The following is a 288358-nucleotide window of genomic DNA, read 5'->3' on the forward strand; positions in this document are numbered from 1 at the left end:
TGAGCCGCCACAGCGTCGTCCCTGGGGCATCTACAGGGTTCATCTTCAAAACTTAAACTCGAATACTCCTTGGCTACGCTCACGCCAAATTTTATCCCGATCGGATCAGCCGTTTAGAAATGCCAGATTTATTTCCAAAAAATTTTCATTCTGCCCCACTGTGGAATGGTACTCGGAGAGATAACAGCTTTTAATTCTTGTAAATTTTGCCATTTATTTGGTGTTATTGGAAGTGGTCCAGAATATAAGGTTTTGATTTCAATTTTGTTTGTATGTGGCTAATGTGAACGGGAAGGTCTGCGTAAACTGTATCAAAATTTATTTTGTACTTGACGTCGCCACATGGGAGATATAAAAGTGATCTTAACTCTGTTACTTTAGGTTGGTTCCTACTATAACCAGGCCTTATTGAATTAAAACGTAGTTTTTTATCGTTTTTATAATTTAAAAAAAATATAACTCAAGTATTCAGCATCAAACGGTTTTTTTTTCTGATGTATTACTAATTTTAATCGTTTTCTAGCATCCTTTGTGACATTAACATAATCATTTGGTAAGTAAATTATTTAGTTTTTTAACTTCCTTTCAATGTTGGCATGAGCACTATCACACTCCATTTGCGTATGGCCCTTTTCCAAATATTTTTGTTCAATTGTTTTGTTATTTTCTACAGCAAAATTTGATAGAGCATTAGATAAATAAACATTACGATTTTGATATCCGCATCCATCAGAGTAAATTGTAATGGGCAGTGAGTTTAAATGGTGTATAACACAAGAAACAAATGTCGAAGCTGATAAATCACTATTATTTTCACTCCACCAGTAGTTTGTACATTGATGAGTACCAATATTATAAATGGTAAAATTGTGCACTTGAAGGCGTTGTTTATAGTAAATAGCAGAAGCATTGATATTAGGACATAGCTTAACAGCTTGTACATCCATCGTGAAAGCGTGGCGTTTTGCTTCCAGAGCAGCAATTTTGTATAAATATTTTTCAGTCTGCGCACGATCTTCTTTTGAAATATGAATATTGTATTCATCCATAGATATTTGCTTGGATTTAAATTCAACACATATATCACATTGGTCTTTGCGAGGTATAAACAAGGCTAAATTTTCTTTTTCAAAAGACTTGGAAATGTAAATATAGACACAGTTTTGAACTGTTTCTCTTCACAATATTAACAATAATCCTTATAACATCAACTTTGGTTTTAAATGTGGCAGCTATATATCTTTTGGTGGTGTCTTTTCGACAATAATGGCTATCCATTGTTTCTAATGTAAAATACTTCATTAAATGGGCTTTTTCCACAGAAGCTTTTAGTAATCGGTTTGGTCTGTGTTGCTTCTTCTCTAAGCCAACCTTTTACCATGCCTATGTTTATTGATAATGTGGAAAGAAACATTTGACGACATACCTGTAAATGTTCTTCATTGTAAGGTAAACAGTATTTATAAGTGAATTGTTTTCTTGAGTTATTAACCATGCATAATTGTTTGTTGAACCTTGCCACATAACATTTAATAAATGCTCATTTTCCTTCCCAATTATAATTCCAAAACTTTTGAAAATAATTCTTCTGGTTTCGTCGTCAAAAGAATTGCAAAATCTAAATTGTATTTTTTCACAATATTTGGAGGTGCATGTAGGATTCATTGTCCTTGCTGGTCTTACTGGATGTTTTTGTAATTTATATTTGCAAGTAAATCCAAAATATTGCATACTAGAGTGGGTCGGTCTCTATGGACAAAAAAAAAGTTGTGTCAGTCACCCCCTAGGATTAAAGATATGTTAAAAACATTTCCAAAAATATAAAAATTATTTTTTTGCCACGCCTAGAAATACCGCCCTTTTTGTTTTTTATATATTACGTCGTCATTTTAAGTCCGATCGTCACATATGATACATCAATATTTATGGCTTGGCTGTAGCTACATTTCACCCTTAGACGATTTTTAAATTAGACGTAACAATCTATGCCCGACTTCTGATATCTCGGATCCTTCCCCAAAATCTGAAATTGTGGCTATACAATAATAAAGAGCTTTTAGTTATATGAAATATAGGCTTTTGAAATGCTCACTTTTATGCATAAATAGCTATTTTATAGATATTTAAAAATGTTCATATATTCATTATCAACCTTTCTCACAACAAATAATTAATTTGCCAGGAAAAACCGTCGAAAACATTTTTTTTTTTGAAAATGAATTATAAAAATGTTATTTTTTCAGTTACAAACCCTTCCAGATCCTACTTCCTATCAAAAAAGAGGAAAGTGTATTATAACCTACAGCACTATAGTGGTTTAACTTTGTCCATCCGACTTGTAATCAAACTACAAGTCGAAATTTTCCAGATAATGCGATGCAAATAGGCTGATATATTTAATTTTACCCAAGGACGAAGTTGTTTGAAAATGGATTAAATCGGTCCATTATTCCCCTAGCCCTCATACAACCATACTCCCCGAATACTGCTTTGGAGCTCTTAATAATGGCTTCAAGGTCGTTAATTTCCTCTTAAACACTACAATTAGGATGTAATTCTGCATATCTATCTCTTATAAGAACATAAAACATTCCACTAAATTTTTATAGGATCGGTCCATAATTGATCCTAGCTCCCATATATAGTCTCTTTCAAAAAATCAGTTTTTCATCGATAAGTTGCTCAAATAGTATATCGTCACCTAAAACGCTAGGGCCGTTTGCGTTTACAAGAGAAGCAAAAAACTATTGAAATTGAAAAGTTTGGTTAGTTAGGGCCGTTTGCGTTTCAGGTGACGATATGGAAATTAAGACAAAATTCAATATAAATGCTATATTAAACAAGTAAGAAATTATAGTGGGGAGAGGCCGACCATATAATACCCTACACCTGTTACAAAAATAAAATGTGATTTAGTTTTCATAATAAAGCATATAAGTTGAATTGTACCTTGCCTCCGATATACTTAAGTCATTTATTGTTGAATAAAATTGTGGACAATTAAGTCAAATTTTGAAGGGGGCTTTGTATAGGGGTTATGGTCAAATGAGACCCTATAACTATAAAATTCATGTTGGTCATCAAGGCTAGTATAGAACTTGGTTTTGTAGGTTTTTGTCGAGATACGAGTATATTAGACATAATTATGAACTTAAAAGCCCTATTCGGCGAGTTCAGTTGTATGGGGGCTAGGTGAAATAATGGACCGATGTTAACCATTTGTAATAGATTTCGTTTTCGATATCATAGAAGATCGTGTGCCAAATTTCATTGAATTATGTTCAAAATTGCGACCTGTAGTTTGATTACAAGGTTTACAAGCCCTATTCGGAGGTTCAGTTGTATGGGGGCTAGGTGAAATAATGGACCGATCTTAACCATTTTCAATAGGCTTCGTCCCTGTGAGAATAGAACCAAATTTCATTGAATTATCTTTAAAATTGCGACCTGTAGTTTGATTACAAGGTTACAAGGCTAAATCGACTCAGAAAATTATTCTAAGCCGATTGGTATACTTTAAGATGGGTATAGGTCCAATATTATTGTGCGTTACAAACATCAGCACAAACCCAATATACCCTCCCCACTAAAGTGGCGTAGGGTATAAAAATAAATCATATTTTAGTTATGCTCATATCTGGTATCATATGGCCGGCCATTCCCGATTATTCGTTTTTTATTAGTTTTTATTATTTAAAGAACTTCTTTAAAAATATGTAACTATTTAAAAGAATCATAAAATAAATTGATCACATTTTATAAAAATTAGTATAAACATTTTTAAAAATTGTTAAAAAAAGAAACATGCAAGTAGTTGTATGGAAAAAAACATGAAAAACATTTTTGTAAAACTTAGCATAACACTTTAATTTTTCATCGATTTTTATAAAATAAAATGTTTAATTTTTATGTACCTACGTGATTTTGTTATTAAAGGCTGAATAAAATGATATTTCTTTTGTTTAGATAGGGGTAGGATGCAATTTTTGTATTGTAAATTAATTTAAAAAAAATTGTTTTCGACCATATCCCTAGCAAATTAATTGTTTGTAGTTTGAACTACACAGGTATTTTTAAATACCTGTAAAATAGCTCTTTATGCATAAAAGTGAGCATTTTAAAAGCATATATTCTATGTAATTCAATGTACTTTATTCCAGTATAGCCACAATTTTCGATTTTGGGGAAGGATCCGAGATATCAGAAGTCGCGCAAAGAATATGACGTCGAAATAAAAAATTGTATAAGAGTGAAATATAGCTAAAGTCAAACCATAAATATTGATATATGATATGTTATGATCGGACTTAAAATGGCGGCGTAATATATAGAAAACAAAAAGGGCGGTATTTCTAGGCGTGGCAAAAAAATATTTTTTATATTTTCGGAAATGTTATTAACATATCTTTAATCGTAGGGGGTGACTGACTCAACTTTTTTTTTCGACCCACTCTATTGCATACCCTTTATTCGCTTTACTGAGTTTTCTTTGCGTTTCTTAGAAACAGAATCATGTTTCCTTTCTTCGCCATCAGAAACTAAGTTAATATGTAATTTTTAATTTATTATGTGCTTGGAGATAAAGATTGCTTTATTCATAGTGTACCCGTTATATGTCATTCATCTGCATCTTCATTTGATGATATATTTATGTTTTTTTAAAGATAGAGAAATATCAAAAATGTGAATAATATAGCCAAATATGTATATATATCTATATATGTATATAAAAATTAATGTGTGTTTGTATGTATGTATGTTTGTTTGTACTTTATAGACAGCTAAACGGCTGAACCGATTTCCTTGAAATTTTCAGAGTATCTTCAGCTATGTCCGGAAGGAACTATAGGCTATCTTTTGTTATGGAATTTCAAGTGGGCGAGGTGTCACGCCCACCTACAATAATTATTAAAAGTCGCATATCTCAGAAATTGCAACAGCTAGAGTCCTCAAATTTTGTATGAACAACTTTGACATTCATATGACAGTGGGCGTGGCTCCTCCCATATAAAGAAAATCTTAAATTAGTAGATCTGCGAAAATATAACAGCTAGAGTCCTCAAATTTTTTCGGAGCCACTGTAGTATCGACTTGAATATTTAGGACGGACTACCAATAGGGGCGTGGTATCTCCCATAGGAATTAAATACCAAAATTCGTTTATCTGGAAAACTATTGGAGCTATAATCCATATGAATATTTACGAGAAAAATGGGAGGTATTTCAAAAGCAGGGCTTGGCACTATCGAAAACCATAAAGTAATAAGACAAAGAAAGTTTGATATTTAAAGTATTTTATTAATTAATGATATTTATGTAGATATATTATTTCTTACAAGGAGGATTTTATTTCATTGATGCGCCAGGAGGAACCGGAAAAACCTTTCTCATCTCATTAATTTTAGCTAAAGTTCGATCACAAAAGAATATTGTCTTAGCCATTGCGTCATCAGGTATTGCAGCAACACTTTTAGACGGGGACAGATCTGTGCATTATGAACTCAAATTACCGTTGAAAACACAATTTTCTGAAGATTATGCATGTAATGTTAAGAAAAATTCTTCAATTCACACGTTAAAATTAACAACAAACATGCGTGTACAGTTGCAAAATGATGATTCATCTTCAGGTTTTGCAAAATAAATTGCTGCATTTAGGAAATGGAAAAATGCCAATTGAGCCAACCACAAATTGTGTAAAGTTTCCCTCTAACTTTTGCAGGATCACACAATTAAAGGAATAGTTAATAAATTGTGTTTTTCCAAATCTTCAACGTAATTTCAAAAATAGGCAGTGCACAGTGGGAATTTTTTGTCGTTTTCTGATCATAAATCTGTAACTTTTTATCTGTTAGCGATAAATGAGTAAAATTTGACACCAATAATTTTGACAATATTTCTGATCATATATATTAATATGAGCTTCAAAAATTCAATGGTTGCTTGGTAATATATGTTTGAAATTGAATATTTTTATTGCAACAGTTTGAACACAACTTTTGTGGTAATATTTCTTTTCGAATGTAATGAATTAATGAACAATTGATATTATTAACTACTTATATGGGAATAAGTTTTATCTAAATATAATTTATACATATAAATTAATTGTGAATAAATAAAAACCTACCAATACTCAGCAAAAACTTATATTGAAAAGTAATGAGTTAAAAGCTAATAAATCCGCTTTTCACTACTTATTCAATATCATTTTAACTCATTATTTTAACACGGTCATGACATTGGAGGCGAGTACTTACCACGCTCTCTTACAAGTCACTACTTATATAAGTACTTATAAATAAAGAGATAAAAAGTTGATTTGTTTTAAAAACACTAAAACACAGAATATGGGTCGGGCTTCTTGTTTTTAGTTCGCTGTCTTACAACACCAATGCTTAGTTATTTTATTGTGTCCAATATTGGTTTTCACAGAAAAGCTTTCTGCGTGTTGAAAAACTCAAAATAAAGTACTTAATTATATGACTATATGTAAGTCATTATTAGTATACTTAAAAGTAATGCAGGCTGTAAGTAGTAGTCATTAATAAGTAAGTCGTTATGAAAGTACAAGAATTACCGAGTTTTTGCTGGGTATGTATACTTTTTTAAATTTATTTCTCATTGAGATAATTGATATGTTCAGGTTCTTTAAAAAGCTTCAGTAGGTATATCGTGATGTATGTCTTTTTTTTTGATTTCAAAAAAGTTTTCCTGAGAGGGTAGGGTCAATTATCTACCGATCCTCTTAAAATTTTGTAGACAAATTTTGGCTCGTACAAATCTTGTTTAAGTCGAATTTTATAGCTGTACTCGTATTTTGAAGCCAGTAATGAGATGTAAAGTAATTTTTTTGTAGGAGACCTTATATGTGTGGTAGGGCCAGTTATGTCGTGATTTTCAGAAATGGACTTTGTATGGGTCAATTATAGACCGATCTTTATAAAATTTTGTAGAGAAATTTTAATTTGTACAAATCTTGTTTAAGTCGAATTTCGTCGCTGTACTCCTATTTTTAAGCTAATAATGAGCGTTAAAGTCATTTTATAAAGGGGACTTTATATGGGGGGTAGGATTAATTATGGCGTGATCCTCGTAAAATTTGGTAGAGAGATTTTGCTTCATATAAAACTTGTTTATGTGGAATTTCAAAGCTATACTGGTATTTCTAAACCAGTTATGACTGTTAAAACTGTTTTCCGGGGAGGCACTTGTAAGGGGGCTATGAGAAAACGTGGACCGATATTGCACATTTGAATACTAAACAAACATTCTCCAGAATTGGCTTTATTAAATGGGACTAAAATACCATAGATAGCAATATATAAAACGATATAAAAAATGTGAATTCTAAAGGATTTTTATTTCCCCTGACTGCAGCCGCAGACCGCCGCAAATAAAATTCATTAAATTTAATACACAATACATTAAGCTTTCATTTTATATTAATTTTAACGCGGAGGCAAGGGGAGCTTAAAACGTATACTCCACCAAAAACTTAATACTAAATAAATAAAACATTAAATAGAAAATATGCAAATATTAAGAGCAGTTTATAATCTTTTTAAAGATTATGACTTAATAAATATCTAAACAAAATACTCTATCTAATGTTAATTAAAATATTTTCCGATAAATGCTATATCATCGAAAATAATGACCTTAAATATGGCTATTTTAAAGTACAAAAATATTGTATTTGAAATCCTTCACATTTGATCAATATTTTAGGATAGTTATGCCAGTTGGATTTCTCCAATATTTTTATACTATATTACACAATATCTTAGCATTACTATGAATAAAAAATTATGTCAAAATTTAACATTTTATAAAAAGTATTTATGATCAGCTTCTATTCTACCATTTCCTACTGTGCAGTGGTTATGTGAGTGTGCTTTACTGGCACCCAAAACATTGACGTTAATTGTATCATAATATTATTTTGAATAGAATCGATGGTAATTTAAAAACATATAAATCCATCGATACTGTTACAAATAATTATGATGTCGTCAATTATCCTGTATAATTTTTGAATACACTTGATTTACCAGGCTTTCCACCCCACGAATTGAAGTTGAAAATTGGCGTTCCAATTATTTTATTGTGAAATATTGATCCACCACGTCTTTGTAATGGTACTTGATTAACAGTTAAGAAATGAAAGAACAACTTAATCGAAACAACGATTATAACTGGCCAATATAAAGGAACGGATGTCTTACTACCTCGGATCCCAATGACAACATCGGAAATGCCATTCGACTTTAAACGGTTGCAATTTCCTATACGTTTGGCATTCGCGATGACAATAAACAAATCTCAGGGTCAATCCCTGCAAGTATGTGCAATAAATCTCGAAAATCCATGCTTCTCACATGGTCAGCTTTATGTTGCATGCTCTCGAGTTGGGAAACCTTCAGATTTGTATATCTACGCGCCTGAGGGGAAAACGAAAAATATTGTATATCCCAAGGCTTTAGAATAGGAAATAATTATTAAGAAAAATTTTAATTGTAAATATTAAGTCAATTTTGTAAATTTATGCTAATGAATAGGAATAAGAAATAATATTTGTACATAAATATTATTAATTAATAAAATACTTTAAATATCAAACTTTCTTTGTCTTATTACTTTATGTATATCAATATATTTTAAAAAATTTTATTTTATATCGACAGGAGTAGCAAAGCACGTCGGGTTTTAGCTAGTATGTATATAAAACCAAATTATGTCGATTTTTGTAGAGATATTAGAATATTTAACATAATTATGGGCTCGAAATACAGGTGTTTATAATGAAATTAACGGCATAATTATGAGCTCAAATATCAATTTAGGGGGTCCGGTTATATGGGAACTAGGTGAAATATTTGACCAAAATCAATAGGGTTTGTCCTTGGGCCAAAATCATCCAATTATGTTCAAAATTGCGATCTGTATTTTGATTACTAGGTTTACATGGACAGACAGACGGACGGACTTAAAGGTGGGTATTGGACCATTAATTCTATACATTACAAACATCAGCACAAATCCAATATATCCTCCCCACTAAAGTGGTGTAGGGTATAATAAATTCAACATTTGAAAGTCTTACTTGTATTTTTAAGTATTAGTTGGATTATATAGGAAAAATGTATTACATTATCTTTAATTTATACATTTGTTGTATTAATAAAAGTATTTCTTTAAAATTTTTTGGAATAAAAATTGTTAGAAGTTGATTTGAATTTTTTGTGTTCAAATGTATTTTGTTTCAATAATTCTAATCGTTAAAAAATTTTATAAATAAAATTATTCAAACTTTTATTAAATTTTTTTGTATTCAAATGAAATAAGTTATAGCCTGCTTCACAATATCAAAATTACTATATCGTTCGCGTTCTAAACGTTGATTTGAGTTTCTTTAACTACATTTTTATGCGAACGATGATTCGAACAACAAGTCGAAAGAAAACGTAAGAATTTTCATATAAAATTTGGTTTCTCTAATTCGATCGAGTTGTCAACTCTATTAACGTAAATGTCGAAATTTGGAATTTTGTTTTCGACTTGGCAAACAAAAATAAATACAAATATAAAAAATATTTTTGCCAAAAAAAAAAAAAAGAAAACAATAATGGATAGCAAATGGTAAGTAAAAAACAGGATACATATGGGCATTTCCACCGAAAAGTCAACTTTTGTCACATCACGTCACGCACAATTAACTGCTTATATCTAGGGAAACAATATACATATTTTTAATTTGTTTATATTTTTATGTAGAGTTCTAATAGCTCTATGCATAGGATAAAGGTGCGACCAATAAAAAAGAATGGTCCTAAGATATTGTCAATTAATGTGCGTGACGTGATGTGACATAAAATATACTTTTCGGTGGAAATGCCCATATGTATTTATACAATTTAACTAATAACAGTTTCAGTTTTAAAAAAATCAACCATGCAGCAACTGAAAATGCTCGTTGTCTATATGGAAGAAAATCCAGAATTTGTGAGGGGACTGGCAGGATTGTTTCATTTCCTACCGTTTGTTGGTAGCTGCCTGTTGCCAGAAAACGCAAAAATTTCGCAAGTTTAATATCCTCACGAATATATGTGCTTCTATGTGAAGGAGTGCTATAAGACTTGAACTTTTGCAGCAACATGAGAAAGATATCCTTTGACACGCGGAAATTTGCAACAAACCTTTTAAACAAAATAATTTTGTATTTTTTTTTTAATTTAAAGAATTATGTACTAACTTGTTTGTGGGCATTTCTAGAACATTGGACATATCACGTTGCTGTCTTCGGGGCAGAAAATCTTTTGTTCCCCCTCGGCATTATTTAAGAAATACACTGCTACCGTTAAATCCATTATGAACTATTTTATACATACATTTTCACTTCACAATATAACTTGACAATTTTCATTTGTCAATTGTAATATTACAATTACATAGAACTGTATTTTTATACCCACCATCAAAAAAGATGGGGGTATATTGATTTTGTCATTCCGTTTGTAACACATCGAAATATTGGTCATAGACCCATAAAAGTATATATATTCCGGGTCCTTATAAAATTCTAAGACGATCTAGCCATGTCCGTCCGCCTGTCTGTTGAAATCACGATAGAGACCACACGAGAGGATCTAGACAGCTGAAATTTTGCATAAATATTCTCTATTACTAAGGTTTATTTGGTATTGAAAATGGGCAATATCTGTCTACTTTTTCGGATAGCCCTTATATAAGTGGACCTCCAAAAAACAGCTTTAACGGGCATAACTGCTTTAGAAGTACGAGTATAGCGATGAAATTCGACATAAATAAGTTTCATATGAGCCAAAATCTTTCTACCAAGTGTTTTGAGGATCGGTCCATAATTGACCCTACCCCCCATATAAGGTCCCCTTTAGAAAATTACTTTAACACTCATTACTGGACCAAAAATCCGAGTATAGTGATGAAATTCGGTACAAGCAAGTTTCTTACGAACAAAAATCTCTCTACAATTTTTTTAGTATCGGCCCATAAATGACCCTATCCCCAATATAAGGTCCGCTTCAGAAAATGACTTTAACATCCATTACTGGCCCAAAAATGCGAGTATAGTTATGAAATTCGGATAAGTAAGTTTCTTACGAACTAAAACCTTTTAACCAATTTTTTTAGGATCGGCCCATAAGTGACCCTACCCCCCCCCATATAAGGTCCCCTTCTGAAAATGACTTTAACACTCATTACTGGCCAAAAATGCAAGTAAAGCGATGAAATTCAGTATAAGTAAGTTTCCTACGAACCAAAATCGCTCTACCAATTTTTTTAAGATCGGACCATAAATGACCCTACCCCCATATAAGGTCCCCTTCCGAAAATGACTTCAACGCACATTACTGGCTAAAAAATACGAATATATGAATAAAATTTTACACAATTAAGTTCCTCGCGAGCTAAAATCTCTTTACCAACTTTTATGTGGACAAGTCCAAAATTGACCCTACTCCTCCTATTGCGTCCACCTCAGGAAATGACTTTAACGCTCCACAGTGGGGCAGAATGGAAATTTTTTGGAAATAAATCTGGCATTTCTAAACGGCTGATCCGATCGGGATAAAATTTGGCGTGAGCGTAGCCAAGGAGTATTCGAGTTTAAGTTTTGAAGATGAACCCTGCAGATGCCCCAGGGACGGCGCTGTGGCGGCTCAAAGTAGGGTACCTACGACATGTAAAATTTTTAAACTCGTGCCATTTTCTTGTTGTTCATCCAAATACAAAGATTTTTATAAAGCGCTCGACGAGATCTTGAAAAAACATGCTTGGACATACTACTTATCTCATATAATATCCGAGTTATAGGCATTTAAAAATTTTGTGATACAAAATTTACCATACCTTGGTCCACCTTTTTTTGAATACCGGGCGTAATTTTGGACCAAATGGATTTTTTTTCGTTAGTTAGACAACAAAATTTCCAATAATATACAAAAAATTTCAGATCAATATCATTTACAGATCCAAAAATATAGGTTTTTTAATTTAAAAATTCAAAAAATTTTAGATTTTTTCCGTTTTTTTTGCCAAAAATGTGTCTTAACTCTTTTATTAATAAAATAAAATTTTCTTTAAGAACATATAACAATTTTATAGTTTTCTAAAAGGTATCTTCACACAGAACGCTTTGGCGTAAAAAACTTGTCCTATTTTTTGAAAATATTGCCACTGCGTCCTTCCGAATATGACCTATTTTTTATCAAAACTTCAACTTTGGGCGACATGTTCTAAAATCCCAAAGCTGGGATCAGAAAACTGAAAGCAGTTTTGGAAACCTCAATATGTTTTCTATTTACTCCAAAAGTATTTTCCCAGCCCTGAAAGAAATGTGGACCCTATGGGCAAAAAAGTAAAAAATCCCATTTTTGGGATTTTCATTCCTATTTTTAGGAATTGCGGGATGCCCTTTGACCTTTTCAATTTTTTTTTTTGCATTTTCTTATTTGAAATGACAAATTTAACAAGCGTTGAAAATTTCATTGAGTTTTGTTCATAAATAAAGATTTTGTCATATATTACATATTTGTTTAACTTCTAAAACTATGATTTATATCAAAATTTTAATAGGGTCGCAGATAGCTACAACAATTTAGTCCATATTTATCCCTTAATATCATTTTTTAGTTAGATATGGAAATTCTCGACTCTTTACAAAAAATTTCAAGCCAATATCTCAATTACATTCAAAAATATGTTCATTTAAACCTGTGTCCTTTAATTTCATCTTTTTCATATTTTAGTATTAAGTATGACAGAACATACATTTGGTGTTGAATAAAATATTTGGACAATTTTTAAAAATTATTTAGTTAATTATTTTATTAAAGACTATAACATTGTATATACAATAAAAAAATTATAATTTTATTATGAGCCACGCACAACAACACCTAAATCACCCCACACAAACCACCTTTCCCGCCCACCGAAATATAAAACACAATTTAATACAATATCATAGTTTTAGAAATTAAACGAATATGTAATATATGACAAAATCTTTATTTATGAACAAAACTCAATGAAATTTTCAACGCTTGTTAAATTTGTCATTTCAAATAAGAAAATGCAAAAAATAATTGAAAAGGTCAAAGGGCATCCCGCAATTCCTAAAAATAGGAATGAAAATCCCAAAAATGGGATTTTTTACTTTTTTGCCCATAGGGTCCACATTTCTTTCAGGGCTGGGAAAATACTTTTGGAGTAAATAGAAAACATATTGAGGTTTCCAAAACTGCTTTCAGTTTTCTGATCCCAGCTTTGGGATTTTAGAACATGTCGCCCAAAGTTGAAGTTTTGATAAAAAATAGGTCATATTCGGAAGGACGCAGTGGCAATATTTTCAAAAAATAGGACAAGTTTTTTACGCCAAAGCGTTCTGTGTGAAGATACCTTTTAGAAAACTATAAAATTGTTATATGTTCTTAAAGAAAATTTTATTTTATTAATAAAAGAGTTAAGACACATTTTTAGCAAAAAACGGCGAAAATCTAAAATTTTTTTAATTTTTAAATTAAAAAACGTATATTTTTGGATCTGTAAATGATATTGATCTGAAATTTTTTGTATATTACTGAAGTCCATTTGGTCTAAAATTACGCCCGGTATTCAAAAAAAGGCGGACCAATTTTGTATCACTAAATTTTTAAATGCCTATAACTCGGATATTATAAGAGATAAGTAGTATGTCCAAGCATGTTTTTTCAAGATCTCGACGAGCGCTTTCACAAAATATAAAAATCTTTGTTTTTGGGTGAAAAACAAAAAATGGCACGAGTTTAAAAATTTTACATGTCGTAGGTACCCTACTTTGAGCCGCCACAGCGCCGTCCCTGGGATATCTGCAGGGTTCATCTTCAAAACTTAAACTCGAATACTCCTTGGCTACGCTCACGCCAAATTTTAGCCCGATCGGATCAGCCGTTTAGAAATGCCAGATTTCTTTCCAAAAAATTTCCATTCTGCCCCACTGTGCCAGAGACCTGCGCCGAGCGGCTCATAGCCGGCTAAGCCGAGCCGCCGAGCATTTTTAAAAGTCGCCGCCGCCGATTTTTTTCTCAGCTAATATTGGCTGACTTTTAGCCGCCGTTTGGTTTCAATTTTTTAACCATTAAAAAGTTTTTATTTTCAAGTTTTTTCTTAGTTTATTTATTTCTATTTAGTAAACATATTTTTAAAATATATAATTAGGAATACTAAATATATATGGGTTTGTTTTTACCTTTGTTCATATTTCTTATAGTTTTTTAATATGGCAACACTTGTAAGTATTAATCATAAGTTTGGCAACATGAAATAAATTGTGTCGTTGATTTAAAAAAATTGTTAAAAATGGCAGAAAACAGAAAAATTACATCTTTTTTTAAAAAAACTAGCGATGGAAATAACGAGATTGAAACTGAATCTGATTCCAGCCCCGAAGTAGAAATAGACATAAGTGAAGTGGAATCGGATATTGTTAAGTACCAAAACATACTTAATACAAAAGAAGACATAAAAAATAGAACCAACATTTTGCTTTCAAAAAAAACTGCAGGAGGATCCCCCGTTTGGGGATACTTCGGGCAAATGGTAGTAAACAAGAAAGTTGTTTTAAATAAATATTATTTGTGCAAATTGTGCTTTGAAGAAACTCCAGTATGTCTTAAAGGGTAAGTTTCAGAATTAACTGTAGCCGTTTCTGTTGAATTTTGAAATACAAACTCTTAACAAAAAATATTTGGTGCTAAAAAATTTTAGCTTTGGAGTTTCCACCTCTACATCCAACCTCAGCAGTCATTTGAGAAACGCACACGATGTGAATATCACATCCAGGTTGTCTGAATTGTCGACTAAAAAGACAACATCCATTATATCTGGAAAAAGAAGTCTTATTGACAATCCAAATTCATCCAAACATAAATTTGCAAATGCACGATTGTTGGTTCAAATGTGTTGCAAAGATTTGCGACCATTTAACATGGTGGAACAGCCTGGTTTCATAAATTATATGAAATCAATAAAACCAACTATTGAAATGCCGACCGCCACAACGTTAAGTAGAACCGCACTGGAAGACGTTTACAAAACTTATGAAAATACCATTAAAGAATTTTTAAAAAACAATAGCCCTAAACACCTGTCTCTTGTGCTGGATATGTGGACCGATTCATATAAACGACGCAGCTATATCAATATTAAAATAATTTTTTGCCACAATTTTAAACCGATATATATATCCCTAAAAACAGAAATTTTTCCACACCCACATAATAAAATAACAATAGCAGAAAACATAAATAAAACATTAAAGGACTTCCAGTTGGAGGATAAAGATATAGTTGTGGTGAGTGATGGTGCTAGTAATATTTTCGCTGCAATGAAATGTAGCGGAATTAAAAGGCTGGGCTGTTCCGTTCACAATTTTAAACCGATATATATATCCCTAAAAACAGAAATTTTTCCACACCCACATAATAAAATAACAATAGCAGAAAACATAAATAAAACATTAAAGGACTTCCAGTTGGAGGATAAAGATATAGTTGTGGTGAGTGATGGTGCTAGTAATATTGTCGCTGCAATGAAATGTAGCGGAATTAAAAGGCTGGGCTGTTCCGTTCACAGTTTGCATCGTCTGATTGTGTACGATATATTGCAAAATCCAAACCTAAGTGTATTCCGTGAAACTGTAAAAAAATTAAAACTCATTTATAAATGTTTAAATTATAACACGGAAAACATATCAAAGATTCAAAAAGTTTTTGAGGATTAGGATATTTTTAAAACCCTTGGTGAAGCCACCGAATTATATACTGCTGTTGAAAATGATGAGCAGTACCAATATTTAATAGAGGAAATTGAGTGCAATTTGTCAAAAAAATCGTTGGGAACTTTAAAAAACTCTAATGATATCCGGTGGAACACATTGTGTTATATGTTCCGGAGTTTTACTCAAAATGAAAAAGTCGTCAACATAGCACTAGTTGAAATAGGCAAACCTGACTTGGCACTCAACCACATGGAAAAATTATTGGTGGTAGAATTTTTAAAATTTTTGGAAGTGTTTGAAAAAGCAACAACACACCTACAAGAACGGAAGTACCCTACAATATCTTCTAACGTTATATTTTTTGAAAATATAACCGATGTTCTTGAAGAAAATTTTAAAACAGCAAATTTTGAAGAATCTTTAAACTTGTACAATTTTGCTATTGAAAATTTTCCGAAAAGATTCAAAATTTGCAGAATACATCTTGTTGCTGCTTTGTTAGACCCCGTTCAAAAGAACTGGGATAGATTAGAGAAGTGGCTGCAAAAAATTTCAGCGAAGGAGGATTCAAATTTGTTCGAGGAACTAAAAGACAATAACGGGGGAATTTCCCGCAGTCAATTAATTTTTAACGAAATTACGAAAATGAATGAAAACTGTGCCAACACGGAAATGCCAACAACATTTCGCATGGCAAAAAGACGGGTAATAATAAATAAATACTTAATTTTAAATATATTTAAACATTATGCTTTTTTAGAAAGAAGATAAAAGTGCATCATATTGGAGTATATCGTCGTTCGTTAAAGCTACTTCCAGTTCTACACAAGATCCTATTCAAAAGGAAATTGCAAGATACTTTGCAGCACCATACGAAGAAAATGAAACTTTTGACTGGTGGCAAAAAAATTAAAAAATAATTTTTGTAACTTTTTATTTTAGAGTTTATTAAAGTATATTGTCTTTTTGTAGGAATACCCCAATGTTGCAAAGCTCGCAGAATATATTCTAGGAATACCATCTACAAGCGCATCCTCCGAAGAGGCATTTTCCAGCGCAGGTTCTTTAATAACCGCAAAGCGGTCAAATTTAAATGGGCTCACCGTTAAACGTGTAATATTCATCCATGATAACTATGATCTTGTCAACCAACTTATAAAAGACTGTTAATTTAAGTATAGGTTTTATTGTTTTCTTTTATGACGTATTTTTTTAAATTGAAGTACCAAAATATAGTTTTTTTTTATAACGTATTTTATAAATTTTGTTTTTTTATAAGCTCATCAAAAAAAGGCTAGCCGATTCGTCTTCGGCTAAAGCCGGCTATCAGCCGCCGCCGCGTATTTTATCATTAGCCGCCGCCGCCGATCAAAATGATCGGCGCAGGTCTCTGCACTGTGCACTGCTGGTGGTGGAGGGTATAATAAAAACCCCACTTAACGATTTCGAAGATTCTTACTACAATAGTTTTCCACATATACAATTTGTTACATATGAGAGATGCCACGCAAATTATTGCAAGTTGAAAAAAATTTGAAGATTCTAGCTCTTATAATTTTAAGATATACAACTTTTTCTATTTAATTCATATGGGGACTCCAAGCCCCAAAATGAAAGTCCGCCTTTTTTCTAAAATGTTCAGATGAATATTAAAGTTCTTCGTGCAAAATTTGAAGAATCTATTAATATGAGTTTCCCAGTTTGTCCGCCCGTTATTAAATGTTCAGTTGAATGTCAAAGTTCTTCATGTAAATTTTGAAGATTCTAGCCCTAATAGTTTCTCAGATATACGAATTTTTGTATTTAATTCATATAGGGGCTCCAAGCCCCTCCAGATGAAAGTCCGCCCTTTTTTCTCCAAAATGTTCTGATGAATATTAAAGTTCTTCCCAGATAAACGAAATTTTGTATTTAATTCATATGGGAGGTGCCTAAGCCCCCATTGAAAGTCTGCCCGTTATTCTTGAAATGTTCAGTTGAATGTCAAAGTTCTTCATATAAAATTTGAAGATTCTAGCTCTAATAGTTTCTCAGATATACGAATTTTTCTATTTAAATGAAATTAAATGAAACAGATGAAGATCCTCCCTGTTTTTTTACAAAATGTTCAGATGAATATTAAAATTTAGTTCTATTTGTTTGCATTATAAACGAATTTTGTAATTAATTTGTATGGGGGGTACCGCTACCCTCATTGGTAGTCCGCCAATTTATAACCCAAAATGTTTACATGGATGTTAAAGTTCTTCATGCAAAATTTTAAGATTCTAGTTGTAATAGTTTCCAAGATAAACGAATTTGTGTATATAATTTATATGGGAGGTGCCACGCCCTCTGCTGCTAGTCCGCCTACTTTTTACCCTAAATAATCATATTGACTCCAAAGTGGCTCCGACAAAATTTGAGGACTTTAACTGTTATATTACCTCAGATATACTGATTCGCCAAATTATATATCAGAAATCGCCAAAAGTCTCTAATTCCAAATTTGTTCTGATTTTTATAAGAATTGATGAAGAACTTTTTGAAATAAAGTATACTTAATGGAATAAAGTATACTCCTGAAGGTTTTTTGCTTCTCCTAAAAAATTTGTTCAATGTAACTTAGAGCTATTTGGATTGCATATGACGATATGTTTTCACATATTTGTATTAGTTTTAGACAAGTTCTAGTCTTTTGTAGCGTACTCTTTAGACGGGTGTAAGGAGTAGTCTGAATTTTCAGAGGAAATTAAAACAATTTTTTTTTTAATTTTGTTAAGAAGTACAAAGTAAAAAGTTAGAAAATTTTTTTAAGTCGGGTTTTCAAAACTGTATTTTTGAGGAATATTGTTGTATTGTTACCAAAAGTCTGGCATTATTACAGCAAATACCCGTTAACAGAGAGCTAACAGAATAGAATAATAATGGATCTCTCCCCACCACTCACTATGAGCAGTTTTACTCTCACTCATCTTTGGTTTAGATTTGTTTTTAACTGTGGGGAGTTGGAGTCTCGTTAGTCGATTAAACGAATCTTAATGTATTTGTTGGATGTTGGTTTTGTATCAGTTGCTGCCGCTGACTAAACGAAACTTTACGACACTTGCACGAGTCCAGTACCAAGTAGTCGCGTGACGCGGCAAAACGTGTTAGCGGTTGAAATTATTTTTACCATTTACTTAGTTTTCTTTATAAACTATCGCTGATATTAAACGTAGTTTTATCTTATATTTTGTTGTTGTTTTTAACTTTTGATTCGGAATAACAATAAGTTTAGTGTTGTGTTTGTTTACAAAATACATTTTGTTCGGTTGTTTAGATCGTAAGAAGAAAAACGAAAAATTTGCCGGTTGTGCGCATGCTCAACAGTGAGTGACATTAAGTGTTTACCTTTTGGTGATTGTGTTGTTGCATTCGAAAGCTTACACTGCGATAACACAACGAAGAAGCATGCAGAACGCATGTATTTAAAAGTTGCAAGTTCCAAAAGAGACCGTGCAACCGTAGCGCAGAGAGATAATAAACAAATAACGATTATAACATTGATTTGTACACGGCGATGCGATCAGTTGAAATGAAATTACTTATTGTTTATTACAGATGATTGTGTGTAAAGTGTTGCTTGTACAATTACTACCAGTAATAATAAATAGTACGCCCGTCTGCCCGCCCGTCCGCTATAACTGTTACTTATAGTGTTCATGCAACAAACAGTTGAGTGTTAGACGAAAAAGTGTTGCGTGTATAATTGTGTGAATTCGTTTGAAAGTGCTGCACACACAAATAGTATAAAAAATATAAAAAAGAAAAAAACAATAACAACAAATGCATGTGTATTCACATTAATTGGTGATTATCTGTCATAGTAGAGAAAGATGTGCATTCAACGTATGTAGAAACAATTTTTATTACAATTACAACAAAAATAATAATAACAATATCCAGAACGACGACAACAACGTAGAAAATAAAGAGCCCAGTATTTGAGATGTAACATGTGCGGGAAAATAAATTGTTGCACGACGGAATTTCCAACCATTATCAGTGGAGGTTTTTGCTGAGTTGCAATCAAATCATTTTTGTACATTGTTGTTGCTTTCCTAGAGATTTGCCCACGCCACAACAGAACTACTTACATACTATAAATGAAATACAAAAACAAATAATATAAAATAAAAACAAACTAAACCAAGTAGAGGTGCAAAAGCTCATCTAAGGTGTTACCCGGTGTTGATGAATGCTTGCACGCCGTCACCATGGCATCAAATGTCGTTTATTCTGACAACTGACACATCTTGAACAGCATAACGAACTACGAACACGGCCGTACGTTTGCGGATAAGCCAGCAGAGAACAAGTGATTTTGCGCGCTAGGGTGTGTACTACTGACAATTGTAAATGCTCTAGTGCGGTGGTGTCTGTCGCCCAATTAAATTGCCATAAATAACACACACATTGTAACTTGGCACTATCGGATGTGCACAGCTTTTTTTTCTAATTTCATTCGTTGTAAATGCTTACAAACCTATTATTGTTGTTTGATTTTGGGCATGGCATCTAGAGACAAAGTGACACAGTAAGAAATATAAAAAATATATGTATATAATTTTATTTACACTGCAATTTCGAAACTGCCACAATATCACACTCTCACGCATTTGTTTTATGCAGCGTTTGAACCCGATCAGCCGGATGTGTTGTGCTGGCTTTTCCACGGGTGGTGTCAATTAGAGACAATTGAAAATCTGATTTGGATTAAGTACGCAGATTTCATACGCAGTTTTTCTATTAGTTTTTTTCTCATTTAAACATTCAATGCTTGGGATTTTTTTGTGCGGAGGATGGCCATGCCAGTGCTTTATCGTGAAAAATAAAAACAAAAGACTTAAAGAATCGTTTGTTTCCGAAGTGTCCTATGTTTGTCTATTGTGTGTATCATTTTCGTTTGTTTGTTTTTCAAGTAAATATCGTTAAAATAATACTTCCCAAGAAATTGTGTTACGCGCAAAAATCGTAATATATATTAGTTTCTATGTGCATACCCACATGTCGGTTTATATAGTGTAGCTGTAAGTAAATTGGGAAGTTTGCACAACGTGTATGTTTTTGGTGTTGCATACAACAAGTAGCGCGTAAGCTTTCTGCTTCATAAATTTTTAGTTTATGGATTTAAAGAAGACGCGCTTGCGCTATGCCTGTATCGAGAAAGCAACAACATCAACAATAACAAAAAAGAAATAACTGCCTACCAACATAAAGCATAATACATATTTATAATAACAATATAAATTAAGAATCGTTGCTATTTCCATTGCCCCGTTGTGTTGCCGCCCTAGTTGAACGTCACGCATTGTAAACGCCAGCGTATCCCACATACGTACGAAAACGTATTGTTCGTATCATTTCTCCGCATGTGTTGTGATATTAAGTTGGATTTTGATTTGTACTTGCACAATTTTTGATGAATTTTTATTATTTCTACACATTTTTTTTTAAATTTTGCTGTGCACAATTTTGTTGTTGCACACACACTCTTTGCGGCGTTGAGAATATGTTTCGGTGAACTGTATCAAAAAATACTGTTGATGCAAGAAAAGTGAAAAATAAAATTTAGATGGATGAACGTATATGATCGTGTATGTGAATGTGTTGCTATAATAATCATAAAGAAAAACTAAACAAAACTTGCAACTGCTGTAAGTTAAATGTGAGTGTTTGTCGTGGATGTTTGCAACATCATACAAACAAATAATACATATATACATACATAAGGTGATTGTTGAACGAACATACAGACAATAGTTAAATGTATGAAAGAAATTAAAAGAAAATCGTAAACTATTTTAACTAACAACAACAACATCAACAATAAGGAAAGTGTTCAACAGTTGTCATTGCATTAAAAGCAACATTTATTTCTTATTACCGCTGTTGCACCGTGCTCCGTGCTGCATGCATGCATTACATCAGTTTTGTGTATTTTTTCTTTGCTATTCTGTTATAGTTTGCCAAATAGCACTCATTGAAGAATTACCTACCAACAGCATTTGCAACAATAATAAGAGCAGCCGCATATTGTCGCTTTAACAAAATACAAACAAACTGCAATAACAACTGCCACCGCCAATACGATCAACAAAACACAAAAAAAAAAAACAATACTTAATAGTAATCTTCAATTGTCTTCATCAAAGAAAAAATAAAAGAAAAAAACACACTAAGCTAAATCGGTGCAACAGTTTCAAATCGGCAACAGGCGGCAGCAATCATTATTTTGTAAGCTGTTTTACAATTTAATGGTTTTCATGGTAAGATTTTTTTTAAAGTTCCATACAAAAAATATCCCAACCATATGGTGACATACATTTAGCCAAATCAGAAAAAACAACAATAAAAATAAAACAAATAGTACCTATTTACAACAACTACCACTATTCCGTACGAACAATATGCAACAATAATGCAACATAACATTATTTAACTAGTTTATAAGTTAAATTTTTCTTTCTTTCATTTAATGTTTTTTTTTTTTTTTTGTCCAGAAAAGAAACTAAATCAAAACCCTTTTAAATATTTGTTTTTCATATTAGAGGGTTTAATCTTAGTCATTAAACGGCACCAACATATCGTTGTAAAGCCTTTCTGGTATTATAAGTAAAATCATCAAGTTTAAAGACTTGAGAGAACATAAGAACTTTTTTTATTTATTTCTAAAAATAAAACTTGGAAGTTAATCAGACATCGGATTTGATTAACTCCACTGTATCTGATGATTAGTTTGCGATGCTCATGCAAATTAACTGATGCTCTTTTTATGCACAGATCGATCGGTCCATAATTGACCATTCCTTCTGTAGAAAATGACATTATTGTCAATTAAAAAAAAAATTATTAATTATTTATTATTCTCAAAAATTGATATATAATTGACTCAAATCCCTATGAAAGGTCCGCTTTTAAAATTAATTTTATACGACTTACCCCCATTTTCACCACCTCCAGTTATCGTTTAACTGGTAGTTATTCTTTCAGTTAAGACAATTTTTGTATGAGAACTGCCAATACAACAATTATAACTGAACTTGGTGAAAATGGGGGTTTTTAAGGTAAGATTAAAAAAAAACAAATTGAAAATAATATAATTTTATTTAGATTCTAAAAAACTAAAGTTCCGACAATTGATGTTTATAAAAAAGTTCTCCTATATTCAACCAAATAGATTTAATAATCAATTGTAAAAGTAAAACTTGACAACTTTTACATCACTTATGTTGAAAGTATTTAAAATAATTGTAAAATATTATAAACATTCACATCTGCAAACACACATATGTACCATTCCTATAGTTACGCATACATTGAAGTAATGTAAAATAGTCATTACCTGGAGGCCATAATTTTAATTAATATTTCGCACTTGTTTGTGTGATTGTGAGTTTAAATGTACAACTGACAGTACGTTAACAAACCATGTGGGGCTACCTGTTGCCCCATAGTTACTAACACATAAATAGATTTACTTGCAATGTTGCACATTAAGTCACTCACTAACTTCGTTGTTATTTCGTTGTAAGTTAAAATCTAAAGCCATTACAATTACATAAATACATATATTTAGTATGAGAGTGGATGTACTTGCTGTGTATTGCATTGTATGATTATATACAAGGTACAAGGAGTATTTACCATGATTTTAGTTAAGGAGTTTAGCTAACATTCGGTATTTTTATAGCTGGTGTGCAAATAGTTTTGGCGCCGAATAAGATGTAAGTAATGTACTTTACAATTATGTCTTGTAACGTCAGCCAAAAGATAAACTTTCTGTCACTTTTATGTTGCAGTGAGTGATTTGTGAGAATGGTTCACTTTTAGTTTTTCGTTAGCTACAAATACACTAATAAATGTACAAACAGTATATATGTACATATCTGTACCTGCAGGAGTAAGTTATGACAACTAAAATCTCAGTATTTTACTGAAAGTAATATTTTTTATTGTAAATGCATTTTTCATTCTTTTGTTTCTTTCGCATTAAGCAATGTACAAGATCATAATAGAAATCATTTGGAAATACATAATTTGATTTTGGCCCGCGGTTACACTCGGACAAAGCTAAATTAATTCAAGGATTTTAACTTTTTGACTCGTGAATTATAAAATCGTCTTAAATAATGATATTTTGGATATTAATTTGACTTTTCACTATGAGACTTTACGTACATACGACTTTACGAATGAAAAATCAAATGAAATTTCATTCGTATTTTAAACAAGTAAGAGTGTTATATTCGGCAATGCCGAATCTTATATACACACCATCAAATCATTGCCGAAGAGGAATGCTTCCTTATAAATAAATTTTGATATATACGAATCGATGCTTTTATTATTGAAAAAATTTTGTAATTTATTAGGTCTATGTTGAATTTTATCATCATATATCGATATTAATATGAACATCAGGTTAATATTTGGAAGAGGGTCTTTATGAAGGCATAAGTATGGACCGTGTTTTAAAAACAAATCGTTTTTGTCCATTTTTTATAGTATATTTTTTAGGATAGAGTCAATTATAGACCTATTCTCAACGGTTTAGACAATAATTATTTGTTCGAATTTCATTGCGGTACTTGTAAATTGAATTCAGTTATGAGGTTTAAAGTTATCGACCGATCCTCATCAAATTCAGTCGAAAAATGTCAATTCCTATAAAACTATGTTTCGTAAATAAGTTGTTTATTACGAATTTTATCGCCGTCGTATTTTTAAGTAGATAATAAGATTTAAAGAAATTTTCTGAAGTGGTCCTTAAGTGGGGGGTAGGATTAGTTACTGATCCATCTTCATTAAAATCGGTAGAAAAATTTCAGTTCCCATCAAACTTGTTAATGTCGAATGTCATCGCTGTACTCGCATTTTTGAGCCAGTAATGAGCATTAAAGTTATTTTCGGAAGGAGACCTTATACGGGGGGTAGGGTGAATTATAGATCGATCCACATAAAAATCGGTAAAGAAATTTTGGCTAGCGAATTTTATCGCTATATTCGCATTTTTAAGCCAATAATGAGCGTTAAAGTCATTTTCTAAAGGGGACCTTAATAAAATTTGATAGAGAGATTTTGGCTTATATGAAACTTATTTATGTAGTATTTTAAAAACAGTAATGCCAGTTAAAGCTGTTTTTCGGGGGTCCACTTGTTATCCACTTGGCTATCCGAAAACGTGGACCGATATTGCCCATTTTCAATATCAAACAATACCATACCAATAAGGAATATTTGTGCAAAATTTCAACCCTCTACCCCTTTCCGTTCGGCCTCAATCGTCTAGATCGTCTTAAATTTTAATAAGAACCAGAGTGAGTTTATGACCAATATTTCGATGTGTTTTGATTGTGAGTATAAAAAGAGAATAAAAGTCGTATGATTTATATTTTTTTTGCATTTACACTATTGGTATAACACAATAAAAAAGTAAGATGGAAACAGCAGCTTAATTTTTTATGTGTTTACATAAAAATACATCCCTGATCTAATGAAACTTTCTTGTTTTTTAATAATTTCAAAAAATGAAGAGAGCCATACGACTGTAAAATTTTTCATTCGTATTCTCTCTCATGTGTGATGGCATTATTGCATATTGCATTTTGACTATCCCATCCGTTCTCTTCACAAAATTTTGACAGATTATATTACTTGTGGTATAATTAAATAATTTCACAAGTTATTTTAAATAAACTTCTCTAGATTGGATAGCGGGGTAAGAAGAAAAATGACAATATAAGAGAAGTTTGGATAATTTTATTTATATTATAATTAGAAATGCGTGCGGGGAAAAGAGAAGAAAACAAATTGGAATTAATAAAGTATAAAATATTTTTTCTTTTCAATTATAAAGAAAGGGTTTAAAGGGAATGAGGATGCTTACCTTTATCTCCACTTTTGCCAAAGGAAAAGAGTTTGATGGTTTTGTTTTTACAAACTTTATTTTTTTCACAGGAGGAGAAAGTTGTCTTGACTCTTTCGAATGGTAATTAGCAAGTGAAGTTTTATTTTAAGTTTAAGAAACGCGAAACTTCTGTTTTACAATAAAACAAGTAGGAAAGTATAGTCGGGCATGGCCGACCATATAATACCCTACACCATGAGTATATTTTAAAAATTTTTATTTTTCACAAAGAAACTTTTATGTTGAATTTTATGTTAATTCCAAAGTATTTAAGCAATTTATTGATAAAAAAAAACAATTTTCTAAATGAGGCTTTATATAGGAGTATAGGTCAAACATGGGCCGATCCTCATTAAATTTGGGAAATGGATATATTTTTAAATAATAGTTAATTATGTTGAGTTTCATTGCGATACAAATGGTTACAAGTCAATTTTAGACGTTTAAGACATTTTTTGAAGGGGGGTTTGTATGGGGGCTAGGGTCAAATAAGGGCCGATCATTACGAAAATCTGCAGTGTCATTTATACTTATATGAAACTTATTTGTGCCAATTTTTAGAGAGATAATAGTATATTTGACGTAATTATATATATTATTAATTATATTTTGAAGGTGGCTTTGTATAGGGGTTAGCATCAAATGAGACCCTATAATTATATAAATTAAAAAATGACTCTCATCAAGGCTAGTATAGAATTTGATTTTGCAGCTTTTTGTCCAGATACGAGTATATTAAACATAATTATGAACTTAAAAGCCCTATTCGACGGGTTCAGTTGTATGACGCTAGGTGAAATAACGGACCGATGTTAACCATTTTCAAGCTTCGTCTCCGGTACCATATGTGCCAAATTTCATTGAATTATCTTCAAAATTGCGACCTGTAGTTTGATTACAAGGTTTACATGGACGGACGGACATAGCTAAATCGACTCAGAAAATGATTCTAAGCCGATTGGTATACTTTAAGGTGGGTATAGGACCAATATTATTGTGCGTTACAAACATCAGCACAAACCCAAATATACCCTCTCCACTATAATAATAATTATTATAGGACGAATATTTTTTTATGTTACATAAATCAGCACAAACCCAATATACCCTTCCCATTAAAGTGGTGTAGGGTATAAATATCGCGATTTTAAAATTGAAAAATATGTTAAAATTTCCTAAAAGTACATACTTTGAAACTACATAACTCTGAAACTACTTAAAGTCCGGCATAATTTTTGATTTCATATTAAAGACAAAGATATTGTCTTTGAAATCGTGTAAATAGAATTTTTTACTTCCGAAAGGTTAAAGGTCAATTTTCATAGTACATATTGCAATGTCAAATAGGTCAGACAGGCCTGTGTTAAAAATTATAAAAGTTCAATTTTCATAGTACATATTTCAATGTCAAATAGGTCAGACAGCTCCGTGTTAAATATTATAAAAATAAATGGTATGAGGATACCTAAATTCTCTTCTACATTCTAGTGAAAACTTTTCGATGGAGACTTTTCGGAAATGGTAAATCCGAAAATAGCTGCTTTTTGTACGTTTTGATATGGATTCTCCCTAAGGAGTTAAAATACATACATACATAAATATAATTATTATAAAGTTGTACCAGTCTTGTCATCAGCGAGCAATATATAGTAATTTATAGAAAACAGTGAAAATAATTGAAAGACATCACTAAGTTTTTTCTGATTAATTAATAATCTTATTGTAATGTGATAAATAACATTTGAATAAACAGGGAATATTAAATTTATGATCAGAGCACAGAGTACTGTACCATAGGTAAACGGGCGAGGGGACACTTAAAAATTGTTTTTATTTCCATTGAACTTCAGAATGTAACTATAAGTGGTAGGTTACGTGGTTAGTTTGGGACTGTCCTGTCGAACTGCTGAGAAAAAACAAATTTAAAATATCTTCAGCGTACAAATTTTTTTTAACAATTTTATAGATAACTTTTCAATGTATTGCAAAATGATTGTAGAATTTACAATCGATATCGTATCGTTGTGTCATAAAAAATTTTTGGGGTCAAGTATGAACCGATCTTCATAACATTTGATAGAAAGATTTTGGCTGTACTCCAATTTGTAAGCCAGTAATAAGAATAAGAGTAATTTTCTGAAGAGGACCCTGAAGGGTAAGATTAGTTATAGACAGATTCTCATCAAATTCTGTAGAAGATGGAGATCTCAATAAAACTTGTTTATGTCGAATTTCATCGTTAGTAGTTTTTTGAAGAAGACCTTATATGGAGGGTAAGGTCAATTATTGACGGATCCTCATAAAATTTTGTTTTTACCGGCCATAAATAAAACAATAATCACTTCTAATGATTTTTATTATTTAGAAACCAAATATTTTGCAGTTGAAAGCTGATTACACAGTGGGATTTATAATACATAAAGAAATCCGCAATTTTGCACTTAGCATCTTTATCAAAAGTGCTTAATAAGCGTTGAAAGCGATGTAACCTGCTCTATCAATTCTCGAAAATATCTTTGTTTACACTTGCTTCTCAAATTACTGAATTGTTAAAAAATACTGTCTAATTTCTAGTTTTCATGAGATATGTTCTATTTATTCTTATCTGACAGTCCAACTACTTCTTGGATCTTCCAAAATTAATATGATTTTCAGAATAAAATACAATTGTTAAAAAAACATTTGGCCTTTTAAGTGAAGTTGCATGAAAGTGTTGTAAGTCTTTGAATGTAGTTCTTTATCTTTAGGCCGGAGGAGTTAAAACCAATTTAATGTTTGTTTACGCTTTCCTGTACATTTGTTTTTGCCAGTTATTAAATGGTTGTTCATCTTCATCTCCGTGTGGGTGTAACATTAAAGTGGAAAGCACAATAGCAACACGATGTTTTCATTTCATTTTTAGTTTTTTGTTTTAAATTGTTTGCTTGTCTAGTTCAAGTGGTATTTTTGGAGTACATATTATAGTTATACGATAACCACACACAGTCTTTTTGAACTTAATTTAAATGCTACCTCATGCGTACTGGGGGAGTATGAACAAACAAGTGTCTATTTTCTTCAAAATAACTTCAAATAACATATCGTTCATTTGCTTCAAGACAGTCATAACTTAAAATTCGGGCAAAGATTATTAAACATGATATAAGTACACAGAAAGAACAAGAGGGGCATAGGAATCATTAGGCGTTATATTTGATATCTTAAAATGATGTTTCTTGCGCTCTTTATGTTGTCAATGATATTTGCAGAACCGAACCACATACAATAAAGGTCCTCAATAGATTTAAGTTCATGTGATGCCATCGGAAGAACTTAAACAAAAAACAATAAAAAATTCTTCAGCGTGGATGTTATACAAATATAGTTTTGGTTACCAAAAATATGGATCAAAACATCCGATTTTCAATAGGGTTAAACTTTTTGTTAAAAAACGAATGTGTATAATAAAATTCTGTGAAAATTCTACGAGAATGAGTAATTTTAATTCTTAATCTACTTAGTATACTAATCTTGCAATGTGTAAATTTTAACTTGCCTTGTTTGGGTATTAGGATCAACTGTTGTAATTCATGCAGAACTTGTATATGTTAAATTGTATGGACCGATTTTAAATTCTATCGAATTAAGCATATAAAGTTTTAATACACGAAATCACTTCTTGTCCAATATTTGAAATAGATTTTTCTTCAACATGTTTAATATGTATTTGCGAAAAATATTTCCATCGGAAAATGAAACTATCAAAACATAAACGTAATCAGATTTATGAACTACGATTTAAATACGAGTTTCTATATTCTTCTTACCCATGACTAGCATGAACAGTTGTATTAGTAAAAATAAAAAAGTGGCAACCTGAAAAACGTAAACGAAACAAAAACAATCACTCTTGATTGTGTGTAAGTTTGGCCCACACAGGCACGTGTTTCATTTAAACATTTAACCATTATGCGAATGTCAATCAGTACTTGTTTATTTGTCCGTTTTTTTTTTCTTTTTTGCATGACCACCGTTTGTCTGTGTGGCTGCCAGGTCGTTTGTTGATTTTGCTAAATGTTGCTGCTGTGTTATGTTGATAGAATTTGCATAATAAAAAGCTCGTTTGTTTTTAAATTTTGGTTAACTTTGGTCTTTTCGATTTCAGTACTTATACACATGATTATATAAATGCATACATATATTAGAACATCAAGTACCTGTTTACTAGTATTATTAACGACGTTTGTATTTAATGATTTATGACGCACTTTTCCACATTTTACTCATGTACAATACAAGATCTCTGAATGTGTATCTATTCTATTTGTATTTATGCTAATCTGTCCATTGTGTGCAGATCTTGTTTACCATAATGGGGAATAGATGGCAACAATATGGCACATCGTTAGCACCTTGAAAGTGAGCTCAATTTTGCTACAAATTAGTGTTGCACCAGATTTTTAACCATCTGTCTCCTGCCATAAAATATATCCAGTTTTTTAGTTTATTTTCGTCCCATTTTATGTATGTTGCGATGTATGTACAATAAGTTTTTTTAGATATAATCTATTTATCTTTGAGAGTTACTACGAGGTCAATCGTATAAAAAATTGAATATTTCTATGTCTTAAAATATTTTACTTACAAAAACCGTTTGTATTCCTTTAGTTTCACATCTTTCAATGATAACAAACGAAACTTCTACACCTATCAGCTGTAAAGTGGTAAAGGCTCGATAGTGGTTATGAAAGATATAGAGTCCAGTGTTGAGCCCAAATAAATCAAAGAGGTCATGACGGATTTATGCTATAATGTATGAATTGTAGTCAATATCATAAATAGACATAAAACTTCCCAACCACTATTTAGAGTTGAATTGGAGCACGATGACATTAAATTGAAAGGAAATGAGATTCATATGGAATAGAAAAGCGGAGGCGATCATTCTGCAAACTATCGCAGCTGCCAGGCTTACAAATCATTGTTAAAATTATTAAGAGATAGAAAGAAAGTGTTAAGAGGCAAAATAGTTGAACCAGCTAATCTGAACTTAGGTTCCTATCCGCTAATTTCCGGTGTTTTCACACCAAATATAACTAAACTTTCCATGGAGCATAATTTACAAAATAGGGCAACAAACCAAAACGCTCGAATTCAACCATCTCCTACGCTACCCCGGGCATGTTTCCTTGATGATAGACCGCATCTTGGTGTATTGCAATCAGAAGGAAAAGGGGTGTTACCTTCTAGTCTGCCGGGACCATAAACTGGTGATGTCACATCACTCCTCGGCTAGTCCTTGGTATGATTTGACATGGGGTCAAACCAGAGAACCACATAATCTGTTACTACGGGTGGCCAGTTGCCCACATGATTTGTTGGTTGAGGTTCCTTCGGGATCCACGTAGTGGCTGTGGTTTAAACCCAAATTCGCGGGAAGAGATTGATATATATAATGCGTTGGCTAATTCTCTATTTAAATAACACAGGTCTGTGCACAAAGCAGCATATGTTGGATTACTGAGCCCTATCGGTATTTCTTACCGGTCGTGTAGTAGGGAGCCGGTATATGCTGGGGAATTGTCAGGTTAGCGTTCAGTAGTTACCTGTCATTCTGTAGAAAGATCTTTATGATCATGGGAATAGAACTGATTCAAAAATTGGTGAAAGATTGGGAAAGTCTCCATATATTGGAGACCAGTTCTGATTTAGTATGCCTTTTTACGCTTTGGGGAAGTTTCTCGGTGCTGTTGCCATCTCAACAGGATATATTGATTCATGCAATGCTACTATTTGTCGGGGCAATTATTGGGTTCAGTTGACTTTGGAAATTCATACATTCTTTGTTACAGATTGGGAATTTCGGGCTACCAAATACGTTTCTAGGTACTGTTGCCAAAGTACTAGTAACCTAGAACAATTTTACAAAGATTATTTGTAGGCAACATCCATTCGCTTAGAACTCGAAAAACTCATAATTTAATAGATTTTGCTGTAGAAATATCATACGAATTATCTTTTGACCAGTCTCCCGTGAATCATTTATTATTACGGTCGATATCTATCGTCTTACACATAAGCTACAATCTTCAAGTAGTCACTGATCTTAATTTATAGTGTGAGGAAGATATAAACAATTGTTTTAGTGACTTCCCATCTCTAATGATTTCAGCCTTAATCAATCTAAGTGTCAAATTTCTCCTAAACATAACATGAATATTCCCAATGCAGAAATAGATAGACTTCTGCTCGAAAAGAGAAGATGTAGAAGAGAATGGTAACATAACAGATCTCCTGCTGCTAAGCAGAGGTTGTCCGTTGCAAGCGAGAAATTAAAAAGGGCACTTAGTTCTGAAGATCATCGTCGAAATCGAAACTACGTTAAAAGTTTAACCAGTACTAAGCACAAAAACTTCTCTCTTTGAAAAGCAGCTATGAACTTCAAAGTCCGATAAAAAAATTTTATAGCTCGAAAGCAACAGATAAGGACATAGTATTTGCTGAAATTTAAATAATGTGTTTTAACCGAACCTTCCCACAAATAATTTCGTTTTAGGGGAGCTACCATGTCCACACAGTAACAGACCCTGAACTAATCAATATTCTTCTCTCTCACACAAAATGAAATAACTTTTAAGTCTGCTTATGTGTAGATCTATTTAAAAAAGGAATGTGCACGTGACATGATTTTCTGGAGTCACTCTCGATCGTTATTGCATTAAAAGGGAGTTTTTTCTCAGTTATTTTAGCCGTTTAGGGGAAATCGGGATGGTTTTGTATGTAAGTTTTGGTATAGGGAGGACCACACAATTATGTGTGTACTTAATTCACAAGACCAACAGCTGATCCATAGTTAGTCTTCAGAGAGTTACAATTGTCAGGTCCAATGCCTCCAATATGCCTCTGTAGGCTTCCTTTCATACAGCTTTGCAAGTTTAATATACTTCACCATTTTCATTGGGTTTATTCCACTTAAATCTTCAAGGTTCTGAAAGAAATAAGATTCAAAACAATTAAATCGATAGCGCGATAATGCAACGCATTGACAGAGAAAGTGAAAAGTATCTTCCTCCTCCTCGTTGCACCAACGGCAAATGTTATCATTACATAACTTTATTTTCTTAAAGAAATATTTAAGCTCATTATGTCCCGTGATTATACCCACATACAGTCTTAGTTCGTACTTTTCCAAATTCTAGAAGTTTTTTCAGTGTGCTTTTATCTTCTGGTCTCCATAGAGCTTTTGTTTGGATATATCGAGATGAATTGTTCCAAAGTGTATCCGATTCGACTTCAAATGTATACCTTATATTTCTATAAACGGAGTCAAGACAAGCTGTGTTCAAGTCCATATCTGCTCTGCCATGTAGTAAGAACTATTAAACTACATATTTTGTAAATAACTGTGTAGAACTCGTGATAATATTTTAAGCGCATCGTCATAGTGATTCAAAACATTCTCATGCACACTTCTCTAGTTTGCAATGTTCATGGAGACTTGTACGATCTGTGATCGATGTTCGTCATTATTTTTATAAGATTTCGACTCTCAACTGCTTAATTCTGTATGTGAAGGCATATGTAATCAATGTATAACACCTTGACACCTTCGAATCAGACCAAATACATGCAACATACATACTACATACCAACATACATGCACAATGTACATATTTTACACAATTGGTTATGGGGAATTCATGTGGCATTCACAGTGGGGGTATTTGTTGCAACTTACATACATACACATGTGTGGATTTGTATTTTAAGTTTTATTTGGTTTACGGCATTATTTCCTTCTTTTAATCGTAACGTATGCGTTCATTTGTACAATTATTGGATTTGAGCAAAAATCTTTTTTGTGCTTAACAAATGTACAGCATAAATCTCCCAGTAGTAGTAACTGTTTGACACAGATGGACTCTGTTTTCTGATTTTTATTGATACGATACATGGTCAGTACGAGTTTGTACCTGTATGTATGTATAATATATATTTATGCACCTATAAATGAAAAATTTTATGTTAACATTGTTTTATTGAAATGTGGGTTAAAACGTTAAACTCATTAGAAAGGATAATATAAAAAAAAAAAATTACATTCAATTGTTTAAACCCTGATACCATAAATGCATTATAAAGTTATTAACGGTTTATAACTGAAATTATTTGAGAAAAAATTAAGTGCATAGTAATTTTATGGCGTGAAAATATATAAATATACATATATGTATGTATATGTATGTACATATTCCGGTTTGCTAACATTAAATCTATAGGATACCATATCATTGAAACTTATAAATCGAATTACCTCTCTCAGTTTAACCCTTTACCTTGAGTGCACTACATACATATGTACCCAGCAATAAAAGAACTTCCAACGAAGTGAAATAGAAGTAGAATTTACTCCATAGAAGTACTGAAAAAGAGCTGAAGAAGTGATAATTTTAACACAGGCTTGTCATAGGAGGGATGTGCATTTTATTTGATTCCAAATTCACTACTTCTGAAGTCATTATTAAGAAATAATTTTTATGCTCTTTTTATGGAAGTTATTCAGAAGTGAAATTGAAGGTAAAAAAATTCACTAATTGCTTCTTTTGAAGTGGTGATAAATGTTATTCTTTTAGAAGTACTTCGTTTTATTTTTGCCATTAAAATCTAAAAAAGTCAGTTTCTGTATGGGACATTAAACTATCGAATTAACCGATTAAAAACATATCGCGAATTATTGATTACCGTAGTTATTATACATGTAGTTATAATACATGTATGTATTTATATACATATGTATATAATCACTCTCGCTAATTAATTCGAAATGGAGTCGCGCGCACATTTCTATTGCATACTCATTATGCACGAGTAATTAAACTTTAAACAAATCGTCAAACTTTTTAGTTCAACAAAATTTAAATGTTCTCTAATTTCATTATCATAAGATTTAATATTATCGCCAACCATTTACTAGAATTCAAGTAAGTACATACTTACTTTGTAATCCGTACACAGATTGTAATTGCACTTATTGCAGGTGGCGCCATTGTGTGTTGACCATATAAATGTACTATCTCGTTTAGTATAACTATTTATGTAGTATGTATGTATGTACATATGCGGCTGAATGTATCTGATCGCATAGCTTTGCCTAGTAGTTTAGCTTAAAGTATGAATATATAGTGCGTTGTGGAGAAATAACGCACATTTAAAGATAGTTTTTTTTTACATTTAAGACATTGTTGTTTTATGACTGTTAACTGTTTCTTGTTTTCATTACCGCAATGTACTGCTATGGATGAAATAGATTAAAGGACTTGGTCATGGTCTTCAAAGACAAAAACAATACAAGGCAATAATAACCAACAATTTTTACCAGAGTAGAGTAATGGATACTGGCTGTCCACTAGTAAATGAATAATTTCTATACACCAAGAGGAGGGTGAGGAGGATGGAACTTTTAACTTAAATATAATATACGTAATTACAAATTGTTATTATTTAAAGTGTATTTAATTAACTTTGTTAACATTTCTTTTAGAAATTGTTTAGTTTATTTAAAATGTTCATCAATTTTGAGTTTATATTGTTCATTTTTATTAACATCTAGAGTAGGATGTTACAAGTGGTCGTGACAATTCTATATACATAAATTAAGGAGGTTTTTTAATTTGATTTTTGGAGTTTCTAAAATATCTTTAAAGTGTCATTTAAATACACAAAAATTATAGTGAAGTTTAAAATATTTTGATAAACTTTCAACATTATATAGAAATAGTAAATTTGCAGGCATTTGATAATAAATATATTAAAAAGCTTTAATTGTATTATACACCTACTCCATCTCCTGTTATTGTTTGTTGATATTCTTCTAATTAAAATAATTTTTGTATAAAAACTGTCTATTTAACCTTACGATAAAATATAACCAGGCATTGAGATAATGGGGGTTAATAGTACTTAACTCCAACTCTATTTGTATAGTGGAAACACACCACTTTCATAATAAATGGTATATATCAGAGTTACACTTAATAAATGCACACTTCGATAATTCAAAAACAAAGTAATAAGAAAATACTCCCTAATGTACATATGTGGATGGCATTTCTTGGTGGATTTAAATTTGGTGCCGCAGGTGCTCCAAAGAAACAGTTTAAATGTCATAAATTTACAGACGATCATGTTAATGGCAATGACGATTGTTGTGGCCATGGAAGTGGTTGATATTTGTTTGAAACTTCCTGCGGTAAACTACAAAAACAGTATGTGTTTTTTTTAACAATTTCTCAATTCTAAAATGTACATTGTCCGCCTGTCTGTGTGCTTACAAGTGAATGCGTTGTACTGTCAAAAGTTGCATTTTGCTAATGATTACATGCTGTAGTCGTTCTTTATCCACATCCCTGTTTACCTTATACATATTATAATATCCAACAATGGACAATGTTATATGGTGTATATGTATGTAATACATAATATTCAAAAAATCACTATGCTTAACAATACAAGTTTTCGGGAGAACATTTGTGATGGTTTTTTTAGGATCATATCTATGGGAATTTCATGTCAAGTGAACCAACACAAAAGTTGGGTCACTTGACACGAAATTCCCTCTATATATCTATTCATATTATTTTTAACAGAGAGTTTTTCATAGAAATACATCCTATATCTGATATGAATCAAACGCTTTTTGTGATCAGTTCAAATACTTATCAATTTATTTATATAAAATCACCTAAGACAACATTTTATACAAATTAGAGAAAAACTTATTAACGATTTGATAGCTATGACAATAATACCTTTTAACAAGTGTTGTTAGCAATGTCAGAAAGACTACTTTTAGTCAGAATAGGTCGCTCGTAGTCTGACTTGAGGGTGTTATTGCAGTCTGTGATTGCACTCGCTGATAATTTCCTTAAGGATGTGATTCATCAACTTAAGACGATCGATCAATATGTTGTCGATTTTGATCATGATGTGTGTTACCTATTTCAATGTGGAAGGATAATCGAATCATTAGTATAAGAAGACAAGGTTTTCTTACATTTGGTATAGGTCTCACAAAACTAGAACATGTCAATTAGTCTCGGATATTATAACATAATTGAAAAGTCGACTGATTTTACTTTGTATAATTTTTTAAACTGTTATTTGACCTTTGTGTTTATTAACCGAGAATTCGGTCGTTCTAACGGTAACTTCACTCGCCTGTTCTTACCTTTACTTCAGTCGTCGATTTTTGCAATCACGTTACAGGAGATATTGTGTAGTTCTGAGATGTTTAATACCACAATATCTTGTTAGCTCCTTCAAAAGATGCGACTCAAATTGTCGAGCTATCCAACTTGAAACCATTGCTTGAGCTACTGTTGCAGACATATCCACTAACGGTATTGCCACAGGCCAACGACTTAATCTTTCTATTATAGTGAGATAATACAGGTATCCATAGCTTATTTTGAACGTTGACACTTAATCTAAGACCATGATAGTTATAATAGTTGAAATTCGAGCTAGAATATCCCCGATAATGTTTTCTTTCCCGGATACGTGCCTAATGTGCGAATTGCGTACGTAAACGGCCTTGGTCCGTGTATATGTATATGATAAACACAACCTTGTATCATATATTTGAAGTGTGAAACTGCTAAGTAAATCGCAGTTAGCTCCCTATCATGGGTACTGCAACGTATTTACGACATGTCGAATTTTTTTTCAGGATGTGCCAGAAGATTATCGTCGGTGAGCTGTGCTTTATATTCTTCGAAAGCAGCGGTTCACGTCAGATAAATTGCGTAAGATCATTTTTTTAAATTCCCAGGAATAATATCTAAAATTGGTGGAAGAAAAGAAATTTCGGATTTTCCGAACTTACATTTGCACACATTAATGGCCAAATAGTATTGTAGGAGTTCAAAAACAAGTTTTAAATGACTTTGGTGTTCATCTGGAGATGAAAATGCAATACATATGCTATCTATATATTATAAAACATACAATTTATTAGTACATGAATCTATTTCCACAAATCTTAATGAAGGTTCTTATAATATTCCTACATGTAGAACGATTCTACTTAGCTTTAACTCGGCTGCAGTATTTGTATATAATTCTAGCTTGTTTCGTGTACCATAATTTTTGCAATTGTAATATAAATAGAAACATTTTTATTGCCATTTGTGCTATCGATCTTATCCTGGGCATAACGCAAATTGACAACAGTTCCTTTTCAAATTCTTCGTAGTTAATTCTCAAATTAAAATATTTAAAACACAAGCAAAAATAAACAAATTTAATTGATTACTTTTTCCAATTAAAACACACGAATAAAGGTGCAATTAATTGCTAATGCCATAAAATGATGATTGAAATTATACAACAAGTAATTTGCAGTAATTTGTTGTTAACAGCGGGAATGTTGTAAGTTATTGTTCCTTAATACATATAATGAGCGAATAATGCGATTAAGCACGCTGCAAATTTATACATTTTACCCACTAAGCAGACCACACATTCTAAACTGCTCTTGTAAGATAAAATATTTCAATTAATTTTTATTATCAGAAGTTCAAGAAGCTTGTTTGAACATTTGTTTTTAGTATTCATGTACACAATTTTTAAGTACTTTATGTATAAAATACATACATATGTTTTTCAAATATAGAAAACGTATTTTTTTACTTTGTTACCTGCAATTTTATTAAAAAGTAATTCAATATATTAATACTAGAGTATTCAATTATTCGGGCTATTGTCCTAGCCGTTTAATTATCGGATAATTCAAAATTATTAGGTTGATCAAATAATGTATGTTTTTACTAATTTTATTGCATTTTTACATTTTTCTTCCTATAACAAATAAAATTATAATTTTCCAATTATAAATTATTTCTTCTTAGAAAATTTTACTTATTTTTGAAAAATAATTAAGAAATAAATAGAAGAAAACATATTATCAGGTTATTGATTTTTGTATGAAATATACATTAGTTTAACGATTTTTTTAATCGGTTAATTGATAGAAATTATTCGGTTTATTCGTTATTTGAAATTTGGCAATTTTCATTTATTCGAGCGATTAATCAACAAAAATGTATCGATTAACCCATCAACAGTTAACCACTTGAATACCATAATTTATATCCTACATCACTATAGTGGAGAGGGTATTGTGCCTTTGTGTTGATATTTGTAACATGCAAAAACATTGGTCCTAAACGGCTTAGAATCACTCCTGAGTCGATTAAGCTATGTGTCCATACGCGCTACAGGTCGCAATTTCCAAGATAATTTAATAAAATTTGGCATATACCTTTTCTATTTCTCAAGAAAATGAAAATGGTTGAAATCGATCCATTACTTCACCTAGCCCCTATACAACTATACCATCCGTATGTGTAGGTGTTTGGAGTACATCATTCTACTAAATGTTCTAGTATCTTTTCAAAAATCGGCTTTAGTGATAAGTACTGCCAAATGGTTAATAACACCTGAACTAACTATTCTGTACAGATATAGAGGACAATGCTCTTTTTTGCATTAAACTATATATTGCTTTGACCTTTTACCTTTTGTATACCCACCAAAAAGATGAGAGGTATATTGTTTTTGTCATTCTGTTTGTAACACATCGAAATATTGGTCATAGACCCACAATACTATATATATTTTGGGTCCTTATTAAATTCGAAGACGATCTAGCCATGTCTGTCCGACGTATGTCTGTTGAAAGCACGATAAACTCCGAACGGAATGAGCTAGAGTGACATTTTAATTTTTTTTAAAGATCCCCTTCAGATAATTAATTTAACGCTCATTACTGGTACAAGTATGGGGCATTTCATGTCAAATGACTATAGTTTTAAAACTGATATCGGAATGAAATTTGTACCAATGCATTTTTGAATTTGCGACAGTCAGAATATATAAAAATTTGATTACTTCCTGTGCCTTTTTACTTCAAAAATACTAATTTTTAAATTTATATATTTTTCAGAATGGACTTGGGCCAGACCCTCTGCCAGCAAAGGAGGTGAGTTAATATATAGTTAGTAGCTTTTTTAGTCAAATGACTATTTAGTATAATACGGATTAATGGTTTTTTAATTGATTTATACTGTCTGACTCAAGGTTCGGGTACGGATACGAAGTTCGGTATAAAGTAAGGTTAGGCCAATGTTCGGCGAAATATTGACCGAAAAGTAAATTTCCTATATACATATGGGTAATTTTGTGCCGGACTTAGAGGGCAAAGTTGGACATTTTGGTCATAGTATAATATGAACAGAAATCATATTACCAACGTAAATCTGTATCGGTCCATAATTATAATTTTTTTGATATTATATATGAGAAAATGTTCCTACTTTAAAATGCCTATAAATTAACAATACGAGCTAACTTTTAAAAATCCTTTGGGGAATTTGGTCTAATTGTCTACTTTCTTTTCCCGTTGGTCTCATTCCGAAAAGATTCAAATATCTAAAATTCGTTGCAAAGTGATATCAGAGTTTCATTGTATTTAATATAAAATCTAATTGTTTATCAAAATGTAGTATCAAAATATATTTTGGCTTTCTTTTGAAAAACTCGACACATTTCATACTACAAAATATTTTAGGGGTATAGATTAAAATACATACATTTTCAAATAATTCTTTGTATTAATACAAAATCACAAAATCCCTTTTAAAGAGTTTCCCAAGGTTCTGTATCTGTCCAATGACCCAAGGTTTCTCGTGGACAGATCTCTGCTCTCGCAGAGTTCAACTGTCTTTTCTACTTTGGCGTCTATATCCTCTTTATTTCGACAATGAAAAGTGTTCTGTCCTAAACTATTCTCTTGTAAGGTCCCGAGCAAAGTCCAAACAGTTTTAGGCTTATTCGGAATATTAATCGACTTCGGTGTTGACCATCACAGATACAAGCCGAGACGTTTATAAGATAATCCTAATATATAATTATCTTTAATACTTTTTCCATGATTCTATTGACATATTTAACTTTATTACCTAAGTTCATTGTGATCAAGCCATTTGTATTAAAGAAATCCATAAAAGCCTAAGTACAGATCCTTCGAAGCGATCATACTGTGGTAGTCTATTGGGGTTTTGAAAGTCAGAAATCCCGAATACAGTTTTTGGTCCGCGGGGAACACAAGATTCCCAGGTAGAGCACAATGTGTCCTCCGTCCACTGAAGTGATACCATAACTGGAAGAAGACAGATTGTTCACCGCACCCTAAGCACTCGATAAGAGAAGTGGAAAACTCCCGCGAAGCGTTCAATGTTAAAAACTTTTAGTTTTTGAGAGCATAATTTAAAAATTTTTAAGAGAATATTTGTTCATCAATTATTGACAGTTTTATTTTGCTAAAGCAAATTTTATTACATTTTTACTTAAATTGTAATAAATTTATCCGAATGAATTGCATTTTAAAAATGATCTACGTATGGTCTGTTAATCAATGTAATACTAATTAAATGTGTTCATTAAAATAAATAGTTTATCGCCTATTAGTAATTTTATTTAAAAAGAAATTGCTTTTAGATCGTCATTAATGCAAACAGACTTTTTTGTAATATGACACACGAATAAAACATGACGATCATTAAACCGGGATCGTTATTGCAATTTATTTTCAAATGAAAAAAACAGTTGAAAAAAATAAGAATGCTACGACAAATTGCACAAAAATCTTGTAATATGTTGTAAAATATTTCTTGTGCCGCAATTGATCGTAAATTAATCAGAAAATTTGTTGCAATTGCTTGATGTTATTATTGTTATTGTTGCAAAAGTAGTTGTAAACACACCAACACGTGTGAATATTCGCAGAACGTAGAATTCAAGTTACTAGAATCGTTAATTTCATTTACTGGCTTCTGATACATATGTATGAATGGATCGATCTATCGTTGGACTGGTGAATGTGTGCATCTGTATCAGTGGATCATGAACAATATCCGTCCTGTATGTATGTTTATATTGTATGTTAGTTATATCGTTCTATTTCATATCGTAACACTAACACTTGTCTATCTATGCATTTCTATAGATTTTTTTATCGTTAAGTGCGTGATCTGTTTGTGGCTGCTTCAATTTGAGGCTTTATTACTAACTACTTTGGTGTATCAGTAGTTAGTGTGAATTCATGCCACGCTTGGTGGAAATTGCAATATATTAACGCAATAAAATTGCCAATATAAATCACTTTGTTGATGCTGAATTTCTTTTATTTCTTTCTCCTTATCTCCTCACCACTTTTTAAAAATATAAACTTATTCATGGATACAAATATCAACATTAAGGTAACATCTTTTTTATGTATATACTAACTAGAACAAGAAATTAGAAATTAGTCGAAAAATAAGCAAAATTGGAATTTTTAGATAGCTGAATTAAAGTTAAGCCCCCACATGCTTAATTTCATGTTTCTAGGTTCAATATTATAGAAAATTCAAAAAATACCTTTTGAAGAAAAAGTACCAAAGAGACCCCTTTTATAGGGTTTCACTTACTACGCGATCTATATGCTTAATTTTATGTTTTTAGGCAATAACAACACACTGCTTCATTCGTAACGTGTTGTTATTTCTTGGCTTTGTTTTTATAAACAAGCAAGTACAAGAACAAAATTTACCGTATGATTATGTGTGTTGTTTTTGGTTGTTTATAATTACTGTCTCAGCATGCACAAAAAATCTAAATTTAATGAAATTTTCAGAGGTAGTCTCAGATTTTTGCTCATATCACCGTTATTTATGGACCGATTTTGCTGATTATAAATAGGAAACTTCTCGAAAGCATGTCTGACAGAATTGTAAAAGAAGATATCTGGCGTCTTCAGAAAATTGATTTCAACAACCCAAATTCGAGGGAAGAGTAACTTGAATCGGTGATGTTGTCAAATGACAACAGATACCTCACAGAGGAGAAACTGTGGGTCTAAGCGTTGGAAATGATTTGGTGTTACATGTATATGATACAGGATGAAACATGCCCGTATACCTAGAGTGAGTTTGTCGTATGTTATTCTCTTATGAGTGTTTCGGATAAATGAAAAGTGTGCAGGATTGCATGGTGATGGATGAAAGGTATCTTATACAAGTGATGCCATTGAATTTTCCTTCCTTATCTAGGTATGTTCAGAGTAAACTCTGTTCATACCAGATTTATCACAGTGTGCCCTCTGTGACTAAAAACAAAGTCTCGGCTTATTTGATGGATTCATACTGCGGTCTACCGATTATGTTTCTAGGTGCTGTTGCCGACTTAACTAAGGCCATCCCATCTGCGTGATTGTAAACGGAAGTGATGTTTTTGCATTTCGGGTCGAACCAGAGCACCATATAATCTGGTACTAAGGGTACTTTGCCCTGGCTGGTAAGTTGATTGAGGTCCCTTCGGGATCCTCGTAGTGGCTGGTTGTGGTTTAAACGCAAATTCGCGAGAAGACGTTCCTGGTTAAAATAAATAAATCGGGATAAGTTTCTGCTGCCGCTCCTAATTTCTAGGAGCGGTACAAACCACAAGGCGAAGCTTTAGATTAATAAAATGTTGGATTTGAGCTGATAATGCAAAGATTGGGTATGCGTTGGTGTGCGATGTACCATTGTATACTTGTATCTACTGGATGAGATAAATTCTGGGCTGTATCTATGAAGATGTCGGAATGACGGATGGAGTGACTGTTGAAGTGGCGGAGGATTGAGACGTTAGTGGAGTTGTTTATACCTTAATCTTTAATTTGATGGTTGAGTGTGTTGGAGTTTACTCCAAACGTGCTCAACTTATCACAGTAGGTCCTTGTGGCCACTGAGTCCGACTAATTAAATATAGATCTGTGTTTTCGAACCACCAATTACGTTCTAGGTGCTGTTTCCGAAACAACAAAGCCATCTCATTTGTGTGATTGGTAGTTTTTAAGAGGCCAAGGAATACAGATAGGGACAGAGCGTTCCTCATAGCAGCAACAGGGTGTTTTCACTTGATGTTGGGTCCGTCCTTTCTATCGGCTCTAACAAGTGATTGCCTTTTCCTTTGTCGGGGTTTGGAGATTGGAAGTACATACTTGCAATTCCGCTTACAAAGAAGTTGTTGAGCTAGTTGATTTTTTTTAACAATAAAAAGAGCCAGCGAAAATATGAATCGGTGACTTCGGTTTGTTAGTCAAATGTTCTACTCACTGCACAACTGCTTAGCTGTTTTATTACGCGTCAAATAATGGTTTTCACATACAAATTTAATTTTGTTTTCTTTTTTGTAAAACACGATTCTTAACACGCAATTAAATGAAATGTGCAAACAAAATGACAAAGCCGAAAATAAAGTACTTCTATATCAAATTAAAAAAAAGTCATTACTATAGTACTTCTAAGTAATGCAGACGGTTGTCAGTTGTCATTGAAAAGTATGTATGTTGTTGAGTAAGTACAACACATTACCAGATTTTTGCGGGGAACGTTTATCTTTTGCAATAAAAACAAGTAAGAGTTCAATAATCAGCTTTGCCGAATCTTATATACCCTTCACCATAGTGTGTTTAAAATAAGTTTAATTTTATATCATTTTAATTTATGTTATGTTTTCTGCTCTGCTGCGGGTAGTCACCTTTAGTCTTCGGGCACGGTGCAGAGGTTTAAGCATCCTAAGGATGTGTACTAAGAACTACCGTCCCCATATCTCACAGCGTCTGTCCTCTATGTTAAGAGCGGCTATGGGGTAATGACCATCTTCGGTCGCCTAGCGATCACGACCTCAAATTGGTAGCGTCTGTTCCCTTAGTTAGGGCGGCTACCAAATCCCCTTTTTTTGATGTCGGTCCGGGACTGTGGTTTGGGTTACCTAGGCAACATAACCGTACCTTTCTAGCGTCTGTTCCCTATGTTAAGGGCGGCTAGAAGGTACAATCTTGTTCTGTCAGTCTGAATGTTTTTGGTCGTAACAAAATCCAGGGTGCGTCTGACTCATATTGAGCGGCATCCTGGTCTGCATCTGACTCCAGAGGAGCGGCAGTATCTTTTTCACACCTGTGGTAGAGGTATAAACTACCAATCCACCCCCTCCCCCATGAAATGTCAGAATATAAAGACTTCCCTATGTCCTTGGTCGAGGGTGCTAAAAACTCCAAGGGTAACGTGAGTACTCAGGTGGAAGCCACAGGTCTGAGTGCCACTGGAGCTACTGTGACTGCGACGAAACGGACAAGTACCCTAGGTCTGGTAGTCGAAAATGCTACTGGGGTAGACAAAACGGAGAAGTTTCTTACTAGACAGGACAGAGTAACCTCGGACGACAGTGACGACAACCTCTCAGGTCTGAAAGATTTAAATCTTTATGAGACTGATGAGGAGGACGTGCGCATGGTGTCCTCTGAGCCGCAAAACGCGGAGGAAAACGGACAAAATCCGGAGGCCCATGACCCTGTAAAAGGGGTTGAAGCACGACCGCATTAATCATGGCACCATCCTACAAAAGATAGGCAGGCCTATTATGGGTCATTCAAGACCAAAATACCGACAAAGGATGATTGGGCCGCGAATACTGTCCTAAGGGACGACGTGATTTCAATCTACACAGATGGCTCAAAGACAGAAAGGGGTACGGGATCGGGATTCTTCTCCGATGACCTAAATCTTTTACTGTCTCTTCGACTACCTGACACCTGCACGGTCCTTCAGGTAGAGACAAATGCCATCTATACTGCCGCGAGAAGAATCCGGGAACTAAATCTCGAAAATTCGATTATACATATATACTTGGACAGCCTTGCATCAATCAAGGCTCTTAACTCCAATGTCATTAAGTCGGAATGTCTTCTCAATTGCATTCAATCGTTGGCACAACTGACACAACATCACGTTGAGTTGATATGGGTTCCAGGACATGAGGGCATCCGGGGAAATGAAATATCTGATGAATGCGCAACCAAAGGGTCGTCCCTGGACTTAACGGTTGCGCAAAAGGATATTCACGCTCCCCTGACGACCCTATCAAAACTGATAGATGAATGGGCTCTGAGTGAGACGGAACTCAGGTGGTCAAATATCACCACTTGTAGAATATCGAGACTGCTCTGGCCCACTCTGACAACAGATAGGACTAGGACTCTCTTATCTCTTGATAAGAACTCGATTAGGCTTCTAACTGGTATAATTATTGGGCACTGTATGATTGGACATATGTCAGAACGTATGGGCTACCCAAATCGTAGCTACTGTAGAAGCTGCTTAGACGAAGAGGAAGTGGAATCGGTACAACATCTTCTATGTGACTGTCCAGCCTTACAAGAACACAGACTACTCTATCTGGGTAGAGCTCTTTTCCATGATAGACTGTCTCAGAGATGCGTCACTGATAAACATGATCGGTTTTATTAAAAGCACCGGCTGGTTTACATGGAGACCGAACGAACCAAGTAGTCAACGAAATTAGGGAGAGTAACCATTCTCTCATCGCTAGGGAATGGTAATTCTAAGGGTATCACAATCGGGGATAGTTTGCTGTCTGTAAGTGTTTTTACTCATAAGTAGTCCAATAATCCATTTGAGTATTGTAAACATTAAATTGTCTTCAAATAAGTATTTCATTACAACCCTAATATTACTTAGACTATAAGTTTTGGTCATAGTTAGATGTACAAATCGATATGTTTGTTCTCGTACATAAATATTACTGCATCCATTTAACGTCATCTATATTAAAAGCCAATTGATTATGGATCTTGTAAAACATGTTTTCATTTCGTTCATTTATCTAAACGGATTGATATTGATTGCGATTTAAAGTAAAATACATCTACGGCACTACGTACTACTAAATAACTACTGCTCCAATGTGTATGGATTGTACTGATACAATTGAACCGCAATGTTTTACGTACATTCTTTGCCAACTTAATATAAGAAAAAGTAGCATTGTGTGGCTATGATGGGGATAGCGATGGCACATGTCCGGAAATAGATGTGTGCGGCTTGAAAACTATTTGTAAAATGTTGTTTTTGTATTTTTGATTTCTAGACATTTATTTTTTATCTCAAACAAACTATAATTGGCAAAGAGAATTGTAACAGTGATAGACAAAAGTCGACAGAGGTGTGTAATAGAAGTAATAAATATTTTGAATTATAATGTTAGATTTGACACACATTTTAATTGCTGAAATTTGATAGGAAATTAATTCATAATAAAAATATTAAAACTTTTCTTTTGTATAGTGAACTAATGAATATGATATAAAACTGAAATGCTTTTGAGCTAATTTGCACTCATCAAGCCAAAACTTTTTTATAATCTGAATGTGTGTACAAATAAATAATGCCCCAGGAAAAACTTACATTGAAAAGTAATGAGTTAAAAAGCTAATAAAACCTCTTTTCACTACTTCTTCATTAGCATTTTAGTGCTTAGCTATTTTATTGCGCGTCAAATAATGGTTTTCACATACAAAACTAATTTTGTTTTATTTTTTGTAAAACACAATTCTTTAAACGCAATTAAATAAAATGTGCAAACAAAATTACAAAGCCGAAAATAAATTACTTCTATATCAGATTATAAGAAAGTCATTACTGGAGTAATTCTAAGTAATGCCGACGGTAAGTAGTAGTCATTGAAAAGTAAGTGGCTATGGAAGTACAACCCATTACCGAGTTTTTGCTGGGACTATTTACATTTTGAAAATAACAGGCTATAAGTAGCTTAATTTCTGATATAAACTCAATTTTTGCAAGTATAAAACATAAAAAAATATTATTTAAATTGGAATATTGGTAGTTTGTTTATATTTGTTACATTTGAGATTTTACAACAATATTATTGTTGTTTAAAAAAAGTTTACTTTAAGTAATTATTGGAAGTTTTTAGAAAATGGAAATTAAATTTTTTAAAAACTTAAACCTTTGTTTCATCAAATACAAAAATTGGTCGTGTAAACCATAATGTATTGAGATAATAATTTTGATGTCATTTAATTAAAAATATATTGAAGTGACATAAATTAACCAATATTTAACATTTAATTTCATAGCATGTGACATGCAACTGTTATTAATTTTTATTTCTTGTAGCTAAAAATTTATCCTAATGTCAACAATTAATTAAAATGATTATTAGTTTATTGACAAAATTATATTTATCATTAAACTGTATTAATACAAATATATTATTCACTGTTATTATTCATGCCATTTAAGTAATGTAAACATTTTCAATAAATATTTTCGTTAGATATATTTTTGCTTAATTTAATAAATTATGAACAGATATTGCCTATTTTTGAAACAAAATATCAGGAAATATTTGTGGAAGGTATATGCCGTTTGTGACTTATAACTTCTTGGTTTTGGTCTACAACCGAATATATAGAAAAGGTGTCTAAATTTGTCGGGCCAAATTGTGTCCAAATACACTCAAAAGCTTTAGCAGTGTAAAATGTCATAGAGAAAACATATTTACAATAGCATATGTAAGTGGTACGTGTTTAAAAAATATTGCGATATTAATCCTTGTCAAAATACTGTACCTTTTGTGTCATTGAATAAATTCGTAACTATCATTACACATGACTTTCAAGATGAGAAACATACTGTGGATAACTAAACTAAATATTAGCTCTGGCTGAGATTCATACAATGCGCTATAAAGGCATGTTGGTGTAAACTCCCACTTATTTACTCGTTTGACATTTTTACAATTTAAATTAGCAGCTGACATTTTTATACGATGTAGTTTTATTTTATTTAAATTTGAATAATTCTTTGTTGAGATCCAGTTTTTCAAGCAATAAACAAATATGAAAAAAAATAAAGAAATAACTTTCCTTATTCACTTTTGTTGTTTTGCTAAAAACAATCACATAAGCGAAGTTATAATTCTACTTGCCAATATAATGTTTAGTAACTGAACGTCTATGTACATATGTATGTAGAAATTTAATTGTAGTTAAAAAACTCTTGTTCTCATCTGTTTAAATCATGAAACGTTTAAAAATTTTTTTTTTGTCAATAATATTAATTTTTATTAAATCTGAATCTGTCTGAAAGAATCTGATCTGAATCTGTCTTTCTCTATTACCCACCATTTTCTCGCAAAATGGCATGGAATATTTCGTTCAAACATATATTACGGACCTTTTATATGAATAATTATAAAAATATGTATATTTACGTTTAGGAGTAAAATTCGATTTTTTGATGTCATCATAAATACGGGTCTTCATTATATATTTTTCCTAAGTTTCATTTAAATCGGTTGAAAACAAAATAAAATTTTCCAATATTGCATAGCTTAACCTTCACATTTTATGGGTTAACATTATTCCATTTTACTAAAACTTCAGATGTATATTTCCTATTATCTTGAATTTTATATTCTTAAAAGGTTTTATATAAAATCCTTAAGAGTACAGAATGAAGCTAGTTTTTTTTTTTAATTTTACCAAAATATTGTTTTCTCCGAAATCCTTAAAATTTAAATCGTAGGTACCGCTGATATGTGAGAGATATCGATCTAATTTCTTTAATATTTTATTCCCTTCTTTATAGTCCATAAATCACATGGTGATTTTCTTAAAATTTTGAAATTTACTTAACAAAATTGCTAAAAGTTTGAAACTAGATTTTTGAAGTGCCACCTGAAAGGTTCACGCTATCTAATGAGGATAAAAACCCACATTTAAGTGGGTTGCGAACATATTTAACATAACGACATGGTTTTATTAGAATATTTCCCAAAATTTTTTGACCAATTTTTGTGTTTTATATCTTCTTGGAACGATAATTGAATATATATTTCAATTACTTCAGAGCCGCGGCGCCACTAGTTAACGTAGTCCCATTGGCCGAAATGAATGCATTTTTATAACTTAAGTATTAGTCTAGAGACTATTCGTTCACTATTCGCATATCTAAAGGATGAAAATGTGGGAAATTGGTGGGTGATACGAATTTTGTATTTTAATATTCGGAATCAGCACATAGTAATATTAGGATTAGTGGAAATTTATTTAATAAGTTTTTTTGTCGTTGGCCTATGTAATTATTTTAAAATTAGAAAATTATAAATTAAGAAGTATAATCTAGAACAAAAATATTACTCATCTGTCATTAATTAATTTATGAATTAAGTAATAACCCAATAAACAAACGATATCTCATAAGTGATAGTCGTTCTCGTATCGAGAACGATAGTATTTACGTACTAAATGGTACCTTTCCTTATGATATCGTTTTTCCATAAAATTATGATATCGTTTTCGCTAGCATAATTTCCAAAAATAACGATAGTTAAATCGGCTTTTTGAGTTTTTTTGTGTATTCTCTTTTAGTCTTAAAATTACATTAAAAACGCTATTTCACTAAATATTTCTCTAAAATACATATAAAAAGTGTTAGTGTTATGTTGTTTGAAAATTTTATTTAAACTATTTTTATGTTTGAAGTTTTTTTCAAATGTTTTAATTTTTTATTGGAAACAAAATAATATAAACCAATATTATAATAATGTCGTTTTAAATAATGAAATATGATTCATAATTGCAGTAAAATAATTTAGAAACACTGTTTTATTCAATTTTTATAATTTCTCCTTTGTGGGAAGGGTATACATATATAAGTTTGTCATTGCAATTTCCACAATATAATTTTCCGACCCTATAAAGTATATACAGTGGCGGCCATGAGGTTAGGACATTTGGTATCTGTTAAATATAATGTCAAATATTTCCTTCTCCTGGACATAATCCTCACCAAACCCCACTAGAAATTTCATGACATAAATTTTAACTTTCAGGCCTTAAATTGGCAAAATTGTTGCGGATTTCTGCTTTTATTTGTTGCTCCATATCATTTTAAATCTATTGGATTGGGAACGATAAATTATATTGGGCACTGCAAACATGACAATCCCGCTCGCTTCCAAGCATATTTTGGATCGTTGTCGATCAAAAAACGCCATTTAACTTTTTGTATATGAAATATTTGATGTTATAGGTAACAGTGTGTGTCCGTCCACATGCTTTCGAAAAGTTCAAAATCAACAAAATCCGTCCATAAATAACGGAGATACTATGATCAAAAATCCGAGACAACCTCTGAAAATGTCATCATGCTTTGACAAAAAAGCAACAACAACATTGCTTATTGAGAAACAATCGTATGTTTGAATGTATGTTGGTAGGGATAATGAAATAAATTGAAATTTTATAAAATTAATCATATGGTAAAGGTGCATATGTATATAAGATTTAGCAAAGACTTCTTACTTGTTTTATGACAATTTGATTTTATATTTGTTCATCAGAATGTAGGAATGTACATGTTTTTCAGAAGATATACATGTATGAAGACATATTCATTCATTGAGTTAAGAATCGAGAAAAAACTGTTCTTCTGCACTTAAAAAACGTTTTAAATCAAGATCGATTACTAGCAGTAAACAGGGTTATTGCATATTTGCATGTGAATTGTACTTTCGTGCAAAAGTTAAACAAATATGCAAACATTTACTCATTTACAATGTAAGTATGTATTTATGTTTGTATGTACATTAGGATTATAACTTTTTTAAAAATATTTTTAAAAGTTATTATCCTAAATGTGGAATGGTCCTATCCATTCCACATAGAGTATAAAAAAGTACTTTGGAAAAGTATGTATTTTTTTCCAGAGCATTAAAAAGTTTCCACGGCAAATGCTTTAGCATTTTCGATATTTACTCTAAACATAAAGTTAAATTTTCTTATACAAAATTTGAAATTTTTTATATAAACAGGTGCCATTGTTTCACCGACAACATTTAGAAAGAGAACAAGTAAGTATATTCGGCCATGCCCAATCTTATATACCCACCATCAAATCATTGCCGATAAGGAATGCTTCCTTATAAATTAACTTTGATATACACATACGAACCTATGCTTTTGTTATTATTAAAAAAATTTTGTTATTTATTAGATCTATGTTGTTATATTTTATCATCATATATCGATATTAATATAAACATCAGGGTAATAATTGAAAGAGGGCCTTTATGAGGACTTAAGTATGGACCGTGCTTTAAAAACAAATCGTTTTTGTCCTATTTTTATAACCATAAACTGTTTTTTGCAAAAGGGGTTATATGGAGAGTAGAGTCAATTATGGTCCTATTCGCGATGGTTTAGACAATAATTATTTGTTCGAATTTTATCGCAGTACTCGTATCTTTAACTCAGTTATGAGGTTTAAAGTAATTTTCTGAAGAATCAGTTATCGACCGATCCTCATCAAATTCAGTTGAAAAATTTCAGTTCCTATGAAATCATCGTAATTTGTACGAACTTTTGAGGCATTATTGGGCGTTAAATTCATATTCTGAAGTGGACCTTTGTAAATAAGTTGTTTATTTCGAATTCCATCGCCTAAGACGTATTTTTAAGTAATTAATAAGGGTTAAAGCAATTTTTGAAGTGGTCCTTAATGGGATTAGTTATCGATCCATCTTCATCAAAATCGGAAGAAAGATTTCAGTTCCCATAAAACTTGTTTATGTCGAATGTCATCGCTGTACTCGCTATTTTGTGGCAGTAATGAGCTTTAATCATTTTCTGAAGGGGACCTTATATGGGGGGTATAGTCAATTATGAACCGACCCTCATAAAATTTAGTAGAGAGATTTTGGCTTATATGAAACTTATATATGTCATTCATGTAAACAGTTAAAGCTGTTTTTCGGGGCCCAATTGTATAGGGGCTATCCGAAAACGTGGACCGATATTGCCCATTTTCAATACCAAACAAACCTTACCTGTAAGGAATATTTGTGCAAAATTTCAACCTACCTATTTCCGTTCGGAAACGGACGGACGGCAGACATGGCTAGATCGTCTTGGAATTTAATAAGGACCCAGAATATATATATTTTTTGGGTCTATGACCAATATTTCGATGTGTTATAAACGGAATGACAAATTCAATATAACCCTAATCTCCACATTAGAAATTTGGAGGAAATTCAGTAATTTGAAATAAGATTTTTGAAGAAAAATCTATTTAGTTGGAAAGCTGACATTTCTCTCTAATAACCTCATTATTAATTTTTTTCTCAGCCCGGTGGGCATGTTACCATGATGATCTTACCAATCTTGGTGTTATTGGAATCAGGGTGTATAGAGGTGCTATCAATGCTTCTAGTCTGCCGGGACATAAACTGGTGGTGTCAAATGTATTACTTGGAATGACTTGACCTGGGTTGGAACTAGGGAGAATTATAATCTGGTACTAAGGAAACCGGTGGCACAAAGGTCAGAGTTTCGGACATTATCTTGTTTCGGTTTAAGCTGTGGTTTAAGGCTAAACTTGTGTTAAGAGATTCGGAATAAGTTCGGTGCAGTTGCAGAGCAGTGACTGTGGGACTAAGCGTTCGAACTGAGTTGGTGTGAAGTCTATATGATAGCGAATGGATGTAGGGGTATGCGGTACTCACCCATCCGTATACTTAGAGTGAATGTGTCAAAAGCTTTTCTCAATGAATGTTTCGAATGAATGAGAAGTCTGCTGTAAATAAAAATTACAAATTTTAACATATTATAATAAAATAATTTGTTATTTTTAATTTTATAAACATTTATTTCACTATAAATTATATATTTATTTTAATATAAAAAAATATAATATATTTTTAAAATTCAAAGATTTTAAAAGCAAAAGCAGTAAAAAGTTTTTCAGAATGGTCCTACTCATGGTAAAAATATCAAGGTAGTGTCATTCTCTCTTTTTGTCGCCATATTAACCTTCTGACGTTTGCTGGTATTTTATAAAACCGAGCTACCATACTCATTCCAAAAATACTACATATTTTGTTTATTGAAAAATCAAATATAAAATAATTTCTCACAGAATTTTTTGAAAATATAAAAAATAAAATCAAAGGAATTAAATGATATTAAAAAAAGAAAAAAAGCTAGCGCTAAAAATCTACGATGATTTACAATGCCAAGGTCACCAAAATGATTTAAAGCTACAAGAGACTAGTGCTTAATGTAATTACCAGTTTTATGGGCCAGCTATCAACACTTAAATATATAATTTTGCCCGTAATCACAGTACACTGGCCTGCAGACAACTGTTTCCAGTTGTATCAGAATTCTGAAGAATTTAAGTTTTAAGTCTAGTGAAATCTGTTGCACTTCAGGAGCCCCTTATAACCAATATGTATATAAGTATCTGTGTATGTAGTATGTAATACCTTCAAAAATTATTGGAATACATTTGGAGTACATGATCCGTTTAGTAGTTTTTTTTTATAACGACATGGTCCACAGACATACGGACATGTCTGTCTTAGAATCTTGTAAGGACCCAAAAAATCGATTTGGATGAAATTTGCACCAAGGTTAGTACTATCGGATGGTAGGCCAGACACAAATTTTCTGCTCTATCGGTCAAGAACTGTCCATTATGGGACTATAAGCCCTTAAAGGAAATTGTATAAGCTTTCATCTGCGCGCCAATAGTTGATAAGTTACACTCATTTGAATAAAACCCTGTATGACCAAAATGTCCAACTTTGACCCCCTATAAGACCGGCAGTTCTTGACCGATAAAGCTGAGAATGTGTGTCCGGCCTATTATTCAATACTAACTTGGTGCAAATGTCATCCAAATCGGAAGACATCGATTTTAAAAGTTGGGTCACATGACACGAAATTGCTAATTCATACTTTTGTGGGTTTTAGATGAATCATTCCATGTGTTACAAACGAAATGAGAAAATTTTATACACTAATTTAATATCTATAAATTACACATAAAAAATACAAAAGCCTTAAAATTGTTTCCCCTTTAACGTATGTGGCAACGACTTTTTTATGTTTACAAAAAACAAATTTCAGAAAATACCAACAAACTTCAAAAAATTTTTTTGTGAGAGCGGAATGACACTACCTTCATATTTTTATCATGGTCCTACTTTTAGCTACACAAATTATTCATCAATATGTACCCAGCAAACACATGGTAATGACGTGTACTTACTCAACAACATACTTTTCAATGACTACTACATATTGCATTATTAAATATGAATCTAGTAATAACTTAAACATAATATATTGTTTAAGTACTTACTTTTCAGCCTTGACATATTGTTTTCGAACTTTGTTTTAAACACAAACGAACTTAACTCCCTATTTGCGGGCGATCGTAGTAAGTACTTAGCTAACTCCCTAATTGTAAGCGAGCGTGGTAAGTACTTGCCTCCAATGTCATCCCCGTGTTAAAATAAAGACTTATTGTGTAAGGAAATTTTAGCATTTTAATGTAAGTATTAAAATGTAAATATTAAACATTTCAGATCAAAATGTCGACACAAACTGTCTATTTAGGAACTAGTCCACCTAAACACTTTTCCCCCAAATGTAAAATTTTGTGTACATTAATTTTAAAATTCTAGATCACCGTATTACAAGATTTTATTAGTTCGGACTCTTAGTTATTGCTCGAAATAATAATGCAAGGAAATTTTGGATTAGAAGTAATTAGTTTTTCGATTATTAAAAAAATTTTAAATATATCCCAATCAGAAACAGTAAAATATTATTTTGAATTGAATAATTTCTGATGATGAAAAATGGATTCATTACAACAAGCTTGACCAATCAACAGAATCAACGACAAACCCGTATATTCATAACATAGAGGAAACTTTATGATTTCGTTTGTTTCGAAATAACGGGAATGAAAACTGCTGTTTGCTTTCTTAAAGTTTTCCAATTAAAAACATTTTGTTTCATTTTGTTATTCTGGTGGAACCATAAGACTTCCATATATTATAAGTCGCTGAAATCGGGACAGGCTCTTATTTTTAATGAAGTGTTTGGCCATGCAAGACCATTGTGTTATTTACAAAAAGAAAAATTGGAACAACCTAATAATACTAAACAAACTTCCATTCATTTATTGAGTCAGTCATTCCAACATGTTTACTACAAATGTAATATTACATTTCATTCATGTATATACTCGTTCTTTCAAGGCGGTACATGCTTCAATCAAGTAACTACGCCTTCGGAACAAATTGCCTTCTACAATGAAATATTAATTCCATACAATTTTACAAAAAAAAGTGTAGAGTAATTTTACGCATAAATACGGACATATTATACATTCGCTTAAATTAATGTTTGCAATTACATACTTCATACAAATAGATTACGTTCCTCAATGTATGAGTACCTGTAAACAAGCAATATGGTCTGTCAAAATTTTACGTAAAAGAGTACGGAAGGTATAGTCTAATCTTAATATGTAATGAAACCATCAACAATAGGAGCTTTCTTAATTTTTTGAAATAATTTAAGCAAGTTTCATTGGATCAGGGATGTATTTTTATGTAAAAACATACAACAAAATAAACAGCTATTTTCATTCTACTTTGCACAGTGGGGCAGAATGGAAATTTTTTGGAAATAAATCTGGCATTTCTAAACGGCTGATCCGATCGGGATAAAATTTGGCGTGAGCGTAGCCAAGGAGTATTCGAGTTTAAGTTTTTAAGATGAACCCTGCAGATGCCCCAGGGACGGCGCTGTGGCGGCTCAAAGTAGGGTACCTACGACATGTACAATTTTTAAACTCGTGCCATTTTTTTGTTTTTCACCCAAATACAAAGATTTTTTTATATTTTGTGAAAGCGCTCGACGAGATCTTGAAAAAACATGCTTGGACATACTACTTATCTCTTATAATATCCGAGTTATAGGCATTTAAAAATTTAGTGATACAAAATTTACCATACCTTGGTCCGCCTTTTTTTGAATACCGGGCGTAATTTTGGACCAAATGGACTCAATTTTTTCTTGTTAGTTAGACAACAAAATTTCCAATAATATACAAAAAATTTCAGATCAATATCGTTTACAGATCCAAAAATATACGTTTTTTAATTTAAAAATTCAAAAAATTTTAGATTTTTGGCGTTTTTTTGCCAAAAATGTGTCTTAACTCTTTTATTAATAAAATAAAATTTTTATTAAGAACATATAACAATTTTATAGTTTTCTAAAAGGTATCTTTACGCAGAACGCTTTGGCGTAAAAAACTTGTCCTATTTTTTGAAAATGTTGCCACTGCGTCCTTCCGAATATGACCTATTTTTTATCAAAACTTCAACTTTGGGCGACATGTTCTAAAATCCCAAAGCTGGGATCAGAAAACTGAAAGCAGTTTTGGAAACCTCAATATGTTTTCTATTTACTCCAAAAGTATTTTCCCAGCCCTGAAAGAAATGTGGACCCTATGGGCAAAAAAGTAAAAAATCCCATTTTTGGGATTTTCATTCCTATTTTTGGGAATTGCGGGATGCCCTTTGACCTTTTCAATTTTTTTTTGCATATTCTTATTTGAAATGACAAATTTAACAAGCGTTGAAAATTTCATTGAGTTTTGTTCATAAATAAAGATTTTGTCATATATTACATATTTGTTTAATTTCTAAAACTATGATTTATATCAAAATTTTAATAGGATCGCAGATAGCTACAACAATTTAGTCCATATTTATCCCTTAATATCATTTTTTAGTTAGATATGGAAATTCTCGACCCTTTACAAAAAATTTCAAGCCAATATCTCAATTACATTCAAAAATATGTTCATTTAAACCTGTGTCCTTTAATTTCATCTTTTTCATATTTTAGTATTAAGTATGACAGAACATACATTTGGTGTTGAATAAAATATTTGGACAATTTTTAAAAATCATTTAGTTAATTATTTTATTATAATATTGTATATAAAATAAAAAAAAATTATAATTTTATTATGAGCCACGCACAACAACACCTAAATCACCCCACACAAATTACCTTTCCCGCCCACCGAAATATAAAACACAATTTAATACAATATCATCAGTTAGTATAATAGCTTTTTTATTTGAACTGTTTATCTTAAACATAGTACAATTAATTCTTACAACCTACTTATATAGTTAATTCCTAACACTACTTATTTTCTATAAAATAATCTGTCATATCGGTATACATATCCAGAAGGTAATATAAGTCCTTTAAATCTTCCTTGTTTTGAGATGATAGAGTTTCATAACAAATCCATCTTTTTCGCATAGTTGAAAGAACAGGATCAGAAGATAGAAGTAAACTATTAAAAATATCTTCATTCTGTGATTGCCTGGAGCATTTTCTTGAGCTGAATAGTTGAACATGCTTAAAATCTCGATTTCTCGCTTTCTGGGCTTCTTCTGTTAACTCTCCAAGTGGAAGAATATTCGATTCAATTATTATTTGACCATGACACAATACTTTGTGTACTGTTGGTGTTAGTTCCCTCCATGGATACAGAGATACAAGTAATTTAGAAATTTCAGATGTGTATTCCCCAAATCGATTTTCATTAATTTTATGTTTACTATTCAGTGCCATTAAAATAGTTTTAACTCTTCGAAGCAACTCCTTGTCGATTCCAGTTATTTTTGAAGTAATTTCAAAATCACGAAAAAACCTTCTCGACGTATTACCGTCATTTATACTACCGCAACTTGAAAGTGGTTTGTCGATGTTTAATCCCATCTGAACTTTAAATTCTTCTTGGATTCTGCTTTTTTCCGCAGCTCTCAGTTCTTTCAATTCTTCATTATTTTTTGTTGATTTAGTAGGATAGTTTGTTTTTTTTTTTTTTTCCTGGATCGCCTTGTATGATGGTAATATATTGTGTCCTTTTTCATGCAGAGCTTTCCTTAATATTTGGTACTTATTTCGACTGAGACCCAGTTCCAACATAAGCGCTATTGCTTCCTCTTCAGTAAAATTTGATTATGATGTTGGAGTTGGTATACTTGCCACAATTCGCTTAAGTCGTTTTGGTGATGCATTAGGAAGAATAGTTGCAATATGTACGACATCCATATGTTGGTTTTCTTTTTTCAGCATTTCGTTAAATGTATCAGCAATTTCCTCATTTGAGATTGAAAAAAGTTTTTGTGTGACCCTCTTTTTTTTACCTTGAACATAAGTCTTCGTATGACTTGCAAGGCGCTCCTGTTGATGTGTTGTAAGTTGAGATTTCCGTAGTAGTTTCCATCCAACTACAAAATTTTAATCGAAATTTCTTTTGATTTCCATCCACAGACTTACTTTTTACATCAAAAAGTTTTAAAAAGTTTTCCATTTTTGATATGCCTGTTTTGTCTACTTTTCTACTATATGTAGTTTTTATATAATTTGAAATGTCTTCAATTCTTTCTGGCCCTTTTGAAGATATACTCCATAAAACGGAACACAACTCTTCGTACTTTAATGTAATCTTCATTGTAGATTTATTAAATATGGTACTTAAAATCTGAGAAGTTTACTTATATACCAATTCTTGTCATTTCCGATACAGGTATTCCAAAGTAAAAAATTACGAATTGTCTACCTATTAACATTTAGGACTATATTACTATAACCTGTAATTCAGTCATTGATATTTCTTATTAGTGAATGAATCGAAATTATCATTACCTGTATATTTTTACCTACATGATCATAAACGAAACAGAACGAAATGATCTGTCGAAAAAATTTAGGTAAAAAATAGTTATAAATTTTTGAAAATTTAAGCATAATAAGACCTTTCAATTATAAGGATAAGCAAACAAATAGAAAATAGGTAAATATAAGATTTAAATATGTGCTGTCATACTTAATACTAAAATATGAAAAAGATGAAATTAAAGGACACAGGTTTAAATGAACATATTTTTGAATGTAATTGAGATATTGGCTTGAAATTTTTTGTAAAGGGTCGAGAATTTCCATATCTAACTAAAAAATGATATTAAGGGATAAATATGGACTAAATTGTTGTAGCTATCTGCGATCCTATTAAAATTTTGATATAAATCATAGTTTTAGAAATTAAACAAATATGTAATATATGACAAAATCTTTATTTATGAACAAAACTCAATGAAATTTTCAACGCTTGTTAAATTTGTCATTTCAAATAAGAATATGCAAAAAAAAAATTGAAAAGGTCAAAGGGCATCCCGCAATTCCCAAAAATAGGAATGAAAATCCCAAAAATGGGATTTTTTACTTTTTTGCCCATAGGGTCCACATTTCTTTCAGGGCTGGGAAAATACTTTTGGAGTAAATAGAAAACATATTGAGGTTTCCAAAACTGCTTTCAGTTTTCTGATCCCAGCTTTGGGATTTTAGAACATGTCGCCCAAAGTTGAAGTTTTGATAAAAAATAGGTCATATTCGGAAGGACGCAGTGGCAACATTTTCAAAAAATAGGACAAGTTTTTTACGCCAAAGCGTTCTGCGTAAAGATACCTTTTAGAAAACTATAAAATTGTTATATGTTCTTAATAAAAATTTTATTTTATTAATAAAAGAGTTAAGACACATTTTTGGCAAAAAAACGCCAAAAATCTAAAATTTTTTGAATTTTTAAATTAAAAAACGTATATTTTTGGATCTGTAAACGATATTGATCTGAAATTTTTTGTATATTATTGGAAATTTTGTTGTCTAACTAACAAGAAAAAATTGAGTCCATTTGGTCCAAAATTACGCCCGGTATTCAAAAAAAGGCGGACCAAGGTATGGTAAATTTTGTATCACTAAATTTTTAAATGCCTATAACTCGGATATTATAAGAGATAAGTAGTATGTCCAAGCATGTTTTTTCAAGATCTCGTCGAGCGCTTTCACAAAATATAAAATCTTTGTATTTGGGTGAAAAACAAAAAAATGGCACGAGTTTAAAAATTTTACATGTCGTAGGTACCCTACTTTGAGCCGCCACAGCGCCGTCCCTGGTTCATCTGCGGGGTTCATCTTAAAAACTTAAACTCGAATACTCCTTGGCTACGCTCACGCCAAATTTTATCCCGATCGGATCAGCCGTTTAGAAATGCCAGATTTATTTCCAAAAAATTTCCATTCTGCCCCACTGTGCTTTGTTATTGTCTTATACCAATAGTATACATAAAGGAAAAAAGTATAAACCATATGACTTTTATTCTCTTTTAAAAATACGGATGGAATTTCATTTGATGCGTAAAGCCGTACGCAAGTAAACTATTATTTGCTTTTACCATTAGACTTTACATAAGTAAAGTATTATCGTGTGAAGCGGGCTTTATATGCATTAGTTTTCATTATAGTAACGCAGAAATACTTACAGTGTAAATTATTATAAGTTAACTGCTTTCAAAATATGTATGTGTATGTATGAGTCGGGATAGAGTGAACACTAGAGGTGTCCAAAAATATGGATTTTGTTTAGATGTGTCTTCATTAGTTCACTAGTGTCTGATTTTTAGCACAATCGGATAACGAAAATCCGTGCCGAAAATCGATTGAAAAGTGTAAAATTGGGTAAATAATAATATGTATATTTTAAAACATACACACCCAGGAAAAACTTTGAAAAGTAATGAGTTAAAAAGCTAATAAAACCTTTTTTCACTACTTCTTCATTAGCATTTTAAGTCATTATTTTAACACGGTGATGTCATTTGAGGCAAGTACTTCTTGCCTCGCTCACTTTCAAATAGGGAGTTAAAGAAGTACTTGCAATTTCTCTTACAAAACAGTTGTTGAGTAAGTTGTTTAGTTTTATAATAATAAAAAGAGCCAGCTAGAATACGAACCAGGGACTTAGGTTTGTTAGTCATCGGTTCTACTCGCTGCACCACTGCTTAGCTATTTTATACCTTCAAGGTATAGATTGCTGAAAGGATTTTTATCTTGATTAAATTGAGAGTAAAACATGCAGCATGTTTTCGGGTTTTTAAGGCAACATTTAACAAAAAATTTATTTCTTTGCAAAGGGTACTTCTTTCACGAAATAACACAAAAAAGTGTAAAAAGCAGTATAAAGGCACAATTTGTGACATAACAAGTAAGAGTGCTATATTCGGCTGTGCCGAATCTTATATACCCTTCACCATAGTGTATTTAAAAAATATAAATTTTATAAAATTTAAATTTATGTACCTATTTAATTTTCCCGATTATATCATTATTATAGCAATAGCAAAACAAAATGAACAACAACAACGCTAAACGAAATAAACACTCAAAAAACAAAATACACAAGGCAGTAAAACCAACAAACGAAACTGTACACCAACAAACAAAAACAATATACACAAGGCAATGAAACACACAGCCATCCAAACATACAGAACTGAATACACCAAGAAACAAAAACAACATACATTATCATTGGCATGAAACACACAGCCATCCAAATATGTGAAACGAAATACTCAATGAATAAGCAGTGTTGTTGTTGTTGCTTATTAATCAAAGCATGAAAAAATTGTCTTTATTAATGAAATTTTCAGAGGTTGTCTCGGATTTTTGCTTATATCTCCGTCATTTATGGACCGATTTTGCTGATTTTAAATAGCGATCTTCTCTTTTCTTTGTCTAACAGAATTATTGAAGATTCGGATCTCGCCGATATCTGGGGTCCTCTAAAAACTGATTCAACAGACAGACAGACAGACGGACATGGCTTAATCGACTCCGCTATCTATAAGGATCCCGAATATATATACTTTATAGGGTCGGAAAATTATATTATAGAAATTACAAACGGAATGACAAACTTATATATACCCTTCTCACGAAGGTGAAGGGTATAAAAATAGCATTAGATTCCAAAAATATACAACTATATGAAGAAAAACTAAAAAAATAATTAGATTTCATTTTTAATAATTCACATACATATTTCAGCAAAGAATATAAAAGTGTGTAATATTTTTTGAAAAATGGAAGAGTCTTCCTACTGCCTATTAATAACACAAGTTTACAAATTAATATTTTTTGTTTGCTCATGGAATGTAACATATATTTTTGGAAAGGGCTATGTCCGGTGGTTAATTAACATTTTTTTTTCCTATTTGAGATAAAGAGATTTTTTAACATCTTCCTTCAATAGTGCTGGAAAAATATTTGAAAATGAATTGATTGATTGCACCTGTTTTGGGAACCTAAAAATCAACTCAATAAAAATTCAATAATATAAAATGATTTCTTTCTTTTTGGACCGATTTTTAGTCATTTTTTAAAAAAATAATAAATTTCGAAAATACTACTGACATTTTATTCCTGAATTACAAACATACGGATCCGAATTTATCCCTCTTAGTTAATTTTTTACATTACCATTTATACTTTCTCTGAAAAACTCTTGGAAGTGTGAGTGATAACAAGTTAGAGGGCTATATTCGGCTGAGCCGAATCTCAAATACCCTCCACCAGCTACTTTTATATTAATACTTTTTTAATTGATCAAATATTTGTAGAAATAAGTATTCTCATGTCTTAAATAGAAAAACCCCAAGATTTAAACAGCTTAAATCTGTTACAATTCCAAGATTTATTGAACATTACAAACCCCATTTTCTTTTATATTTTTATAGCGCCCTAAGATATGCTTTAACGATATTTAATGTCCATGTGTGCATATGTGTGAAAGATTTAAGGATTTTCAAAATACATATATAATTTTGTTCTACACAAATTGATAATACAACTAGTTAAAAACGGTTACATTGCTTTTAGGGGCAGGACCTAGTATGGGAGATATGACCAATTATAGACCGATCGTAAAAAATTCTTTAAGCTAAATTTCTGTACATAAAAGCTATATTTCAGTCAAATTTTGTATCTATATCGTAATTTAGTAATAACTAATGTGTGTTCAAGTGATGGGACCGACCGCACCCATGTTATGGACCGATCGTGAAAAAAACTTGAAATAGAATTTTTGTATACCAAACTAATATTTGTGCCAAATTTTGTATCAATGGCTTTAATTGGTAATGAGTAATGTGCGTTTAAGAGATTTTCGTAAAAGGACCTTGTATGGGAGCTATGACCAATTATGTATATAAAGACAAAATTTCAAAATTCTGTATCTATATCATTATTTGGCAATAAATATTGTGCATTTAAGGGATTTTCTGGAGGGGACCTAGTATGAAAGCTATGGCCAAATATGGACCGATCGTAAAACAATTTTATAGTGTAATTTATGTATATAAGAGCAATATTTGTGCTAAATGTATGGATATCAATATTTTGTAATGAGTTATGTGCGTTTAAGTGATTTTCGGGAGGGGACCTTGTATGGGAGCTATGACCAATTATGGACCGATCGGAAAAAAACTTTTATAGTAATATTTCTGTATATGTGAGCAATACTTGTAACAAACTTTATATGGATATCTTAATTTAGTAATGAGTTATGTGCGTTGAAGTGATTTTCGGAAGGGGACCTTGTACGGGAGCTATGACCAATTATGCACCGATTGGAAAAAAATTTCACAGTAATATTTCTGTGTATATGAGCAATACTTGTGGCGAAGTTTATATGTATATCTTAATTTAGTAGGGAGTTATGCGCGTTTAAGTGATTTTCGGGAGGGGACCTTGTATGAGAGCTATGACCAATTATGGACCGATCGGAAAAAAATTTAATAGTAATATTTCTGTGCATATGAGCAATACTTATAACAAATTTTATATGGATATCTTAATTTAGTAATGAGTTATGCGCGTTTAAGTGATTTTAGGGATAGGACCTTGTATGGGAGCTAAGACCAATAATGGACCGATCGGAAAAAATTTCACAGTAATACTTCTGTATGTGAGGGCAATACTTGTACCAAATTTTATATAGATAACTTGATTTAGAAATGAATTATTTGCGTTTAAGTTATTTTCGGGAGGGGACCTTGTATGGGAGCTATGTCCAATTATGGACCGATCCAGACAATTTCTTCTCTGAATGAATTCTATTGACATAAGATTTTAATTTGTAAAATCTTGTAAAGATTTCGAGATTGTGACGGAAGTTATTAACAAAAAACCCATTTTCCGGGAATATGTACTTTTGTATGGGAGGTATATGAAATTGTGAACCGATTCTGGTAATTTTCAGCAGGAGTCAAGCTCTTGTGTAGAAACGAATGTGTGCTGATTTTCATGGAATTATCTTTCATAGTTTTCGAGAAAATTACATCAGAATGTGTAAAAAATTCTTATTTTTTTCGAGGTTGTTTCAAATTTTGATTCATAACTTTTCCCGGTGTAAACCGATTTTGCTCATTTTCAATACCAAACTGCCTAGGACAATATTAAATATTTTGGGTGAATTTCGTTAATTTTTGTTGCTTCGTGTTAACGTGAGAATGTTTTATACAGACAGATAGACGGACGGACGGACAGACGGACATAGCTAAATCGACTCAGAATCATAAGGTCTAAGAATGTATATACTTTGTTGGGTCTCAGATGAATATTTCTTGGTGTTACACACGGAATGACAAAGTTATATATACCCTCTATCACCACTGATGGTGGTGGAGGGTATAAAAATGGAATCTAATTACCAAGATTTAAGATTATTGCAACGTAATTTTCAATATTTTTGTGACAGGAATCCATTGTTAGAGTGTTGCGAGGAAGGCCAGTAAAATTTTTTATATAAAAAATAATCACAACTCTATCATTATTTAAATAAAATTATTTCATAATGAAATAACTCCCCATTTGAAATTTCGTTGTTTTTGCTTTCTGAACAAACTTTTAGGAAGTTATTTCATTTTCGTTTTGGGGAGTTATTTAGGAAATATTTATTAAGCGAAGCCGTTGTTGGACATACCATAGAATAGAAAGTCCTTCCGCCCGGCTACAGGTCGGCTATTAAGGGAATCTTTATTAATTATGTGTAGCGTTCATTATGTGTAGCGTTGCCACAATCAAAAAAAAAATATTGTAATTTTCAAGAAATTATTTATGACAAATGTGTAATTTATAATTTTGTTAAATAAAGAATAACATAAACATTAAAATGCATTAAAAGCTGCACATAGGATGATCTGAAATAAAAATGTATATTGTTAAAAGCAATTGATTTGATAAAGTTAGTACAAAATTATAATAACAACATAAAGACAGTGAGTTTTTTTTAAAGTTTTTATTAATATAAATAACCTTTTGGCTTTAATCCATTATATTTTTGCTATAATCAAGTCAATAGTCTTGTCTATAGGCCAAATGTGGACGCTAGACTGGACTATATACTAGACTATAGACTAGACTTTAGACAAATCTATGTGCCTCCGGTAGGTTCTAATCTGTCAGACTGGAGGTCGTAGATTCGATTCCCATCTGAGGCACTGGTAAAGAAGTGCACAACAGGACCGATGGAGGCCTGGGACACTAGTATTAAAAACACTATAAGTAATTCATTGAAATTCGATCACAAATATATAAACCAATAACGCGGACAACGTTTCGTAGTGTTTAGACAAAAGAACAGCAGGAGCCATTGGAACAGCCGACCTATAGCACGGCAGCAACTGACCGCGAACTCACAATAGCAGGTTAACTTCATTCCAGAAATACGGTCAGAATAGAACGCATCCAGACTTTTATTCTCATTATCATCTGCTTCAACAATGTCATATATTTAATACAAGCATATTTTTCACACTCAAAGATTCTCTCGGCTTCCTGGATTCAGATAAAATTTCATTCAAAGCAGCTACAACGATCTCTAACCTCTAATCATTGTCCACTACCTAACAATTCATACTACACAGTCTTCTCTCCATGTAACTCTCAATCAGTGAATTTGTTATATATTCACTATTTTTAATATTTTATTGTATTGTTTAAATATTTTCCAATTGAATTAAAATTATTAAATTTTTAAATGTAAACTTCAAACTAAAGAAGAACAAGTAAGAGTGTTATATTCGGCTATGCCGAATCTTATATACCCACCATCAAACCTCGTTTGACTAGAATGAAACTTACTTATGTCGAATTTCATCTATATACTCGTATTTTTTAGGCCAGTTAAGCGTTAAAGTAATTTTCTGAAGGGGACCTTATATAGGGGGTAGGGTCAATTATGGGTCGATCCTAATATAATTTGGTAGACAGAATTTGGTTCGTATTAAATTTATTTGTGTCGAATTTCATCGCTACACTCGTATTTTTAAGCCATTAATGAGCGTTGCAGTCATTTTCTAAAGGCGACCTTATATGGGGGGTAGGGTCAATCATGGACCGATCCTCATAAAATTTTTTAGATAGATTTTGACTCGTATGAAACTTACTAATGTCGAATTTCATCTATATACTAGTATTTTTAAGCCAGTAATGAGCGTTAAAGTCATTTTCTGAAGGGGACCTTATATGGGGGGTAGGGTCAATTATGGACCGATCCTCATAAAATTTTGCATAATGATTTTGGATCATAAGAAACTTACTTATGTCGAATTTTATCGCTATATTTTGTGCACTACCGATAACGCTAAAATATCAATACCGAAATAAGCCAAAATACCGATAACGCTAAAATACTAGGGTTGTCATTCGAATAAAAATTATTCGATTAATCGAGGAAAAAAATTTGTTTTTCTTCGAACGAATAAAAAATTTCCAATTTAGAATAAAGAATAATTCGAACAATTTCTGTCGATTAATCGAATATTCGAATAATATTTGAATGTTACTTTTTACGAATATTTTATTATACATAGCATTGAAATTATGTTAATATTTTGTAAAACAAATCTAAATATAAAGATATGTTATAATTGAAACAAAACTTTTACTACTTTTTGCAGTTTATAAAAATTTTTGTTTTGCAATGTTAAAAATAAAATGGTTCTAGTTTTAAAAGTGATATTCTTCAATTTTTTAATGTTTGCAATAAGTGAAACAGATAAACATTAATTAATATGGTTCTTTCAGTATCTGTCTTTTTACAAGAAAGACAACAATTTCTAAATATACTGAACCCTGTTTCCTGGGCGATATGTAGGAGAACTATAGGCATGGAATGGGGTCTTAGTCCTACTATAAAACATTGGTTTTATTAAAGTGTAATTAGACTAATTCTAGTTTATGGTTCAATAATCGGGTTGACTTCTTTGGACAAAAAGTATAACTACAACAGGGAGTTCATAACTTTAGGTGAAATGTCCAAAATCAGTTATAGGACACGTCATCAATGTATACTGGACTCATTGGAAAGCTATAAACAATCATCGCCTGATCGCATGCTAGACACAGAATATGTCAGAAACTTTGAAACACTGAGCCCAGATAGAATGTCTTGATCAAGCCGAACATTTCTCTCGAACACTGATTGGGAAATTCTTAGGAATTACGGACAGGAAACTGAGTTTCAGAACATTGAAAGATAATACATTCAGTCGACACTATGTTGTTTTTTTACCAAAAAACCTTTTTTATCCATGAAAAGCAACGCACAACGGGCCCGATAGTGGCCTGTTTCTAATACATTAATAAATAGTACGATTTTCTTATATAAAACAGTTTGTAAAAATGTCTGCAAAACAGGTAGCTAAACATCGTATATATCATTATAAAGGCCTCAGCTTCCACTTTTAAATCCGTTGAATAGGTTGATATTCAGCTAAGTTACTGATTTATAAGTGTATGTACGAAAACCGTTTTATTTTAAGATTTTGAAGGTGTTTTGCAAATTTTATTTATATTTTATTAAATTATTCGAATAAAAACTTTTATTCGTTATTCGTTCGAATAATCGAATAAATTTTAAAATTTAATCGACTACTCGAATAAAAAAAATATAGTACATTTTTATTCGAATAATTTTAAACACGAATAATTGACAACCCTATAAAATACCAATACCGAAATAAGTCAAATACCGATACCGCTACCTTATCACAGTTTCGAAACGGTTGCCAAACTTGTTTTTCAGGCAAACTATTTGGAAAGTTTAAAATTTATTAGAGAAAAAAAAATAAGTTTGATCCTCCCTAACAAACATATACTTTTTTGTGTTCAAGAATTAACATAACATCTAGTGTCCTCCAGCCAGCAATCGAAAAATAGCAATCATGTTTATGAGGAAAATGTTGTTGCAGTAATCTTCCAATCAACATAATATAATTTATGGCTTTTATTGGCGACTCATTTGATAGCACATTAGGCCACATAGGTTAAGTAACCACTGACAAATGTGGCCACACCGTACATTAAATGCAAAACTATAATAAAGAGAGTTTTACGTATTTTATTTAAGTGGCTGAATAATTTTAATTTTTTACATATATGTGTGCACAGTAGGGTAATAAATTTTAATTTTAAATCGGCCCTACCCATTCCACATAGAGTATAGAAAATTACGTCGAAAAAGTACATCACTTTTTTCCCTGCGTAAAAAAGTTTCTTTACAATAAGAAGAAGTGTCATTGTTTGTCCAACTATACTTTTAATTATACCCGTAAATTTGTTAGTGGATAGTTTTAGAAAATCGGATAGCTGCGGAAGGTTTTTGCAGCAAAATGACTGGCTACAGCGCAGTGATACGGCTTAATTTTGGATATACCGTAATGTACACACATACATATGTATATGCAATATTAAAATAGTTATGTACATTAGAGTGTCCCAAGGAACAGCGTTTTTAAGAATTTCATGTAGGAATAACACTCAATCTATGCGTATTAATGTACTGAACACGATAAAAATTAAAAAATATTTTCAGAATGGTCCTCAGTTCATTACCAGCGATTGAAAATACTAACCTCAGTATAATTATTGAAAAATAAAAAATTAAAATTTTTTTAAAATGGGTTTCAAAAATTCCGTAATTTCGGGCTGATAACGGGAAAAATAATTTTAAAATTTTTGTAGAATATTATTGGCCTACAAAATTATTTTTAGTGGGTTGTAGGGGGATATTGTTTTCGCTTTTTATCGAAATGGGTGTCAACATTGTCGTATTTTTCAGCTCATACATATTCATCCCAAAAAGCGGTCAACGGGACACCCTAATGTACATATATGTATGTAGGTATGTACCGTGAGCGTCGAAAACAAAAAAAATAAAATTTTCGGAATAATTTTTATACCCTATATTGCGGAGGGTAATATGAGTGTGTCATGATGTCATTGAGCGACCCACAGTGGTATAGGAAAAAAAAAAGAGGGAAATAATTCGGTAACTTCTAAACGGTTAATCCGATTTTAATGAAATTTGGTATGTACAAAGAGGAGGTGTTGTCGAGTTTAGGTTTTGAATTTGGACCTTATAGGCCAACCAGGGGCCCGGCGGGGGGTCCTCAAATTAGGACACCTCGGCTATGTTAAATTTTTAAAACGATCCTATTTCTTCATTTGAGTTCCGATTTAAAAAAAATTTCGTATATAGAATCTCCTCATCGAGCACTATAAAAAATGTCGTCGTAGCAGTAAATTATCTCTTATAGTTTAGGAGATATTCGCATTTGAATATTAAAATTTTAAAATTTTTACCGTCCTTACTTTAGTTTTTTTGATAATAGCAGGTCCAAATATTTCCGATTTTCGCCATTTTTTTTTATTTGCTTAACAACAAGTTTATATACCAAGCAGTGAAAGAATTATGTAAAAATCATGACTGAGTCCAAAGTTATAGGCATTTAAATTTAAAAAATTAAAAAAAGGCGATTTTTTGTCATTTTTTTGGGAAAAAAGTATCTTTTTCTTTTTAAGTTATCTAAAAAGTTTCTAAGAAGATGTATATAGAATTTATACTTTTTGGAAAGCTGACTTTACATAAAATACGATAAATGAAACAAAACCTAAAAATTTTTGATACCGAGGGGACCAGGTCCATCCAAAAAAACCCTATTTTTTATGGAAAATTAAATTTTGAGCAAAAATTCTCAAATCGCATAGTCGATATCAAATTATAGTGACCTGTTTTATATGACCCAATAAGTTCTTAATCATTTTGTAACGGGTTTCGATAACCCCGCCCCTGGTATGGATATAATAGGCAAAAAACCAAAAAATCCCATTTTTGGGATTTTTTAAAACTTTTTTGGGAATTCCGGGATTTCTAATAAGAAAATTCGAAATTTTTATTTAATTTTGGATTTTGAGTAAAAAAATCTACCTAACTGTAAAATTTCATCAAAAAATATTCATAAATAAAATTTTTATTGCAATTTGAAAAATTTGTATCTTCGCAAAAACTGAATAAAAAACATTTTTTAATTTTTTTTAAAAAAAGTATTCCGCGAATTTTTTAATTTTCAAAAATTATATACAGTTTTGAAAAATAGACAAAATTACCTTTCCATTGATATATAACATGCCTACCTAATGTTTTTTAAGTGACAAATTAATTAGGGAAAACTCAACATCTTTTAGAAAATTTACCTAGCACTATTATTTTCATCCATATATGTAACAAATTTAAGAGTTAACCTTATGGATGAAAATAATAGTGCTAGGCAAATTTTCTAAAAGATGTTGAGTTTTCCCTAATTAATTTGTCACTTAAAAAACATTAGGTAGGCATGTTATATATCAATGGAAAGGTAATTTTGTCTATTTTTCAAAACTGTATATAATTTTTGAAAATTAAAAAATTCGCGGAATACTTTTTTTAAAAAAAATTAAAAAATGTTTTTTATTCAGTTTTTGCGAAGATACAAATTTTTCTAATTGCAATAAAAATTTTATTTATGAATATTTTTTGATGAAATTTTACAGTTAGGTAGATTTTTTTACTTAAAATCCAAAATTAAATCAAAATTTCGAATTTTCTTATTAGAAATCCCGGAATTCCCAAAAAAGTTTTAAAAAATCCCAAAAATGGGATTTTTTAGTTTTTTGCCTATTATATCCATACCAGGGGCGGGGTTATCGAAACCCGTTACAAAATGATTAAGAACATATTGGGTCATATAAAACAGGTCACTATAATTTGATATCGACTATGCGATTTGAGAATTTTTGCTCAAAATTTAATTTTCCATAAAAAATAGGGTTTTTTTGGATGGACCTGGTCCCCTCGGTATCAAAAATTTTTAGGTTTTGTTTCATTTATCGTACTTTATGTAAAGTCAGCTTTCCAAAAAGTATAAATTCTATATACATCTTCTTAGAAACTTTTTAGATAACTTAAAAAGAAAAAGATACTTTTTTCCCAAAAAAATTACAAAAAATCGCCTTTTTTTAATTTTTTAAATTAAAATGCCTATAACTTTGGACTCAGTCATGATTTTTACATAATTCTTTCACTGCTTGATATATAAACTTGTTGTTAAGCAAATAAAAAAAAATGGCGAAAATCGGGAATATTTGGACCTGCTATTATCAAAAAAAACTAAAGTAAGGACGGTAAAAATTTTAAAATTTTAATTTTCAAATGCGAATATCTCCTAAACTATAAGAGATAATTTATTTTTTATAGTGCTCGATGAGGAGATTCTATATACGAAATTTTTTTTAAATCGGAACTCAAATGAAGAAATAGGATCGTTTTAAAAATTTAACATAGCCGAGGTGTCCTAATTTGATGACCCCCCGCCGGGCCCCTGGTTGGCCTATAAGGTCCAAATTCAAAACCTAAACTCGACAACACCTCCTCTTTGTGCACACCAAATTTCATTAAAATCGGATTAACCGTTTAGAAGTTACCGAATTATTTCCCTCTTTTTTTTTCCTATACCACTGTGCGACCTTAAAGTATGTCAATCGACTCAGAATACGCTATAGAGGCTAGGTTCAAAAGTTAACCGATTTCAACCAGGCTTTGTCATTGTTCAAAAAGAGGCCACATTTCATCTGGAAAATTGCGCACAGGTTTATATGGATAGTAGATTGGTCCAAAAATAAAGTTTTACTTTAGATTTTTATCTAAATTATCAGAAACGTGAATTCAATCAGCCTTGCAAAAAGCACCCTAAAACGAAAATAATACACATTTTAGAAAATAGATAGAATTATATGAAATATTTTAGAACGGTTCATATTTTGTAAGACACATTTCATAATCCGCTTTTGGAAAATTACGATTGTTTGACATTAGCATATAAAGAATTGCAATTTGTAAGATAAATTACTATATATATAAGAATCAAATTCCATTTATTATGATTTAAATTTCATAAAAATAGTTTTTGTTAATTACATTCATATTTCTCCAGCCCCATTTCGAGACTATTTAAAAAATATCTAAGATATAGGTTGGCTACTTTGAATTTTCGTGTTTTCCCGCTCTAAATGTTACAAATACTATTATACGAAGTAAATTAATTATAATTAATGTATAATAATTATAACTTATAACATAAATACATAAATAATTTCTTATTCAATTTAGAAAATTATTTATTCAACACAGGCTTTTGTTTCTCCTTAATTATTAATGAAAAATTATTTTTTATTAATAAACTACTTCGGTGCCATTTATCAATTTAACACCAATATTGATCGCCATCGTAAATACCATTGCCATGGCACTCTATGTGGTCAATCAGGGTTTCCCCAAACTGCAACTGTTTCTGTACGGTGTTCGATTACAGTTTTATAGTTTCATATTGTTTATTAAATGATACATTTAATGTTTTGCCGTAAATTTCCATACAAACGGGTTGAACTGAGCCAATTGTAAATATTCGTATTCATATTTTAGTACATAATTAATAAAAGCGCTGTTATTCGAAATGTGAACACATTTAAGCTACGAGTAGTTAATGTTCAAAATAATTTACAAACTGTCGTCCGACGCGTCGCATACTACAATATTCTGCTGCTGTACAGAGATGCAAAAAAACATGAAAATACAAAAGCACCACACTAAGTTTTTTTTATCTCAGTGGCAACAAATAATACTATAATAAACACCCACTGTACTTGTACACTGCAAATATTAAGAAATCAAATCTAAACTAATTATTTGGAGAATTTACTTATGATTTTGCCTACACACCTGGCTACATAATAAAAATGCATATGTAAGAGTTTTTCTTTCGAATTATTTCTTCACCCAACTTAGTTTAAATTTTCCCAATATAAAATATCGATGGTAAAATTTTTACTAAAATTCTTAAAAAATAATTTGTATATAGATCGCCACAATTAGTTTTACTCAAATAGTGTCACATTAGTTTTGCTGTTTAAAAATCCATTTACTTGTATTCATAATACACATAATAATTTCTTTAACTGTAAGTCCAATCAGATACTACTACTACGAGTATGCAATTTCATGTAGCTACATTCAAAATAAACACGTTATTGTCAATAGAGTTTTTGGCTGGCAATTGCCATAAAGGAACGAACCAGAGAACATTGACGGACAAAGGGAAGTAAGTAAATTTTGTTATTGGTTAGTTGGAAATTTTAACTTGAAAATAAAAACAGTGGCACGTTAAACCCTCATATGTTGAATTGTTGCAATTTATTGTATCGATCAGAACACATGCTGTGTGCTACAATGATGTTAAGCATTTTGAATGTGAAGACAGTGTTTGAGATAATTTTATTATTTATTATTATGATTATTTTTATATTTATACCCTACACTATACGTATTAACCATAATCCAATCACAACGTATAGGAATTACACGCACACATTTATGTATGTATTTGCAAAATGATGACGAATTAATATACAAGACTAAATACAAATTACATTCGCATACTAGATCTAAAAAGTTCTCTATATTAGGAACTCTAATAGTATTAACCAAAGAATAATAAGAAGTTGGACTATGACATTGTTTTACAACAATAACATTTCCTTCTCTTCACAGACCAGTTCTGTGTAAATTCAACACACTTGTGAGAACTCAATTCTCTCACAATACTTCAAAACTTCTTCGCGAAAATACCGGGATAATAGAACTTGAACGACGTTTTTTCACAAACACATAACTATTTTTTAATTTTTTATACAATTTTATCGCATTTAACAATCCGAAATATTTTTATTTTTCACAAACTAAAAAAATATTTTTTTAATTTTTTTGACAATTAATTTTTGTGTGTTGAAATTAAAATTGACAAAACAAAGTTGTATATTTTAGTATTGAAAATGAAAAAATTATTTAAAATAAACTTATTTTTTTGCAAAAAAAGAGATTTTAAGTCCGAAAAATATATTTATTAAATGTTTACTGATTGGATGTGGGCAAAATAAATTAAAAAATCTGCGAATGTAGAAATTTAAATGTTATTTATTTTTCCTAAAATTTTTATGTACGATTTTATGCAAGTATGTATGTTTGGAAAGTGTGGTGAAAGTGGTTGGAGCTCCAATACTAATACAAAAATTCTACCAATACATACTTAGAGTTAGGTACCGAATGACAACTCCTTTACGTACCAACTGACAAGCCCCAATTTCTTTATATTCTTTGGTATTAACCATAGAGAAACATAGAGAGGAAACATGTCAAAATTTTTTTGAAAACAGTAGGCTGTTCACACATATAGGTACTGTGTATTCAACATACCACCTGTTAGATTTCCCCACAGTCATTTGTCAAATTAAATGTAAATAAATTAAATATTTTTAGTTTTATATAAAAAAAATCAAAATTATATATGTATGTATGTTTCCGTACTCGTCTGGATTTCCATTTTTTGTCATGTCCCGGTTATTGCAGTGGTCCTTTCGGGATTGCTGTGGTTTAAACACAAAATTACGGGTTAAATCTATATTTCTGGATAAGTTTGGTGCTGTTGCCGAAAAGATAACAGATACATAAGTGAATATACTTTACGTGAAAACCTGTCGTGTTGGCCTTATACGACCACTGGGTAAGCTTGTTAGACGACTCACCACCACCACTTTGTGCTCCTTAAACTTTGCTCATGTACTCGAGCTACCTAATCTCTGACCATTGCTTAACTACCGAGATGCAAAAACATCACTTCAGTTTTCAATCACGAATGTGTGATTCGGCAATAGCACCTAGAGACGTAATCAGTGGATACACTGTGGTCTGGTATGGACAGAGCAAACCCTAAATATACCCTGACATGGAAGGCAAATTCATTGGTATCACATTTATAAGATACTTTACATACATCACCATTCAACTCTGCACACCGACACACTCATTGAGACCAACATCTGAGTGAGTAAGTTCGTATAACCCTACATCCATCCCGTATGATATACAACTCATTTCCAACGCTCTGCCGTATCTCAGCTACAGCACCGAACTTATTCCGAATTATAGACTTTACCGTGCTCCAGTCTTTTAACCAATATTCTCCGCGAGTATGGGTTTAAACTTTAAACCGCAGCCACCACGTACATACCGAATGGAACACTCCAATAACCGGACAAGACAAAGATGGAAACTCAGCCCCGTGGTATCAAATTATAAGGCTGCCTGGTTCGGCCGTTGTTCAAATAATTTCAAGGAATGTCCGATGATACATTTAGCATCACCAGTTTATAATCCCGGCAAACCGGATTGCAATAACATCAAGATAGGGAAGAGTTGGTGTCAAAGGAATAAGTTACTGAATGAATCAAGGGTATATGGACCTCGTCACACCCATATGTTTTGTGTTTTCTCTTGAATTTGGGTCACCTAAATCTGTTTATTTTGCCGAAGTTATGTAAAATTTTAAAAATAAATAAAAAATTGTTATGGTGAAAATGTCAGAATTATAAATTGAAATGTTGTTACCCAGCAAACACAGAGGGTTCATGTAAAGTCGAGAAAGGTTGTAAATCAAACTATTTTTAAATTTTAAAACTCTAAATCGAATTTAAACGTTAAATAAATTTCTCTTTTTAAAGAACCATAAATGTTTAATATTAAATAAAATTAATATCATTTTTCAAACGTTTGATTTTGTGATTGTTGGGTTATTTCAAATATGGGGAATATACTAATACTACTATAATTATTTCTACTACTACCCTGTAGGATTTTGTGAGTTAACTAAAAATAAAGTTAACTTTTTGATAACTTCTTATGACTAGCTTCAAAGTAACTCAAAAATGATCGAGGAAATGAACAAATATTTCAATAAAATTTTAAATAAAAAATAAAATAGAAACTCGTATCAAATTTGTCAAACAATTTGTATTGAAAAAATGAAATTATGAAAATGAAAATTTGTTTCAGCAATGAAAAATGAATTTATTATTATTAAATTAACATTTTCAGGAATATAAGACATAGATAAAGGTGTATATAGGAAGGAAATGTTGCTGCATATTGAACGCATTTATTATTACTAACAATTTGTTAAAAATAGTATAAAAATATAAGAAAATTGCACAGGTAACTCACAGCTGATCTTTTATTTATGCACTAGAAGCTAACTCATCTTGAGGTAACTTCTGGTTAACTGAAACTGATGTATAGTGAGTGAGTACTGACTCGTTCCTATGACATCACATTGAAAAACTGAATAGTATTTTATAAGCAAAATGGTTAGCTTTTGAGTCACCTCTGACTCATTTGTGGTTAACCATAAGTTAGTTTTAAGTTAACTCAAAATCCTACTGGGTACATTCAATCGACTTAGGTTTTCGACAACAGACTTAGGACCTTGACAGCAGAGTTTCCGCTCTATATACTCTATGGTATTAACCCCCTCATTTTAAAAAACGAAAATCCCAAAAAAGTATTTTTCCTAGGTCCATTCTTTGCAAATGCATATAAAAAGAAATATTTGAAAATTTTGAGTATTTTTTCTTATTTTACATAATAGACTAAAAACAAGTTAGGCACCTGAATTTAAACATCAAACAATGTGTGGTGTTTTTCTAGTTTTTCTATATTTCTCAAAATCAAAAGTGTGCCGTAACACAATTGATCTTTTTCTAATTAAGTTCGGCAATCGTGATATAAGCCGTCTTGATGATGTCATTTGGCCACATCGGAGCGATTTGAGAATTTAGACTTTTTCTTGATGGGCGGCGTAAAAGACTGATGATATTTATGTCAATTATCTAGAAACGACCCAGATCATTAAGGCTGACATCGCTCTGGTGATTCGTAGGATATAACCAAAAACCTACGAATCACCAGACCAAAAAAATCTTGGAAAATTGGACCGACAGGTAATATAAATGACATAGCGTTCGAAAAATAATTGGTTAACTGATTACTGGTTATATTTTATCGTAAAGTTATATTGACAGTTTATATACAAAAAATATTTTAACCGACAGAATATCTACAGGTTAAACGATAACCGGAGGTGCAGTTAACAGGGCTTAATGCTATTAAAAGGATATCTTGCAAATGCACCACACTATATTTAAACAAATACAGAAGTTTTTACATGAGTTTCTATGTCTATGCCTTTTTAATGCACCTAGGGAATTGTTATATATGTGATATATATCTTATATATAATAATAAAAACTATTATTTGTCTTTACAGGCAGAGGGCCCTCCCGTTCAAGTAGAACCAGTAGATTTAAGCTTACGTTCACCAAGAGGTAAGTTCAATTAAAAATATATGATTCCTTATATTTTATTAATACATATTAGGTATAATGATATTTTGTTTACAACAATTTTTTGCAAATACAACAACAATTAAATTTCTATTGTAAGAGTATGCGTTTTAGAAAAATGTGTTATTCGACTATGCCGTATCTTAAAATAAATAATGTTAATAGAAATGTATATTTATTATTTAAAGCTTAAATAATGAACAAATAACAAATAAGCAATAGGGCTCTTGTTTTATTTCATGTTTCTAGATTCAATATTATAAAAATTCAAAAAGAACGAAAAAGTGCCAAAAAGTTACTCTTTCACATTCGCTAAAATTTTAGCGGACAATTTTATATTTAATCAAAGAAGGATTCGAAATAACTTACGAGGAGCATACTTCGTAGCGTTGCGTAGAACTGTACAAAATTTATTTAAGGGGATTTAATCTATATATAATAGAGTAGCGTTACTGACTGACTGATTCATCATCGCACAGCCCAAACGGTTTAACCTAGAATCGCGAAATTTTGACAGTAGTTGTATTTTTGGTTATGTAGATCCACTTAGGAGTGATTTTTGGAAATTTGTACATTTAGGGGTAAAAAGGGAAAAAAGTGATACAAGAAAAATTTTAAATGTATCTCTTAAAATAAGCAGATGGGTGTCTGGTACTTTTTTGAAATTCGTATTTTTAAGGGGTGAAAATGTGTAACAAAGGTGATTTTGGTACCTTTTTTGGCCCTTTATAACTTTTTAACTAATAAACAAAATAACACTTTTGTAAATATTTTGAATATATGTATCTCCCAAATTATAAGACACCTGTTTCGTACTTTTTTAAAATTCAGTCCTTTTTGTGTGTAGAAGGGAGAAAATTGTATTTTTGGTACTTTTTTTTAGCACATTAAGAAAACTTTTTCGATTTATTGAAGTATTCCTATTAAATTACGGACTAACTCTATAATATTTATTGAAACAAAATTTTTGCTATTTCACTGGGGAAAATAGTACCAAAAAGGGGAAATCGGGAAATTTAATTGTATTCAAACTCATTGACCCAATTTTTATAAAATTTGGAAAAGTGGGTTATTTACTGATACAAAATATTTTGGAATTCAAGTACTAAGGCCTATATAGGACCAAATTCGAGCAAATTGTTTGGTACTTTTTGAACTTAATTCTGAAAAAAGTATATTTCTAAGCGAAAAGGAGAAAAATTGTACTATTTTTATTAGTACTTTCCACTAAGGTATTATTTATTCTACTTTTGGTACTTTTTCTTTCTTCAAATGATACTCTTTGTATGTTCTATAATATGAATTCAAAACACATGATTATTAAACACACACGGTCCTCATTGTATAAGATTCTTTAAGAGAGAACTTTTTAGTACTTTTTATCTCATAAATGGTACTTTTTGAATTTTTTAAAATATTCAAGCTTCTTACTGAATGCGAATTAATTCACGTGATATTGAACGTAACAGTAAACAAATTTGTAATCAATTTTAATCTTCTTCTTCTATATATAAAAAATGAATGTGAGTTTGTTTGTATGTTTGAACGTTATAGACTACTAAACGGCTGAACCGATTTTCTTCAAATTTTCACAGCGTATTCCTGTATGTCTGGAATAGGTAATAGGCTACTTTTTATTTTGAAATTCCAAGTGGGCGAGGAGCCACGCCCATATTAAGAAAATATTAAATCCGTATATTTGAGATCATATACCAGTTAGAGTCCTCAAATTTTGTCGGAGCAACTTTAGTGTCAATATGATTATTTAGGACAAAAAGTAGACGGAATAGCATTAGGGGGCGTGGCACTTCCCATATAAATTAAATACAAAAATTCGTTTATCTTGGAAACTATTTCAGTTATAATCTTTAAATTTTGCACGAATAACTTTAACATCCATTTAAACATTTTGGGAAATAAATTGGCGGACTACCCATGAGGGGAGCGGCACCTCCCATATTAATTAAATATAAAAATTCGTTTATCTAGGAGACTAATGAAACTAAATTCTTCAAATTTTGCACGAAGAACTTAAATATTCATCTGAACATTTTGGAGGAAAAAAAGCGGACTTTCATCTTGGGGGCTTAAAGCCCCCATATGAATTAAATAGAAAAATTCGTATATCTGAGAAATTATTAGAGCTAGAATCTTCAAATTTTACTTGAAGAATCTTGACATTCATCTTAACATTTAGAGTATAACGGGCGGACTTTCAATGGGGAACTTGGCACCCCCCCATATGAATTGAATATAAAATGTCGTTTATCTGGGAAACTAATAGACTTGATTCTTAAAATTTTGCACAAATTACTTTAATATTCATCTGAAAATTTGGGGGAAAAAGTGCGGACTTTCACCTGGGGAGCTTGAAGCCCTCACATGAATCAAATGGAAAAATTCTTATATCGTATATCTTCAAATTTTAAATGAAGAACTTTGACATTCATGTAAACATTTAGAGGATAACGGGCGGACTTTTATTTATACATATTGCTTTTAGGGTAGCAAAGCACACTGGGTATTGCTAGTTTTCTATAAAAGTAAACAACATTTTTTATGTATTTAATTTTGATTAGGGTAGCGAAGCACCCAGGGTATTCTAGTTTATTATATATTTTGAATACAAAACTTTTATAATTTAAAATAAATGATTGTTTATAACAGAAATTTCTTGAAAATACACTTATTTTACTTCGATCGATGTTATGGTTCACAAGTAATATGTATTAACTTCTTAGTTTAGCATAATAGACAATTATTTATCATTCAATTGTATTTGTTTAACTATTATTTAAGTCATAGTTAAGTAATTAGAAGTATGTCATATGTACAAGGAAGTTATTCTGTTGTCATTTGCCATAGGAACTTTGTACGTATGTATGTACTACCACATTAAGATTCAAATTAGGAACAAAATACAAATATAAATATTTTTAGTTTAGTTCTAATTAAAGCTCTTTTAATTCCAAACAGTCTATGTCTGTTCTTATGTGTGTTTTTGCTACAGGTGACATTAAAATTGTATCAATAAATTCTAATTTAATGAAAACGTACACAGTCGTCGAATTACACCCGTCCATTTCCTATTTTTATTTCAGTTTTCAACAACTACTGTTGTCGTTTTATGTGTATAAAAATGCCAACATGTAGTTTTGGTGGCCAATATAAACTGTCATTTATACAATGACCAGTGGTCGTGTTTTTCTATTTATTTGACTTGTACGTGGTTATGATGAACAAAACCGAAACAGAGTAACAAATTTAAATTTGTTAACTGACTCGATTGCTATTAAATAGGAATCGCGTTGAATACCACACCAAAATACGTTTAGTATTTGTTTTGGACCACATTTAATAGGGTTTCTCATAAATTAAAAACTTAAATTCCATACATCTTTCTACTTAGTTTTGCGTTTTGAAAAAGTGGACTTAGACCAATAAACTATATGCTAAGTCGTAAACATAGTTTTTATGGAGAAGTTCAACTCTTGATCATTTTCTCCCACATATAACATTTTGAAATTATTTTTAAACTTATTCGAATATCTTTTAAAAATTATTAAAAGATGGTGTTATATGTATTTTCCTCATACGTTATCAATGAGAAACACTACATCTTGGTTGGCTGGTTATACATATGTGTGTACTTATATACATAATTTCCATAAAATTTGCTGGTCGGTGTTTAAATCTGCAAATGTAAAGTGTGGAAAACTAAACTACTGCAAAAAAAAAGTCGTATAAAAAATGAAAATAAAAAGTTGTTGAGTGGTATGCAAATTTAAATTGATGATTAATAAATTTAAAATTGAAATGTTGTGGACATAAGTGGTGAACTGTTGGTTGGTTGGGTTTGAGCTTTTTTTTTCGATCACTCTTTCTGTTATTTACTTAGTGGATGGCTGGAGTAGTTGTTTACAGTCCATTTAAATGCCTGTGGGTTTTTTTGTTGCTGTTATTGTTGTGGTTGTTTGTTAAAGCTTTATGAGTTTTAAGATTGAGTGCAACATTTATTGGATGTTGTTTGTTTAAGGCAATATTTGTGGCAGTTGTTGTTATTGTAGACGTTGTGGTTCTTAATACGAACGACTACTCGGTTGTTGCCACAGTTTAGTTTAGTGGCATTATTGTTATCATTATACGCTACTTTACATAGTCGAACACGTAAACACACCGTTTAAACCGTTTAATTGGGTTTCAGGTTTAAGATTTATAAATATTATCATTTGCTAACTGGGCAATTCATTTTATTCCATTAAACGGTTCCTGTTAGTTACAATATTAATTAAATATTTATGATACATATTAGTTAGCAATGTGATATATTAGACGTTCATACATACATATTTATTTTGATCATATTTAAAACGTAAAAATTCTCAGGGTCTTTTTCGTGATCTTAAATTAATTTTAATCAAAATCTGACAATGAGAAGAAAAGAAAGCCTTTTATTTTCTAAGACATTTGGCGGATTTTGGCAGCATTTATTAAAAGTCGACTTTACCAACCATTGGAATATTGTCGGTAATCTAATTTTTAATTACAAGGAATTTAAAAAATCTAGAGTATAGAGTACGAAAAAATACGTTAAAAAAAGTATATTACTTTTTCCCGAGCGCTAAAAGACAAAAAAAATATCAAATCAAATTAAAAAAGTAGGTTGGAAAAACATTTTCAGTCAAATAAAAAATCAATTGATTCAATTAAAAAATTAATTGATTCAATTAATAATTTAGTCAAATTTGTAAACTTAAACAATGAGATAATAAAGACAAATAATAAAATGGTTTAAATAAAAATTAGAGGAGGAAAATAAGCTAATTGAAGATAAACCAAATACATATTTTCCTGTGTTTGTGAATTATTTTGGAAAATCGATTTGCCGAGAAAGGTTTTGCAAAATGACCCGCGTAACATGTTTTCGTTTTTATAACACCACTAGCATACCCTGGGTGCTTCGCTACCCTAACTTAAATTAAATACATACTACACTTTGTTTACTTTTATAGAAAATTAAAATTGATTTAAAATTTTTTTAATGTTTTAGTTTTATGCGTTCAATACCACGTGATTAAATTCGCATTCAGTAAGAAGCTTGTATTTTTAATTTCATTCAGTTAGCTTCCACATTATGGAAAATTTCGAAAGTACTATTTGAAAAAAAGTACTGTAAAATACCTCTAATAGATTATCATTTAATCAAAAACTTTATGTTTCTGTGTTCAATATTATATACAATTCAAAAATATAATTTTAATGAATGAATGAAAAAGTACCAAAAGTCCCTTTCAGTAGTTTCTCATTCACTAAGTCCCTACATTTTAAATTTTATTTTCAATATGTATGTTCAATATCGTAAAAATATCAAAAAGTACCATAGGAAAAACGAAAAAGTACAAAAATCTCTCTCAATAAATTCTCATTTAATAAGGACCGTGTGTTCCGGTTAACCATTATAAAGAATCTAAAAGGTACCATTTGAAGAATAGAAAAGTACCAAATAGTTCCCACTTACAGAATATTATTCAGTCAAGACAATGTATGTTAAAATTAATGTTCCTAGGTTGAATATTTTAGAAAATTAAAAAAGTATCATTTATGAGATAAAAAGTACTAAAAAGTTCTCTCTTAAAGAATCTTATTCAATGAGGACCGTGTATGTTTAATAATCATGTGTTTTGAATTCGTATTAAAGAACATACAAAGAGTATCATTTGATGAAAGAACAAGTTAGAGTGCTATATTCGGCTGAGCCGAATCTTAAATACCCTCCACCAGCTACTTTTATATTAATAGTTTTTTAGTTGATCAAACATTTGTAGAAATAAGTTTTCTCATGTCTTAAATAGAAAAACACCAAGATTTAAACAGCTTAAATCTGTTACAATTCCAAAATTTGTTGAACATTACAAACCCCATTTTCTTTAATATTTTTATAGCGCCCTTAGATATGCTTTAACGATATTTAATAATGTGCATGTATGCATGTGTGTGAAAGATTTAAGGATTTGCAAAATACATATATATAATTTTGTTCTACACAAATTGTTTTTAAGGGCAGGACCTAGTATGGGAGATATGACCAATTATAGACCGATCGTAAAATATCCTTGAAGCAAAATTTCTGTACATAAAAACTATATTTCAGTCAAATTTTGTATCTATATCGTAATTTAGTTAGTTAGTTAGTTTGAAAGGAGGATGAATATACATCAAATCCGAAGAAATACACCTAGGCCTCTATCGGGCCTGTTGTGCGCTCCTTAACCAGTGCCTCAGGTGGGAATCGAACCCACCACCTCCGGTCTACCAGACTAGAACACTAACCACTAACCTACCGGAGGCCATCGTAATTTAGTAATAAGTAATGTGTGTTCAAGTGATTTTCTGAAGGGACACTTGCATGGGACCGACCGCACCCATGTTATAGACCGATCATGAAAAAATCTTGAAATAGAATTTTTGTATACCAAACTAATATTTGTGCCAAATCTTGTATCAATAGCTTTATTTGGTAATGAGTAATGTGCGTTTAAGGGATTTTCGTAAAAGGACCTTGTATGGGAGCTAGGACCAATTATGTATATAAAGACAAAATTTCAAAATTCTCGGGAGGGAGGTGACCTTGTATGGGAGCTATGACAGATTATGGACTGATCGGAAAAAAAAATCATAGTAATATTTCTATATGTGAGAGCTATACTTGCACCAAACTTTATATAGATATTTTAATTTAGTAATGAGTTATGTGTGTTTAAGTGATTTTCGGGAGGGGACCTTGTATGGGAGCTATGACCAATTATGGACCGATCGGAAAAAAATTTCACAGTAATATTTTTGTGCATATGAGCAATACTTATTCCAAATTTTATATGGATATCTTAATTTAGTAATGAGTTATGAGCGTTTAAGTGATTTTCGGGAGGGGACCTTGTATGGGAGCTATGTCCAATTATGGACCGATCCAGAAAATGAAAATGCTATGACCAATTATGGACCGATCGGAAAAATATTTCATAGTAATATTTCTGTACATATTAGCAATACTTATTCCATATTTTATATGGATATCTTAATTTAGTAATGAGTTATGCGCGTTTAAGTGATTTTCGGGAGGGGACCTTGTATGGGAGCTATGTCCAATTATGGACCGATCCAGAAAATGTTTTCTCCCAATGAATTCTATTGACATAAGATTTTAACTTGAAAAATTTTGTGAAGATATCAACATTCTAACGGAAGTTATTAACAAAAAACTCATTTTCCGGGAATATGTACTTTTGTATGGGAGGTATATGAAATTATGGACCGATTCTGGCAATTTTCAGCAGGAATCAATATCTTGTGTAGAAACGAATGTATGATGACTTTCATGAAATTATCTTGCATAGATTTCGAGAAAATTACATCAGAATGTGTAAAAAATGCTTATTTTTTTCGGAGTTGTTTTAAATTTTGATTCATAACTTTTCCCGATGTGAACCGATTTTGCTCATTTTCAATACCAAACTGTACCGGATAATAATGAATATTTTGGGTGAATTTGGTTATATTATATTGCTTCGTTTTAACGTGAGCATGTTTTACACAGACAGACAGACGGATGGACAGACGGACATAGCTAAATCGACTCAGAATTTCATAAGGACCCAGAATATATATACTTTGTTGGGTCTCAGATGAATATTTCTTGGTGTTACACACGGAATGACAAAGTTATATATAAAATAATATACCAACAGCATATTTTGTGTGAGTAAATAAACTACTTTTTCAAATTTTATAAAAAAAGTTTGAATAAAATTAAATTTCCCGTTTTTTTCCTTTTTGGTACTTTTTTCCCCAGTGAAATAGCAAAAATTTTATTACAATAAATATTACAGAATTAGTCCGTATTTTAATAGGAATAATTCAATAAACCGAAAAAGTTTTCTTAATGTGCTAAAAAAAAAGTACCATAAATACAGTTTTCTCCCTTTTACACCCAAAATGGACTGAATTTAAAAAAGTACGAAACGGGTGTCTCCTAGTTTTGGGAGATGTATCCAAAATATTTATAAAACTTTTATTATGTTAATTAGTTCAAAAGTTATAAGGTGCCAAAAAAGGTACCAAAATCACCTTTGTTACACATTTTTACCCCTTAAAAGTACGAATTTCAAAAAAGTACCAGACACTCATCCGCTCATTTTAAGAGTAGATACAGGTGCATTTAGATTTTTTCTTGTATCAGCAATATTGTGTAAGATAATTAAGAAAACCTGTTTTACGCGTTTTTTCCCCTTTTTACCCGTAAATGTACAAATTTCCAAAAATGCCTCCTTAGTGGATCTACATAACCAAAAACACATCTACTGTCAAAATTTCATGATTCTAGGTTCAGCCGTTTGGGCTGTGCGATGATGAATCAGTCAGTCAGTAACGCTACTCTTTTATATATATAGATTACGGGAAAAATCCCTTTTAAAATTTTTGTAGATTATTTTAGTCCACAAAATGATTTTTAATGGGTGGAGAGGCATATTGTTTTCACATTTTATCGAAATGGGTGTCAAAATTGTTGTAATTTTTACAGAAAAATATTAAAAAATAGTTTTTCATTTGGTTTAGTCCGTTTCAGATTTTTTTAGATTTTTTTGAAATTTATATGCCCTTTTATAATACAATAAAAGTCGTTTTGCGTACAGGAAACACTCTAACTAAAATTTTAATTATTTTTCCCGTGATAAACTCAAAATTACGACATTTTTGACTCCCAATTCGAAAAGATTGCAGAAATTTGTTTTGAACATATTGTACTGAAATCAAGATTTCCAATCGCAGGTAGGGAGCTGAGTACCTTTTTACCGCATTTAGTACATTGAAACGCATCGCTTTAGATATATTCCACCTAAAAAGTGGTCCACGGGACACCCTTATGTACATACATACATATGTGCTATAAAAATTCTTACTTTTAGCTTATTGAATTATTTGTGAGGATTAGAATGGAAAAAATAAAAATAATTGTGCTTTCATTCAATGCCTTACCATTGCAGTTCTTAAGTTAAGTTTACCAAATTTATATCGGGGTCAATATTAGATAAATTTTTTTTTTAAATTTCTAAATATATTAACATTTAATTATTGTTGTTCGACACTACCATTTCAACAAAAATACTTAAATATTCAGTCTAAACTATGAAAAGAAAGAATAACTGGTATATTTGTGTTTTCTAATATAAAACAGTCCAAAAAATTAAAAAAAAACTAAGAAGCAATTAATCAATTTTTATACCGGTATGTTTCACAAGATCACAATTTGCTTTTATTGAAACGAAAACATCAAAATTTTGTTTTACAATAATATTTGTACGTCTGTACACATATTTGTATATGTATGACCGTACTGTGACCTTTCACAAATCCATTATCGATATGCTAAACAGAAACACCAGAGAAACGCCCAAAAAAAAAAACCAAAAGAGAAGCTTAAATAACGCACATATACAGTCAAGGACTAAAGTCTACGTACAACACTCAATTTTACCATGATATGGCAATGGTGAGAGTAATGAAAAAAATATTAATACCATTGTTTAGAACATTAGTAATGAATTTACATATAATAAACAATTTAACTATGTGTGCAACATAAAAGTATTTATCAATAAAGTTAAAAATTAAGGGGACTAAAGTCAACATACAAATGTTTACTTTTGTGGGTTAATGTTGATAGCAAAATGATCTTTCAAATAAAATTTTTGTTTAGAAATTTTATAACAAAATTCAGAAGTGAGATAAATTCTTATGGAGAAATTTTAAAAATAATAAATCTGAGTCCAAACAATAATAAAGAATAATGAAATAAAAAATTCAACTGAAAGTAAGCCAAGAAGTGGAAAAAATCTCTCCTCACCTGATATTTGAAGTATTCTGAAAAAATAGAAAGATGAAAACGCAATGTGCCGAAAAGAATGTCAATCCAAAAACAATGCTAAGAGTCAGGCATAACATGGGATTTTTGTGTATTTTAAATTCAGATTAGAAACATGTGTATTAATCTATATTAATCCGAAAGAATCTTTACGGAAAATAGGGTACTTTGGGCACTTTCGCAATTCAGCCCATACACATCTCCTGGACCAGATGTCATCCTTCCATTACTTCTACAATAGGGTTGAGACATAATTGTAGGGCAACTGTCTCGGCTGTTTAAATCAAGCCTCATGATAGGTTAAACTGGTCTTTATACCTAAGGCAGATGACAAATCCAATCAAAACTGATTCACCACTTTCAATCTGCTTATGAACCTGGTAAATCAACGGTGACTGCTATACAACAAGTTACGAAACAAATCGAAAATGCTATGGGATCTAAACAAGTAGCCTTTGTGAGTTTATAGATATACGAGGAGCCTTCGACAGTACGTCACATGGTGCTATAGAACATGCATTATGCAGAATAGGCGTGCCAGCTGCTAAAGAAACTGGACAGCGGGAATGCTGACATCCAGTATCATTGAATTTGATCTATCTGGAAGATCGAGAACCATATGGGTTACCAGAGGCTGTCATCAGGGAGGCGTAACTTTGTCATAGCTGTGGACACTGGTTATCGATAGTCTGATAACAAAAGTTGGAACAGGTCACAACTCGGGCATCTCTGGACAAGATTTACCATCATTTGTGTCTCTATAATTAGAGCTATGAGAACTTGTCTCACGTATGCCATGGGAGCTATATTGCATATCAAGGATGAAGCTTGCAGATCAGCAATTCGCTACCGGGTATTTCCAGCTTGAAAACTGGTGACTTGGTTGCACATATTAGTATACTCAAATTATTCATAAATGATCCACACATTCTAATACTGGACTACGGGTCACCAACTATGGTTTTCGATAGATCATTTGAGGTTATTATACCGAACAGAGACAAATGGACTGATCACAGTTGGGGCCCAAAATTCTAAAAGGCCATCCCACGGCATTGGGAAGCAATATCTACTTGGGCTCAGTCAGCAAAACGTTTTATAACATTGTCAAAGGGAATATCCCAAAATCTAAAGCAATCTCAGAGTACTAACGGGTTTACTTACTGCACGCAGAGAAAAAACGGCATGGTTAGGACAACTATTCTATGTTTTTTGTAACAATATTTTGTTGTCATAATCAAACAATTGTTATTTTTATTGAATTTCATCAATATTTTAGTTACTGAAAATATTTATATGTTTATGACAATTTTAAATTTGAGAATGATTCTCCGAAAAATAATTATTTTTACAACAAATAAATAATGATAATTATGTAAACATATTATATTATTTAGAACCATTTAAACTATCAAATAACCATTAAATGGTAGGTTTTTACATGTTTACCCATAGAATGTTTAAGATATAAGTAAAATACGTTTACTATTAAAATATTTTGGTATCGCCATTTTTATATCAGTTGTATGGTTTACCCGTACTAGATCAGATTAAATAAATTGTTGAACAAATGAAGAGTTAAAATAATTGTGAAAAATAAATAATATCTAAAAATATAATCGTAAACAATATATAATTTTTTTATGGGAATACCAGTGCTTTGAAGTTTTGTGTTTGTTTAAAAAATAATTACAATTTACGCCGAGAACATTATATTAACCATATTAGGTTTAATATGTAACCATAATATGGTTACTTGAAGCCATGTGATTACTTGAAACCATAATATGGTTACTTGAAACAATAATATGATTACTTGAAACCATTATATGATTACATAAAACCATAATATGGTTACTTGAAACTACAATATGATGCTACAACATTACATTATGATTAATAAAACTATATTATGATGAAATATTTGGACAATATTTAATCATAATATGATATCTTATTTTACTAAAAATTATCATAATATGTTTTAACTTTAACCATAATATGTTGCTCTCAGATTATGCTTACCACAACTATATTTTTTCTCTGCGTGTGGACATTGTGGTCTTATATATTATCAATTTACTCTATAACGAATCATTACAGATTTAGTGGCCTACAAGGGGAAAACTTCAAGGTCCCGCAGAGCTAAAATCTTGAGTGTTGCCTTACTAACCCCAAAAGACATCTTCAATCTCTCACCAACTAAACCAGTTACCTGCATTGTGGCCCTAATCTAATTATTCTATAGCTAATTTAATTGGTTTTGTTTTTGAAAGTCTAAAAATATTATTTATTAGTTGTCATGAAAAGTGCACTTGGTCGTGGTTGGACTGAAATTACTTCTGCAACCACAGAAAACTTGGAGATGTCAATCTAGTCGTATTTCAAAAATAAAAATCAAAATATGCAAAAAAAAACGCTCTAACAAATCGATGCCAAATATTCTTAAGCTTTAAGCCGAAAATAAAAAACGGTTTATCTGTGACAAAATTTGACAAAATTCTACTTATTGATTTTCGCAATTTTGATATTTCATCTATATATAATGACATAAGAGCTGATTATAAATATCAGCGTACGCAGAATTCCTATAAATGAAATCTAGTTTCAAATGCATATCAAATTTTCTATGCGTGAAAGCTTTTTTTCAAAATTGGTACTATTTAAGATTTTGCAAAACGTAAAAAAGTTTTTTAAATTTTACTTAAATAGATGCCAATTTTTAATTGGTCTATTCTGATAAGCTAGTTAGTTAGTTTGAAAGGAGGATTTATATACATCAAATCCGAAGACATATACTTAGGCCTCTATAGGGCTTGTTGTGCGTTGCGTTGTTGCAATGCCCTATTGCATATGAATCACCCATACGCCTCCAGAACGGTGAATGTGCAAGAAATACGTCAGAAAAAATTGAAGCATTCGCCAATCACTTAGAGAATGTGTTTACTGAATATGATATAGATTCTTCTATTAGTGCTAACATTATAAATAATGTGGTTCCACGCCCAATAAAACTCCGGCTCTCTACCGTTAAGAGGACAATCAAAGCTCTAAGGGCAGGAAAATCACATGGTATAGATAAAATCACTTCCACGATGATAAGTAACCTGCCCAATTTAGCACTAGGAATTATTTTGTTCATTTTTAACTCGATGCTACGTATTGGATATTTCTTTACCTCATGGAAAGTATCCGAGATAGTTATGATACCAAAACCGGGGAAAGATGTCACTCAAGTAACATAATATCGCCCCATTAGCCTGTTGCCTATATTCTCAAAACTTTTTGAACAGTTATTGCTTGAAAGCTTTATATTACACCTTAACGATAATTGCGTTATTCCTGACCATCAGTTTGGTTTCAGAAGAAAGCACACCACTATTGAACAGGTACACCGAATAATTACTCTTATTTGGAAGACCTTCGAGAGCAAGCAATATTGCTCTGAATTATTCATGGATATTTCTCAAGCCTTCAATAAAGTCTGGTACGATGGACTAATATACGCCGTTTAACATGGACTCACCACATTGAAGCCAAGGTTACACAAATAAAATTAAAGTCATCTCAATTGTACCGGCTAATTGGACCACGGACTTGTACAAAACAGTTATAAAACCGATATGGCTATACGGCATTCAACTGTGGAGAGCAGCCTCCTCATCTAATGTTGAAAAATTGCAAAGAAAGCAGTCAGCACTGTTCAGGTCAATAACAGTTACCCCGTGGTACTTTCGCAATAGTAATATTCATAGGGATCTCAATGTCCCCATAATACTCGAGGAGATCAAACCCTCTTGTTTAACCTACCTGTCGAAACTAATGGATCACCCAAATCCCATTGCCAGGGAGTTGCTATTAGTAGTATGCAGTTTAATATCGTATATTGTGAGTATTTCTCATTTGAAAGTGTCTAAAACGTGACTTTCTAAACATTCCCAATTCCCAAATGCTTGAAGGGTGAACAAATTTAAATACAGAAGAATAAATACATACATTTTATGCGAGTATTATCAATAAAGCGATTAATTTAGCTTACGCTTGTCCAGGTTAACTTAATTTACATAGTCATGTTGAAACTTTTTACATATGACAAAAATTAATGATGATTCCATATTCAATTTGTACAGCTTTTTCGCCTAAGCCACAATATATTAAAAATTAAATATAAATATGTTGTGTATAATGGGACCCATTCAACAGCCCATTATTCTTGTCCCATCAGATTTGTGTATTTTTTCTTTTTTGTGTTTTTTTATCTTCAACAACATCATTATCAAATTGATTTTGACTAGTAAAATATTGGTAGAAATGCTACTAAACATTCTTGGACACATTCATAGCCACTAACACTTATGGCTATAATGTGCTCTTAAAGAACTCGCTGCTTAAATCTATAGATGTGAAACATTTATACATATGTATGTACATATGTACGTACTTTGTTGTATTACATATACTGGGATTTTAAAATTACAACCACTACATATTTGAATGAAATGTTATTGAGTGTTTAAAATTGATTTAAACGTTTGACTTCTTTTTTTTGTTTGTTTTAATTAAAAAACACTTACCCTGGTTTTCATAAACGAATAATAAAGTTATTAATTATTTATAACAGGATTTTGTATGGAAAAAGTGCTTAATAAGCCAAAGGCAGAATTCTTATTACATTAAGGATACCAGGTTTTATCTTCAATTTACCAGTAAATACATCAGTGTGGTACGATAGTATTTAAACAAAAATAAATACTTTAGGCCTTATGTTGTTTATGAATAAGAGGGTTGTTGTTTCGATGAAACATGCAAATATTTTGACTAAAAATTTTCACTTATAGGTACTTTGTTTTAGTTACAATAACAAAATACATGTAAAATTTTAACTGAAATTACTCGAACGTAATAGAATTATGCGTGTATTCATAAAAACGTATTTAAGGTTTATTAACCAGTTTTAGGCACAATTCTCGAAAAACGTATTCATCGTGTCAAATTGCTTAAAATACCATCAATAAAACATTGACAAATTGATATTGAAATTCATAAAAGGGATTTTGTATGTGAAGTTAGATTCGAAGTGACCAGAAAAAAGCATTTTCGTAAATAACACAATATTTGCTATCGAGTGATGATATGTCCAAAATTTAGCTCTACCCCTAATATACAGATATTGAAAATAAATACAAATATCGATTTGTTAATTGGTCACAATATTTGATATACAGATGTGAACATATATACCATAAGATGTGTGGAATTGAAAAGAAGCTACTGCCTTTAGGTCATATTATTGTTGCTCGCTATAATAACAAAACAACGGAATATAATAGCAGTGTCAAATAACTATTAATTATATTTATTTAAAATCTGGTCATCATTACATACCGGTATTTTTATTTTGGTCCATCAACTCAATTAGAAATAAATAAAGTAAAACATTCTAACTATACAAGAAAATTTGAATAGCGGTTTAGTTGGCCTTAAAAAGATTAATATTAATGACTTTTGTTTTATGAACAAATTATACATAAACAATTAGAAACCTGAGTTGTACATAGTAAATATTGCCTATTTACTACAAGAATGATATAACTCAAAAATCGAGATGTTTAAACCGATTGCTATCTATTACCGTTTTTGTATTTTTATTAGGGGCATTTCAAAAATTTTCGAACAGGTTTTGTACACACATTCTTTGTATAATACAAAGTATAAAGTTCTCCAAAATTTCCAAATTCATTACGGTTTAGACTTTATTGAGGTTCAAAGTTCACATTTTTATACCCACCATCAAAAAAGATGGGGGGTATGTTGTTTTTGTCATTCCGTTTGTAACACATCGAAATATTCGTCTAAGACCCATAAAAGTATATATATTCTGGGCCTTATTAGATTCTAAGACGATCTAGCCATGTCCGTTCCTCTATCCGTCTGTCTGTCTGTTGAAAGCACGATAGAGTCCAAATGGGAACAGTGCTGACATTTTGCACAGATATTTTTAGTTAATGATTAATGGTTGTTTGGTATTTAAAATGGGCAATATTGGTCCACGATTTCTCCTTATAAGGTCCCCTTTAGAAAATGACTTTAACGCTCATAACTGTCTAGAAGAAGCTTATATAGCGGTGAAATTCAGCATAAACATGTTTTATAGGAACCTAAATCTCTTTGTAAAATTTTATAAGGATCGGCCCTGCCATATAAGGTCCCCTTCAGAAAATGACTTTAACGCTCATAACTGGCTAAAGGAAGCATTTATGGCGGTGAAATTCGGCATACACGTTTTATAGGAACCTAAATCTCTTTGTCAAATTTTAAAGGACCGGTACATAATTGACCCTAGCCCCCATATAAGGTCCCCTTCAGAAAATGACTTTAACTCTCAGTGTTACCTTAAAAGTACGGATACAGCGATGACAATTGACGCTAATATGTTTCATACAAGCCAAAATATCTCTACCAAATTTTTTGAGGATCGGTTCATAATTGACCCTAAGCCACACATAAGGTCCCCTTCGGAAAATTACTTTAACTCTTTCACGTATATGGGACACCAGTGTCCCAAGATTTTGTATATTTTTCTCGATTTAGAGCGTAATTTTGAGTTTACAGCTACAGAAAATAGTTATTTCCATGCTCTGCGATACCCGTCGATATACGTCAAAATAAAGTGTATGGTGAAGTCATATCCAAAAAAGGTCCAGCGGTTTTGAGCGTGAATGGGTTAACACTCATTAAATCTCTGCTAAATTTTATGAGAATTGGTCCACTATTGACTCTACCCCCCCTTAAAAAAGACTTTTACGCTCATTACTGTATTAAAAATACGAGTACAGCGAAGAAATCCCAACACAAATATTTTCATACAAGCTAAAATCTCTCATATTTTATGAGTATCGATACATAATTGACCCAACCCCCCATATAAGGTCCCCTTCAGCAAGTAATTTTAACGCTTCTGGCTTGAATGTAACGATGAAATTCGACATTCATAAAAAAAGTTTTTTACAAGACAAAATCTCTCTGCCAGATTTTATGAGGATCGGTTTATGATTAGCCCTAACCCCATACAAGATCCCTTTAAAAAACTGACGTAAACGATATCTCTCTACCAAATCTTATGAATATCGGTTCATAATTGATCCTATTCCCTTCAGAAAATTACTTTAACGCTCCCAACTGGCTTTATAATATAATGGTGTCTGTGCGGTTTGTTCCCAAAGTTGCGTGTTGCTGATAGTATTTGGCCAAAATATTTTCAGAATTCGACGTAGGCAACGGTTGATAAAGACTTGCATTGCTTTGAGATCACAACGTGCTGAGTTCACATCCATACAAGGCAACTGACACAGCTGCTGAATATGTCCAACTTAGTGCGCCTGGATATGTGGTGTGAATTCCATACATGGCTGAGTTGGCCGTATGCCTGTCGGGCTTTGTTTATGCTATTTTCCACATCTTCCTTAGAGCCTCCGTTCGTAGTTATTATGCTGCCCAAGTAGCAGCAAGACTGGACGTTTTCTATATGTTGTTGTTGTAGCATGAAATTGCTCGTGTTGGTCGCATTGATCCTCTTGGCCTTGGTTTTAGGAATGTTTATCATGAGACCGTATAGTGCTGCCTCACTTTCCATATCGTTCGATTTCGACTGCATGTCATCAAATTTATGTGATAGTAAGCATATGTCGTCTGCGTAGTCCAGATCTTCGAGACGATCGTTCAAGCGCCATGTAATGCCTCTTAGTATTGATGTTACCCTCGCCATAATTCTATCAATTACTACGTTGAACAGCAGGGGAGATAGTGGGCACCCTTGGCGAACTCCTACATTGATAGCTATAGCGCGGCTCCTCGTGTAGTATGCGGCAGTTAGTATTCTTGTAAAGGCCACCGATGAAAGATATAATTTTCTCCGGCACTCCTTTACAGCGAAGAGCATTCCAAATGGCACTGTGATGTAAGGTGTCGAATGCCTTCAATGAACTCAAGGTATAGGGGTGAACGCCATTCCACCGATTGTTCCGTAATTATCCGCAAACTGTTGATATAGTCAATGTTGGGACGGAAACCAGCTTGTTCGTTGCGAATGTCCTGCGAGAGAGCGTCTGTCAGGCGAGTGTTCAGTATGTTCGCAATTACCTTATTCACCATGCTAAGGAGAGTTATGCCTCTCCAGTTTTTACAGGCTGTTAAGACTCCTTTCTTCGGGATATTAATAATCAGGCCTTCCTTCAGTTCGTCACTGAGATTATTGGTGTTCCAAAAGTCATCTATTATGGGGCGGATGATCTGCGCTGTTACGGCAGGGTCTACTTTCAACAGTTCTGGAGATATATTATCAGGCGCTTTGTCGTTTTTCAGAGAGCTTATCGCATTTTCAATCTCAGAAAGGGGGGCGGTTGCAAGTTGGTTTATCATGCCTTTCGACGTGCTGGGGACAGTGGCATGTAGATGTGTTAGGTATCGTTGGGTTGTTCAGCATTTTCGAATAGTGTGACACCCAAATATCCAATTGTTCTTCCTTCGATGTTACTAATTCACCATTATTGTTCCTTAATGGTTTCGTGGAGGAAAATACCTTTCTACACAGCCGTTTTGTAATCTTATATAAATCGCGGCTCCTGTGCGACTCCGATGCTGCCTGGGCTTCTTTAGCAAGGTTATCCGTCTCCCATAAGTATGAGAATTTCCCCGCGATTTACGCCAGACATAACTCTTGAAAGGTTACTGTAAAATTCATCCTTCACGGCCGTCTCAGAGGTTTCCGTTGGTACATAACATTGCACGCATAGTACATGAAAAATGGGAAACTAGTTTTAAAAAAATTTGTGTAGTGTATGTGGAATTTATGTTAATGATTTCTAAAATATTTTAAGTCCAGCAATAACCGTTGTTGAGCTGGCCCGATTTAATTAGTTAGTCAGTTTGAAAAGGGGATGTATGTTTCATCAAACCTGAAGAACTACACCTAGGTTTACACCGGGCCTGTTGTGCTCTCCTTTACTAGTGCCTCTGGTGGAAATCGAACCCAGACTTACGGTCTAACAGATTAGAATACTAACGACTAACCCACCGGAGGCACACAGATTTAAAAAAAGGATAATATAAAAAATATATATACATATACATACATATATGTAGATGGATCAAATTTAAGATACATATATATTTCTTTAAGTTTAAAAGTATTTCATACACAAACGGTTTACATAAAAAAATTAACTTATAAAGTTAAGGCGAGCAACAAGAAATTCCACTTAGCATTCTTGTCCAAGTTTGAAGCAAAGTAGCACTTGAAGAAAACCGCGTATTCTTGGACCTAATGGACAGCTAATTCTGGTTCATTCTGCCTACATATATACCTACATATACTTTGGAAGATAAATTCTTGATGTAAGAAGATAAAAACTCCAATTTATTATTACATATGTATGTATACCGTTTTTAGTTGGTTCCTCCTGTTAATCCATTCCGCAACTTAAAGAACATGGGAGGCAACAGACAATGCTTTCGGAGGCGCCTAGTGTCCATCAATTTGATAACGGGCTTAACAGCTTATATTTCTTGATGTATTTTTTTTTTTTTTTTGGGCAGATTTAGTAAAATTTTTAATGTATGTTTATTGAATTTAAAATTTTGTTTGATTTTCACTTTAATTTTAATTTTAGTTTGAAAAATAAACAAAAATAAATGGGATATTCAAAATAAATGCAGTAGCTCGATTTATAAAAATACCAGCAAACGTCAGAAAGTTACTATGGCGACAAAAAGAGAGAATGACACTACCTTCATATTTTTATCATGCTGATGTCTATATTAATTTAGAATAGTAAAATTCAGTATATATCAAATAAATGAGGAGACCTTCCATAATTTACTTTAATTTTACGGCACAAAATTTGATGGTGGGTATAGAAGATTCGGCATGACCGAATATAACACTCTTACTTGTTAAAGTTTTTTTTTTTGTATCCAGCCACAATAAAAGGAAGTACTTCAAAAAATTAACATTTATCACTACTTCAAAAGTGGCACTAAGTGAATTTTTGTACCTACTGTGGAAGTGATGTTTAATGACTTCCGAAGAAGCGAAAATAAGTCTATTTTTCAATGCTGAAGATATGTATGTATATATATTTTTTGTTGTTACATTTTATGAGTTAAAAATTTTATTTTTGGGCTTTTGTTTAATTGTGTCTATTACCATTATTAATGTTAATAGCATTTGAGTCAAATTAAATATATTCTACAATACTTCACGTGAAATCTAATTAAAAGGACATCCCTCCTAAGACAAGCCTGCGTTAAAATCATCACTCCGCAGGTATTTATTAAATTCTACTACTTTGGAAGCTAGTTTTTGCTGGGTAAGTGCAAATTTGCATAGACGTTTAAAATACTTTTTGCTAGACTTTGGGCTAGTCTAATGAGTTCTTTGATATAGCATATTAACTAGTCTACGGACTTGTCTAATCCCTAGACTTAGGACTATTATAGACTACACTAAGAATTAAAGTAGGGCTAGTATACGGACTATTCTGTGAACTAGACCATACACTACTCCAATCTCTCATCTATATAGTGCAGGCTATTGCCTAGTCTATGGACTAGACTTCATACAAGTCTATTCTGTAGATAAGTTTTTAGACTACTTTGTGGTCAATTCCATAGAGGTACAATAGACTTTATGGACAGGTCTATTGACTAAATGGACTTATTTATAGATCAGTCTAATGGCGAATCTAATAGGCAAATAATCTAATGGGTTGATACCCATTTACCAACTATTAAATTTGATCCAATTAAAAAAAAAAAAGTTAATGATGAAGTTAGGTAATATTAGATGGATCTTTTAATATTCAAAATAATAAATTTAAAATCTTAACGGTTAAAAAAATGATATTTTTAATTCTGTTTTAAGCTCAAATTCTTCAAGTGTAAAGTAGAAGTAAGCAAGCCAAACTGTATTTATGGTCATACTGTAAATTTTCATCAATTTCACGAGTATAGGCCAGAAATGTAGTTACCATCATTGATCTATGTTTATTTCTTAGAATCAGTGTGATATTGACTACCAGGTAGCATTAAGTCAATGTATTGATGAAACTTTACATGAACTTAATAAGGCTTAACATACATATAAATACATGTACATATGTATGTATACATATATACAATACTTAGTAATAAAAGTATACCATTGACTATATACATATTCGTGTGATGAATATATTTATGTATGTAAGTATACAAGTACTTTATTTTCATGTAACCACACGTAATTGTTGTCGCCAAATGTTGTCCAAATGTCATCAAATGACAGCCCGATGATCGCCGTCTTGGCGCTCACTCACTGGTAGCACTGTTTTCATCCAAGTGTGTGTACAAGTACTCTGTGTACTGCAATCGTACTCATCAAAATCGTCCAAAACATTGTAGACTTTGTCAATCCTTTAACATAATTATGTGTCGACAGCGTGTTTAGACTTACGAGTAGATATCAATGCAACTCTACCATTAAAACAGTAAACTAGAGTCTAACCAAAATCAAGTAAGAAGAAAGAAGAGTGGACAAGTTCGATCATCTTGTTCCCTACATCCGTAAGGTGTATAGTTCCGGTTATTTTTACTTTTTTCGGTGTAACAATGATTTTGTGAATTTTTAGAATTCTCGTATAATAATAAATTATTGGGCACTAACATGTTGAAGATATTTATGATATTTGTAGAGCATCTAGAAGATATAGTTTAGCAAGTATTTTCGAAAAATCAGACAGATCGCTGTCGTTAAATTAACAGTGATCCTGACATCAAACAAACATCAGCACAACCAAATGATACCCTTTCCTTCAATTGTGCTATAGGGTACAGGAAACCCAATAAAGAAAAGTAGAAAAACGCTACAAAAAAAATTAAAAATATTTCTGCAAGTATTCTGTGATGTACTCGTATGTATGTCACCACCTAACAAAGGAGCGGTTTTTTGACAGTATTAAATCGAAGTAAACCCTATAAATTTCAAACATCACTTTAGCCATAAATACACATCATTGTTGGTTGACACCTCAGTTGGGAAATTGTTGAGACACTGTGTGGAATTGAAAACCTTTATTTTTTTATTTGGCTGTTCTTATACGTGTTATTATTGTTGTTGTTATTTCTTGTTTCTAACCAACACTTGTATGATTAAGAAGACCTTTAATGCGTTATTTTTTTCTTTGGACAAAATTTTAAATTCATTATATGAATAACATTGTCTATAGCATTTTCCAAAAATTTTACATTTAAAAATATGTTATGACATTAGTAAAAAAGTTTTAAAGATGATGACAATATACAAATCGTCAACTGCAATGCAAAAGGGTGTAACAACACTTTAAAAACAACATTTTCATGTTAGAATATCTGTACCGCCAGACATTGTATATTTTGTTGCTTTTTAGGACCTTCTGGCTTGTGGAAATTACTAATTTGTTGTTACGTCCTTTTGAATTTAATCTCAGTAAAGTCAGTGTTTTCAACAATAGAGTTCTAAAAATTTTCAACAACATGTATTTGATTTCAATCAAAAAGTCGATTTTAAATTTTTTGGTTATAACGCCTTTTTGCATTACAGGTGACTTAAACACTTTCCTGTATAGTTTAGGCCAACTTACTGACAAAATTTACATACGTGTTAAAGTTGAGCGCTTATTTTTATAAAAGCAGTTTTTCAATTATATAACAAACTATATTTGAATATTCTAATCTAAACATGCACTACTAAGAATCAACGAGAAACATGTAAGAGTACTATATTCGGCTATGCCGAATCTTAAATACCCATAAAAACCCATTTAACTATCTAACTTTTAGATAACTTGATAAAATTTTTGTTTCCGTTGTGAGGGTACTAACATTTATGCATATGTGGAACTAATTTTGATTAGATTCATTAAAATTTTATTTGGATTTTGGAATTTTATTTGGATATAATCATTTAATAATGAATTAAGTGGTATTTTCAAAAGTAAAAATACACAATTATGTCGAATTTTATCCCGATGACTTTGATTGTCAATGTGCATTTAAGTAATTTTCGGAAATGATCCTTATATGGGAGTTGTGACCAATTATGGACCGATCAAGAAAAAATTTCGTTTAATGATTTATTTGCAAAAAAAAAAAAAAAAAAAACAAATCAAGTCGAATATTACCCCAATAGATTTATTAATTAATAAAGTATGTGCGTTTAAGTGATTTTCGGAAGTGGACTTTATATAGGGTCTCTCCAGAAAAATTTCGTAGAGTGATTCATATGTATGTACACAAAACATATTTGTGTCGAATTTTATCAAGATAGCTTTATTTGACAATGAAATATGTGAGTTTAAATGATTTTCGAAAGAGGGCCTTATATGGGAGCTATGATGGTCCAATCCGAAAAAAATTTCGAGTGACTCATATATAGACGAAACATATTTGTGTCGAATTTTACTAAGATACCTTTATTTGACAATTAAATTTGTGTGTTTAAGTGATTTTCAGAAGTGGGCCTTATATGGGAGTTATGACCAATAATGGACCGATCCGAAACAAATTTGGTAAAATTTGTATGGACACAAAACATATTCAGCTCGGATTTGATCACAAAAGCTTTATTTATCAATAAAATATATGCGTTTAGGTGATTTTTGGAAGTGGACCTTATATGGGAGCTATGACCAATTGTGGACTGACTGTGATCTACGTTGGTAGTATGTAGTATTTCTATTCATATTATATTTGCATGTACAATTTTGTGTTGATACCGATATATTCGAGGCAGTTATTAACGATAAACTAATTTCCGGGAATATACACCTTTGTATGGGGGATATGGGAAATATTGGATCAATTGTTATGAGTTTGAACATACTTGATCCCTGGCACAAAAAAAAAATAATGTGTGACAAAATTCATCGAAATATCTTTGGCAGTTTCTGAGAAAACTACTTAAGAATTGGGAAAAAAACGTTATTTTTTTCGAGGTAGTCTGAAATTTTTACGTCGTTAACCGATTTTACTAATTTTCAATACCAAACTGTACCGGATAATAAAAAATGTTTTGGGTGAATTTCGTGGATTTCTATTGCTTCGTTTTAATGTGAGCGTGTTTTACACAGACAGACAGACGGACGGACATGGCTAAATCGACTCCGAATTTCATAAGGATCAAGAAGATATATACTTTGTTGGGTCTCAGATGAATATTTCTTGGTGTTACACAGGGAATGACAAAGTTATATATACAGGCAAATCCCGGTATAACGAATCTCAATTTAACGAAAATCCGATATAACGAACAGCCAAATGTTTAACATTAACTAACTTATATAGCGAACGTTTAAGAAATAAAAAGAAAAAATACCTAAAAAGTCTAGCTTTTGACTTTATATAGATATTGTTAATGTCAACAACTTGATTAAGCAATTAGAATATAATGTAAAAATGAAAGAAATCGTTCATATTCCTAATTTTAATTATACTGCATATCTGACCTATCGATCAAAATACAATACATTATAATCTAAAAGCCTAAATCTGTTAGATGTGAATTTAATTATAACGTTAGCTTGATAAAGTTTAAACCGGATACATTGAATTAATACAATTTTACAGCAAAATAAATTATTTCGAGGAGGACGAAGATATCCCAACATGGCACAATTATTCCAGGATTTTGAAATTATCATCATGAGATTCAGTTATCGATTCTCAAGTTCAGTTTTTCCTAAAATGAGTTTAATTCTATCTTTCAAATTGAATTGGGATCTAACAAATAAAAGTAAGTTAAGGAAATAGCAGGAAATTAAAGTTGTTAGATGTTGTTTGAAATAAAATTTGAAGTAATAATTTCATATTAATTTGAATAGTTTTTTGTCAATTAAATAAAGAAATTTACTGAAAAAAATAATTTCGATATAACGAATTCTTAGATTTAACGAAAGGGCCTGGCATTATATCATTCGTTATACCGGGATTTGCCTGTACCCTCTATCACCACTGATGGTGGTGGAGGGTATAAAAAACTGAAAATACTTTTTAATTACCAAATTTAGTGTATCGAGTAAATTTTTCATCTATCAATTTTGAAATTTCGAAAAAATACTTTTTTCCAATTAAAAAAGTAATCAAAAAAAATACATCAATAAAACAAATAAAACTTTATTATTATTTAATTCATTAATTGAACAAATTAAATATTAAATAAAATAAAACTTAAACTTTAACTAGTTTGATAATCAAATGAATTTAGCAGTTTGGTTAAAACTTTATTAAAAATTAATTAAGTCGCTAAATTATAGGATTAATTGTATGCTCGGATCCGGCACGGGTTCCCGTAATCCGATTTGGCTAAAATTTAACAATAGTTAATAAAATGAGACTTATTTAACTTACCAGATCCCCTTGTATTGTCACATATTAAATTCGGGTAAAAGTATTTTAATTGGGGATATAATATTAGCATTTGTTTTCTAAAAAAATTGAAATATAGTTCTCCATAAATTTTATGATCAAGCCATGAAATTGTAAGAGTTGTATTTTGGAACGCAATAATTCTTAAACGAAATTAACAAAAACAAGTGAGAATGTTATATTCGGCTATGCCGAATCTCATATATTACCATCATACAGTATGCCCTAAAAGGAATGCTTCCCTATAAACAACTGGACTTAAGTCAATTATCTACCGAACATAAATATTTGGGCAGTAGGGTCAATTGTGGGCCGATTGTCGTAAAATTTTATAAAAAGGTATCGGTTCGTACAGAGAGGAAAAAAATATACACGCCTAGTACCACATTGACACCAAATTTTTCAATAACATCCGTTGTCAAGTATATACATGACATACATAAATATACCGACTCACTCTGTATGGAAAGCAAAAACATGTTTTTGTTGCCCCTCTCAAATTTACCTTGCTTTGTTTTATGATGATTCCCAAAATATTTTAAGTCTATCGATGACCGTTCGTGAGCTGTACCAAATTAAAAAAGATATTTTGGAATTATTTTTTTCAAATTTTAGTTTTGTTTTGAAACAAAATATTCAATATGGAGTATCGTTTGAAAGGGGGTTTAAATCCGCATCCAATGATGTTTTAATCATAAATAACCGTCTGCTCATAATTGTCATATTCCAAAATATTTAAAATCGTTAGGTTTTTCACTAATAAAAATAAAATGTGTGCACAATTTTGCAATTTTCGTGCACCACTAGATGTGGTTTCAAAAAACCTTTCAAATGATACCACATATTGTATATTTTGTTTGAGAAAGAAACTGAACATTTTAAAAAAATAACTAAAAAGGGATTTTTTGTAACCGGTCCAGCTCACAAACGGCCATCGATAGACTAGAAATAGTTTGGGAACCATCATAAAACAAAACAAAGATACGATATTTTCTTGGAAACCGTCCAGCTCACGAACCACACTGTCGTGATTTCATATAACGAGTGGCCAAAAATAGAAGGAGTTATAGTAGAATAACGAAATTTGGCACACATTTTTTAATTGACGAAATATAAAAAAAATAAAATTTGGTCAATAAATCTTCAAGGATTCCCATATATCCTGAAATTAGATATTTAGATATTATCATAACTGGGAGAAAAAAACTCATTAAGATATGAGTTTTTTTCTCATATCAACATTGCACTAATTCGTTATCGCAATCTAAACTTTATGCACATCCGTTGTCTAAAAGTTAACAAACGTGGTAAGCTCAAAATGCGTTGTTAATAGTGAGCTTACCATGTTTGTTAACATTTCGAAAACGGATGTGCATAAAGTTTAGACTGCGACAACGAATTGTTGCAATGTTGACAAAGTTGCTTGGTCTATATTACATGTTGTTGTATGTATGTATATACTTGACAAAAGATGTTATTAAAAAATTTGGTGTCAATTTGGTACCAGGCGTGTATATTTTTTTCCTCTGTGTATAGTATTTATTTGTATCGAATTTTATCGCTCTACTCGTATTTTTAATTTAAATTAATACTCATTAAATTCGGAATGAAGAATTATGTTTTTAAGCACAAACTTTTTTATGTCGATTTTCATCGCAATACTCGTAATTTTTTGAATCCTACTCATCAAATTACTGAAGAGAATATTATTGACCGTTTTTCATAACATGTTTTTGAATTTGGTTCATATAAAACAGGTTTACAATTAGCATTAAAGTAATTTTCTGAAGGTAGGGTGATTTCCGTTTAGTTGTGTAGGGTCAATTATGCACCGATCCATATAAAATTTAGTAGAGTGGTTTTGGCTCGTAAGAAAGTTACTTATGTCAAGTTTCAATGCTATATTCGTATTTTGAAGCCAGTAATAAGCGTTAAAGTTATATTCTGAAGGGGAGTTTATAGGGGGGTAGGGAAAATTATGGACCGATCCACATAAAATTTTGTAGAGTGGTTTTGATTCGTGAGAAACTTATTTATGTCAATTATGGACCGATCTTCAAACAATTTGGTAGAAGGGTTTTGGCTCTTTAGATCGCATGAAACTTATGTGTGTCGAATTTTAACGCTGTAGTCGTACTTTTAAAACTGATATGTGCGTTAAAGCTGTTTTTCGGGGGTCCACTTGTATGGGGGCTATCCGAAAACGTTATTTTTTCGAGGTAGTCTGAAATTTTTACTCATAACTTTTTACTTTGTAAACCGATTTCGATTATTTCCAATACCAAACTGCTTAGGATAAAGAATATTTTTGGAGAATTTTGTTGAATAAATTTTGCTGAGTTTTAATGTGAGCGTGTTTTGCACAGACGGACATAGCTAGAATTTGATAAGGACCCGGAATATATATGTATGTATATACTTTGTTGGGTCTCATATGAATATATCTTGGTGTTACGAACGGAATGTTGAATTACATATACATATATACTCTCTATCACCACTGATTGTGGTAGAAGGTATAAAAATTGTGAAACAATTGTATTTTGTTATTGTGAAATGTGTGCTCTCTCCTAACTATCTTACAAAAGTCACTAAAACATATACTTCCAAATAAAAATGCAATATTCATGTTCTTTGTTTAAGAAAAATGGGTGCACTCTTCTAAATATCATCCAGAAGTAACTTAAAAATATACTTTCTGATGGCGAAAACTGGAAAACAATGCACAGTCAAACCCGTTTATAACGAAGTCCTGAGGACCAATCAAATTTGTTTGTTATAAGCGAAGTTCGTAATAGGTCGAGTGAAGATGTTGTAGATCCAAATGTATGAGTTATAAATTCATTTAACATTTATCAAAAATATTTGATGTTATTAGTTCATATATTTCTTAACAAATGTAAGCTTTTTTCAACAAAGCTAAATATAATTTTAAAGTTCGGTATAAAAAAAGAAAATGTATGAAATTGTACTTGATGGACTGAAAAAGTAGTACGTTTTATCCGAGGATTTGTAATAACCGAGTTTGCTATAAGAGTTGTTTTTTGTATGAAAATAGTTACCAAAATATCGGGATTTGATAAATTATTCATAATAACCGAGTTTGCTATAAGAGTTGTTTTTTGTATGAAAATAGTTACCAAAATATCGGGATTTGATAAATTATTCATAATAACCGAGAATTTGTTATTACCGAGTACGTTATAATACGTTATATATAATTTTGTTTTTGTAAAATGTATATTCTTGTCTGATAATTGTCCAGAAGTATTTCTGACATGGCGTCTGGGGAAATCCGCGACAATTTTATCTTTCATATGTTTGAAGCGATTGAACCTCAAAAGATCAATAGGCTACATCTGATCTTCGCTTCAGAGACAAGGTAAACTTCATATGAATACTGCCAAAGATCAAGTTCATGAAAAAATCTTTATAAGAATTATCGTGAAAAAAGGTGCATTTGTAATTGTTCATCAGACTGAGGGTTTTTGCCCACCAGAGACTATATTCTGTTTTAACTTTACCAATATTCCTCGAACAGGTTTCTAAAGAAATGGCGACATCATTAGTTCCAAGGTTTATGTTGAAGAATCAAATGTGGTTCTATTCAAGAACCCAAGTGCTTTTTTCAAATAATACGACTTCTTTAATACTAAAGTGTTACTAAACATTGAGAGAATTAAATCTACAATAATTTTTTTATGAATATAGGGCGTTTTTATATTGAATACAAATTAAGAACACTGATTGAAGCTATACATTTTATTTTAAGTAGTTTTATGCTTCGTCTGTAAAATTTTACAAATGTTACATAAGGTCCTTTCGTTTAAGATAATAATATGTGTAATCGATAAAGTTAAAAAATCAAATAACCGATATACTAAAATAATATATAAAAAGTGTAAAAATTAGCTTTTCGAATACGAACCTTAATACAGCTAATTAAATACTATTTAGTACCCATATAAACATACATACATATGTATATATACATACATATTAATTTTAACAGTGTCAACTAGAAGATAAGACTTTGTGGTTTATGTATAGTTAGTTTTGCATTATTTTCGCGACACTTGTAGTCGTCGACTACTTATTTGTTTTATGAGTTTTGCTTACGGGAGGGAACTCCTTGTGAAGTATCTAATACACATACACTGTAATTCTGTCCGCTGATACTTACTTGAATAGAAACTTGGGTAAAATATAGGCATGTAATTGATCAAGTTTTATTATGTTAAAAACCATGTTAAGACCATATTAACAACAATTTGTTTAAAATGCAAGACAACGTGTTTAACTGTGATGAATGCAACGTACCAACAGCAACAAAACAACTAAATCGACATAGGTATCAAGTTATCATTTTCTTGCTGTTGTTGTTGTTGTTTATGTTGCACTTTTGTTTATTTTAAACATTAGAGAAAGAGAGGCTTAAACAATAAACGACGACAATGACGATGGTGATGACGGTGACTATGACTACGATCAGTTAGTAGAAGCGGCGCTTGTGTACCACAACACCAACTACAAACGTTGATATGAACTAACTTAATCCTCAAATTACATGTTCTTAGTGGTGGCGTTTACGTGAAGAAGTTTATTTGCCCAAATTCAACACGATTTGTGTGAATTCCCACAGGCATAAATTGCCCACTGATGGACGGACAATTGGACGAACAAACGGATGGATGACCATAGTGATTAGGAGTTAACATCGTAAGCTACCCATGGACAAACATACATACTAAAAATAGCTAAAACTAAAAAGGAAAATCAAAATGAACTAAACGGAGCAGAGCACACTAGAGCAGAGCAGTGCAGGGTATTGCTGAACTAAGGTGAGCTAGACTGAAAGTTAGGAGCGGTGGGAAAATCAACGTTATACCCCACAACTTGATTTATTTATGCTACCAAAATATCTCATAAATAAATCCGTTGTTTACTTTTTCATCTATTGTTTTTTCTGATCGTTTCTTTATTTGTTTTTGTGATGCTGTTGTTTCAATTTACTTCGCCAGTTACTCTCCACCTTGGGGATCGGGCCACTACATTATGGATCTCTCAATGTAAGAGCGTTTGAATTTTTAGTTATGTATGTATGTTTATATGTATGTATAGGGAAATGTTTAATACTCGTTTGTTTTTCTTTCCTTTATATTGTTTCTTTTGGGATGCAAGCGTAAAATGAAAGGTGCATAGGTTCTAGGTTAAGCAGATGCTGCAACACGCGGGTCGCGTCTATTTTGCATCGTGAATAAATAAGTGAATACATACGACCTCAAAAAAGAAAGACTTGAAATGAAATTCAAATGTGCAGTTTGAAGATCTGCAATATATACACTCAGTCGACAATCCGTGATTGCTACACTCGATGAGGGCAGGCGTAATAATAGTTGGCAACAAAGTGCCACTCCAAAATATCACTTACTATTCAACTATTGTTTTATTAAGAAAAACTCATACCTTCACATACCAAGACGACACCGAGTCGCAAATACAACTGAAGTAAATTTTTACACCAATGATTGCAGAGTAAATGCAACAAAATCACAATAATAACAATAATAATCGAAGATACTACGTTTTGTCAACATTCATTTTTATGGTTCCAAATATTTATAAAATATCAAATCAATGTGACCAACATCGTCCAACACTAAGTCAACTGTTTTTTTCTTTCTTATTTTCAGCTTTAGGACTTAACGTTCACACCTATGAATAATTTAATGAAAATGACGTGACCCCTAAAAATCTAGATTTTGACTTTGTTTAAATGAATATTAATTTACACAAATTTATATGTATTAAATTATATCTTTGAAGATATTACTTTAGAATGTCTTTGTTATTTATTTCGATATTATTTGCAATTACAAAAATCATGTAAGATAAAAAAAAACAAATGCCAAAAATAGTATTTTCGTCAAACATTTGTTAGGTGTGAACTTACCTTTATTTATATAGTGAAAAATATATTATGTATATGTAGCTTAAATTAAAAAAATTACCTAGCTAAGCAATTTTAAATAAAAAACTGGGGAAAATATTCGTCTTCCTAGGGACCTAAAAAATATCAATAAAGTAAAAACACGATTTTTAATGACTTCGTCTATTACAAATGCTGAACTTTTCCATATATTTCAACTTCATAAAAATAGAGAACGGGACGACATATTATCAATAGCACAAAATCAAATGGAGGAGGGAAGGGTCAATTATGGACTGAACTAAATAAAATTTGACAGAAGGATTTTACCGCCTATAAAACTTGTTTATGTTGATATTTATGTTTATGCTGATATTTATCACTCAGTTAAATTCTTTTTCTTAAGAGGCCTTATATAGGGGATAGGGTCAATTATGGACCAATTCTCATAAACTTTGATACATATATTTAGGTTCATATAAAACATGTTTGCGTCAAATTTCATTGCTAGACAGATATTTTTAAGCCAGTAATGAGTGTTAAAGTAAATTTTGGAAAGGAACCTAATATGGGAGGTGGGGTCAATTATGGACCAATTCTATAAAATATAAAACATGTTTGTGTCGAATTTCATTACTATTCAGATATTTTTAAGCCAGTAATGAGCGTTAAAGTAATTATCTGAAGGGGACCTTATATGGTATTTAGGGTCAACTATGGGCCGATTGTCAGAAAATTTGGTCGAGAGGTTTAGGTTCCTATAAAAATATTTTGTGTCAAATTTCATTGCTTTACTACTATTTTTAACCCAATTATCAGCATTTAAGAACCTTATGCGGGGACAAGGGTCAAAGATGATTCGATGTCCACTATACTATACCGTAACATTTCTGGGTGCATAAAACTGAATTGTGCTAAATTTCATGAAAATTGCTTTATATTTAACGTATTTATGAGTATTTAAGGAGTTTTCTGTGGGGTCACTTGTATGGGGGCTAGGCAAAATCTTCAACCGATGTTGCCCTTTGTCAGTACCAAACAAACCTTACTTGTAAGAAATATTTGTGGAAAATTTCAGCTACTTATTTAAAAAAATAAAGAAGTTATCGATTTTTGGCCGGAATTTACCACATTGGCACTTTATGTGCTATAGTTCCTTAGGTTATCAATTAACATTATTTCTGAACTTGGGTTCGGATGGGTTTTTGATAAATTATAAGTCAAGCTTTTAGTCTTTAAACTTTTGAAAATAAATATATAAAATTTTATTACTTAAAATTTCTCTTTGCAAATAAGAAGAAAAAGCTTGTCCAGATGAGGGAAAACTCAACCTCTTTGATATCCTGGAAATGATTCCTGCAAATTTCGGTGGTCCTGTGATTTCTGTGATCCAGAGAGAACCAACGCATATTTGACAAAATATCTGTTAGACAGTCTAGATCTTCGTTTGCGCTCTCCTAGAACTATATTACTAAACAACAACAATAGTTTAGTGGGGAGGGTATATTGGGTTTGTGCTGATATTTGTAACGCACAATAATATACCCACCATAAAGTATACCAATCGGCTTAGAATCATTTTCTGAGTCGATTTAGCTATGTCCGTCCGTCTGTCTGTCTGTCCATGTAAATCTTGTAATCAAAGTACAGGTCGCAATTTTGAAGATAATTCAATGCACATGATCTTCTATTGTACTAGAGACGAATCCTATTAAAAATGGGTAACATCAGTCCAATATTTGACCTAGCCCCCATACAACTGAACCCCCCGAATAGGGCTTTTAAGTTCATAATTATGTTCAATATACTCGTATCTCGACAAAAAGCTGGAAAAAGTTCTATACTAGCCTTCATGACCCTGATGAGTTTTTTGATGATAGGGCTTCATTTGACCTTCGTCCCTATACAAAACCCCCTTCGAAATATGACTTAAATATACACAATTTTATTCAACAACAAATGGCTAGTGTATATCTGAGACAAGGTACAATTTAACTTAAATGCTTTATTATGAACACTAAATCACATTTTATTTTCATAACTGGTGTAGGGTCTAGACCTACAAGTGTAGATTGGCCTCGCCCGACTATAACTTCTTACTTGATTATATTCTTTATGTGATAATAGGGGACCACATAACATAGCATTTTCGTGTGCGATACTCCTGCCACGCATGTAAAGAGTACTGGGCCAAAACTAAGTCTGAGTTGGAAATGGCAATAAATGCAGTTAAGAAGACATTAATAACAGTAACTCCTATAATGCAGAAAAGGTACTAAAATTTATTCTATTATTTAATAACACGACTATTATAACTTTTGCTATTTAATATTTAATTTTAAACAAGCTTTTACCATCATATTTATGACATTAAGTTGAAGATCTATGTGTGGGATTTCAGATCCCATTGAGATCTCAATTTGAAGTCGCAATGTTAATTATATTGCAAATTAAGAGAAATATATCCGTCTTCAGGATTTTTAAGGAAAATACCATAAGTCCTTGTGCAAAAAAGGCAGTAATCAATGTCTTATCAAACGGCACCTCTGTTCATAAAATCGAATAACTAGTTACAATTTTTTCAATCGTAAACATTGCTTATTTTTCATAAAAATACCCGACATGCCCAAATTTAGCAGTCCATATCCAATATCATATAACCGCATTTATGAGTAGAAAATATGCTCCGAAGAGTTTAAAAAGAGGTCAGAAATGCAAGGTGGTCAAAGTGTCTGTAAAATGAGCATAATTAGAAAATTAAAATAATTATATATGTATATTTAATTTTCATATACAAATTTGTAATAAATACCATTCTTATGCCTATAGCCAGTTTGTTTGGGTGTCACCCAACATGTGTCCACAAGTTGACTTGACAGTCAAATGACAGTCAGTATTTTAAATTACTTTTATGAAATCAGCTACTAAAACAACAAAGAGTCATTATTTCAAATTTAAAGTAAGGAACGACCGATCTATCTAATAGAAAATAAAATAGTGGTATGGAATATTAATAATATTCAGCCTTTTTACTTTTTTTTATTATTTTTTCTAAAGTAAGTTTCAATAGATAGGTGTATGTACTATGTATTTATATAAGTTCATACGTTTGTTTGGGAGGAATAGTGTGCTAAATGAAGAAGAGTTGAATGTTTTTAACTGACTGACTGTTATTTTATTTTTTTGTTTCTTTTGAGGTTATGTGAAAGGTCAAGTTCGTGATCGCATTCAAACATTTTGGCAAACATTCAGTATTTTTGCTCTTTAAAGGCCATAGAGAGATTTTTCATTCAAAACAACGACTACGAAAACTAAGACGACGTTTTCGTCATCAACATTTGAATCATCAGAGACGACAAAGAAAAATTGAAGATGAACGTGCCACCGCCGCACCACGATTCTGCTTCATACATACTAATGCGACTATAACTGCCACTGCATCTCTTGTACCATGGTGTTTGTAGCCAAATTAAGGAGTTGGTGATGTGGAAGCGTTCGTTATAGTACAACATTCATTCAATGATGTTGCCAACATTGTCATAGGCATTCTTTTCTGTGTTTTTTTCTACACAGTGCACAATGGGAGGGAAAAAATAAATGTTTTCAATTAGGTACTTTCATTCCTTGTTGTAAAATTTAAAAAATGTTAATAATTTTGCAATTTTTAATAAAAATAAAGCAAATTAAAGTTCATCTGTCTGGAAGAACGATATTACTCATATATGTATATCGAGTAACTATCCACCCACCCACATAAACAAGGCTGTATGTTCTAATTATCATATTTGGCTTTTTGCGATTTGTCCCTATGTGCAGTGCAGCAAAACTGAAAAATACAAGTTGATATTATTGGAGACAATTCGTCTCATAGCATCGTGCAGCGGCAACAGCATCAACCAGAACAACAACAACAACACCGCAACGATCGCAGCTTTTGTTGACGACAGACAAAATTCACAACAATCTTGTAGTCGTTCGTATGCGACATTCATTCATTGGTGGTTGCCAGCTTGCTCGTTTGTTTGAAATCGTGCTGCAACAATATCAGAAAGTTGACAAAATTGTCAAACGGTGACATGTTAACGTATTCCACCTTCTTTGTAAATCATAATCATTAGTTCGATTAAATTTTTGCTTTTTAGGTTTTTTCCTTCTCTTTAACTTTCATTGTCTTTGAATAGACGACTAAAAATTTACCAATATTTTGGATTATCGTTGCGCTCACTACAATACGATGAGATTGATAGACAAACCGAATAACAAATACATCATCATGACCTTAAACAAACATTTGATGACCTATTGAGGAATCTCTGATTGCTCCAATTTGGGAGCAGTATTTGTTTTTATTTTTTTTTTACACATCCACTTGAACTATATAAACGATAAGTTTGCATTGAATTGAGACGCCTGTGAATCTTATTTTTCCCACAACTCAAAATTATAACAAGTTCTTCTTCAAATAATAATAATAATTGAAAAGAAATACTTTCTTATGTACATTATGCCCTATCCCTACGTGGTAGCAATATTCTAATAACGAAAACACTTTACTTCGGTTATTTTGCAACAAAAACTTTTTGCAACTTTCGGCAACTTGATTTTCTAAATTGTCCATAAATTACATTTTTTTTTTTCATCTTTCTTGTTTGGCTAAGTTTGAATTGAGATGACTAATTATAGTTAAAATATTTTTTTCAGTCTTTATTGGATCTATTTTTGAAAATTTAAAATAATTCAAATATTAACCTAAACTACAACTAACGATGTTGATGTCACTGCAAATCAAATATATGTACATTAGGGTGACCCGTTTGTATGGAGGAAAATAAGGTGTCAATGTTCTCGAATAAAATGAAAGTTTAATTGATTTTAAGCTGCCGTTTCTCAATATTTTTGTTCTGGCGTCAATATTTGGTGAGCTAGATCAAAGGATAAAAAGGTCCTTTTTTGAGGTTTTTATGATTTTTTTTCATATTTTTTGTAAATGTGAAAGGCCTTTGTGAGACGATTTCAATGACATAATACGATTTTAATGAACTAAATTTTCATATTCGGTGGGAACATTATCAACTTCCATTATGGGGCCACTCTAATGTACATTCCTGCATCTATTTTCAAAAAATGTCTTTTATATTCGGCGTTAAGATGACATTTCGCTGTAAACGTCAAAACTAACATACATACATATTTGATAAGTAAACATGTAATTTAAATTAAGATTATGTTTGATTAATTTTTAGCTTGAGATCCGATAATTTGTTTAAAATCTATTTCAGAAATAGTAAAATGTCATAAAACATTTAAAGACGTTTTTCTCGAAAAGTAATTTTTGCATTATGTTAGTCTTGTAGTAAATGATGATAACGCTACACAGCAATTTGTGTTGTTGTAATGAAGTCAAAAAAAATGTTTTATACGATTTTGAGTAAAACGCAACATTTGCGAGTTTACAATTAGTGAAATTTTTACATTGATCATGTCGTATGTTGGAATGAATCGTGTATTACTTACTACACAAACTCCAACACAATCTTCGCACGATAAACGTTGTATTTGTAATTTGGCATCTACAAGTAGTGAACCGGCGTCCATCGATTACAAGATTGTGGAAAATTTGTCTTTATGTGTCGCCAATTTGGTCGAAATATAAAATGCAGAAAAAAGATAAAAAATAAATTCAAATAAAAAATAAAAACCAAAAAAAAAAAATATTTCACATACAGAATCACATTGAATTGTGCAATCGAATTTAAATATGAGGAAACAACAAAAACTACAACAACAACAGGAGCAACAGCAGGCAGACTGTAAAATTCACTGTTAAATCTCATTTGAAACCAATTTGCATTGTTTGTTAACTACAAATGCGACAGCAGCAAGCGCAAAATTTAACGCTTTTGACCAGGTGGACCACATAATGTGAGCGAGCCTGAATTGGCACGAACAGAACAAACAAATAAAAAATGCAACAAAAAACCAATGCAACAAGCAAAAGTGATGAAAAAAGTGCAACAAATACTTATTTACGAATGTATTTATGTGAGTAAATGTAACAACAAATATGGTTAGAAGGTTGACTAAATAAGTTGCATGTACATATACATATATGAAAGAATTGCTACAACAATTCGGAGTGTCTCTTCATTTGTTCTACATGCAACAAACATGATTCAGACTTTCCAATTTTAATGCTTTGTTTGCTGTTAACTCGCTTTGCTCGGCTCGATCTGCGGTCGCTATTTTATTGTTTCATTGTTTCAATAATAATAATTCAGTTTACGAGCAGAGTGAATATATTCAAGAAGTAAATGCTAAATTGTTGCATGTGTTTAAAACTGTGAAAAGAATTTCTGTTAAGATCGTGCTAAAAGCACCCGCGCAATAACAGAGTCGTGCTGTTTTTCCATACTAGACAACGAATGGCACGTTGTGGGATGTTGACTGACTGACTGAATGAGTGCCTCCACAATACAACCTGAGTATTTTTGTACTGTTGTCTACAAAGTTAAGTACGTCACTTGTACAAACATATTTATTGAACTAGTACATCTAAAATACATACGAACATATTTTTAAATATGTAACTTAAAATAACTCCTGTCAAAAATCTAGATAAATAATATTTAAGTTTTTAAAATATTATTTATTTCCTAACTACATAATTAATAGCTGTGTTCCTTTACTTATCATGTTTGCAGATTTTTACCAAAAATTGTAAAAGAGAACAAAATTGAGTAATTTAAAATAATAATAATTTTGTATTTCCGTTGCCGTACTTTTTACAAGAAAATCATTAATTCTCTTTAGTAAGAAAAATTCTGGAACACAGCTAATAATGTTTGATTTTTAACTTAAGAAAACGTCTGTATTAAAACTGTATGGACTCGCGATATAGAAATGTACTAGTAAATTCCTGATTCTAATGTCACCATATGGATCCATGAGAAGTACCTATTCAATAGTCACGATTTTCAATGAGACGCACATGTTAAATGTCTATAGCACTAAGCCTTGTATAGGGTATAATTTGACACTGGTACTATTGACAAAGTCAATACCGATTCAGCACATTTTTAATATTGACATTTCTTGACTTTATAGACTGCTAAACGGCTGGACCGATTTTCCTGAAATTTTCACAGTGTCTTCTTATATGTCTGGAAGGAACTATAGGCTACTTTTTATTTTAAAATTTCTTGTGGGCAAAGTGGACCCCCCGGGGCATGTTTCCTTGATGTAAGACCCTCATCTTGGTATATTGCAACCCGGAGTAAAGAGATGCTACCAGTACCTCTATTCTGCCGGGACTATAAACTGGTGATGTCACTTCACTCCTCGGCTAGTCCTTGGTATTATTTGACATGGGGTCTAAAAAGAGAAACACATAATCTTTTACTACGGGTGGCCAGTTGCCCGTAGGACTTATCCTGGCTGGTCAGTTTGTTGAGGTTCCTTCGGTAGCCATTCCGAAGGAACCTCAGAAGAAACTTAAGAAACTTACTTACATATGTCAAAATTCATCTCTACACTCGTACTTTTATGCCAGTAATGAGCGTTAAAGTAATTATCTGGAGGGGACCTTATTTGGGGTTAGGGCCAATTATGTACCGATCCACATAAAATTTGCTAGGGAGGATTTTGCTTTCAAATTTCATTGCTATACTAGTATTTTTAAGCCAATAATCAGCGTTAAAGTGGGCAAGGAGCCACGCCATATCTCAAAAATTACAACAGCTAGAGTCCTAAAACTTTGATATCCATAAGAATATTTTTGAACAAAATGGGCGGAATTGCTATAGTGAGCGTGGCACCTTCCATATTAAGAAAATATTAATCAGTATATCTGAGGATATATAACTGTTATATTGCTCAAATTTTGTCGGAGCCACTTCAGTGTCAATATGATTATTTAAGATAAAAAGTGGGCGGACTAACAACAGGGGGTATGGCTCCTCCCATATGAATAAAATTCAAAAATTCGTTTTTCTTGAAAACTAAAGGTGTTAGAATCTTCAAATTTTGTACAAAGAGCATTAACATCCATATAAACATTTTGGGTAACAAATTGGAGGACACCCAAAGGGGGAGCTGAACCTCCCATATGAATTAAATACAAAAATTCGTTTTTCTGGGAAACTTATAGAACTAGATTCTTAATTCTTTGCACAAAGAACTTACATATTCATCTGAACATTTTAGAAACAAAAAGTCGGACTTTCATTTGGGGGAGGGGTGTTTGGAACCCCCATATGAATTAAGTAGAAAAATTCATATATCTGAAAAACTATTATAGCTAGAATCTTCAAATTGTACATGAAGAACTTTGACATTCATGTGAACATTTAGACACAAATGGGGGGTTTGGTACTTCCCACATTAAAATCTTAAATAACGTTTGGAAAACTTGGCAAACTAATAATAATTTGCATGTAAATAATTGTATATCTGAAAACTATTATATTTAGAATCTTCAAAATCGTAGTGTTCTAATTACGAAAATATTATACTCGTGTCAATTTGGTATAAAAACCTTCCGTTCACCAATAAATTTTCATAAATATATAATTGTATAACCTTTGTATATGTTTAATGTACTTTTTTATAATAATCTATGTGGAATGGATAGTTATACCTTAATGTATACAGATACAGTTCATCGTAAACAAGTTCTGAATATTTTAAAATATATTTATTTTAAAGTTCCAAACTCCATGAATTTCATAAATTTTTTTAATACTTTAACTTTCGTAATTGATTTACAAATATTTGTATCCTGATGAAATTATATATACATACCTGCATACGTTGAAATAAAAACCAGTTATTTGTTTTAAGAAATTAATGGCCCTAATAAATTTTGTAGATTTCAATTCATATTTGCTCAAAATTTTTAAAGAAAGTACTGTGAATGTGTTTTGACAAAACTTTGTAATACAGTGAACATCCAATAAAATGAACTATCCCCTAATGTGAACACTCAGTTTTTTATATGGGCGCTCTAAATAGTGAACAAAGTTTAATGGCTCTAAATAGTGAACAATTTTTTTTTTAATTTTTGGGGATTTTTTAATTTGTAGAAGCATTTATTTTTAATGTTGGGAATCCCCGAATTAATAAATACCATAGTATGCCATTATTTTAAAGGTATTTAATGCTAGTAGCTTTATGTAACTTGTTGCGGTAGGTGGGGTGGGTGGGGTGGGTGGCTACAAAATGGGTGGCTACAAAAATTTAAAAAGAGATACGGAATTCGGCTCCTTCAGATAAGCGGTGAAAAAATTTCGGCGCAATCCCAGTTCGTAAATCCTTTTAAAATTAAATTGAAAGCAAAGATAGAAGATTTGGGTTTATCCAATGATCACTTGTATAATGCCGATGAGTCTGGTCTATATTGGAAACTTCTCCCACAAAAAACATATGTAACGTCATTGGAGAAAAGCGCTCCAGGTGAAAAATGGAAAAGCAAAGGATAACATTTTTATGCTGTGCAAATGCGTCAGAATCTCATAAAATAAAACTTTAAGTAGTAGTAAAATCGAAAAATCCTCGCTGTTTTAAAAATTTTATCTGTCCCGTAAACTACAGAAATTCAAAGTCTGCTTGGATGACTTCTTCCATTTTTAAAGAATGGTTTCACAACTGTTTTGTGCCTGAGGTAAGTAAACATGTAAAAATAGTTCAATTGGGATTCTTACTGTTTTATTTTTCATTAAGGTGACAGATTTTTTAAAGAAGAAATAATTACCAGTAAAAGCTTTACTCCTAATAGATAATTCTCCATCCCATCCACAATGGATCAAAATACAATTAGAATCACCAAACTTCATTGTAGGAACAGTCTTCTGGCAACAATTATTGCAAAAGAGGGGGATTTGCTTGAATCGATGAAAAAAATCACACTTAAAGAAGGAGTTTCTATTCTAGAAACATCCTGGAACCGAGTTGGTAAAGAAACTTTATCTAACTGTTGGAAAATATTTTGAATATGGTAAATGATGAAGACGATCCTGAATTTAATGTTCCTTTGAGCGTTTTTTAAAAAAAAGTGGCAATCAGAGGTTAGATCTTTAGAAAATACTGCTGCAGATCTCCTACAGACATTGTGCCCTAGGAAGTATTTACTGCTGTTAACATTAGAGATTGGATCAATAATCCTTGTGAGGACGTCACGCCATTTGATGAAAATGATTTAATTGAAGAGTCCGACGATGATGACGACTGTTTTATTGAAGCGCCTGAAAACAACATTAAAGCCAAAGACACTGTCGAAATTTTTAACAAAGCTGTCCAATGGGCTGAATTTCAAATGGTCGATCAAACTGACATTAAAGTATTGAAAAAAATTGGCGGTAAATAAGCTGGTCGAACAAAAGAAAAAAACAGAAAATAACAACCGATTATTTCCATATTTAATTATATATGTATGTACCTATCTTTTTTCATTGTAAATTTTATTTTTTTTTTTTATCGAAATATTTTGTTTGTTTTTTATGTACATACTACGTATGTACTCTTTATAAAATGGATTTTTGAAAACCTTTTATGTTCCAAATAAATTACAACAATTTTTTTAGTAATCTTTGTATTTTCATTCCTTGCAGAAATGATTTTTAGAAAGAATAACTTAGTAATATATATAAAAAAAATCACAATCGAAAATGTGAACAAATTCGAAAATATGAACTACCACGACATTAATTAGTTCACATTATCGAGAGTTCACTGTATATAGTTTTTATATGCATGTATTTCTGTATAAATTATATTTATTCAGTGAATTATGGAGAAAATGGATTTAGATTTTCTGAAGGATATTTTGTTTGGAGGCTAGGGCGAGAGAGATATGTGTGCCAGAGTTCATCAAGTTTTTTGTTTATTTGGCAGACTCAGAAAGGAATTTTGAGCCGATTCTTTAAGCACGAATATTTTTGGACGTTACAATTAGCAACACATACACATAAAAATAAAATTATATAAAATTCGTTTCACAATTTGTGTTAGAAATATTAAAATATATGCTATAAAACTGTTACAAATATGCAAAATACATGCATTTTAAAGCAAAATATGCAAGATTTCAATATAATGATGATGAAATTTAATTTCATTGAAAATGTGGGAGAACAATTATATTCCACTTCACAAAACCTTATTATTTATACTTTGTTGTTTAAATTGTTTTCAATAATATTGTCTTCGAATTTTAAATCGTAAAATATTTTGTATGAAAAATATTTTATTCATTCTCTATCAAACTTTCGTTAAATAAATATACGTTCTGTATATTTGTTTTATAAGTTACATCGTTAAATTATTGCGGACATCTAATAGGTTATGGGCTTATGCGCAATGGATTTAATGAAGACTTCTTTTGCTAAATTGAATGCAGACAATTACCATCTATGGAAATTTAAACTGGAATTGTTGTTGCGCAAGGAAGGTTTGTGGAATCATGTGATCGATAGTGTTCCTGCGACGCCTGATGACGTTTGGAAACGTAAGAATGAAGAAGCTACCGTGATAATTGGATTTTCCATTGAAGATAATCAGTTAATGTTGATCAAAAAGGCTAAAAGCGCCCATGAGGCATGGGAGAAAAAGATACACTTGGATCTAGTGTACGTTTAATGAAGCAGATTTGTAGAATTAAGTATTCCCCAGAGACGAATATCTCGGATCATATAATGAATATGAAGTTGTTATTTGAAAAATTGGAAGCTGTTGGTGAAACATTTTCTGAACGCTGGTTAGTGGCTATGTTGCTAAGTAGCCTACCGTCTTCATATGATACACTCGTAACTGCAAGAAAGATGGAGGAACCTGTTTAATTGAAGAAAGTCACTGTAATTCTTCACAGATGCCTGAAAATTCGGTGTTAAAAAGTTCAAATTCAAAAAATGACCATAACATCAAAATTTTTCATTTCTGTAAGGCAAAGGGTCATATAAAGCGTGACTGTTGGAAGTTTAAGAAGACTAGACTAATAAAGCTAACGAGGTAACAGCATCAAGTAGCAGCTCAAACAATTTTTGTTTTTCCCTATGCAATGGTTCTGAATCGTGGGTCCTTGATTCTGGAGCAACTTGCCATATATGCTCAGATCGTTCATGCTTTTCTACATTGGACTTCATGAAGAAGTAACAGTAGCAAACGGCCAAACCGTATTAAGTAGTGGTAAGGGAAAGTGTAAAATTTCGTTACGTAACTCTAAAGGTGAAATTTTCAATGTTGACATATGTGATGTGTTATATATTCCGTCGTTTTGCGGAAATCTGATGTCTGTCAACAAAATTTTGAGTAAAAATTTTCAAGTCAATTTCAAGGCTAATCGTGGTGTTATTATTACAAGTGATGGCAAAGAAATCGGCATAGCTGTTCTGTCAAATGGACTGTATAAATTGCAGCTAAATGAAAAACAAAAGGCTATGGCAACAACATGCAACATGAATGGATGTATTCACTATTGGCATAAGGTATTTGGACATCGTGATATAGATGCAATCAAAGAAATGGAGAAGGGGCAACTGGTAAGTCATTTGAAAATCCGTGGTTGTGGAGTGAAGAAATTATGTGAGGTTTGCATTAACTGTAAAATGACAAAGGCACCATTTAGTAGGTAAAGTCAGTCCAAATCAGAGGAAGTCTTAGACTTAGTACATACTAGGGTGATCGACTCGATTTTTCAACCGGTTTTAAAACCGGTTTTTTCTGCTTTACCAGTGTCGGTTTTTTCTTAATGTTGATTTTTCGAATATCGAATAACCCGGTTTTTTCACCTTTTTAAAAACCGGTTTCGAATACTTTTATTTGCTTTGTATTCAAAGATTATTTAAATGAAATTTTTAAGTAAATAATAATACAGCCCGTCTAAATTTTAAAAATATTCGAGTCGAGGAACTAGCGTATATTTTTCTACAGCTCCTTTGGTTAAACTTCTTTGATTTTCCTAATTAATTAAAAAAATTTATTTGTAAAATTGATAACTGTTTGATAAAATTTTATCAATCTTAAGATTATATTCCAATTACAATAATTAATTTACGGCTGAAATTTTATGGAAGTGTTGGAATGCCTATGCAAATTTCCTAAACAGGTCTTTTAAAATAAGCTAGGATTACATAGTACCTTATGTTTAACAGAAGTGTCCCACTTTTTTCCTAATTTTTTTTATATTAAAGAAATAATGTAAATCAGACTAGATCTAAAGTTATAATCTTTTAAACTGTTAAAAATCATTTCGGGCCATGTTTTATTAATCAAATTTAAACATAAACATTAAGTTTTTTAAATTAAAATATATTTTTTTTATTTATAATGAAAAACCGGTTAACCGGTTTTTTCTGTATTTGAAAAATATCAACCGGTTTTTTTTAAATGTCAACTATTCGAACTATTCGAAAACCGGTTTTTGGAAAATGTCGAATAATCGATCACCCTAGTACATACTGACGTTTGCCAATGCAAACGATGACTCCAGGAAAGAAACGTTATTATTTAACATTTATTGACGACTATAGTCGTTATACAGTTGTCTACTTGCTGAACTCTAAGGACGAAGTTTTCGAAAAACTTAAGTTTTATATTGAAATGGTAAGAAACAAGTTTTCTAGATATCCGAAAATAATAAGATCTGATATTGGCGGAGAATATACAGCTAAGCATGTCCGAAATTACCTTGATTCAAAAGGCATTCAATACCAATATACTGTCCCATATTGTCCGCAGCAAAACGGAATTGCTGAAAGGAAAAATAGAAGTTTAACTGAAATGGCCAGGTGTATGATTACTGAAGCAAAATTGCCAAATACGTTTTGGGGAGAGGCCATAAATACAGCCAATTATATTTACAATAGATGTTACTCAAAGGCTGTAGATAGTACTCCTTATCAACTATGGGAAGGAAAGATTCCAGATGTAACTAACTGGCATATTTTTGGTAAAAAGGGACATGTTCTTGTACCTAAGGAGAAACGTCAAAAGTTAGATGTTAGTTAGATGAGCACTCAAAAGGCTATAGGATGGTTAATGTTAATACGTTTAAAGTCACAATTAGCAGAGATGTCAAGTTTTTAGAACAAGAGTCAGCAACTAATAACAATTTAGTTGAAGCCAGTGAGATGTCAGAAGTATCTATTGATTTGAATCAAAGGACAATAAGTAAAGATAAAAGTTCACAAGGAGGTCATGATCAAAACGTGTTATCCGATGAAGATACATCATTTCAAAGTGTGAAAGGAGGTAGTATTGAAGATGAAGATTCAAGTAGCCAAGTTGATGAAAACATTTCGGTGGAGATTAATCAAGAAGATTCAAGTCGCCTAGTTGATGAAAATAATGGATCGTTGGAGATAAATCAACACGAAAGTCTAGTTGAACAAAAACAACAAGAGATTCGTAGATCAACACGAAGTAATAAAGGTAAACAACCAGCTCGTTTTGGCTATAATGCAATTTCTATAAATAGTGATGTAGTAGAACCCAAATCATATAAAGAAGCTCTGAAATCAAAAGAAAGAGACAAATGGGTTGAGGCAATGAAGGAAGAATATGATTCGTTGATTCGTTCAGGTACATGGGAGTTGGTTGCTGCTCCGGTCAATGCCAATATCATAAGCTGTAAATGGACATTTAAGATTAAACGTGATGTAGGAGGCAAACCTCAAAGGTTTAAGGCACGTTTAGTAGCTCGCGGTTTTACCCAAAAATACGGCGATGACTACGATGAAGTTTATGCATCTGTTGTTAGACAAACGACATTAAGAGCGTTATTGTCAATTGCTGGTGTTAAGAAAATGTCGATATTTAATTTTGATGTGAAGTTCGCATTCCTCAATGGAGATCTCAAAGAAGTTATTTTTATGAAACAACCGCCGGGATTTGAGGAAGGTGATAAACTTATATGTAAGCTCAAAAAGAGTATTTATGGACTCAAACAGGCTGCACATGTATGGAACAATAAATTACATGAAGTAATATATTCAGGTGGATATAAGCAATCTGATGCTGATCCATGTTTATACACAAAATATAGCAAGGGGGAAGGGCTAGTCTATATTTTGGTTTACTTTGATTATATTGTGGTTGCTAGCCAAAAGGAAAAATCTATTCGAGATGTTGAAAAATTATTATCCCAAAAATTTGAAATAAATTGTCTCGGAAAAGCAAGTCATTATTTGGGAATCGAAATATTTCAAGATAAGAACTCAAATTACTGTATTCGTCAATCAACTTATATCAAAAATCTGGTGAAGGAATTTGATTTGGAAGATTCTAAAATTTCTCAATACCCTCTGAACCCCGGATATGGTAAAGCTGAATCTGAAAATTTGCTAAATAACGATCAATATCAAAAGCTGACTGGTTCGCTGTTATACATATATTCAAGACCGTATATTCAAGACCTGACATTGCTGCAAGCGTGTCAATACTTGCTCGTAAAGTTAGTTGTCCTACTCAGGAAGATTGGACAGAATTAAAAAGAGTTCTTAAGTATTTAAAGGGCACTCAAGAGTATTTTTTGCGAATGAGTTGTCAACATGTTAACCCAGCCATATTAACAGGATATGCAGACGCAAATTGGGCTGAAGATAGGCTAGATAGAAAATCAAACTCTGGTTATATTTTTCAGATAAATGGCGGTACAATAAGTTGGTCGTGCCGAAAGCAAACACTTGTCGCCCTGTCATCAACAGAAGCCGAATTTATTTCGTTGTCTGAAACCTGCAAAGAGGCCATTTGGATAAAGCAGCTGTTAGATGACATGCATATATCACAAAATTTTCCAATCGTAATATACGAAGACAACCAAAGCTGCCTACACATGATAAAGGAACAAAAGCTGAGTGGTAGAACTAAACACATCAATACCAAGATCCATTTTGTAAAAGATCATATTGATAAAGGAGATGTCAAATGTCTTTACTGTCCATCAAATGAGATGTTAGCTGATGTTATGACAAAGCCGCTGTCAAAACCCCAATTTACTAAGTTACAATCTTTACTGGGAGTGGAATCCAATTGAGGAAGGGTGTGGGAGAACAATTATATTCCACTTCACAAAACTTTATTATTTATACTTTGTTGTTTAAATTGTTTTCAATCATATTGTCTTCGAATTTTAAATTGTAAAATATTTTGTATGAAAAATATTTTATTCATTCTCTATCAAACTTTCGTTTAATAAATATACATTTTGTACATTTGTTTTATAAGTTACATCGTTAAATTATTGCGGACCTCTAATAGAAAATGGTTAAAATCGGTCCATTATTTCACCTAGCCCCCATACAACTGAACCCCCCGAAAAGGGCTTTTGAGCTCATAATTATGGATAATATAAATGTATCTGGATGAAAGTTCGCACAATTAAGTTTGATACAAGCCTAAATGACCTTGCCGAATTTCGAAATGATCGGACTTCATTTGACCCTAGCCCCCATACAAAACCCCCTTCAGAAAGTGACTTGAATATCCGCAATTGTGTTATTGCAATTTCAATGCAATAACACTGTTATTGCAATGAAATTTAGCTTTTTACTTGTTTTTAAATAAATATAATATATTTTTTTTTTAATACAATCAGAATGCATGGTAGGTACTTTAACTTACAAATACAAATAGGATCGTAGTAGCACATACTGATATCGTGGAATGAATTGTAAACGAAAGCACACCCATTATGCTGCTTTTATGTTAATCAAAGTGGAAGAATAAAAATACAGTATAAATTGTCGAAATCAGCTGACATATTCATGCGCCGCTTATGACGCTTACAAAAGTAGAAAATAGATCTAATTTCAGCATTCTACGCGTCAAAGCATCCTATGCTTTTGTGCTTGTAATTAACAACAACATTGATTATACTTTTTTGACTGCCGCGTAGAATGCGAAGAAGCGCAGAACGCGTGGTGTAGATCTCCAGCTTAAGTGAAAGCATCACGGAATATCATTTAGATAATAATCGTGAAATCTCCATGATCTTGATGGAACATTTATGTATGTTAACATGTGACAATAAATCAGAACATATCATGTTGAAGTTTAATATATCAAATAAAAACAAATGACCTTCTAGTTTCGAGTGATTTTATACATAATATATTACAAAGGGATTGTGTAGCAAAATAAAGGACTGTAATTTGCATTGTTTAGGGAAAGAGCGAATTTTGTGAATTTATATTGTATTATATTGAAAATGTCAATTTGATCAGTGGAATGTCGGTAGTCCATAAGAGAAAGACACCGATTTGGTATGGTATGACATGGTAAAGCTATGACATTTGGTTCCCCTAGCTTTGTCTTTATATAACAATATAAAGAGAAAAGTTCGTTGTTCAGAGATTCTAAATTTAGCTTAATTTTATATTGAACTTCACATCATGTGTCGTCATACTTTTGCACCGTATACGTACATAAATACTATCTAGCAGATAATATTAATCAGGTGGTAATCTATCCATTAAAGACGATTTAGATAATCTGATCACGTTACTTTTACAAATGCGTTAAATCATTAATCTTATAAATCCATAAATTAAGCGAAGAAAAAACTAAAAAAATAAGGAAAATCTCGATAAGGCATCTTTTAACGAGTGAGTAGTTAGTAGTTGCAGTTGTATGTAGTAACTAAGTAGTAGTAGTAGTACCTTAACAATTATAGATTAGAGTATGGAGCACATTTGGCAGTTTTTTCGTAGGTATGCACTTCATGTGTACGTATGTGAAACGGCACAATTGGACATCAAGTAATTGTACCGACTTATATAGTTGGGTACTTATGTTGTTGCTCCCAGCTGTTGCAGTTTTGATGTTGCCAATGCTATACGAGTGAGCGCCTTAATTATCTATAAGAACAATGGATTGCAGTGATTGCTTTACTTACTGCACAACATCAAAATCAGATACAGATACAATAAAAAAAAAAAATTGTAAATGAATACCAATTGGCAACCAGCCTGCTACCATGTCGATGAGTAGATGCACCAACTACCAAAACTATTACAAATGCAACTATCCTGGTATTATTTAGTCTCAAAAAGGAATTAAAGAATCATGTATGTACGTTTCCATTTGGTTAGATATGTTGTTTTTAAAGTTTTGTCTGCGGATATTGTTTAGCAACATTAACTGATTTCCTTTTTGCGCCAGGAGCAGTAGTTTAAGTATAGTCATGTTGCTCTGATTTGGAAAACAATCGATATACTAAACACATAAGTATAAGTTCTCACACAAACGAACGTTCATATTAGGGTGTATTTTTTAAAATTAATTTCCATCCGGATATATGTACATACATATATATTTAGATGACATTATATTATGAGGACAATAAACTACTGAGCGATATTTCGGCGATATAAATGTTTCAACTCACAGTCTTCCCAACCAAAAAATGTTGCGTAAATACACCGATCGTATGTATTTCGAATTCTTTTTAAAATTTTAGTTTAAAATTAGGGAATGTAAGAAATTTTACTCAAAAAGAACTAAAATTGATTTTTACGATTTCCCATGATTCCCATAACTGAATTGGGAATGTTCGAACATAATATTGTATTAATACCAGGGGTAAGTTCGGGATATGGAAACTGGCTAACAGCTAAACAAGTTTTACTAATTTATTCTCTGTTAGTCTTTGTTAGAAATAATGATGATATCTTTAAATTTATATTTCGTATGTACGACAAATTTCGGTCTATGCTATGATTCTACGATAGAAAATTTTAAATTTTTGGACACAGATATTAATGGATATTTATAGAAATATATAGAAATATTTATAATATCGAATCTTAGAAAAACCTATGTGATGCCAAAAAAAAACGGTTCTCAACATATCTAAATAAACTCAATAAAAGCGATAACTACCCTAGTGTTTTTATAAAATACTTAAATTTTTTACATACATAAATACGAAAACATTTTTGTACATGTATGTACATGGAAATACACGTGATTCAGCACCCACACTTTGTTGTCGTCTCGTTGTTGGACTTCGACGAAACGGACAAAGATTCATATTGGAAGTAGTAGTGAACAAAGTTTAGTAGAATCAGTTTACAATCCATATGTTCTTCCTTCTTTTTTTATTTTTCCTGCAGCCACTGGATTATGCTCGCATCCAGCAACTATCCAGAGTAGAGGTTTTAAAGCGCCTAAAGTCAAATTGGTTTCTGTTGACAGAGTCAACTTAAATATGTTTGTACGGATGTTTGTTGATCGTCTCGTTGGCCTCAGGCATTTGGGCAATGTTAAAGCTATTAGCGTGTTTTGTTGTTAAATTTTCCCAGTTTGTATACATAATTGTACGTGTTGCAAAGCTAACGCTGGCCGTGGGTTGGCTGAGAGATGCTTGTACAGCGGTTGCAGTTGGTACAACACCGAGTATATTAACGTTTGTTTGTGTTATTGGCATTTCGAGGTTACTAATTGCGGTTAACAATACAAATTTAACAATATAATCATGGAACCCCAAATAAAAACAAGCCCCTTTATGTATGATAATATTCCTCCTTCTATCTCTTACGAACGAGTAAACATAAAGTCAATTTTTCACGTGGTCAAAATTGATTTTAAACGTACATTTTTGCTGAATGTTTATTTCATGTTGCCAGGATATGTGGGTGGAAAAGCTATTCGACAAATAGAGTCCAATCTGAAGTTCGAATCCAAATTTATTTTATTGAATTTTTGTGTAAAATGTGTACATACATATACCAAAATCAAACCTGGCATTTTTACAAATCCTTTTAGAATTACGGACACACCAAATATAATACATAAATTTAATCAAATGTTTTCATTAACAGACTTTATAGCAGAGAAAATAGGCGATCAAAAAGCCTTTGACCCGGAATAACAACTGCTAAATATAAAGCTTATTATTTTTATAAAATCTTACTCAAAACTCACAAAAAAAATTATGAGTGCATGATGGTTTTCATAGCAAATATAGGAATAACTTAGATAGACCTCTGAGGGTTTTCGCAAAATTTTTAAGGAAATACAATTAGGTTAGGTTGATAGGAGGATGTATCTATATCAAATCCGAAGGAATACATCTAGGCCTCTATCGGGCCTTCTGTGAGCTCCTTCATCCAGTTTCCTGGATGTTAGGTTAGGTTGATAGGAGGATGTATACTACATCAAATCCGAAGAAATACACCTAGGCCACTATCGGGCCTGTTGTGCGCTCCAATTCAAGAAAATAAAAAAATGTTCACTGAATGTATTATTTTTCCATGTTCAGAAACTCAGTTTCCTGGACGTAATTCCTAAGAATCTTCCAATCGGTGTTGGTTAATAATGTTATTTCCGGAATAACATCACTTCCAAGATACTTGGATCTAACTTCGACGAATGCCTGACAATGGCAAAGAGAAAGTTTCACTGTCCTCTCCACATGCTCTACATTCGTCTGAATCCGCACGTCCAATTTTGTATAGATGTGCTCGTAATCCTGTGTGTCCACTCAGAATACGTACCATCATACTAACCTCAGACTTGCTCATTTTGAGAAGATTTCTCGTCTTGCTCTCATCAGGGTCACCCCATAGAATCTTTGTGGTTCTACCCACCGTTTCATTATTCCAGGAGGCCTTATGGGATTCTCTCATCCATATTTTTAATTCAGCTTTTGTTGCGTCGAATGGTTTTGCGTTTGTCAGGTTAACTACATCGAGCTCCCTTCCCTTTAAAGCTATTACATTCGCCCTTTCGTTGCCGACTACTCCCGAGTGGCCTGGTACCCATATGATGTGAACCTTACCTCTGGGAGAGTATTCAGTTAAAGCTTTCTTACAATCCAATACGGTCTTAGATTTAACTCTATCACCTGATATCGCACAAATTGACTTCTGGCTGTCGGTAAATATATTAAGCCCTGTGGGCGCCATATTTATTCTAATCCAATTTACACATTCCGTTATTGCTCGTACTTCTGCCTGGAAGCTTGTGTTATGATTAGGTAAACGGTGGTATATTTCTGTTTCTGGGTCTTCAATATAGAACCGCAGACCCACTTTGTCCCCTAATTTAGAGCCATCCGTGTAGCAACGGATTCCTACTGGTATTTGCTCTAATCTTCCGCTTGACCAAGACATTCTATCTGGGATTAGCGTTTCAAAGTTTCCGACATATTCAGTGTCTGGTATGCGATCAGGCACGTCCGATGAATGTGTATAACCTTTCAATGTGTCCAGTATACATTGATGACGTGTCCTATAACCGTTTTTGGCCAGTTCGCCTAAAGTAAAGAGCCGTTCGGCTGTAAGCGCCGCCTCATATCTTATATATGTTTCAATGGGTGGAATATCTAGCAACGTTTCCAGAGCCTTGGTTGAAGTAGAGCACCGATGTGCCTTGTTGATCTTCTATGTGGTGTCTCCATTTTAATTTCCGGTCAAGTATTACACCTAAGTACTTAACTTTGTCTGTCACCGGTATCTTCTTGCCCAGGAAGCAAGGTTCAGTATATGTAAAAATTTTTGTCTTTCTTGTGAAAAGACAGATTTCCGTCTTCGCCGGGTTAACATTGAGGCCTCTCGGTTGAGCCCAGCTCAAGGCCGTATTCAGAGCCTCCTCAGCTCTTCTACACAAGTAATTTGGATCCTTTCCCTTTAAAAGTATTACGACATCGTCTGCATAGCAGACAGGTCTAAGTCCTTTCTCGGTTAGGGTCCTTAGGAGGCTATTAATCGTGGTAACCCAGAGTAAAGGTGACAAAATGCCACCCTGTGGTATACCGCGAAATACCTTTTTCCTGATAGTTATATCGTACATCTCGCAGCTTATCCATCTGTTCCTTAGCATGTACTTGATCCAGTTACGGAGCACCCGGTCAACATAAAACTGGTCTAGGGATTGGATAAGATTATCAGTGTGCACGTTATTGAAGGCGCCTTCGATGTCAATGCATACCGCCAGTGTATACAGTTTGCTATCGAGAGATTCACCTATGTAGTGGACAACTTCATTTAAAGCGTTTTCCACCGATCGTCCCTTTACATAAGCATGCTGCTTATATTTAAGGTCTTTGTATGGTATGCTGCTTTTAACCATGCTATCAACTATCTGTTCCAATGTTTTAAGTAGGAAGGACGTAAGACTTATCTGTCGATAGGACTTAGGTGTCGCATAGCTAGGTTTTCCTGGTTTGGGTATAAATATTACCCTTGCATCCTGCCATTTAACTGGGGTATATGCCAATTTTAAGCATGCAGTGAATATCTGTGACAGATGTTCGGAAACCAGTCCCGCCTCCATCTGCAAAAGTGTCGGGAAAATTCCATCCGGCCCTGCAGCTTTATAGGGAGCAAAGCTCTTGATTGCCCCTTTAACCATGTCAGTTGTAATAACTATTTCCGTGTTACCCTCCCCTTCCACCAATATCGGTTCATCTATGTTATTCGATATACCGGGTGGGAAATGAGAATCCATTAGGAGTTTCATTGTCTCCTCCATATCCTCAAGCCTCCTGCCCGTGTCATCGATCATAGATTCCGGTTGGACATGAGTTTTGGATTGGAATTTTTTTATCTTCGATACGTCATTTACGCTATCTACCTGTTCACAGAAAAGTTTCCAGGAGTCTCGTTTGGCTTTTCGAACGATTTTCTTATATTTACCAAGTTTATTACGATACTCATTCCAGTATACTGCGGTCTTTTTACGCCATGCCCGGTTAAATAGTTTGCGAAGAGTCTTCCCAAAGTTCCGGATCTCCCCAGTTACCCAGGGTTTTTTCTGGGCAGATCTCCGCTCTCGCAGAGGGCAGCTGTCCTCGAACGATGCAACCAGGGCACTTGTGAACGTTTCCACTTTAGCATCTATATCCTCTTTATTTCGACATTGAAAAGTGTCCTGACCTAAACGGTTCTTTAGTAAGGTCCCGAACATTATTCCGAAACTTTATCGGCTTTGGTGGTGGCCTTAGTATTTTGAATCTTATGTACCGATGATAAGAAAAGGAGTGCTCGTCCGAAACTCTCCAATCCTGAATTTCGTTTATAAGGTCTTCTGAACATATAGTCATATCTAATACTTCTTCTCGGATTCTATTGACGAAGGTAGCTTTATTACCTAAGTTCAATGTTATCAAGTCTTTAGTATTAAGGAAATCCATGAGGGCTTGTCCCCTGCGATTGGTGTTTGTACTACCCCAAGCTACATGGTGCGAGTTGGCATTACAACCTATTACAATTTTCTTATTTTTTCTTTGTGCCTCTTCAACCAGTTTCATCAGATCCGACGTTGGTGGTAGTGTCGGAGAATCGAAAGGCAGGTAAATAGATGCAAGGAATATGTTGCCACGACCTTGCTTCAGCACCGTTGCATCCGATGTTGATAATCCTGTTGAGAGGAGAAAACATAATTTCTTGTGACATAAGATACATGTTCTCGGGCGAGATCCTGTATCAGCGCAGAAAAGTTGGAAATTTACGTGATTTAATCCAGAAACCTTGTTGCGAATCGTCCAAGGTTCCTGGATTAAAACTATATGTATTTTACCTGTGTTGATTTTAGCCATCAGAGCGTTGGTAGCTGTCTCGCTCCGATGGAGGTTTATTTGGATAACCTCAATCATGGTCATCCATTAAACTGTCTTCCAGCGAGTTGGTGGTCACCTCCTCGCTCTTTGGATTTGACTCCTCCGGATAGCCTGAAGTGGCTATTAATGCAGTGGGTACTGTTGATGGCACTGCGGTGTCCTTATCAGGCATAGGAATAGCAGTATTTTTAATAGACACATTCCCAATTCTGGAGAGCACTGCTGTTCTGTCTTCTGGCGGGTGAGTGATTTCCTCCTCGCTTTTAGGATTTGACTCCTCAACATTGCTAGTACTTGCTAATGATGCTTTGGGTACAGTCTTAGGTGTTTTAGTGTCCTTGTCGGGGCCGGTTTTGACAGCCCTTTCAATCGGCGCCTTCCCAATTTTGGAAAGGGCAACTACACTTTCTTCTGGCGAGTTAATGGTAAATTCCTCGATTTTAGGATTTGACTCCTCAACGTTATCAGTAGTGGATACTGATGCTGTGGTCTTAGGTTTTTTAGTGTCCTTTTCGAGGCTTGTTGTAACAGCCCTTCCAATAGGAACCTTCCCAATTTTGAATATGACAGATTTAGAGGCGAAGTAAGCCCTTCCTTTATTCTTGGCAAGACTAGCCATGGATTTCTGGTCGATACCTATTACAAATAAAGTTCCCTCAGGTTCTTCTTTCCTGTAAAAGACATCCCATTTTTCCACGGCCAGCTCAGCATTTTGACCTCCAAGAATTTCCAGTATACGTTCATTAGCCAGTTTACTGCCCCATCCTTTTATGTAGACAGTGGACTTTAGAAGCACCGGAAGCTCGCTCTTCTTTGCCAGTCCCAGCCTAGCGCCGTCCCAGGGAGGAGGGATACTTTTCACCAAGTTATTTAGGGTGCTAACACATTGGTGAGATGCCAACCTCATCAACATCACGCCCATGCTGAACTCGCAGCTCTCGCTCTCTATTGGTTGTTTGCCCTTTGAAGCGATTGCATGGTCCACTATCTTATTGTTGACCAGGTCTTCTATTTTACTCTGTTGGTCTTTTGGAATTTTGCCTGTCGGATTACCGACATCGTAAACTACATAGCAGAGATCGTCCCGGTGCCTACTTCTGGCAACTTTGGCATAAGATGGCGGCTCTTTTCCTTTTCCTCCGTCTAGCTTCTCCTTCCTCGTTTTTCGGGGCTTCTTTTGAGATTCCCTTACCTTCGAGGTTGATTTCGCCGACGTGTTCGTCTTCGGAATATCTGGCTTGACGTTGTCACCCTTACTCGCAGGATTCTCACTTGAGATTCCTTTGAGTGAAGTATGGCTTGGCTTCGACTGTGTATTAGAAGACGGGGAGCTCTTTTTCTTCTTAGGTTTATTCTCAGTTGTCAACTCCTCGGGAGACCTGATCCTTTTTGCCTCAGATCTTGGGAGAGAGTCCGATTTTTCCTTTGGAGTGTCGTGGGATTGACTAACTATGATTTCCTGAAGCATCTTTTTCAACTTCCTCCTCTGTGCTCCAGAAAGTCTTTTCTTTGTAATAGGTAGTTTAGCTATGCTATCACTCACATCTTTCACCATTTCCTCTACTTCATCCTTTTTGGGATTTGCTATAATGGTATTATTATTATCATCTGAGGATTCAGAGTCGGAACCCTCACCTATATTTAAAGGATGAGGTAGCTTAGAGCTCTCTCCGAGTACATCCTTCTCTTTCATCACTATATTTTTGCCAGCGGCATGCTGTACACTTGACGCATTGTCCGCCACGGAGGCCAAGGTACCCACCTCCGTAGTAGTATTTTGCTCACGATTGCAGGATGACGACGACACGTGACTCGCGAGTCACACTTGCCGCCGGTACTGGGTTATTTAGGCCCTGCACCGTAACTTTTATCTTTTTATTTTTATTTTCCATATTTGTTTTTTTTTCCAGTTTTTTGGTCCGCGGGGAATATAATATTCCCAGGTGGTGGACAATCTGCCCTCCCTCAGCTTAAGTGAAATTAAAGCTGGGAGAGAACAGATGGTCCATCACCACCCCCTATCCGCCACCCGGGGACGCGCTCGGTAGGAAAAAACTGGAAACATCCTCCTGGATGTAAAACCTAACAATTTTCCAACCAGTGTTTCTGAGGGATGTTATATCCGGAGGCCAGTTCGCCTAAAGTTATGAGCTGTTAGGCTGTAAGTGGCGCCTCATTTCTGAAATATGTTTCAATGGGTGGAATATCTAGCATCGTTTCCAGAGTCTTGGTTGACGTAGTACTATGGCACCACTTATACCTAAGCAGCTGAACTTACGTTTTTAGTCCAAAGAAGTCCACCATATTATCGAAGCATATGTTATAATTGGTCTAATTACGTATTATAGTAGGACTAAGGTCCCATTTCATGACTATGGTTTTCCTACATATCGCCTAGAACCGATGTGCCATGTTGATCCTCTATGGGGTGGCTTCATTTTAATTTACGGCCAAGGATTACATCTAAGTACTTAACTCTGTCTGTCACCGGTATTTTCTTGCCCAGGAAACAGGTTTCAGTATACTTAGAAATTTTTGGTTTTCTTGTGAAAAGACATATTTCCTTCTTCGCCCGGTTAACATTGAGGCCTCTCGATTGAGCCAAGCTCAAGGCCGTATTTAGAGCCTCCTCTACACTAGCAATTTGGATATGAAGTATTACAACATCGTCAGCCTAGCAGTCCGTTCTCCGTTTAGGTCCTTAGGAGACTATTAATTATGGTAACCCAGAGTAAAGGGGACTAAATGCCCTGTACACACTGTGGTGTACCGCGAAATACCCGTTTTCTGATAGTTATATCGTATGTCTCGCATCTTCTCCATCTGTTTCTTAGCATGTAGTTGATCCAGTTACGGAGCACCTGGTCAGCATAAAACTGGTCTAAGGATTGGATAAGAGTATCAGTGTGTACGTTATTGAAGGCGCCTTTGATGTCAATGCATACCGCCAGTGTATACAGTTTGCTACCAAAGGATTCACTTATATAGTGGACAACTTCGTTTAATACGGTTTTCACCAACCTTCCCTTTACATAAGCAAGCTGCTTATATTTGAGGTTTTTGTGTGGTATACTGCTTTTAACCATATTATCGACTATCCGTTTAAAGGTTTTAAGCAGGAAGGACGTAAGGCTTTTCGGTCGATTGGACTTAGGTGCCGCATAGCTAGGTATTCCTGTTTTGGGTATAAATATTACCCTTGCATCCCGCCATTTAATTGGGGTATATATCTATTTCAAGTGTGCACTGAACCAGTCCCGACTCCATCTGCAAAAGTAAAGGGAAAATTCCATCCGGCTGTGTTTCTGTGTTAGCCACCCTACATCATGTACGCTATCTACCTGTTCACAAAGAAGTTTCCAGGAGTCTCGTTTGGATTTTCGAACAATTTTTTTATATTCACCAAGTCTACTACGATACTCATCTTAGTTTACTGCGGTCTTTTTACGCCATGCCCGGTTAAGAGCCTTCCTAACGTTCCGAATCTCCCCTGTTACGCAGGGCTTCTCCTGTACAGATCTACATTCTCACAGAGAGCAGCGTATATAAAATGTCAGTATACTTTTCATAAATTTGTCATAAACTTAATTTAGAATACCATCCCTCTCGTTCCCAGTCCGCTGCCAAAGCTTGCCCGAATTAAATGGACTAAATCGGTATTGTTCCAGCCGACTCTTTACTATTTACCACTAATTCTCAATGGGATTGCGCTCGGGACTTTGAGTGGTAATTACATTAATAAGAAATTTTTCAAAAATACATCTGCATTTAAACTATTTTTCAAAAAATTATATTAGGAATATAACTTTTACAAAATTTGAAATCGGTCATTCCACATAGAGCATAAAAAAGTACGTCGAGACATTAATAATTGTCGTAATTTTTACCTTATATAAAAAGTATTTGGAAAATTGTTTGGCTGTTGGTTTGGTCCATTTCAGAATTTTTTAGATTTGTATGTGAAAACCATTATTTGACGTGCAATAAAATAGCTAAGCAGTGGTGCATTGCGTAGAACATTTGACTAACAAAGTCCCTGGTTCGTTCTAGCTGTCTCTTTTTATTATTAAAAAATAAAACAACTTACCAAACAACTTCTTTGTAAGAGAAATTGCAAGTACCTACATTTTTTAACTCCCTGTTTGTAAGCGATCGTGGAAGTACTTGCCTCCAATGACATCATCGTGTTAAAATAATGACTTAAAATGTTGATGAAGAAGTAGTGAAATGAGGTTTTATTAGCCTTTCAACTCATTACTTTTCAATGTAAATTTTTCATGGGTCCCTTTCAAAAACATATTTTCCTTTTTTTCGTGTGCAGTACATTAATAATCATTGTTTGAGAGGTATTCCTAGAAAAAAGTGGTTCACGGGTCACCCTAATGTACATACACCGGCATAGCATATACATACATATGTAGATGATAGATATTTAATAATACAATTTCTAAATTAAGAAATTATAAAAACTTATCTAATTATCTAAATAAAAAACAAACATATTTAACTTGAACTTTTGCACGATCTCAATACCAACAAATGGTTTAGTTTTTTAGTGCAGTAATAAAAGATTTGTTTAATAAATTTAAAATGAAAAATATACGCCGAATATATTAAAAAAAGCATAAATAATTTTATTGTCAAATGCTGAGGTCAAAAAAGTGAACAATATGTGAACAAGTGCAATTGGACACAATGACTGTTAAATGTTTTGTTTTTTTTTTTATTCTTTGTAACATTCATTCTAGTTGATCTCTAGCGCAATCTTAAATTTAAATACGTATTAAAAAAATACAATAAAATCAGTATATATCGACCGATTGATCTTGTCGTCGATTTATTGATTGAGGTCTCAGGTGTAATCGATAAGAATTTTAGTGTTTTTGTTTGTTAAAACAGTTTCATACTTTTTGTATTTTATATTCTTGCTGCTACAGTATCTTTGTGTATTTATCTCGTTAGCGAACTAAACAAAGAACAAGTATTTCCTCTCGATCCTCTAATCGGTCCACAAACCAACGCGTTTTTGCCATTTCAGTTGTTGTGGCCTTTTTTACCTCATACATATCGGTCATATGTTTATTTTATTTTCATCTCCTTCTGCTTTTACGAGTAGTTAGAGAACACAATGTTCTTTGGTTAGATCTTGGCAAAGTTATAGAGTTGCTGCTGTGTCATGTTGGTGGCAGTGTTACACTTTTTTCTATTTGCGGACATTGGAAAAGGCTCACCATGCAATACAGTAGCTGATATTCAAGCACCATCTAGTTAAGCTAACAACAGATTCTGACTACATACTATATATATTATTTTTTTCTTTATAATTTTTACATAAATGCATTCGTACAAATAGAAATACATACATACATATGTATTTATGTATCTATGTGTATGTATGAACGTATGTAGGTAGATACATAATGTACAATTACCGAAGCACCATCCATATCCATATAGCAACTAAACGACCAAACATTAATGCTAACATATGACATTGTACATGACATTATCCAATCTAGTTGATCTTGTTAAATTAAAGAGATGCATAAATTTCGTAACCACTGACAGATAGATACTGGCAAAAAATAACAATAACCAAAACAAAAACAACATTGATTTTCTATGGTAATAAATGTAATCTATCAACTAAATATCAAAAAGATCTTACCAAACAAACGAATTTGTATTCAACTGTTGTACATACTTATAAACTTAGTACATACATACATATTTGCATATTGGTGAATATTTACAGGGCAAAAATACAGCTTTCTTTCGAAATATTCTAAAAATAACAAACTTCAATAAAAAAGATTCAAAATAACCATTATGTTAAAAGTTTATAACCAACGAAAGCGCTTCTCAAAGACCTTTTACATGATAACAAAATTTAAAAAACCTTAAAGGACCTTTTGACCTTTGTAGCTTACCAAATATTTGAGAAATGATATCTTAGACTGAACAACACATTCATTGTCGGCGGGAACGCCAGTACCTTATTTTTCTCTACGCAAAGGGATCATCATAATGTAAATAGTACGTTTAAAGTAAATTCCTGTTGAAAAACAAGCATTTTAGGCACCTGTCAAAAAAGAATAATTAATGTGTAAAAGCTCCTGTAAACCCTTTACACGATCACACTTTACGTAAGTAAAATCTAATGAAAAAGAGAATAAAATCGTATGATTTATATGTTTTGTGTTTACACAATTGGTATAAAACAATAACAAAATAAGATGGAAACAGCTGTTTCACTATTTTTGTTTGTGTTTACATAAAAATGCATCCCTGATCTAATGCGACTTGCTTGTTTTTTGAATAATTTCAAAAAGTAACAAAACAAACGACTTTCTCTCAACGTGTGATGGTTTCATTATATATTGAGTTTAGGCGCAATATGTAACAAAATTTTGACAGATCATATTACTTGTGTGCTCGAGTACAGGGGGCTTAAGGATGCCTTGATGGGTAGAATGCTTAAACTACTTTTGTGCCATTTCGGAAATGCAACACAGAGCTGTAGTACCTTCGGAAACGCATAAAAGAAAATTATTGCAATTAATTTTAATTACTAAAGAATAGTCACAATTGATTCTTTCAAGATACTAGAGTCTTAAACAATAATAGCTTAAGCTATAGCTGTGTTTTGCGTGCTTATGTCTTGTGCTTATGTCTAGAAATCGCCAAATTGGAAACTGTGATCGCAAGTGATATTTTAACATCCAAGTACAAACTACATAGTAGAGAGTAAGAGGAAGAGCATATTTTATTTCAATTTAATAAAAATATAAGATATGAATAGTTTGGAGTGGCTGTTGAGACATTCAATCAATGAAAGTAGCATGTGGGAGTCAACCATTAAAGATTTTTGGCTACAACAGAAAAAAAGGTGGGTAAGAAACAAAGTTAAATTGATTTCAACTCCAAATGTTACATTCATGCCTACATTCATCTATTCATTCAGTCATTTACTTACTTTATCATTCTCAGTCATTGCCGGTATTCGGGTGTGGTAGCCACACAGTAATGTCATGATGCATCTTTTTAATTTGGGGTGTGAAATTAAAACTTAGCAATCGAAGCAGTAGTGAAAATACAATTGAAATATGTACATTAGGGTATAACTTTTTTTAAATTTTTTAAATTTTCGAATTGGCCTTATCTATTAAATTAAATTTATTTATTAATAAGTACGTTTAAATAAAATCTTTTTCTTTCAGGTAAGATAAACAACAATCTAATTCATAAAATGTTTAGAAATGTCATCAATTAAGATAACAGTAAGTAGTTAAAACCCTAAAAGCTCCTCTTTTATATTATCTTATACGACAATCGAAATTTATTGGAAGATCCAGTAAGAAGAAACTATATGGAACAATAATTACTGTCCTTGAAATTTTATATGGCCAATCATATCATTCAGTAAGTAAATGGGGGGTTGAATGATGAATGAGAGCGTGAATGACGAATAATTGCATCATGTGAACGTGGTATTACGCCATTAAATTACATAAAATGTAATATTCTTTTTTGATGGTGGGTATAAAAAGAGTATTTTTCTTATATCGCGTAGCTTTAGGAAAATGTATGTATCTTCGCGGATTCTTTAACTAATATAATATGTATGAAAACTAACTGAATTTTCAAAAATCAGATGTTAAGATTTCGTTCAAAATTTGGGTTAAGGGACCAATTATAATACCATGCAGCGGATGTTAGCATTACATCCATAACATCAGCGATATTTACCTTTTCAAACGTAGTCTATCTAAATTAGCGGACAAATTGACTAAAATGAAGAATATAAGACTGTATTATAAGAACTGGTATACAGCATAATCTAGACAATCTAAAAAAGAACTAAAAGTAGCGGTCCAAATGAGATAGTGGAAGTCAAAGGTCATAGGTATCAAATCTTTGCATATATCTCTATTTTTGGTCGTCGTACGACTTTTGATGTTATTACAACTTTTGTAGAGAATACAATTTCCAATATTTTGGTAAAGATTATTTTCGCGGATCATCAGTTGTTTTCGAATTATTTTCTTTTCATTTTAATTAGCAGTGCTACTTAAAAATACCAATTAGTATAATGCTTATAAAGATATTGTGATTACTATTCCTGTATAAATTAGCAGAAAATACTTATTTAATTCTTATTAAATCATTTACCTTAGAATTTCGACTTATGAGCACAGCATCTGTCTAAATATACACAATTTCAAATAGGTTTAGAAGTTACAATTATACTTTCAATTTGAAATACAATTTGGTGTACTTAATCTACCAAATACGTAGACTAGTCCCACAAAATTTAATAAAGATCGGTATGTGAAATACAGCCTACTTCGTTTTTTCATATACATATATAAATAAAAAGTTCCATAGAATTATTAAAGGAAGTACGGGCGAGATTGAATCGACCCATAAAGTGATTTTAAGTTGATGAGGCACCAAAAGGCGGGAGATGATCCATTATTTACGGTATTGTATTAACTAGTGTAAATAAAATAATACTATGGCGGTTTTATGATTTAAATCAATATAATTCGAAACACAGAACTTTTTGTTGGAGCATTTAATATATGGAAATCACATATGTAGGTGCTTTTGCTAAATCATAAACCAATTAAGATATCGATAAATGCTTTTGTACACATAAGTAGAGCTAAAAATTTCAACCATAAAAAAATCGAAAAAATCTACATGGTACTAAAATTCAAAACAGGTACGAATTGTTATAAGTTTATAAATCATTTCGCAAAATAAAGATATAATAAGATATGGTGTAGACAATTATTGTAGAGAAAAAATTACTAGAGAAATAAGAATTTTTGCTTTCGATATCAAAAATATGCAAGAAAAGTTTTTGTTAAAACTTTCATGATTTGTAGTAGATTCTTTTAATTCTCATTGAGTGTATAAAAATAATATACTATAAACATTTCTAGATTTCATAAAAAATTGGGAAAAGTTTTCTGATGAGATGGCTTAAGCAACCCGCGAAATGCGCATAGGAACTAGCTTATCCCCAATAATACTTTTCATGCTATTCAAAATTTAACTTTAATTAAATTAAAGGCTTGGGAATATTTAGCACGTTGACAACTAAATTTACTCAAACGATAAATGGAATCATTTTTTCATTAGATTTAAATAACAGTAAAATCTCATAAAAGATTTAAAAAAAATTTTACTCGAAACAATGTTTTTCGAGTTATGCCAGTCTTGCAGTAAATGAACATAAGTATGTTTATATATATGTATGTATGTATAATAATATCGGTCTGTATTAATGTTAGTAATTAAGAGTTAAATGAAAACAACATCTAAATTTTAAATGGATTTTTTTGTTTTGTTTTCGTTTAACTACTGTCGTTATTATTATTGTATTTGTTGTTCGGCTTAAAAGCATCAAGAATTAAGTTGGAAAAAATAGAAAAGAGATCATGTGCGCAATGGTGCTAGGTTCCAGCAGCTATGATATAAACACTAGAAACAGAAGATATAAATTATCTATTAAGCACTTCTGGCCAACATTGGTCATAAAATAATTTAAATGTCATTTTAATGAACCTCATAAATTAGCAAATGTGTCAAATATACAAGTACCAGCACAGAATCAGTGCAATAAATGGCAACACTGTTGCCAGCAACGTTTTTGTACGAATATGCCAACGAACAAGACAATCAGCCAACAAGTGAACAATCCAGTCATTTAGTCTACCTGCCTGACTTCCATCTAAACTCATAAATACCCAACAAACATTGCGCACTGATATTAAAATAAGGACTATTTAATTCATTTAATTAAAAGCATTTGAGCTTGGAGAAATCAAAAAGAGTCCTATTATTTAACCAATTACACCAGTTACTTTTAAACACTGATGAACAAAATAAGACTTATCCAAACAAAATCGATATTTTTGGACAACTCTATTGTATGTACATACTATAGGCAATTCCATGAAAAGGAAAACCACATCTGAAAAATTAAACATTGCATTTATGAAGATAATTCAACAAAATTTGGTGTATGAGCTTTTGTTGAAAATTTTTAAAATCGGTCCATTATTACACCTAGCCGCTCATTATTTTGTTAATTATAATACTATCATTTTAGTCCAGAGCTAAACGTGCATTATCGTCTTGGGGCTTTCTTAGAATATGGCCAATCCACATCCACTTGCAGCGTCGGATTTCCAATGATATTGGCTCCTGCTGCGTGGCAGTCCATAAAGCTGTATTAGTGATGGTGTAGGCATCGATTAATAAAGGCTTGAAAAGCCTGCAATTCTTTGGTGTCTGCATTCCATGTTTCGCAGCCATAAAGTACCACCAATTTTATGCTGGCGTTAAATATTTTAATTTTGGTGTTCCTTGAGATATATGTAAGTGGACCTCCATATCTTTTCAAGAGAGCGGAATGCTACACGTCCCTTATTAATTCGGCATCTGATGTCTTCAGCTGTCCCCCCTTTGGCAATAGTCAGTGTGCCTAGATAACAAAATAGGTCCACATTATTTAGTGGATTGTCGCCTACGAATATTGTTTGGGTGGTGTTCGTATTTATGCGCATTACTTTGGTAAGACATTTTTGATATGGGTCAATTTATCTCGTTCACTGTCCTGTTCTTCTTAGTAGGAGTCCCTGATGGCGTTGGTATAACGGCTTCTGATGGCAGGGACTTCCTGTCTGCTAGTGTCGAATTTCCTCTGGTGACCTTTCTTATCTTTATTTATGGCCGATACTTTAAGCCGTATGGTAGCGACCAATAGATGATGATCACTGGATATGTCCGCTCCGCGTTTGCTTCGCATAGCCAGCAGAGACCCATGCCATTTTTTGCTGATGGCTATGTGGTCAATTTGGTTTTCGGTTGCGCGATCGGGCGATACACATGTCACCTTATGAATCCGCTTATGGGGAATAGTGTGCCTCCATTGACAAGACTGTGATTAAAGCAGAGGCTCGATAGGAGTTCGCTGTTCTCTGTCATGAATCCAATTCAATCGACATCATGCCAGTGCTATTGTCGCCCAGTTGTGCATTGAAATCACCGAGAAGAATGACAATGTCGCCAGACATCATGCAGTACTTTGGTAAGACTGTTGTGAAACTCCTTTTTCTGCTCGTGCTGCGCTACATCGGTTGGGACATAACATTGGATGACCGTTGTGTTCCTCGCACGTGTCCGGAATCTGTCCGATATGATACGGTCTAAATTAGCTTTTTATTCCGTTAGTGCTCTATATGCCTCTTTTGATAAAAGAAGTCCAATACCACTTTCACTTCTTTGGTCTGCCTGTTTTCCTGAGAACAGAAATTTTAACTCGTTTGGAGCTGAGAATTCCCCAGAATCAGGCCATCTGAAGACAGTGGGTGAGATTGTCTGTTGAGAAGGAGTAGCTATAAATTGCGCGTCACTTCTCCACGCTTCCCCCTCCTAGTCGCCATATAACACTTGTTTTTTATTTTTGTATGCTCTGAGTGCACTTTACTGTATAAAAAAACACTACAAAAGAAAATTTGTCACGTTCAATGAGTAAAATATGTTTATAATAAAATTACCTTAAATTTTTTTATACAAAAATTATGGTTTACGGTGTAAAATATTTAAATGTACTTTAAAGTCATTTCCGTTTTTGTTGCGAATGATATCGACGTACATATGTATTTTACTCCATATTTTGGAAAATAAGCTTCCGAATGGAGTGATTTTTTCAAATATAGTATTTTCAGAATGGAGCTGATTGACAAACGTATTTTTCAAGTACTCTTTTTGCAAATACTACTCTAAATATGTACAAATGCCAAAATCTATGGTACAAACTTTACATACATATATACCCATATACATATATTAATTCGATAGATTAATGAAAACGTGTCAAGTCCGTTCATATTTTTAAAAGTCGTAGTAAAAAAATTTGGTATGTGTCGTCCCACGATTACATATAGCTTCAATACAAGTGGCCCCTTGGAAAATTTTAAACAGATATACCTACATACTATATGTAATAATAATGAAATTCTTTATTCAGGATTTATTTTATCTTAGCCCCCATATAAAGTTCCTTCCAGAAAATTAATTTAACGCTATTGTTGGTAATTTTGAACTTCTTTGATTTTCCAGTTGAAGGTTTCTTAGCAAAGTCATTTGTCCACAAATTATTAAATACTGTAGAATACTGTTTCATGGACAACGTCTTGTGTGCAGATTATGTATGCAATAATATATATTGTAGGAGCTTTTATTTATTTGATCTATTGTTTGTTGGGTATTTAAAAAACTGCAAACCAATATGTAGCATCGTCTGTCGGTATCAGAAGCCACCGTTTATTATTAAGCCACATAGTCATTTGCCCACTACACTTTATCAGCAAACACTTGAACAGTCAGGCAGACATCCAACCAGCCAAAGAGACATCCAGCGAGCCAGCCACCAAGTCAATGATTTTGATGTTGACAGCTCTGTTGTCAAACAAACAGTTGAAAAGCATTTCAAATGTACTGTGTCTGTAAATCGGCTGCAGATACTATAAAAACAACCACATACTACGATTTTAAATGAAGAACGGCAACAACAACAGAGCCGAGCAGCACAGCATGACTTTCACAAATAACCTTCACGATAAAACACTTCCAATACTTCTTACAACAAACACTTTACGGATGAAAATAACCAAAAAAACAAACAAAACCAACTTTAACTAAATGTCCAAAAAGAAAAAAATAAAAATCAAAACAGTATCGATTGCAAATAATAAAAAGAAATAAAAGAAAAACTACAATATTTAAACTAAAAAGAAAAAACTTAAAAAGTAGATCTCCAAATTGTATGGGTCGAAAATGCAGTCGAAATCAACACAAAAACGACATTTTCCCACACTTGATATACATCGCATCACCTAGTATTCATATACGTACATCTGTAAATACACAAACATACAACATGCGGCTATATACATACATACATATGTATGTATGTTTGTACAGTGGCACAGAAAACTATAAATGCTGATAAAAATATATTTAAAAAAACTTTATCTTTTTAACAACTTATTAATATTGTAATAATTCACGTAAAAAACAAAACTTTTTAAAAATGGTTGGTGTGGCCTCTGTCACACTGTATATATGTATATTAGACATGTTCTTAAAAAGTGAGCTCATTTAAAATGGGGCTTAATTTATTCATATCATCACAAAATACATATATGCCTAAACGAAACATGTAGGGTTCGAACATATGTACTTAAAATTACATTTTAAAAAGGTAAAATTATAACCATTTAAAGGGACATCAGTTAACAACATTTTAAAATTAGTCTCCTTATAATACGACCTCAGGTTTAACTGAAGTCGACATTTAAATTAGTAATTATTTATATGCTCATAGTAGGTGTACTATATATTAACATCACTCTAAGGTACATGAATCTCTTACTACTTACGGTAGTTTTAAAAACTTCGAAACAAGTAACGTTTTTATTAACTTTAATTCCTAATACAAATTCGGTAGGGAACGAACCACAATGTCAACCTGATACTGATTACTTCCTATGCAGGGTATTTATGTGTTCAGTCATGCCTGACAGTAATTTCTTGCCTTTTAGCTTCTAACTTATTTTTGTTGGAGTCCATTGGGTGTTCAAATGTTTGTGCAATAATTGTTGTTATACCTGTCATAATTCTTAACGAAAACATTATCGCAAACAATTAAGTCAAAAACGTTTATCGACAAATCTTATAAAGTAAATTATAACAAATAAAAATACATCACTCATACGTTGTGTTGATTGGCGATAAATAAAAAAACTGCATTTTTGTGTACATGTGCGCACAAATCTGTAGGCACACAGAGATTCGTTACCACATAAGAAGAATTAATGAACTATATTTTTTTTATTCAAATAGTCGATTAAATTTAAAAAATTATTCGATTATTCGAACGAATAAAAGTTTTTATTCGAATATTTTAAAAAAATTTGCCAAACACCTTCAAAATCTAAAGATACGGGTAAAAAACGGTTTTCGTACATTAATACACTTATAAATCAGTAACTTAGTTGAATATCAACCAATTTTACATTACAGGATTTAAAAGTGGAAGCTGAGTCTTTTATAATGATATATACGATGTTTAACGATGTTTTGCAGACGTTTTTACAAACAGTTTTTTCATGGAAGAAAAAGGTTTGTTGATTAAAAAAGAACATAGTGTCCACTGAATGTATTATTTCTCAATGTTCTGAAACTCAGTTTCCAGAACGTAATTTCTATGAATTTCCCAATCAGTGTTCGTGAGAAATGTTGGCTTGACCAAGACAATCTATCTGGGCTCAGTTTTTCAAAGTTTCTGACATATTCTGTGTCTGGTATGCGCTCAGGTACGTCCGATAATTGTTTATAGCCTTCCAATGTGTCCAGTATATATTGATGACGTGTCCTATAACCACTTTTGGCCAGTTCACCAAAAGTTATGAGCCGTTCGGTTGTAAGTGCCACCTCATATCTTAAATATGTTTCAATGTGTGGAATATCCAGCAACGTTTCTAGAGCATTGCTTGACGTTGTGCTTGTGCCCAGCAAAATCTTTGCTTACAATGATTACCATTAAGTACTTTATTAATGACTTACTTTGTATGTAAAGTCTAAAAAAAATAAAAATAAAGAAACAAACAAACATAAAACAGTTACTTTTTCTTTTTTTTTCCTTTTTTTGTGCACACGATATCAAATATCTATTTTTAGACAAGCAGAAAATAAAATAGTATCTGTGTGTGAAAACTATTATTTGACGCACAATAAAACAGCTAAGCAGTGATGTAGTGAGTGGAGCATCCAACTGGCAGACGGAAGGTATTGAGTTCAACCCCAGTCGGTGTCGACTTTTTATTTTTATTTTTTCATAAATATTCTATAAATAACTCTACTAAAAAAAACTTATTTCGAACCAAATAATATTGACTTACTTTTGGAACATCTCAAACAAAAATAAGTACTTTTTCTAGTAGAATTGTAAGCACTTTACTCGATGAATTCTGGTGATTTTTCTAGTGAATTTGTAAGCAAATATTTTGCTGGGTGGCACCACGTGTACCCAAGCAGCATGTACGCTGAACTCCCTGTTGTAGTTTGATATTACAATTTTTGTCCAAAGAAGTCAACCAGATTATTGAAGCATAAGAATTAGTGTCATAATAGGACTAGGACCCCATTTCATGCCTTTAGTTTTCCGTTTTGCCGTTTTGGTCCTATCCTCCATGTTAATTTTCGGTAATGGGTTACACTCTGTCTATCACCGGTATCTTAGAAATTGTTGTCTTTCTTGTAAAAAGACAGATACTTAAAGAACCAAATAAGTTAATGTTTACCTGTTTACCTTATTGGAAACATTTAAAAAACGAAGAGAATCACTTTTAAGACTAGAACCATTTTATTTTTAACAGAGCAAAACAAAAATTTTTATAAAATGGAAAAAGTAGTAAAAGTTTTGTTTCAATTATATTATATTTAGATTTGTTTTACAAGATATTAACATAATTTAAATAATAATAAGTAACATTCAAATATTATTCGAATATTCGATTAATCGAATAAAATTGTACGAATTATTCTTTATTCTAAATTAGAAATTTTTTATTCCTTCGAAAAAAAACACATTTTTTTCTTCGATTAATCGAATAATTTTTATTCGAATGACAACCCTAGTATAGACATTGACAATTAATATTTTTCGTTAATATTGCACATTTTTTGTTTTGTAATGCGAACATTATAAAATTTAATATTTTATTATTTAGCATTTTTTGTAAAATAATTTCTTTCCAGGATCCTTATGAGTTTTTATTTAACTGTACATATTTTTCATTTTCGTGTGATTTTATTCTTTTTGCACTATTTCGAATAATTCTTCATTTATATTGCCATTGATGATCGTGGGAAAATATAAAATTTTACAGGCGACATACAATTTTGCATCCACCAAATTTACTGCGGTTTGTTGCATGATCTATAAACTAGAAAATAAACGTTCGCATTCAATAAAATATGTTTTATAGTTATAATTGACAAGAGCAACATTCAAAGTTGTGACCATTTTTACAGAAACAAAAAAAGAAAAAACATATTTTATATACCCTGCAGTTCTTATAAGAAGTTCTGCATCAAACAATGTGTAAGATACTTAATTGTTATTCTCAAAAATTGATTATCGCAAATCTATGGAAAAAACTATCTATGAACTAATTTTTTTTTATTAATTTTTTCAATTTATGTACGTATTCTCTCAGTTGTCCAATTCACAGCCGTTAGTTTTCAAACTAAATTCAATAACAGAAACATCGATTTTTAATTGAACACATTTTTCACTTTTATATTATCGGTATCGGATCTAGAGTAAAAATAAACTGACATAGTGATCAGTTTATGGCTTAAGAATATTTTCGCATTTTTCTATTTCGTAAATTATCGCCGCATCGAAAACTAATTCATATCATTTGCACAGTTTTACAATAAGATTTTCAACAATGATACAAAAACCAATATACGATACAAATTTTGCTATTGTTAACTTCAAAACTGCAGGGTATCTGTAAAAAAAAAACATTGTAAGTAAATACGGATACTAACACGCTCCCATACAAGTGCTACTTACTATATAAGATGCAGTATTTGTAAACTTTTCGCTGGTTACTACTAGTTGTAAAGTATTGAGTTAACTGCTACTATACATCCAATTATTTTTTATCGACTGATCGACTATTGATGCAAGTACATATCAACCATTGTCAGGTGCGGGCTACAATAGAGGAAAAGAAGAAATTGTTTAAATTTAAGCAATTTTAACGAAGACTATTGACCACTCATTGGTGTAAATATTTAAAGTATTTGTCTATTTGTATGATCAAACTAGAAATGCCGATCAAACTAGAATTACCAAAGTATAAAACTATTTGTTTTATTAATCGTGTCGTTTGTGGTAAATATTAAATTATTCTACATTAAAAATTTAAAATTATATCCTTTTAACAAACAACGATTATACAATTAATATTTAAAGAAATACATATGCATAAAGTACAGTTTAAGAGAGAATATCACAAATATTTTGTTGTGTCTATAATAAACTAGATGAAGTACATATTTGTTCAATTCACAATCGATGTTGTAGCGTTGTATGCGTTGTATGTCAGCAGCTGCTACAATAGTCATAACAATGTTGTTGGTATTTTCTATGCAAAAGCTCTATACAACTCCTACGACAATTTTTCATATGTTTTTCGAATGTTGTAAGAAAGTTTAGTGTTGCCAAATGTTTTTTTCAACATATAAACAAAAAATTCAAACGATTTTAGCATAAAAAACGATAAAGTGGTAACACTGAAATCAAAAACAAACAGTTGTTTACCAAAACAAAAGTGCTAAAATTTAATTAAAAACTGTTTATTTATTAGTTTAAAATGAGGAATAAAGAAAATAAAAGAATTAAAAATTCAAAGAAATTAATTTGGTTCATTTCGCATGTTTAATTAGTTTAATATTTTTTGATTTTTTTATCTTTTGACATTGTTATGTATATTTGTATTGATTGTTTTTTTTTTTTTTTCATTGAGAACATAAACTTATGACTTGCTGCAAAGATCTGTTCACAATCACTGTTACTACACTTTAGTAGGTACAATATACAACTTGATTGTGAATTGAACAATTGTGTATTTTTATTGTTCAATTCACACTCAACTTGTAAGTTATAAGTACTATTATATAACAACAATGATTGTAAACAGAACTTTGTGTCCAAGTTTTAGTTTATTATAAAAAAATAAAACTAATTTTATTATTTTAAAATTTTTTATTATTCTTTTCATATGGATATGGATTTGTTCTTGCATATTTTTTTATAAATGCATAAATAGCCTATTTTGGATTAAATTTCATATATTTTGCAGTGTGCTTTGCTACCCTAAAAGCAATATAAATAAAAAACCCACTTAACGATTTTGAAGATACTTACTACAATAGTTTTCGCCAATTTTCCCGAACGTTAATTAAGATTTTAATAGTTTACCAGATGTACGAAATTTTGTATTTAATTCATATGGGAGATGCTAAGCTCCCAATTGAAAGTCCGCCCGTTATTCTCTAAATGTTCACATGAATGTCAAAGTTCTTCATGTAAAATTTTAAGATTCTTGCTCTTATAGTTTTCAAATATACAAATTTTTATATTTAATTCATATGGGGGCTCCAAGCCCCAAAATGAAAGTCCGCCTTTTTTGTTCAGATGGATATTAAAGTTCTTCGTGCAAAATTTGAAGAATCTAGTTCTATGAGTTTCCCAGATAAACCAAATTTTGTATTTAATTCATATGGGAGATGGCAAGCACCCCATTTAAAGTCCGCCCGTTATTAGATGTTCAGATGAATGTCAAAGTTCTTCATGTAAAATTTGATGAATCTAGCCCTAACAGTTTCTCAGATATATTAATTTTTCTATTTAATCCTCCCTGTTTTTTTAAATACTCCCTCTTTTTTTACAAAATGTTCAGATGAATATTAATTAATTTGTATGGGAGGTACCGCTCCCCTCATTAGTAGTCCGCCAATTTATAACCCAAAATGTTTACATGGATGTTAAAGTTCTTCGTGCAAAGATTTGATATTCTAGTAGTAATAGTTTCCAAGATAAACGAATTTGTGTATATAATTTATATGGGAGGTGCCACGCCCTCTGCTGCTAGTCCGCCTACTTTTTATCCTAAATAATCATATTGACTCTAAAGTGGCTCCGACAAAATTTGAGGAGTCTAACTGTTATATTATCTCAGATATAATTATTTAATATTTTCTTTGAAATTTCAAAATAAAAATTAGCCTATAACCTCTTCCGGATATATTGGAATACACTGTGTAAGAAAATCGGTTCACCCGTTTAGTAGTCTATAAACTTCAAATATACAAACATACAAACATATAAAGATACAAACACACATTCATTTTTATATATACATATATAGATATTTAGATTTTTTTTAATAAATATCAAAAAATTCGATTTAACAACAAAATATTATATTAAGTTCACACGAGCTGAAACCGAATCTGATATCTGATTTTCTATCAGCCGCCATTTTCTCACAAAATGGCATTGAATATTTTGCCCATATATTACAGACATTTTATATAATTGTAAAAATATATTTACAGTTAAGGGTTAATTTCGATTTTTTCGATGTCATCATAAAAATGGACCCTCATTATAATTTTTTCCTAAGTTTCTTTTAAATTGGTTGAAAACAAGATAATATTTCACTATGGTTTCAAGAAAATTTACCAATATTGCATAGCATAAGTTCGACCATCACAGTTTATGGGTTAACATTTTTCGATATTACTAAAATTTCAGATTTATATTTCCTATTATCTTGAATTGTATATTCTGAAAAGGTTTTATATAAAATGCATAACAGTATAGAATAAAGCCAGTTTTTAAAAAATTTGACCTAAACATTTTTTCTACGAAATACTCAAAATTCAAATCGCAGGTTCTGCCAAGATGTGAGAGATATTGACCTAATTTCTTTACTATTTTATTCCCTTCTTTTTTTTCCATAAGCCACATGGAATTTTTTTTTAAATTTAAACTACCGTAGGAAGGATTTTCCATTTATGAATATAACCCTAATACAGTTTAAACTATCGAATGAGGATAAAAACTTACATTCAAGTTAATACGAATATGTATGTATATGTATGTATATAATGTAATGACATGGTTTTATTAGAATATTTCCCAAATGTTATTAATTTTTGTTTAAATACATATTTAACATTTAAGTGTTTTGTGACACTAAATGATCGGAGGAATTTATAAGAACTTTTACTATTTTTGACTGATTTTGGAACAATAATTCCATACATATGTATTCCAATTATTTGCTGATAAAATCCCAAAGATAAATTAGTGTAAAAATCATTTTCCCCCCATCTTATCGTAGTCCTAACGGTCTAAATTTGTTTAAACCTAATTTAATCTAAATTTTATGTTTTTCAGTAATCAGTCACGTTACTTACTATCTTAGTTTAACTGAGTGTTATTGGCCAATTAAAACGAAGTTATAAGTGTGAAAACACAATCAACAAAAACAATAAAATAATCAATTCGGAAGAAGAAAAACTTATTTTTTGAAATAAATATGTATGTAGTAATTTTTATATTTGTTTTATCAATATTATTATGGTTAGGTTAGGCTAGGTTGATAGGAGGATGTATACTACATCAAATCCGAAGAAATACACCTAGGCCACTATTGGGCCTGTTATCATGAAAAAAAAAAATTTCACTGAATGAATTATTTTTCAGTGTTCAGAAACTCAGTTTCCTGAACGTAATTCCTAAGAATCTTCCAATCAGTGTTAGTCAGGAATGTTATTTCCGTAATAACATCACTTCCAAGATACTTGGATCTAACTTCGACGAATGCCTGGCAGTGGCAAAGAAAGTATTCCAGAGTTTCACTGTCCTCTCCACATGCTCTACATTCGTCTGAATCCGCACGTCCAATTTTGCATAGATGTGCTCGTAATCCTGAGTGTCCACTCAGAATACGTACCATCATACTAACTTCAGACTTGCTCATTTTGAGGAGATTTTCGTCTTGCTCTCATCAGGGTCACCCCATAGGAACTTCGTGGTTCTACCCACTGTTTCATTATTCCAAGAGGCCTTGTGGGATTCTCTCACCCATGTTTTTAGTTCAGCTTTTGTTGCGTCGAATGGTTTTGCGTTTGTCAGGTTAACTGCCTCGAGCTCCCTTCCCTTTAAAGCTATTACATTCGCCCTTTCGTTGCCGATTACTCCCGAGTGGCCTGGTATCCATATGATGTAAACCTTACCTCTGGGAGAGTATTCAGTTAAAGCTTTCTTACAGTCCAGTACGGTCTTAGTTCTATCACCTGATATCGCCCTAATTGCCTTCTGGCTGTCGGTAAATATATTAAGCGCTGTGGGCGCCATATTTATTCTAATCCAATTTCCGCATTCCGTTATTGCTCGTACTTCTGCCTGGAAGCTTGTGTTATGATTTGGTAAACGGTGGTATATTTCTGTTTCTGGGTCTTCAATATAGAATCCCCCAATTTAGAGCCATCCGTGTAACAACGGGTTCCTACTGGTATTTGCTCTAATGTTCCGCTTGACCAAGATATTCTATCTGTGATCAGCGTTTCAAAGTTTCCGACATATTCTGTGTCTGGTATACGATCCGGCACGTCCGATGATTGTGTATAACCTTCCAATGTGTCCAGTATACATTGATGACGTGTCCTATAACCGCTTTTGGCCAGTTCGCCTAAAGTAAAGAGCCGTTCGGCTGTAAGCGCCGCTTTATATCTTAAATATGTTTCAATGGGTGGAATATCTAGCAACGTTTCCAGAGCCTTGGTTGAAGTAGTACACATGGCACCACTTATACCCAAGCAGCATGTACGCTGAACTCCCTGTAGTAGTTTTATATTGCACTTTTTGTCTAAAGCAGTCCACCAGATTATTGAAGCATAATCTAGAATTGGTCTAATTACACTTTTATAAAGCCAATTTGTCATAGTAGGACTAAGACCCCATTTCATGCCTATGGTTCTCCTACATATCGCCCAGCGTCGATGTGCCTTGTTGATCCCCTCCTCTATGTGGTGTCTCCATTTTAATTTCCGGTCAAGTATTACACCTAAGTACTTAACTTTGTCTGTCACTGGTATCTTCTTGCCTAGGAAGCAAGGTTCAGTATACGTAGAAATTTTTGTCTTTCTTGTGAAAAGACAGATTTCCGTCTTCGCCGGGTTAACATTGAAGCCTCTCGGTTGAGCCCAGCTCAAGGCCGTATTCAGAGCCACCTCAGCTCTTCTACACAAGTAATTTGGATCCTTTCCCTTTAAAAGTATTACGACATCGTCTGCATCTAAGTCTAAGTCCTTTCTCAGTTAGGGTCCTTAGGAGGCTATTAATCGTGGTAACCCAGAGTAAAGGTGACAAAATGCCACCCTGTGGTATACCGCGAAATACCTTTTTCCTGATAGTTATATCGTACATCTCGCAGCTTATCCATCTGTTCCTTAGCATGTGGTTGATCCAGTTACGGAGCACCCGGTCAACATAAGACTGGTCTAGGGATTGGATAAGATTATCAGTGTGCACGTTATTGAAGGCGCCTTCGATGTCAATGCATACTGCCAGTGTTTACAGTTTGCTATCAAAGGATGCACCTATGTAGTGGACAAATTCGTTTAAAGCAGTTTCCACCGATCGTCCCTTTACATAAGCATGCTGCTTATATTTAAGGTCTTTGTCTGATATACTGCTTTTAACCATACTATCGACTATCCGTTCCAAGGTTTTAAGTAGGAAGGACGTAAGACTTATCGGTCGATAGGACTTAGGTGTCGCATAGCTAGTTTTCCCAGGTTTGGGTATGAATATTACCCTTGCATCCTGCAATTTAACTGGGGTATATCTTAATTTAAAGCATGCAGTGAGTATTTGTGACCGCCTCCATCTGCAAAAGTGCCGGGAAAATGCCATCCGGCCCTGCAGCTTTATAGGGAGCAAAGCTCTTGATTGCCCCTTTAACCATGTCAGATGTAATAACTATTTCCGTATTAGCCATCCCTTCCTCCAATATCGGTTCATCTATGTTATTCGATATACCGGGTGGGAAATGAGAGTTTATTAGGAGTTTCATTGTCTCCTCCATATCCTCCAGCCTCCTGCCCGTGTCATCGATCATAGATTCCGGCTGAACATGAGTTTTGGATAGGAACTTTTTTATCTTCGATATGTCATTTACGCTATCTACCTGTCCACAGAAAAGTTTCCAGGAGTCTCGTTTGGCTTTTCGAACGATTTTCTTATATTCACCAAGTTTTTTACGGTACTCATCCCAGTATACTGCGGTCTTTTTACGCCGTGCCCGGTTAAATAGTTTGCGAAGAGTCTTTCAAAGGTTCCGGATCTTCCCAGTTACCCAGGGTTTCGCCTGGGCAGATCTCCGCTCTCGCAGAGGACAGCTGTCCTCGAACGATTCAACCAGGGCATTTGTGAACGTTTTTACTTTGGCATCTATATCCTCCTTAGTTCGACATTGAAAAGTGTCCTGACATAAACGGTTCTTTAGTAAGGTCCCGAACATTGTCCAATTAGTTTAAGACTTATTCCGAAACTTTATCGGCTTTGGTGGTGGTCTTAGTATTTTGAATCTTATGTACCGATGGTCAGAAAAGGAGTGCTGGTCCGAAACTCTCCAATCTCGAATTTCGGTTATAAGCTCTTCTGAACATATAGTTATATCTAATACTTCTTCTCTGATTCTATTGACAAAGGTAGCTTTATTACCTAAGTTCAATGTGATCAAGTCTTTAGTATTAAGGAAATCCATGAGGGCTTGTCCCCTGCGATTGGTGTTTGTACTACCCCAAGCTTCATGGTGGGAATTTGCATCACAACCTATTACAATTTTCTTATTTTTCCTTTGTGCCTCTTCAACCAGTTTCATCAGATCCGACGATGGTGGTAGTGTCGGAGAATCGAAGGGCAGGTAAACGGAAGCGAGATATATGTTGCCACTACCTTTCTTCAGTACGGTTGCATCCGATGTGGATAATCCTGTTGAGAGGAGGAAACATAAGTTCTTGTGACATAAGATACATGTTCTCGGGCGAGACCCTGTATCAGCGTAAAAAAGTTGGAAATTTACGTGATTTAATCCAGAAACCTTATTGCGAATCGTCCACGGTTCCTGGAATAAAGCTATATGTATTTTACCCGTGTTAAAGCCCTACTTTTATTCTTGGCAAGACTAGCCATGGAATTCTTGTCGATACCATTTTGACCTCCAAAAATTTCAGTATACGTTCATTAGCCAGTTTGCCGCCCCATCTTTTTATATAGACGGTGTACTTTAAGAGCACCGGAAGTTCACTCTTCTTTGCCAGTCCCAGCTGAGCACCGTCCCAGGGAGGAGGGATACTTTCCACCAAGTTCTTTAGGGTGCTCACACATTGGTGAGATGCCAACCTCAACCACATCACGCCCATTCGGAACTCGCAGCTCACGCTCGCTATTGGTTGTTGGCCCTTTGAAGCGATTGCATGGTCCACTATCTTATTGCTCACCAGATATTCTACCTTACTCTGTTAGTCTATTGGAATTTTGCCTGTCGGATTACCAGCATTGTAAACTGCATAACAGTGATCGTCCCGGTGTCTTCTTTTGGCAACTTTGGCGTAAGATGGCGGCTCTTTTCCTTTTCCACCGTCTAGCTTCTCCTTCCTCGTTTTTCGAGGCTTCTTTTGAGATACCCTTACCTTCGAAGTTGGTTTCGCCGACATGTTCGTCTCCGAAATATCTGGCTTGGCTTTGTCAACCTTATTCGCAGGATGCTGACTTGAGGTTCCTTTGAGTGAAGTGTGGCTGTGCTTCGACTGCGTATTAGAAGACGGGGAGCTCTTTTTCTTCTTAGGTTTATTCTCAGTTGTCAACTCTTCGGGAGACCTGATCCTCTTTGCCTCAGATCTTGTGAGAGAGTCCGATTTTTCCTTAGGAGTGTCGTGGGATTGACTAACTATGATATCCTGAAGCATCTTTTTCAATTTCCTCCTCTGTGCTCCAGATAGTCTTTTCTTAGTAATAGGTAGTTTAGCTATGCTATCACTTACCTCTTTCACCATTTGCTCTACTTCATCCTTCCTGGGATTTGCTATATGGTGTTGTTATTATCATCTGAGGATTCAGAGTCGGAACCCTCACCTATATTTAAAGGCTGAGGTAGCTTAGAGCTCTCTCCGAGTACACCTTTCTCTTTCACCACTATGTTTTTACCAATGGCATGCTGTACACTTGACGCATTGTCCGCCACGGAGGCCAAGGTACCCACCTCCGTAGTATTATTTTGCTCACGATTGCAGGGTGACGACGACACGTGACTCGGTACTTTTTATTTTAATTTTCCATGTTGTTTTTTTCCAGTTTTTTGGTCCGCGGGGAATATAATATTCCCAAGTGGTGGACAATCTGCCCTCCCTCTGGGGGAAGACAGATGGTCCATCACCACCCCCTATCCGCCACCCGGGGACGCGCTCGGTAGGAAAAACAAGAAAACTTATTGTTTTATATGATTATTTTATTTTTTCTAAAATTTTTCATTTAACAAAAGTAATATTTGCAAAAAAAAACAGCTGTTCATTGTTTATGTTTTTGACTGAAAAAATTACAATACTAACAAAGTTAACTGCTCTTAAATCCATAACTGATAAACATAATCATCGGTTAAAGTCCCCCCAAATTTGTTTCGAGTTAAATACAACAACAAGTTAAGCCTAGTTTAACTGAGTAGTAAGAAACAGAATATGTCGGAAACTTTGAAACGCTGATCCCACATAGAATGTCTTGATCAAGCGGAACATTAGAGCAAATACCAGTAGGAATCCGTTCTTACTCGGATGGCTCTAAATTGGGGGACGAAATGAGTCTGGGATTCTATAATAAAGGCTCAAAAACAGAAATATACCACCGTTTACCTAATCATAAGACAAGCTTCCAGGCAGAAGTCCTCTTCCAGAGGTAAGGTTTATATCAAATGGGTACCAAGGCACACGGGAGTAGTCAGTAACGAAAGGACGAACGTAATAGCTTTAAAGGGAAGGGAGCTCGAGGTGGTTAACCTAACAAACGCAAAACCATTCCACGTAAGAAAAGCTAAATTAAAAATGTGGGTGAGAGCATCCCAAAAGGCCTCTAGGAATAATGAAACGGTCGGTAGAACAACAAAGATCCTATGGGGTGATCCTGATGATGACCCAAGACGAGAAATATCCTCAAAATAAGCAAGTCTGAGGTTAGTAGATGGAACTAGTCTGAGTGGACGCACATGATTACGAGCACATCCATACAAAATTGGACGAGTAAATTTAGACGAATGTAGAGCAAGTGGAGGAAGAGAACAGTGAAACTCTAGAGCTATCAAATAATACGTACCAAATTATACAACTTTATTAGTGATGACAATAAGAAACAGATCATAAAACTAAGAAGTCAGTCGGAAAGTAGCATTCTTAACTGAAAGAAAAGTTGAATATCGGACGGACAGATTTACCAAATTCTTTATAATTAATAATCCTACTAAATTTAAAGAAAAACTAATTTAATGAACTTAAAATACAATACTTTAAAGTATTTCTTTTACCCATTACTACATGTATTATATTCTAACATCAACAAACATGTTTGAATATATATGTGACACCAGACATTGTTTATTGTGTTGCTTTTTAGGATATTCTGACTTGTGGATATGAGTAATTTGTTTTTACTCCCTTTTGAATTCCATGTTAACAAAATTTGTGTTTTTGACAATAAAGTTCTAAAAATTTCCGACAACATGTATGTATTTCCATGTAAGGGAGCGTTTTCAATCAAAAAGTCGATTTTAAAATTTTTGGTTGTTACGCCTTTTGCATTTCAGGTGACGATGTGAATATTTGCACCATAAACTATTAATGCGTTTATTATAAGGATATTTAAATGTCCAAAGTCTTGGTCATAGTTATGAATTAAATTTAATTTGCATCTTAATTCTGATCAATAAAGCATTTAAAATTGTTGTAAATTCTGTTAAATACACAAAATATTAACAAATTTTAAAAAATAGTTTATTAATTATTTTAAATTAAATTTAACTTATAATTATTTCTTAAAAATTGTTTTGTCCGTATTTGCTAATTGTTATATTAGCCGATTTTATGAAAAGTAAAACTTAAAATATTATTGGGCAATGTCGATAATTTTCAAAAACAATAAACATTTAAATTTCCAAAAGTATTAATTCTATAACAAAATAAATATGCTATTAGTTATTATATTTAATATGCAATATAAATGTATTTGATCTTTTCTTATATTCCCAACATTTTGAAAAGATTCGTGAGTAAAGTTTGATGAAATTTATAGTTGACTTTGTGTCATCCTTAACATTGTGGTAAAATATAAAATGTTTTGCACTATTTATGTTTAACGCGTACAGTGTTGTACAATGTAAATTAAATTCAATAAAATATTTTTCATATTAAAATGATTATTTTTAAAAACGTTTCGATAAATAAATCAGCAGCACCCTTTTGGATAAATATTTAAGGACATATATGTGTATGTACATGGCACAATTATGATATAATGTACATTTTTACTCTTCCTTTCATATAAATACTAATGAAAAAACAACAATAAAGTTGTTTGTGTAAAAGTAAATGTATTGGTTTAAAAATTCCAAACGAATTTATAATTTTCTGTTGATTTTAAAATCATTCAACCTTAAATATTTCTTGTTACACTGTGAATTTCTGATGCGCCACAGATCAGCAAGCAGCAGCCTCAACACTTCTTATTGTAGTAAGCACTTTTGCTTTCAAATTAACGATTGCCTTGAAGAACAAGGGGCCAAATTTATATGTATGTTGTTCATTCATTCATTCATTCATGTTCATACACCACCAAATCCAAATGTACTGCCAAATCAGAGTGTATTATTTGGGTACCATCTTTAGAGGCACATAAAATATATAGTATGTATAAAAAACAAATTTATTATGGCCATGAAATTACCGTTAAGTGACTTGGCAGTCACACCAACTGCGGGCAGAGAATCAAGTCGTACCATTTAATATAAGATGCTGGGAAAATTATATTATGAACACCCATAGAAAACCAAAAGAAAAAAGTAAAGATAAAAAACAAGAACGAACAAAATTACGTGAACAAAGAGCAATAACACTACCACCAACACCAATTTCAACTTCAACTGAACATCAACTCTAAATAAGTTCATTGGAATCACGACATTACTTACTCTGATGGAAATCATCACAGTATGAGTCACTTAAGAGTATCTTTACTAAAACAATTGTAGTTCATCCAATGGATTTACTTAGATAATCCTAATGGTTATATGGGAATCGGAAAAAAAGAAAAGGGAACGAGATAAACATTTCATGTACGATTATATTACAAACAGAACATTGTATACAACACTAAGAATATTTGCTTTTGACGCATTATAGAATTATCAGTATGTATAAACGATTAAGTCAACAAAGTTAAAATACACATGTCGCTTATTTAGTTGAAGACTAGGAAAACTATAAAAAAATATGTTTCGGCTTTAAATGTTTTGTGACATCTTAATATGTACGTACATACATATATATTTCTTAAGTCATAAGCATCATTCCGTCCATTAAGGATATTATATTCTCAACCGATGTACCAATTAGGACGCTTCAGCTAAACATGCTGATGTACCCGAAAAAAATCAACCTACCAGCAGATTACCCATAATGATCGTGACCTGAATATTCAGCAAACTCCTAAAACTAAGTAGAGCATGAAATAGGCTGACTTCCAAAACGTCCGTTGCTTTGTATACAAACAAGGTATAGTGTTTCATAACGCCGCAATACAAAACATTGACAATGCATACTATTTCAAAACGTCATCGATAAGTATTAGAAACGCAGCAAAATGCCAATCAGAGCATCAATTGATGCTTGTTGAAATTATTTGCTAAAATTAATTTCCAAAAAAAATCCTTTAAGAATAGCTGCAATAAGCATAACGTCTCGTAGTAGTAGGCTGCTTTTTATTTTGAAATTTTAAAAAAATATTAAATCCGTATGTTTGAGATAATACAACAGTTAGAGTCCTCAATTACTCTAACTGTTGCATAATCATATGGAACTACTTTAGCGTCCATATGATTATTTAAGACAAAAAGTAGGCGGACTAGCATTGATGGGCGTGGCACCTCCCATATAAATTAAATACAAAAATTCGTTTATCTGGAAACTATTACAGTTAGAATCTTAAAATTTTGCACGAATAACTCTAACACCCATTTAAACATTTTGGGTAATAAATTCGCGGATTACCCATGAGGGGAGCAGCACCTCCCATATTAATTGAATACAAAAATTCGTTTATCTGGGAAACTAATGGAACTAAATTCTTTAAATTTTGCACGAAGAACTTAAATATTCATCTGAACATTTTGGAGGAAAAACAGCGGACTTTCATCTGGGGGGCTTCAAGCCCCCATATGAATTAAATAGAAAAATTCGTATATCTGAGAAATTATTAGAGCTAGGATCTTCAACTTTCACTGTAAGAATTTTTACATTCATCTGAACATTTAGAGTATAACGGGCGGACTTTCAATGGGGAACTTGGCACCTCCCATATGAATTAAATATAAAATTTCGTTTAACTAGGAAACTAATAGAACTTAATTCTTAAAATTTTGCACAAATTACATTAATATTCATCTGAACATTTTGGAGGAAAAAGTGCGGACTTTCAACTGAGGAGCTTGAAGCCCCCACATGAATCAAATAGAAAAATTCGTATAATATATACCTATATATATATATATATAATATAGCTAGAATCTTCAAATTTTACATGAAGAACTTTTACTCGTGTGAACATTTAGAGAATACGGGCGGACTTTCAATGGGTGGCTTGGCACCACATATATGAATTAAATACAAAATTTCGTGTATCTTGGAAACTCTTATATTATTCAAATTTTTCATAGATAGATAGAAACTGGCGAACTTGCAATAATTTGCTTGACATCTCTCATATGTAGCATATTGTAAATCTGAAAAACTATTGTAGTTAGAATCTTCAAAATCGTTAAGTGGATTTTTTATTTATACATATTGCATTTAGGGTAGGTATAAATAAATATAAATTTTCTACTATTTTTGAATGTTATTAAAATCCTTACGCAGTATATCCTATAGTCAAAACAACCATAAAGCAATGATTAAAAATTTGCTCTGATATGTAAAACAAAATCAGGTATATATACTGCGTCGGGCAAACTCAGCTCACTTAGGTCCAAAAATAATAAGTCGTAGGTTTCAAACACTTTGCACACTAATTTAGGCCCAGTGGTTGTGTTAGTGTTCACCATAATAAGAGCATAATTTTTTATGATTTGACTTTTGTAACATATTTAATTTTAGAGCATATTTGACTTTTTGATTGTTTTTTATTTTTTTATTGTTTTTGATCGCGAATATATAGTCAGTTTACTAGAAATTTTTTAACAATGGAACTTACGGATTTACTAGATATAATTTTGTTAATTTTAATGCTAAACGAAGCTTGGTATTATGTGGATATAATATCAAGTGGATGCCGAAAATATTAAGAAGGATCAATAATAAGCGCTTATCTAGACCCCGACGTTGGAGAATATTGCTTCCTCTAATATTCGTCCTAATAATACAGAAAAAATCGTCAAAACCACAGTTTTACTCCACAAATTTTTAAAAATGCATGATGCTATTGTCCTCCAGCTTTTGTTGGTCAATATAAAGGAGACAATATCATAAAAGGTCTATGGCGTCAGGAGGTTCTAAATCCACTGCAAAGTCATCGTTGAATGTCTAATCATGCATATAGAGATGCATTTCAATTAAGTGGTTACTCATGTAATTCGCTCACAACAGGCCCGATAGTGGCCTAGGTGTATTTCTTCGAATTTGATGTACTATACACCCTCCTATCAACCTAACCTTTGTTATTCGTTACGTAAATGCCCATTATATTCAAAATAAGTTTAATTTTTAGTTTAATGACAAAAATTTAAACAGTATATTTATTACACTATGCAACAAATTTTGGGTCTTCGAATCTTTCCCGAACAAAACTAACGGGAAATGAAAGTACACAATTAATAGACCCAATTCCCCAAAGGGTTTTAAAAAGTTAGCTCGCAGTGTTAATTTAAAGGCATTTAAACTTAGCTTTTTTCAGGAAAATTTTCACATATTATGTAATATAAAAAAATTTCGAGCATGATATGATTATGATGAAATTCAAGGTTCAAAGTTCATATTTCTAACATTTTTTCTAAAAAGGATTAAATTTGATATTGTATATATTATAACATATTTATCCGATTTTAATCATTTTAGACTGTAATTAATGCCTATGTGTTGTAGTTTGACAATACTTTATTTGAAATATTATGGCTTTAAAATAAGGATAATTATATTAAAACGTTAGTGTATACAATTGAAAGAAATTTGTCAAACTTTGACTTTTGAAATTAGTTTTTTCATGAAAGTCTTGTAGGATGAATATTGATTTTTTCATTACATTTTCAGTTTTTTGAGCATTTCTGTGTTAAAAAATAAATAAGTATTTTATTTCCAAAAAAAATCCATTGTCCATTGCCTGGCAATGACAAAGACATGCTCCAGAGTTTCACTGTTCTCTCCACATGCTCTACATTCATCTAAATCCACATGCTCTTTATTCATGTATGTCCGTTTAGAGTTCGAACCATCATACTGACCGCGGACTTAATCATTTTGGACTTATCGTGCTGGTTGCCCTAATTGCATTCTGGCTGTCAGTAAATATGTTAAACCCTGTTCGTGCCATATTTATTCTAATCCAATTTACGCATTCCGTTATTGCTCGGACTTCTGCCTGGAAGCTATTTTTGTGATTAGATAGATGGTAGTATATTTCTGTTTCTGGAGTTTTAATGTACATAGAACCCTAGACCCGTTTTATCCCCAAGTTAAGAACCATCCGTGTAGCAACGCATACTACGCTTGGTATTCTATATGTGGTGTGGCCATATTAATGTCCTTTCAAGGATTACTCCAAAGAACTTAGCTCTGTATGTCATCGGAATCTTCTTGCCCAGAACACATTTTGTTAAAATTCTAACACTTATTATGGGGAAAACTTTTATTCCAAAAAAAAAACCAAAAACGGCTTCTTTGAAAGCTGACTTTAGTATATAATTATATAGAAAAATTTAAGATGTATGAATTAAATTTACAGAATTTGGATACACTAAAAATGCATAAAGGCAAGAGAAAATATGCAATTTAAAAAGATCCTGCCCATGTCATCGATCATAGATTCCGGTTGGACATGAGATTTGGACAGAAATTTTTGAATTTTAGATGCGTCACAGAAAAGTCTCGTTAGGATTTTCGTGGGATTTTCTTACAAATTAACCAAGTTTTTCCCTTTTTACATCGTCCCCGGTTTATCAATTTGCAGAGTTTTCTCCAGGTCATATCTACAATCTCATGAAAGATTCAATTAGAGCATTTGTGAACGTTGGCGTTTATAACTTCTTATTTTGACACTGAAAAGTGACCTGTCATAAAAGTTTCCTTAGTAAGATCCCAAACACTGTATAATAAGTTTTAGACCTATTTCGAAACTTAATTGGTTCCTCTGGTGGCTGTAGTAGTTTACAACCTATTACAACATAAATTCTTCTTTCGACACTTGAAATATGAGATTAGTCCAGCGAACGTCACAGAGTAATCTTGCCCAGAACATCAAGGTCTTATGACTCCTTAATATTAACACCACCTATAGTAACATGACATGTAGTGCATTTGTACATTAAAACACAACATTGAGTCTTACGTGCGTTAAAATCGACTCTTTTGACACGACCCCATTGCCAACTCTTGATTAAGTGAGTCATTCATTTTTTGCCTCATTGCCCCAATCTATAAAGGACTTGGCCTATAATTGAATGAATAAGAATGACAGATGTTGCTAGCATCTGTAAAGGAGTAGATAGGGTTGGAAGTTAGACATAGAAGGTTATTTAGAATAATAAGGAATAGAGTAGGAGAAAGAACGGAGCCTTGCGGTACCCTTGAATTTACCGACACCAAAATCTGTTAATTTTGATAAAAGTTACTATTTCACACGCCTTGGAGATATCTAAAGCGTTAGTGGTCAAACACTACCCCAGAGAAGTTATGTTTTTCTCACCTACGCAATTTGATCTGCTAACCAAATATTGACGTCAGGAACATGAGCAATTCCTATTTTGGGACATATGTTGATCATGATTGCAATATTTTTCATGTTTAACATACATACATACATATGTACTATAGTATATATTTTTGTACCATTAATATAAATTCATATTAAACGACACTAGTCATTACAAGAAATATTTTTTAAAAATGCGCAATAACACCGTATATATAAATAATATATCCAGTGAACAACATTTATTGTTAAGTTTATTATTATTTTTTTTATTTTTTTGTATTTCTTTACTAAAGTCTGGTTTTATTGGTGGTGATTTTTAACAGTCAATATAACAATCAGTCAGTATTAAATTATTTGTCTCCATTATTCGATTATAGCACACAAACACATCAGTATTCGAACGTATGTATAAAACAGTCACCACACACATGTTAACAAACAAGTGCTGCCCAACCCAATTTTTATTAAATTGTCAAATCAGTGTTCAATGATCTTGTTTTAACTGACATACGTTTGTTTATCCTCGATACTTGTAAATTTATGTACAAAAGTATTTTGTTTATAAGAAACACTCATATACCGTTTAACTAACACATGTTTGTATGGATGTGTGTAAAATAAGTTTGTTCGTCTGTTTGATTACTGTGTTAACCAACCAGCAAACTGGCAAATTTACCATGTTCATCTGTATGTTCATACACTTTTACATACATACATACATACATACATACATACATACATACATACCCAGTAAACAATTTCTTCAGACATGTCTGATGTCAGAAATTTTCTGAAATAATTCTTATACTTTATCAGAATTTTTAACGAATTTCTAAATTTCCTTTAGACATTTTACAGCAGCGGTTCCCACAGATTTTTACTTCGCGGACCCCTTGAAGAACTTATTTAATTTCGCGGACCCCCATACATATTTTTTTTCCAGTACATTGAGAATATATAATATTTCAGATAGGTTTTCAATTGCATGTTTTGAAGATAGAATGACTTCTTTGTTGATATGTTAACATGATGTTTAATTTTATGATCGTGAGATCTTTCATGTTCATTTTTCTTCAAGGTAGCAAAAAGGTTTCTTTATCAAATATTGTCACATGTGCTTAAGGAGTCACGTTTCAAAAATTTGTTGCGATTGCAAAGGGTAAACTGAGTAAGTGAGCTAAGTTTTCGGGAAAATAATATAAGAAAGTTGGACTTCTTCTATGTTGTTGCGGAATGCGTTATCCACATAATATATGATTTGAACTCTTTGTTAAAGTACTGTGAATTTGGAACTTAAATTTGAATTTTAAAATACCAACGAATTATTTTACTTCATGGTTTTTGGCTACATATTTTCGCGAAACGCTATGGATTTTCTGATGTTAATTTAATAATATGTATTGGTCGACAAAATCAAGTTAAAATCTGTGTATCACGTCGGATTGGAATATTTATAAAGAGATGGATAAAGAGTCACCTCTGTTTTGGAAATATATAATTTTAGTCCTTTCAAACGAGAACACTTTTGCTTACAATTTGATAAACTTAAATCTGTAATAAGCTTGTCTTTGAATTGAACTTCATACTCCGGAATACCAGTATCCCTAATTTAATTGTAAGACAGAGTATTATTTGTCTGAAATAAAAACCATTATTTCAGTACATATACAGGAAATAAAAATTACAAATCACGTAGTACTTTACTTTATAAAAGTTATACAATAAATTTGTAGGGCCTAACTTCTTCCTGATAAACAACCGAAAAAATAAAATTCAAAAAGTCACCAAAAAATTTGGGATTATTGCACAAAAATTGGATATATTTGTACATACATATAAAAGCAGAATATTGTTTATTCATGGTTTTTTTCGATCGTCTTCGCGGACCCCCTAGGATTTTACTACGGACCACTAGGGGTCCGCGGACCCCCATTTGGGAACCGTTGTTTTACAGAATAATCGGCAAACTCATTATTAGACTTTTCTGCACATTTTCTGAAGTATTAAACGACTAACATCAGACTTGTCTGCACATTGTCGAAAGGAAATTTCAGTGTTATTGAATTGTTTATGTAACTTCGTCAGACAATTAAGCGAATAATACAAATTTCCTTTAGATATTTAACAGAATAGTCTGCACATTTTCTGATATTTTTTGCTCGGTCATTTTGTTTCCATTTTCAGTACTTTTATAAGAAAACTTTGCGACAACTCTGCACATTACCTGAAGGAAATTTTGTTTTTTTTAATAAAAATCATGCACAAACCTGTTTATATTTTGAAATTCGTCCTTTAAAAGGGAATTTAATTTTTTTCTTTTATTTTCTCAGTTGGTCTTTGGAAATCAAGTAAACAACATCATATGTGCATATGTGATGATTATTGTTTAAATTTCTTTAAACTTTGTTAATACACAGAAATTAGCAAAAAAAATTACATAATTGTTTTATGGTTTAATTTTATAATTTTAAATAGATGTATATAATGAACTCTATTTTCGTATATAATATGTAAGTAGTATGGTTTAATTTTATTCATTTTAAAAATAATCTATAACTTTCTATTATTTATTTATGTACCCTTAAGAAGTCATGAATAATGGAAGCATATAAATTATTATTAAAATTAATAAAATAAAACCATTATAAATTATATATACGAAAGTAGTTTTCATCAAACGTTAATCAGAATAGACAGGCCATTTTCTTATACTTGATCAGACTTTTGTACGAACTGTCGGACATTTTATCAGACATTTATCCGACATCTATCAGACTTTCTTATACTTGATCAGACTTTTAAACGAACTGTCGGATATTTTATCAGACATTTATCCGACATCTATCAGACTTTCTTATATTTGATCAGATTTTCGTATGAAATGTCGAAAGATTGTCAGACATGGTATCAGACATTTGTCCGACTTCAATCAGATTTGTCGAAAATTACTTCAGAATTTCCATAGGAATTTACATCAGATTTCGTACCGAATTCTGACCGACAACTCTGCACATTTTTCCGAATTTCCTCAGACAAAGAGTTCCGAATTCCGAGCAACCTTTCATACGATTTTCGTAACGAATTCTAACGGAATTCGGATACGAAATCGACAACTTGTGCAGACTGTCGGTACGAATTCGTTACGAATTCGGCAAAAATTGTTTAGTGGGTACATACATATTTCCCTTCGAACATTTGGATCACAATTCTGTTGCCGATTTTTGCAGACGTCACGTCTTAGAGAATTCTGGGCGATTGGGGGAAGAAAATTTGTTTTGGTGAATTGTTGTATGTATGAACGATATGTATATATTTACAAAATAAATATGAAAACGGATTTTTAATTAATATTTAAATTATTTATCTTCCACACCTTGACAATAAGTATGATTATCAAGCAGTTCGAATGCATAAATGATACTTCCTAGTATCATCCGCAATGAAAATGTTTGCAGGGTACTTATGTACATAATTTAACACACAGATACAAACCGTTCAGTTGTGTATTGTTAGTGGCAAGCAGCAGCAGCAACCAATACGGCAGATTGCCAAGAGAAAGATTTAATTAATTGTGTGATTTGGTAGTTGACTTAACACGAGTAAACGATAAATTTTGCTCTGATTTGGCGGAGTTAACTTGTGGACAAATTGTAGTAATTGAAATAAATGTCTTTATTATGTCGCACGACCACTGCGAGCCAGACAAAGTGCTAAAACTGTTGCTGTATGTGTGTGTTGTCGACACAAATAGAAACACAATCGGATAAAATAACAAAAACAATAACAACGGCGAACAAAAAATATCCACTAAAAACGGGTGTGTCCACCAATAATAACGTGAATTTGTGTTTGCTTAATTTCTAACAATACCCAACAACAACAAAACCACTTAGTATGTATGAGGAGATAAATGGACAGACGTACCATCAGTACGATCATGTCGAACAGAATAAATACTACATATTTGTATGTAGTTACAATATGATGACAATTCTATTCTGTACTTGTAGAGAAATAAATTAATCCAATCAAACGGTTTTCACTTGTAATTTGTTGTATATGGTCGATATTATGTTCATTTAGCTGCAACAACTATTTTATAATCATTATTAATAAAATACAACAAATTATAAAACTAAAATATACTTGACAAAAAACTAGTATGTGTATTATTTGGCTTGTGAATTATTTCAAAACTAATTAGTATGAAAATAGTGAAACATAGCATGTTGTGTGTACCAACCAATAAACCAAAATAGTTCGTCAGAAGCTGATTCCATGAAATCACTTATAGTTGGCCAAAATTTGTGTTGTATGTGGAGCACTACGTTGTCATTTGGGACTTCATCATAACCGTATTACAAAGCTTAAAAATTATTTTATTTACAATAACTTTCCATAAGAGAGGAGATAAAACTTCCTTTTAAGTTCTAGCAGTAACTGGAATTAATGTCCCTGTTCTACATAGTTGAGCTTCAACAGTAATATTGGTCCTGTAGTTGATCTACTATTACAATAAGGCCATTTTTGATTTATTATCCTTGATACTCAATTGTATGGGAGAAATCCCAGATAAAATTGGTTTAGATCTAATGAATATAAGGCATTGATATTCGAATATACACCGACAACCAAGCTGCCATAAGGGCTATAGATGGTGTTTATATATCAAACTTGGTCCTTGAATGCTGGACATTCTTAATAAGATGGCGAAACATTCCACAATTGAACCGTTCTGGATTCCAGTTTATCAACTCATATTAATCCTATCATTGCTAGAAAAAGAGAACTCTAACACTTTCGTCGGCATACCACTATCTAGTTGATAACGCTCGATTCATGATAAACTCTACAAGCTTGCGCGATCCAGGTGATTAACTGGCGCTACCTGTAAAATGGCGGAAATCATGTTGCCGTAATAAAACCTCCAATATCACAAGTCTTCCTAAATATTTCAGTGATGGTGGTACTGGCCTTTTGGGTTTCATGCTAGAAGATTGAGTCTCTGAGGTAACTACTACTAAAGAAGAATACTCAATACGTCAATGCAAATTCTTACACGATTTACAGGATTTATCTGGGGTGAAAATCCAAAAGATAAATTCCTTAATGGTTTGGATAGGACGAGACACACCTACATCACTTTAGTTGGGAGGGTAAAGAGGCACAATAATATTGGTAATACACCCACCTTAAAGTATACCAATCGGCTTACAATCGTTTTCTTAATGAAAATTGGTGCATAATCTTCTATTTTCTCTGGAACGAAGCCTATTGAAAGTGGTTAAGATCGGCCAATTATTTCCCCTAGCCCCCATACAACTTAACCTCCCGAATAGAGCTTTTGAGCACATAACTATATTTAATATACTCGTATCTCCACAAAGAGCGGAAAAAGTAAGTTTTATACTTTCCTTGATGCCCCTGCCGAATTTTGTAATGATCACTCACTTGACCCTAGCCCTCATACAAAGAAAATGAGTTAAATGTTCACAATTCGCTTAAAAAGGCTAGTGTCGCAATGAAATTCAGGATAAATACATTTTATGTAAACGTAGATCATCCACCTAATTTTAGGAGGATCGCTCCACATTTCCCCCATCCCCGATATAAAGCCTCTTTCAGAAAACTAAAAGAAAAAAATCATCAATAAATTGCTTAAAGATTATATTGGAGGCAAGGTACAATTTAACTTAAATGCTTTATTATGAAAAATAAATCACATTTTATGTTGTTGTTTTAGCAGCTAATAAAATAAAAAATTTAATAACTATGGTTCTGCGTCGTTGAGATCAAGACCAAGATGTTGTGCAACCTCAACTGGATGAGTGCAAAGGTCATCAGGACGGAGTGAGGTAGGATTGGTTCAGGTGAGCAATTCGTGGGTTGCTGAGGTCGGTACTGCGGATATTATCACGCTCATCTGCCAACTCTGCGGCTTCGGCTGAATAGTATGGACGGATAACTTGAACACGACCTGCCGGAATAAAGCGGCAGGCTGCTGTTGTACGAAAGTGAATTTAAATCTCGATAGGATATACAATTGATCAGGCCTGCGCTGGCGTAGTCACCCATTATTCTGGTGGGGGCATCATCGTTCATAGTGCAGAAGGTAACTCATCGATTTGTTCCGCTAAAGCAGTACCTCTCTGGCCTTCCTCAATATTTAAAGCCAGAGTTCATGATGCGCGTTGAAGTCACCCAAGACCAGACGGGTATCGCCGTCTAGGAGGGTCCTGATATCAGGACGGTATCCAGATGGACAGCCGGCTACAGGCGGAACATAAATATTATAGATTTCTAACTAAGTTTCTCCTGATCTGATGGAAATACCTTGGAACTCAAGATACTAGTCATCAGATTCAGAAGAAACAACTCTATACAGAACATTGTTATTAATGATGAACGCGATGCGGTCACCATAACCTCTAGTTCGGTCTTTTCGGAGGATTTTGAAGTCATTGTGACTTTGCAGATTGGAGTTAGATTTTAATTTCGTCTCCTGGACCGCTGCTGTTGTTGTTGCGTACAACGCTGATGACGAAGACGGACTTTTTTAATTTTGGCAGCAGAGTGCAATAAAGTTTACCGACCATTCCCTTTCATGGTTTAAACAAGTGCAGTTCCTTAAATGACAGCATTCCAAACAAGAAATGCACCTTAATTGAGTCGACATGTGGTGCAATCGGTTTTGGCACACAGTTAAAAACCAATGTCCGGGGTCCTTTTCAATTTCGGCTCGGACCAAAAGTATACGGAGCAGCATTGCCGGTAGTGATGCTCCGAAATTAAACATTTGAATTGTGGTAGCTGGGTTTACAGGCCTTGGCCGAGTAATTTAGGGTCGTTCCGGTACGTAGAACCGGCTGTCGCTGAAACGAATCACATTTTATTCCTCTTAACTGGTGTAGGGTATTATAGGGTATTAAGGTCGGTCATGTCCGACTATAATTTCGTACTTGCTTTCTTTATGTATATTTTACTTCAATTTAGTAATAAATGGACTAGGAATTTTTAAGTTTCTCATCGTTGTGTTTCACCGATCAAGACTTCAAAATATTCTCCAAAAATATGTATTTCGACGTCTCTATACTGAACCTCCCAGAAATGCGCCCGAATAGGGTCTAGGTGTAGCGACCTGTAGCGTGCGGACACGGTTTACATGGTAACAAAGAGGAACGGAAATATCATTGTATTTTGTTGTAGCCTTTCTTTATGTTTCAAAATTTTTAAAAAATTTTAAGTTTTCTAAAAAAAATGTACGATATATACTTCAAATCTTACAATTGTTTTATAGCTTCTAGCATCTACAAATAAGAACAGATTTACCTGTTTACGGCAGGTTTCCGCATACACCGTCATCGGCAACGAAATGAAATTTTATACATTTGCGAAGATAAAACTTACTTTTTTCGGTACAAATATATGAAATTTCGTTTTCGCCACCGATTACGCTGTATACAGAAATGAACCTTTAATGGGGGATTCTAATTTACAAACATAATTATTTTTAACTTCGAAATCTTAAATAATTGGTAATGCAGTTAGACACAGTTCCCGTAACTCATGTCAAGACCATCCCATTTAAAGTTGTGCTACATTTAATATTGACATAAATAAAATTTAATCATTTTTCAACGATTGTAATTGGTCTAGACAACGTACTCGTGTACTTGAATGAACTTCATTCAGATTACCTTTATCCATTCAATTTGGTTGGTTGGTTTGATTGCCTTAAATATACCATGGGAATTATTTTTCTTTTCCCCCTCTGCATTTTTGTTTTGTTTTTGCCATAAGACTTGTTTGTAAGAGTTGGAGCTAATTCTCAATTTTACATTTCAAGGAATTCACATTACAAGATACAACAGATATTTATTCATTTCTGTGACTATGACGCTACATTTTATTTTGTTTTAGAGTTTTTTTGTTTGTCTTGTTCTTCTTTTTTTACTCTTCATCTTTTCTAACGTTTAAGTTGATTTAGTACTTACTTAAAGTTCCCACGTTATATTTTCCTTTGCGTTTTTAGGGGAATTTCCGAATAATGAATTCAGCAGTGTAAGTTGTTACAGTAAGTAAAATGTACACAGTTTTACATTGATCACTGTGTTGGAAGTTACATTTTAGAATATTAATTTCACTTTTTTATTACTTTCTTGTGATATTTTACTAAAAGGAATGATTTAATTTTTAAAGTAAGGAAAAACTTTTTTATTGGAAAATATTTTGTTTTTCAGGGAACATTTGTTCTCGTAATTTGATAATAAGTACCAAAGAATATAAAGAAATTGGGGCTTGTCAGTTGGTACGTAAAGGAGTTGTCATTCGGTACCTAACTCTAAGTATGTATTGGTAGAATTTTTGTATTAGTATTGGAGCTCCAACCACTTTCACCACACTTTCCAAACATACATACTTGCATAAAATCGTACATAAAAATTTTAGGAAAAATAAATAACATTTAAATTTCTACATTCGCAGATTTTTTAATTTATTTTGCCCACATCTAATCAGTAAACATTTAATAAATATATTTTTCGGACTTAAAATCTCTTTTTTTGCAAAAAAATAAGTTTATTTTAAATAATTTTTTCATTTTCAATACCAAAATATACAACTTTGTTTTGTCAATTTTAATTTCAACACACAAAAATTAATTGTCAAAAAAATTAAAAAAATAATTTTTTAGTTTGTGAAAAATAAAAATATTTCGGATTGTTAAATGCGATAAAATTGTGTAAAAAAATAAAAAATAGTTATGTGTTTGTGAAAAAACGTCGTTCAAGTCCTATTATCCCGGTATTTTCGCGAAAAAGTTTTGAAGTATTGTGAGAGAATTGAGTTCTCACAAGTGTGTTGAATTTACACAGAACTCGTCTGTGAAGAGAAGGAAATGTTATTGTTGTAAAACAATGTCATAGTCCAACTTCTTATTATTCTTTGATAAGTACGTTCGCCAACTTGATAATTTGTAACAATTTGTTCGCGTACTTTAAACAAATTACATATAACGAGAGTGTGTTAAATGTGACAGTTTGTTGATGAATAATTTGCTAGTTTTACTGGACAATTTTTATCCTGCAAATGATTGCAATCAAAAAAATATTAACATATGGGCAATTCCATGAAAAGGTAAACCACGACTGAAAAAATAAAACCCTTATAACTTCTGCATTTTTGAAGATAATTCAACAAAATTTGGTATATGATCTTTTGTAGCACCAAAGACGAAGACTGTTGAAAATTTTTGAAATTGGTCTATTTTTACACCTCGCCGCCATAAAAAGGGACCCGAAAATATCACTTTTTAGCTCATAATTCTGTTAATTACAATATTATCCCTTCATAAATCGGCAGATCTAAAATGTTTATAAGCCTAAACCTTTATGCCGATTTTTATAATGATTGGACCTCATTTGACCCTAGTTCCATTCAAAGTTTAATTTCAGAAAAACACTTAAACGTCCGTAACTCACCTCTAATCACTAGTATTATGATAAAATTTGGCACAAATAAGTTTTATATGAATTAAAATCACACCCTAGAATTTTATGAGGATCGGTCCATATTTAACCCTAGTCGCCATATAACTCCAGTTTTTTATTTTTATCTATAAATTGCTTAAACATGTATATAGGTCGGCCATGTCCGACTGCACTTTCCTACTCCTTTTGCTTTGTTGAAGTGTGTGTATGTATATATTTCCAAAATATATATTTTATAACCTAAAAAAAAAAATCAGGAGAAAAATCTGTCACATATGATGTGTCACGTACGATATTTAAAAATGTTCATTATAAAATTATATTAATTTTTTTTATTTAAAAATTATGGATTACTAATGAACAATATGTCCCATAGTGTAAGAAATTAAAACAAAAAAGATACACCTACAGAATTCGCAGATTTTCGTAAATATTTACATGTACTTTAAAAACACTTCCGTTTTTTGCCACGTATGATATCGACATATTTTAATCCATATTTTGGAAAACAAGGTTCCGAATGGGAAGATTCCATTTGCAAATATAGTATTCTTTAAATGGAACAGAATGACAAAATTTTTTTCCAAATACTCCTAATTTTACAAAATCTATACCACTCTGAAGGCGTGCGAATGTCACATACAAGCGTATGGAATTGCCCATATGGTTGATATTTGAAAATGTAAACAAACCAAACAAAAAATATATTACAATTTTAATAATATACATAAATATTAGGCTTCACGAAATATTTTTGAAATTGTGATATCATACCTTTTAAGACAGTTTTTGGAACAGCGCTAATATTGGCGTAATTATTTTGTTAAAATTTCAACTCCTTCATCTGCATATCTGCGGCCAAAATACCGATTTTGGGCGACATTTTTTTTATAGACCGAAAACTGCTGTACATATTTCAAATCTGACTTTAGTATACTATTCTACAGGAAAATTTAAGATATATAAACTTAATTTGACAGAATTTAGATGCACTATAAATGCATAAGAGCAAAAGAAAAAATGCAATTTAAAAAAAAATCAAAACCTGTTTTTATCATTCGTAAATATAATATTCAATGCCCTTAAAAAATAGTGTTAAAATTTTTAATCTATTGTAATCCCTTTCGGAGTTATGATGGTTATAATGTTGGCTTGTGGTTTAATAATTTCCCATCAAACAATGGTGTTTTTCATCATCATCTCCGAATTTAATAAAACTCCATCCAATTAATGTTCCATATATAACTTGTATAATGACAAATTTTGGTGCTTATAACTTTCGTGGTTTTCGATATATAGCGTTGTAAAGTTGAAAATCTGAAAATTTATAGTCTCATCACATCTAAAGGCTTAATGATAAAATTTTTGTTTTTGCACCATTTGTCTCAGCAAAAAGCATACTTTGATTATGCACAAAGAAAACAATTTTTTTAAATATTTTTTGAAAAAAGTGCATCTTTGGATAATATTTTCATTCTCATTCTTATTGATTTTTCTTATAAAATCAATTATTAGAGCATGATTTCCTATAAATTCTACAGTTTCTGCTCTGTAAAAAATGTTGCTCAAAATCAGTGGTTTCCGCCTCAGATATGCAGAGGAAGGAGTTGGAATTTTGAAAAAATTATTACAGCATAGTAATCACTGATACAAAAACCTTCTAAAAAGTTGTGATATCACAAAAACGGGAAACATTTTATTTTTTGAAACGAAGCCTAATAAATATAAATACATATCTTTAGAAATAAATACATAAAAGTAGAGATTACTTCCCTTGCTTCTTCGCTTTCAATTAAAATATGTATGTCTTTATATCAATTCGAAAGGCGTACAAAAAATAAATATGAACATAAAAAACTAATGATTAGTTTTCATTACATGTTGCCAGCTGAGATATTATTGGATTTACGAATAAGATACATACTTTAACACTTGCACCTTTCTCTTTGGTGAATTTAGAAAAACAAACAGTTCAACTGATGTTCAAACTTACTCACGCACTGCCAACATGAAAATAAACATTTGAACAAACAGTACACTCTGATGCATCGATCACGTGCAGACAATTATTTTATCAATCAATGAGGCGCGTTCCATGCGCATAGCACCGTTTTGGGTTTACTATCTGTCAACTTTTATATTTTAGACTCTGATTGAAATTATACTTAAGAATTCCACTATTCGCACATTTAGCTTGAAGTAGCAACACTTAATAACAAAATACAGGTAAACCTCGATGTAAATGATTCAAAAAGGAATTAAAAAATCTAATCCAACCAAAAAGTACTTTTATTTTATTTTTTGTTCAGGACTCTCTCCGAACGAGAGATAACCTTGCATTTTGAGAGTATAATACACCGCCAACGAATTACAAAAGATATATGTATATTATTTCTATATAATTTTATACTGATACAATAATAATAAGTAAATGGGTATATATGTACATACATATAAGGTTGTCATTCCGTATGTAACACCAAGAAATATTCATTTGAGACCCAACACTGTGTGTACATATATTTCTGATTTGGATATGTCCTGCCTGAAATACGCTCACATTAAAACTAAGTAAAAGAAATCTGCCGAATTGACTGGTTTTCATTACTGTCTTAACTCGTTTAATATCGAAAATCAGTAAAATCTGTTCACGACGTTGAAAGTTATGAGTTAAAATGTCAGATTACCTTCAAAAAAATTTTTCTCAGAAACTACCATTTTTTAATGTATTATTATTTTATTTTTATACCCATCATCAAAAAAGTTGAGGGGTATATTGATTTTGTTATTCCGTTTGTAACGCATCGAAATATTGGTCATAGACCCACAAACGTATATATATTCTGGGTCCTTATGGGTCCTAGGCATGTCCGTCTATCTGTTCCTTTGTCTGTTGAAAACACGAACGAAATAAGCTAGAGAGTTGAAATTTACCTCGAATATTCTCTATAGGTAAGGTTTGTTTGGTATTGAAAATGGGCCATATCGGTATACTGTTTTGGATAGTCCCCATACAAGTGGACCCCGAAAAACAGCCTTAACGGGCATATATGTTCTAAAGGTGTTACTGTAGCGATGAAATGCAACACAAATAAGTTTCAAAATCTCCCTATAAAATTTTATGAGGATCGGTCCATAATTGACCCTATCCTCTTCAGAAAATGACTTTAACGCCCATTACTGGCTTAAAAATACGAGTATAGCGATCATTTGACACAAATAAGTGTCTTACTAGCCAAAATTTGCCTACTACATTTTATGTGGATCGGTCCATAATTCACCCATCCCTCCATATAAGATCCCCATCAGAAACTGTCTTTAACGCTCATTACTGGCTTAAAAGTACGAATATAGCGATGAAATTTGACACAAGTAAGTCATTTAAGCTAAAAACTCTCTAACAACTTTTATGAGGATCGGTCCATAATTGACCATACCGCCATATAAGTTCCCCTTCAGAAAATGACTAACGCTCATTACTGACTTAAAAATACGAGTATAACGATGAAATTTGACATATGTAAGTTTCTTATGAGCATATCGATGAATTTTGACATAAGTAAATCTCTTTCGAGCCAAAATATCTCCACCGAATTTAATGTGGATCGCTCATAATTGTCCCTACCCTCCATATAAGGTCACCTTCAGAAAATGACTATAACGCTCATTATTTTATTCAAAATTTGTTATCTGGATCGGTTCATAATTGACACTATCCCCATTTAAGGTCCCCTTCAGAAAATTACTTTAACGCTCATAACTGTCTAAAAGAAGAATATGTATATTGCGATGAAGTACAACATAAATAAGTTTCATATGAGTCAAAATCTCCCCACTAAATTTTATGAGGATCGGTCCATAATCCATATAAGATCCCCTTCAGAAAATGACTTTAACTCTCATTACTGGCTGAAAAATACGAGTAAAGCGATAAAATTACACACTCATAAGTTGTATACGAGTTTAAATCTCTCTATCAAATTTATTAAGGAACCGAACTTAAATCTTCGACCCGAAAGTGTTTTATGAAAAACGGTCTGTTAATTTGATCAGTGATAATGATGTTAGGATGGTTGGTATATGAGATTCGGCACAGCCGAATATAACACTCTCATTTGTTATTATTTTTATTGTTATTTTATTATACCCACCATCAAAAAAGATGGGGGAATATTGATTTTGTCATTCCGTTTGTAACACATCGAAATATTGGTCATAGATCCACAAAAGTATATATATTCTGAGTCCTTATTAAATTCTAAGACGATCTAGCCATGTCCGCCCGTCTGTCTGTTGAAAGCGCGATAGAGTCCGAACTGAAAGTTGTAGTTTGTTTGTTTTCAAGTGGTCCCCGGAAAACAGTTTAAGCAGACATAACTGCTATAAAGGAACGAATATAGAGAATATTCGACATAAATTAGTTTCATAATACCCAAAATCTCTCTACCAAATTTTGTGGAGATAGGTCCATAATTAACCATACCCCCATATAAGGTCCCCTTCAGAAAATGACTTTAACGCTCATTACTGGCTTAAAAATAAGAATATATTGATGAAATTCTACACAAATAAGTTCCTTATTAGCCAAAACCTTTCTACCAAATATAGTGAGGATCGGTCCAAAATTACACCCCATATAAGGTCCTCTTAATTAAACACTCAGTACTGGCCTAAAAATACGAGTATAGCGATGAATTTCGACATAAGCAAGATGTATATAAACCAGAATCGGACTACCAACGTTTATGAGGATCGGTTCAGAATTGACATTACCCTCCCAAGGAAGGTCCCCTTCAGAAAATGACTATAACGCTCATTTCTGGCTTAAAAATACGAGTACAGTTATGAAATTCGACTTAATCAACTTTTATATGAACGAAAATCTTCCTATAAAATTTCGTGTGAAATGGGTCGGTAACTCACCTTAATCTCAATGTAAGTCCCTCTTCAAAAAATTACTTTAATGCAATTTACTGACCTAAAAAAGCGATTACAGCGATTATATTCTATATAAACTACCCAGCAAAAAAAAAAAAAAACATCCAAAGAAGCGAAAAAGAAGTAGAAGTTACTTCACGGATGTATTGAAAAAGACCTACAAAAGTGATGATTTTAACACAGGCTTGTCATAGGAGGGACGTTCCTTTTTATTTGATTCCAAATTCACTACTTCTGAAGTTATTCTCAAGAAGTAATTTTTATTTTCTTTTTTTGGAAGTTAAGTATTTGGATGTGAAATTGTCTTATAGAATACAACTTATCCCACAAAAGGTAAACAAATTACTTAGTGCTACTTTAGTAGTGGTGATAAATGTTCTTTTTTTAAGTACTTCGTTTTATTTTTGCTGGGAAATTCTGTATGAACCAAAATCGGTCTACAAAATATAATGAGTATTGGTCAATAATTAACCTACCCCTCAGAAAATTGAGATCCCCTTCAGAAAATTACTCTAACTGTAATTATTGCCTTAAAAATATAGTACAGCGGTGAATTTCGACATAAACATGTTTTATGTGAACAAAAATCGCTCTATACAATTTTATAAGGATTGGTTCATATAAAGCCACTTGACTTAAGCTTTATTCCAAATATTACCCTGATGTTTATAGGCATACGGTTTGATGGTGGGTATATTAGATTCGGCGACCCTTCACCTTCGTAAGAATATAATGCAATATAATTTTCCGACCTTATAAAGTATATATATTCTGAAAAATTATAGATAGCCGAGTCGATTAAGCCATGTCCGTCTGTCTGTCTGTTGAAATCAATTTTCTAAAGACCCCAGATATATTCGCAATCCAAACCTTCAATAATTCTGTCAGATATGCTTTCGAGAAGTTTCCTTTTTAAAATCAGCAAAATCCGTCCATAAACAACGGATATATAAGCAAAAATCCAAGACAACCTCTGAAATTTAAAAAAAAAAAATAAATTTTTTTCATGCTTTGATAAATAAGCAACAACAAAACTGCTTATTCATTGAGTTGTGTATTTTGTTTTGTATGTTTGGATGTCTGTGGGCTTCATTGCGTATTGTATTTTGTTTTTGTTTTTTGTGTACTTTGACATCGTATATTTTCTAAACTATTTATCCGATTTTAATCGTTACAAATTTCAAAAATTTTAATTTAAGGGTATTATGCGTTTGTGCTGATGTTTGTAACGCATTAAAATATTAGCACTCTACCAACCTTAAAGTATACCGATCGACTCATTATCACTTTCTGAGTCGATTTAACGATGTCCGTCCGTCCGATAGTCCGTTATCCATGTAAACGTTGTTATCAAAGTACAGGTCTCAATTTTCAATATAATTTAATGAAAATTGGAATACACGTTTGTTTTGATCCAATAATGAAGCCTATTGGTTAAAATCCGTCCATTATTTTACCTAGCCCCTATACAACTGAACCCCCCGAAAATGGCTTTTGAGCTCATAATTATATATAATATAGATGTATCTCGATGAAATTTCGCACAACTAAGTTTTGCACATGCCTTGGTGACCTCGCCGAATTTCGAAATGATCGGACTTCATATGACCCTAGCCACCATACAAAGCACCCTTCAGAAAGTGACTTGAATATCCACAATTCATTTATTAACACTGTTATTGCAATGAAAAATTTAGCACAGACAAATATTATATAAATACAAATCTATCCAGCCCATTTTATCGGAATCGGTCCACATTTGCTCCTATCCCCGATATATAATTTCTCTTAGAAAATTAGTTTTTCGTTAATAAATTGCTTAAATAAATCGGAATCAAGGTAATATTCAAGATACATAAATGCTTTATTATCAAAAATAAATCACATTTAATATTCATAAATAAAATTTGTATGGAAATGATGTGGATTATTTAACTAAAAGTTAATTTACTTGAGATCCCCTCATTGCCCCATTCCAATTTTTTTATATATTGCTGAGTACACTACAAGCAATCTTACAGGAAGGAATAAATAAAATCAAATTTAAAAGCTTGTTGAAAAAATCCAAAAAATAGGAACTTCGAACCCCTATAGAATCTGAGGGTCATGTTCAAAATCCTACCTTTTTGTTCGAAAATATTTGAAATTACCTTATACTTTGAAAATAATTTATTTTTCATAAAGAAACTTTTATGTTGTGTTTCACCTAAATTCCGATGCATTTAATCAAGTTATTGATGAAAAACAAAATTTCTAAAAGAGGCTTTATATGGGAGTTAGGGTCAAATATGGGCCGGTCCTCAACAAATTGAGAGGAGGGATATATTTTTATATAAAAGTTAGTTATGCTAATTTTCCTCTCGATACTAATGGTTATAGGTAAATTTTTGGACGTTTAAGATATTTTTAATGGGGGGTTTGTATGGGGCTAGCTCAAACGACTTATTACAAAAATCGGCATGGTTATTTATGCCTATATAAAACTTATTTGGAGATATAGTAGTATATTTGACGTAGTTATGAGTTAAAAATTCCAAATCGGAAGGTCAGGTTTTATGGGGCCTAGGTGAAATAATGGACCGATTTCAACCATTTTCAATAGGCATCGTCCTTGTGCCGAAATGGTCCAATATTTTGAAAATTGTGGCCTGTAGCTTTTGCACAAGGTTTACATAAGTATACCTTAAGGTTTACATAAGTACACCTTAAGGCGTTACAAACATCAGCACAAACGCATAATACCCTCCCCACTATAGTGGTATAGGGTATAATAAACTAACCCAGCAATAAATGGTGCTTCCTTGGAAGCAGATTTGTAAGACAGAGAGCAATTGTTACTGCTTGCACTTGTTATGAAAGATTAAATGTTTTGTATATGGTCTTCCTCGCTAGAGACTGTACTTAAGGAGTACAAAATGTGCATATTTCCTTATGAAATTCTAAGACGATTTAGCCATGTCCGTCCGTCTGTCTGTTGAAAGCACGATAGAGACTGAACGAAAAGAAACTTTGCAGAGATATTTTTTGTTGATGCAGTTTGTTTGGTATTGAAAATGAGCAATAGCGGTCCACGATTTCGCCTAGTCCCTATATAAAGCCCCCTTCAGAAAATGATCAGTCTATAATTGACCTTTCCCCCCTATAAGATCCCCTTCAGAAAATGACTTTAACACTCATTACTGACTCAAAAATGCGATTACAGCAGTGAAATAAACAAGTTTTGTGCTAGCCAAAAACACTTTATCAAATTTTATGGGGATCAGTCTATAATTGACCCCACTCTTCATATAAGGCCCCCCTCAGAAAATGACTGTAACGGTCAAATACGACTACAGCGACCCCTACCCTACGCCCCTATTAAGGTCCCCATTAGAAAATGACTTTAACTCTCATTACTGGCTCAAAAATGCAAAAATGCGACATAAAAAATATTTGTATGAACAGAAATCGTTATAAATTTTAGGAGTATTCATTACTGGCATTAAAATACGAGTAGATATATGAAATTCGACATAAACAAGTTTTATGGGAACTGAAATCTTCTTACCGACTTTGATGAAGATGGATCGATAAATAAACTCTTCAGTAAAATTTCTTTAACTCTCATTAGTTGCTTAAAATTACGACTTAGGCGATGAAATTCGAATAAAGGACTTCTTTACGAACCATAATTTATGTATACAAGTTTATAAAGATCGGACTATAATATACCCTAATATAAGATTCACTCCAGAAAATGACTTTAATGCTCATCTATGGCTCAAAAGTTCTTCCAAATTACGGATGTTTTATAGGAACTGAAATTTTTCAACTCAATTTGATGAGGATCGGTCGATAACAGATCAAATCCCCATTTCCCAGACCTTTTTTAATCGATTTCTTCAATAAACTTTTTTTCTTGATTTTTATAATAAAAATTTAAAATAAAAATTATTTTTGATTTTTATTCTATTTGTTTCAATAAAAAATTATTTATGTTGTTTTTAATAATACTCAATCAGTAATTTTTATTTATTCACACAAAAAATAGGAATCAATCAATGATTTTTATACCCACCATCAAAAAAGATGGGGGGTATATTGATTTTGTCATTCCGTTTGTAACACATCGAAATATTGGTCATAGACCCACAAAAGTATATATATTCTGGGTCCTCGATCTAGCCATGTCTGTCCGTCTGTCCGTCCGTTCGTCTGTCTGTCTGTTGAAAGCACAATAGAGTCCGAATGGAAAGAGCTAGAGGGTTGAAATTTAACATAAATATTTTTTACAGGTAAGGTTTGTTTGGTGTTGAAAATGGGCAATATCGGTCCACGTTTTCGGATAGCCCCCATACAAGTGGCCCCTCGAAAAGCAACTTTAACAGACATATCTTGTTTAAAAATACAAATATAGCGATGAAATTCGACATAAGTAAGTTCCTTATGATCCAAAATCACTATGCAAAATTTTATGAGGATCGGTCCATAATTGACCCTACCCCCCATATAAGGTCCCCTTCAGAAAATGACTTTAACGCTCATTACTGGCTTAAAAATACTAGTATATAGATGAAATTCAACATAAGTAAGTTTCATACGAGTCAAAATCTATCTAAAAAATTTTATGAGGATCGGTCCATGATTGACCGTACCCCCCATATAAGGTCCCCTTCAGAAAATGACTGCAACGCTCATTAATGGTTTAAAAATACGAGTGTAGCGATGAAATTCGACACAAATAAATTTAATACGATCCAAATTCTGTCTACCAAATTTTATGAGGATCGACCCATAATTGACCCTACCCCCTATATAAGGTCCCCTTAAGAAAATTACTTTAACGCTTATAACTGGCCTAAATATACGAGTATATAGATGAAATTCGACATAAGTAAGTTTCATTCGAGTCAAACGAGGTGTGATGGTGGGTATATAAGATTCGGCATAGCCGAATATAACACTCTTACTTGTTATTTTTCAAAACAAAGAATAAAAATCACCTAAAGAATTTTAATTTTCCAATTTTCGAATATAATTTCTGCACAATTTCAGTAAATTTGGTCGATGATATCAGTGGTAAAGAAATTTTACCAATTTTCTATTAATCTCTGTTTAAACCCGATCATTTTTGATGTGTTTTAAAGGTAAATATCGCTTAAGCTGACTACACACCATAATATTCAGTAAAACGACATGTCAAAATTTTCAAATAAAATTAAAAATATTATTGTGTAGATACAAAATGTAATAAAACTTATAGAAAATACGGATGAAAAATTGAAAGTCGTATGATTTTTTTAAATTTTTTGAAAATTTTCAAAACGATTGGATTTTTTGTTTTATTTGAGTTTTATTTTCATTTAAACAAAGAAAAACATGAAAACAGAAAAAAATGAAAATTTATGTTTTTTCTTTGAATTTTTTTAAATTGAAGTTTCATTTTATTTCAAATCTGATAGTGTAAAAACAAGATATATTTTCTATTTGATTTTTTTGATAATCATACCAATTTTCATTCTATTTTGTTTTGGCAGTATGAAATAAAAATTTAACGACTTCTCTCATAGTGTGTAGGCCTCTTTAAAGAGCCCTTCAGACGATCACACTTTACATACGACAAGTCTAATGAAAAAGTAAAATGAAATTCCATCCGCATGACAAAAAAGAGAATAAAAGTCGTATGATTTATATTTTTCGTGTTTACACGATTGCTATAAAACAATAACAAAGTAAGATTGAACATCTGTTTTACGTTTTTTGTATGTGTTTACATAAAAATACATCCCTGATCTAATGCGACTTGCTTGTTTTTTGAATCATTTCAAAAAATGAAGAGAGCCATACGACTGTCAAATTTTCCATCCGTATTTTACAGCATATGAAATCGGGTCCTTGCCTAATGGTTTGATCAAAAAGCCTATCAATAAATATTCACCTTAAGCGTGCGGTAACATTGAGCTAGTTTTAGATTGTACGAGAGATAAAGGTCATTATGTTTGTTTCTTATTCGTACAAAAAAACAGGACAAAAACTTCAAATAGTCTCTTTGGGAAAGTACGTAAATTCAAAATATATATATGTATGTACATACATAAGTATATTACAGAGCTCCTAAACGAAGTTGTGACTTATGCCGGGAACCGCAACGACTCTGAAGTTTCCAGGTGCATTTACAAGGGGAAAATCGATTTTTTCAGTTTCTGTTCATATTTTCCCATTAAATAATTAATTTTGAACTTTATTGTAAAGAAATCGCAATTTGCACAGAATAAGCATTTCAGAAAGATATAAAACACAAAATTTGGTTGAAAATTTTAAAAGTTATTTAAATTCCCCAGGCGAACAGATTTTGGAAATGAAAATAGATGACATAAAGAAACAAGTAAGAGTGTTATATTCTATTCGGCTATGCCGAATCTTATATACCCACCACCAAACCGTAGTTCGCAAATGAAATGCTCCCCTATAAGCATTAGTTTGATACTTGGAATAGGGCTTAAATCAATTATAGATGGTTCAATTATTTCAGTTATTTCGGTTCATATAACACTTATTTGTTTCGAATTACATCGCTTTACTCGTATTTTTAGTTTGGTCAATATTGTTTATATCGAATTTCATCGTTATAATCGCATTTTTATGCCATTAATAAACGTTGAAGTAATTTTCTGGGGTTAAAGTCAACTATGGACCAATCCCCTTAAAATAAGGTAGGGACATTTTCATTTCATAGCAATACTCGCATTTAAGTCGTTTATATGGGGAGTAGAGCCAATTATGGACCGATCCTCTTGGAATTTGGTATAGAGATTTTAACTCATAAGAAACTCAGCGCTAGACTCGAATTTTTTAAACAGTTATTACTGTTAATGTTGTTTTTCGGTGGCTATGCCAAAACGTGGACCGATATTGCTAATTTTCAATACCAAAAAAGTCGGATTTAAAAATATTTAAGAAAAATTATAATGTACATTTTAATGTATATTTTAAAAGATTTTTTTAAATGTTTTGCAGCATAATTTATCTATAAACATTTTAGAAGAATGTATAATAAATTATTTAATTGAAAAATTAAATAATTTATTTGAAATATTTTTTTCTTGTACCATACGAAAATTTACAACATTGTTTTTCAGTTTTTACTTCAACAGCAAAAATTTAATATCAAAAAAATTTTTTTTCGTTTGTAAAAAATAGATTCTTTCAGGCTATTAAATGTATTTATAGTGTCCAAAAAATAATAATACGTAATGTTAAGTGATAGAAAATACTTTAAAGTGCTATAATCCACGAATTTTCGCAAAAATCTTTTGAAGTTTTGAGAGAGTTTTGTGATTTATTATAAAAAAAGTTTTGTTAATTAAAATATATCTATAATTACTCGAATATTAGTTTTTGTTCTTATAAGATAATGCAAACTTCTTCTCAGCTATGGTCAACGACCTTTTCAACTCTAATTTCAGTATTTTTTAAACTTTTTTAAACAAATTTTCAAATTTTTAGGAGATCTTTTGGGGATTTATGGACAATAGAGAAGGCAATAAAGTGATGAAATATTAGAACAATACTTCTTACTGTTTAGCTGTATGTACCTGCGATTTGATCTCGTTGAATTTCAAGAAAATCTAATTTTTTGTAATGTAGAGAAGGTATTAATTATTTTCTGATGTGCATTTTATTTATTAAGTATTTTCTGAGTATTATAGTCTAGATAATATATATTCGAAGTTTTATTCAAATCGGACAATCTTAACCCATAAACTGTGGGGTTCAAAGGTCAAATTTCTCAATATTTGGGAATTCTCAGTGTAAAATCGAAATATTATTTATTTATCGGTCATATTTACAATAGTTCAAAATTAATTATTTAATGGCAAAATTTGAGCAAAAACTATAAAGATCAATTTTGTTCCCCTTGTAAAAGCTCCTGGGAACTTCAGAGCCGTTGCGGCACCTGTTAACGTTATCCTATCAGCCTAATTTTCAGCATGACATAATTTTACAACCCAAAGAACAATTCTAGAGGGGAAACAAAATTTGTATCCTTCATACAAGCTTGGAGCACTCTAATGCACATTAACTAGAGTGAAGAGTATTACAATTTTATGTTTTTATATACATATGTACATAAATGTACCGCCAGATAAATTCAGGTGCGGTATGTTTCTAATGTTGCTCATTAGCTGGGTGCTCTTGTCTTTAAATGTTTACTGAATGTGAATATTTATTATGTATATGTACATATGTATGTAGTATATTATACTACAGTTAGGGACAAAAATATGTAAACACTAATGTGGGCTTTACACTATGAGACTTTACACACGACTTTACGTATGGAAAATCAAATGAAATTCTACACGTATTTTAGAAAAAAATACAAGGCGTATGATTTATATTTTTTGCGTTTACATTATTGGTATAGCACAGGGGTCGGCAAAATTTTGAGTCGGAAGAGCCAAAATTTACAGTTTACAAAACATATGTTTTAAAAGAGCCACAAAATTTTTGTTTATTAAAACTTTAAAAATCTTCATATGAAATCCAAAAAGCCCTAAGTTACAAAAAAATCAAAATCGACTTTTTGATTGATTATGACGCACCGTATCAAAATACATGTTCCTGCTAAATTTTACACTCCTACAATTAAAATCAGCGTCCCTATCAATGAAATTCTAAAAGGTTATGTTCTAAAATTACCTTAAAATTCATGAAAAATTAAAATTTTTAACTTCGAAACTGTGAAATGTTATAAATTGACATCAAATAAAACAAAAATGGCACTTTTAGCGAATCATTGTAATATAGAGATTATTTTAACAGTTTTAGAATTTTTTCAAAGAAAAATAGAAACAAATATATCTGTACCAATTTTAATAAGATGGGTTCCGAATTGATACTACCAACCAACACCCAATATTGAAGTTTTCAAATAGACCAAGTTTTTAGTATTTAACTGTATCCAAACTCTCCACATTATTAATTAATTAATTAATTACGATACTTTCAATTTCCAAAACATATGTTTTAATTCGAAAAACATGAAAATTTCGAAATGTACGATCATGATTTACATCTTATCTAATGGCACTTCGTAGGAGCGTTCATGATGCCCCATTCGTTTATAGTGAACTTTTCAATTAAAAATTTAAAGAATTAAACATTTTCTTACAATACTAACTTATATGGCTTTAGAAAGTTTCACAAACGACTCTAAACATTCACTTGTTAGTTGGCTTTTTACCTAACTCTATCAACTGGCTTTTAAACTTTGACAATTTTCCATAACCAAAGCTTTACTTTTTAAATTGATCAACTGTATTTCTAGAGATCCAGTACCAATTCCAAATGGCACAATGGTAAATAAAAGCAAGGAAATGACTGAAAACTAATTGCTTTGTTTTCGTTCTTTCTCGCCCAAAAAGAATTAGTTTGCCGACCCCTGGTATAGCACAATAACAAAGTAAGATGCAATCCACCAATGTATATTAGTGTAAATGATATTTGTAACGGATTGCAAATTGAGTCTGCTTTTTAGAAATATATAAACTATTTAGCAACAATATAATTTATATATTCCCTTCTGAATAGCTCAGAATCCGTTGTCAATAATGAGCTTACCACGTTTGTTAACTTTTAGACAACGGATGTACATAAAATTTAGATTGCGACAATGAATTGCTGCAATGTTGACAACGTTGCGTTGTCAACATTACATAGTGTTGTAGTTAATTTTGTTTGCTAGTTTAAGCTTCCAATGGAGGTGGTTTAAACTTGAGAAATGCAAAAGTGTAATCAGCTGATGCAAAAAAATCAATAATAATTTTATAAAAATTAACCTTAAAATCTTTTATATATTAATTAGCATAAATTGTGGAGATTTTTTGTTCTTAATTTTATAAAATATATTTTTTTTTTTAATTTTTTTATAAAACATGCATTGTTTTAACAGCAAACAGTGACGTTTTCTGTTGTTTTGTATGGCCCACTAGGGAGTTTAAATTTGTACTCAAATACATCAATGGGGATTAACACTGGAATAAATTTATTTTTAAATTAACTAATCTGATTATTAATTGACATTTAATTGCTAACTCAAAACCCCGCTCTAAAAAGTAAAATAAGAAAATTTTAAAATGTTTTTAAATCGAATCACATTTTTTGTAAGTACATAGTGAAAGGAAATAAACTTTCAATGGTAATCGAGCAGGTCGACCCTACATAAAACCTATAATTTCAAGATAAAATAAATGGTGAGCTGGTGTATCGTTTGGTTTTTGTTTATTTCTACTATTCACTATCTCGAATAAAACTTTTATTTTCAAATTTTGTATGAAAAGCACGCAAAAATATTAAAAAAATTTTGTAATTTTAAAAATTTCTAAAGGATTGAGCAGCGCTAAATCCGAATCTGGCATCAATCTCATCAGGTTTCCCAGATATCGTATCATGAAATTTGAAAACCCCCGTTTTTGGCCATATTTGAAAAGCTATAACCGCTCGAAGTAGACAAGAAGACACGAGATTTTTCCAAAACTTATGACACGAAAACCTACTATGATGTATAAATTTTGAGGTCAGAATCGAATTTAGCGCTGCTTATTACTTTGGACTCTGGGTTAAAAATTTGTTGGCCTATTTGATTCCTTGAGGCTACGGTAAATATTAACCTAAAAATTGTTACTTACCTAACAAGATACTTTTTCAATGACTACAACAAACATATCGTCGGTGTTACATGCGATTTACAATTTTTTAATTACTTGTAAGCGTTTGTGGTAAGTACATGCCTCCAATGACATCACCGTGATAAAATAATGACTTTAAATGCTATTGTGTAAGTATATTTTACCATTTTAATGAATGCTTTTGCTGGATATGTATCTTGTAAACAATATACCAAAAATAATTAAAGCTATTAAAACTAATTAGAGAGCATTTACATTTACTTAAGAAAATATATTATAATCAAGGAAAATGTAACAAAATTTTATTTTTATTTCATAAATAATTTTGTCCTTAACTGTATGCAGTTACACATAAAGATACACATGCAAAGTTCCTATTCGTCTATACATAGTACTATGCTGCCTACAAGTCTGTCGGTTTGTTACGCCTGCCTTGTCGTTTTAGAGTATCTATCTACTTTGTACCTGTAATTCGAAAGATATTTCCATTCCATTTGGGGATATTTGGATTTTCCTGGGAAGATTTATACAAAACAATCGATTGTTTTTTTCTGTTTTCGTTGAATTCAAAAATAAAAGCAAGCGCTCAAGAAACAGCTAGATACTAATAAGAACTAAGTCAAACTGTGGGAAAACGTTCGCAAATCTTTAGCGAAGTCGTGTGCTTAACTTGTACGTGTATTTTCAAGCCCATCATGTATCTACAACTAGACAAACAAATGTGTATAACGTTGGTTCAATGTAAAAAGGACGTAAGTGATTTTTGTTCAAAACTATTTCTTCAAATTATATGTATGCATGTCAGAAAAATGACTCGTGTCTATAAATTACGGATATAAAGATGATTAAAACTATTGCAAATAGAAAATAATAATTAGCTTATATTGGGAATTTCTAAGTAGTGGAAAAAATTAAAAAACACGTTATGTCCTTTTGGCATTAAACCGTCGATATATTTATATGGTTAATGTTGAAATTATATAAATATACAAGTATATTTTTTAAATACATATGAAAATGCATACATATTTACGTATATATACATAATATGTATCTTTAGATTCTATACGTATGTATGTACATTAGAGTGTACCGAGGAACTGCCTTTTCAAGAATCTGATATAGTAATAACTCTCAATCCATGCGTGTTAATATACAGTAAAAAAATATACAATAAAAAATATTTATATTTTTATACCCTTCACCTTCGTGAGAAAGGTATATCGTTCCGTTTGTAATTTCTATAATATAAAGTATATATCTTCCGAGTCCTTATTGATAGTGTCTGTCTGTATGTTTGTTGAAATCAATTTTCTGAAGATACCAGATATCTTCGGAATCCAAATCATGCTTTCGATAAGTTTCTTATTTAAAATCAGCAAAATCGGTTCATAAATAACGGAGAGTAGAGACCGGATTGATTGAGAACCTATAAGAGGGGACTTTTTGATACTTTTTCGTTCTTCAAAAAGTACTTTTTGAAATTTCTATAATATTGAACTTATAGCCATGAAATTAAGCATGTAGAGCCCGGATTAAGTGAGAACACATAAAAGGGACTATTTGGTACCGAATTAAGTGAGAACCTATAAAAGGTTTCTTTTCATTACTTAAAGGAACATGAAAGGGTAGAGAAGTGGTCTTTTTCGTTCTTCAAAAGATACGTTTTGAATTTTCTATAATATTGAGCCCGGATTTAGTGAGAACCCATAAAATGGGACTTTTTGGTACTTTTCTTTCTTCAAAAGGTTCTTTTTGAATTCTCTATAACATTGAATCTAGAAACATTAAGTATGTAAAGTGCGGATTATGTGAGAACCTATAAAAGGGGACTTTTTGGTACATTTTTCGTTCTTCAAACGGTACTTTTTGAATTTTCTAGAAACATTAAATTAAGTATGTAGAGCCCGGATTAAGTGATAAAATGGGACTTTTTGGTACTTTTTCGTTCTTTAAAAGATACTTTTTGAATTTTCTATAATATTGAACCTAGAAACATTAAATTAAGTGAGCGAGACCATATAAAAGGGGACTTTTAAGTACGTTTTCCTTCTTTAAAGATTACTGTTGTGTATTCTTCACAAGTACTTTATTTAATGAATTCCAATTTACATTATGCTTCTAAAACTACTTGTTACAAAATATTTTAAGAAAAGAATTTAAGTACCGTTATAAAGTAAAACAGGTTTATGTTCTTGTGTTAATACAAGTATGAACCTTAAAGTAACTTTTAACGATACTTATAACAATTATAATACAGGATGTTTCAAATACATATATTTTATATTATTATTTAAACATATGGTTTATTACATTACACTTCTTCCCCTTCTTAGATTTTGAGTTATGTATTAATATTATAAAGTTATGTATATACAAGTATAATATACATATGTTTTTTCTTTCTTTTTTTAATTTACAATTTATAGTTTATATGTTCTTTTTTTCTTAATCTATCTTTTAACGGTAATTCTTTTTCAACAATATTATCTTCGACTTCCATATTTTGAGCATCAAAAAATTCGTCTTCACTACTCTCATGACAGAGTACCGAATTTTTCGGAGATAATATTATATCTTTTTGAACTCTTTTTAATTGGTTTCTATGTGCTACTCTTCTTCGCTTATTAACTTCAATTAAATATAGAGTTTCACAAATTTTTTTGCAAATGATTCCTTTGACCCATTTTGCGTCACTATTTTGATCAGGATTCAAATACAAAATTTTTTCACCAATCTTTAAATTGAAGTTCAAAACTTTTTTGCTTTTTTGAAAACTATTTTTTTCCTTGATTTTTTGTTTTTTGTAATTTGTGGTGTTTACTTTTGTATTTGCATCCTTATTTTTTAACTCAATATGTGATAATAATGTTATTGGTTTATACGCTAAAACGAATTCACTTGGACAAATACCTGTGACAGTGGATGGGGTGTTGCGATATTTAAATAAAAAATTTAATACGACGTTTTGGATAGATTGTTTTTTAATCTTGTTGGACAGAAAATACGACTTCAAACTACGTTTAACCGTTTGAACACCTCTTTCTGCCAAACCATTACTGGGAGGATGATAAGCAGGACTAAATAACTGATTTATTCCATTTGATTTTAAAAATATTAAAAATTCTTCACTTCGGAATTGAGGTCCATTATCGCTTACAAGGGTGGAGCAAAAACCAAAATTGGAAAACAACCATTTTAATTTTTCAACTACAAACATTGTTGAGGTTTTTTGTAATATTTGTACATCGATCCATTTTGAATAATCATCAACTACAATTAAAAATTCATCATTTTGGAATTGAAACAAATCCACATGAATACGTTCAAATGGATACGAAGTAGGGGGCCACGTAAAATTTGGGCAATCTTTAGTCTTATTTTGGGTTTTCTGACACGATGGACATTGCGAAACATACGCCTCAATATTTTTATCGATTAAAGGCCACCAAATGGAAGCACGAGCTAACAACTTCATACGGACGACGCCTACATGTGTTTCGTGTAATAAAGATCGAAATGTATCTCTTAAAATTGTGGGTATAATTAAACGGTCTGCATAAAATAGACACTTTTCCTTGACCTCTAAAGAAATTTTTATATTCTTATATGGTATTAATAAATAGTCTGTTTTTGCCTCTTTCGGCCAACTATTTTTCTCAACAAATTCCATAACCTTCCGAATTATCGGATCTTTTTCTGAATATTTTACAATATCCACTAGCGAAATTGGTGCTTTATTCTCAAAGTTAAAAAAATTTATATTGAAATTGTTTACATTAGTTTCACCTTCTTGAGGAAGACGTGATAAAGCGTCAACATTTTTTTGTTTTGAACCAGGGCGATATTTTATTTTACAATTATAGTTCGACAAAAATAAGATCCATCTATGAAATCGTACAGATACTATATATGCCAAAGCCTTTTGATCACCAAGAAGTTTTTCAAGAGGTTGGTGGTCGGTATATACTGTGAACGAATAACCAAAAACGAATTTATGAAATTTGCGAATTGCAAAAACCACCGCTAAGGCTTCTCTGTGAATGTGAGAATAATTTTTCTCAGCTTTACTTAAAGTTGATGAAACCATATAGCACGGCCTCTCTTGACCATCTACTACCACACTAAGAATAGCACCAACACCATATGGAGACGCATCACACGCAATTACTATTGGCTTATTTGGATCAAAATGAACTAATAAGTTATTATTACATAATAACTTTTTGCAGTTTTGAAAAGCAACGGTACACTCATCATTCCAATACCATTTTTCGTCTTTACGTAATAATTTATACAAAGGTGCTAACACGATAGAACTATTAGGCAAAAATTTTGAATAATAGTTAACCAAACCCAAAAAACTTTGAAGTTGTTCGATATTATTTGGTTCAGGGGCACGTATAATAGATTCCATTTTAGAATTTTACTCCAATTTATTTGTACCTTGTATTCTTGCAGCCTACTAAGAACTTTGTATAATTTAGATTTACAATCTTTTTCGCCATTACCGGCCACTAGTATATCATCTAGGTAAACAGCCACGCCCTCTAGGCCTTGCATAATTGTATCCATCACTCTTTAAAAAATCATAGGTGCAGTTGCTACACCAAATGGTAGCCGACAAAACTCAAACAGTCCCATATGGGTGTTTATGGTTAAAAACTCGCGACTAGACTTATTAACTGATAACTGCAAGTAAGCTTTACTCAAATCAAGTATACAAAAACACGTCTTACCCCTCAAACTTGTGAGAATATCATCAATTAACGGTAATGGATAGACATCCATTTCTATTACGGGGTTTATTGTTATTTTAAAATTTCCACATATTCTTACATTAGAATCTTTTTTTATGACACAAACAATGGGCGCTGCCCAATTACTTTTGTGGACCGACTGTATAATACCCTCGTCACACATACGACCTAACTCTGCTTCTACAGATTTCTTTAAGCTTAACGGTACTGTGTATGGCTTAAAAAATTTTGGTTGTGAGTTTGGCTTGACAAATATGTCAGCAGAAAAACTTTTAATGGGGCTTGAACATTTAATAAACAACGACGGAAAACTACTTTTCAATTCTTCCATCGTACTAGTCTGGCAGATGTTTTTTACCGATAATATATCACTTGACTTACCAAAAGGTGCATTAAAAAAATCTCGCCAACTAGGAAACAAAACATCTATCCAATTTCGACCCATCAGTGGGGTAAATTGTCGTTTAGATATTACCACCACAAATTTCAATCCATTTTTATCATTAACCGTCACTGATATTTCTCCAAGAACCTCAACTGTACCACCTGTTAAAACTTGTAAAGGGGAGACTTAATAACTTTTAAGTTTAAATTACTAAAATAAAATTCATAATCCATTTTAGAGATAACGGACACGACGGCTCCGGTATCTATCTCCATTTCCAACCTTCTACCGTTTACCACAAAACTTTTCAACAATGGTGCTTCTGCTCTATTTATCCAATTCAACGATCCTAGCTTAAACTCCAATTCATTCACCTGGTTATTTTTTCCATGGTACTTTCGGGTTGATTGTTCACCTTTTTTTGAGAAACACGCCTTTGCTGAGTGGCCCTTTTTGCCACACGAGAAACAAATCCACTCTTTAGCCGGACATCTGTCATTAGCATGTTTAGATGAACATTTCTGACACTTTTCAAATTTTTTATATTTTTGGCGATGATGACTTATTTTATTAACTTCATACGATGATGGCTGCATAACTTGTTGTTCTTTATTCACCAATTCAAACGACTGTGCTAATTTACAAGCATCTTCCCACTTCAACGATGGTGTTGATAACAATTTTGTCTGCAACTGACTGCTGCTTACCCCACAAACTAAACGATCCCGCAATGCTTCATATAGAAATGTCTCGAACTCACATCGAGCTGACAATAACTTCAGATTTATAATATATTCGCTGACCGGTTCATCAGGCTTTTGGGAACAATTGTAAAATTTGAAACGTTCGGCAATTATATTTTTCTCCGGACTAAAATGTGGCAAAATTATCTTAACAAGATCCTTAAAGGTTTTGCTCGTTGGTTTTTCTGGCAATAAAACTGATTTAATTCTTTTATAAGTTTCAGGGCCAACCAAAGTTAAAAATAAAGCCACTTTATTTTTTTCGTCTACATAATTTATAAGGAACAATTGCTCGACACGCTCTAAATATTCACCAAAATCTTCTCCGAATGAAAATTGTTCAATAGAACCAATGAGGGACATTTTTGTATTCACAATGTGATCTTAAACACTTGCTTGTTTTTTTTTAAATATAAGTGAGTGGGTTCCACACTACTCGTCGCCAAATATGTTGTGTATTCTTCACAAGTACTTTATTTAATGAATTCCAATTTACATTATGCTTCTAAAACTACTTGTTACAAAATATTTTAAGAAAAGAATTTAAGTACCGTTATAAAGTAAAACAGGTTTATGTTCTTGTGTTAATACAAGTATGAACCTTAAAGTAACTTTTAACGATACTTATAACAATTATAATACAGGATGTTTCAAATACATATATTTTATATTATTATTTAAACATATGGTTTATTACATTACAATTACCTTTTGAATTTTTTATAATATTGAACCTAGAAACATAAAATTAAACATTAAGAGTCCGAGGTTAGTGAAAATCTGCACGAAAGGATTTTTGGTATTATTTCGTTCTATGACTGGTCCTATTTGGCTTTTATTTTTTTTCCAAAATTTTATTTTTTTTGCGATAAGCTCAAAAATTTTTAATTTTTAATTCCCATTTCGAAAGGATTTTAGACAACTGTTTTAAAATATTGTACTGAGATCAGGATTTTCAATCATTAGTAGGAAATTAAGGACCTTCGAAAAAAGAAAATATCTTTTTTATTTTTCTCGTATTTAGTACATTAATATGCATAAATAAAACTAAAGTGGAAGAAAAGAACAAAAGTCAGAAAAAAATTTAAATAAAATTTCATTAACGGGAAAAAAACACATCGTGCTGACAATCTTTCAAGTACTTGTTCAAACTTACGTTCGATTACAATGTTTATTTGTCACTCTAAAAACAGAACATCTGATAAATATATCTATGTATATGAAGACGTCTATAAGGAGTTTTGTTTTTTTAATTTCAGAGAATACGGTGCAGGGTAACACTTGGTTTAAAATTACATAAGGTTTACATTAACAACTTATTTCCAAACATGGAAAAAAATAAAAATTAGATATAAATATATTAAAAGGGTTAAAATAGGTTGCCTAGAATTTCCGAAAACCGGAGAATTTTTAGAGAATTATCAGAATAATGCGATCTCGACAGCACAAATTTAATCAGAAAATAATTTAATACAAAAAACAAACACCCTAATACATTTCAAATGTGAAATAGCGAGAAAAAAGAATAATTTTCCAATAAAATACAATTAATGTAGAATAATGTTGTTGCAAGTGTTGAATTTTCACCTTAGATCTTCTTTGTTTTGGTGAAATAACAAAAAAAAATGTCAAAGATTTTGGCACGAAATAAGAAATTGCACCGTTGCACTAGCAGAAAACTGTTGCATGCTACGCATTTCATTACATGAACATGTGTACTACATAAATATCCATTTTCGCACAGACACACATACACTTACCCATATCTATAGTTTATGGGATTGTTACGTGGGCATTAAAATGTATCGAATGCGTTTTCTGTAAATTGGCATTAAAAGTTGTTAGTTGTTGTTTAAGCTAATAGATATTTACCATAAACCGACATTGTATTATTTAGTACATCGGAATAATATTCTTACAGTTGCTAACAAAACAGAGGTAGTACGATGTTATCTGGTTGCATTTGTTTAATTGTTGTGATCAGTCAATATGACGATACCATTCTATAATCAAAACTTGTCGACTTAAAATAAGGCCGCAATTTCCTTTGAAAATTGTTGTTTTTTAAGGTCACATTTCCACTTTTTTTCGCCATTTTGCAAATATGCATTCCCAAAAATTTGGCTAAAAACCCAAAGATTTTGGCTGTGAAATTGTGCGAACAGATGAAACAAAGTTTTATGGAAAACTTCAGTGCACAAACAGTTCAAAATACGTGGTACAAAGCCGGTTATCATGGTAGAGTTCCCCGTCGTAAGCCATTTCTTTCTGACAAAAAGAAAAAAAAGAGAATTCGTAAAACTCCATATCCAAAAGTCGAAAGAATTCTGGAATAGTGTGATATTTAGCAATGAATCAAAATTTAATGTATTTGGTTCGGATGGCCCACAAAAAATTTGGCGAAAAGCAAATAAAGAGCTTCAGGAGAATATTGTTGTAATAACAGTAAAACATGGTGGCGGAAATGTTATGGTGTGGAGGTGTATGGCGGCATCTGGGGTGGGGAGTCTCGTTTTTATAGGCGAAAAAATGGACAAGAATTCATATTTGAATATTTTGAAACAATCGCCAGACACTAATCCAAACATCATATCACGTCCAAAGCATCTCTTAAAACTGCTCTTCGTATAGAATGGGAAAACATTACACCGGGTGAGACATCTAGCATAGTAAGAAGTATGCCTCGCCGCTTAGAAGCAATAATTCAGGACAATGGAGGCCCAACCAAATATTAAATGTACTGCTACCAAGTTATGAAACTGCATCATAATTATTTTACTAAATTGAAAAGAAACGGAGTTATTTACAGTAGGCATAACTCATGGCGTGATGTTAAAGTGATTTTCAAACCAAAGGCCAGTGGCAAATCTGAGCAACTGCAAAAATTCTATAGATCAATCAGCTTGAGCTCGTTTTTCCTGAAGATAATGGAAAAAATACTTGACAATTACATCAGGGAAACCTATTTTAAAATGAAACCAATTCACCGGTTTCAATTTGCCTACCAATCCGGCAAATCTACGATGACTGCTATACACTATGTTACGCCGAGAATTGAGAAGGCTCTGGATTCCAAGAAAATAGCTTTTATTGAAATACAAGCAGCCTTCAATAACACGTCATATGATCTATAGACCTCGCACTAAGCAGAAAACTTATTCCAAAGGTTATCAGAAATCTGATTCTGGAAATGCTAACATTAATGCTAAGAGTCATTAAGTTTGACTTTTGTGGAAAATTGAAAACCATATGGGCCACTAGAGGCTGTCCTCAAGGATGCGTATTATCGCCGTTGTTATACACATTGGTCATCGATAGTCTACTGAAAAAACGTACATATGGTTATGCCGACGACCTTGTCATACCAATTAAAGGGTTTGACGATGTAACAATATCGAAAAAGATGCAGGTAAATTGCCTGAGGCAATTAACATTACAGCCAAGTGGTGTGAGTAAAAAGGACTAACAATTAAGCCCTCAAAACCATTCTTGTACCATTTCCTAGACTTGGATCTCTGAGATTTATCGAACCAACTCTAAATAGGTCTATTATTAAGTTCTCAGAGGAAGTCAAATACTTACGGATTATTATTGACAAACCCATACGACAAAGTCTGGCTATTTAGGAAATATAAATGTGAAATGTGAAAAAAACCCTTATTTTAAAATGAAATAAATCCCCATTTAAAAATTCGACATCTGGAGATAAATTATGGAACAATTCAAGTTTAGTGACAGTTTTAGTGAAAAAGTAGGTCGTGCCTATTTTCAAATGGTAGGGGTTCCCCAAAAATATTTTTAGGGATTTATTTAATTTTTTAATGCTGAGGAATTATTTCATAATGAAATAACTCCCCATTTTAAATGTTGTTGCTGTTGCTTTCTGAAGAAATTTTTAGGGAGTTATTTCATTTTTGTTTTGGGAGTTATTTCATGACGCAATTTCCAGATGCCGAATTTTTAAATGGGGACTTACTTCTGTTTTACTTTAAATTAGAAATTTTTTTCATATGAAATAAATTCCCACAATGGGGCATTATTTGATTTTAATTTAGGGAGTTATTACATTTCGTTGGGTCTTTTTTCATTTTAAAATTTGGAGTTATTTCATAATGAAATAAGTCCCCAAATTTAGGGAGTTATTTCACGACGCCGTTATATTTGGCGTCCTGAAATAACTTCCCAAAACAAAAATGAAATAAGTCCTCAAATTTGGGGACATATTTCATTATGAAATAATTCCCCAATTTAAAAATGAAAAAATGAAATAACTTCCTAAATTAAAATGAAGTAACATCCCATTTTTGGGGATTTATTTCATATGAAACAAATCCCTAATTTTAAAATGAAATAAGTTCCCATTTAAAAATAACAAATTATGGAACAAATCGGTTTTAGTGACATTTCTAAAAAAGTAGGTCGCTCATACTTTCGAGTGGGGCTTCAAAGTTTATTACATTTCAGGTTAATCACTTAATGAAGATTCCTTTAATAGCCGGCCTGCGGCAGGGCGCAAGGACTTTCTACTCTATGGTATGTCCAACAACGGCTTCGCTTAATAAATATTTACTAAATAGCCGCCCTACGGCCGGACGCAAGGTTTTACTACTCTATAATATGACCAACACCGGCTTCGCTTAGTAAAGATTTCCTAAATAGCCGGCCTAAGGCCGAACACTCTTGATACAGGGAGAGTGTATTCTTAGCGAAGCCGGTGTCTAATGTACCCCAGAGGATAAAACCCTTGCGCCCGGCCGAAGACTGCCTATCAGACATCTATTATTTATTTCATGTGACAAAAAAAATATAATGAAATTACTCCCCAAAAATATTTTTAGGGATTTATTTCATTTTTGAATTTTGAGGAATTATTTCATAATGAAATAAATCCACTTTTAAAACGTGAAATAATGCCCCAAAAAGCGAATTAAATCCCCAAATTTCGTTGTTTTTGCTTTCTGAACAAATTTTTAGAGAGTTATTTCATTTTTGTTTTGGGGAGTTATTTAATGACGCCAATTAAATCCCCAAATTTCGTTGTTTTTTCTTTCTGAACAAATTTTTAGTTAGTTATTTAATTTTTGTTTTGGGGAGTTATTTCATGACGCCGTTAAATTTACTAATATATCTAAGTAGTTCAAAACTAAAGTTGGACTTTAGTTTTGACGTTTGCATCAAGAAATATGTATCTCGCACACCGAAAAAATTATAAATTTTTGAAAATCGATAAAACTAGTTCAAAAAAACCCTAATTTTGGATTATTCCATTCTTGTAGTAAATTAGTGATATTTATTTACAACAAATATTAACTATGTATTCGCTAGTTTGGTATAATAGATACTATGATATAGTGCGCAGTGATAAATCACTTAACCTTAACGGGCAAATTTTATCTATAACGAGGTATCGCTGTCTAAGTAAGTAATAGAAAATGTGATTTTGGTGTTGTAAATGCCTTAAGGGAGTGTATAGAATTTAATATTCAGTAATATTCAACTATACAGTTGTAAAAATGCCGCCGGAATATTGTGTTCATATCCCAATGTAAGCGTTTACATATTTTGAATATATACAACAACATCTGTAGATTCAAATGTACTACGCACACTTTTCGCAAATGTGATGAAAAGTTGCAAATTTACAATTCGAATGAACGAATGAAGAACATGTGTGCCAACAATTGCCCAAAGTCTTAAAAGTGATGTTTTTTTAATTTTCAGCTCAAAAAGAGTTGTGTTATTAAAATGGATGATGTTTAATTGAACTGGCCATCAACGTCAAAATTTGGCCTAAACATAGAAACGGCTGGCTGTTTAACTATGTATGTTTCTCTGCCAGACGGCTAAACAGATTTTTTAAACAACTGAATGAATATGTTAGTGAGCGAGTGAGTGAATGGCAAGAGACGAACGGACATTTAAGTTTGAACTTATTTCATCGACGGAAAACAAACACTCAATAGATTTACACAGCTGTCTGTCGGCCGGCCTCAGCCTAATGACCCAGCGCATTTGCCATGTGGACACCAAGAAATATGAAGATAGATGCATAGACGAACTAACAGAATTTACGCAGTCCACTTGATCATACATATGTAAGTACGTATATACAAGGCGAACGAACAGTGCTTGCATTCGGACAGGTTTTTCGCTTATAACTGTTCTTTACAATAGTTACAGGTGATAGTTGGTTATTTTTGTCTTGACATGCATGCATGCATTCATTCATTCATTCATTCGATTACATTCGCACTTACACATACATACATATGTAGTAGAGAACATACTCACATACATATGTATGTATGTTAGTACATATTCACGAAATAATCACCGTTTTAGCTGAATTAATGTCTAACTGAATTGATATTTCTTTCTAATTTCGGTGGAGTTCACACAAGTAGGCAGGCGGCTGCAAATACATACTTGAATGTTTTGCTGTGTTTTACTATGGCTTTCAGAATCCCCACTTGAGATTGTCTGAGTGGTGTCATAAAAAAGTGAATGTTGCCCCAACTTGTAGCAAGTAAAAGCATAAGCTCATCTTCGTCTGTACATAGTTACAGTGGTTGCAAAGCACGCTGCTCATAAACCTCATAAACACTTCACTCGTGTTTGCATGTGAATTTTGCTCACTTTATGTCTATCAGCTCATCCACATGTTGCTGTTTGCATCAGAAATTCGCCTAGGACTGCCGTTTATAGTAATACTTTTAAAATAAGGGGATCTTTTAAGTTTTTTTGGTACTAAAAATAATTAATATTGGTCCACGATTTCCCATATAAAATCCTCTTCAAAAAAAAAACAACTTTAACGCTCATAACTTGCTTAAAAAAAATCGACTTAAACAATTTTAATAAATTTTATAAGGTTCGTTCAATAATTGACCCATATAAAGTCCCCATCAGAAAATTACTTTAACGTCCATTACTGGCTTAAAATAAAAATACTAGTATGGCGATTAACTTCGCCATGAACAAATTTTATGAGAACTAAAATCTCTCCGTCAAATTCTAAGAGAATAGGTTCATACTTGAACCTACCACCATGCAAGATCCTCCTCAAAATATGACTGGCTTAAGACTACCATACTAACATCTTTTTGCAAAATTTCATGAAGATCAGGCAATAAGGCGCTATAAAGGTACCCTTCAGAAAATGAGTGTAACACTGAAAACTGTCTTTAAAAAGCACGAATTGCAATGGAATTCTATAAGAGAAGTTGTATTGAACTTTGTCAAATTTTATGTCATAATTGAACATACCTCTAATACTCCAAATATCACATATATCCGACCAGTACTCCTGGAAGTTCCTGCCATTTAATATATGGCAACACTGTATACAAATTGTAAAGGTTGAAGGAGGGTGGCGGTTGCATACAAATATGTATGTATGTAATCGTACTACCACTATTACCTCTTATTTTCTAAAATTTTGTTAAAATGAACGCGCTTTTAAACACCAAATACTGTATAATGGAAGACATACAGACGGAAGGTATGGGATATAAACGCACTGAACGTAGCTTTGTGATAATTATGATGAACCATGATTCAAGTATTTTATGAACGGACTTAGTTTCACATATGTATGTACATTAGGGTAGACTAAAACGAAAGCAAAGTACCCAGAATCCAAAATAACATCAAATTATTGTTTGGTTTTATAATCTGCTTTTAAAAATAATGTTGTATGACTTGTCGTTTTTTATGATTTTGCACATTTTTAAAATATTGTTGTCCTAAATGGTACGTAGTTCCCCCAGGAACCATTTCTGAAAATTACATAAACTCGCATACATCTTGAACTTGCATTATGTAATTTGACTAAAAACTAAAGACTTTTTCCCTTTTACTCACAAAAAGCCCCGTTTTTCTCCCATTGTCCAATTTTTGGTCCCCTTCTGATCCAAGTTAATTTAAAAGCTTAATCGGAAGTGTTTTCGCTAAGTATAGACAATAATAAGACGACGAATTTAGTCCGTTTTGAAAAAAATTGTATAGCCTAAAAAACCCTCTAAGTACAAATCAAACTTTGTTCCAAATTTCATGATAATCGGTCCTGCCGTTTAGACAAACAAACAAACATATGGCGGTAGTACATAGGGTAAATTATGGACCGATCCCTATAAATTCGATAAAGATTTCAATTGTTATTAAACTGTTTCATCCCACCCACCAAATTTTTATAAATTCATATTATGCATTCAAAATTATGTTATGTATCTCATCCTACCAAATTTGGACTAAATTTTAAATTTACCAACCAAACCATTTTAAAGATTTGAAACTACCAAATTTTGGTCCAATTGGACCAAAGTGGTAAAGCTTCTAATGATATTCTAATTAACATACATATATGTATATACTATACCACCACTTTAGTGGGAAGTGTATATTGGGTTTGTGCTGGTATATGTAACGCATAGAAATATTGCCTCCACCTTAAGGTATACCAATCGACTCAGTATCATTTTCTAAATCGAGTTAGGGGATTTACAGATCGAAATTTTCAAGATAATTTGATAAAATTTGACACAAACGTCTCTTTTGGCCCAAGGACGAAGCCTTGGACCTGGCCCCAAACAACTTTAATGTTTATGAAAGTTTATAAGTATATTTCCCCTTGCCCCCATATAACCTCTCTTCCATAAAATCTCTTTTTTGTCAAAAAATTTTTGAGAATGACTTCAGAAGTAGTGAATTTGGAATCAAATAAAAAGGACGTCCCTCTTATGGCAAGCATGTGTTAAAATCATCACTTCTTAAGGTCTTTTTCAGTTCTTCCATGGACTAAATTCTACTTTTTTCGATTCTTTTTTTACTGGGATGTTATACACTATTTGATCTCTTGATATTGAGCTATTAGTTGAACATACATACATACATATATATTTCTAATCTTCATTTTATTATCGTTTTTTTTCGTTTAGAAGGATTTCAGCAATTTTTAATAAAAAACATTTTCCTATTGCGCGGGAAAACTGATAATCATCTTTCGCACTCTGGTTATACCCTAATATTCTTATTTGAGTTTATCGGCAAGTGCATGTGTAAATATGTGTTTGTGTGGTTTAATGTTTGTGTCTATATAGAACCAACAACAACACAATCTATTATAGAAAAACACATGTTTTTTGAAAGATTCACCTCATCTTCCAGCACGTTGGCATCGTCAGGTTGAACCGAAAGTTGCAAATAAACCTCAGCTGCTATGCGGATCTCATCGCGCGCTTTTAAGCTTGTTTACTTCTACTATTGATTGCGGAAAAGTTGAAAAAACAGAGCAATAAATTACGAAAGTGGTTGATAGGGTTTAATGTGCACTTGGTGCGCGATTGGTAATAATTGACAGTTAGCTGCTGGGAACGTACAAACAGTTGTTGCTGGGTTTGTTGTAGTTAGTAGTTGTTGTATTATTGTTAAGTTGTTGCATTAGTGATTGCAGTTAGTTAACTATATTCAATCGCGAACGTTTTAGCATTTATACCAACAAACTTAATTGCTAACTTTGGTGCATTTAGTTAGTTAACTGTCGCATTTAACTAAAATATTTGCAAAATATATTGTGTTCGGACAAGCCATACGATCGCAAACTCTAATAAATTTTAAAAACACTTCTGTTTTTTATTTTCCATCACGGCCAAAAATTGAACATAGTAAATACGTACATTACTTACTATAGAATAGGAAAAATTACTCGATATCAAACTTAATTTTTCTTCCATATTTATTTATTTATTTGTCCATTACAACACAATTACAAATTATACTCTAACCCAATTTACCGAGCAGGGACGATGATCATACGCTCGTTGTAGTCTAGCAGACCAGAGTCTCTGGTGGAAATCGAACCCACAACCCCCAGACTGACAGGTCAGCACACTACCAACTAGCACCATTTTCTTCCATATTATTTTACATTAAATACAATTCGAAATCTTATCAGAAATTGTTGCTTTTATTTGGAATTTACAGATGAATAAATTGTATCTCTTCAATGGAGCTCATGTTTAGAAATGTCAATTCCTGAATTTTCTGAATTTAGAAATGGCAGATAATCCCAGCACCTATAGGGATTGTCAAAGATTCCAATGATCTTCGGAATTGGTTTGGAAAATAATAAAAAAACTTCACTGGCCTCATAAAATCCAACGTACCATAATTTTTTTATTCGATAACTAATATCGATATCAAAATCAATTCCGACTATCGGTTTAATTTTTTTAAAATGAATGACTCCAAGCGATATTGCAGAATAATAAACATATGTATATATTTATTAATGTTCAAACTGTATTTCAAAAGAGTGAGTGGACCTATATTGCCACTTTTAATACCAAACAAAAATTTTCAACATATAATAAGTATTTGTGGAACATCATTTTTGATAATGGGTAAAAAATGTCAGGATTATACTTTATTTCATTAAACGGATCAATAAAATATCATCATCATCATCTGATATATAATTTCCTTAATTGTTTGTTCCCCTTTTTTGTCTATTCTATCCAGAGCTTTTTGAAGCCCACAGATGGCTTAGAAAGCTGAAACTTCGCATAGATATAGTAAAATACCTAGGCCAAACCCTAAGGTAGCCGAATATTTTTTTGCCCTATGGGCTGAGAATTAAGAGCAAAAAGGGGCCTGGAAAAATTATTTTTTTACATTGAATAGGCCCTTAAAACATAAGCAAAATTGCCTTGCATATAGTCCTAGCAATGAAGTAATCCGATATAAGATTTATAGACTACGGTCGTAGAATTGAGGGCAAAAGTGGCGTAAAAAAAGAGATGTCACGCCCGCTAATGTAAGTCCGCTCATTTTTGCTTAAAATATTTATATAGATGTCAAAGTTGTCAGTGCACAATTTTAGGACTCTATCTATTGAAGTTTCTCATATCTATATACGAATTTTAATGCGTATTTTGCACATAGACGTGGCACCTCGCCCATTTAAAATTGCAAAACAAAATGTTGCTTTCAGACTATATTAAGATACTGTGAAAATTTCTCGAAAATCGGTCCATCCGTTTAGCTGTTTATAGACTTTAAACTAAAATACAAACACACACACATTTCAAAACTTTTTTATTCATAAATTTTGCAAAAAATATCTGACTTTGGGTTAGAAAAATTTATCTGGTACACACGGGCTAATATATAATGGGGTATACCGTGTAGGGAAGGGTTCGGACTACATCGCAGTATAGAACTTTTTTGTTTTAGGGAATTTTAAAGTGGAAAAGTTTAAAATCTTCTAAAATATATAAAGGTTTATTTTTTTCTAAACGTGATAATTTGGAAGTCAAATTTTTTCACAAAATTTATTTCACTTTATTTAGTTAGTTTGAAAGAAGGATGTAAAATATATACATCAAATCCGAAGAAATACACCTATGCCTCTATCGGGCCTGTTGTGCGCTCCTTAACAAGTGCCTCAGGGGGGAATCGAACCCACCACTTCCGGTCTACCAGACTAGAACACTAACCTACCGGAGGCCACTATTTCACTTTAAAATTTTTGAAAAAACGAAAAAGTTATAATCATTTAAAAATTTACATAGCAAAATGCCGTGATAGTTCATGTTTGATAAAGTTTTATTTTTATTTTATTTATTTTTTTTTTGCCTCCCTAGCTTTACTAGTGTTTAGTTTCAAATAAGAAACGTAACTTTAAAATCGGTGCCCATAAAAAATGGAGGAGGGGTAAACTTACGTAGGGCACCTTTGACATATAAATTTTTTTTTTTTATTTTCTGAAAGTTTCCACGTGAGCTATTTATCTCTTAAAATTTTAAAATCTCTCTCAGCAACTTATTTTTTAATGACTACTAGAATGAGTCTAGCAATGTCTTACAAATAATATATTATGTAAAAACTACAAAACTACTTACTTAGCTCCCTATTTGAAGGCAATCGTAGTAAGCACTTACTTAGCTCTCCATTTGTACTTGCCTCCAATGTCATCCCCGAGTTAAAATAATGACTTAAAATGCTATTGTGTAAGTAAATATTAGAATTTTTACCTCTTACTTTTCAATGTTAGTTTTTGCTGGGTAAGTGTACCAAACTCTTTGAGGAATTGATAACTGGCCATCTTTATCACATAAATTTCTTATATTGTACACTTTTCCAACCAAGTTTTCTTGAAAAATCTTTTTGTTTGTTTTTTTTTTTTAACTACGGTATTCAACAGAGAAGTTTAAAATGTATTTTATGTTCTGTGAAAAAAATAAAAAAGAAGACAGAAAAACACTGCTCTGACCCAATGTCAATCGAAGTCAAACCAAAAAGTTAAAGAGTGGTACTTGTGCTATTGTAGACGTTTTGTGTCGTTGAAAGCATTTATGCACAAATTTCAGCAATGTTTCCATCGTAGAGTACTGCATAGAGATCAGGTTAAATGGATCACGACTGGCACGGATTTCTTGTAAAGTGTTTTTGTCGTTATTCATTGAATTAAACTGCATTAACAACTGATGAAGTAGTTGTAAATTGCACAACATACTATTCACAAGTGACGAAACATTGCTACCAATTTGGAACAGGTGTGAGCAAAGTTTATGAACAAAAAAGAAAAGACAAAATGCACAAACTTAAAGATATTGTACGAGAATCACAAATATTTAAATACATGCGAAGTCACATGTTAATAATATTTAGATACAAAGTTTTATTATGTTTTGTTTTTATGACTTTGTTGTTAGAAATGTATTCTTAAATTTTTTGTAAAAACCCAAATTTTGAACTGGCAATACGTTCATTTGCACGTATATACACAAAAACTTAGTATCAAATTCAGCGGCCGATAAATGATCGATTTTGTACCAACTTCATTTATTTGTTTGTAAGAAATATGCCAGTTCGTAATGGGGTTTTTCTTGGGGGTGCATAAATGGTGGCAGGGAATCGAATAACGAATTTCATGAATTTGTGCATTATATAATAATTATTGAGTCCATTAAAGATATAAATATGTAATCCTTCAGTATTACCTAAAGCATGTACAAATTGTTATACTCATTTGTTACCAAGACACCATCTTATACAGTTTTCGAATGTATAATACGATAATAAAATTATATTTTTCTTTACTTTATAGGATCTCAAAGTTATAAAACGGCATCTCATATTAAAAATAACTACAGTTCACCTCCATCAGCCGCAATATCAGCAACGAATCTACTACGAAGTAACATTTGTTCAAATACCACAAATAGCAGTCGAAATTCTCAATTTTCTTCAGGAGCAACATTTTCATCATCAAGCAATTCAATGGTTACAAATCGTCAATATTCATCATTTTCAAGCGCTTCGGCGGCTGTCACAAAAATGCCAATTCCACCGTTTTTAGCAGCATCTCCATTCCTTTTTTCATACCGCAGACTGAAGGATGAATCAAATAATAATCTCGGATATATGAATAGTAATCACAGTAATGGCAGTAGTTCTACATCCTCGCAAAGTTTAAGTCCCCACAATGCTAGTATAGTGGCTTCATCGTTCCATGCACATTCGCCGGTCGGATCGTCAACCTCGTCATTTTCAAGTGCCAACTCTGGCGGCAACGGATCCTTTTTGCAAGACTACGATCGCAAATTTAGCTTATTAAGTCTATTTAAAAACCCTTACAAATACACTGACCGCAGAAGTACTGCACAGATTCCAACAGGTTTTGGGGGAGGTGCAGCTGCAGCAATTAGTTCTGCATTTCCGATGGCAAGTCCGGGCTTGTCCGCATCTGCTTTTAGTTCTGCGGCGCATACTGTAGCCATAAGCCATAAAATCCAACCAACAAACTCATCGAACGCATCGCCATGGAAACTTATGGCCGAAGCCCACCAAAGCTCTCCTTTTAGCCATTCTTATCAGGGAGCATTTAGTGCAATGACTACCTCCGATGGAAGTAATCGTAAGAATGCATTTAGCAGCATAGTTTCTGGAGGCAGTACTGCCTTTGCTCGTTCTAATGATACTAGCACAAATAGCAGTGCAAATGGTTGCAGTGATCCATCTAAGAATCGCAAAGTTCATAAATGTGACAATGAAGGTTGCGACAAAGTATATACAAAAAGTTCTCACTTAAAAGCCCACAAGCGAACTCATACAGGTATGTAGTTTCTTAATCCTTTAATCCTTAAACTTTTGCGCGATATTTGTTTTAAATTAATTAAATTTCCGGCTAATCAACCACTTTATACAATATTTTGCATCTATTTTCTGGCAGGTGAAAAACCATATGTTTGTACTTGGGAAGGATGCGTTTGGCGCTTTGCTCGATCCGATGAACTAACCCGCCATTATCGTAAACACACTGGTGTTAAGCCATTTCGTTGTCAATTGTGCACAAGATCGTTTAGTCGTTCCGACCATCTATCTCTGCACATGCGAAGACATTGACTACATAATGTTTTAGACAAATTACACTTATAGATAAATAAATTCACACACACACACACACCTAGCTAAATTTGTATTGTTAAGATTTATGTAAATTTTAATTTTACTATTAAATTTACTATTTATTTATTTAAAATAACCAACTGAAAAAAATACTCATACTAAATAGCTTCAAAACGTATCGTAGTTAAAAAACAAGTGACATTGAGATATTTTAAGGAATTGTAATTAATCTTTACATATCATATTCTCCAAATAATGAAATGTAGATGCCTAGTAATTTAGGTACCCGGACGTTACATGATCAACTTTTGTTTTCCAAGTATCGCTTAATTACTAATACTATTATATTCAATGGAACAAATCAATAAAATTATATTCGGAGTACATCTTAACTGCAATTAACGTTAACTCACAATTTTTAACTAGTTTATGAATTGCGCAGGCCTGCGGGAAATGAAGCGATAATTGTATAAAAAGTAGCATGCAGAAGCAAATGGACCTAAATTTAAACCTGATATCTAAATGCATTCTACTTTAAATTTTTTAGTATTTTTAATAAAACCAGTAAAAATTTAAGGATTACAAAGCAAAATCACCAATTATGGATTACAAAGCAAAATCACCAATTTTGCAAACAGTAGAAATGGGTTCAAGTATACAAGTACACGCCTAGAACTAATGGTACTAGTAATTTTCCAAACACACTCAGTGTTAATTTGAGCCTTAAGATGGTATAAGAAAGTTTACAGTTGGGAACTGAGTACTGACTTTTTTACTAGTAAAATACTAGTTCCATTTCCTGCAGGGAGGTAAGACAAAATTATAAAAAAAAGAAAATTTCAAAAATTAAAACAATATGCAAATGTTTAAAAATATGCCAAAATAAAAATTATATGTAAATACTTTTAAAATATGGTATAAACCCCAACATATGCAGAAATAATATCTAACAAATCAATGACAAACTCTTAAAATATATGAAGAATAAACTTATTTAGTCACTTTTCGTAATAAATCAGTTCTTTGGTTATAAGACTCGAATTAGTATTTGAAGAAAATAATATAAATAAAAATACCATTCGTGAAATTGTGCTCTCTTCCAGAATAACATTTCTGCACTTGGTCAAAACTTATCAATTATCAAACATCGAATATTGAATCAAATGCAAATCCAATAGCCAAAATCCCTACTATGAACCGAAAATTTTAAACCAAATGATGATCTCTAACCTGAACTAATCTTCACATTTTAATGATTGAAACGTATTTGGCACTTACATATATTAAATATTAAAAAATATCTCCAAAATCACCACAAAAGCCATAGGATGCCTAATAACTTAAATATATGAAATTGAGGCCTTATTTATAATAAGAAAATATAGCAAAATTATAATAACTATTTTTTAATGCTCAATAAAAAGACATTTTTGTAAATAATTTATTTTAATTATTGTAATATTAATCAAAATTTAAATTAATATTATTTATTATACAAATGTACATAGAAACACTCTTATAAATTATTATTTAAGTAATAGTTTTCTATATTTTTGTAGTTAGCTCAATTTTGTAAATACCCGTTTGAAGTTAGTGAACTATATACACATATTAATTATACATAAATAAAATTATTTAAATAGATAATCTAAATATTCTAAAACCCGCAAAGTACTAATTAATTTATGGAATAAACAGAATGTAGCAAAAATTATACTATTTAATAATGATATTATTGTTTAACTGTCTTAATCATAACAGTTTAAAAAAATATGTAAGGCTTACAAAACGTTTTGTAGAAACTACTTTTTTAGGCTACAAGTAGCTTCAAAAATACCAGCGCGAATTTATGTCAAATACTTGTCATAATTTTTTTACACCGAAAATCATTTTATAATTAGTTGCAAATATTTGCAGATCTTTGCTATAGAGCGATAGTTTTCCACAGATATTTGTTTGTCGTTATCGGTCCACGATTTCACCTAGGTTTTAGGCCACACATAATCAAAAATTTAAATTTCCTCGCATTTTTCACCTATATTTACTGGCCCTCAAGAATATAAACCGTATATTTTTATTAAAAATAATTGTTTCATGAAACCCCTCACAGAACACCAAGAAATGAAACTATTACGTTTTTTTACAACAATAACGTTTCGTTCAGACGAGTTCTGTGTAACTCCAACACACATGTAAGAATTAGGGTTCTATAGTTGAAACGAAAAGTCGACTTTTCGACTTTTTTCATTTAGTTAAAAGTCGACTTTTTGCATTTTATGAAAAGTCGATTTTTCGACTTTTTTCATTTAAATAAAAGTCGACTTTTAGACTTTTCGACTATAAGTATTTTATAAATTGTCGACTTTTTCGACTTTTTTCGACTTTTCGATTTTTTCGACTTTTTGACTATTTTCGACTTCTTTCTACTTTTTTTCGACTATTTTTTTTGACTTTTTTTTCCACTTTTTTAATATTTTTGACTATTTTTGACTTGTTTCTACAATTTTCGACTTTTTCCGACTTTTTTCGACTTTTTCCGACTTTTCGACTTTTTTCGACTTTCTTCGACTTTATTCGACTTTTTTCGACTTATCGACTTTTTTCGACTTTCAGACTTTTCGACTTTTCGGCTTTTTTCGACTTTTATTCACAAAGTCGACTTTTCGACTTTTTTCACAGACGATAGTCGAGTTATCGACTTTTTTGGAACAAAATAGTCGACTTCGACTTTTTTCGACAAAAAGTCGATTGTTTGATTATTCGAAAGTCGATTTATAGAACCCTAGTAAGAATGTCACTCTCTCTCAAAACTTCAAAACTTTGTAGCGAAAATTCGTGGCTTATAGCACTTAAAAGTATTTTTTATCACTTAAAGTCATAGAAAAGGTATACATAGAACTAAACTGAGTATGACAAAACCTAAGTCTGCTGTCAAAAATGTATTAGTTGAGAGAATGTATTAGTTGAAAAATATGTAACCCAACAAACACAAACTCTTTCGTTTAAAAAGTTTTTATATTTTTGTTTGATATTATATTTCGATATTTTATGAAATAATGTTTTGAATTAGCCATTTTTATTCAATATCAGTTGACCAATGTAAGAAAGATCTTCATTAAAAATTATTCTTAATTTTAAATAAACTCTTTGTGTTTGCTGGGTTGAGTCAACATTGACACTTGAAAATTATATTAAAAAAATAAAAACGATTGAAAAATTTGTTTTTTTCTGAAAATGTTTTCAATAATTTTATAGGAAAAACATAACTTTTAGCAGTGTTTATTGCAGCAGCAGAGGCTATTTTGCCAAAGGAATTGTGCTAATGCTAAAATTAACGCTTGATATGAACGATTATTGTTAATGTTGATAATGTTGAATAAAGCAGCCCAAATGCAGTCAAAATACACCCTACACCACACTAATGGGAACGGCATTTTGTTTATGTCTTAAAGATTGTAACACCTGCGTCGATGTAATGAAGTAATCCGTCCATAAATTAGCCTATTGAACTTTTTTGTAAGCAGTACATGCTATACAAGAATAGAGTATTTATAAAATTTGACTCAACAAATTTTATATATACGAAATTTTGACTATATATTGTTATAATGAGTAGTACATTCATTAATTAAGCAAACATCAATCTCTTGAATATAACTTCTACAGTAAAAAATACTAAATAACTTATTGCTACTTACTCGCAATGTGGTAGGGTATGATGTATTCGGATACATTTTGTACTTTCATATTTTTGTTATTTTATGTAAACAAAAATAAAAATACTCATACAATTGTATTAAATTCACACAGAACCTGTACATGTGAGAGAGTAATATTTCTTATTCTCAGTCTCAGTTCTATTTATTTTTCTATGCTTAAAGTTATATTTTATTATTTTTTTTTGCACAATTTAAATACATTTAATAGCCCGAAAAGAATCTATTTTTTACAAACGAAAAAAATATTTTTTTATTTTTTTGACAATAAATTTTTGTTGTTGAAATTAAAACTGAAAAAAGACAATGTTGTAAATTTTCGTATGGTACAAGAAAAAATATTTAAAATAAATTATTTATTTTTTCAATATTGCACATTAAAAAGCCAACATACATTCTTCTAAAATGTTTATAGATAAATTATGTTATATGATATAAGTATATCTTAATTCAGTAATGTGTTATGTACGTTTAAGTGATTTTCGGGAGGGGACCTTGTATTGGACTATGACTAATTATGGACCGATCGCAAAAAAAATCTACAGTAATATTTCTGTATACAAGAGCAATACTTGAACCAAATGTTTTCAAGATATCTTAATTTAGTAAGGAGTTGTGTATTTTTAAGTGATTTTCGGGAGGGGACCTTGTATGGGAGCTATGACCAATTATGGACCGGTCCCAAAAAAAAATCATAGTAATATTTCTGTATATAAGAGCAATACTTGTACCAAATTCTATATGTATATCTTAATTTAGTAATGAGTTATGTGCGTTTCAGCAATTTTCGGGAGGGGACCTTGTATGGGAGCTATGACCAATTATGGACCGATCCTGAAATTTTTTTCTCTGAATGAATTCTATTCACATAAGATTTTAATTTGTAAAATTTTGTGAAGGTATTAACATTCTGACGTAAGTTATTAACAATAAACTCATTTTCCGGGAATACGTACTTTTGTATGGGAGGTATATGAAGTTGTAGACAAGCTCTAGTATAGAAACGAATGTATGATGATTTTCATACAATTATATTGTATAGTTTTCGTGAAAATTACATCAGAATGTGTAAAAAAATGCTTATTTTTTTCGGAGTTGTTTTAAATTTTGATTCATAACTTTTGTGAACCGATTTTGCTCATTTTCAATACCAAACTGCCTAGGACAATAATAAATATTTTGGGTGAATTTCGTAAATTTTTGTTGCTTCGTATTAACGTGAGAATGTTTTATACAGACAGACAGCGGACGGACAGACGGACATAGCTAGATCGACTCAGAATTTCATAAGGTCCAAAAATACATATACTTTGTTGGGTCTCAGATGAATATTTCTTGGTATTACACACGGAATAACAAAGTTATATATATCACCGCTGATGGTGGTGGAGGGAATAAAAATAGTTAAAAATGTAAAAAATCAATTTTCAAATTGAATTTTCGCACATTTTCTTATAGTTGGTCATAGTTCCCATAAGAAGCCTTCTTCGGAAAATCACGTAACTCATGATATCGGGATAAAATTCCACACGAATATGTTATGTACATACACAAATTATTCAGCAATATTTTTTCTAAATCGTAAATAACTTATGAATTAAAAATATCGGTATAAAATTATACCTGAATGTTTTGTATATACAGTTAGTCAATAAATTCTTTTCACTATGGAAATATTTGAAATTTTTTTTAATTAAGAAGGATGTATTTTATAAGGGAATTAATTGCAAATAGAATTCATTATTTTCAAGCTTTGATCTGGCAGCACTGGTTGTGCTGCCAGGGTTTACATACATCATTTCAATAGCTCCCATTATATTCAACTGCATCAATCCACAAAACGTGCACGTCTAATGACCAATGCGACACCTTCTCTTGAGCCAGTAAAAGGCTTAAATGTTTTTTTCGTATGCAAATAAATTATGTGGTACATTGTTTTTTTACATAAAAATCTTATGTAAAATCGCCAAATTAAATACTATCTACATATATTGCACTGTATCTTGCATATGTAGTTAATAATCGATAAACGCTATTGTTTAATCTTGTTTTTTATTTCGGCGTTTTTCAAATTTCAATTTGATAAAGTCTATTTTCTTCAAGTAGATCTAACGCAACGTATTCCAAGAACTGAAATTGGTCATAATCTGTTCTTAGATAATTATTTTCCGTCGTACCAATTGTTTGAAATTCCAAATGAGAAAGAAATGAAGCGAAAAGGACGAGGATTATCAACTAATAAACATAAAAACATTAAATATTATTTCGGCAGATGTTCTATTCAAAGACACAAAATTAACAAAAATTAGATTTTCAAAATAATTGGCACATTAATTAGTGCGGAGTTTAAAGCTGGTGCTATTGTTTCGGATATGGGGCCTACTAATCAATAACTTCTAAAGAAATTAAATATAAAAATTAATCAGCTGATTGAACAACAACAACAACAAATTTAAAATTCAAAACATCAAATACCTTGTCCACGAAACCACCGTATGGTAAGAACCAAGGTTAATTCACATAAGTGAACTGCTACCATCCCGTAGTGGTAGCAGTTCGGCAACAACAACATTTTACATATATAATATCAACTGATTGAATAACGCTGCCTTATGTGAATTCGCTTTGGTAAAAACATTGAGATACGGGTAATTCCACAGACATTTCGACCACTTCAAATTTTCATCACTTTCGATTTAGTTATAACTCAAAACATACATTCTACTCTTAATTGCGGTTTCTATGGCGTATAAATTGGATTCTTAAATCAGTCGGTTCATATTTTATGGGCCTATAAAGTAGGGCATCTCGGGTATTTGTGTTCAAAATTAGAAATGTTGATGATTGAATATCTTTGGAACCACTTGTCCGATTTTAACAAATGTTTCGTTCGACAGGTCTTCGATTACTCGTTTTTAAATTTCATTAAAATTGCATGTAGTTCTGGTGCAAGGACCATATAGTAGAAAATGTCTTTTATCCTTGAATATCTTAAAAAAGGATATTTTGTTTTTCTTAATTTTTTTATGACAAATATTCAGACTTATTGTTATTGCTATGTAAAAATTTTAGAATGGGATCTTAAAGGGTTTGGAAGTTATAGGAGTTTTTATTTAGCTACATTTACAATTTTCATAGGAAATGAGTGCTTTTTATACATTTTAACACATTTATAGTCTAGTAAATTAAGGTTTTAATACCGAATAAAGTAAAAATTACCACAAATTAATGTTATAAATATGTTGGTGAATAATATCTGAAATCATGTCTTATATTTACGGCATTTTGGTTTCACATAATATTTTCCTATTATCAGCAGTTTTAGAGTTATAGTCATTTTTCGTTCATTTAAGATATGGTTTCCTATCCTCAATATATTTTGAACTACAAACGTAATTGTGACAATTTTATGTACAGCCAATAGTTTTTTTCAGAGTATTAAATATTGCACTTCATTATGCAGTTTATATTGCATTTCTCTATGCAATTTATTCCGTATGTATTTAAAGGGAAGGGAGCTCGAGGCAGTTTACCTGACAAACGCAAAACCTTTCGACGCAACAAAAGCTGAACTAAAAATTTGGGTGAGATAATCCCATAAGGCCTCTTGGAATAATGAAACAGTGGGTAGAACCACGAAGATCCTATGGGGTGACCCTGATGAGAGCAAGACGAAAAATCTCCTTAAAATGAGCAAGTCTGAAGTTAGTATGATGGTACGTATTTCGAGTGGACACACAGAATTACGAGCACATCTATGCAAAATTGGACGTGCGGATTCAGACGTATGTAGAGCATGTGGAGAGGACAGTGAAACTCCGGAGCACTTTCTTTGCCACTGCCAGGCATTCGTCGAAGTTAGATCCAAGCATCTTGGAAGTGATGTTACTCCGGAAATAACATTCCTGACTAACACTGATTGGAAGATTCTTAGGAGTTACGTTCAGGAAACTGAGTTTCTGAACACTGAAAAATAATTCACTCAGTTTTTTTTTTTCGTGATAAGGAGCGCACAACAGGCCCGATAGTGGCCTAGTACACGTTTGTAGTACAAAATATATTGAGGTTAAACATATCTCAAATGAACGAAAAATGACTATAACTCTAAAACTGCTGATAATACGAAAAAATTTGTCTGAAACCAAAATCAAATTTATTGATTCTCTGCAAACTTTGTAATGTCTCCTAAATTCGTAGGATGTATGTATGAAAAGGGAGATATTTAAGATATGATTTCATATATTAGATATGATTTCATATATTATTCACCATTATATTTATAACATTAATTTAATGGTCTGTGGTAATTTTTACTTTATTCGGCATTAAAACATTAATTATTAGTAATTTAAAATGTATGTAGCTAAATAAAAACTACTATGACTTCCAAACCCATTTAGATCCCATTCTAAAATTTTTACACAGCAATAACAATAATTTTGTCTATTTGTCGAAAAAAATAAGAAAAACAAAATATCCTTTTTTAAGATATTCAAGGATAAAAGCCATTTTCTACTATATGGTTCTTGCGCCAGGACTTCATGTAATTTTAATGAAATGTCAAAAACGAGTAATCGAAGATCTGTCGAACGAATTTGTTAAAATCGGATAACTGGTTCCAAAGTTATTCAGTCATCAACATTTCTAATTTTGAACAAAAATACCCGAGATGCCCTATTTTGTGACCCATAAAATGTGAATCGAATGAGTTAATTTGTAGAAACCACAAGTATATATGCTCCTGATTCGAAAAAAATCGAAGGGGACAAAAATTTAAAAAATCTATAATACAATTTCAAAAAGGTGTAATTATAACTAACAAATCGAATGAAGGACTATACCAACATCTGAAAAAGAAATATTCAATTGAATATTTATTAACAAGTCGTTTTAATGAAGATATTGTTGAAAACTTTTTAGGCTTTGACGACCATCCAATTCTAATCCAGTTTATTTATCGATTTCGAAAATATTTACGAGCTTAAAAAAACTGAAAATACCGAATGAGACGAAACAAATTTGAGTTTAAAAAAGAAATATGATGGTATTGTAGATTTTGGGGAAAATATTCAGGATAACGAAACGGAAATTGCAAAACAGGCTAATGAATTGACGTGTCACTGATAATGATTGTGATTGCTTTGAGGAAGTTGCGTTAGAGTATGTAGCAGGCTACATAATTCAAAAACTTAAACTAACAAATTCCGAATCAAAAAATAACGAAGAAGGTTAAACGAAGTTTCCAAAAGTGGGCTCAACACAACAACTTAAAATTTTGTTAAGAAAAGTTAATGGTGATTCTATTAGTAACATCTGCAATTTTATAAAACATGTACATATATGTATGTTAGACAAAAGAAGCGAAATTGATTTACCCGAGAGTGTGAAATCGTTTTTCTTTAAAATACGAATGCATTTCCGCATAAAACAAAGGAAAAAATTTTTTTTTTTCGATGAGCAATTTATATTAAATTTTTTAACTTTATAAATTAATTGCACTTCTGGTTATATTATCTGTATTATTTTTTTATATTTCAGATACTTACGTAATAAATAATTGCTTTTATCTGAATCTATTTAGGTATTGCCTCTATGTATTTTATTTCAGTAAAATTTCAATATTTATCAGATTAAAAAGTTATCTTAAAAAAATAAAAAATTTTTAAAAAGTTTGCAAAGCATATTCATGTTCCGCAGTAATTCTAGTATATATGTACATAATTGTGCTACTGTATTACACAGAGGAAAAAAATATATCGAGGGACTATATTCAATAGTCTCTATCTGTTATTTTCATGAAAATAAGATTTTGATGGCAAATAATCCAGCAAACTATCCCGCATCAGTGACATAAATTTCAAAAAAAATATATTTTTTGGCAATTTTATAGCAATTTTTAAATTTCTCTATGTTAAAAAAAGAAAAATTCTGAATGCAAAACTCTCTATCTTACCCAAAAATTGCTTCAAACTCTATTATTTTGGATAATTTTCTGTTGCAAAACAAATTTTTTTACTAATTTGGACATGCTGAATAAAAATCGGATTTGAAATCGGTTTAATAGTTTTCGAGATATTGCTCATTATGATACTAATTTGATTAATTTTATTGCCGTGTTTAACCATATAACATTGATTTTGGACCAAAACCTTATAATCTGTTGCTTTTTCAACAATTTAGTTTATATTACTTCATTAAATTGCATAAAATATAATATTTATTGATATTAAATCAAATAAAAAAAATATATTTCTATAAAAAACTCTATATCTGAAGGTTGTAAAAAATTTTTCGTAGAAAAAAAAGCTCTATCAGAAATTAATTTGTGAATAATTTTGCAAATAATGCAAAACTTTAAATTCTTTTTATATAAAGATTTAGAATATGTCGTAAAAATATATTGTAGAAGAAAAAACTTAAAAATCTTCACGAAATAAACAGTTTTTTTGCTCTCCTGAAAACTTGTGTTATTTTAGATAGAGACTATTGAATATACTCCCTCGATATACACAACATTTTTCAATAACATCCATTGTCAAGTTTATACATACATACAACAACAACATGTAATGTAGACCACGCAACTTTATCAACAATTCGTTGTCACAATCTAAACTTTATGCACATCCGTTGTCTAAATGTTAACAAACGTGGTAAGCTCACTATTGAAAATGCATTTTGATGTATGTATGTATGTATGTATGTATAAACAAAATATTACTCAATATTAATTTGTTATTCGTATTTTTGGATTTTCGTTTTTTATTTGTATATTATTTGACGTAAGAGGGCTTATCATTTTAAACTCTCCCCAGTGATTCTACCCTCTTATGCTTGTATCGTCAATAGAATGCAAATGTCAACATATAACGACAAATTGGATTGCACCCATCAATGGCAACGCCGAATCAGCACTCGAATTGATCGAAAAAGAGAAACTATGGCTTGTAATTCAGCTGAGGCTCTTATATTTTTCAGTTTTTTTTGCTACATTCGCTGTATATTGTTGATTTTCCCGTAACATTTTTAGATTAAAATTTTTGTAACACACTATGTTGGAATTGATTTGCAATCGTTTTGCTTTAAATGGGCATTGTAAATATAGATTTCTGGATGGACCCGCATATGTATTTGATGTTGGTGATGATTTAGCTGGGGTGTAGGCAGAATATACTTCTTGAAATAGGTTTCTTCTTTATTTATTCCATCTTGAAATAAGCTTTTTCTTTTTTTGTTTATTTTTTGTTCAAATAAAATATTTTTTCTTTAAAGTAGAAATAGAAGTGTGAGTGTTTAAATGAATATGGTAGCTTTATTTCAAATCTCCTTTCTTGTCAGATGGTTAATCAAATTGAAATATATGTATATAAATTGTAACTACCCAGTCGGCTTTTGAGTTAACTTAATACTAACTAATGGTTAACCAGAAATGAGTCAGAGGTGACTCAAAAGCTGACCATTTTGCTTATAAAACCCTATTCAGTTTTTTTAATGTTTGCATTTGAGGTGACGATATACATACATATCGGCACCTAAAAAGCAAACGGTCCTATTTAACATTTTTAAAATTTTACAGGAGAAGCAAAAAACTATTGAAAACTGATAGTGAAACTTATCAGTTGTTATGATAGTTGACAATGGCTTATATAAAAATGGATAAATTGGACTTTTTACCTTTAATATTTAAATGTTTTTGTAGTTAGGACACTCGTAATTCTTTTGTTTATAATGTTATTCACACACAGTTGATCCTAGCCCATTTCGGAAAATATGCTTAACATCCATAATTGTCTTATAAATATTGCGATATGAATCTAAATTCCTCTACAGACATTTTGAGAAGATCGGTACATAATTAACCTAAAGCCCATATTTTTGGTCTCTTTCGGAAATGACTGACACTTTTATCATACCGATGAGATACATTGCATTAGTCGATTTAGACATGTCACCTGTCTGTCTGATCATCTGTTTAGAGGGTCGAAATGTTCAGCAAATACCCTCTATTTGTAACGTTAGTTTGATATAACAATATTTCGACCTGGCCGTCTTTATAGAGGGCCGAAATTTTCGACAAATATCCTCTATTGATAAAGTTCATTTTGTATTGCAATAATGGTAGACGAATTCACTTAGTCTCCACACAATTGGCCTCGCCGGAATATAGTTTAAACAATTATAATAATAACAAGTAAGAAAGTATAGTCGTGCTTGGCCGACTATATGATACCCTACACCAGTTATGAATATTTAATGTGATTTATTTTTATACCACCATCAAAAAATATGGGGGTATATTGTTTTTGTCATTCCGTTTGTAACACATCGAAATATTCATCATAAAAGTATATATATTCTGGATCCTTATTAAATTCTAAGACGATCTAGCTATGTCCATGCGGTTTGTTTGGAATTGAAAATGGGCAATATCGGTCCACAAATTCGCCTAGCCCCCATATAAGGTCCCCTTCACAAAAAAAGAAAGCATCTATAGCGATGAAATTCGACATAAAACCTAAATCGCTTTGTAAAATTTTATAAGGATGGGTTAATAATTGGCCCTATCCCCCATATAAGGTCCCCTTCAGAAAAGACTTTAAGGCTCATAACTGCCTTAAAGAAGCATCTATAGCGATGAAATACGACATGAGCATATTTTATAGGAACCTTAATATGATTGTAAAATTTTATAAGGATCGGTTCATAATTGACCCTACACCCCATATAAGGTCCCCTTCAGAAAAAGACTTTAAGGCTCATAACTGCCTTAAAGAAGCATCTATAGCGATGGAATTCAACATGAGCATATTTTATAGGAACCTTAATATGATTGTAAAATTTTATAAGGATCGGTTAATAATTGACCCTATCCCCCATTAAGGTCCCCTTCAGAAAATGAACTTAACGCTCATAACTGACTAAAAGAAGCAGCTATAGCGATGAAATTCGACATTTACATATTTGATAGGAACCTTAACACCTTCGTAAAATTTTATAAGGATCGGTCCATAATTGACCCTAGCACCCATATAAGGTCCCCTTCAGAAAATGGCTTAACGCTCAAAACTGTCTAAAAGAAGCATCTATAGCGACGAAATTCGACATGAACATATTTTTTAGGAAACATAATATCATTGTAATATTGTATAAGGATCGGTCCATAATTGACCCTATCCCCCATATAAGGTCCCCTTCAGAAAATGACTTTAACGCTTATAACTGTCCAAAGAAGCATCTATAGCGATGTAATTCCACTTGAACATTTCTTACAGGAACCTAAATCGTTTTGTATAATTTTATAAGGATCGGTTTATAATTGAGTCTACATATAAGGTCCATATAAGGTCCCCTTCAGAAAATGGCTTTGACGCTCATTACTGCATCAATAGCGATGAAATTCGACATGAACATATTTTATAGGAACCTTAATATCATTGTAAAATTTTATAAGGATCTGCCCATAATTGACCCTAGCCCCCATATAAGGTACCCTTCAGAAAATTACATTAATGCTTATAACTGCCTTAAGGAAGCATCCATAGCGATGAAATTCGACATGAACATATTTTATAGGAACCTTAATATCATTGTAAAATTTTTATAAGGATCGGTTCATAATTGACCCTATTCCCCATCTAAGGTCCCCTTAAGAAAAATGACTTTAACGCTCATAACTGTCTAAAAGAAGCATCTATAGCGATGTAATTCGACATGAACATATATTACAGGAACCTAAATCGCTTTGTAAAATTTTATAAGGATCGGTTCATAATTGATCCTACCCCCCATATAAAGCCCCCTTCAGAAAATGGTTTTGACGCTCATTACTGCCTAAACTAAAATCGTTCTAGAAAATTTGACGAGGATCGGTCCGATTGTCAATAACATCGCTATTTTGGTCGGTGGAGTCCAATATTTGTATGGACATTTATTTGATGCAATACATTATAATCAACAATAAAATTGATTTTGAATTTTTGGTTAGTTAGGGCCTTTTGCGTTTGAGGTGACGATATGTATATTTTATTTACCCATTGAAAGTCTTTTTAAATTTTTAATCGAAACTTTACCATGTAGTCCATCGATATTTGATGCAATAATTAAATTATGAAGTTGTCCTTTAAGTAGAAATGACATACACAGAAAAAAATAATTCATATTTGGAATGAATTTTGAAATAAATTGAATGAGTCGAACATGACTTTTTTTTCCCAAACCATTTTCATTCAGAATATTAAAAGTTCATAAAATGTATGAATTTGTACATGAAAGATTTTTTTGTTTTTTTTTTTTTTTGTTAATTTTCTTTGATTTTCATCAAAAATGCAATAAATAAATAATCGTTACCTATTAATATCTTCCATTTTTTAGAAAATAATCACATATTAGCGAATTTTTATGATAAATAAATAAAAATGCTGGAAAACAAAATATGAAATAAAAAAACCAGCATATAGCTAAACATCCATTCTTCAGAAAATGTTGCATGTTACGCGCATATTTCATTGTTTTCAATCTAAAAATCATAAAGAAATAAAAAATTTTCTAAAGAAAATTTCAAACATTTTTTAACAAACAGAAAAATATAAAGAAAATTTTTAATATTTTAAGTCAAGGCTTCTAGATTGTGTTTAAAAATATAAAAATGAAAAAATTCATACAATTTAGGAACTTATTCTTAAATATTATTAACTTTAGTCAATGAAAGCAGTTCATAATATTTATGCTGAAACTTTTTTCTGTGTACAACGAGCATAAAATAGTTTATTTGGATTATATAAAAACCGTTGCATTATAATTACAAAATACTTACATAAGTTGCTCGATTTGTTTTATTTATTTTGTTATTAATATCTGTTAAGTCGCCGGTAGTCTGAATTGGGAAGACCTTTCTTATATTTGCTTAATAATTTTTCTGTCAACACTTTTTGTGTGGCAAGTGCTTCCATTATCACAGTGTTTTGTTGAACTGAAGTGGCTATATTTGCACATCACGACTCGCCACTGCCTATATCTCAGCACTTTTTGATTTTTACGTAAATTTACTATTTTACATCCTTTAATAAAAAGTCCATGAAAAATAATTTGTTGATCATATTTGTTTTGACCATATCTCCGATTCTTATGGACCGATTTTAAGGCTTTTAAACAGATAAATTCTTAAAAGCATATCTAATTGAATTATCTATGATTTGGATTCCGAAGATATATGGAGCTGATAGATTGTATTACTGATAGTTTGTATTGCTCTATTCGACTATGCTATGCCAACTTGTATATTTGAAAGAAATGTCAATAGTTATATCCCTGCTAATAAGCATACCAATAAAATGTATTCATCATGCCAGGAAAGCGTATTGATAAAAATATAATACAGTTAATATACTATAATTTCCACAAATGAAAATCCGCTAAACAGTTTTCTGAAATGGTTTGCGTTCAACTCAGAACTGTTTACAACATCATAAACAATGCCGAAAAGCATGAAAGGCTGCAGTTGAAGAACTCTACAGGATTAAGAAGCGTTAACAAGAATCCTCAAGACCACAAGAATGACTGCAATGTGAGAGTGTCACATGAGACATGGTCTTGCTAAAACACAAATACTCGTCACGGATTGCAGGAAAAAAGCCATTACTTTTAACAACTAATATTGAAAAGACTAAATTTGCAACGAGCTATATCTTCTTTCGAACCGAATAGTGGAATGACTTAATTTTTTGTGACGACATTAAAATTATGCTTTATAATCATATGAAAAAATAAAGTTTAGAGAAAGTCGCTTATTGTCTTTGAAAATCAAAATATTATACCTACCGTAAATTTTAGTAAGTTATCTGTTATGGTATGGGTATGTATTTCTTGCAGAGCGGTTGGAGTAATCAAAATTTCGGAAAAGGTGAACTGACAAGAAGAACTGAAAAGGTTTGATTTTATGACCTACAAAACACACACAAATTAAAATGTAAAACAAGACAACGATCCAAAGTGTAAATCCTATTTATGTATTGTACATTGAAAATGATCTTTCACTCAGTGTACTTGTAGGACATATAGTTAACAAAGCATTGAGTAAGATTTCAAGCTTTCCTGATCGCTTATGACATCTTTCATTTCATTAAATAAATTCTTTTGTCTCAATTTTGGTGGAATAATTAATGAATGCATCACCCACAGGAAAGTATAGTAGTTAAGAACTTTGATACGACGTGCTGTTATACGTTTCTTTAAGCATTAAAGCAAATCTTCTGATAAGGGGTTTTTAATTTTTGAAAGAGTTAAACATAAATTGAAATATGCCTTCAGATTCAACTAAAGTAGTAGAGTTTTTTGACAGTTCATTAATAGCTATTTCTAACGTTAGGTAAAATTTATAAATGATTTCCCATATTATTGACTCCACTGGCATATTGAAGTTTTTTTTAACCGATCTGACAGACATCCCATCGTTGGATCTTCGCTCTGGAACGACCCGAGTCATACTCGGCCAAAGATTGTGAACCCAGCGACTGCTTCATCAACCGAAAGTTTTTTCCCCAGAAAAGAACTATCGGCCACAGTCGAACTGTTACAACAACATCCCATCTTCAGCAACACAACGGGCTAGTATTTCGCCAAGTGACTCAGTTTTAGCGACATACTTTTATAAAGTATTTTGTGGTTTGTTTTAGAAGTACTTGAAATGGAATCAATTTCTTCTTGAGACACTCCCGGAGTGAACATCATTTTGTGGGTGATTTTAGCATGACTAAAAAGGGAAGATGTTGAAGAACCTTTGCAGCTTAATATTTTAGGACAATTTAGGCATCTGACTTTGTCTTTATCGACACACTTAAAATGACTCCATACTTTCGACGACATCTGGAAATAAAATTAGTATTATTTGTTTTTGTATACTAAATATTGAGAATAAACTTACTCTTTATATTTTGACAAGAAAATTGTGTTTTGTTATAGTTTTTAATGTAGTCAACAAAAAACGCAACTACGTATATTTTGTAATTTTTTACAAAGATGTGCTTCTTCTCACATTCTATTGAGTAATTGGCGCATTTGTTTATTAAAACAGCTGTTGTTTAAAGGTTGCCAGATGAATAAACAAATATGAAAATTATACACTTAAAGAAAATACTTTTTAAATTTTTTAATACACTAAAATTCATAAAAACACACTTAAAAAACCGGTTCTTCGAGGTGAAAACCCCGGTTTCTTCGATATTCGAAATGAGAGCTTTTCAGAAAAACCGAAACCGACTTAACCAAAAAAACCGATTATTAAAAACCGGGCCGGTCACCCTAGTAGCCAGTAGTGATCTAATAACGAAAATCTTTTTCTTGGGTCATTTTGGTGCAAAAACTTTCCGCGGCTAATCGATTTTCCAAATCCATTCACAAACAAATTTAAATATAATTTTTAATAGTGTAATCTACATATTTGGGTACTAAATTTGAAAGAGCGATAAATTGCAGACCCTATTCTTGGTATTTCTCCTTGAAAATGTCGAAGGCGAAACAATGACATTTGTTTATATGGAAAATTTCCGATTTTATACATTTCAGCTAGGGTTGTAAATCCCGGGAAAGTTTTTTTTGGGAAGTTTCGGGAATTCCTTTTAAAAATTTCCTCATAAATACGATTTTATAGAACTGGCCCTTACACCCTGAAAATTGAGATAATGGGTCTTAGACTGTTCAAAATATTTATAGAATATTTAAAATAAATTAAATTTTATTCCGTAAAAATGGAATACATATAATTTTTAATACATTCTAATGATATAGAAATGACCAAAACTTATAAAAATTTTAAATGTTGCAGATTACACTATGCGACAAAAATAAATACCTGGGAAGTGATACTATTTTTCTGAAAGGTGGATCCCAGTAGAATAAGAATATGTTTTTGAAATTTCCCAAACACCTCCAAAATCTTGAGATACGGGTAAAAAACGGATTTTCATATTTTTAAGCACTTAAAATTCAGTAACTTCGTTGAATCTCAACCGATTTAAGTTTCTGAACGGATTTAGAAAGCAGAGGCTGAGGCCTTTATAATGACATATATGATGTTTAAGCAACCTAGAAAACTATGGGTGCATTTCATCGGCAAACATGTTTTTGATTTTAGTTTTGCACCACTTTTAAAATTTGGAGATGTTTTTTGAAAGTATTTTATATAGGAACCGTACTATTTATTAATTAATTATAAGCCTATGTTTATTTAAGAGTAAAACGCAACATTGATATTAAAAATCCGTTAGCAATTGACGACGTTATTGATATTTTTCTTAATACAAAATTGTTCAAAAAATGATTTTCTGAAGGATGCTTTATATGGGTGATAGGGTAAAATAGAGTCCAATCCTCATTAAATTTGGTGGAACTATTTATGTTTATATATAAGTTATTTATGCTGAATTACATCGTGATACTAATATAATTAAGATAATTATGGAATTAAAGTAATTTTTTGAAGTAGGATTTGTATGGGGGCTAGGGCCAAACAAGGTCCGATCAATACAAAAATCGACATAAATGATTTTGCTATAATCCTTGGTGATACTGCTGATTCTTTAAAAAAAAAAAAACAAAGTTGCATTTTTCTCATTAACAGACATAGTATTCTAATACATTAATAAATAGTACGGTTTATATATAAAATACGTTGCAAAATCATCTCCAAACTTCAAAAACGGTGCAAAACTAAAATCAAAAACATGTTTGCTAATGAAATGCACACATATTTTTCTAGGTTTCTTAAACATGATATATGCCATTATAAAGGCTTCAGCCTCTGCTTTCTCAGAAACTTAAAATCGGTTGAGATTCAACGAAGTTACAGACTTTTAAGTGCTTAAAGATATGAAAACCCGTTTTTTTATCCGTATTTCAAGATCTTGGAGGTGTTTGGGAAATTTCAAAAACAGGTTCTTGTTCTACTCGAATCCACCTTTCAGAAAAATAGTATCACTTCCCAGGTATTTCGATTTTCGTTTATTTTGTCTCACTGTGTTATCATATATCGAAAAAAAATTTTAAAAATTACTTCCTGGGAAGTAATTTTAAATTTTTTTCCCGGATAAAGTGAGGGAAATTAGAAACTCTAATTTCAGCTTAATTTTTTAATTAAATTATGTATTAAGAAAACATTATGACCAAATTCTTCGGAAATATAAACGGTCGGTTTTATATCAAATCAAAAAATCACATAGATTCGCAATAATTTATATGTAATCTTTAACTGAATAAAAGTTTCAATTACTATTTATTAATGATCTACATAGAAAAAACTAATTACATGAACGTACTTACATATGTATATACATATATAAATAGTAATTTATTTTTGCTACAGACTGTTTATTTATAAAATCATTTTAAAGGTGCTTACATTTACAAATTATGTATATTTTGATACAATTTTATAATACTCTACTATTTATTAATCAATATACATATATATTTATTACATACATTACCAATGATAAACCGCCGTTTTTTTTTTCTTTAAATTCCCAACAATAGGTAAGTCTAAATAAAAAAATTATACATTATTATATGGAAGGTAGGATCAATTATGGACCGATCGTCATATAATTTGGTAGAGGAATTTTCATGCATATTAGACTTGCATATGTCGAATTTCATTTCTATTCTTATAGCTTAAAGCCGGTAATGAGCATTAAAACAATTTTCTGAAGAGGGTCTTTTTATCGAATTTCATCGCTATACTGTTATTTTAAAATATCAACCCACTACCTTTTTCGATTTGGATGAAATTTGCAGCAAGTTTAGTACTATTGGATAGTAGGCCAGACTCAAATTACAGAACCGCCGGGTCACTTGACACGAAATATATTTTATAGAGTCGGATAATTATATTATTGAAATTACAAACGGAATGACAAACTCATATTTATATGTATATCCTTCTCATAAAGGTGAAGGGTATAATAAGATGTATTTTGGTAAAATTTATTACTAAATCCCATTAAAAAAGGAAAAATAGTACCTTTTTGTTTTTTTATATACATAATTAACTATGTTTATGAACTTTGTAAATAAATAAGATTAAAAATAAAAAATATATAGCTAGATTCGGAAACGCCAAATCCACATAAAAGCAATGGAAACTCTGGTAAAAACGTGTTTTTTAATGTATAGCATTCTACACGGCTGTCAAAAAAGAAGAATCAGAAGCAGATCTAAGTTTGTAAAAGTCATAAGCTGCGCACGAATAAGTCAGCTGATTTTGACAATTTATATTATATTTTTTATGTGTATTCATCAATTTTAATAAACTAAAAAGAGTTAAATTGTGAAATATGAATAAAAAACTTAAAAAACGCGGAGTCCTTTGTAAACAAAGCAAAAATTTGACGCGTAGTATATAACTTAATGCGTAGGATGCAAAGAATGTATAAAAAGCACGAAATGCTTTGCCGCGAAGACGCGTAGTGTGGACCTCCAGCATAAACCCTACCGTAACTTCAAAAATAGGTTATAAAGATACATATTTTTCTTTGAATTCAGAGACATCAATTCTGTAAAAAAATAATTTTGTTCATTTAGATTTTAATTAGGAACCACAACTAACCAAAAAATTCAATCGATTTTGTTATTGATTCTAATGTAAAAGTGGTAACTCAATATTCATAAATGTGAAAAGTTTATTTTTACAAAAATCTTTGTTTTTATAAGTAACATTTGTCATTTTAGCAATATCATTTTTATGTTAACTCCAGAGTGAAAATAATGTACACTCTGGAGTAGAAATTGTTTGCCTCTGGAGTGGATTAAAACGAGATAGTCAAATTTGAAATTCTATTAATAAGAAAAAGAAAGAAATACAATTTGCTGGAGTGAGGAGTACTCCAGCATTGTCAACGTAGCTTAACTCATTACTTTTCATTGTAAGATTTTCCTGGGTATTTAAAAAAATATAATTTGAATGGCATTATTTTTGAAGAAATCAAATAATGTTCAATTATTTTAATTTTATACATTTCAATCGATTTTCGGCACGGGTGTCCGTTGTCAGATATAATTAAAATTTTACACAAGTAAATTTTGGACTCAAAATTTGTTAATTGTGTTCGAAATATGTACATATGTACATACGTATGTATATATGTACATACATACAGTGTCTCAAACACTCATGGACGCAGTCATTGCAACGAAGTCGTTTACCCAAGATTTTTCCAATATTTCGTACAGATTTCATATCTCCTTCTATTCGAATAATAAGACGTCTGAGACCCAACAAAGGCTCCTCGCCCGACGCTGGAGCTACATTGTATGTTCATATATATAATTTTTAATGTTAAAGATGCAAAATCGTAGAATACCTCAATAAAATTAAGCAAAACATGAGCAATCTGGGGAATTTTTGATAGCTTAATGAAAAGGTTTGTTTGGTATTGCAAATGGCCAATATCGGTCCGCAATTTCGCATAGCCTCCGATAAACAGCTTTAACAGCCATAACATACGAGTATAGCGATGAAATTTGGCATAAATAAGTTTTATATGCCAAATCTCTGTACCAAATTTTATGGAGTTCGGTCCATAATTGACCCAACCCCCCGTATAAGGTCCACTTCAGAAAATGACATTAATACTAATTACCGGCTTAAAATACAAATATAGCGATGAAATTCGACAAGAATAAGTTCTATATAAGCCAATATCACTCTACCAAATTTTATGGGAATCACCCCAAAATTGACCCTACCCCCCATATTAGGTATCCTTCAGAAAATTACATTAATACTCATTGCCGGCTTAAAAATATGAGTATAGCGATGAAATTCGACATAAGTAAGTTTTATATAAGCCAAAATCTCTCTACAAAATTTTATAAAAATTGGTCTATAATTGACCCTACCCCCTTCAGAAAATGATTTAAACGCTCATTACTGACTTAAAAATTCGAGTATAGCGATGGAATTCGTCATAAATAAGTTTTATATAAGCCAAAATCTCTCTATAAAATTTTATGTGAATCGGTCCATAATTGACCCTACCCCTCATATAAGATTCCCTTCAGAAAATGACATTAATACTCATTACTGGCTTAAAAATATCGCTATAATTCGAAATAAATGTCTCTACCAAATTTTATGGGAATCGGTCCATAACTGACCTGGGTCTGATTAGGTCCCCCTATGAGTGCAGTGATGAAATTTTAACGCTCATTACTGACTTAAAAATACTAGTATAGCGGAGAAATTAGAAATAAACAACTTTTATAGAAACGTAATCTTCCTACCGAATTTAATTCGGTCCCCTTAAAAATAAGAGCGATGAAATTTGACAAAAAATAAGTTTCATACAAGCTAAAATGTCTTTATACAATTTCCTTTATAAAGACAATCATATATAAAGCCTCCATGAGTACTTCATCGTTGTACTCGCCATAAAAAGGTTTTTATTATAATTCTTCATTCCGAATTTTGGTTGGCTATAGCCAACAAAACAAAATCTATGCACAAAATTTTATGGGTATCGATCTATGACCCATAATGCAATGTCTATCTATCCATAATTTCTGAGAGTATAAGTCATATTTATGATAAGAAGTGGAAAAAATTAAGTAATATTCCCACCAAATTTAAAATCAGACTTTAACTTTAAATTTTTAAAATTTTTTTTTATTATCCAAAGAGTAAAAACATTGGTATACATACATTAATATTGTTCATATTAAAGCTAGTTGAAGTAACACCAAGAAGAATTTGTCTGAGACCCAAAAAGGTATATACACATATATGTACATACATATATACACGGATCCTTATGAAATGTTGAGTAGATTTAGCTATTTCCGTTTGTCAGGAATGTTCTGGAAAGTCCTGAACATTCATACAATCCTTACTGTATGTAGTATTATTGAAATAAAATACTTGTAAGAAATATAATATATGAAACTTGTGAAGTTATATGGGAAGAGTTACATGAATTCTATCTATCAAAACCAAATCAGATCGATTATAAACAAATTGCCGCTTTCTTTTATGAAATAACTGGACTTCCCCATTGTCTTGATGCCATTGATGGCAAGCACATAAATATAAAATGTCCGAAAAGCAGTGGTTCCTTATATTTTAACTATAAGAAACATTTTAGCATTGTGCTAATGGGTGCTTGTGACTACATTAATGCCTATGGGAATCAAAGCGATAGAGGAATTTTTAGAAAGAGTTTATTTGGAAGAAAAATTATTAACAACACAATAGACATACCACCACCCGCTATTCTTCCTAATTCTAATATTAGTTTCCCGTTTTATTTCGTTGGCGATAATGCTTTCCCTAGTACTCAGTTATCAGATGAAAAATAAAATATTTTAATAAAACCCTCTCAACGGCAAGGTGTAGGATAGAAATTTGTTTGGGAATTTTAGCAATCCGTTGGCGTATTTTGCAGCCGTAATATTATATTTCAACTCTGAAACGTAGAAGAAATCCGCAACAAATTAAAATTTGCTCCGGATTTTCTTAAACCCTAATTTTTATTTTCTCTCTCTCTCTCTCTTTGGAAGATGCCACAGTTTTCATATTTTTTGTTAACAAAAAATATATTTACGACAATTTGTGTGAATGTTTAGTAAAAAGTAATAAAATTAAAAATTAAATTTTTTTTAAATAGAAATGACAAATATTGATATTAATGAAAAATAATAAAAGAAATAAAAATATGATTACATTTATAATCGCCTCGCTTTAAAAATTTCCAATATAAAGAAAAGTTGTAGCATAAAATTTCATTAGAAGTTGGAGTGCCTGATAAGTAACCGTTTGGTTTAGTTTAAAATCTGTTTTCTAATTTTTTGGTCAGTTAAAGATATAAAGAAAAAGTGGAGAAACATTCGGGACGCCTATAGAAAAGTAACGGTACACATATTTTTAAAAAACTTCAAACACTGTGTATGCTATGTACATTATTTCTTATAACTTTTGAAGAGATCGACAGATCTGAACCAAATTTTCACACTGTATAAGTTAAATCCAGTTTAAACATGTTTTGTAAAAGAACTAAATTTTACGAAGAAATCTCACCAAGTTTAATCTTTTTATATCTACCCAGCAAAAAATAGTGCTTCCTCAGAAGCAGATTTGTGAGGCAGAGAGCAGTTGTTACTGCTTGCACTTGTTATGAAAGAATATATGATTTTTATATGGGATTCTTCTCGTAGAGGCTCTACCAAGGGAATCCAAAATGTGCATATTTCATACTGTTGAAATTGCGCTGATTTCAGTGAATTAATATTATTTTTCAACACTGAACATTGATTTAAATTTAGAAAGATGCAAAAATTAAGTGATAATTGGTGAATATATGCCTTCCAAAATCTTTTTTGTAAGGCAATAATTTTAAGACGCAATAGAAGAAGGAGTTAAGACGCAGTAGTTATATTTATTGCTTCCAAATTAAGAATATTTTTTGTTGGGTAAGTACTTGTTTACAGAAAACTTTCAAAAATTTTACAAACATTTTTTTTCTTAAAAAGATTAAAATATTCCTTGTGCACTAAAACAAGCAATATTGTGATGCATCAAACTTTGAGAAATTTAAAGAAAAAGATAAACAAGTTTCTATACCTAAAAACTATATGTGTACACTATGTTAATTTTAGCAGTATTTATGTTTGATATTTTTAAAAATGCCAGAACGTTGAAAACATTAAGAGAACATTAGAAAAGAATTAAATTAGAAAATAATTATAAGAACATTAAAAAAGAATTATAATTAATAAGAATTCAATAAACTTTGAGTTTTGAAGAATATTCATTACTGTCGCAATAATCGGTATTCGACTAAAGACATCTACATGCGTCATCAATTCTCCGTTACGATGTCGGATTTTAGAATCAAAATTTTCCTGTTTAAAAGTCCATCTTTCTATCCTTGGATTTATCAGTTTCTTATTTAATGTTAATGTCAGAGAATCACAATCTGTCACAATCGTAAATGGATTACCTTCCAGATAGATTCGAAACGATTAAACGCATATATTATAGCCAGAGTTTCCAGTTCAAAACTGTGATATTTTGCCTCTATCTTTGAAGTACACTTTTAGTAATACGCCATTGGTTGAAATTTTCCATCCATCTGTCTTTGCAAGACTACTGAACCATAACCCTTAGCAATCGCACCAGTATGTACTTTTGTCACGTAGATGGGATTGTCCACGGCTAATACTAGTGGATTACTTAATATGTCTTTTTAAGTTATAAATGCCCTCGTACAATCATTCGTCCAATTAAAAGTCTATTTCTTTAACTCTATTAATGGTCTAGCTATTCTCGGAAAATTTGACACTTCTTTCCACCTCGTCGTGATCCTTTGGGATCGGATAATTCTTAATTGTCTCTACGTGCGTGTTATTCGGGCGAATACACTCATTGTTGACCCTACAACCTAAGTAATCAAGTTCATCAAATTTGCATTCTTCAAATTTGTATCTTAAATCCGCAGCACTCAATGACAGCAATACCTGCGCCAAAACAAGTGTTTCTCAAACGTTTTTGTTGCAATGCTTATAACATCTAAATACACTAATATTTTCGCACCATCAATTATATCCTTTAACACCATATTAATAAATCGTTCAAAAATGTCACCCGCATTTTTAAGTCCAAATGCCATATAACAAAATTCGAATCATCCCAAGGGTATTACAAATGATGTATATTGAATTGTATCCTCATGCATTGGTACTTGGTGAAGGCTATTACTCAAGTCCAAAGTGGAAAAAAAAATTTTATTTTCTAAATAATCAAGACAGTCCACAACCATCGCTCGGGTGAGTTACACTCATCTCCAATAATTTCTCAACCACATTCAAGATAGACAAACATCGAAATCCACTATAAACAGGAACATCATTTGTCAACCTAATTTGCATACAAAAGTCAGTTTTCCTTGGAGCAATATTAAAATTTCCAAAGTATATCTATTAACGGCTTCAATGTAGAAGTCCCATTCGGCGTTCTATCATTCGATATACATATGTATTTACATTAACTTCGGTCTCAATCGAACAAATTGTATAAATAGTTAAATTACTTTTATTGAATCAGTGCGCTTTTAGTTTAACGAAGGCAAAACTTACCCAACGAAAAATGTCCATGGCATTACTTCTTTAAGCTTCCGTCATTGCAGGAGATGTTTTCTTTTTTGTATAGATTTGATGAAAGTGTCCGACCTCGGCACAAATAAAGTAGGAACTTCCCAAATACTTCAGCAACAGATAATTTATTCACGACACTTTCATTTACAGCGGCTGTCTTCTGTTTATTAGCCGAAGCTGTGGTTGAATTTTTCGTTGGACGTACTTGGTAGGACGAGAAGCCTCCTTAAAATGAACAAGTTTGGGGTTATATATATGTTTTATTATATGTTTTCTGAATGGACACATAGGATTATGGGCACACCTATACAAAATATGGCGTGCGGATGCAGATGAATGTAGTGCATGTAGAGAGGCAGTGAAACTCTGGAGCACTTTCTTTGCCATTGTCAGGCTTTCTCCGAAATTAGATCCAAATATCTTGGTATTGATATTTATTGATATTCCGGAAATAACATCCCTCACGAACACTGATTGAAAAATTCTTAGGAATAACGTCCAGGAAAACGAGTTTCCGAACATCGGACCAACAAACATTTTTACCAATAAACATTTTCCATGAAAAGAAGCGCACAACAGGCCCGATAGTGGCCTAGGTGTATTACTATCAACTTAAGCTCGTCGTGATCTAACAATCCTAAATTATTTCTGTACCTTTTCGCAGTTCCCTGAAAGCGACGACGAACCCCAATACATTTCTGCTTAGGTGTATAGTTACAAGCGTTAACATACTTACATAGTCTTAGTACTGCATAAACCATTTTATAATATCGTAATGATCGTCGCCAGAAAATGGTGGCACTGCTGAATCTAACTCTATTAAATCCATAGGATGAACGTATGCAGAGAGTTGGGTATTTGTTTCTAATTCTCGGATTTGTTGTTGTAGTTTCAAAATCTCTAGTTGGGTTTGTAAGGTTTTTAACTCCTTTTCTAAATTAAATTCAGCAAATAGTCATCAAATCTACCCTTAGTTATATTTAACTTGTTGGATGTGCGTTCATTGTTTGTCACATCATCTCGAAATACAACATCAGTTGACTTAAGGTGGCTGACTCGGGGAAATCAATACCGGCGTCAGCCAATGCAGCCATTAATGATATTTTTATTTAAGTAACACGTCTTTCTTTCCAGAAATTACTAACAAATGTGAAGTTGGTTGCATTTTGGCAATCCTAACATTAGTTGCGGTTCATATGCACACATTTAGTGTTGCCATATCTTACATTACTACAGTAACTTGATTCAAAAGCACATTTTTATGCAACAAAGTGCATTTGAAGTACATAATTTGTAAATTTGGCAAAAGCTATATGTACTGTTCCAATTTGTTAATTTTTATAAGATACATATGTTTGCTTAAAAATATCTTAAAGTATTTAACCCTTTTTCTAAATGTGGCAGAGTTTTCTTTTATATATACAAAAAAATAATCTTCAAATATCTCCTTGTCAAAAAAATAAAATAGATAAAAGCTTCTTTTATTTAAATCATGGTATGTATTAGGGAATGGGGTATGTATAATTTTCTGTGTATCAAAAACTGAATTTAAGAGTAAGTATACCAAATATTTCCATTATTTTTTGTGAGAAATAATTAGATGTAAAGAAATTATAAAAGCTTCTTTTATTTAAATCATGGTATGTATTAGGGAATGGGGTATGTATAATTTTCTGTGTATCAAAAACTGAATTTAAGAGTAAGTATACCAAATATTTCCATTATTTTTTGTGAGAAATAACTAGATGTAAAGAAATTATAAATTTTAAAAACACTGATGTCAGGAGAAACTCCAATGAACTCGCCGCTCATCAAAACTTTGCTTTGCCTTCATACACATGGACCCCCCTAATGTACAAGTATATCTTTATGTACACATGCATGTATTGAGGTGTTAGCAGAATATTGTAAAGCACAAATGTTTTCAAAGTGAATGGAGTAGGATGGAATGGAGTGATGAGGCCTTGAAGATGATTAACACGTTTCGAATTGTTTAACTAAAGTTTTTGTTTACTGGCACAGTACTCACGCAGCCGCAGGTTTGCGAAGATCTAAAATTATGAACAAACAGAAAAACAAATAAAAAGTAAAAATATAAAAAAGCGGGGCAATTAATTCAATTAAAATCTTAATATTTTTTTATTCATTTGACAATTCTAACCAAGAAATGTCCAAATAAAGATAAAACTACTAAACAGGCACCCCGTGTGATCTAAGCTGTAATTGTGTGCAGTTTTAAAGAAACATAAATCTTAACGTACGACTTGACTTACTATACGTATGTATGTATTTTCACTGGATGTCTGTCCGACTGACTGGCAATCTTTCCATAGCAATATGGACGTATTTTTGTATGTTTGCGGGCATGTATGCATGCCAATGAAGGCATTTCTAGCGCATCATAGTTGGCTTTTGTAAATTGTTAAAATTAAAATTCCAAACACACCAACAACCCATAAATCATCTTTTATCTGATGCAAGAAGAGCCATATCGCCAAAGTGCAGGGTGCACGCCTTGTTAAAAAACGAAAACACTGCAACTATTACTATTATCATTGTAAACTTGGGCATCATGTGGTCAGTTGTCAGTGAGGAAAATTCTTATAAACATTTAATTGTCATTAGGTCATTTAAGGAGTTTATTAACTGAAAATACAAAAACCAACAACATCTGCAAAAACTTCTAAACATTGTAGTACGTTTGCATTTGAAGAAATGGAAAAAAGTATAATTGTATAAGTATTAGGGTGGCTATGAAAAATCAAACAAAAAACAATAACAAAAATATTTATTGCGAATTGATTTCGGTTTGTTATTATCTATTTAATTTAACAAATTTATTTTTAAACATGTACCTTTTAACTTGTAAAATGTAAATAAAATTATTTTGGTTGGATCTATATTTTAAACAGTTAATTTGAGTTAAACTTTTTTTAGAATTTCACTTTTTGATGTCATTTGTTTGTTTCATTTGCTGTTTTCAAGTACTAAAACTATTTATTATTCAAAATTTATGTTCGTATAAAAAAAAATACATATTTGTTTTCTAATATTCAATTTTGTATTTTTGCAAAACTTCCTTATCTGATGTTGTATTTTGGGTTATAAAAATACATTATATGTATGAAAATTTTGGCAGCTGCCCTTTCCAAAAGCATCATTAGCAAGTACTGGTAAATCCTAAAAGCGAGGAGGAAACCACTCACTCGCCCGAAGAAACAACAGCAGTGCTTTCCAAAATTGGAAAGGTGTTGATTAAAAATACTGTTATTCCTTTGCCTGATAAGGAGACCGCAGGGTCATCAATAGAACCCACTGCATTAATAGCCACTTCAGGCTACCCGGTGGAGTCAAATCCAACAAGCGAGGAGGGGATCACCAACTCGCTGGAAGGCAGTTTAAATGGATGACCACGATTGAGGTTATCCAAATAAACCTCCATCGGAGCGAGACAGGTAAGATACATATAGCTTTAATCCAGGAACCTTGGACGATTCTCAACAAGGTTTCTGGATTAAATCACGTAAATTTCCAACTTTTCTACGCTGAGACAGGGTCTCGACCGAGACCACATCCACATCGGATGCAAAGGAGCTAAAGCAAGGTCATGGCAACATATACATTGTATCTGTATACCTGCCTTTCAATTCTCCGACACCATCACCAACGTCGAATCTGATGAAACAAGGGAAAAATAAGAAAATTGTAATAGGTTGTGATGCCAAATCCCACCATGTAGCTTGGGGTAGTACAAACACCAAGACCACCACCAAAGCCGATAAAATTTCGGAATAAGTTTCAAACTAATTGGACGATGTTTGGGGCCTTACTAAAGAACCGTTTATGTCAGGACACTTTTCAATGTCGAAATAAAGATGATGTAGACACCAAAGTAGAAACGTTCACAAGTGTCCTGGTTGAATCTTTCGAGGAAAGCTGCCCTCTGCGGGAGCGGAGAGATGCCCGGGAGTAATTCTGGGTAACTGGGGAGATCCAGAATCCGTGATCGATAAGGATATGGAAGAGACAATGAAACTCCTAATGGAATCTCATTTCCCACCAGGTATATCGAATAACATAGATGAACCGATATTGAAGGAAGGGGAGCTTAATACGGAAATAGTTATAACATATGACATGGTTAAAGGGACAATCAAGAGCTTTGCTCCCTATAAAGCTGCAGGGCTGGATGGCATTTTTGGCATTTTGCAGATGGAGGCGGAACTGGTTTCCGTACATCTATCACAGATATTCACTGCATGCTTGAAATTAACATATACCCCAGTTAAATGGCAGGATGCAAAGGTTATATTTAAACCCAAACCAGGGAAACCTAACTATGCGGCACCTAAGTCCCAACGACCGATAATTCTTATGTCCTTCCTACTTAAAACCTTGGAACGTATAGTCAATAGTATGGTTAAAAACATTATAGCAGACAAAGACCTCCAATATAAGCAACATGCTTATGTAAAAGGACGATCGGTGGAAACCGCTTTAAACAAAGTTGTCCACTACATAGGTGAATCCTTCGATAGCAAACTGTATACACTGGCGGCATGCATTGACATCGAAGGCGCCTTCAAGAACGTGCACACTGATACTCTTATCCAATACCTAAACCAGTTTTATCTTGATCAGGTGCTCCGTAACTGGATCAACTACATGGATAAGCTGCGAGATGTACGATATAACTATTAGGAAAAAGGTACCTCGCGGTATACCACAGGGAGGCATTTTCTCTCCTTTACTCTGGGTTACCTCGATTAATAGCCTCCTAAGGACCCTAACTAATAAAGTGCTTGGACCTGTCTGCTATGCAGACTATGTCGTATTTCTTTTAAAGGGAAAGGATCTAAATGACTTGTGTAGATGACCTAAGAAGGCTCTGAATACGGCCTTGAGCTGGGCTCAACCGAGAGGCCTCAATGTTAACCTGGCGAAGACAGAAATCTGTCCCTTCACAAGAAAGACAAAAAATTCTACGTATACTGAACCCTTCTTTCTGGGTAAGAACATAGTTACCGGTGACAAACAAAGTTAAGTACTTAGGTGTAATCCTTAACCGGAAATTAAAATGGATACACCACATAGAGGATATGATCAACAAGGCACATCGGTGCTGGGCGATATGTAGGAGAGCTATAGACATGATATGGGGTCTTAGTCATACTATGACAAATTTTCTTTATAAAAGTGTAATTTTAGCTTATGCTTCAATAATCTGGTGGACTGCTTTGGACAAAAGTGTAATATCAAACTACTACAGGGAGTTTAGCGTACATGGTGCATGGGTGTAAGTGGTGCCATGTGTACTACTTCAACCAAGGCTCTGGAAACGTTGCTAGATAATCCACCCATTGAAAAATATTTAAGATATGAGTCATCGTTAACAACCGAACGGCTCTTTACATTAGGCGAACTGACCAAAAGCGGTTATAGAACACGTCATCAATGTATACTAGACACATTGGAAGGTTATACATAATCATCGGACGTTCCTTATCGCATACCAGACACAGAATTTGTCGGAAACTTTGAAACGCTAATCCCAGATAGAATGTCTTGGTAAAGCGGAACATTAAAAAACCTTCATTAAACCATTGACAAATATAAGATTTTTATTGTAGGCTCAACCCTACTTTAACCCAACAATAAATTGATTTTTAATATTTTGTTCTCAGATCTCAGCTTTTTTGTTAATTTTAGGTTGATAGCGAAAACTAATTATGATTTCTTTTAAAATAAAATCTAAAATTTTTAATTTACAAATTTACAAATTTGTAAATAAAATCTCAGAAAAATTTTAAAAGATTGGGAAAAAGGCTCAAATTTAGGTAATATTGCATTAATAGATGAATATTTGACAATATTCCAATTGGCTAGCACCATTTTTAGGCAATTAGGACATGCCCCTCTATTAACTAAATGATCGCCAAAATCATTTAATTTTCCTTTTTCATAGGGTATATGTATGTTAAATGTAATGCTATATTGGATATTTATCAATAATTGCAATAACTAGTTCTCTATGTATTTTGAAAATAGTCACAATATTCCTTTATTTTTTTTTTAATGTATGTATATCTTTTTTAAAAAATCTTGTACATATAACATATAATTGATTTTTTTCCAAAATATTATATTTTAAATTTTTGCATTTTATTTTAAAAGAAACCATAATTAATTTTCGCTATCAACCTAAAATTAACGAAAAAGCTGAGATCTAAAAAATAAATTGTTAATAATCAACTTATTATTGACTTAAATTTTGGTTGAGCCTACAATAAAAATCTTATATTTGTCAATAGTTTAATGAAAGTATTTTAAGCTATTTGACTTTTACGAATATGATTTTTGTGAATTTTGCTTAAAATTTATTAATAAACCTAAAATAAATTTTTATGAATTTTTCATAGTTCAGTAAGAGTGTTAACAGAACAAGCACGACAACACATTTTCCATAGAACTTGGCAGAAAAAACCGATAACCGGTTTGAAATAAAACTTGTTTTAATTTACAAAAATAAATATTGATCAAGATTTTAAAAACTAAGATGACTAAAGATGACATATTATGGAAATAGATAACGGAAAGAGGACATGCATTTTAAAGATGACAGCCAGTTAAAATAGATGTTCGTTCTCTAAAAAAGAGGACGTTTGGTCAGCTTACGATAGTGGCCAGGCATGGAAAATTCAGTACTTTAGTACTTTTTTCAGTACTTTTAGATACCCAAAAATACCGTAGTACCCCCGCCTCATTTTTAGTACTTTTTACTAATTTTCCAAATAATACTGATCGACAAAATTTAAGTTTTTCGTGTCACATGAACGTCTTTTATATTTTTTGTAAATGAAAATATGCAGTTTTTTTGTGTAATTCTCTATAACACCGGGCAACAGTCATTTTCAAACATGAAAAAATCTACGTGTACAGGTAACTGTGGACCATTAGTATTAACTCTGTGTACTCAGTTTTTCATAATCAGCTCTTATGCCCCTGTAAAAGGACCATAAATTTTAAAGGACTAAAGATGGAATTCCAAATTTATATAAAAATTTGTTATTAATATTAATATCAAATGAAGCTGAGAACCTCTGCTTCAAAATAATATTATTTATTTCAATTCATCAGGATTAAAAAAGAAATGGAAGCTTAAAGAAAATTTGTCACAAAAATGTAGTTAAAAATTTTTGTTTCGAAAATGAGACCTTTTTTCAATTTAATTTCTTTTTCGAGTGAGTCAAATATATAATATAGATACATTTCCCCAGCTTTAATTTGATACTAATATTAGCATCATAAAACAAATATAAATATTTCAAATATTCGTTTGAAATTGTAAGACCTTTAAACTTTGAAGTCCTTTTGTAAGGACATAAGAGCTGATTATAAAAAAATGGAGTATGCAGAATTGCTCTAAATGGACTCTAGTTTCACATGCATATCAACTTTTCTATGTGTGAAATCTTTTTTTTCAAAATTGTTACATTATAAAAATTGTATATGATTTAAAAACCTATACATATTTTTTAGATGCCCTTAAGATGTCCCAAAGAAACCATTATCCATTCCTATCGCATCTAGCTTACAAATTCTTCCGGAAATGTTAAATTTTAAATAAATCTGGTCCACATATTGAGGGCAAAGAATAAACAAGATCACGAGATTTCGTTTAGTTTTAGTGATATTATGTCTCAAATTTAAGTCGTTCAAAGAAGAACTTAAAATTTCAGATGGGGGACCTGGTATGTTAAGAATATGCACTTGGTCTTATTTAAAATTGGAAGTATACGCGATTCAGTTGGTGTGTAATGGGGAATTTAGAAAATAGTGTTTTTTTAATTTAACCATTTTATTGTAAAAACAGGACATTATCATCTGAACAATTTCATTTAGTTCAATACATATCATTGAAATATAAACGGCGCGTGAGGTAAAACTTTATTCTAATTGATTATTTTTCTTTTTAAAGATGTAATGCAAGTGGCATAGGTTGTGTCCAAGTTTTGTTTTTATATGCAATAAAAAAATCCTTAAGGCCAGCAAACGTTTTACATTTAACGGAAGCCAATTTAGAGTAAACATAGAAAAAATCATTAGGATTTGTCACTTCACTTTCGTGACGTTCCCATAAAACTTAAAATAAATAAGAAACTAATTTGTTTATTTTTTCAATAAAAATGTTTTTGGAAAAAGTACCTTTATGCCTAAAAAAATACTTTTTTGGTTTAAGTTCAGTACCATTTCAAAATTTCCATTTTCCATGCCTGATAGTGTATTTCGTCGGAGTTGATGTAGTATACATTGTCCTATCAACCTAACCTAACCTTATTTCTATATTTATTTTAAATTTAGGACAATGAGAAAAATGCGGACTCGCTGATATATACATACATATGTACATATGTATATTTAAGTTGTTGAAAACATTAAATATATAATTAGTATCAAATCTCTACTATAGAAGATTATTTATTTTTCCAGAAAACACTTTTAGTTTATCTTGATTTTGAATAATTGCAAACATTTTAAATCGTAAATTTTCTTAACATGTCGAACATGTTCATATCTTCCTTGGTTTAGATTTAAATCGGTAGAAAACTTAATTCGAGGAAAAAGTCTGGAGATTTCAATGTATTAATTATATCGATTCTTTAGGACAAACCTGTGATTCCAAAATGTATATCCTCTCTCTATGATTGAAGACACATTCCACACTTTCTCCTCGACTTAGCCATCGCATTTCTGTAAACAACAAAACGTCGCCAGAATCAGCATCATTCATTTATTTAAAAAAACCGATTAGCTTTCTAAGCGAAAGTGTATTGTGGCCTCCTCTTAGACAGTTTGTGATATACATATATTGCTGTTTTCATAGCTTCTTTCGAACCTTTTCGAAAATAAAGCTTGCTGGTGGGTAACTCAGTGAAATTTTGGAACTTCAATTTCAGCTCTTGTAAGGTGGCCATCAAATTCAGCTCTTATAAGGTAGACAGCAAATCACTGATTACGTCCAACCATTACTGCAGCACCATCGCGATGCATCGGTGTAAAAAGGGGATAGCTTTTCCTTATCTACCATAGACAAGCATCAAAAATGGCTGCTCCAGTAAAATTACTATAATATGGAATAAGTTTTAAAATTTCTTTAAATGCGTTAAATTCATTGTCTACTGTCCTGATACTAACAATCATCCGACTTGTGTCACAAATTTTTTATATTCTTTGGTAATATAAAATGGAGTACTTAAAATATTTTCCAAAAAATCTTGGTATTAAAAGTTTTTCCCTGCAAAAAGTTTTTTTTTCACAAATCAGAGTCTATAGTATAATCTAAAGGCGTCATGAAATAACTCCCCAAAACACAAATGAAATATCTCCCTAAAAATTTGGGCGTCATGAAATAACTCCCCAAAACAAAAATGAAAAAACTCCCTAAAAATTTTTTCAGAAAGCAAAAACAACGAAATTTGGGGATTTAATTCGCTTTTTGGGGCATTATTTCACATTTAAAATGGGGATTTATTTCATTATGAAATAATTCCTCAAAATTCAAAAATAAATTAAATTCCTAAAAATATTTTTTGGGAGTTATTTCATTATATTACTTTTATCACACGAAATAAAAAATATATGTCTGATAGCCGGCCTTCGGCCGGACGCAAGGGTTTTATCTTCTGGGGTACATTGCACACTGGCTTCGCTAAGAATACACTCTCATCAAGAGTGTTCGGCATTAGGCCAGCTATTTAGAAAATATTTATTAAGCGAAGTCGTTGTTGGACATATCATAGAGTAGAAAGTCACTAAAACCGACTTGTTCCATAATTTGTTATTTGTAAAGGCGCTGCGAATTATGGCCCCAGGTAAAATGGCCCCAAAATATAAAACAAAAAATTGCCCCAATGTTGGGATCAAAATTCATTATGAAGTATAACCCTAACATTTTTTAAGAAAAATCACCCCAAAATTAATGTAAAATCTCCCCAAGGTTGAAATGAAAAGTGGCCCCAAATATTGGGTTCATTTTTCGTAATGAACAATTACGAACGTAAATAACAATTACAATTAGAGTTTAAAACCCCTGCGCCCGGCCGAAGGCCGGCTATCCAGAACACTTTTTAAATGGAAACCAAAATGCAACATACACCAAATTTAGGATAAATTCCTTTGGGGGTAAGAGTGTCCCTTTCTTAAATTCTTTACAAATTCTCAAATACAGTTCTGTTTTAAAAGTGTACAATGTCAATGGACATTATAACACTTTTAAAAATTGTCATAACGACAAAGGACATTATGACACCCCACCTCAAATATATGCTAATATATATTATAAAATTTCATATTTAATAATTTTTGTTGTATTTTCATAAAATGTTCAAAATTAACAAACATTTTATGAAAATTCAACAAATTAAATCGCGCGATTTTATAAAAAATATTTTATGTAATAATATTTGTTGTATTTTATGTACTAATATTTGTTGTATTTTATGTATAAAATATCGCGCGATAATGTTCTGATTTTTATAAAATATTAATAAATATTGATAATGAAAGATCACCCCCAATTATTATATGGTTTTTAGGTCCCTTTTTAATATTTTAATATTCACGTATTTTACAAAATTTAAGAATGAAAATTAGCCCCAAAGGAAAAAAAGTTTTGTTTTGGGGTATTTCTTCATTTCACAAGATTGGGGTCATTTTTATTTTTTCCAAAATGCAGTATTACCCCAAATGTAAAAATGAAATACCCCAAAAAAATATATAAAAAAACAAAATTTTCGTGTTTCTGTTTCCTGTATCTTTGTTGGGGTCATATTTCGTTTTATGTTTTGGGGCCATTTTACCTGGGGCCATAATTTGCAGCGCCTTTTGAGGAATTATTTCATAATGAAATAACTCCCCCATTTTAAATGTGAAATAATGCCCCAAAAAACGAATTAAATCCCCAAATTTCGTTGTTTTTGCTTTCTGAACAAATTTTTAGAGAGTTATTTCATTTTTGTTTTGGGGAGTTATTTCATGACGCCCAAGTCTATAATCTAATTTATAATCTGGTCTACGGTTATACCGGGTACCATAGATGAACCGATACCGGGGGAAGGGAAGGCTAACACAGATATATTTTATTTCCCGGAACTTTTGCAGATGGAGGCGGGACTGGTTTTCGTACATCTGTCAAAGATTTTAAATCGCAGGATGTAAGGTAATATTTATACCCAAACCCGGAAAACCTAGTTATACCACCAATATTATATCGACCGATAAACCTTACGTTCTTCCTACTTATAACTTTGGAATAAATAGTCGATAGCATGGTTAAAAATAACATACCAGACAAAGAAGATGTCCACTACATAGATGAATACTTCGATAGCAAACTTTATACACTGGCGGTATGCATTGACATCGAAGAAGCTTTCAATAACATGTACACTGATAGTCTTATCCAATCCTTAGACCAGTTTCATGTTGATGGTGTGCTCCACAACTGGATCAACTACATGTTAAGGGAGCTGTGAGATGTACGATATAGGACTTAGAAGAGAAAGGACTTAGATCTGCTATGCATCGTAATACTTCTAGAAAGGATCCAAATTACTTGTGTAGAAGAGTTGAACATTAACCGAATACGGTCTCTCAGCCGAGAGGCCTCAATGCGTTAAAGAAAAGTGAGCTCGAGATAGTTAACCTGACTCAAAACCATTCGACGCAACGAAGTCTGAGGTTAATATGATGGTTGTATTTTGAGTGGACGTACAAATACCGACGAATGTAGTGCCTGTGGAGAGGACTCTGGATAATACCTTCATTGTACCTGTAGTGTTTCACTACATACTTCTATTTATTTTAAAAACTTGTATTATTTACTTTATGTTATTATGTTTTTAAATCAAGTTTTATATTTTTTTATTTTCAAACTTGTCTTTATAATTTTTGATTAAAGAAATAAATTTTGTAAAAAGAAGTTATAATAATCAATAAATATTTATATAAAATAAATTAACTTCATTGGCGATCCTGCAAACAATTTTATGAAATATAAATAACGAACCAATATTAAGAATTAAAAAAAATTAACGCAAAAATGAATTAATTAGAAAACAATATTCTGAAACGATCATTAAAACATCAACATACAATTACAAACAATCCAGTCTTCAAATTATATGGTAGGACTTAGATCAATATATTAAATAAGTGGAAAAATATCAAATATTCACTCCATAAACGTAACAATTGAACAAACATTAAATTTCAAGAATTTTCATCAAGAGAAGTTGTTAAATTCAAGAAAACATCAACATCTCAATTTTTGGAAGATTTTTCATCAAGAGAACTTCCCAGCAAAAACTCGGTAATGGGTTGTACTTACATAACCACTTACTTTTCAATGACTACTACTTACCCTCTGCATTACATAGAAGTACTCTAGTAATGACTTTCTTATAATCTGATATAGAAGTACTTTATTTTCGGCTTTGTCATTTTGTTTGCACATTTTATTTAATTGCTTTTTAAGAATTGTGTTTTACAAAAAATAAAACAAAATTAGTTTTGTTTGTGAAAACCATTATTTGACGCGCAATAAAATAGCTAAGCAGTGGTGCAGTGTGTAGAACATTTGACTAACAAACCGAAGTCCATGGTTCGTATTCTAGCTGGCTCTTTTTATTATTAAAAAACAAAACGACTTACTCAACAACTGTTTTGTAAGAGAAATTGCAAGTACTTCTTTAACTCCCTATTTGTAAGCTTGCGTAGAAGTACTTGCCTCCAATGACATCACCGTGTAAAAATAATGACTTTAAATGCTAATGAAGAAGTAGTGAAAAGAGGTTTTATAAACTTTTTAACTGATTATTTTTCAATGTAAGTTTTTCCTGGGTTGTTTGCTTTAAGAAGATATCTATAATTCCATCAACGCCTTAAAAGTAAAGAATAAATATTAGGTATATATACATATATATGTATTAATAAATAAATAAATAAGTTTATTTATATAGTTAAATGTTATTATAAATAGTAATTTTATCAAAAGTATCGTTACCATTATCTACAATAAGTTCTTGTTTGTAAACCTTTCACCAGTAATTTATTACACATTTTCGAAATGGTTATTACTCGATCAATAAGAGAACAAGATACAACAGAAAACAACAATACAAATAATACAGAATTTCAAGATGTACAATCAACTCCTTTTTCTAATAACACACAAATACATAACCCATCACAAGTTTCTATAAAATTACCACAATTTTGGAGTTCCTGTCCTGAAACTTGGTTCATACAAACAGAGCTAACATTTAACTTTAAAGGCATTGTAGATGATACAACTAAATATCAACTTGTTTTATTTCATTATCTGAAGAAGTTTTGGGTAAATTAATAGACTTTATTCACAATCCATCTTTAGAAAATAAATATGAATATATTAAACAAATTATACTTCTACGATTTTCTATGAGTGAAGATCTTCGTTTTGAAAAACTTCTCAACGAATCAGAAATTGGAGATAGGAAACCATCTGAGTTTTTCCACGACTTAAAGAAACTTGCTATAAATAATTCAATGATAAATAATAATCTCTTAACAAAATTGTGGACACGAAAGCTTCCATCTGCTATTCAAATGCATCTCACAGCATCGAATTTAACAGGTTTGAATGATAAATTATCCTTAGCCTACAAAATGTATGAATTGTCAAATAAACCTCAAATATCTTCCGTTAGTTCATCTACTTCCTGCTTATCTTCAAGTTTAGCAGAAAATGTAGAGAAATTATCTCTTGAGGTATTGGAAATAAAAAATCATACAAACAAAAATAGAAATCAGAGAAATTATAAAAATCGTAACTTTTGTTGGCAACAAAGCTTCAAAATGCATTTCTCCTTGTGATTTTGTTGTTAATAACACCAACAATTTAAACTAAATTATCCCAATATTGCAGCGACTAATAAAGGGACCCAGAAAGAAGAATCACGTCGCCTTTTTATTTTTGATAAACATAATAATTTAAGATTTTTAATTGATACAGGTGCAGCAGTATCAGTTATCCCTGCATCTAAATATAATAAATTCAAAAACAATTCTGATTTAATATTATCTGCTGCTAACGGTTCTATTATTAACACATATGGGACAAAAACATTGATACTTGATTTAGGTCTTCATCGAACTTTCGAATTCATTTTCATTTTGGCTGATATTTCTCATCCTATTTTAGGAGCCGATTTTTTGAAAAATTCGTTATTATTGATTCGGTATCATAGATATTAAAAATAAACTAATTAAAGATTCAAATACAAATATTTCTACTATTGCGTCATTAGGAATACATACATTCACTTGAAATTTTACCAATTAAAGACAAATATTTGAAAATTTTAACAGAATTTCCTTTAATTACTGCTGAGCCAGATTATTCGAAACCAATTAAACATAACACAGTTCACAGAATTGAAATAAAAGGAAATCCTCCATTTTCAAAGCCTCGCAGATTAGATCCTTTGAAATTTAAAATCGCGAAATCCGAATTCAAATTTTTGGTAGACTCTGGTATTTGCAGAACATCACATTCTTATATATCTCCCCCCCTCCATCTTGTTCCAAAAAAGGAACCTAACGATTGGAGACCTTGTGGAGATTACCGTAGATTGAACTGCATTACAATACCAGATAGATATCCTTTACCTCATATTCAAGATCTTACAACAGATTTTAGAGGTAAGAAAATCTTCTCAAAAATTGATTTAATAAAAGCATATCATCAAATTCCCATGGCTACGGAGGATATTCATAAAATAGCCATTACTACACCTTTTGGGATGTTTGAATTTACAAGAATGCCTTTCGGTCTTAGAAACAGTGCACAAACTTTCCAAAGATTTATCGATGAAGTTTTCTTTGATATAGATTTTGTTTTCACTTATATTGACGATGTGTTAATTGCTAGCGAAAATGTAGAGCAACAGTTAAAACATCTTAAACTACTTTTCCAACGACTTGACGAATATGGTCTCAACATCAAATCGTCAAAGTGCATTTTTGGAGTATCAAGTCTTGAATTTTTGAGTTATCAGATTTTTGCTGAGGGTATGAAACCTTCAAATGAAAGAATTAATGCAATCCTTTCATATCAGAAACCAAATTCGATAACAAAACTACAAAAATTTATTGGAATGATAAACTATTATCATCGATATGTACCAATGGTTGCCAAGTTTCTTTCGCCACTTCATGAAATAATAACCAAAGCTTCTAAGACGAAAAGCAAAGAACTAGTATGGAATGCTGATGCTGAAAAAGCTTTTGATTTACTGAAAGTTAAATTTTCCGAGAAAACCTTACTTACTCATTTTGATAAAAACGCTTACCTAACTTTAGCTGTAGATGCTTCTAATTTAGCCATTGGAGCTGGTTTACAACAACGTAAAAACAATAAAGTTGAACCACTTGCATATTTTTCTAAAAAATTAACTCCAACTGAGTGCAAATATTTTTTCATTTAGAATTTAGAATTTTTCATTTAGAATACATACCCCAATTTACTTCAAATATATGTTTTATAAATGGGAAATATTGTAGCGGATACACTTTCCAGACCGCCTGAAATTTTTGCTTTTTCTAATCAAAATATTAACCTGGAAGTACTTTATAAGGAACAGCAAGCAGATGAGGAATTAAAAAATCTTATAAGTGATAAGAAAACGATGATAAGAAAAAAATAATTTAAAAGAAGTTAATATTCCATCACTAAATTTTAAAATATGGTGTGACATTTTAGATAAAACTAATGGTCCCTTTGTTCCACTCTCTTTAAGAAAAACAGTTTTTCATAATTTACATTCTATATCACATCCAGGAATTCGTGCAACACGAAAACTGATACAAAGTAAATATTTTTGGCCATCAATGCGAAAAGATATAAATGTAATGGTTTCTAACTGCATTCATTGTCAAAAATCAAAGATCCAAAGATATACTAAATCTGACATAAAAAAAATAAATATTCCACAGGCAAGGTTCGAACACATACACATGGACATTGTCGGACCTTTTCCAGTTTCAAATGGAAATAAATATATTTTAACAATAATTGACAGATTCACTAGGTGACCGGAAGCATACCCAATTAAAGATATTACAGCCCAAACAATAGTAAATACTTTCGCATACAATTATATCCCTAGATTTGGCGTTCCACTTAAAATTACGGTTGACCAAGGAACACAATTTACATCTAAATTATTTAATGATTTAACGAAGCTCTTGGGAACACATAAAATCCATACATCCAGTTATCACCCGCAAGCGAATGGAATGATTGAACGCTTTCATCGACAATTAATAACTGCTTTTAAATCTAGCAACAATGTGAAAAATTGGTCTGAACAATTACCCATTATTTTGTTGGGAATTCGATCAACCATAAAGGAAGAACTCAAATGTTGTCCTTCTGAATTAGTTTATGGTCAAACATTGAGACTACCTGGCGATATGGTAGTTAAAAATAATAATAATCCAACTTTTGATGAACTACTCCAAAGATTACGATCACATTTTAATACAGTTCAAAGCAAAGTTATTCATCATAGTAATAGTAATAATTGTTTTATACCTAAAGATCTTTGGAATTGTGAATATGTTTTTGTTAAAATACTTAGACCAAACAGTTTAGAATGCCCTTATGAAGGACCCTTTAATGTTATTCAAAGGAATAAAAACACTTTTAATATCCAATGTGGTAATGTTATTAAAACTCATTCAATTGATCTACTAAAACCAGCACATATTGACAAATCAACACAACTATCAAATAATAAACCTAATACAACCTTTCACATTCAATAATAAATTATTTTTCTTTTAATTGTATTACTGGTGGGGGAGTAATGTAGTGTTTCACTACATACTTCTATTTCTTTTAAAAACTTGTATTATTTACTTTATGTTATTATGTTTTTAAATCAAGTTTTATATTTTTTTATTTTCAAACTTGTCTTTATAATTTTTGATTAAAGAAATAAATTTTGTAAAAAGAAGTTATAATAATCAATAAATATTTATATAAAATAAATTAACTTCAGTACCGTATGTAAGGTTTTTGGTTTTTTTAAATATAATAATATTTTTAACGGAATGTTGCAGTAATGATGTATCGCATTGATATAGTTTTTCGAAAAATGTTTAAAGTGTGGTGAAGAGTTTTTTAGATTAGAGGTTAAATTTTATACAGATACTTGCATATATACACAAATACATTTTTAAAAATGTACTATTTTTAGGATCCTAAATATCTCTATTGTTATCCTTAATAAATTTATAATAAATAAAACCGAAATCTATTGATTTCGGCTGCCTTTGTGTAAAAAATATGTATCATTTTACTAATTAAGATTTACATTGAACTCTAGTAACATTGTGAACCAAAATAGTATAGTAGACTCCACAAATGTTTCACATGTCGTCGGTTTTTGTCTTAATACTAGGGATGCCAAACGGGACTGGCTTTTACAAATCCCGGGATTCGGGATTTTGAAAATTGCAATCCCGGGATCCCGGGATATTTCGGGATCCCGGGATTTTTCGGGATCCCGGGATTTTTCGGTATTTCGGGATTTTACGGGATTTCGGGATTTTACGGGATTTCGGGATTACATGAATTTAATTATTTTATATATGAAAATCTTTAAATCATCATATTTGTAAAGAAAATTGTTTAATTTTGTGGAAATTTAACAGACAGAAGATATATTTAAATTAAAACAATCCAATTAATTCCAATTTTTAAATAAAAACTTTCAGAATTGCATAATTTCTGAAACTTTTTAAATACATACTTACTTCCTAAATGTGGCCTCCGGTAGGTTAGTGGTTAGTGTTCTAGTCTGGTAGACCGGAGGTGGTGGGTTCGATTCCCACCTGAGGCACTGGTTAAGGAGCGCACAACAGGCCCGATAGAGGCCTAGGTGTATTTCTTCGGATTTGATGTATATACATCCTCCTTTCAAACTAACTAACTAACTAACTAACTAACTAACTAACTAACTAACTAACTACTTCCTAAATAAAAATAAATATCAAGTTCCGAAATTAGACATAAGCACTTTTTAAAACCTCATACTGTTCCATGTGAACTAATAATTATAACAGATACCAATTCAATTATTCGAACATCAATTTAGAACCTATTCTTTGAAAAATATTTGGAATTTTACTCAAAATACATATTAGTTTTGGAACATATTATTATATTCGTAGTATTAATTTAAAATTTTAGGTGCATTCAGAACAAGGTAATTTACCTTTACCGGTATCATTCAGATTTGTAGAAAGTTAGAAATGTAAAATCCTCTAGTATTGAAAAATAAAGTTTGTATTCGACTGCGCCGAAATTAAATACCCACCATCAAAATATTGTAATGTATTGATATTAATATCAGCATCAATGTGATTTTCAGAGGAGGTCTAATTAGGTTTTTTTGTGTCAATTTTGGTCCAAATTTGCAGCCCAAATAGAATGAGTCTTCTAACTCGTGTTTTCAGCTTACAGACACAGAATGTGTATACTTTTTGGGTCGGTCTACGACCAACATTGCAATGTGCTAACAAGTAAAAAGTTATAGTTGGGCGAAGCCTACCATATAATACCCTACACCAGTTATAAAAATAAAATGTGATTTATTGTTCATAATAAAGCATCTAAGTTGAATTGTACCTTGCCTCAGATATAATTTAGCTATTTTTTGTTGAATAAAATTGTGTACATTTAAGTCATATTTCGAAGGGGGCTTTGCATAGGGGCTAGGGTCAAATGAGGCCGCATCATCAAAAAATGCATCAGGGTCATGAAGGCTAGTATAGAACTTGGTTTTGCAGCTTTTTGTCGAGTTACGAATATATTGAACATAATTATGAACTTAAAAACCCTATTTGGGGGGTTCAGTTGTGTGGGGGCTAGGTCAAATATTGGACCGATGTTATCCATTTTCAATAGGATCCGTCTCTAGTACAATAGAAGATCATGCAAAATTTCATTGAATTATCTTCAAATTTGCTGTAGTTTGTTTACAAGGTTTACACGGACGGACGGACAGACGGACGGACATAGCTAAATCGACTCAGAAAATGATTCTGAGCCGATTGGTATACTTTAAGGTATAGGACCAATATTATTGTGTGTAACAAACATCAGCACAAACCCAATATACCCTCCCCACTAAAGTGGTGTAAGGTATAAAAACGAAGTGAATAAATAAATTTATATGTGCTATGTGTATGGACTCATACCACTTTAAAAAATAAAAGGTTCAAATATGTATAAAATTAGCTCTGCGGAATTTTGTTTTGCATGAGTCAAAAATAAAATAAGATCGTAATTTTCAAATTAATGAAAATTATGGCTCAAAAAAAGAAAATAAAAACAGTTTTTTGAAACAAATCCTAATCCCGAAAAAATCCCGGGATTTATTTTCCAAATCCCGGGATTCGGGATTTGCCAATCCCGAAAAATCCCGGGATTTTCGGGATCGGGATTTCGGGATTGGCATCCCTACTTAATACTGATTTGGTATAGTGCAGTGCAATTTTATTTGATTGCAATCGTTTGGCTTAAAAAACAAAAACAATCATTGAAGTAAAAACAAACAAAAAAGGAACAAAAACATTGAATGGCATGATATGTACGTATGTATGTTTGTGCATACACTACTAGTGAATAAAATATGGCAATATTCTACGTTTGGTATTTTTCACATTTGACGAAAAATTTTCTTTGATCTTACCCAGCAAAAACTCGGTAATGGGTTGTACTTTATTAACCACTTGCATTTCAATGGCTACTACTTATCGTCTGCCTTACTTAGAAGTACTCTAGTAATGACTTTCTTATAATCTGATATAGAAGTACTTTATTTACGGCTTTGTGATTTTGTTTGAACATTTTATTTAATTGCGTGTTTTACGAAACAGAAAACAAAATTAAATTTGTATATGAAAACCATTATTTGACGTGCAATAAAATAGCTAAGCGGTGGTGCAGTGAGCAGAACAGTTGACTAGCAAACCGCTCCTGGTTCGTATTCTAGCTGGCTCTTTTTATTATTAAAAAATAAAACAACTATATAACTTCTTTGCAAGTACTTCTTTAACTCCCTATTTATAAACGAGCGTGGAAGTACTGGCCTCCAATGACATCACCGTGTTAAAATAATGACTTAAAATGTTAATGAAGAAGTAGTGAAAATAGGTTTTATTAGCTTTTTAACTCATTACTTTTCAATGTAATGTTTTCCTGATAAAGATATATATACATATATCTTTGATGTTTTCACTTTAGTCCTTTTATTATTTGTTTAGTCAATATATGCAATTACAAATTGTAATGACATCGTAAAAACCGAAATTAAACGGAAACGCATAATTATATAAAATTTCCGTTATATGAACTAAATATTAAATATCATATTCCGAAAATATTGCTGGTGATAAAGAGAAACCGATATCAGATTCCGTTTTAGCATATAAAAATACGTAAAATCAAGTCAAATTTTTTCAAACCTTTACACACAATTAAATAAAATGCGCTAACAAAATGACAAAGCCAAAAATAAAGTACTTCTATATATCAGATTATAAGAAAGTCATTACTAGAGTACTTTTCAGTAATGCAGATGGTAAGCAGTAGTCATTGAAAAGTAACTGATTATGTAAGTATAAAACATTACCGAGTTTTTGCGGGTACTTATTAGATGAACCTTTACTAATCGAATCTTATTCTTTTGGCTGGTAGTATATTTATGCATGGATGTGTGTTTATATGATTTTTATTAACAAGGGGTTTTCGTTCAAAGTTACCAGGAAAAGTTAAAAAAATAAAAAATAGACCAAATTTTGTATGAAAATTTGTCTTAAAAACCTTTGATAAATTGTTATAAATAAAGTCCTATATGTTTATAACAACTGTAGAGTTTAACTGTAGTTTTCTCGAAATACGAAAAAACATTTTTATTTTTACAAAAAATATATTGAAAATAAAAATAAATCTAAACTGTGTTTTTGTTTTCATTTATATTTAAGAAAGAAAATGTTGTTTCGATATTCTGAACTAGGCAGCGTTGCTCAATTTAAACTAAATTTATACTTCAGCAAACATACATACCCAGGAAAAACTTACATTGAAAAGTAATGAGTTAAAAAGCTAATAAACCTAAGTCAGTATTTTAACACGGTGATGTCATTGGAGGCAAGTACTTCCACGATCGCTTACAAATAGGGAGTTAAAGAAGTACTTGCCGAAAATAAAGTACTTTTATATGAGGTTATAAGAAAGTCATTACTGGACGGTAAGTAGTAGTCATTGAAAAGTGAGTGGTTATGGAAGTACAACCCATTACCGAGTTTTTGCTGGGTACATATACATACACATGAAAACATGAGTTTTACGAAAATGTTCATGGACATTATGACACTTTTAAAATAGAAATGTATTGGAACATTTTTTTAGAATTCAGGAAACTATCCCGAAAAGAATTGCTCCTAAATTTGATGTATATTGCGTTTTGGATTCCTTTAAAAAAGTGTCCTGGATAGCTCTTTAAAATCCATGGACTTTATGTAGTTTTGCTTATAGACATTGTGACACTTTTGAAGTTATCATGACATCCATGGTCACTATGACTCAATGTAGTATGTCATAACGTCCATCGACATTTTGTCACGCCACCATATAATGTACATATGCAAAATTAAATTAAACTGTAAGAAATAAAATAAAAAGATTTAAGAACGGTTATTTCAATTAAGTTTTTTTCTCAGCCTTGTTTCCAAATTATACTTTTGGTGGCGTGTCATAATGTCCATGGACATTATGATATAGCAAAAAGTGTCATACTGTCAGTGAACGTTATGACAATTCTTAAAAGTGTCATAGTGTCCATTGAAAATTCTTAAAGTGTGTCATAACTTGATGCAATCTGCTAAACATTCTAAAATGTAAGTTATTAAACTCTTATCTAACACTAAGAGCCTTTTATTTAAAATTATGAATTTTTGTATTAAATTCCCCAATAAGTCTTAATAATTTTTCGCAAAGTAAACAAATTCCAAACCAAAAACCCTAATATCAACCTTACAATGCGGTGGCCACTATTGTAATAAGTTCATTCATTTTTTTGTATCTGTTCCGTTGCAGCAGGTGTATGCAGTGGGTAATGCCATAAATTGTGACAATAAGTTCTTTTTTGTTTGTGGTTATCGAACAAGAGACATAGAATATCTACCGCCATCTCCACCGCTTGCCACAAAAGCTTAGAATGACCAAACTGTCTTTGAATTTTAACTCTTTTTTTTTCATTAAACGACATTGAGAACCTGCTTTTGTGTACTGGAATACAATTTGGCATTTCCGAGGTCTCCGCACTTACTACAGGCGATGAAGTTGCAATTGTGTTTTAAAACTTTACGTAGTAAATGGTTTATTAGGGGAACAATTAAAATTCGGACAATTACTTGGATCTTTCTTGGTCATGTTATTTTTATAGTTTTACTAAGTTTGCAAAACGGAACACAATTTTACATTTAGCTTTTGGCTTATGATCAAAAAATAAAAAAAACTAAGTATTTAAAAAAAATCTAACGTGTCTTTCTTACAACTATCTAACAATGGCCTCCTTTTTGCAAATCCTTGATAATTCTACTAAAATATTTTTGAATCATAAATCCCATTACTCTTTCAATTACTTAATTTCCCGGAAAAATGCACAAAATATTTTTGAAATTTTCACTTTTTTCTATTTCCCAAAAATTATTGGATGAAGAGATCGAATGTTTTAAAGTAGGAACAAAAAATTATTATTAAATATTGTACAGATGTTATCTCCCTAATGTTAATATGTTGTGATTGAACGCTTTAGTTATTGTGTGTATGTATTTAGCATGCACATATGTATGTAGTTGATTTTAATCACATTAGTTTTATTTGAGATGCTGTCGACTGCTAACTGTTCGCGAGCTACTGTAGATCTTAACACTGCGATTGTTATACCCTACACCACAACAAGTGAGGAATTAAATACGAGTTTTTCTATTTTCATATCAACTGGATTAATTCGGGGGAGTTTTTTACTTAGACGGCCGTTTTTTTATTAAAAGGCAACACTAGAAACTATTAATAATTAAACTTTAAAAATAGCTCTTTTTCACATCTTTTGCTCTTAAGGAGTAAGTTATCGAAGTGATCGGGAAAAATAAAAATATATTCGTAACTAGCTGGCCCGACAGACGTTGTCCTGTTCAAATTAGAAAAAATGTTTATGTTCGATTTGTGATTTTAGATAAATTGAAAAAAGTGAGCGTAAAAGTGGGCGTGGTCAATTATTCTTTCAGTAAAACTTTAAATTTGATTACTACGAACATGTTTTAAAAAATTTAGCCAAATCGGTGCAGCCGTTTTTCGATTCGAAAAAAGTGGGCGTGGTAAATTTTTCTTTCAGTAAAAACTTAAATTAGATTACTACGACCATTTAAATAAAAAATTTAGCCAAATCGGTGCAGCCGTTTTCCGATTTTAGATAAATCGAATAAAGTGTGCGTAAAAGTGGGCGTTGTCAATTTTTCTTTCCGTAAAAATCTAAGTTGGACTATGACGAACATTTCAGTAAAAAAATTGTCCAAATCGGTCTAGCCGTTCTCAACTGATGCAATTACCAACGAACGACAATTGATTTTTATTTATATAGATATATGGAATATAACGAACGTAATTAATATGTGAGAACTCCTGCATTTTTTGTTTTTTAGGTTCGCTGTAGGAGTGAAAACTAAAATCCAATTTTTCACGTATGTGATGGATGAAAAAGAACCGTCAGATATTGAGAGTAATGAAAATTTTATAGTAATCTTATTTATTTTAAACTAGTTATACCCAGTGTGCTTTGCTACCCTAAAAGGAATATGTATAAATAAATACCAGATTTATTATATGTTACATATAAAAGATGTCAAGCAAATTATTGCAAGTTCGCCAGTTTCTATCTATCGCCAATTTCTATCTATCTACAAAAAATTTGAATAATATAAGAGTTTCCAAGATGCACGAAATTTTGTATTTAATTCATATATGTGGTGCCAAGCCCCCCATTGAAAGTCCGCCCGTTATTCTCTAAATGTTCACATGAATGTCAAAGTTCTTCATGTAAAATTTTAAGATTCTAGCTCTAATAGTTTCTCAGATATACGAATTTAATTCATGTGGGGGCTTCAAGCCCCCCGGATGAAAGTCCGCCCTTTTTCCTCCAAAATATTCAGATGATTATTAAAATAATTTGTTCAAAATTTGAAGAATCTAGTTCTATTAGTTTCCCAGTTAAACGAAATTTTGTATTTAATTCATATGGGAGGTACCAAGTAACCCATTGGAAGTCCGCCCGTTATATTTAAATGTTCAGGTGAATGTCAAAGTTCTTCAAGTAAAATTTAATGATTCTAGCTCTAATTGTTTCTCAGATATACGAATTTTTCTATTTTATTCATATGGGGGCTCCAAGCCCCCCAGATGAAAGTCCGCTCTTTTTTCCTTAAAAATGTTCAGATGAATATTAAAGTTCTTCGTGCAAAATTTTAAGAATTTAGTTCTATTAGTTTCCCAGATAAACGAATTTTTGTTTTTAATTAATATGGGAGGTGCCGCTCCCCTCATGGGTAGTCCGCCAATTTTTTACCCAAAATGTTTATATGGATGTTAAAGTTCTTTGTGCAAAATTTTAAGAATTTAGTTCTATTAGTTTCCCAGATAAACGAATTTTTGTATTTAATTAATATGGGAGGTGCCGCTCCCCTCATGGGTAGTCCGCCAATTTATTACCCAAAATGTTTATATGGATGTTAAAGTTCTTCGTGCTAAATTTTAAGAATTTAGTTCTATTAGTTTCCCAGATAAACGAATTTTTGTATTTAATTTATATGGGAGGTACCACGCCCCCTAATGCTAGTCCGCCTACTTTTTGTCCTAAATGATCATATTGACACTAAAGTGGCTCCGACAAAATTTGAGGACTCTAACTGTTATATTATCTAAAATATACGGATTTTATATTTTCTTAATGTGGGCGTGGCTCATCGCCCACTTGAAATTTCGAAATAAAAAGAAAATCGGTTCAGCCGTTTAGTAGTCTATAACGTTCAAACATTCAAACATACAAACAAACACACATTCATTTTTATATATATAGATGATCCAAAAAAACAGGGATGTATTTCTATATAACTTATAAACAGCTGTTTTCATTTTACCTTGTTATTCTCTTATAACAATTGAGTAAACACAAAAAATATAAAGCATACATACGACTCTTAGTATCTTTTCTAAAAATTAAAGCCTCATAGTCTAAAGACAATCAATAGGGTATTACATAGTAGAATAGAATACACTATACTGTTTTGTTTGTTGGCAACTTACAACGTCATCATGTGGCCTGGTCTTCTATATGTCTATATAGAAACATATGACCCATCTATCCGATCTACAAGTTTCTTATTTGTTTCTTTTGCTTTGGGTAGTTGATGGCTTTATGTCGCCCCATGTAAGTAAATACTACAGACTACATACATACATAAGTATGTATGTATATTCTCATACAGCCATAGTTTACTTATTTCGTTGTTTGGTTACCGCCGCAAAATGTTGCTATTTAATTGGTTATAAATTAATTAAACGTCGATTAATAATCCGGGTTCTTGTCAGTTTAGCCATAGCATTTGCTTCGAACACACGTACATTGGAATAATAGAAATATTTAGTATGAAAGTTTTTTTTCATTACATGAACACTCGTACGAGTTTATCAATAAAATTTGTTGTAAGTGTTGGCATTGTTTGATCATGAACTTTAAACAGGCAAAAAAAAACATAACACTTTTTAATAGAGTGGGATAAAATATCCTAACTAGAGTTCCTTAGAAAATGTTAGGAAAATGAAAATTAAAAAAAAAAAATATTCATAAACAATAAAATAATAGCTTAGAACATTTGGAGTGTTTCATTAAAACATACATATCGTCACCTAAAACGCAAAAAATATAAAATTTTACAGGAGAAGCAAAAAACTACTTAAATTGAAAAGTTTGTTTCTATCAACGCGACTTTTTTACCTTTAATATTTCAATGTTTTTGTAGATAGGGCCTTTTTTGTCAATAAAATCGATAATTATGGTCGGAGGAGTCCTATTTTTGGTGTAGATATTTGTTTTGATGCAATACATAAGAATCGACAATAAAATCGATTTTGAAATTTTGGTTAGTTAGGGCCGTTTGCGTTTCAGGTGACGATATGTACATATTCCATAATTTCTCATTTGATCTCAATAAAAAAATAAATTCCTAAAAAGTACGCGAACAATTTTAAAAACCTTGGACGTGTTCGCTTATCTGCTAACAGTTAAAAAATCACTTAATACCATAACAAATATCACAGCAGATTGAAGTCACATACAACAACATGTAATGTTGACCACGCAACGTTGTTAACATTGCAACAATTCGTTGTTACAATCTAAATTTTATGCACATCAGTTGTCTAAAAGTTAACAAACGTGGTAAGCTCAAAATCCGTTGTCAATAGTGAGCTTACCACGTTTGTCAACTCTCTAGCTCTTTCCGTTTGGACTCTATCGCGCTTTTAACGGACAGATGGACGGACATACCGACAGACATGGTTAGATCGTTTTAGATTTTAATAAGGACCCAGAATATACACTGGCGAGCAAAAGTGAGTACATGTTTGTTATTTGTGTACTTCTTATGATATAAAAATAAAACTAGAAAAGCAAATCCAAAAATTTAATTTATTTTATGTCTAATATTTAATAAAATAAATTACAATTTACATCAAAAGCATCAGTACAAAAGTATAAAAAACAAACAAATCTGAAATAACTTGCATATACTCAGTTTTGCACGTCACGCAATCTTTAGGAAATGGTAGTATTTTTTATATTTTTTCTAAAATCCTTTTGACATAAATCACTACCTATATGCTTTAGCTTACTTTACACCAATACTTCATTACTTTATGTTGAAAACTTTCCCAATCTAGCTGGACCCGCTGTCAAAGCTCCTCGGCATAATCGGCATTGCCCCAATCGCCACTAGACGATTCAGCAAAAATTCGCAATCGATTGGGATTTGTGAATAATTTTGCAAATAATAACAAATTTTAAATTCTTTTTATATAAGATCAATATTTCGATGTGTTACAAACGAAATGACGAAATCAATCTTTTTTGATTAGGATTTTGTTTTTAAAAAGAGTTCTTAAATTTGAAAAGTTTCCGGACACACAAAAAAATTATAAAGACCCATTAAAAATGACACGGGCCCAATAAAAATGACATGGATCCATTGCATCAACATAAAAATATTTCTTTTTACAAAATTACACACAATTGCTTTAAAACATCTTAGCAACAACAAATTCCTAGTTGTCAATATGACAACTGAAATTTGCAGCTGTCGGTTGCCTTTTGTCATCTGTAATTTCATTTTGGCAACTGACAAATTAAAACACACAAATTTTAGGAATTTTTATTGCAGCAGCAGGGCTTATTGTGCCAAAAGAATTGTGCTAATAATTAAATTAACGCTTAATGAATAAAATGCAGCCCAAATTAATTCTAAATGCACCCTACACCACACTAATAGGAACATTTTGATTATGTTTTGAACTTATTAACACCTACGTCGATGTAACATTGTTATCCGTAAAAAATATAAAAATAAAAAAAAATTGTACATATATAAGAATATACCAAAATTCCCTAAAAGCAAGGTGATACAAATCTGATACGAATTCTTACAGCTGGGAAGAAAAAATTTGTTGCGACAACAATCGTACTCGTATTGCGGAAGATACTCCCTTCGGTAGAGAGTGTGCGTTAGAGGCGCAAGAGGCAAAGCAAAATCAATTTTTCTGGAAGTTATTGATTCAAAATTATATCGCATTTATAATAAAATTGGAAATAAAATACTGTTATATGAAATGTTCATCAATATTGGATCTCGGGATGATAAAATACCTCTGGCCCTTTATTTTAAGATCCATTTGATCCCAGTTAGTATTGAATTGCCTAAGTGTAGCAACGTTTTGGGGTTTTTAGCATTTTACATAGAGCAATTTTAATATTTAAACTAGGCCTGTGTTTAAATAGGTCCAAAAATAGGATCACATTTTTCCAAAGGGTTAAAATTTACTGTCTCTACTATTTAAATATCTTTACAAAATATAATAGGGCAAGAGGAAGGATGCTAAGACATGTACAAGTGCTTACTGAAACACCACTAACTAAAATGTTTTTAAAATTCTTATACATTAATATTCGGTAAATAAAATGTTTTGTACTTATTGTTGTACATATTAAAAGCTTTTTATACATACCAAATTTTTTAATAATGGACGAATTTATATTCTGATGTTCAAATAAGTTCGTGTATCACGCGCAATAATTTTAGGAACGATTTTTTTAAATAAAAAACAATCGTATGGAAAAAAATATCTTTAGAAAAAATTAAATTGAATTTCTGCATTATGAAAATTAATAAACCTATAAAAATACTGGTGAAATATTAAATATGAAGTCAAATACTGTCGGTAATATTGTACAAAGGTATAAAAATGAATTCCACATTCATTTAAAAAAACGGGATAGCCGAATAAGTTGAAAAATATAGAAGAAATGAAAGAGTAATTCATTAAGACTGTTTCAGAAACAACAATTCATCGAACGATTAAAAGTCAAGGATATAGCGGCCGAGTGTCTAGTAAGTAAATAATAAGGACGGAACGTACCGACAAAAATTTGGTGGGACGACGTTATATTCTTTGATAAGAGCATATTTAATATATATGAAGTATCGGAAGAACAATGGTGTGGAGGAAACTAAATGAAGAGCTGAATGGAAAACACGTTAGGGGAGGCTGGGGCAGATTGTTTACAGCTCTATATCTAAGTACTTATTCAACAGATATAAACATTTTGTCGCTGGTTATTGTTCTAAGATAATGAATGATAAAAACTCGTACCAAAAACTTATGATTAATTAGTATTAGTTACATATTTTTAGAGTTTGTCAAAACAGTCAGATTCGCCGAAGGTGCCCCTAACCGGGGTAGCTGTAGCATTTGATGGGGCACATTCGTCGCCCACATTCCCAAAGAGGATTATAAAGTAAAACTCCATTTTATAAAAAATTAGACACAGGTAATTCAGTATTTATTTATAAGTTGAAGAAAATAAATATAAAATGAACACATTTCTTTTCTTTAAACGTAAAATATATTGTCTTGCTAAGCTGGTTTTCGAAGCGTTAATGTTGGGTTTCGCCTGCTTCTTTCATAATGTTTCTTTTCTCAGCAAAAGACTTTTCGTTAAGATTGGCATATTCATAAGCTAATTTCCGGAAAGCCTTATAAGTCATTACACACATTTCTTTATATATTCGACCAATTCAAGCACTTCCTTTTTGGTAAATACTTCCCTCGAAGTAAACTTTATAATTATCATTGCTTTCAGTCTGGTTGGAATTTAGATCCTCTAAGGGATATATTCTTTTAATAAGCGATTCAATTGTTTGATTATTAAGGCTATATTTTCTAGCGGCGGACGTTGGCGTCTCAAGGCCACACAAAACATTAGAAACAGCTTTTTCCATCGCATTTTCGTCAATAGAAGCGCGTTAGGTCTTAGGCTTGTAATTTCGAACCATATTAAAGGATTTTTTAAAGACAAACCAAAAAATAATTATAGGAATTAAAACGCTGATTATACCCCGAAAGCACTTTCTTTAGTTTTTCCTTTTTTTCTATTAGTCTTCAAAAAACACTATGATTCTACTTATTTTTGTAAGAAAATACATAATATTTAATGACTTTTTAATAGCGCTGTCTTAAGAGTTTAAAAATTTTATATACGAAATAATTACCAAATGAAATGAAATATTACAAAAACACCTGTAAAAATATTAAAACACGAACAGCTAAATAAGCTTATTAGCTAGAAGTGGCAAACTTTGCGGCAGTTATTTATTTTGATATTCGATACCTATACATCAAACCTAGTGATGTACAATGAGAGCTTTACATCAATAACGCCATTGCCGAAAGTACCCCAATGCCGAAGCTACCCCAGTCTCCCCTACTCTCATAGTAAAACACGGAGGAGGACATGTGATGGTTTGGGGCTCTATATTATCAAATGCAGTCGGAAACCTAGCTTTTATCGACATTAACATGAACAAAGATTTGTATTTAACCATTTTGAGGGATAATTTAAAGCAATCAGCAGAATTTACATTTAAATTATATCAAGTTAACGACCCTAAACTTCAAAGGCATGTTATCCCCGAATGGTTGCTTTATAATTGTCCAAAAGTGATTGAAACACTAGACCAATCTCCGCCGGCGAGAAAATAACAAAGTAATTTATCAAACTACTTTTTTTCGCTCAATCTGCAAAGAGAGAATTACTCAAATTTGCAGCGAATTGAGTGCTTTATCTTTTTTGTGCAGAAGAGTGATGCCAGACCGATTAACTTAATTTTCTGATTTGCAGACGGAACTTGCAGTGCTGTCAAGTTCTGATATATCAAAAGATACTAATTGGTGCAATTCAAAATTTTTTTACTTATATAAATTAAAAAAAATTAAAAGCTTCTGCGGGTTTATTTCAAGTTTTTTGCATTCTGTTTACAATATATTTCCATTTCAAACGAACTTTCACGATTTTATTTAAAAGTATTTAGATTTTTTCAGACAATTTTTTAGGCAACCACATTGACAAAAAATCGTGTTTTGTCTCCTTGATGTTTCAATAACAATCTTTTCATTTCCTTTCTGAAATCATTAGGATTAGCTAAATTAATTAAAGGTTCATTTTTGAGAATTTTTGCCGAGTACATTAAAACAAAAATTCCACAACTAACGGCAGCTTTCTGTAAGTCCCTGTTAGAAATTTCTTTATATTTCCACAAGGTCGCATTTTTTCCTAAAGTAGTCAGAAAACTATTATATATGCGTTTTCCAACACTTTGGCTTACAAAGGAATTTAAATAAATAAATTCATGTGTTGAAAACTTAAGAACACACAATGTAAAATGACTAGAACATAAGATGGGAACAAATAACAAATCTGGCTGATTTTTTGTTAACATTTGCATTTTGTCAAACTGTATATTGTCTACTTGAACTGGCATACTATAACAGTCAGTAGTCCTACTTTCTTTTATGATTGCTAAAAGGCAAGAGTCTAATACAAAATTCGTCAACAATTGATCATCATTGAAACAGTTCCAATCCGATGTTTCTATATAGTCATAAAATCCAATATTAATTGAATTAACATTATTAACTTCGGAAAATAATATATCAAATTTAAACAGAAAAAAATCGTCCTTTTTTCCGAAAGTATTATTTTGGTTATTTTCTCGAAACTTTGCAATTTTCTTCTCTATCTGAGATGCATGCATTTTCGTAGGCTTAATTGATTTTCGTTTAATTAGGTCTACTTTTCCCCATGTCTCCTCAGGTTCAGTTTTAGCTGTAGTGTCTGTTAAACTATAACTGTGTTCTTTTTCTATTATTTCGACACTTGAGTCAATAAAGCAAATGTCTTTTTTATCAATAGGAGTAGAAGATAAATAGGAATGCTCTTTATTTATTCTACTACTACTTACGAAGACATCTGGCCTTACATTTTTTCGGCCATTATTATTATTTTTTTTTTTTTTTTGCATAAAGAATGCAAATTCAACGGGGGCATTACTTATATGTTCTCCCGAAGGGTCAACATGTGTACCCATTACGTTTGTCCAAAGAATGCGCAATATTTATTAACTAAAAACATATACATATATGTTTTCGTTACGATATGGATTTAAGGTTCTACCAGTCGTAACTGTTTTCAAAGTATGTTTTTTTTTCATTATGAATTTCCAAAAACATTTTTCGAAATGGACTATTCAGTGCTATTGATTCTAAATAATCAATTTTATCATCGCCAGATGCTACCGCTTTCGCCATCACTTTCTGTTGCAAATTGACGCAATATTTCGTAACTTGATTCAAAAGCTGTAGACTTATATGGTGACAACAAAATAATAAAAATATGTTTAAACCATCGCTGGCATTCTTCCATTGTGGTAAAATTGAATGCTGCTACTAAAGCATTCTTAAGAAAGTGTCTCAAAAAATTGTTTTTGCCCAATCTTGAATTTATATCTTTACAAATTATGTGTATGTAATGACATATGAACCATTGCAAAACAACAAAATCTGGTTTAAGTTTTGGATTAGGCCATCATTAGGATTAGGACAGTTAGGCCATCTCAATTGATTTCTTGTTTTCTTCGCATTAATAGACAATTTTATTCTGTCTAAAAAGTTACAAATCTCGGTGAGATTATGACGAGAAAGAATTGCTTCCGCTATAGGCAGAACTTTTTTTAGTTTCGAATTTCGAATAACTAACTTATAGGTTAAAACAATTTTTTCGGCACATTCCACACGTCTTAGAGTTTCGCCTGAAGCGTCTAATGTAACGTGAATTTCGGTCCTCAAGAATTTTAACATTACTTGCAAGAGTATCAAATGTATACTTCTCCCATGTATAAACAGTGAATGGGGAAGCTACCAAATGTATATAATTTTTGAATGGACCATTTCTCATCAATATAAGAGCATAAACAGTATTTTCATCATAATAATTATCGTGAATTGCTGCTGCTCTACATTTCCTTAAAGCTTCATAATTATGAATGTTTTGAAAATTGCCTTTTTCAGCAATGTCATCAGCAGCATTCAAAATTTGCTTATTTTGATATAAGCAAGCCTTACAATTTTTAATTTCGTTTTTGACAACTTGCCGTTTAACGCCTCTCATTTGGCCAACGTGCACTTCGTCGTCTGCATGTTGTATTTCTTTTGTTCTATAAACCGAGACCGTTAGAAATTATCTCAAAACGATATGTGGTACAATCGTTAAATCTACAATATGCATATACGAATGTACCTTTTTTTGCATAGAGAACATTATAAAAACACAAACATTGTTATATTTTTTTGGTAGCTTTTGCATTTTTAAGAACGTCTAAATTAACCATAAATGAGCAATCATGAAAATTTTTTTTAAATGTCCTTTTTGGATTTGAACAATTTGATTCTCCTCGAAGAACAATTCTATTGCACTTCTCATTAGGATTTGGTAAAGGTCTGTACTTAAGAAAGTTTGAAATATCCAACGAGTTATCAGTAACTTCAAATGGACCTAGAGTTTATTTTTTGATTTTTCGTCATATAATTTCATGTTATCGGAAATTTTTTCAATGGAATTTTCCGTAACATTTTTCTTATTAACATTGCCTTTAATAGTAGTATGTTTATGTTCAATTCTTTCCGATATTATATTTTCCGAACTTTTTTCGTTAAAATTGCTTATATTAGTACCACATTTATATTCAGTTTTTAAACTGTTAAGAATTTCATTAATTATACCCTACACCACTTTAGTGGGGAGGGTATATTGGATTTGTGCTGATGTTTGTAACATACAAAAATATTCGTCCTAGACCCACCTTAAAGTATACCAATCGGCTTAGAATCGTTTTCTGAGTCGATTAAGCTATGTCCGTCCGTCCGTCTGGCTGGCTGTCCATGTAAACCTTGTGCGCAAGCTATAGGTCACAATTTTCAAGATAATTGGATGAAATTTGGCATGCACATTTTATTTGACCCAAGGACGAAGCCTATTGAAAATGGTTAAAATCGGTCCATTATTTCACCTAGCCCCCATAGAACAGAACCCCCCGAAAAGGGCTTTTGAGCTCATAATTATGTTAAATATACAGATATATCGATAAAATACGGCACAACTAAGTTTTATAGAAGTCTTGATGACCCTGCCAAATTTCATAAAGATCGGGCCCCATTTGACCCTAGCTCCCATACAAAGTCCCCTTCAGAAAATTACTTGAATGTCCCAAATTAACTTATAAACACAAATATCGCGATGAAATTCAGCACAATAAAATATTATGTAAATATATTCACAAAATTTTATCGGGCTTGGTCCATATTTGCCCCTAGCCCCCATATAAAGCCTCTTTTAGAAAATTAGTTTTTCATCCATAAATTGCTTAAATTTATCGGAACAGGGAATATTGAAGATAAATGCTTTATTAAAAAAAATAAATCACACTTAATATTCATAACTGGTGTAGGGTATCATATGGTCGGCCTCGCCCAACTATACTTTCTTACTTGTTAAAATTTGATTTAAATCCATCAGATATCATTGATTTTAAATATTTGGAAATATCTTCAGAAAGTTTGTTCAATGAAGCATTTAAAGTGATTTTTATTTCTTTCTTTAAACTTTGCAATTCAATATTGGTAATATTATTTTCTAATTGAATAGATTTACTTTTAGCACAATTGGCTTCTATTCTATATATATTTCTTTCGTTAAATATAAAAGAACTTTCCTTTGTTCCATCAATATTTTTAATATTTGTTGAAACATTTTTAAGTGGTTCTTGGATATCACTTAAATCATCATATACATCAGTTATATGTTCTTGTTCTAGTTGAAAACTTTTAAAGGAAGATAAGTTTAAATTACTTTTTTCGTTCAAAGTTTCTTTATCAAGAACCGAATCTTTAATGGTATTTACAACTTTAAATGCATTCATTTCAGTAACTTTCTTATAATCATAGTTAATACCATCTTCATTTTCTAAAATATCTGCGTCATCCAATAACTTTGAAATATAATGTTGTTCCATTGGAAAATATTGAAATTCCATACAATTTGAAATATTATTTTCATCTAAAATAGGTGAATTTAATTTTCTTGATAAATTACATTTAAAAACTTTAATTTTCTAGATTTTCATCTAAAACAGATGAATTAACTTCTCTTAATAAATTTATTTTATTAAGATTTTAATTTTCTACATTTTCATCTAAAGCAGATGAATTTATATTTCTTGATAAATTACCTTTATCAAGATTTTCAATTTGGGAATCCAAATTTTTCTTTTTATTCTTGCGTATTTTCAGCAAGTATATTGCCATACTAGAAATTATTTTCCCTTCACCTTCGTGAGAAGGGTATATATAAGTTTGTCATTCCGTTTGTAATTTCTATAATATAATTTTCCGACCCTATAAAGTATATATATTCTGGATCCTTATAAATAGCGGAGTCGATTTAGCCATGTCCGTCTGTCTGTCTGTGTGTATGTTGAAATCAGTTTTCAGAAGACCCCAGATATCTGCGAGATCCGAATTTTCAATAATTCTATCGGAATAGAACGCTATTTAAAATCAGCCCAATCGGCCCATAAATAACGAAGATATGATTAAAAATCCGAGACCACCTCTGAAAATTTCATCAAAAATTTACTTTTTTCGTGCATGCTTATGCAAATCAATAAACAAACAAAAACAAAACACAGTATCAAACGGTAAATTTTTTTTGTTATTTGTTATTGTAATTCTTGTTTATAAACACAAAGCAAAGAATGAACATCACGTTACGTTGTTATTGGCTAGAAACATGAAATTAAATATGTAGAGCCTGGATAAGGCGAGAACACATTAAAGGGCACTTTTTGGTACTTTTTCGTTCTACAAAAGGTACTTTTTGAATTTTCTATAATATTGAACCTAGAAACATGAAATTTAGCATGTAGGACCTTGACTAAGTAAGAACCTATAAAAAGGGATTCTTTGGTACATTTTCGTTCTACAAAAGGTACTTTTTGAATTTTCTATAATATTGAACCTAGAAACATGAAATTTAGCATGTAGGGCCTGGACTAGGTAAGAACCTATAAAAGGGGACTTTTTGGTACTTTTTCGTTCTACAAAAGGTACTTTTTTAATTTTCTATGATATTGAACCTAGAAACACGAAATTAAGTATGTTGAGCCCGAATTAGGTCAGAACAAATAAAAGGGGACTTTTTGGTACTTTTTCGTTCTACAAAAGGTACTTTTTGAATTTTCTATAATATTGAACCTAGAAACATGAAATTTAGCATGTAGGGCCCGGAGTAAATGAGAATCTATAAAAGGGGACTTTTTGGTACTGTTTCGTTCTTCAAAAGGTACTTTTTGAATTTCCTATAATATTGAACCTAGAAACATGAAATTAACTATGTAGAGCCTGGATTAAGTGAGAACCTATAAAAGGGGACCTTTTGGTACTTTTTCGTACTTCGACTGGTACTTTTTGAATTTTCTATAATATTGAACCTAGAAACATGAAATTAAGCATGTAGAGCCCGTAGTAAATGAGAATCTATAAAAGCGGACTTTTTGGTACTTTTTCGTTCTACAAAAGTTACTTTTTGAGTTTTCTATAAGATTTAACCTAGAAAAATTATGTAGAGCCCGGAGTAAATGAGAATCTATAAAAGGGGCCTTTTTGGTACTTTTTCGTTCTTCAAAAAGTACTTTTTGAATTTCCTATAATATTGAACCTAGAAACATGAAATTAAGCATGTAGAGCCCGGAGTAAATGAGAATTTATAAAAGGGGACTTTTTGGTACTTTTTCGTCCTTCGACTGGTACTTTTTGAGTTTTCTATAAAATTTAACCTAGAAACATGAAATTAAGCATGTAGAGCCCGGATTAAATGAGAATCTATAAAACGGGACTTTTTGGTACTGTTTCGTTCTTCAAAAGGTACTTTTTGAATTTCCTATAATATTGAACCTAAAAACATGAAAATAACTATGTAGAGCCTGGATTAAGTGAGAACCTATAAAAAGGGACTTTTTGGTACTTTTTCGTTCTTCAAAAGGTACTTTTTTAATTTTCTATAATATTGAACCTAGAAACATGAAATTTAGCATGTAGGGCCTGGACTAGGTAAGAACCTATAAAAGGGGACTTTTTGGTACTTTTTCGTTCTACAAAAGGTACTTTTTTAATTTTCTATGATATTGAACCTAGAAACACGAAATTAAGTATGTTGAGCCCGAATTAGGTCAGAACAAATAAAAGGGGACTTTTTGGTACTTTTTCGTTCTACAAAAGGTACTTTTTGAATTTTCTATAATATTGAACCTAGAAACATGAAATTTAGCATGTAGGGCCTTGACTAGGTAAGAACCTATAAAAGGGGACTTTTTGGTACTTTTTCGTTTTACAAAAGGTACTTTTTGAAATTTCTATAATATTAAACCTAGAAATATGAAATTAAGCATGAAGAGCCCGGATTAAGTTAGAACGTATAAAATGGGATACAATTGGTATTTTTTGATTTTTTTGTAATAAAATTCGTACTGACTGTTTTTTTAACACATCATGGTGAAGGGTATATAAGATTCGGCACAGCCGAATATAGTACTCTTACTTGTTTAAATTATTTTTCATTTTATTATATTTGCTTGTTTTACAAATTGCATTTAAAGATATAATAATTTTATTAAATAATTCAAAATTTTCAGAGGAAATATTTTGTAAGTCCTCTAAAAAGGAACATTTTAGTATTATGGACTTTAAATCATTAACACTATAACCTAACTTACGACTAATGCCCATTTTGGTATCCTGCAAATAAAAAGAAACATTAATAGCTAGCTAATAAATATAATACTTAAACCTATCATTTACAAATTGCCGGTTTACACAGGGAAACTTTTTTTGGGAAACTTTCTCCCACACACAAAATCAAAAGTTTCCCTGTGTAAACCGCACAAACATTCTTACATAAGAAAAAGAAAACAACTAAACACGTAAAACTATATCTGATTGAAATAATAAATAACCTCATGAAGACATAATTGCTTATATTGTGTCAAAAATGCATAAAACATTTATGATACCAATCAGATATTTAATTATATTTACAGTGATAAATTTTCATATTCTTATGTTTTTTTTTTAATGAAACAAATTCATATATTTTTGTTTGAAGAAATTTTTATTTAAAAATTTACTAAATTCATTTATTTCAACTTAAATTTAAGAATAAATTCAAGAAAGAAGATTATAGACCACAACTACTGCGACCATCAGCTCTATAAAATAGAATTTTAAATAAAACTAATTATTCATTTAAATTACCTTTTTTTAAATGGGTTAACTCAATAAATCTGAAAATACAAGAAAAACAAAATAAAACAAGTAAGAAAGTATAGTCGGGCGTGGCCGACCATATGATACCCTACACCATTTATGAATATTATATGTGATTTATTTTTCATAATAAAGCATTTATCTTCAATATTCCATTGTTCCGATACATTTAAGCAATTTATGGATGAAAAACTAATTTTCTGAAAGAGGCTTTATATGGGGACTAGGGGCAAATATGGACCAAGCCCGATAAAATTTTGTGAATATATTTATATTTACATAATATTTTATTGTGCTGAATTTCATCGCGATATTTGTGTTTATAAGTTAATTTGGGACATTCAAGTAATTTTCTGAAGAGGACTTTGTATGGGAGCTAGGGTCAAATGGGGCCCGATCTTTATGAAATTTGGCAGGGTCACCAAGACTTCTATAAAACTTAGTTGTGCCGTATTTTATCGATATATCTGTATATTTAACATAATTATGAGCTCAGAAGCCCTTTTCGGGGGTTCTGTTCTATGGGGGCTAGGTGAAATAATGGACCAATTTCAACCATTTTCAATAGGCTTCGTCCTTGGGTCAAATAAAACGTGCGTGCCAAATGCACAAGGTTTACATGGACAGCCAGCCAGCCAGCCAGACGGACGGACGGACGGACATAGCTTAATCGACTCAGAAAACGATTCTAAGCCGATTGGTATACTTTAAGGTGGGTCTAGGACGAATATTTTTGTATGTTACAAACATCAGCACAAATCCAATATACCCTCCCCACTAAAATGGTGTAGGGTATAAAAATTTATGATATACATTTTTAGATTTTTTTCAACTTTTTGGCTTTTTTTAATTATTTTATCTTTTTAAAATTTTCGACTTTTTTAGATTTTACGACATTCTTTGATCTTTTTAGATTTTTTGAACTTTTTCGATTTTTTGATCTATTTAGATTTTTTGACTTTTCGAACCTTTCGATTTTTTCTACCTTTTTAGATTTTTCGACTTTTTTACATTTTGACCCTTTCGATCCATAATAAGACTATTCAATTTTTGTACTGAATATTTTCATTTTGGTAGAGAAATTGTTTTCCCCTAGATCTGCTTTTGAATTTGATTGATACTCATTTTCGATTTCATTCATTTGAAATTCAAACTAAATTCAATTCAAACGAATTGGAAATGAATTGCAATTCATATTACAGATTCACTTGAATTGAAAACGAATTGGAACTCATTTTAACAAATACATTTGAATTGGAAATGAATTTAAATTTATTTCATTTTTACCAAATTCATTTGAATTGACTCAAATTTCATTCAATTAATTTTTTGTGTGAAAAGCATTAATTCAAAATTTGCTAATTCAATGCATGAATAATCTTTACAAAAATATTGAAAATTTTATTCTCTACAAAAATTGTAATAAGATCTCTAGTTGTACGACGAACAATAATCGAAATACATATATGCAAAGATTTGAATATCAGTTTTTATTTTATCTTCATAAATTTTTCATTTTGGTTAATTTGTGCGCTAATTTGAAAAAAAAATACGTTTCCAAAGTAAATATCGCTGAAGAAATGGTACTGGGTAAATATACACCTTAAAGTCCCAGTGCATAAAATGGGAAGAACATTTCAATATAAAAACTGTTTTCCAAAAAGTCCTATGTGGAGTTTTTTTAATTGCTCTAAAACGCGTTAAAAATTTAGTTATTTTACTAAAATCTAGTAAATAATTACATTAGTTAACGCATCCGCAGAGACATATTTTTCAAGAGTAACGCGATATAACAAAGATACAGCTAAATTAAACCGTATTTTTGATTTTCTGAAAACTTTGTTAAAACCCACTAGCACTAATATTCAAAACAGAAACGAATTCTAATTTTAAACAAAAACATAAATTTATATTGCTTAATCCTTTAAACGCCAAAAATTGTGTTTTTTTTTTTTTTTTTTTGAAGAGAAACTCAATTGCACGAGATTATAATATTTTGGTCCAAAATCAGCGTCATATGGTTAAACTCGACATTACAATTAAACTAATTAATATCATAATGAGGGATATCTCGAAAAACATTTGAACGATTTTTAATATATTGACGGATTTGTGTTCAGCATTTCGAAATTATTAAGAAAATTTGTTTTGCAAACGGAAATTATACAAAGCAATTGTATTTAAAGTCATTTTTGGAATAGAATAGAAGATAGAGAGTTTTGCATTCAGAATTTTTTTAAGATTGAGAAATGATATACAATTGCCAAGAATATATATATAATATATACAGTCATAGACATTTAAAATAAAGCAAAATTATGGTACTTCAAACATAATTTTCAAGAAAAAAAACTACATGAATACAATCCTAAAAGAGTACAGATCACGTTAGTTTTAACAAATGTATAAAAAGTTCGATAGATCTGGATTAAAATGCCAAAAGAAGTCTTAAACTTAATTATTCAAAATTATTTACACAAATTTTTTGTCTTTTAAAAGTATTTACACATTTTTAAAAGTCGCTGAAAATTCTACCATCTTTTAAAAATTGGTCAATTCTTTTGGCAGATAGTTACTACATACTCCTAAGATACAAATACCGAAACAAAAGGCACTTTAAAAGCTGATAAAATGGTAAAAATAATGGAAAATCCTGTCGAGACTCTTTTTTGGGTTATGACAAAATTTTAAATGGGAACTTCAGCGTTATATTTAAAAAAGATTATGGATTATGTTAAAATCAGTCCTGAATTAAATAAAAGAGAATAAAAATTTGCGAAAATCTTTAATATAGGGTCTGAATTGGTCAAAAATATGTGACAAGAAAAATGCACATAGATTAACGCTTGTATTTATAAAAAAATCTTATTTTGCTTTTAATACACTCAATAGTTAAAGCACACTTTAGCCTTAAAAACCATTAATAAAATTGTGATATTCATAAACAAATAATAAACGTATATTAACTATTGTGCTGATTTATGTTTAAGTTGGCAGCACTGTACAATATGGCTGTCATTTTATGTGTTAGTGTTGCGTACAATTAGGATAAAATATTCGTTGATTCGGTTTTCTTAATTTCATATTTTTGTTTATAATAGATTTTTGACAATAAAAACAAACTTTTAAGAAAAATAAATATATATGGCTTTAATAAATGTCTATTTAGTTCACATGTATAAATATAACATATAATTTCTAATTATTATTAAAAGTATCCGAATAACGGATATTTTGCGACAAAATATACATCACTATGACACATTTTCTTATTTTTACTTATTTTCCTTGTAATTTTTGATAAATCTTTTGCAAATATTGATAAATTTCTTTGATATTTGACTAATTTTAATGCTGGCGAATATATTTTGCATTAGTATAACACTAATCAATATAATTTACATGGTTAATTACTTTATGGCATTATATTTAACCAACAAACTTTGAAAAAGCCAAATCAAATGATTTTGTCCATCATTTGGTTGACAGACGGGCATTTCCAAATTGCCTAAAAATAGTGCTGGACAATTGGAATATTGTCAAATATTCATGCATTAATCCAATAATGCCTAGATTTGAGTTTTTTCCTCAAAATATAATCGTTTAAAAATTTTCTGGGATTTTATTTACAAATTTGTAAACGTTAAAATTAGAATTTTTAAATTTTATTTTAAAAGAAACCATAATTAGTTTTCGCAATCAACCTAAAATTACCGGAAAAATCTTTATCTGAGAAAAAAATGGTTAAAAATCAACTTATTGTTGGCTTAAAGAAGGGTCGAGCCTACAATAAAATTCTTCTAATTGTCAATGGTTTATTGAAGGTAAGTATGTCAAAAAGACACAGAAAAACGCCGAAACACGTGAACTTAATTTTCGGTCGTAGAATCTAGTGGCTTACTCCGTTTTGAAAATTTAGGTCAAAATCGGGAGATATTGTACTTTAAAGTATGAACTCTTTATGAGGTGATTTTGTAATTTTTAAATTTTTGAAAAAAGTTTTCACGCATAGACATACGAACTAATTATTAAAAGCTAAATATATGTATATGCATAATTAATTCATAATTTTCTATGCGTGAAAATTTTTTTAATTTAAATAATCAAAAAACACCTCAGAAATAGTGTAAACTTTAAAATCCAATATCTCCCGATTTTGACCTAACTTTTCAAAACGGAGTATGCCACTAGATTCTACGACCGAAAATTAAGTTCACGTGTTTCGGCGTTTTTCTGTGTGAAGCTATGAATACAATTGGAAGAAATGTGTCAAACTTTGTCGTTTGAAATATGTTTTTTTGGGGACCAAATGGCTTCATGTTATTTATTGGTTATCTGAACGTAAAACAGAGTTCTATTAAACTAATTCTTCAAACTAACAGATTAATCAATTATAAAAAATCTAGTAGGATGGAATATGACATTAAATATTTATTATTTCAGTACAATTTCAGTCTTTTTAAGCTTTTCAATGTTAAAATATAATTTAAAATAATTATTTTTGGAGCATATTTTTTAAATTTTAAGAGCATATTTTTAGTTTTTTACGACATATTTAAAGCGCTTAAAACACTTTTTTTAGAGCATGTTTTCGGTTTCCCTGATAATAAGCATATACTTTTTGTATGTGATTTAAATAATTTTGAAAATGAGTCTCATGCAACGGATTTGGAGATCTGGTTTGAATTTTTTAGAATAGCAGATGCACGTACATGATTCGCAATGATGTTTTCTTTATCGGCATCAACTTTAAATGGATATAGGTCTGCATTTTCACCAATATATTGAAGATATAAACTGTGTGCATTTTTCTTGTCACATATTTTTGACCAATTTGAACTCTATATTAAAAGCTTTCGCAAATTTTTTTCTCTTTTATTTAATTTAAGACTGATTTCAATATAATCCATACTCTCTTTTAAATATAATGGTGAAGTTCCAATTTAAAATTTCGTCATAACCCAAAATAGAGACTCGACAGGATTTTCCATTATTTTTACCATTTTATCAGCTTTTGTTATTTGTTTCGGTATTTGTACTTTTGAAAGACAAAAAATTTGTGTAAATAATTTTGAAGAATTAAGTTTAAGACTTCTTTTGGCATTTTAATCCAGATCCATCGAACTTTTTATACCTTTGTTTAAACTTTTTGCATTTTAATCTAGATCCATCAAACTTTTTATACATTTGTTTAAACTAACGAGATCTGTACTCTTTAAGGATTATATTCATGTAGTTTTTTTTCTTGAAAATTATGTTTGAAGTACCTGATTTTGCTTTATTTCAAAACATACTAAAATTTTCAGTATACATATATGTGGCAGAATGGAAAATTTTTGGAAATAAATCTGGCATTTCTAAACGGCTGATCCGGTCGGCGTTTGGCGTGAGCGTAGCCAAGGAGTATTCGAGTTTAAGTTTTGAAGATGAACCCTGCAGATGCCCCAGGGACGGCGCTGTGGCGGCTCAAAGTAGGGTACCTACGACATGTAAAATTTTTAAACTCGTGCCATTTTTTGCTCTACGGTCGGCGCTCGACGAGATCTTGAAAAAACATGCTTGGACATAATACTTATCTCTTATAATATCCGAGTTATAGGCATTTAAAAATTTAGTGATACAAAATTTACCATACCTTGGTCCGCCTTTTTTTGAATACCGGGCGTAATTTTGGACCAAATTTCCAATAATATACAAAAAATTTCAGATCAATATCGTTTTCAGATCCAAAAATATACGTTTTTTAATTTAAAAATTCAAAAAATTTTAGATTTTTGCCGTTTTTTTTGCCAAAAATGTGTCTTAACTCTTTTATTAATAAAATAAAATTTTCTTTAAGAACATATAACAATTTTATAGTTTTCTAAAAGGTATCTTTACGCAGAACGCTCTGGCGTAAAAAACTTTTCCTATTTTTTGAAAATGTTGCCACTGCGTCCTTCCGAATATGACCTATTTTTTATCAAAACTTCAACTTTGGGCGACATGTTCCAAAATCCCAAAGCTGGGATCAAAAAACTGAAAGCAGTTTTGGAAACCTCAATATGTTTTATATTTACTCCAAAAGTATTTTCCCTGCCCTGAAAGAAATGTGGACCCTATGGGCAAAAAAGTAAAAAATCCCATTTTTGGGATTTTCATTCCTATTTTTGGGAATTGCGGGATGCCCTTTGACCTCTTCAATTTTTTTTTTGCATTTTCTTATTTGAAATGACAAATTTAACAAGCGTTGAAAATTTCATTGAGTTTTGTTCATAAATATTACATATTTGTTTAATTTTTAAAACTATGATTTATATCAAAATTTTAATAGGGTCGCAGATAGCTACAACAATTTAGTCCATATTTATCCCTTCATATCATTTTTTAGTTAGATATGGAAATTCTCGACCCTTTACAAAAAATTCAAGCCAATATCTCAATTACATTCGAAAATATGTTCATTTAAACCTGTATCCTTTAATTTCATATTTTTCATATTTTAGTATTAAATATGACAGAACATATTTAAATCTTATATTTACCTATTTTCTATTTGTTTGCTTATCCTAATAATTGAAAGGTCCTATTATGCTTAAATTTTCAGAAATTTATAACTATTTATCAAAATTTTTTCGACAGATCATTTCGTTTATGATCATGTAGGTAAAAATATACAGGTACTGATAATTTCGATTCATTCACTAATAAGAAATATCAATGACTGAATTGCAGGTTATAGTAATATAATCCTAAATGTTAATAGGTAGACAATTCGTAATTTTTTACTTTGGAATACCTGTATCGGAAATGACAAGAATTGGTATATAAGTAAACTTCTCAGATTTTAAGTACCATATTTAATAAATCTACAATGAAGATTACATTAAAGTACGAAGAGTTGTGTTCCGTTTTATGGAGTGTATCTTCAAAAGGGCCAGAAATTATTGAAGACATTTCAAATTATATAAAAACTACATATAGTGGAAAAGTAGACAAAACAGGCATATCAAAAATTGAAAACTTTTTAAAACTTTTTGATGTAAAAAGTAAGTCTGTGGATGGAAATCAAAAGAAATTTGGATTAAAATTTTGTAGTTGGATGGAAACTACTACGGAAATCTCAACTTTCAACACATCAACAGGAGCGCCTTGCAAGTCATACGAAGACTTATGTTCAAGGTCAAAAAAAAAGAGGGTCACACAAAAACTTTTTTCAATCTCAAATGAGGAAATTGCTGATACATTTAACGAAATGCTGAAAAAGGAAAACCAACCTATGGATGCCGTACATATTGCAACTATTCTCCCTAATGCATCACCAAAACGACTTAAGCAAATTGTGGAAAGTTCACCAACTCCAACATCACAATCAAATTTTACTGAAGAGGAATAAGTACCAAATATTAAGGAAAGCACTGCATGAAAAAGGACACAATATATTACCATCATACAAGGCGATCCAGGAAAAAAAACAAACTATCCTACCATCACCTATTGCAGTTAATGATGTGGAAGCTTGTATTGATATATCATTTTTGCTCGAAAACACAGCATCAAGAATTGTGTCAGACTTTTCAGAAGACCAACTAAGGAAAATTCATAACTGTGATGTTGTCTTAATGTGTAAGTGGGGATGTGACGGTTTATCAGCACTTCCAGAATACAAACAAGCTTGTGGAAGTCGGACATTAGCAGACTACAAAAGTGTATTTATGTCATCATTAGTGCCATTACGAATTCGTTCATATTCCCTTAATCCATCATCGTCAAGCATCGGAATTTCATTTGAAGATATATGGATCAATACAACTCCGGGTTCAAAAAATTTTTGTAGAACCATTGGATTTGAATATATAAAGGAGTCAAAGAAAACAACAAAAGATTTAGTGGAATATTTAAAAGATGAAATAAATGCACTGGAGCCCATTTGCATAAAAATAAAGGAATTCTCTATTAACGTATCATATCAGCTAAGCTTAACAATGATTGATGGAAAGGTCAGCAATGCCATAACAGAAACTTCTTCCTTCTGGAAATGCTCAATATGTAATGAGAAAAAGTCGCAATTCTCAAATATAAACAAAAGCAGAAGTATTAATGAAGAAGTCCTGTCTTTCGGAATTTCTCCACTTCATGCCAGAATACGATTTTTGGATTACTTTTTACACATAGCATACGACCTCAAATATAGAAGTGTGCCAGAAAATCTTACTAAATCAACAAAAAATAATGAAGAATTGAAAGAACTGAGAGCTGCGGAAGAAAGCAGAATCCAAGAAGAATTTAAAGTTCAGATGGGATTAAACATTGACAAACCACTTCCAAGTTGCGGTAGTACAAATGACGGTAATACGGCGAGAAGGTTTTTTCGTGATTTTGAAATTACTTCAAAAATAACTGGAATCGACAAGGAGTTGCTTCGAAGAGTTAACACTATTTTAATGGCACTGAATAGTAAACATAAAATTAATGGAAATCGATTTGGGGAATATACATCTGAAATTTCTAAATTACTTGTATCTCTGTATTCATGGAGGGAACTAACACCAACAGTACACAAAGTATTGTGTCATGGTCAAATAATAATTGAATCGAATATTCTTCCACTTGGAGAGTTAACAGAAGAAGCCCAGGAAGCGAGGAATCGAGATTTTAAGCATGTTCAACTATTCAGCTCCAGGCAATCACAGAATGAAGATATTTTTAATGGTTTACTTCTATCTTCTGATCCTGTTCTTTCAACTATGCGAAAAAGATGGATTTGTTATGAAACTCTATCATCTCAAAACAAGGAAGATATAAAGGACTTATATTACCTTCTGGATATGTATACCGATATGACAGATTATTTTATAGAAAATAAGTAGTGTTAGGAATTAACTATATAAGTAGGTTGTAAGAATTAATTGTATTATATTTAAGATAAACAGTTCAAATAAAAAAGCTATTATACTAACTGATGATATTGTATTAAATTGTGTTTTATATTTCGGTGGGCGGGAAAGGTGGTTTGTGTGGGGTGATTTAGGTGTTGTTGTGCGTGGCTCATAATAAAATTATAATTTTTTTATTGTATATACAATGTTATAGTCTTTAATAAAATAATTAACTAAATAATTTTTAAAAATTGTCCAAATATTTTATTCAACACCAAATGTATGTTCTGTCATACTTAATACTAAAATATGAAAAAGATGAAATTAAAGGACACAGGTTTAAATGAACATATTTTTGAATGTAATTGAGATATTGGCTTGAAATTTTTTGTAAAGGGTCGTGAATTTCCATATCTAACTAAAAAATAATATTAAGGGATAAATATGGACTAAATTGTTGTAGCTATCTGCGACCCTATTAAAATTTTGATATAAATCATAGTTTTAGAAATTTAACAAATATGTAATATAAGACAAAATTTATGAACAAAACTCAATGAAATTTTCAACGCTTGTTAAATTTGTCATTTCAAATAAGAAAATGCAAAAAAAAAAAAATTGAAGAGGTCAAAGGGCATCCCGCAATTCCCAAAAATAGGAATGAAAATCCCAAAAATGGGATTTTTTTCATTTTTGCCCATAGGGTCCACATTTCTTTCAGGGCTGGGAAAATACTTTTGGAATAAATATAAAACATATTGAGGTTTCCAAAACTGCTTTCAGTTTTCTGATCCCAGCTTTTGGGATTTTAGAACATGTCGCTCAAAGTTGAAGTTTTGATAAAAAATAGGTCATATTCGGAAGGACGCAGTGGCAACATTTTCAAAAAATAGGACAAGTTTTTTACGCCAAAGCGTTCTGCGTAAAGATACCTTTTAGAAAACTATAAAATTGTTATATGTTCTTAAAGAAAATTTTATTTTATTAATAAAAGAGTTAAGACATATTTTTGGCAAAAAAACGGCAAAAATCTAAAATTTTTTGAATTTTTAAATTAAAAAACGTATATTATTGGAAATTTTGAGTCCATTTGGTCCAAAATTACGCCTGGTATTCAAAAAAAGGCGGACCAAGGTATGGTAAATTTTGTATCACTAAATTTTTAAATGCCTATAACTCGGATATTATAAGAGATAAGTAGTATCTCGTCGAGCGCTTTCAGAAAATATAAAAATCTTTGTATTTGGGTGAAAAACAAAAAAATGGCACGAGTTTAAAAATTTTACATGTTGAGCCGCCACAGCGTCCCTGGGGCATCTGCAGGGTTCATCTTCAAAACTTAAACTCGAATACTCCTTGGCTACGCTCACGCAAAATTTTATCCCGATCGGATCAGCCGTTTAGAAATGCCAGATTTATTTCCAAAAAATTTCCATTCTGCCCCACTGTGCATTCCGATCGAAATGGTTTCAATTCCGTATTATTATTCCGATCATTTTTGTTTTAGCTTCTCCAAATTCCGAATTATTTCGTAAATTGACAAAAAATGAATAAAATTATATAGATTTCATTTAAAATTGTTCCTGTTTAGCTAATCAAAACAAGAACCATGTTTTTAATAAAGGTTCTTATTATTAAAACTAAGAAAAGCGTTAATTATATACAAATATCAATTCCACTTCAAAAACTGAAAGTGGTTTCATTCCGAAAGAATTTTTCGTTTTCTTTTTTAGAAGAAGCAAAAATACGGAAATAATTCCACTTTCGATCGGAATGAAATTCTGTGACAGGCCTGATAATAAACTTTTTTATATTTTGTTTGAATAATGTTTCTCGTTACAGACACAATCCTACAAGAACAAAGATAATCATTTGACTGGCACTATTGATGAAAATGTTCAAAGAACTTTATAGAAACTATGTTATTCTTAGTGATAGATAAATATATTTATCAATGGAGTCAGTCAAACAATTATAACTGCTATTATAGGAAAATCAATTCACTTACCCTGATGGTTTATAATATTTCGCCAAACCTGTGTCCAAAATCCTGATCAAATAGTATAAAACGTGCGACACTGCATAAAATAAAAACAGAAATTTAATAAAAATTGTTATTATTATTGTTATTGTCATTTGACTTCAACTGTTTGTAGGACAATCAATAAACTTACCGCGTACTGCAATCAATTGTCCAAAATCTTATGCGTCTCCTGGCCAAATTCCATCCAAAATAGTTCCAGTCAATTTAAAGAAAAATGCGGGACACCTGTATAAAACGTAAACACAAATTTAATAAAAATGACATTTAAAAGTAATGCCAAGTTAACAACATGTTGGTTCTAAAAATGTTGCCATATTTTCTTTTGTGATTTTTCACAAACTATATATGAATATATTTTCTTATTAAGTTGCGTAAATATATTTTGTGTTTCCTATTTCTTACACAAATATATGTTTTGTTAAAAATTAATGCTCATTTGCAATATAACATAAAATAACGCTCAAAGATAGCAACATAACGACATTTCCAGACTTAGCATCACCTCATAGAAAAAATAATCAGCTAAATCTTGAAATTATTTGCAATTTCTTGACAAAATAAATTTTGAGTGAAATTTTGAAAAATACTTTTTTTTGGAAAACTTTAGAGCAAAACATATTATACACCAAATTGTAGGGAATTGGACTAGTTACAACGTCCAATACAACAACCTTTGTTAGAAGTCCAAAATTCGGCCCCAAACTCCAAAAACAATTTTGAGTGAAATGTTAAAGAACACTTTTTTAAAAACTTTGTTCTACGAAAAACTTTAGAGCAAAACATATTATACACCAAAATGTACAGAATTGGGCTAGCTACAACGTCCAATACAACAACCTTTGTTAGAAGTCCAAAATTCGGCCCCAAACTCCAAAAACAATTTTGAGTGAAATGTTAAAGAACACTTTTTTAAAAACTTTGTTCTACGAAAAACTTTAGAGCAAAACATATTACACACCAAAATGTAGGGAATTAGACCAGGTACAACGTCCAATATATCAACCTTTGTCAGAAGTCCAAAATTCAGCCCCAAACTCAAAAAACAATTTTGAGTGAACTTTTTAAACGTTGTTTTATTTCCATTATTTTTTTCATTTACTAATTATTTTTTAGTTATATTTTAAATTGTTGTCAATTAAACAATTCTAATTAGTGATAATTCTTTTTAATAATTGCTCTCTTTTTTATTTAGTTTGTTAAGTAGTTTGTTAAACTGGAAATTCCTCTCCCATATATGAAAAAGAAGAAGAATTTAGCATCCACTTAGTTAAATCAAATTGATTATGTTGCTAGATAAAGCCCAAAAAAATACTTGCATTACAGCGATTTCATTATGTTGGTAAAAACTCATATAAAACTTGGCAGCACTAATGCAAAGCAAGAAAAACTCAATTTTTTGTCTGCACACAGTCTGCAAGAGAGAATTTTTTGTGGTACTCTCTTTTCTTTGATTGAAAATTGAGTAGTTTGATAAACTACTTTGTTAAAGAAACGGGGATCAAAAACTCTGGCTGGCAAACTTTTTTCACTCAATTATGGGAGATAGAGAGATGACTCTATTGTGCAGAAAATGAGTATTTTCTTTGCAGTCTGAATCAGCGTTACCGTCGGAGAATTTCGAAAAGTTGCATGATTGTTAAAGTAATTTTCAGTAGGAGATGAAGCTCCTATTGGTGTAGTGTCAACTATAAAAGGATCTTCATAAAATTTGGTAAAAAGATTTTGGTTCCTACATAATTTGTTTATTTTTTATGGGTTTATTAAATCTCTATCCTCATAAAATTTGGTATCCAGTTTTCGAATTCCATAAAAGTTAAAGACTGTTATGAGCGTTAAACTTACATTTTGAAGGGGAACCTCTACATAGAGAAAGGCCAATTATGGACTGATTCATATAAAAACTTAGCAAAAAGATTTCGGTTAGTATAAAATGAGTTTTTGTCGAATTTCATTGCTGTACTTGTTTTTCTGGAGATATACATTTTTAAAGAATGATACATATAAACAGGTATTTGTATGAAAACTGTCAATCTACCGTTTCGATAAAATATAACCAGACGTTGAGAAAATGGGTATATGTCTGTTATTTGGAGGGCACTTGTATGGGGGCTATGCAAAACGTTGACTAATATTGCCCATTTTCAATACTAAACAAACCTGCCTATAGGAAATATTTGTGTAAAATTGCAACCCTCTAACTCTTTCCGTTCGGTCTCTATCATGCTTTCAATAGACAGACGGACGGACATGGCTAGATCCATATAGTAGGGATATAGGCGAAACTGAAGGGGTTGTCAAACAAAA

General features: G+C 31.7%; 1 protein-coding gene across 1 annotated transcript; it reads left to right on the forward strand.

Annotated features, from left to right (window-relative positions):
• The first annotated feature begins 18944 nt into the window (after positions 1 to 18944).
• Positions 18945 to 212846, forward strand: LOC119614510 (Krueppel-like factor luna). Its single transcript, XM_037970637.1, has 5 exons — positions 18945 to 22092; positions 39718 to 39753; positions 77949 to 78006; positions 209847 to 210854; positions 210972 to 212846. The coding sequence occupies exons 1-5, from the start codon at positions 22081 to 22083 to the stop codon at positions 211142 to 211144; spliced, it is 1287 nt and encodes a 428-aa protein (XP_037826565.1). The 5' UTR covers positions 18945 to 22080; the 3' UTR covers positions 211145 to 212846.
• Positions 212847 to 288358: the final 75512 nt, after the last annotated feature.

This window comes from Lucilia sericata, unplaced genomic scaffold (genome assembly GCF_015586225.1).
Source record: "Lucilia sericata isolate MDLA Ls3-8-SP2 unplaced genomic scaffold, ASM1558622v1 Contig000042F_arrow, whole genome shotgun sequence".
In the NCBI taxonomy this organism is placed as follows: Eukaryota; Metazoa; Arthropoda; class Insecta; order Diptera; family Calliphoridae; genus Lucilia; species Lucilia sericata.

What these genes read in the sequence shown, in the direction of transcription:
- LOC119614510 (XM_037970637.1), top strand. An exon ending in ACCCTCTGCCAGCAAAGGAG is followed by an intron (nt 39,754 to 77,948) that starts GTGAGTTAATAT and finishes TTGTCTTTACAG; the next exon opens with GCAGAGGGCCCTCCCGTTCA. An exon ending in CCACAAGCGAACTCATACAG is followed by an intron (nt 210,855 to 210,971) that starts GTATGTAGTTTC and finishes ATTTTCTGGCAG; the next exon opens with GTGAAAAACCATATGTTTGT.